The sequence below is a fragment of the Uloborus diversus genome, chromosome 6 (genome assembly GCF_026930045.1).
Source record: "Uloborus diversus isolate 005 chromosome 6, Udiv.v.3.1, whole genome shotgun sequence".
NCBI classification, from domain to species: Eukaryota; Metazoa; Arthropoda; class Arachnida; order Araneae; family Uloboridae; genus Uloborus; species Uloborus diversus.
Genome location: NC_072736.1, coordinates 147,484,190 through 147,772,547, shown reverse-complemented (window position 1 = coordinate 147,772,547; position 288,358 = coordinate 147,484,190). Strand labels below are relative to the sequence as shown.

General features: G+C 34.3%; 4 protein-coding genes across 4 annotated transcripts in view; 1 reads left to right on the top strand and 3 right to left on the bottom strand.

Annotated features, from left to right (window-relative positions):
• Window positions 1-51,683, bottom strand: part of LOC129225024 (uncharacterized) — a 66,762-nt gene extending 15,079 nt beyond the window's left edge. Inside the window, exons 1-10 of the mRNA XM_054859570.1 lie at window positions 51,543-51,683; window positions 49,813-49,924; window positions 42,659-42,816; window positions 25,826-25,963; window positions 24,119-24,332; window positions 22,690-22,888; window positions 21,851-21,877; window positions 21,371-21,519; window positions 20,319-20,618; window positions 18,071-18,232 (exon numbers count right to left, since the gene is read on the bottom strand). Coding sequence (XP_054715545.1) covers window positions 18,071-18,232; window positions 20,319-20,618; window positions 21,371-21,519; window positions 21,851-21,877; window positions 22,690-22,888; window positions 24,119-24,332; window positions 25,826-25,963; window positions 42,659-42,816; window positions 49,813-49,924; window positions 51,543-51,683 — 1,600 coding nt within the window. The remainder of the gene's footprint in view (window positions 1-18,070; window positions 18,233-20,318; window positions 20,619-21,370; window positions 21,520-21,850; window positions 21,878-22,689; window positions 22,889-24,118; window positions 24,333-25,825; window positions 25,964-42,658; window positions 42,817-49,812; window positions 49,925-51,542) is intronic.
• Window positions 49,973-145,464, bottom strand: LOC129223809 (protein Skeletor, isoforms B/C-like). The gene is made up of 22 exons (XM_054858165.1): window positions 145,369-145,464; window positions 102,233-102,370; window positions 100,007-100,079; window positions 98,887-98,995; window positions 96,857-97,019; window positions 95,214-95,286; window positions 92,185-92,375; window positions 88,637-88,834; window positions 81,926-81,998; window positions 79,524-79,632; window positions 78,570-78,735; window positions 77,090-77,162; window positions 74,004-74,193; window positions 72,696-72,798; window positions 71,651-71,793; window positions 70,183-70,306; window positions 66,383-66,496; window positions 62,302-62,475; window positions 61,899-62,095; window positions 59,856-59,916; window positions 57,884-58,047; window positions 49,973-52,562 (listed from the first exon to the last, which is right to left on the bottom strand). Exons 1-22 carry the CDS (start codon window positions 145,430-145,432, stop codon window positions 52,395-52,397), a joined length of 2,868 nt encoding a protein of 955 aa, XP_054714140.1. The 5' UTR covers window positions 145,433-145,464; the 3' UTR covers window positions 49,973-52,394.
• A 21,772-nt stretch (window positions 145,465-167,236) lies between these two features.
• On the bottom strand, window positions 167,237-253,587 carry LOC129223845 (structural maintenance of chromosomes protein 3-like). The gene is made up of 31 exons (XM_054858208.1): window positions 253,370-253,587; window positions 244,485-244,560; window positions 243,200-243,238; window positions 240,261-240,400; window positions 238,494-238,573; window positions 238,315-238,393; window positions 237,833-238,065; window positions 227,697-227,757; window positions 225,993-226,073; window positions 224,513-224,799; window positions 223,012-223,156; window positions 222,850-222,918; window positions 218,977-219,080; window positions 218,762-218,861; window positions 214,393-214,556; window positions 210,958-211,099; window positions 206,488-206,638; window positions 203,769-203,918; window positions 197,690-197,759; window positions 193,267-193,348; window positions 192,939-193,130; window positions 192,625-192,699; window positions 192,413-192,521; window positions 186,977-187,137; window positions 185,740-185,826; window positions 185,172-185,315; window positions 184,924-185,088; window positions 170,538-170,585; window positions 168,548-168,725; window positions 168,362-168,468; window positions 167,237-167,967 (listed from the first exon to the last, which is right to left on the bottom strand). The coding sequence occupies exons 1-31, from the start codon at window positions 253,382-253,384 to the stop codon at window positions 167,896-167,898; spliced, it is 3,606 nt and encodes a 1,201-aa protein (XP_054714183.1). The 5' UTR covers window positions 253,385-253,587; the 3' UTR covers window positions 167,237-167,895.
• Window positions 253,588-253,854: 267 nt separating this feature from the next.
• LOC129224052 (protein MAK16 homolog) lies at window positions 253,855-281,326 on the top strand. The gene is made up of 8 exons (XM_054858452.1): window positions 253,855-253,994; window positions 262,750-262,796; window positions 262,917-263,026; window positions 273,486-273,702; window positions 274,477-274,606; window positions 276,258-276,353; window positions 280,464-280,535; window positions 281,150-281,326. Exons 1-8 carry the CDS (start codon window positions 253,980-253,982, stop codon window positions 281,309-281,311), a joined length of 849 nt encoding a protein of 282 aa, XP_054714427.1. The 5' UTR covers window positions 253,855-253,979; the 3' UTR covers window positions 281,312-281,326.
• The last annotated feature ends 7,032 nt before the right edge of the window (window positions 281,327-288,358 follow it).

The window sequence follows — 288,358 nt, the reverse complement described above, 5'->3', positions numbered from 1 at the left end:
AGCCTCAACAAATAATTATGTATCTAAATTATTTATATACCTAATATGATGTATACATACACGTAATGTGTATATACATGCGCATCAAAACACTTTTTCTTCTTGGAGGAAAAAAAAAGTTCAGGTATTTTTTCATGGAGTCACAATCACCCCTGCATATACTATTATTTCGTCTACAGAAAATGTTTCACACTTACCTCAACAGTTATTCTTTATGTAGTTGATATCTGAAGAAAGGACGAATACTTCTTCCTGTCACTTAATTGAAAAAATATGTGTACCCACTGACGTAGCTACAATGTTTGCCGCCAGGGGCAGTCCCTCAATTTGCCGCCCTTTTGTTGTGAAATAGCTAATACATTAAACTGTCAAAGGTGTTTAAATTAAAACTAAAAATTTAATTAAAGAAAAAAAAGACATAATTGATTTCTACATATTTACAAAAGAAAAAAAGAAGGGGGGGGGGCACACTTGGAGAAAATTGCTTGATTTGCGTAAAAAATCGACATTTTAGGCAATTTTTAGTAATGTAAAAGGAAAGGGAGGGTTGGGTTTGTTCCTGATTTTTTTCAAAACTAAAAGTCTCTTTTAGTGTTTCTTTGTTGACGTTAGGGGATCTGTGGGCACCGCAAGGAAATGTTCCTAAATCAAAGTTTATAAATGCAGCTTTGCCAACTTTGTGGAGAGGTTAAGAAAATCGAGAATGGTCTAATACTCAATTCGAAAATTTTCAGCTGTGAAATATGCAATTTTAGGCTATCTTTGGGAATGCAATTGCATGTGTGTTCTAACGCAGAGGCGTTAGGGGAGAGAGGGGAGCTGCTGAGGTTTCTTACTGAAATATTTTTTTAAATTGAAATCATGTTTAAGAGTATCTTTGGTGGAATGGGGAAGGTTCGGCTTCTTTGAAAATTGTTCGGCATCAAAGTCTCAAAAACGCAATTCGGGGTTATTTTGGTGACGTTAAAGGGTTCCCTAACACCTAATGGCATAACAATGTTGTGAAGCCGGGCGGCTCTCTCATGGAAAAGTTCCGTAATTGACCCACGACTTTAGGCTTTGTTTGGTATTGATAATGTTAGGAGTGAAAAGAGGCTGAGGGAGATTTCCCTCCCAAAACCTTTCTTAAAGTTGAATTTCATTTCAGGCCATCTTTGAGAAGGAAGGATTAGTGAGCCTTCCCACCCACGAAAATTTCTATCAGAGAAATTTTGGGCTATCTCTGGAGACGTTATAGGAAAAGATCTGAGGAGTTCGGCTTTCCTTCCTCGGAAAGTTTTCAAAATTGATTTTTCCAAAACTCAGTTTTAGACTTTGGAGACGTTAGATTAGGGGGGGGGGGTGGAGGGGTGATTAAGCTATCTCTCTCGGAAAAACTCCGAAACTTAAGTCCTAAAAACGTATTTTAAGCTATCTTTGATCACGTTAGGAGATAAAGAATAGTCAAGGTTCAAATGTTGTTTTCACAAATCGATATTGAAGTATCAAAGTTTTGAAAACGTAATTTTAGGCTATGTGTTGCGACTTTAGAAAAGAGGATAGGAGTTTTCTAAAGGAAAGTTTTCAGAATTAAAGCCCTAATATGTACTTTTTGGCTGTGCTTGCTACTTTAGAGGGAAAGACAGGTTTCGGGGTTCTACCCAGAAATTTTTTTAACTTTGAGGTATAAAACCATATTTTTAAGCCATCTTTGGTGATATCAGGAAAATAGATACAAAATTCGAGAGCTCTCCCTCCTAAAAACATTTAGAAACTATCTTTCGCACTGTTAGACTACAGAGTGGAGGTGGATTATTTGGAACTGAATACGCCAAAAAACAATTCCAAACATGTTTGCCCAAGTTGAGGAAGCAAACCACATGTTAAAAAATGAAATTTGTTTACCTTCCATAGAGTAGACTGACATGTGATCCAAAGTTTTCGGATAGATTTTCTACCCTCAAAAACGAGAAAACAAATTTCTTTTGGAATAGAGAACAATTGTAATGAAAGAGAAATCAAAGTAAACTCTGCAACGTATAAAGCCACCCCTTTGATGAGCAATAAATTGTTTCGTGTACCATTTTTCACATCCACTCCCTTTCTTACTCTTATCACCATTTTCCCTGAAAGTAAAAAAAATAAAATAGTTTTTGTTTAACTGGGAGGTTTTCAGGAAAATCTCTTAAAAGCCAGGGTTAATTCTTTTTACAAAGAAAATTGGAAAACTTCATTGTTTACTTCCTCCTGGAGTTAACTTCTACAGTCTAAAAAAAGCATTGGTCCACTGCCGCCCCCTCAGAACAAGGAATTGTACTAATATGCTATCAAGAAATACTTTTGATAGTTTTTGGAAGGAAACAAAAAGTTTTGTATGAAATTAATTTTAATATGGTAGGGCACAAAAGTCTTACAATTCGAAGATTTTCTTTTTGCCTGCAGTAACAGATTAAAACCATAATTTCCTTTTATTTGAAAAATGCGATTAATTTTTTTCCGCATCAAAAAGGTTAATTTGCCGCCCCCTGAAAAGCGCCGTGCGGGGCGGACCGCCCCCTCCGCCCCACCCTAGTTACGCCACTGTGTGTACCTATTTCTAGGGTGTTCCGTTTTAACCTGCAAAGACCTCTATTTTGGCAACCGTTAGTCCTAGATGCACAATGGGGTTGTTTCCTACAGTCAAAAGTACTACTTTTAGTTACTGAAATTGATGGAATAAGCAAAAATAATAACATGACTCAGAAAATACTTTCATTTTCCCAACAGTTATTTTTTAATTAATTTTTTAAACTGTCCCATTTTTCAAACAAGACGTGGGCTTTATGACGTCACAAGTGATGAACTTTTGGCGCATCTGTCTACCGGATTCCACATTATGATAATCACGAAGCGAATTAAATATTGCGCTCAACGCTTGCTAAGCCTACTGTCTAACCACGGATTGTATGGAAAGGCAAACATCCGGTTTACACGCGGAAATACAAATACAAATACAAAAGTGACGACCAGCAACAGGCTCTGGGCCCAGCTAGACTGGTCCTAGTCAATTTACAATCCCCAGTGAAGATCAATGGCCCTCTTAAAACTATCTACTCCCTTGCTCATTACCACCTCTTCCGGTAAACTGTTCCAAGGTTCCACTACCCTGCTAAAATAATAATTTTTCCTAACATCAATGTTAGCCTGAGATTTAAATAGCTTAAAACAATGACCCCTTGTCCTGTTTTCAGTGCTAAACTTCAGCCCCGTAACATCTTTCATTTTAATAAATTTAAACAACTGAATCATGTCCCCTCGGTCTCTTCTTTGCTCAAGACTGTTCATTTTTAGCCTTCTAAGCCTGGAATCATAGTCTAAGTGAGAAAGTCCATTTATTAGCCTTGTAGCTCGCCTTTGAACCCTTTCCAATACATTAATGTCTTTCTTAAGATAAGGAGACCAAAACTGAACAGCATACTCCAAATGAGGTCTTACCAAACTTCTATATAAGGGCAGAAGAACTTCTTTAGATTTGTTTGAAATAGATCTATTGATAAACCCAAGCATCTTATTGGCCTTGTTACTAGCAATGCTGCACTGTTGGCTAAACTTTAAATCCTGACTTTTAAGACCCCCAGATCAGTAACTTTGTCTGCCTGACTAATGACTGAACCTTGCAAATAATAACTTGTACACTTATTTCCATGCCCTAAATGTAGCACTTGACATTTCCCAACATTAACAGCCATACCCCATTTACCAGCCCACTCCGTAATATGATCTAGATCCTCTTGCAGCTGCTTTGCTTGTTCTTCATTTTCTACAGTCCACATAACTTTGACATCATCAGCAAAACAATTCATGTTCCCAGAAATATTTTTGTGAATATCGTTCATAAAAACAATGAACAAAACAGGCCCTAACACTGATCCTTGAGGAACCCCGCTTAAAACCTCACTCCAATTAGAATAATTTCCCCTTACAACTACCCTTTGTTTCCTTCCGGTCAGCCAGTTTTTTACCCAAATGAAAGTTTTCCCTCCTATTCCTATATCAGCTAATTTGCTAAGTAGAGCAACATGCGGTACCTTATCGAAAGCTTTTTGAAAATCAATGTAAACAACATCTACAGGCTTCTTATTATCCTAAGCCATGGTAACTTTATCATAGAAATGTAATAAATTAGTTGCACAAGATTTACCTTTCCTGAAACCGTACTGAAAACTAGTCAATAGATTATTAGTCTCTAGAAAATTTACTATCTTAATTTTTATCAATGTTTCAAAAATTTTGCAAACCACCGAAGTTAGACTCACAGGTCTATAATTTCCCGCACTTCCTTTAGACCCTTTCTTGAAGAGCGGTGTAATGTTTGCCAGCTTCCAGTCCTCTGGCACTGTCCCCGAGTTATAAGAAGCATTGAAAATATTTACGATTACATCTGCTAATTCCTCCGCACATTCAACTAAAATTTTTGGATAAATATTATCAGGTCCCGGAGCCTTAGTCTCTTTAATTTGTTTCAAATGAAGTAAAACGTCATCCCTGGAAAATACAAAGTCCTCAAGCTGTACTATAGCTTGTGTCTTGTTGGTGTCAACTGTTGAGATACAGTTATCGTTAAAAACACTCGAAAAAAATTTATTAAGAACATTAGCAATATCACTATCGTCCTGAATTAAAATTCCGTGCTCATCAACCAGTGGCCCAATATGACTATTTCGAACTTTCCCCGAATTAGCATATGCAAAAAACCTCTTGGGATTCCTGTTTATGTTATCTGCCAGTCTTTGCTCCAACTCCCTTTTCTGAATCCGTACCAAATACTTAAATTTACGCCTTGCCTTACAATATTGCAGCCTGCACTGTAACCAGTTTCTCTAAACCTATGAAAAGCAGCTTGCTTGTAATTTAGAGCGTCTTTAGTTTCCCTGGAGAACCACATTGGCCAAATTTTAGTGTTGACACCCTTTCTCCTAAAAGAAACATGATCCCCAACCGTTTTCGCTAGCTTTTCCTTAAACTCTGCCCACTGAAGATTCACATCGCTATTGTCCAATCCAGAAGAAAAAACTGCTTTCAAACTCTGCTTAAGTACCACAAAATCAGTATTTCTGAAATTGGGCACAAACCTAAAATTCTCTACTTTGTGCGTATCAAATTTAATCCCAAACCTAATACTGTTGTGGTCACTGTCTCCAATGTGTTCCCCTACACATAACCCATGAACAGAACCTTCCATATCACAGAAAACTAGATCCAAAATCACGTCCTGTCGAGTACCCTGAGTTACAATTTGATCTAAAAAACAGTCACCAATTACTTTCAAAAATTCCTCTTCTCTGCTATTACTATGGTAAAAATTATTCCAATCAATTCCTGGAAAATTAAAATCTCCCATTATAATGACTGACCCCTTGCTTGAAATGTCACTGATAATACTAAACATCTGTTCATCTTGACCCTGGCTTAAGGCTGCTCTTCAGTGGGGAAGAAAAACGATCTCGCTTGAAAATGGGCCTTTTCTTTAAACGAAAGCAGTGTACATCAGTGAAGTGATTGACACTTCAACAACCAATAGAACGAACGGTGACCGATGAAAGTGTGGATCATGTGACCTGTCACATTTTGCAGGTGCAAGTCAAGGGAGGTATAGCTGTCGGCGAAATGAAACCGCAGCTTTTTACAGACCCTTCCAAGGAAATTCTAGTTCTTTCCCTCTTGAGTCTTGACTACATAGGTAAAAGAAAAATAACTCAATGTAATAGGCGCGGCATTTTACATTGCCGCGCATTTTGCAATCCTACTTGTGATATTAATTTATTTGTATTCGCACTAAAATTAATTTTGAAACGAAGATTTTTTCCCTCATTAATACGGTTTCAGATCTCATCTAGGAAAAATTAACGAATGAATGAATATTTGCAGTAAATAAATTCATAAATTCGTTTTATTTTTAGAAAAATGTTCGTTATTGAAAATTGATGATTTCAAAAAAGGAAGGAAAAAGAAGCCTGCATGACCACACTGAATTTTAACGAAATGAACTCTAAATTCTAACCAAAAAATTTTCTTTAAAAATGGATGATCCTACTTAATATATTTGAAAAATCAAGTACCGAATAAAAGTGGGGACTAAAAATACCAGTTATCGGTTGGCAAAATTGTTTCGCTTCCGCTGCCTGTTTGCCACTCTCCCCAACCCCATCCGAGTTGTCAGAAAACATTCTTCTTAAAAATGAAACTAGATCCTCTTTGCATAGTTAATACTTGATTGTACAATTAACATTAATGCCACTAATTAGTTACATTAACCTTTATTTGAACTGATAATATTTATATTTTAGTGGTAAATTAAATGCTACTTTGTTGGTTAGTTACCTGTTTTACAAATGGAGTGGCGACTACAAAAAATGTGGCTACTATAATTGCCTTTTCTCACCACTGGTGACCAGAAAATTCCCCCAATCTTTATCTTTGAATCCTTTTCTTTTTGAAAAAATATTTATTTATTTATCTAATTACTATATGCAGATGAGAAGGCTACGATAGCATTTCTCAAGGGGTTGTTATGGTGAAAGTTCTTTCAAATTGAGCATAATAACGGCAAAGTCGCGGACGGCTACGGAGAAGGATTTCCTGAATTTGAAAAATTAAAGATTTTTCTGTGATCTTTGTTTGTATGCAGGGGTGCTCACCCTGCTCCAAACTCAAAGGCACAAATCACCCCTTCACCCACTCTCAATGTTTGTAAACTATCTTACGCTGAAATTTTGGAATAAAGCTAAACCTAGCACTTTTAGAGTCTCAAATTCCCAGTTACTAAATTCGGCAAAATACATGAGGTATTACATACACTTATGACCAAAAGTATTGGGACACTTTCAAAAATTCACAATTTTACGGATTTCTCGAGAAATAAAAGACCAATTGCTCTCTGCTCTAATTTTTTTCACATGAAAAGTATACTCCAGACGTCAAATCCAATAACAATTAAGTCTGCTATTCATTTAGGGGACCAGCAACAAAATATACGTTCTTATCATGAATCACTCTGTAACGATGGCAGGAAAGTGTTGCCAGTTTGCGAACGACCCCTTACCATTCGTCGCCTATCCTAGAATTATAGAAATTCGGCTCATTAGATCGCTGATAACTTTTTAAATTTTAAAGAAATTGCGGTGGAATTTTTTTCATGGATTGTAGGAAGTATCTGAGCTTTGGATTATGAACGTTATAAATTGCTATCTTCCGTGCATGCGCAGTGCAAAATTAATTGCTTTAATTGTTCATATTTCATCAATTTTTCCTTATTTTAACTTCAAATTTTATTATTATGTCTCTCTAAAATGCTGTCAAATATTCTAAAAGTTTAATAACGTTTGACGAAATACTCTGCGTGATATGAGGCGAAAACCTTCAAAAAAAAATTGCATTTTTGAAAGAAATGCTTATATTTCCATGGGTATAAGAGATACTTTCACAAAAATGTAAAAATAAGTTTTTGATAGATTTTTAACTCATTTCTGAAAATTATAGCTTATTCCCAGCAATTTACAATGAAAAATGATCAAACAAACCTTTTTTTTATTTCCTCAATTTGTTGTTGGTCCCTAAATGAATAGCAGACTTAATTTTTATTGGAAAATGACAACTAGAGTATACATTTTAAGCGAAACAAATTATAGAGCAATTGGTCTATTATTTCTCGAGAAATCCCTAAAAATGTGAATTTTTGAAAGTGTCCCAATACTTTTGGTTATTATAGTGTATATAGTGCTTCTGCTTCAACACATTGAGTTTTTATTAAAATTTTCTAATAAGTCTTGTGAGTATCTGATCCTCGTTAGTTGTCATGTAATAAATATTAAGGGTTGTCCTTTTTCTCAGGAGGTACGAAAATATTACCTAGATATATATCTGCCTGAAAAAAAAAAAATCTCGAAATACTTAGGTGAAAAAAATCTCAACGCCTCGCTCTGCCAGATTTTAAAGTTTTTATCGCTCTGCCTCGTTTTCATGCATCTTGCATTTAATGAATCAATAATAAAAAATAAAAAAAGGGCAAGAAACAGATTTGCAGGAAATACATAAAGTTACGACAAAAATGAAAATGAACAGCTTACATTTAGGAAAGCAATTATAAGTACAAGTAAGGGTATTTCACAATTTAAAAAAAAAAAAGAAAAGAAAAACCAAGACAAACTTTTTTTTTGAAGTTCTGTGTTACGCACTTCTGTGCCGAAAAATTATAGTATCGTGTCTTCAGTCACAGAATAAAATGAATGTTCTAATCAAATGATTATTAGTAATTTTATCATTCGTACTGAACAAAAATCTTTTTTGAGATCCCACATTTTCTATTCTATTGACTCCTAGTAATATGTAAATACAGCGAGAGAAAGGATTTAGCTTCTTGTTTAAGAGAGGGAACCATTTCTATATTTAATTAATATGATCTTTATCGTAAGCATACTATTTACTCAGAAATACTCCCTATTTTTCCAAGCACTCTGTTTAAGGGCTATGCCTTTTAATTTTCTCGAAAATAAAATTTTCAAAATGCAGTTTTAAACGATCTCTGGTAGTATTTGGAAACGGGGAGTTCGGAAGCTTTCCCCGGAATTTTTCGAAATAGTCTAAAAACGCAGTCTTAGTGTGATGTTGGGGGGGGGGGGGGGAGGCAAAATTTTCAAAGTGTTATAAACATGATTGTAGGCCATCTTTAGTAACGTTCTGGGACATGCAAGTTTTTGAAATCAAAGTTCCAAAAATGCAATTTTAGACGACTTTTTTTTATGGTCAAAAAAGGACTTTTCGCAAACTCCCTTCCCGAAATTTTTCGAAATTAAAGTCATAAAAACGAAATTTAAGACGATCTTTAATGATGTTTTTTTTAAGGGAGGAGGGGGGGGGTGCTTATGTGACCTGAAAACCATTAATGCCCGTAATTAATTTTTTCTACATTGTATTAAAATACTGATCTAGCTTCTGAGAATGAAAATAGAAAGCAGTGAAAACTTGTAACCCCCATTCTATATTGTTCACACCTTAAGGCTGAAAACGTCATTAAAACTAATACATACAATGCTTAGTAATTCTAGCATGGTGTGTTTTTTACATTAACCGAATCATATTAAATTACTAATATATTTTTCATGATTTTCTATGTATTTAATGAGTATGTTGGTGTACGGAATGTTTTCCGCAACTGAAGTAATGTTTTTGAAAAGTATTTTTATTCTCCAAAAATACAGCTTCCAAATTCTTAAAAAGATAAATTAAAAAAAAAAAAAACTATTTCTATTGTGAAAAGTTTCTGAAGACATCAGAAAGCCTTCTGTATTTTTGTTTTCTTATCAATCTTAAATGTCTGTATTAGTAATCTGGAAATTTTGTATTTGGATGAAATTTTGTTTTTAATTTCATCCACATTGATGTTTTTTTTTCCTGAAATGTAATTTTACACCCCTCTCCCCTTTTAAAAGTAAAATCTACTTTAAAGTTAAACCTTGAATGAACACAAACAATTAGTAACCATGGCGACGAAAATTTGACTTCTTAGTAAATATTAAAACAACGAGCTAGAGTTATTCTTGTCATCATGACAATCTGAAAAATCAGAGCAACATCAGCTTTGGTCAAGTAAAGATAATAAGCATTCGCAATTGCTCAAAAAAAAAAAAAAAAAAAACTCATTTTTTTCTGGAAGAATAAATATTGTCCTGAATTTTAGTTGTTTCCCAAAAATGAAAGCGCTGTTGGAGAAATAATATTTAAGCAACGTACTTAAAAATATATAAAACATGTTTTTTAATTGTAAAGACTATCTGTCCAAGCTTGATTCACTCTGAAAAGTATGGAATAACACAAGTACATGATTTTTTGATTTAAACACTCAAAACTTGCAGTTAATCACAATATCGATATATTTAAGCTATTTCCAAAACAGTTAATTAAAAATAAGTATTTTAACTTTTTTTTTTTTTTCATTGTTTCTGGCAATAAATAAAAACTTGAGGTAAAACGCAGGAATTATGACACAAAATGTAAGCTAGGAAATAGTCTTTAATAAAAATAAAATTAGCTACAATTCGCATTGCTGCACTGGAAAATAAAAATTATGCTATTTTGTTTCTCACGTAATGTTTTAAAAACTGTATAATATCGTACATGTCTTAAAATAAGGAGTAATATTGCGACCCCATAAGAAACGTTTCACGATTCTATTTGGGGTCAAATTATGCATCGTTTTCTTCCTTAGAAAGTATTCTAAAAGAGAAATACAGTAAAATCCTATTACAACGTATACTAATGCAACGAAATACTTGTTTCAACCAAATAAATTTCTAGTCCCGATTCTGAAATTCGATGAATTTTACTGTATATTATGAATTACATGTTCAATGTGTATCTACCTTCTAAAGAAATTTGACGAGTCTGGCTCTTAAAGACACAAATAATTTTCAAAAACGTTTGTTGAGCTGTGGAAAGCACTTTATGTGTGTACATTTGTAGTAACATAAAACACATGTAAAACGATGCAAAATACCTAGTATCTGGAATCTGGAATACGATTTAATCCATATATAAAAATATTTTTATACTGGAAGGGAAAAATGTCAACTTTTCGCATTCGACAGCATTGTAACAATGTTCATTATATTGTTAATAAACAATTTGACTCAGAAATATCCCTTTCCAATCTATTTCTTTTCAAACCACAAATTTGAAAAAAAAAAAAAAAAAGCAGATATTGCTAATTTAACAGCTAATAGCACGCATCTACATGAAATCACTTTCAAAAGCACTTGATTCTTCAAGAAAGCCTTAGGAAAAAAGAGGAGAACGTCCAGCAAAGGTCATTGAGGGGAACTAATGAGAGGGTAATAAATCTTACACCCCATTAGCGCTCTCCCCTCAAAAAAGGGCGTTTACTATGAGGGGCGGGGCGAATGCAAAAAGTGAATGTATTTTGAAATTTTTTTCAATAGTTAGAACCCGATATTTCTTTAAAAAATGGTCGCATTATTTCAAACAAGATCTCAAAAGAGAGCTGGAAATATTTTGCGTGTTAGGGCGTTCTTAAAATTTCGATAGCACGAGTTCCAGATGTTTTACAGAGCGAAATGTCCAACAGTACCTCGTTTTCGAAGAAATTCATTTTTTCTCGAATTTTAAAAAATCGGAGAATGGACACATCAAAAAAGTAAAAACTAAAATACACAGACATAGTCTTGAAAAATACTCAGAAAAAAAATTGATCCGAAAACTTCACAAGAATTTGTAAAACAAGCTCCAACTTTCCTGGTAGGTTAACATTAGATCCGAATCTTTCAGACTCTCAGTGAAGAGCACCCTTAAGTTGGGTGGCCTATAAATCTTCCCTAAACGTAGTTTATTGCCCTTATTGCTCATCAACTCCAGCCAAATCATATCAATCTCATTAGGTTTATCATTAATTACCAATTCATTGCAAGTTAAAGTGTCTCTGACATAAAACAAAACCCCACCACCTCTTTTACCTACTCTATCTTGTCTAAACAAATTATACCCAGCAATAGATAATAAATCATCATCACTTTCGGTAGCCCATGTCTCGGTAACTCCAATAATATCCAACCTCTCGTCTATTGTTATTTTTTTCAATTCTTCTGTCTTGTTCTTAATACTACGAGCATTTGTATAATAAACCTTAAGTAACCCCATCTTACCTTTATTTAATGCTGCGCGATTATTTGAATCCCAACTATTAAAATCTTTTCTCTTACTAGCCACCCTATTTCCGTTTCTACTAAAATCCCAATAGTTAGTACCCATTCGAATTCTGCTCCTAAAAGCATGCTCCCCATTCCAACTTAGTTTTTTGATTTTGAATCCTCTAAAACCAAACCACTAACCATTTTGACCCCCGTAGAGCTCAGATGCAGGCCATCCCTAGCAATCCAATCGCGTTTACATTTACTCCACACATCAATAAACCTGATACTACGCTTAACGCAAATTTCCTTGAGTACCAGGTTCATACACCTAGCCCGTTGATTTAACCAACTCCTATGCACTCCATATCTGGGAAGCAAAGCAACCACTTGGACATTTGCCGAACAGTTGGTTGCTTTGTCCAACAGGGAATCCCATTCCTTAGTAAACTCATTGTTGTTGTTGTTACTATGGCCTAATTCGTTAGTTCCCACCCACAAAGTAACTACAAGGAATGGAAGCATCTCTTTGTTTTCAGGGATGTCAGATTTTGCAGATGTATGTTAGCCTCTAAATTAAGCAGAGTCTCATTCAAATGCGCGGAATACGCGAATAATATTTTTATTTTTCCCCTCATTCAGATGGAGTCGCCTTAACTGGATGTTTGCCAATTCCATACAATCCGCGGTCAAACAGTATCATTGCCAATACACGTGAGTAAAGTAGCAAATTAAATATTACGTTCTGCGAATGGCATTTTATCATTTGTAATGTCATCGGCAGAAGCGTAAACAATAAGCGCACCGATTTATGTAATTTTTTAAAAATATTAAACTGTCAAATTATTTAAAAACTGGTCAGATCCTATGTTTTTAAACATGCTCTTTTAGAAAAAATTTCGGAAGCGACCCCATTGCAGTTACAAAATCTGATGCGGAGTTAAGATATTGAAAGTTTGAAGCAAAAATTAAAATGAGTCAAAAAGTAGAAAATTTAACATTTTATACGTTCCCTTGGTCCCCTAACTTATATTTAGAGAAATAATCTTTGTTGAAAACAATTACTGATACAAAAAACTTGACATTTTTTTCTATCAGAACTCAAGGAGATATTCCAGTTCAAAGTTTTAAGGGGTCGTACAGAAGATAAGATTAGAACTTATTGCCCTTTCAGAAGAATGACAGGTTGTCAAAGTAAAAAAAAAACTAGGTATTTATATTTTCATTGCTATTCAAAAATTCATGCAAATGTAATGCAGTGATACGCAAAAACACATTACATAACCTGGATCAATTTGAAAAACCACACTCTGCATGAATACAATTTTTAACACTTGTTAACTGCTATATTTCCCCCAAAAAGGTGTTATTGACGGCGAGTGTTGAGTGGTGTAAGTCGCAAAACGCTGCATTTCATATCTCTGTGAATATTGGTCGTACTAATTTCAAACTTTTTGTGTTGGAATTGTTTTTCAATGGAGATTATTTCCCTAAACATATGTTGGGTACCTGGGGCCCGTATGAAAAGTCAAGTTTTGTATTTTTTTACTCATTTCTACTTTTACTTCAAATTTTCAATGTCTTAACTCTGCATCTGATTTTGAATATTTTTGCAATTGGAAGTATGCATCTAAGACTAACGGTTGCGAAAATAGAGGTTTTTGCAGGTTAAAACAGAACACCCTGTCATGGGCGGATCCAGGGAGGGGGCCATAGCCAACACCGAGAAAATTTCAAGTATTAAAATCCCCTTTTTTTGACCAAAAATGCAAAACATTTCCCTTATGATACATACAAAATCTAACTAAAAGGAAAGGAATGAGAGGGGGCCATGGCCACCCTGAGAAACTTTCAAAAATAGTTAAAAGCCTTTTTTAGAGCTAAATGTAAAAAAAGTCCAAATTATTCCTCAAAGTCAAAACTTCAAAAAATAGACATGGAAGCGCCACCGAACCTCTTCCCCTAACATTACCAGAGATCGTCTAAAATGTTTTTTTAAGACTACAAATTCGAAAATTTTACGGGGGAGAAACCCCCGGGCCCCCTTCACTTCGGTGTTAATATTATGGTTACAGTTAATTCATATCGGCTTCCTCTTAAATCAGAAGTCCTATACAGTCGTCTCAGAACACAGTACTTATTACAGGAATACCACTTGGAGGCGACGATATATGCACACGTGTGTTAAGAGGAAAATTGTTGGGAAGGTTACAGCCTTTATGTTAAACTTGTGTCACCTAGTGAAAATTCCTTAAAAAATACTCTACTTAAAGGTGGACTATATTGATATTTGTAAAATTCAAAAAAAAAAAAATTCCAAAGCATCGTATTTTTCCAAATGGCCGCGTCCAAGAATTCTTTCTGGATCCGCCCCTGCACCCTGTAACCTGTATACAGTCTGAGCACCAATGAGATGGAAAGGCAAGCATCCAGTTTACAGGCGGAAACGGAAGTATCTATTAGTCTTCAGTTGTGCCAGCTTTTGCAGACATGTGTTAACCTCTAATAAATTAAGCACAGTCACAACTGAAATGAGCGATGCATCATTTTTTTTCCCTTAAGCCTTCACTCAAATCCTCCCCTAACGCGTCAATATATAGCCTAACATTTGCGTTTTGAAAACTTCTACAAATTTCTGGGCCAGCCCCGTCACTCTGACACTTACTCCTAAGTGTCTCAACCACACCCTATTTCCAACGTCACAAAAGGTAGGTTCGTAGGTTACAAGTTCTCCTCTAGAAATTTCCACATGAGAGTTCCCGAACTCTTCCTTCCCAAAGATAGACTAAAAATAACTTCAGTTTTGGAAAAAGAAAATATTTGAACACCATATTTAAACTTTTTACCAAACATTGAAACTTTTGCATCATCAAAACTGAAACTTGGAAAAAAAAGATTTTTTTTTTTTTTTATTTTCTGTTACATTGATATTTTTATCCCAAAATGCCGACAATAAAACACACTCCTAATTTTTGTAATTTTAGATCGTGATTTTTGATCTTATTCTCAAATTCTAGATGGTGAGCAAATTACAGTTCTTGAGACAGTTACGGCCATGGATGCAAGACCTTCCGTCTCAGGACGGATTTCCGTCCTGGACAAAATTTCCGAGACGGAGGTCGGGACGGAAAGAAATTCGATGACTTTCTTTCAGTTTTTACTTAAAAAGAAAATTTGAACGTTTGAAAAATATGCTTTAATTAGGACCGTTCCATAACCACGAATTTACATCGTCATTCTCTCGATTTTCCGCCATGGGCTTGTTTTCTTTGCAACGTGCTTTTGAAGGAGTGGCTTTTCGACTCGCGCCGTTAGACTCTTTTTAGGTATAGCTGTTTTTTCCAACTCACTGCATTGCAGACCGAGGAGTTGCTCGCTATTCTCCCTGATTTTTCGAAATAATCGGCTCTAATTGAAAATTTAGCCCTTACTCATGCTATTTTCGATCATCCTTTCGTTTTTTTCATTTGCAGTTTTTTTTTTTTTTTTTTTTCAAATTTTACACGCATAAATGAAAATTATGTACGCTCTTAAAATGTCTTAAGAATTGAATCTGAATTACCGAATGAGAGTGATTGCTGACAAGATGAAATGTTTTCGCCACAGCAAAGGGCGTCCACATACCAGGTAAAACAAACTATCAGGGATTTTGAAGATTTCAATGAAAATGGGAATTTTGGAAATAATCGAGGGGCAATTTCAAACTGGTTAGAAACACCAATGGGCAACCGTTCCTGCATTTTTTTTGCAAAGACTTGAGGAATCACTAAATTCCAATGTCATTGAATCTAACACTCGCTAGAATGGAAATATGGGAGGGGGAGAGAGAGAAAGGAAAGAAGAAAAATAACGGCAGCACGAGTTTGCGAAAAAACGCTGCTCTTGCGAAGAGGGTACAGTCCGCAAATTAACCCACGATGAGGTCTTAAAACTTTGATATCTTGGACAATGTAGGGGGGGGGGGTTACTCAAGGGTTCCGGTATAAAATATCGAAAAACTGAATTGAAAGCCATTTTTGAGGCTAGAAGTGGTTCGATATTTCTCCTCTGCAAACTCTTAAAAATTTAAAAGTCAAAACGTTTTAGGCTGTCTTTAATAATGTAAAAGTGGGGAGGGGGAGGTTTTAAAAAATAAAAAACTGAAGTCTTAAAAACACCAATTTAGGCAATCTTTGGTGAATTTATGAGAGATGGTGTTGGTGTTTTGACATTAAAATGTTTTGTAGCTGATTTATTAAAACCTATTTGAGGCTATAATTAAATGACTTGAGTGAAATGGCATTTGGGACCCTCTCCCGAAAAGTGTTTGTAATTGAAGTCTTGAAACTTTTAGGTTCGGGGTTCCCCTTTCCCAAAAAATATTCAAAGCTGAAGTATTCAGAACTCAGCTTTAGGTAATCTTTAAAAGACTTAAGAAGGCTGAATTCGAAGGCTTCCTCTCAATAAGTTTTAGAATTTAAATTCTTAAATCTTCGGTGATGAAAAGACGAAACCGCAAATTTAAGTCCAAGGGGAAGGAGTTCGGGGAGGGGGGGGGGCGTCTCTCTCTCCCCGAAAATTTCTCCATGCTGAAGTATTGAAATGCTATTTTGGCTATTTTTGAGTGAGTTAAGAGTTAGGGAATTCAGGGGTCTTTCTTGAAACATTTTCGAAATTGAAGTCTTAAAACTTTCTGTTGTCTTTGGCGATGTGGGGAAGGGAGTTGCTCTCTCAATAGAAAAATAAATCTTAAACAAAAACTTACACTGCGTTTAGTAAACACAATGAATGGGGGGGGGGGGTATTCCGCACCCCAGCCCGAAATATTATTCTGAAATTTTAAGAGCTTTGTTTTGGGCTATCTTTGGATGACTTAAAGGGGAAGGGTGTAGGAAGGTTCTTTCAAAACGTTTCCAAAATTAAAGTATTAAAACTTTTAGGCTGTCATAAGTCATGTTTATAGGCAAGAGGGGTACTATTCCTGCAAAACAATTTAGACTAAAGCCTTAAAAATTGAAATTTAGGACATTTGTGGTGAACTCAGAGGAAGGGTGTCCGGAGTTCTCTTCGGAAAATGTTTTGATGCTGAAAATTTAAAGCGCCACTTTAGGCTGTATTTGAGTGCCTTAAGAGGGATGCGATTCGGGAACCTTGCCTGGGTGGGGTTAAGATTCATTTCCCCTAATTCTTTTTTTAATTAATGAATATTGGAAACGATACCCTGTTTAAAAAATATATCTACTTCACTGAAGCGATGTTTTATTGCTAATTTCACCACCTGCTATCTTATAAAAGAATTCTTTTTCAAATGAAGACTGCGTGGGGGAATGGTGCCAGTTCATTATCATTAGTCGACCATACCCTTCTCCCACCTTTCCTTCTTTTCTGTTTTGTTGGCGCTATCTTATGTAGACATTCCGATCAGAACTGAGTTATGTTGTAAAAGTGAAAACCTTATGTCCTAAGCGATTTTATTGCTACAATAAAAATGTTTACGAATCGGCAAAAACTAATGGTGGGGCGCTGCGAACGCTTTTACCCCTAACATTATCCAACATCGTCTAAAATTGCGTTTTTGGAACTTCAATTTCAAAATATTGCCGAAGGAGGGTTCCTGAACTCCATCCCTTCCATAGTGCATTCAATAAACGTTATGAAAGATTGAAAGATGGAGTACAATTTCGTTTTTAAAACTTCGATTTCCGGGAGAGCCTAGAGCGCCTTCCCCTCCCTACCTTTCTCTAATATTTTTGAAGGCTGCCCAAAATTGTGATTTTGGGACTATCAGTTTAAAATAATTGATGTAAGAGTCCCTGAACCCCTCCTTTCCCAGAACTTTACCAAAATGGCCTACCATAGCGTTTTTTGGACTTTAACTTGAAAATGTTTCTGGGGGTGAACCCCCAGACCCCCCTCTCGTCACTTACTTCCGGATTTTACATTTTTTGGAATTATGATGTCAAAACGCTTAAATATTACAATTTAAAGGCTTAAAATTTAAATCAAACACAAATTCCAAAACTGGCATTGTAAAAATCTACAACATTTATACACATAAATTTTTCCTTGAGCCTGCATGCGGGCGGAGGGCGGGGGAGGCTGAAAATATTTTCCGTCTTGAACACATCACCAAACTTGCACACATTTTATACGGACCGCTATCGGATTTGCGTCAAAACTTTTTTTTAAATATATTTTTTACATTTTTATTTAGTTTTATTTTATTTTACTTATTTATTTATTTTTGCAGCTGCTGTTGCAGAATGCAACATGCATGCTTTTGATGTGTTTTAAAAAGATAATAATTATAGTACAAAGTGGAGATAGCACTCAAAAACCTTCGCCATGGGCAGCAGAATTATTAGCTAATACAGTGAAGTGATTCAGACTGAGTGAGATTAGGGGTTCTAAAAATTGAACGTAAAAGCGTTTACCTGAAACTTGCAAGAAAGAACCAGACGCGGTGACGCCAGCCGGATCGTAATTCCATACAGAGTGTTCCAACAGTTCGCGTAGTTTCTGTCCTGGCATATGCACCCTGTTAACAAAATCGCCGGCAAATAGGCAATGGAGAAGCTCCTTTATAGTGATGTTTCCTGGAAACATTTAACAAGTCACGCTGGTTACATTTATTATAAATCTAGGTATTTATACTGTGAGCAGCTTCATTTCAAACATAATGGATAAATTTGATATCCCTTTTTCTTTTGTAATTTCATTTGTATTGGTATTAGATTTTGTGATAAACTCTTTCAAAACAAATACATTATCCCACATTAATCCCGGTGACGACGTGAAAAATGGTGAGATTTATTTACCCTCAAAATTCCCTGCTTTTTGAGTTTACTCACCCCAATTCCCAGGTTTATAGCGGTTTCTCGAAATTTGTAGACTTTTGATACAAATAATATATAAGAGTTATTATATATTATTTGTATCCCTATATAAGAGTTATTTCTACTTGTTTTTGCTACATATTCTATTCAGATTCAGAACTGGAAAGTTAATTTCAAAACGTTTTCTTTGGGGGGAAAACCGCTCTGGTCATTTTTACTGGTATGGAAGAAACGGTTCTACTAATAGACAAGTGAATGCGCAATCCTTCCCTTCCTCCCCCCCCCCCCAAGTAGGGCATTAGTTTGTCTACTGGTAGAGTTGTTTCCACCGTACTAACGCTCGTCCTCTGGTTAGAGAGATCGTTTGAAAATGAGAGCAATGTTTGGCAAGAGAAACAATAATATTTCAGTGTAATGAAAGATAATTTTCTGAAATGTTTTCTGTACGAAATCTGCAGTTACTGACTTTTAGTATCGGTCAAGTGGGTGGTCATCACCTTCGCACTCTCACTTTTCGCGCTTGCTGCTTGTTCATCACAATGTGCTGCACAATACTTTTTGAATGCTTTGTATGCCATTTAATGAATACTCAAACGACAGTCTGAGTTCAAGAGTTCATCACATATTTTTGTCTGTGGTTGTTGCTGATGGCCTTTCGGGGACGGGGTTTTCATCTACCTCTTCCAGCTCTTCCTGATGGCAACCTTTTGCTCAATAGAGAGCAGTTTGCTCGGGAAACAGAAACAAAGTTCACAAAAATGTATTACCGTAGTTTTTGAATAATCAGAGTATGTATTCGTTTTAAAATAAAATCAATGACATTACTTTCCGGGCGAACTTATTGTAGAAGAACAAATTTCTTGGACGCACTGAAAAACGAAGAAAAGTGACGCATGCAGTCTTCAAAATTATGGGCTCTATTGCCACTGTTGGGTGAAGGTGCTAGAGAGAGTAAACCTTCTTTTCTCCTTATAAGTGGATAATTCTAGCTACTATTATATCATGGAAAACGACATAAAGGGATTTGACGAAGTGAGAGGCAAACGGATATAAGTGGAAAAAGTGGAATTTTGAGTGAAACAATTGAAGTTGAAATTATGTAGTAGCTCTCTCATTTAGTAGGTTATTCAACTCACACTCTATATCAGCATTTTTAAGAGCTACTCTCATTTATTTGCTACAAAACAGATTCGTGAAATCGTTTCTATCATTTGCACTAGTTTTCCAAAATTTTAATTTTTGTCATTTATACCTATTTACGAGAGCAATCAAAAAGTCTGTTCCTATTTTTTTTAGCCAAAATACGGCTGTGAATACAAAGCGAACATATACATTACCAGCAGTGACAGTTCCTTGAACCATACCAGCCGTATCTGCTTTTTGCTCGGAAGAGCGGAGCTACTATCAGTCATTTAAGATGACGGTTGTTCTTCAGCCGTCCACAGCTTATGAGGAGCGAAGTGTTATTCGTTTTTAACGGAACAAGAAAGCCCATAGCAATTCATAGGGAAATAGCAATTCATAGGAAATAGCCCATAGCAATTGATTTGCCCTCGTATCTATTGGCAAATCATATGCATATAATTTAATTAATTCCAGTTGTGTTTATATTGGTTACGTCTAAAAGGCCGTACCCAGAAAATGTTTTCGCGGAGGGTCCTATTTTAGAAGTATGTAGGAACAGGTTTTTTAAGATGTCGATAATAATACTTTAAAGTACCAATTTATGCAATTTTTGTAGGGGTCCGGACTTGGAAATCCCGTCCCTTTCTGGGTACAATCCTTCACGTCTGCGATTGTTTATTATCATGGATAATTAGGCATAATTAAAAAAACTGATACCTACCAGTGTGTAGAGAATGCCGAATCATTCCCGAGTTGATCAACACCGCATCAATACGTCCCCACTTTTCCGAGTTCACGAGGGGAGGCAGATCTTTAATGTAGTTGGAGAGGTATTCATACAATATGGCGTCTGCCACCAGGTTGCCCAGCGTACACTGACCGATGCGACAATCACGGGCCGTGCCGTCAAAATCTCCCAGAGCCACTCCAAGGATTTCTCTGCGGTCTGGTAGTCTGCTGTGCTCGATGATCTTTTCCAGTGCTTCTACTGCATAGGCAAGATGTTTAACGGTTTCCTTATCTATAGATAGTAGAAATCAGATAATAAAGTTAATTGTAGAGGAGGCACGTAATGAAAGGAAAACAAAAGGATGTAAAGTTATTCAGGGAAAGACGCAAGTTAGTTGCTTGTACTTTTATGTACCAACAGATGGAAATGCTTTTGACCTTTACTCACCATTACCTTAGAATCTTGAGAACATTCAACCTCGTGACTGAAGTCCGTACAATATCCAGTTGTTAATACTTAAATTTCATAACGAATATTTTGTTTTGAATAAGATATCAATATCACAAGTGTGTTCTTCATTCTGTAACACACACGAGGAAAACAGAAGCTACAATAATCTTTCACAGCAATATAAAATAAGAGAGAGCTGCATCTTGACCCTTTACTTGGGAGAAGACGTAACATGGTTCAGAAACAGGAAAGGACACAGTAGGAAATGGTACTTTTGAGTTTTCAACTACTGCAGTTATTTACCCTTGTAACAGACAAAAAATCCTCGAACATGTGTTGCTATCTGTGATCGTTCCAGAATGATACAGCTTTTGCTTCTACAAACGGAGCATGTGAATCTACACCAGCAATTGCATTCCATCAGCAAAGGTAGTATCTTTACTAGCAATTGTTCTATCAATTGAGCTAATATGGGCTAAGCCGCCGCATACTGCTTCTATCCGCTTAGTTAGTCGGGCTACGTCCTTTGCTTACACTAGCAGAGCTAAAGGTTTTACACAAGTATCCGATTCAAGATTCAACACTCCACTTACCTTGCGGAACATTGTTGTCCAAGCGAACGGCTTCTCCACTCTCGTGGATGATCTTGCCATCGTCATCGAAGGTTACTCTGAGAACTCCAACGTATTCTCCGAACTGTGGGATGTGCAGAACCAGAGTCTTGTTGACCGGCCGCTGTTCGCTTTCCGATTCGTTGTAGTGGTGGTGCACGCGGGGGTAGTTCCCGTGGATATTGCCGATCGTCTGCATTTCATCTAATTCAAATACAAGCAGCGTTTTTAACAGTTCTCTCTGGTGATAGAAATGAACATGTAAATAAAATTTCAGTTATCCTAAGATACGTTCGAAAACAGGAATCGATCGCACCGGTGCTACTGCAAGCGTTCGGAAACGGTAATCAGCTGTTCTTTGTCGTCACCAGACAGCTTTCGGAAATGCTTGCGATCATTCTCTGGTGGTCGATCCGGTTGCAACCGCTCTCACCAATGTCTCGATGTCGTTAGCGAGATTACATGGTATCTTTTGGATAATGTCGTCTGCTGCTGAACTATACCTAACAGCGCTGTCACTACGAATGTTCCGGAACACAGCTGTTCTACCGGGCTCACTAGAAAACTACTAGTGACGTCACAACCGCAACCTGACCACACGGTGTAACAGGTGAACCGTTTCCGAACGTAGCTTAAGTGTAGAAAAAGTTAGATGAGTTATCCCGACAGGAGAGACATAAGGCAATGTATTTACAACTCAAACCTAAAGAAGGCAAGAGGTATTATCTCCATTGACTACTTAAAAGCTGATAGAAACGATGGGAAAATAACGTTTTACAGCAAGGATTCTAGTTTTCGATGAACCCGTTAGTTTTGTATAAAGCAGACCCTTTCGAAGCTACAACGGCGCCCACCATCCTCTCCCCTACATACATACAAAAATTAAGCTGGTTATAAAATACTTCAGTACGCGCAGTAAGATGAACATTGGCCTTCTTTTAAAAGCCGCCAAACTCACGCTAACTGTAGCGGCCGTATAATGGAAAAATACCGAACATTTTCGTATCTTAATTGTTAATAATAACAGATTTCAATTATTATATAATTGGCTGCATTTTATTTTTTTTTTTTTTTTTTTTTGCTTATTCTATCAATTTCAGTGACTAAAATTAGTACTTTTGACTGAGGAAAACACCCCTATTGAACATTTTTTTTTTCTTTTTGCGTATCAAAAAGGACAGGAATTAAATCTACATATTTGCATTATTTTCACAGTAAAAAACCCCAAATATTTCGGGGGGCGCGGAGTCCCTCACACTTAGTGCTGTATTGCGGATTGAAAACAGCTCGAAAGTATCGACTTACTTTCTGGCTCATAGTGCACAATGTCCGAGTCGCCACCCATCACAATGTCCAAGCCTTTCACTTTCTTAGCAATCTCCAAGTCAGTGTAATAGCCGGAATGACCAATAGCAATAATCTTGTTGATGCCTTGCGCTTCCAAATTCCTCACTTCTGCTTCCAAGGCGGGGATTTCGGGGCTAAACGTGAAGCTGGCGGCTGTGAATGAAGCGTAATTAGATAAGGATTTTTCAATTTATCTATCAAAATTTGTTATGAAGTAAGCAGTTCTAAAAATGGAGAATAGAAAAAATAAAAAAAGAGAAGAGGATTTTGTGGAAAATGACAATTGCTAGCAGAACTATCACTAAAAGATCCGAACATGAAGTTTTCATTTTTTGCGTTAACTCATGGTGTTTAAAACATTGTCAGTAGAATAACAAGTTTTATTTATTTATTATTATTTTTCTTTTCCGTATATCTCTCACTTTTTGTGATTTCCAGTAACATAGGATAAAAAACAAACCATTATTTATTTAATTGTGCAGAAATATTGCTGACACATTTAGCGTTATTCGAAATATTGGAATCTGTTGTGAAGGTTATACTTTAGTTCCAGTGAACATTTCTCATTGAAAGAGATGCTAAACCCTGTAAGTTACATTAAAATTTCATTTCTCCTTCTGTATTCTTCAACAGTATTGAAATAACTGGAATAATCGCGGAGCCCGTTCAGTAGAAGAATAGAGAAATCAGGAGCGAAAACTGAACGGCTGAACTACATTACTAACTTTGAACCATAAAGGTAAAAATCTTGAGCTTTCAACAATGTGAAATTGTTCGAAAAAATAAATAAATAAATAAATAGCTTTGGAGCTCTGACTGTTTTAACTAAAACTTACAGATATTTTTTACACCTCTAAAGACTATTGTCAAACGCTTTGTTTGCCTTGATGAGTCACTATTAAGACAAATGTAGTCATGAGCACTGGCTCCTGGGTAAAGCCTGGCTACGCCTCTCCAAAGGCTGATCACTGAATAGGCGAAATAGGCCGTGGCCAAGGACCAAGCCTTTTAGGGGCCCCCAAGTTGTTTCAGCCATTGGCTAAAATTGTATGATTCGACTTACAGCTGCCCCCCAAAAAGGAGTTTGGCCTAGAATCTCCCTATAAGGTAATCGACTCCTGCGCCTCGTTTTAGGTTTCTATATAGTTTAGCGATGAAAAACGACCGTGCCATCATGGGTTAACCACTGCTTTGTAGTTTATAAAAGTGCTCTCAGACAGCTAAATCCTGAGATGCGAACAATGAAAGATACGCCCTGTGTTATTTTTGCCCTAAAAGGATAATACTACTGGATGTTACTGTCTGTTCCTTAGGGAAAAAACCTGATAACTTTGTGTAGAATTATAAGCATAGTTATGACTTTTAAAACGAAAATGAGTTTACCTTTTTTAGTTTTCATCAGCGTATCAGGATGTATGTATCCCACAATTCCAATCTTTTCGCCACCAACATCGATAACTGCACTCTTGTTAATCCTGCTGTACAAGAAACTGGTGTTCCTAGCCTGCATATTGGCGCACAGCACCGGAAAATCCATCGCATAAAGAAATCCAGATAGTTCGAGAGTTCCACTATCAAAATCGTGATTGGATAAACTCTATTTTTAAAAAAACGAGAATTTAGTCTGGAAGTAGGCAAACACGTATGGTAGTCAATAAAACTCATAACTAACTGGAGTTATTTTTTTCGGTTTATTTATTTTTTTTTTAATGGGGCTGCGTTGGAGGCTCTATCTTTTGCATCCACTTCTGCATGGGGCACTATTACTGGTGAATCTCATACCGAGAGAATTTTAACGCCCTGTTTCCCCACCAGATGGAAGCACCTGTGTTCTATTCGATTCGATACTGCACTAGGAATTTAATTTAGCTGATAGTGCCCAGAGACAAACGAATTCTCGAGACATCTTTTTACATGCCACATAATCATACGCCGTCGATGTTCTGCATCTAGAAAATCGACCGACTGGAGCCAAGTTCGAACGTACACCTTTGGGCATAAAAAGCTAACCCCTAACCGCTACACCACTCTGACGGCATTTTTTAAATATGATAATGATATCATGTGTTGATACAATTTACAATTGCATGAACAGTTAAGCATATAAATAATTTGACAATAACTGTTTGACCATGGATTGTATGGAATTGGCCAAACATCCAGTGTAGACGAATCTATCTGAATGAGGGAGAAAAGTAAAAATTTGATCCGCGTATTCCGCTTATTTGAATGAGACTCCGCTTAATTTAAAGGCTAACATACATCTGCAAAATCTGACATCCCTAAAAACTAATCGATGATTCCAATTTCGCCTGTAAACCGCATGTTTGCCTTTTCATACAATCCGTGTTCAGACAGTAATTTGGCAATCGGGCAAGTTAAAACGATTCCATCTGAATGAAAAATAGCGATGAGATTCTGATGCACGCCGTTTCATAATTTCACTAAGGCCTTATTTATTGTCTTCATTGAGGTGAAAATGAGTGGAAACAAAATGAGTTTCTACGCGAACAACAAAAAGAAAATAAAATGTTTTCATTTCGTTCGGAAATGTAAAAGCAAAACGGTAAGCTCAAAATTATGCTGTAAACAAAATAAATCAACTTTTGAGTGAGAACATAGATCGAATATAGTTTTGATTAAAACTTACTGAAGTGAATAGTCATTTTTAAAAAACTGAGTTGAAATAATTAAGAGGTAAACGCGCCTATCTGCATCAAAGAAGCGACCACCTCTGAAAGGTAATAGACGAGTCCATTTCCGTCTGTACTCTATGCAATCGGTGGTCAGACAGTAAAGGGACCAAAAAACTAGTCTCGTTAACTCATACAAAAAACGCCAAATGGTTTACACCAATTACTGGTACAAAAAAAAGTGACGTTTATTTCTAATATCAGTAGTGTGTTTAGTGATTTTTCAAAAATTAAGTACCATTTACCACGAACATTGTACCCTATACCGATAACATTTGTGTTGTCAAAAAATGTGAAAAGCAGTTGCTTGCATATGATCTCTCTAACCGATAAGTAACTGAAAAGTACCAGAAACTAAACTGATGAAGCCTGGTACAGAGGTGTCGTCACAACTTACCATAGCATCCAGGCCCAGGCGTGGGAGCAAAACATGCGCCAACCTCCATCCGTGCTCAGCATTCAGAGAGCGGCCCAAGAAAAAATCTCCAGAACTCAGAACTAGAACATTTTTCTCTTTCTCACGGATCTGCCGAATCTAAAACAGTATAGAAGATAGGGGACATGATTACAATATTCCAATGTTCTATTTTAGAAGATGTTGCTCAAGGTTCCATCTGCCCCGTTTTCATGAATTCACTGCACGGCAAAATCACAATGTGTTTTTTTTTTTTTTCATTGTCCCGTTACAGGTGCGTCTACGTCACTTGGTGCATTTTTAAACGTGGCAATAATTTTTTTCATTTTATCCATTGCCTCCGTATTTGGTCATTTGGTCAGTTACATAAGAAAACCTTGTTTGGCGATACATAACGTTATTTTGTTGCACGTTTGTGCGTAACTTTTGAACAAAACACAAGACTAAAAGTTTAACCAAAATTAAAAATTATCCGCCAAATAATTTAATTAAACCTTTGAAATGTTGGTAGAATTACGGTAACCGGGTCGCGGCGATAAATATTTCATTCTGGCAACCCGCTAATTTACCTTGGCGACGGAACAATTTCGGTAACCCTACACCAAAGCTGATTCGCTATTCGTTTGGCCAATCAACCATTTCAGAATTCAGTTCATAAAATTGTAATTTATTTGTCCAACAAATCTTTTTTTTTCTTTTTTTTTGAGCAATCACGATTGCTTATTGCTTTCATTTGACTGTTTTGATGTGCTATCATTTTATTTTCCCGCCAGCACCACCGTCGACCGGCCGCCTCACGATGCTGCTCCTCTAGCGAAAATCGTCTCCAGATTGCGTCCATACTACACACACGCATACACACACACCTACACACACACACACATATATGTGTATACATACATACACCTACACACATACACAAACACATACACACAAGCACAAATACAGACAAAGACACCTACACAAACACACACACGCATATACATACAGACACCTACACAAACACACACACACTCATGCCTGCACACAAACACACATACCCCCCACACACAACACGACTACATACACACACACTCGGGTCATTCCATACAGATTCAACGGATGAGTGCGCTCGACCATTTCCATTTTTTTTTGAAACTCATATCCCAAAAAGATGCATATGAATGATGTTTAAAACCACTTTTATTTTTTCTCTAACCTTAACCCTTGATTTTTTAGAGGTCACCAAAAGTCATTTTCGTAGTCAAAAATGGGACTTTTAGACCTTTACATTTTGGCCAAAATCTATTTGAATTACATTTATGGCAGTTAATTTTACGCTTTGATGTTAAAGTGCATAAGATGATAGTCTTACATGCTGAGTTACGTGGCTGTAACTTAATAGCTAAAATAATGGCAACAGGTTATAGTTCAAGGTCAAATGTAAAAAGTTTTCTCATTTCAAAGGGGGATAACTCGCGTAGGGGACGGAAACACAAAGTGAAATACGGCAAAAACAAATCACTGGAACTATGCTAATAAGAATATGTAACTGTTTCTGTGTGTTTTTTCACCCTTTACAGATTACAGCGTCTCAAAAATCGGAAAAATGATAAAAATGACGTTTTTAGACCCCTGTAAACCAAAAGGGGAAGAAATTAAAAATAAAATTTCTTGGCCAATTAAACATTCTATTCAAGTACTATACATGTTCTATGTATTGTTTTGTGTATTTGGTTTGTAAAAAAGATACAGGTCTTTGAAATTGAGCACTTTTACTAGTTAATTCACACACTAAAACAGAAATAAAAAGTGAAAACTTCACTGCACCTTCTTAAATTACGTAAATTGTGCTCTATATAATATACTAGCAGTACCCGCACAGCGATGCCCGTGCTAAAAATTTAATGGAAGCCCGTTGAATAAAAAAATTGATGGCCCCTTCCCCCCTAATGTGAAATGATCATTTTTCTTTGTATAAAATGCGTACACACCTTTTCAAAAAAAAAATATTTTAATTTCTTTGGAATTTAAAACTCTTCGTTAAATTAGATTTACAGTTGCTTTAAAACTCTATTTAGCGAGTGAAGCGGTTTCTACTGCAATTTAAAATATTTCGCCAAATAAACAACAACAACAAAAGCATCAAATAATATCTTTCATATGTAAAAATAATTCCGCAACTCTATTGTTTATCGCAAAACTTGCCCAACAACCACGCTATCATAATCGATCCGTCTAACGAAAAAAAAAACATCCAGTGGAGCATTCAAAAATCGTTGTCAGGAAAAAAAAGACAGAAAATGTCGTACATTTCACTCGGATAAAAACAAATCAAAAGTTTCTTTTCTTTCAAAACAATGACTTACATAAACGGTTGCCTTAAAATAATAATCCTAGACTGAACCGCTGAGCGCCTAACACGCCAAGCGACCACGCTACCTTAACCCGGCCCTTTTGAGAGTGAAGCGGATGTTATCTTTGCAATAATAAATATTTCGCCAAACAAACAAAAAGGTATAAAATCACATTAACAGTAGCTTTCAAATCTTTACATATTAAGAGCTGCGTTGCCCGGTCTACCGTGAAAATAAAAATTGTGTCAAGTGACATATATTCAACAACCAGGCTTAAATAAAAGAAAAAAAAACACCAATCAAAATTACCCTTCCAAACAATGACGACAAATCTTACTAATACTAGCTGCGTGCCCGGCGTTGCACGGGCTACCTAAAAAATGTAAGAGCAGTCCAGTTGATGCTTTTGTAGTACACTGACACTAGTTTCTAACGCGTTAAGGAATAAATAAATGCGCGTAAAGCAAGGTTTGCAAAACACCAGTAAAACATATTTTTGCCAAAACACCTCATCAACGTTAATAATCGTTATCAATGATACAAGTTATGAGTACATTTTCAGTCAGCACAAAAGGGGAAAATATATGCATTATCAACTATAATCTTTACTCACGTTAAACTGAATTACATCTGATAGACTATGTCGGAAATATTTATGCACAATAACAATCCGCTTTTTACATAAAATAGTCTACTACCCGGCGTTGCCCGGGTGTTTATTAATGCAACATACCACTCAGATAATTATTTGGATGGATTCTATCCACATGGTCGTACAAGAATTACATCAATCCGTTTTCCAGGTACAAACCCTCAAAGAACTCAAATAACTTGTAAATCACTCATTTACTTTACGACGTGCACGGTCCTCCTCGAAAATGAAAGTTATGTCATGTGACGCGTATTTAACAATCAGGCTTGAACAAAAAAAAAAAAAAACACAGCAAAATTTTGCTGCAGATTACGGCAAAATAATCGAAAAGTAAACAACTTAAACACCCTGATTACAGGAAAAGCCTTAAAACAAAAGCCTAATTTTATTTCTTTATATTCGAGAAAAAAAATTGCAACAGATGTTTCTTTTCAATGATTTTCTTCACGCTGTAAATTTTAATAAAAGCGTTCATCCGGAAAGTTGAGTTGAAGCACTGAATAATAATTTGAATGGAGGAAAGCCTTCGAAAAATATGGATTTTATTTTGAAATCTAAGAGTCATAATTAATAATTTTTAATTGATATCTCCGCTAATTATTATCGGAGGATTATGTTAAATAGCCAAACATGAAGACGGGAAGATGACGAATCCATCGATACCTGGTTCGATGGTCAGTTCACTGTCATTTGGGAGAAGAAGCTTGGACATAGATAGATAGATAGATAGATAGATAGATACTCAGATTTTATATGTATAAGATTATAAATGCGAAAGTTTGTCTGTATGGATGTATGGATGTTTGTTACTCTTTCACGCAAAAACTACTGAACGGGTTTTGATGAAACTTTACAATAATATAGCTTATGCATCAGAATAACACATAGGGTAGTTTTCGTCCCGTTATGGGGGGCAAAACCCCCTTAGGGGGGCAATAAAACACAATTTTTGTATAAATTCTCTAATATTGGGATGAAAAAATACTTGCACATATTTACATTATATGTCCATCGAAAGCTCTGATTTTTCTGCTGAAGATGGCACCTGTTCGAAATTTCTAAGTAGAATAAAAAACGAGTTATGAGCTTTTTAGATCCATGTTCGAAGGCTTTCCTCAACTCAATACAGTATTTAGTGTATCATCTCAACTCCCTGTCGATAGCGACAATTGTTGCATTGTTGATTTTCTTTGCTTTTCGAGATTGTTCAAGGCTTTTCTCAAGTCAATCAGAAGGTTTTAGACTCCATGTTAAAAAAAAAAAGTATCAACAGATTAATCTTTTTAAACATGAGAAGATTAATTTCATGTTTTTTAAATTTGTATATGCTTAAATATAGTGCTTTCGTTTCTAAATCAATACTACTTTGTTTTTTATACTTATTGCTATTTTAGTTTTATGGGTAAGGAAGAAACTCGATTTTTAATCACGTCAAAAAGATGTGTTTTAAATTCTTTCTCCTAAAACAGAAAACAAAAGCAAGTAACGATTTTTTCTAATAATTATTACTGACCCAGGCAACGCCGGGTATTTTTGCTAGTATTAAAATACTTTTAAGAAATTAAAATGCGAAAGATGGGTTTTAAAAGCGTAACCATGGAAACGCGAAAATAAAATTGTTGACAATCTGAATCAAGATGACATATTTCGAAATTGATTTAAAACGCTTGTAACTTTTTTTCCTTTCGATAGAAGCTAATATTTTCGACCATAGGTCGAGAGAAATCTGGAGTAAAAAATCTCGCTTTTTCCAATGCTGTCAAAAAGAAAACTGTGGGACAATTCCTTCACTTTTTATTGATAGATTTAATGAAGAAAGTAGTGCCTAAATTTCAGCTAAGCCTAAAAAAGTTCGAGCTAAAAACGCAAATTGCTCCCGCCGTAATTAAGTTAGAGCATTGAAATAAATTGTTTAGAACGCAGAAAATTCTGCCCTTTTTAACGATATATAACATTAATAAGTGAAAGTAATTTTTCACCCCTTTAATAGCCAATAATAGGCAATTTACGTGAAATTTGGGCCTAAATTTGAATAAAAAAAGAACTATTTATCAGATTTTTTAGAATTTTAGCCTATGTTACTCAGTAAGAAAGCACCTTTCATATAGTGAAAGAATTTTTGAAATAGGTGCAGTGGTTCCGGAGATTACCTCGAACATATAAACACACAAAAATCCACCCTCTCTCTTTATAATATTAGTAAAGATTATACTAAAAAAACATATTGTAAGTACAAAAAAAAATATTTTAATTTGATAACTTAGAAATATTTGAACGTGAATGAGTATATTCAGTAAATTACCGCCCATTAGCCAGGGCTAAAGCAGAAATACGTGAAATACACCGCCAACTCAGTTATTTCCAGCCGAGGACTGCAGTTTCGTGCTTATTAGCACTCATCAGCCCGGCATAGGAAAGTGACTGAGCTGGAGATGGAAAACCTCAAAACACTCTTGGCTTCCTTAAGAGGTTTTCCATCTCCAGCTCAGTCACTTTCCTTTGCCGGGCTGATGAGTGCTAATAAGCACGAAACTGCAGTCCTCGGCTGGAAATGACTGAGCTGGCGGTGTATTTCATGAATGAGTAGTTCATACTTAATTTACAGCTTAAGTAGTTAATTTATAGACTATACTGATAATCTACACACACACACACAAATTTTCAATGCATACAAACATACTCATTAACTTATGTAACTGTACATTAACTTATGTAACTTGCCTAAACACATTCAAAAACACTATCTACATAGTTAAAAGGAAAAAATAGTGCGTTTTTCATTTCTTGCGTCAGTGCAGTTTTAAGGATATAAACTCACACAGTAGTACTATATTTCTGATGATGACACAGTATGTGGCGTATACTTTACTCAAATACACAACAAAAATTGAAAGAACTTTGTTAATTTATGTAATCACGAAACGGATGTCAACTTGAGAGCTGAATGGCATTTCTATGCAATACCACATGATAATGGACAATGTAAGGAAATCAGAGGAACCGTAAAAAGAATTGATGCTACTAAGACTAGCTTGCAAGGAGAACTACTAGAAGTCACATTTTAATTCCTACAGAAATGTCAATCTTCTGCATTTTTGCTACTAAGCATTGTGTGTATTCTTATGATCACTCCGTATATTAAACTAGCTGAAAAAATGCAGAAAGAAAGGTTTGACTATGCAAATAAACTTCCCTATACAACATCTAATCACTGCTTTATGCCACCCTATTTAAATATTATCACAGTAATATTATTGTCCCTTAGCAATAGGTATGAAGAATAGTGTGTTACTAAAAAGACTATCAAAAGAAGATGCCCATTATTGTCAAAAAGGTTATTGCATAGCTTGTGTTGATCACTAAATTTAGAACCCCTGTCATTGTCTTGGTCCTGGTTCAGTTTCAAAGTACCAAATTATGAGTGTGCATTGGTAATGCATTCCAAAGCGTCATATACTTGAGTCACCATTACAACTCTAGGACTACTAGATGAGTTCATTTTTTCAAAACTACACTCAAACAAAAAATAAAAAATGCACTTTTTGAAATTTAAATTTTGTATATATAATGTTTTTGCAAATGTTTAAGGCAATTTGGATCTGTTAATGTACAGAGCGTATGTTTGTATGTATTGAAACTTTGTTTGTGTAGATTATCAGTTTAGTCTATAAGTTAACTACTTAAGCTGTCAATCAAATCTGAACTACTCATTCATGTCCAAATATTTCTAAGTTATCAAATTAAAATAAGTATTTTTATACTTACAATATGTTTTTTCAGTATAATATATTATATAGAGGACAATATATGTAATTTAAGAAGGTGCAATGAAGTTTTCACTTTTTTTTCTGTTTTAGTGTGTGAATCAACTAGTAAAAGTGCTCAATTTCAGACCTGTATCTTTTTTACAAACCAAATACACAAAACAATACATAGAACATGTATAGTACTTGAATTGAATATTTAATTGGCAAAAAAATTTTATTTTTAATTCCATCCCTTTTTGGTTTACAGGGGTCTAAAAATGTCATTTTTCTCAGTTTTCTGATCTTTGAGGGGCTGTAATTTGTAAAGGGGAAACAAACACACAATTATAGCTATATTTTCTCATTAGTGTGACTCCAGTGATTAGTTTTTGCCATATTTCACTTTGTGTTTTTATCCCCTAAGCGAGTTACGACCCTTTGAAATGAGTAAAAATTTTACATTTGACCTTGAACTTTGGCTGCTGCCATTATTTTAATTATTAAGTTACAGCTACATAACTCAGTGTGTGAGACTACTATCTTATGTACTTTAACATAAAAATGTAAAATGTTCTGCCATGATTGTTATTCAATTAGATTTGGGCCAAAATGTAAAGGTCTAAAAGTCCCATTTTTGACTACGAAAATGACTTTTGGTGACCTCTAAAAAATCAAGGGTTAAGGTTAGAGAAAAAATAAAAGTGGTTTTAAACATCATTCATATGCATCTTTTTGGGATATGAGTTTCAAAAAAATTAAAAATGGTCGAGCGCACTCATCTGTTGAATCTGTATATAATGACCCACTCGTTATTGCGAAAAACATAATTTGAATTAAGATAGATGTCAAAATTCAAATTATTTTTTTTTAATTCCATAGAATAATATTTTTAATTTTCTCAACGGTGATTTTATTTTCCTGAAAATTGGCAACAAATTGTGTTTTTTTTTTTTTTTTTTTTTTCAATTTTTAGATCTTTGAAACATTTTATAAAATTTTACATCGCGAAATGTTTGTCACTTTTAACTTTTTTAAGTTATAGATTTAAAGATTAGTTATTCATATCTTTTGGATACTTTTTTGTAATGTTTTCACAGTAAGTTATTTCCTTCATGTTTTATTGTTCTATCTTAGATTAAAAATTTATTAATTATCGTAATAACTTATTCAGTAAGTTAGAATTATAATTTTAGTTATGATAATGTTCTCTGAACAGATCTCTTGATGTGATTTAACTTATTTAGTAGATCGTTTTAAGTCTCAATTAAACAGTTAGCATTTTTAATGGTTTTTTCTCAGATTATTTCAGACTAATATCGTGTTCTATCCAACTTTTACTGTTGTTAAATTTTGGTAGAAATTTGTTTCATTTTAATGCTCCTTAAGAAATTAAACATGTTGATAAAAAGTGTAACACCATATACGTCATGAACCTTTTCGTTCACATCATGATATTTTATTTCTTTTCCTACACCTCCGCTTCTAAATATTTTTTTTTAATTAAAAAAATGATCAAAATAAAGGAAAAAATGAGTTTAATATTACGCTGCAATGCGAACGTAAAGAGCAGTATCGGCAAATTTTTATTTATTTATTTATTTTATTTTTATTTTTCGCATTTTTGTCATGCGTTGTACTTTAGCTTTCTTGTACAAGCTTGCTTATTTGCTTTCCACTGAAAAAAAAAAGGTCAAATTCCATCATTTTGCTATTGTTAGTATCGAATCCAAAACACGTTCTTTTAATGTCTCAAAAATTCATCTCTGTAGATACTGCGCTTTATCTACCCACGTTTATGTTAACATCTTGAAAAAGAGTTACCTCTCATTTGTCTTTTCTGAAAACTTAATTTCGAAGTAAGAAAAATAATATTAGTTCTATAGCAGAAATAGGCTTAATCATTTGTTTCTTTCCATATTTTGCAATATTTTAAAAAAGAAAAAAAAAATTAATGCTTTTTTTTTCCTTTTACGGTTGCAATCAGAGAAAGAAAAAGATTAATAAATTGTAGTTACCAAGGTGATAGCTTGAGCAATCCGAAGCTCCGCCCATTCTTTGGGTCAATTCTCATTGGAAGATTTCCTTTGTTTACATTGAGTCATAGGTGCCAAATTTGGCAGTTTTTGAAAAAATACGCCAACGCGACCCGATTACCGTAATTCTACCGAAATGTTAAATAACGCCCCCCCCCCCCCCAATAATAAGACAAGTCATTACGTGGAGTGAAAAGTTTGATTAAAATTATTCGCCAACTAAATAAAGCAATATGAAAAGCGCTAGTAAATATTAAATAATCTACCAATGTGTACAGTAAACAATTAGCCAAGCCTAGTGACGAGCCCTGTTATCGTTACGTCTGTCTGTACGTATGTATGTGTGTATGTATGTCGCATAACTGAGAACGGTATGTCCTAGAAAGTTGAAATTTGGTACGTAGACTCCTAGTGGGGTCTAGTTGTGCACCTCCCCTTTTGGTTGCATTCCGGTGTTTTTAAAGGGGTATTTTGCATCTTTTTGGGGGGAAATCATTGTTAATTTCGATGCAAACTCAAGTGGTGTTATAATTTGGCGGACACTTGGCGATTTTTTTTTTGGTTTCAATTTGGCCACTGTTGGTGATATTTAGAGAGTTAACTATTGAATCACATTAAAATTGCCAATAATGCGGAAATAACGTTAAATTGGTGTAAAAGGAAGTCGTGTGATGTACACATCAGCTCGTTTAAAAAATATTTAAATCGGTGCGCTGACTCGATTTTAATTTTTCCGCTTCTGCCCATGACATCACAAATGATGAACTGCCATTCACTGATGCCATTAGTTCAGAGAGCAATATTCAATTCGCATCTTTACTCACATGTACGGAGATATTTCGATAATTGGGAATCTGGCGCGGTAGTCTCATTTTTGGCTTAAATGATTTAATTTTGGTAACCTGCGGATTCATAGTAACCCTATGTGAATCATAGCGTGAATAGGTTTTTCCGGTCTCTTTGTTTGGATTTATACCTCTCGCGCCTGCGCTGCAGCCAAAAATTGACGCCTATGAAGAAAGATCGCCAGTTTCCCAATTATCGAAATCTTCCGTCATAAAGACCACGTCTTGTTTTAAAAATCGGACACTTACAAACGTAAATTAAAAATTAAACGTTGGAAAAATGTAATTATTCTCTGGGTCCGTGTTATTATTATTTTATTTTTATTTATTTTTTTTAAATTTATTTATTTTTTATTTATTTATTTATTTATTTATTTACTAGCAAAAATACCCGGCGTTGCCTGGGTCAGTAATAATTATTAGAAAAAATCGTTACTTGCTTTTGTTTTTTGTTTTAAGTAAAAAAATTTAAAACACATCTTTTTGACGTGATTAAAAATCGAGTATCTTCCTTACCCATAAAACTAAAATAGCAATAAGTATAAAGAACAAAGTAGTATTGATTTAGAAACGAAAGCATATACAAATTTAAAAAACATGAAATTAATCTTCTCATGTTTAAAAAGATTAATCTGTTGATACTTTTTTTTTTTTAACATGGAGTCTAAAACCTTCTCTGTATGGCTAATTAAGTACGAAGTGATTAAAAAAAAGTAGCTGCGCTCGTAATCCCCTTATACTTGCTTTAGTTATTTCGGGAAATTTCAATCATTGTGGCTCTTGGTGCGATTTTACCGAATTTGCGAAAGTCGTTTCGAGGTACCTTCGATGATGCTCCCCCATTCTTTCCTTACTTTGTAAAACGATATGATATTAATTTTCGTTACAGAGATATCGTCGCCAGATGCTGAGATATTTTTGGTCACCATAAAATGGCGCTAAACAGTTTCATCCGAAATGTTACCAAAATAAGTAATAAAATTTGGTGATTGTTTGAAATTGTGCAAAAAGGAAAATTAATGGAAGTTTTTGTGCTGTTTATGGATTTGCCTAATTTAGTTGCTGGATTATTTAACACAGTAAAAAAAGTCTTTTGAAAATTCTTTGATTGGCGATATTTTGTTTACATGGTGAAAGCTGAGAAACATTGTGACGTAGTCTTCGGCTTCAAAAACAGCAACGTTGAAAAAACTGCCAAATGCATCAGCTACGGAAATCTTTCTGCAAAAATTTTGGCGATCTGCTGGTTGTTTGGATAATGAGTAAGTGTTCAATTAGCATAAATAATAATAAAAACCATTAATTACATTAAAGTTCCGTTTAAATGGAAAATCATCAGCCAAATCATGTATTATTTACCAATCTTGTGCAAAAATCTTACTTCAAGATTTGACTTGAGAAAAGCCTTGAACAATCACGAAAAGCAAAGAAAGTCAACAATACAACAATTGTCGCTATCGACAGGGAGTTGAGATGATACACTAAATACTGTATTGAGTTGAGGAAAGCCTTCGAACATGGATCTAAAAAGCTCATAACTCGTTTTTTATTCTACTTAGGAATTTCGAACAGGTGCCATCTTCAGCAGAAAAATCAGAGCTTTCGATGGACATATAATGTAAATATGTGCAAGTATTTTTTCATCCCAATATTAGAGAATTTATACAAAAATTGTGTTTTATTGCCCCCCTAAGGGGGTTTTGCCCCCCATAACGGGACGAAAACTACCCTATGTGTTATTCTGACGCATAAGCTATATTATTGTAAAGTTTCATCAAAATCCGTTGAGTAGTTTTTGCGTGAAAGAGTAACAAACATCCATACATCCATCCATACATCCATACATCCATCCATACAGACAAACTTTCGCATATATAATATTAGTAAGATTTATTTATTTTTTGCTCATTCTATCAACTTCAGTGACTAAAAGTAGTACTTTTGACTGGAAGAAACAACCCCATTATGATTTTCGCACGGTCTTCAGATTTCGAGCGATACTCGTTTCATTCGGGTAGCATCAGCGAGGCCCGCAATACAGCAGTGGTTTCCAAACTTTTTATATACATTTTTCGTACGCATAGTATTCTTCTCCCTCCCAGAATTTTCGTGATAGTCTGATTTCTTGTTACAATTCATTTCATGGTTTAGAAAAACAACACTATACTTTATATAAAGTGGTTTTTAACACGCTTTTATTAGCTTCACCTGTATGTATGTATGTATGTATGTATCTTGTAATGGAATCTTGCAGCTCAAATTTCGCCCACTTCCTGTGATCGGATTCTTTTGAAATTTGGCACGCGATCTCAGACCCGATGACAATGCAATATTCTACAATCAAATTAATTAATTAACTCTTTTAATTGTGAGTTTCCTCCAATTTCAATCAATATTTTGGCATAAATCCAACAATGTGAAAAAGGAAAAATTTGAAAAAATACATTAAAAAATACTCGCAAAAATTATTTAAAAATATCTACAAAAACCTTTAATTTTTCTGCATCAGACAAAATTTGTTCCAATGTTCCAAGATAATTAGAACATGAAATATAACTGTTTTTAACTAATTTCATGCCAAAATTGAGGTGAGCCTTCAATTGGAAATTTATTGCTGATGAGACCATTGTAGAACAAAACTTTTATTCAAATGCATCTCAGATTTTCAAAGTAATGTAAATATGATTTCCGCAAACATACATCGATGACTCACAGTAGCTTCCCATCGGGGTGCCCTTGTCTTAACTTTGAGATATTACCTCGCACTCGTTTCATAAATAATTTCGTCAATTAAGTCCCAATCTGATTCAAATTTTCATATACCGCACAAAAAAAAAAAAAAAAAAAAAAAACTTTGCCTGATAATTCTCCAACAAAAGACTAAAAAACAGAAAAATAAAATAATAGTTTAAAAAACTGAAAAAACACGCTTTCGTAGCAAAATGAACTAAAAAGTGAAAAATAATCTTTGGATGATAGTAGTTGACCAATCACTTAATTTTAATGGAATACAAAAAAGCGTGGGGGGCTTCTTATCAGTTGTCTTGAATTTCTTCCATTTAATGTCCAAGCAAAAATGTAAATAGACAGCACCCCACGCTTTTTTGTATTACATTAACATTAAGTGATTGGTCAACAACTATCATCCAAAGATTATTTTTCACTTTTTAGTTCATTTTGCTACGAAAGCGTGTTTTTTTAGTTTTTTAAACTATTATTTTTTATGAGTGTAGTTTTTGAGCATATTTAGTTTTGGTATGAACTTGTTTTCCAGGGTGAAAGTGTGAAACTTAGTTTTTATAATATACTGACGGCGCTGAGTCCGATGGTGGTGAACTTTCCCGTTTTCGAGACATACATAATTAAAATTTCGCATATTAAGGTACATTCCCGAAAAATGTTCATTCACTTATTAAATATTTCACTAAACTGGGAATACGATAGATGAACACTGAATTAGATATAGCAATTGAAAACTTTCTAGTTGACTACCGAGATTTACGGCATTGAAATTATACCATTATATGCTATATTTCAATCGCATATAGCTCGAAAACGGAAGAGTTATGAAAATTAGACCCTTGCCATCGAATTCAACGTCCTCGATATTGTGTATATATATACTAGCTGCGTGCCCGGCGTTGCACGGGCTACCTAAAAAATGTAAGAGCAGTCCAGTTGATGCTTTTGTAGTACACTGACACTAGTTTCTAACGCGTTAAGGAATAAATAAATGCGCGTAAAGCAAGGTTTCCAAAACACCAGTAAAACATATTTTTGCCAAAACACCTCATCAACGTTAATAATCGTTATCAATGATACAAGTTATGAGTACATTTTCAGTCAGCACAAAAGGGGAAAATATATGCATTATCAACTATAATCTTTACTCACGTTAAACTGAATTACATCTGATAGACTATATCGGAAATATTTATGCACAATAACAATCCGCTTTTTACATAAAATAGTCTACTACCCGGCGTTGCCCGGGTGTTTATTAATGCAACATACCACTCAGATAAATATTTGGATGGATTCTATCCACATGGTCGTACAAGAATTACATCAATCCGTTTTCCAGGTACAAACCCTCAAAGAACTCAAATAACTTGTAAATCACTCATTTACTTTACGACGTGCACGGTCCTCCTCGAAAATGAAAGTTATGTCATGTGACGCGTATTTAACAATCAGGCTTGAACCAAAAAAAATAAAAAAAGTCACTGAAATTTTGGGGCAGATTGCGGAAAACCCCAAAAAGTAAACATTTTAAATCCCCTGATTACAGGAAAAGCCTCAAAATAAAAACAAGAATTTTACCTGTTCATATTCGAGAAAAAAAATGGCAACAGATCTTTCATCTCAATGATTTTCTTCACCCGCTATACATTTTAATAAAAGCATTGTTATGGAAAGTTGAGATGAAGCACTGAATAATAATTTGAATGGAGGAAAGCCTTCGAAAAATAGGGATTTGATTTTGAAATCTAAGAGTCATAATTAATAGTTTTTAATTGATATCTCCGCTAACTATTATCGGAGGATTATGTTAAATAGCCAAACATGAAGACGGGAAGATGACGAATCCATCGATACCTGGTTCGATGGTCAGTTCACTGTCGTTCGGGAGAAGAAGCTTGGACATAGATAGATAGATAGATAGATAGATACTCAGATTTTATATGTATAAGATATATATGTATAAGAGCCACGCTTAAAAAAAAATGCGAATAAACACGTTCATACCGTCTTTTCGTTTGCTTATATGGGGGAACTATCACAACGAGGAATACGCCAAATTGGCGAAAATTTTCCCTCTACTAAAATGGCAGTGCTCCTCTTACAGTTTAATTAAACTTTTCATGCTAGTAATTGCCTTTATTTATTTGGCGCATTATTCAATGAATAATTTGCTTAATGTGATCATTTGACTGGATTTTTTAAACAATCACGATTGCTAATTGTTCTCATTTGACCGTCCATGACGTTGTGGTTCCTTTTTCAAACACCACCTTCCTCTGCAGGCGCGGCTCCGGCAGGACTCCTCTGGTCCTGAGCACTGTCCTCCGGTAGCCGCTGCTCCTGGTCGGTGGCGTCCATGTCCTAGACACACGTTCACACACACGCGTCTTTACACATACACACACGCCAATGTGCATACACACAGGTCGACGCACACACACAAGCCTGCATATACACAACTATGCACACGTAACCTCCCAAGAGGAGGGACATGAACCGTTTCTAGAAACAAGCGAGTGGGGTAGTAAACAATGAGTAGGGTCCTGTCGCAACTCGTGATTGCGAAAAACAGAACTTCAATTCAAAATTTCAGAATTCAAATTAATTTTGAAAATTCGAAAGGTTTTTTTTTTTTTTTCACTTTAATGTAATGTTTTACCTTGTTAAATGGATTGTTTTGTTTAAAAATTATACAATAAATTTTAAATTTCATCAATATTGATTTTAGCAACACTTGACAAGTAGATAAGCGCTTTATTTTGAGTAGTTTGGCGCAAGAAACATTTTCAAAACGGGCCAAATGTTCCACGTTTTACTAATTCTCCCGCTCATATTAAAAGCATCGAACTATACGGAGACTAAATAAATACTAAACTAATAATAATATTATACTAAGACTAAATAAGCAGCCTATTTCCCTCTTTAGATCATGGAGGGGACAGTTTCGCTATAATCCCCGGGTTGGACCCATTTTCTGTTAGGCGACCGAGCTAACGCGCAATGGTGTACATGTACATAGCACCGCCGCGCCGTGTTCCTACGGGAGGGGGGGGGGGCGCTCTGGGGAAAAAAAAACTTAATTTGAATTTTTTCATCTTGAATTCAAATTATGTTTTTCGCAATCACGAGTGTGTGTGTATATGTAGGCGTTTGTGTTTGTGTGTGGGGGTTTGTGTGTAGGGGTATGTGTGTAGGCATGTGTGTTTGTGTGCAGGCATGAGTGTGTGGGTAGTTGTGTGTAGGTGTGTGGGGGGGTATGTGTGTGTAGGCATATGTGTCTGTGTGCAGGCAAGAGTGTGTGGGTAGTTGTGTGTAGGTGTGTATGTGTTTGTGTATGTGTGTGTAGGTGCATATATGTATATGTGTGTAGGTGCGTGTATGTATGCGTGTAGGTGTAGGATGTTGACGGGAAACCTGGAGACGGATTTCGCTAGAGGTGCAGCATCGTGAGGAGCCAGTCGACGGTGATGCTGCGGAGGGTGCTGGTGGGAAAATAAAATCATAGGAACGCCAAAAACAGTCAAGTGAGAACAATAAGCAATCGTGATTGCTCAAAAAGAACTACTACAGTCGAGTTGGAATTTTAATGGAATAGGCAGTTTGCCACGAAAAAAAAAATTATAATAAGCAGAATATTCCATTATCCGGGATAAAAATAACACGCATTAACGGTTACTCTGAAATTTTATTATATTAAGAGGGATATTCTTTTATCGGGGATATTTCGATAATTGGGAATCTGGCGCGGTAGTCTCATTTTTGGTGTAAATAATATTATTTTGGTAACCCTGCTGATTTATAGTAACCGTTATGTGAATAGATGTTTCCGATCTCTTTGTTTAGATTTGCAAAGAAAAATATATCTCGCGCAGGCGCTGGAGCCAAAAATTAACGCCAAGATGAAAGATCGCCAGATTCCCAATTATCGAAATATCCCCTTTTATCCGATATTTCAATAAGCGGGCTGGAATGTATGTTGATAAAAAAATTTTAAAAATTCAGTTCTTATGTATTAACGCCACCTCAGCAGTTACATTGCGCCAATAAAGAGCAATCACTTGGCGCATTTATTGTTCGCACGTACTTTGGATTCCTTTGCCTTGTTTTGGCAACAAGAGAAAACCGCCAAATATTATAAAAAACCGCCTAATCTGTAGCTGTGGTGGCGTTAATACTAAGTGCCAAAAATTCGTATGGGGGAGGGAGGTCGCCGAAGGCTATGTACGCTACTGCTAAGGCGTTTAAATTTCAAGGCAACTCTTGTAAACTGTAAAGGCAATACAAAGCACAAGAAGCTTGGCGAATTATCATTGAAAACGGGGGCGCCAACCCGGGGATTATATTGAAACTTTTCCCAATGAAAAAGTGTGGCTCAATAAAAAGAGAGGAAAAAAAAAGTCTCCTTTTTTTTTGCTTACTCTTGTTTTCCTAGTATAAAAGTAATGCAAAATTACTTACGAAAGAGACATGCCTCGAAAATCCTCCTAAACATTTCCCAGCTGCAGATTCCTCTGGAGTACAAAGGCGACCATTTTCCCCAAATTCAAACCAATGTGAATGCAAATCCGTAAGATGTACTACAGTTAAATTAAACTCTGCCGATCCATACCTTAAAACTGAGAAAAAAATTAAGGCACAGAGAATTTTAAACCGCATCTTCAACAACTAATTATTAATAAGCAATTATCTTATCAAATCTACTAACGTTTCCGATTGAAATGAAAAACTCAAACCAGAAAAGAACGTCTTTAAATCTATAATCTTTTATCTCGAGACAATCGATATAACGAAACGTCTCGTTTAAGTTAAGGAAATATGCAATGAAAGTTGAAGGCGTGAATCAATTTCGGTGAAATAAATAGCGAACGCCAAAATTTAAAACCAACTGTATTCGCAACTCCAATAAACTATTAGGAGACGCTGCAGCCACTGTCTATAATGGTGGATGAAAAAGGTATAACAAACAAAATACCGTAACTTATAGCTTGCTTTGAAGCTTAGTGAATGACAGTAATTTTTTATTGTGTTTGTAGAAAGTTTTCTATCCATTTCTTCTGAAATCACATTACACCGCAAACGGTCTAAAGCGTGTAATTTACCCCAAAGAAAACACGTGGAATGGAATGTTTTACTTTTTTCGGTAGTATTGTAATCACCACAAGGTAGCGTATTCGAGCTCTGGAGTTGCGAATAGCAACATGGAACTCCCAAGAAACATTTGAATTTGATATTACTGCGTTAAGGGTGAATACGCCTCCTTGCGGCAAGAAAACAGATTATCTACATAGGTAAACATTCTAATTTTAAGCAGACAAAACAGATGTCTCATTGCACAGGTCATATCCCAGGTAAGAGTATCGGGTTTGATTTTAAAGGTTTTTAAGCCGTTAATAGCCCAGAGACTAGAGCGCCTCCCATAGTTTGAATTGCGAATTGTCAGCGCTTTGAAGTCTTTTAGTTTAAGAAGACTTGTGATGGCCGTGAGCGGGCGAGTATAGAACTAATTATTTCAGTGAATGCGTTCTTCTGCACGAGTCTATGTAAAGGAAGCGATTCATTCCAATTTTCTTCATCGGGTTTAGAAGATATTTTTTCATGATTTACTTATATTTGAAAGTTAGATTACAAAGTCAGTAAATAAACATGTAGTCGTGTCAGATGCAAGATTTATTAGTTTTTAGGCTTTTGAGGTTTTAAATTTATAAGTTTTTGTACTTCTAGCTCTAAAACTTTGAAGGTTTTATTAGAAATTATATACTGTTAAGATTACAAGTTTAAGCATTCTTTTAAACGTTTAATGTAACTAATTCTTGAGAATTTAAGTTAAGAAAACACTAATGTGTATAATTAAGTTTGAATATCTGTACGTGACAGGCCCGTGTCCAGATTTTCACAAAGGGAGGGGTTTTAATCTTACCTGCGGGAGGGGGAATTGAACCCCCCTCCCCCCACAACCTTTAGTTTAAGACAAATCGTCGATCCCAGTGTGGCGTTTATACGCCTGGAAGGGCTGCTGAACTCCCCCCCCCCTTTTTTTTGAGGGAGAGTTTTGGCTGCGCAGGTGACCAAAATATTCCTTCATTTTTACAGGTTCACTTTAATCAAATCTTGTTTGTTTCTTTTTAATTAAACCTGCTTACTACGCGGTACATTGCAATAAATATTAAAATTTCTCCACAAATTCTTTTATAATGTAGAATGTATATCAGGTTTTATGTTCTAAATAACAGAAATAATGCTTAATAAACTAAACAAGAAACAGGTAATTGCAGATACAAATTACATTACCAAACACCATCACTAATGCATTTTCATTGCTACAACATATGCTAATTTCACCATAACCTCCTTACAATAAGCAGTATTAATGCTTTGCATTGGTAGATCATTTAGCAGTTCTTCCACCTTAGTTTTCCAAAACATTATTTCAGTTGATAAAGCTTCAACAGTTGTAAATTGCAGAAAAACTTAAGAAAAGAGAGAAAGTTTAAAAAAAAAAAAAAAACGCTGAACACAAACTTCACATTAAGACTAATTTAATTTTTAAAAAAAATACATTTTCTTCATTTCACTTGTTGTTTTTCGCCAATGGGAGGGGTTTAACCCCTAAAACCCTCCCCTTGGACACGGCTCTGGTACGTGAGTAGGGGAAACTAGGGAGACTTGACCCAATTTTTGGTTTTTCATTTCCCAATTTGGTTGTAAAATCGTTAGAACGAAATAAAAAATGTACATAAATAGTTTGCCATTCTGCACATTTTTATGGCTGAAAATAATAGCGTAATTCCAAGTAGAAATTGTATTAAAAAAAAGGTCAAAAGTCCCTAGAGCTAGGGAAGCTTGATCCAACACTAAGGAGACACGAACTCCCTCATGAATGTAAGAAGATTCATTGATATTGAAATCAAAAAAACCAGGTTTGATGGTGTTTTTTTGTTTAAATAAGTGATACTTGAAGTGAATATACAAAATTTTCACTCTTTAGATGAATTGTTACATTTATATATATATTTTTAATTAATCTTACTCCCTATCAGTTGGAAGATTCATAGATATGGAAATCAAAACCGCAGGTTTGATGGCGTGTTTTTTTTTTAAAATAAGCGATACTTGAAGCGAATATACAAAATGTTCACTCTTTAGGTGAAGTGTTACATATATTTTTTCTTTTATTATTAATTTTACTCCATATCAGCAGAAGAGCAGAAGTTGAATTCAAAACTGTATGAGGTCAGACCTTAACAATATTTCAGTTATTTTACTAAGTAGCAACACATTGGGCTCAAATATTATTAGTATTTTAGTTAGTTGTCAAATAAAAACAATTTTTTGGACCAAAATATTTTATATATATATATATATATATATATATATATATATATATATATATATATATATATATATATATATATACACATATATATATATATATATATATATATATATATATATATATATATATATATATATATATATATATATATATATATTAAAACAAGAAGTTCTGACTAGAACTAGACGAGCCTACTTTCCCGTATACCCATACTACTTTCTAGTACCTGATCAATATTCTCAAAAATAGCTAAAATTGCAAATTTTTTCAAACATACTTTTAAAATACTTTAAGCTGATTTCTAGGAATAAATATTCCTCACTCATCAAAAAAAAAAAAAAAAAACACGAACAAATAAAATAGCAGCAACTTTTAAACAAAGCAGCTAATACACTTTTTTAGATTAAAAAAAATCTTTAATAGCTTTCAAAATGAAAAATTAATAAGTAAAATTAATAAGCTCATTAAAATAAATACATCATATCAAAAAAAAAATCGTTTCTTTTTGCCCTGTTGCCAAAAACATTTTTTAAAATGAATTAATGCAATTACTAAAAAAAAAAAATGTCAACTTAAAGAAATAATTTTCTTTGTCAAAAAAAAAAAAAAAATCGTCTGCGCATATCTTATGTAGAAACATAAATGACTTCGAGTTGATTCGCCGGTAACTGAATACCTAAATTTAAACTTTAGCGTGAAAATAAAAACAAGTCATATCAACAATAAGTATTTCACAGTTAAAGTCAAAGTCGGAGTCAATCTCATTTTGAGATAAAGGAGTCGGAGACGAATATCCAAGAATCGGAGTTAGTCATTTGTCCATAAATTTTTGCCAAAGCTACGAAGTCAGAGTTGAAGTCGGGGAGTCGGAGTCCAATTAATTGTCGGGCACAGGAATCGGAGTCGGAGTCAGGTGCCTCTAAATTCTCGGAGTCGGAGTCTGGAATTTGTGGCGTCATGAGCTATTTCTAACAAAATTTGTTTGAAGTAAATCCGCCTTCAAGTACGGAATCTACATTGACTTTCAGTTTCCCCGTAGGCGCTAATGTTAAGGGATTTGAACAGTTCAAAATTGAACGGAAAATTTTTCAAATCAAAAAGATATTTTTTATACAAGTTTTTCATCAAAAGCTTTTTCCTACAAAGTTTGTTTGAAGCAAATTCACAGTTCGGAATTGCCTTGAATTTCCCCGTAGGCGCTAATGTTAAGTTTTTTTGAACTGTTCAAAATTGAACAAAAAATAGTTCAAATCAAAAAGTGAAATATGGGAATGAGGTGTCCTCGCCGAGATCTTTCGAACAAAAAAAGGTTTGTTCGAATCGGACTATTCATTCAAAAGTTATTAGGGGGGGGACAGACAGACAGACCGACAGACCGACAGACAGACAGACCGACAGACAGACATTTTTCCCCATCTCAATACCCTACTTTCCAATTTTTAATTTTTCGATATTTATTTAATTATTTTATTTATTTTTGAGTTTTTTTTTTTTTGTTTTTCGGGATATTTTTAAGATGCATTAAGCCTTCTTTCATGCTTTTTTCTTCTTTTTCTGACTTTTACTGGGAAAGTAGGCTAAAAAACAGGCCTTCATATTCACAATATTCGAGTCATTGCATGAATAAAATCACTAGGCCTAAACGGCAATACTTTATCTATTAAAAAATAAAAATTCATTGAAATAACATCAAATTAAACAAAAATATCAAATTAGTCGTTGTGTCAAGTCTCCCTACTTAGCTTGGGTCAAAGCTTCCTAGTTAGCTTTCTTTTGTTAACCTTAAAATTTTAGCAACTTGGATTCAAGTTATATAAAACTGCTGTATATCAATAGATAGCTAGAAAAGTGACTAAAGCATGCATACTTTTAAAATTCATTTCCCTCAAAACTAGAAGTTAAAATATTAACACTGAATTTCTTGAAAACCACTGACAATTCTGTCCCAGCAAAATACTGCTGTGTAACTGCTCAACGAATAATATGAATGAAATTTTCTCTTTCATGGAAAAAATCATCATGGTTCTAGTCTCCCTATGGGTCAAACCTCCCTAGTTTCCCCTATTTAAGTTTATATGAAAAGATGTAAAATTTTTTTTTCCGTTAAAATTCAACAATTTTAATTAAGTCACGAAGTTTGTTACTTTTTATGATTCAAAACTAATTAGTTTAAATTTAGTAATTTTCTGCATATGTTGTTATGTATTTGAACATGTCGGTGCGAAATCTCTTTGGTTGATTCAGGTTTTTATTGTTCATAGTTTCGTAGTTTAGGAAGTTGGGTATTAAAGTTAGCAAGTATGAATGAATATAAGTTGTAAGATGATAGCAGATTGAAAAGATTTTAGGCTTCTTAATTTTCAATTTATACGGATTCGTACTTCTGGTTGAAGTCCCTTGCCACCCCTACCTCCCCGAGTTTTCGAAATTTTCTACTTTAAAGTTTTCTACTTTGTTATTTTCCAGGTTTTACGTTTTTCGACTTCAAGGTTTTTCTGTTTCAAAGTTTTCAAAAAAAAAAAAAGTTGACTTTTCTGTTTAAAAACTGCAAATCTGCAAACTTTTGGAAAAATAAAGTTTGAAAGAAAAAAAAAAGAAAAGGTAAATAACTTTCCCACTCTCCACCCTTTACCCACTTGGTACGTTTTCCCTACGTTGCTTCTTCCTAGGAGCGAATCGCCGATCTTCAACGTCGCTCATCGCCGAGAGGAAAACTTGATTCTTCTGCGCATGCTCGCCCCAGCTAAAGCCTTGGTTTCCTAGGAGCGAATCGCCGATCTTCGACGTCGCTCATCGACGTAACGCTGAATTCAAAGTCAAGTGGATTCCGACGTGACCACTCAGAACGCCGAATTGGCTCGGGCGCGCATGAGCAGAAGAATCAAGTTTTCGACTCGGCGAGGAACGACGCCGACGCTAAGCGTGTTCGCTTCTAGGAAACCAATGCTAAAATCGGTGTTGTGAGTGGCACGCCGGAATCACTTGACTTAGATTTCAGCGTCACGCCGAGCAGCGACGTCAAAGCTCGGTGATTTCGCTTCTAGGAAACCAGGGCTTAACCTGAAACCAAAGTCAAGTGGATCCCGGCGTGGCCATTCACGACGCCGAATCAGCTCCGGCGCGCATGAGCAGAAGAATCAAGTTTTCGACTCGGCGAGGAACGACGCCGACGCTAAGCGTGTTCGCTTCTAGGAAACCAATGCTAAAATCGGTGTTGTGAGTGGCACGCCGGAATCACTTGACTTAAGCCCTGGTTTCCTAGAAGCGAAATCACCGAGCTTTGACGTCGCTACTCGGCGTGACGCTGAAATCAAAGTCAAGTGATTCCGACGTGGCCACTCACGACGTCGATTTCGCTCGGGCGCGCATGCGCAGAAGAATCAACTGTTCCTCTCGGCGATAAGCGACGCCGAAGGTCGGCGATTCGCTCCTAGGAAACCAATGCTTTAGATTTCAGCGTCACGCCGAGCAGCGACGTCAAAGCTCGGTGATTTCGCTTCTAGGAAACCAGGGCTTAACCTGAAACCAAAGTCAAGTGGATCCCGGCGTGGCCATTCACGACGCCGAATCAGCTCCGGCGCGCATGAGCAGAAGAATCAAGTTTTCGCCTCGGCGAGGAGCGAAGCCGACGCTAAGCGTGTTCGCTCCTAGGAAACCAATGCTTTGTTGCAGACGCGAAGCGACGCACAGTGGGGCGAAAACGACAAAAACCGCTTAAAAGGGTAATTTTTTTTCTGTATTCAACCAATTGCGAATTAATATATTTGCACAGGCCTATATCTTAGGCAATCAGAACTAGAATTTTAGAGCCCTTCGTCCACTACAAAGCTAAAGATAGCCTTTAGAAGGTGAAGAACCATGAATGAAGGGGATTTAAACAAATTGCTTTGAAGCAATCTATATATTTTTTTCTTATTAATGGCAGGTATATTTAATTTCTCTCGTGTCCGACGATAGTAAAAGAACAAAAATAAAGAATAATCGAATATTCAAACAGATAGTTGGTTTTGATCAAAACCGAAAACTTGGGATTTCAAAGTTTTTTTTTTTAAACGCTCTACAAAAAAATGTCCTCTTATGTCCTCTTAGAAATTAATATTAATTAGTCACCAATGGTCTGTAGAAATACCCTGAAAAGGAATTAGCTGCGTAAACCTGCGAACTTTGGACTTTGAGCCCAAACAAATCGAGAAAAATCCATTATAACATGCCTGAGTAAACAAATAAGCGAGAGAGGTTTAAAAACACTTTTAAGCGCTTTTTGGCGTTTTCGCCCCACTGTGCGACGTGGGGAAAAAGTTCAGGGTACCATAACCATGACTACCGGAAGGGTAAATGCTTGCAGAGTGGGAAGTTTTTGGGCCTTGACACGCCGATTCTCGCTGCACAGACTATAAAATATAAAAGCAATTGTGCAAGAACAACAATTAAATGACACTTCAAGAACAATAATTTATTATTTTCACATTGTGAACGTTACACTTGAAACGGCAAGAAAACATTACAATAAACAAGAAGCATATTTTAAATAAAAAGTTTTTGATTCGTGTTTGTCTTAAAAATAACATCACAATAAGGATCTCAGTGTTGAACAAAAAGGAGGCTAAATGATGCTTTTGATGAAAAAACACAAAATCGAACGTATTTAAAAATATGTATAAAAACATTTTCAACACAGATTTTAAACTTCTGGCATTTTCCCAGAGTATCATCTCTCAAATGAATTATGTAAAACCAAGGACTTACTTATACAACGATACATGTCACTAAAATTTCATGAAAAATTCAAACACTGTGAACAACAATTTTTTGATGAAAATGGCGCAATGGAATGTTTGAAATATGTGAGCTGAATTTCCAATTTTTACATTTTTTCGATCAAAACGTTAAGAAATATCTTTCTAAGCTTGTTTAATGTACATTTTTAGAAACAGAAAAATTATTAGCTAATAAATCGATCTGTTTTTAACAAATTTTATTTTAAAAATGAGCTTTCATGCATTTTGTCGAATTTGTTTTTGGCCAGTACATATTTGCTGAAAGTTAATAAAGACTGCGCTTTTCTTTTTATTTTTTATGCATAATAAAATGCTTGAATGAAATGACCTTAAATAAGCTTAAAAACTAATTATGAGCATATACTTTTATTTTTTGCAAGTGCCATAACTACTTCGGGTTCGACATAAGATACTCGAATTAAAGGAGAGACTTGGTGACGTTACAATTAGTTTACATTACGTGACCTAAAAATTATAAAGGCTACATTTTACTCAAAATTAAAAAGTTGCTTCAGTTTGAATGGAATTTCAAAATGATTTTCACTTCATTAATATTCAAGAAAAAAACTTTGAACAGTCTTGTTAAAAGCAGCAAAGGATGAATTTACGGGTTTGATAAAAGTTTTAGCATAACAACATAACCGTCGATAATCTGTAATCAAAATATTTTATCATAAATGTTAATCTAAGAACTCCAAGTAATTCAATGCAATGTAAATTTATAGTAAAAAGTTTTATGTGAACATCGAAACCAGTATTATACTTTATGCGAAAAGTTCCTGTTAAGTTTGAATATTGTGAAGTGACAGAAAAATATTTAATGCTGGAAGAAAAGTTTAATTAAACATATTGATTCCAATTAATTTAAAATGAACGAATATTTTGAATAAGATTTTCATTCACCAATGTACACAAATGATGTTTTCTGGCACAACTTCATCATGGTTTAAAAAGCAATACATCAATGAACTCTTAACGAAATTTCAAAAAATACATCTTGTTTCCACAATAAAACCTTGATTCACTATTTCTCGTAGCTGATTTAAAAAAAAAAAAAATACACACACACACAGACACCAAATAATAATAACAAATAAATAAAATGATGAAAAGAATGATAATATTAGCAAACCTAAAAAAAAGAAGGAAACGAAAATGTCGCCAAGGTATAAGGTAAAACTTTCAGCTTATGTTCATTTTATCACATAAATTTAAATCTAATTTATATTACATTACGCAACGGCTCTTCCGGACCATCCCAAACATGTTCAATAGGATTGAGATCCGGAGAGCTCGAGGGCCAGTTCATACGTCGAATATTCTCTTCCACAACATGTTTGTGACCATAATTTGACAGGAGTGTATTTTCCATTTTTTACTTAATTGAAACTTTTTTGCTAACATCCATAGACGGTCATTACGACAAATGTATTTTGTTGCCATCATATTTCACGTGGAATCAGTGACAGATAAGGGGCCATTCATTAATTACGTAAAGATTATTTTGGCAATTTTTGACCCCCTACCACCATGTAAGGGTACGTAAAGTTTTCCAAACCCCTCCCCCCTAACCTTACGTAAGATTCCATTTCGTTTTTCAAAATAATAAAATAACGAATCTTACATCGTTATTAAATATCCACTGTTAATAAAGTATTTTGGAAAACCTTTCTGTGTAAAGAAATATTAATTAAAAGTGTATAAAATTAAGTATATTAAAATTAACCTGCCATACATAGTGCGATTATTTCATTATATTTTACGACTATTCATTCTTTGTAAAACAAGTAAAAAACAGCTCATTCTAATATTTTTTTACCTTCCAGATGCAAATGAAATATGATCCATACCAAACCACTTGCCCGCGTGATTTCTAATATAAAATATTGACTTAGAAAATATTACGTAAGAATAGGTTTGCCCCCCCCCCCCCCCAAGTAAGGGTATGTAGAGGTTTTTCCAACTTCTCTCGCTCGAGACCCTTACGTAATTAATGAATGGCCCCTAAACTATGAATCAAGGTTTTGTTTTTCGGAAAAAACATAAAAATTTCCCCCAGGAACTACTTTTCAGAGGAGGGTAATCAAATCCAAATGAGCGTGCTAATCGCAAGCAAGATGGCCGTCGAAAACGAAGTTACAGTCGCAGAGTTGGGCATTTCGCTGTTGCTCAGATGTTCCATGACACCGACAATTTTCGCATCGGCGTCCACCACGTTGATTTTCCATCCAAGGTTCCGGTGCGTGAAACACTAGAACAATATTCAAACATTAAAAAGGAGATAAACTTTCAACAAATAAAGGTAACGGCACCAGTAACAGACAAGGGTCCAGTTACAGACAGTCGTAAGTTTGGATTTAAATGATAAGAACTTTAGGCGGGTAAAACTGACGTTGCTATGGCCCATGAATACGGTGCAACCATCTAGTGCAGCGATTCCCTACCCGTGGGCCGCGAACAGCGTGTGACTGATCCGTGGACACTGGTCGAGAATCTGAACCAAGATAAATCTTGGGGTCTTAATTTTCCGTTTTTTGCGAAAATTCACTTATTAAGTGTAGAGTCACTCAAAAGCTCTCCCTGGCTCATAGCCAATAAGGAACTTTAAGGTTTTTCACATTTCTTAGAAACTTTCTCCTGTAATTGAAGATGAAATTTAATGAAACAAACTCTTTAAAGAAAGTTGCCAAAAAACTAGTTTTGGCTTCAAGATTTTCAAGTTAAAAATGCTCCTCTGTTGAACTCGGATGACTAACCAGTGAATTGAGACACTTGAGGGGCTTTTCGACAGCCTTCCTATCTGAATGAGACTTTTCATTGCAGTTTTTGGAAAAAAAAAATATATACAGTGGCTCCCAAAAGTGTTCGTACACTTTGAAATTTTTTAGTAAAACCAAAATAACTCGAAACTGAATTCGAATACGGAGTCCAATATTTTTTCACATCATTCCTATGTCATTCTAAATACAACCCATTGGTTTTTTTAAAAATATTAACGGATCTACTTTTTTGAAATGTGATCAGAAAACGAAGAGACAGAGAAATAACACGCCACATAAGTCATCGTACACTCAAATATTTTCGAATAAATTCATGATTAAAACTATCATATGCCATTTTATTATTATTTTTGCATTGTGTTGACCCTTATAAGTCATTTGGCTTTAATTTTTTGTTTATTTATTTCTTAATATTGTGCTTACTGCTACAAAATCACTGGTATTCGTAAAAAACCGCAAACACCATTCAAAATTCGAATTTGTTTCCCGCAGTTGCGGTAAATTGGTTTGAAATGACTCTAAATTAGTTAATTTATTTGTTTGTATAGTAGATTGCTTGATAAAATGCTTTAAACAAAGGAATCGGACCGAAAACAAGGTAAGAAAAGGTCAACCGGCAAAGTTGACAAAACGTGATCAGAGATTTAAAGTTGAAAAAATTATAAAAAATACACATTTGAGTGCTGTAAAAGTTTTTACAGAGTTAAATTAAATATTTTACATTTAATTTTCACCTAAAATTTTTCGCCAAGTTCTCTGATTAGCTGGATTAAATGGGGCCTCTTCCCGCAGAAATTTTCTTGTTCGCACGAAAAACACAAAGCTTACGCTTTTCGCCGCAAAATCGAGGATAAATAAGCTAAAAACATTTTAGAATTACGTCTTGTTTACAGATAAAAATGAATTTAACATTTTTGGTTAAATTGTTTCATAATTGTAAGTAGAAGAAAAAATTAGGAAATTAATCTTAAGAACTTAGTTGAATCAGTTAATTACGACGGTGGAGGTGTTCTAGTGTGAGGGTGCATAACAGCATCAGGACTTGGTAGTTTGGAATTTTTTGATGAAATAATGAATCATACTGTTCCTTTAAATATTTTAAAAACCAATTTTGAACTCTTAACCAAAAATTTGGTTATTGGAAACAACTTTGTTTTTTATCAAGATAACGATATGAAGCACTCGGTTTTCAACGTTTGCGTCTAGTGCCTCAAAATCGTCCTAAAATTCAGAAAAAACCCCCTAAATCTCCATATTTGAACTTAATGTAACGTATTTAGAGATATCTATAGGCTGGATTACGAAAATACGGCTTTAAAACGAAAATAGAGCTAGAAACAGTAAGACTCGAAGTGTGGTAGAACACTTACTCAGAAATTACGCAAAAAAAAATAAAGAAAAAGAATGAAATCTATTCCCAGACGTTTAAAAGGTGTTATGAATATTGTATGATATTCTACTAATTAATAACTTAATCAAAAGTTAGATTATTCAATAATAAATAGACATTTTATAAAGTGTACGAAGACTTTTGTGACATAGAATTTCCGGCACTTTTTGGTTTTTGATTTTTTAAAAATTAAGTTTTAATATTTTTTAAAAACTTTTCATGTAGTTTTGTTAAATATTAATCATAGATCTGATAATTAAATACCTATTCCGAAATATTAATTCTAACCAATGGATTGGGGCCTATTTCGTCGAAAGTCGCAGGTGTACGAAGACTTTTGGGAGCCACTGTATATATATAGAACTGCATTGAATGTTGCGAGATATTTGAGACTAAAACTATCCATCCGAAAATTGTTCTTCTACAGTATGTCTAAATTAGTGGCGCAGCATGAAGGGAAAAGGAGATGAACATTTCCCAGAAATCTTGTTTTTAACACACTTTCAATCCTAATATGGTATATTATTTACACCTAAGGATAGTTATGAGCAGATGCCTCCCCCCCCCAACCCCAGAAAGTAAATTTGGACTATGCAAGTAATATATAGTAGTGGGCAGCAACGGTGTTTTCTACAAAATTGGTGAGCCGCACAACTAAAAAGGTTGGGAACCGTTGATCTAGTGTTATCAGAGTGAATTTATTGGGCTAGTTGGTATTTATATATATATATATATATAAGGCAGTGGTGGAAGGTTATGAACAGCCACCACGAGGTCAGCTGCTGTTTCATGTTTATATGAAGTTAATAAGGTTTTAGATCTAAAACTAAGAACTTTTGCACATTTTGAAGAGGAAAAGGAAATTCAATCCATTACTCATTCTATCTCTCACTGGGTATCATCAGAATTTTCGGAGTCTGTTACTGGGGGTCGGACCTTTTTTTGAAATTGAGCAAATAAAAATAGAATGAACTAATTCAGAGGATCTAGAAGCTGCCAAACGTTAGATGAGTTGTAGTTGCATGAGAGAAAAATAGTTTAAAAATTCGAAATTATAAAAAAGGCTCAGAAAATTGAGTTAACTTGAGAGTGATGTCTTAAGCATATCTCTTACTGGCTCCGCTACCGTTACCATAATTGCATGTACAGAGATTTAAAAAAACCTCACCATTAAAGTTGATCATCTGAGAGTAGGCGAGTACTATAGAAATTTCAAAGAGCTCAACTTTTTAACACAACGTGTTCATTTGAGGAATGTTTTCGTAGCAACCTATATTGTATGAAATTAAAAAGAAACTTCGAGAAAGCAATACAATTTGATTTAGAAAAGTGCCAAAAGTGAGAAAAAATTACAATTCCGTTAAAAAAAAATAAAAAAAACTCTGGGTCTGGATATTGCTGACCCAAAAATTTAATGCAGGCGCCTTTATGATTTCTTCGCATGTATTTTAAGTGAGACATATATCTTACTAATATTATATATGCGAAAGTTTGTCTGTATGGATGGATGTATGGATGTATGGATGGATGTATGGATGTTTGTTACTCTTTCACGCAAAAACTACTGAACGGATTTTGATGAAACTTTACAATAATATAGCTTATGCATCAGAATAACACATAGGGTAGTTTTCGTCCCGTTATGGGGAGCAAAACCCCCTTAGGGGGCAATAAAACACAATTTTTGTATAAATTCTCTAATATTGGGATGAAAAAATACTTGCACATATTTACATTATATGTCCATCGAAAGCTCTGATTTTTCTGCTGAAGATGGCACCTGTTCGAAATTTCTAAGTAGAATAAAAAACGAGTTATGAGCTTTTTAGATCCATGTTCGAAGGCTTTCCTCAACTCAATACAGTATTTAGTGTATCATCTCAACTCCCTGTCGATAGCGACAATTGTTGTATTGTTGACTTTCTTTCCTTTTCGTGATTGTTCAAGGCTTTTCTCAAGTCAAATCTTGAAGTAAGATTTTTGCACAAGATTGGCAAATAATACATGATTTGGCTGATGATTTTCCATTTAAACGGAACTTTAATGTAATTAATGGTTTTTATTATTATTTATGCTGATTGAACACTTAATCATTATCCAAACAACCAGCAGATTGCCAAAATTTTTGCAGAAAGATTTCCGTAGCTGATGCATTTAGCAGTTTTTTCAACGTTGCTGTTTTTGAAGCCGAAGACTAAGTCATAATGTTTCTCAGCTTTCACCATGTAAACAAAATATCGCCAATCAAAGAATTTTCAAAAGACTTTTTTTACTGTGTTAAATAATCCAGCAACTAAATTAGGCAAATCCATAAACAGCACAAAAACTTCCATTAATTTTCCTTTTTGCACAATTTCAAACAATCACCTAATTTTATTACTTATTTTGGTAACATTTCGGATGAAACTGTTTAGCGCCATTTTATGGTGACCAAAAATATCTCAGCATCTGGCGACGATATCTCTGTAACGAAAATTAATATCATATCGTTTTACAAAGTAAGGAAAGAATGGGGGAGCATCATCGAAGGTACCCCGAAACGACTTTCGCAAATTCGGTAAAATCGCACCAAGAGCCACAATGATTGAAATTTCCCGAAATAACTAAAGCAAGTATAAGGGGATTACGAGCGCAGCTACTTTTTTTTAATCACTTCGTACTTCATTAGCCATAGAGAGAAGGTTTTAGACTCCATGTTTAAAAAAAAGTATCAACAGATTAATCTTTTTAAACATGAGAAGATTAATTTCATGTTTTTAAAATTTGTATATGCTTAAATATAGTGCTTTCGTTTCTAAATCAATACTACTTTGTTCTTTATACTTATTGCTATTTTAGTTTTATGGGTAAGGAAGAAACTCGATTTTTAATCACGTCAAAAAGATGTGTTTTAAATTCTTTCACTTAAAACAGAAAACAAAAGCAAGTAACGATTTTTTCTAATAATTATTACTGACCCAGGCAACGCCGGGTATTTTTGCTAGTTTAACTATAAAATTAGAGAACTAGAAATTTCTAATGTTGGTATAACGAGAACGTAGGCTTGTTTACTCTGAACAAACTCTTAATTTAGCTTTTAAGAGTAAGTAGGATGGCAAGGACTTCCACTATTACTTTTTAACCACATCACATTTTATTTGCGCACGTGTGAATGTAATTCATTTTTATTCTTTAATGTTACGTGGTTAATGACATTTTAATTTACCATTTACTTGTAATGTCGTAGTTTTTCTCTCTTTCCCATTATCGCATTTTATGTTTCAACCCATCTAATCAGCTCCCTCGACTTTGATTTGAACAAAATCACTGATTTTAAAAATTTTTAAAAGCAGAAAGTTGAACTTGACCTACCTGTTATTCTGAAGAAGATTCATTTTTATTATTTTAAAACGGTTCACTTACTTGATAATAGACCAGATCCGGCGTGTTTTCGTCCGGAACCCAAAAGAACATTCCCGGATGTCCATCGCGGCAATCTAATCGAAGCGTGTTCTTGAATTCTTCGAAAGTTTCCGATTCTTCAGATTTATCGATGCTCTTGTGCTTCCATTCACAGTACCGTCCCACTGAAAGCGAAATCAGAACGTTTAAGAATAAAGCAAACTCTGATTTTGAGACTAATTACAAAATTATCCATTATGCGGACCAAATTCGGTTTCATACTATTTTTTCCGCTATAGTTTGCCTAAATGATTCATGGGGCTTCAAATGACTGTTTCTTTGAAAAGATGCATGCTCCCCCAGTTTATGACTGTTGTCCACGGAGGGGGGGGGTGCTAAATTAGTTCGAAGGTGGTCCAGGCGGAAATCTCAAAGTAGTGGTCCTTATACCGCCGTGAACAGGTAAACGGCAGTATCTGCAGAAATGAATTTTCGAAATATTTGAAGAAACGCGTTTTGGATTCAATACTAACGTAAGAGAAATGTTGGAATTAGACGTGTTTTTCTTGCGTTTTTACCCCATCGGAAACCAAATACGCAAGCTTGTACGATAAAGCTAACGTACAACAGATTTAGAAAAAAAAAAAGCATAAGAAAAAGAAAATTTTGCAGTCACTGCTCTTTACCTGCCCACGGCAGTATAGAAGTTACTTGCCCGACGAGAGGCCATGTCAGCTTAGTCGCAAACTAGGGGCACGGGCCTTGGGGGAACCCGATGGCACTGACGCAAAAAAAAAGGGAAGGAAAGCAAAAAAAAAAAAAAGAACGAAGAAAAAGTTCCGGGGGAAAACTCCGAATAAGATAAAACGTAAAGATTAACTAAAATTTAATCTTTTTATATTTACTCTTACGGCATTTAAAATAGAGTTAATTGTTTTCTAGTAAGCAGTTTTAATTTTTTTCTTTTTTTCCCCTTTTCTTCCCCCCTTTTTTATTCTTTTCTTCTTTTCCATCTTTTCTTTTTCTTCTTTTGGGGGACGCGAGGGCCCCGTGACATAACTGACAAGGGGCCCGCCTTGACTCTCTGCGGCTCTGAGAAGTTAACATGTAGGTTCTCGGTGAACTGGGTGGTGCTTCCTCCAGATGGAGACAGGAAAAGGTGTGTTCTGACTTTACTTCGTACTCGGAACATTTCCTACAGTTCTTTTATAGATTCTGGGGCCATCCTTCTTCCAATTATTGGAGAATAAACTGTTCAACAGCGTTTTCCCGTCAATGTCCCTCACAGAAGCAGTGATGTGTTCCTGTAGTGCTCACAGCAATGCTAGTATCGTGGGTTGCATTGTTCTACACAGATTCTTATGCGAAGAAATCTTATACAAGCACTGCAGGACAGAACCACCGGAGCTATGACGGATATTGACGGAAACAAGCTATTGAACGTCGGAGAGCTGGATTACAGCTGCAATTCCTGCCAGATGACCAAATTGAACATGTGTAGTATGTACCAGAAACTTGGAGACTGTATACATTTTTATATTCCATGTATCTTTAAATTTATTGCATCACTTTGTACGCCGTATCCTTTTAAAGAAAGAAGAAACAGTCTTCTGAAACTCAATGAATCATTTAGGCAAACACTGACTACGCGTCAGTTGACGTTAGAGACATTTAAGAAGAAGTTATGCATTACTAGTGGAGTCAATTGATATGTGAGAAAACCTTAAGAATCGATAATTTTTAATAAAACAACCAACTAATCAAAAGTAGTATCGAATTTTTCAGACTTGGATTTTAATATTAATCAGCTGATCTTATCGTTATTTAATCTTCGAATGCAATGCATTTTTTACTCCCATTTAACAGTTACATTTCCATTTAAAAATAACTTGAATTTAAAAGTTCACTATATTTTAATGTATCCATTAGTTGCTTAACAATAATTAGTAAAAATATTAGCTAAAAATGTTTCTTTTCACTATCAATAACTTACCACCGGTTGGTACTATTTTTGCACTGGCATCCACGAAAATTCCAGCATACACAGTGTGGTTCTAAAATTTAAAGTTTCAATTAGACGAAATGTTTTGAAAAAGTTAAATAAAGTTACATAGATTTCATGTATTTACCCTCACGCTCCCTTTGGACATAACATTAAAATTAAAAACATAAGAAAATAGTTTTCTGAGAAGACAGTGCAGCTACTTAGTTTGGTCATTTGAAGGAAGCAAAGATGGGTATAGAAATAACTTTTGGAGGGAGGTCTCGGAAATAACGCTCTGTCATAAAATGTTTTGACAGTATTCGAACTGAAAATGAGAAGAACAACAGTATGTAAACTGCCTAGGTGGCGTAGTTGTTCAGTTATATGTATGGACTCTCGAGTTGGAAATTGGTTCGATAGTCGATGGAGAGATGGTGTGAATGATGTAATACCGCATCAGATGTATAACTTAAGTTGACTGATTAGCTCAGTGAGCTTACCTGTTAGTTTACAATGTAATATAAACCAATAAATGTTTTTTTTTTAATCTTAATATCTCTTGCTCTGTCACTCTGTTATAACTATGTTTTGTAAGTAAATTGTGAGAAAAGTTTTTTTTAAAAGTATTTTGTAGTCTTTTAAACCAACCGATCTACTTTAGAGTACAGAAAAGCTTTGAATAAGGTCAAACATTATTATTAGTACTAGAAAATCGTCCGTCATGGTAAATTGCTTCTAAATCTGAACGAAATAATTGCCTGTTTGATGATATTTTGATACTTGAAATTTTAACCCTAACGCCAGTGGATGAACCCTAAAATCCAGTAGATAGCGCTCATTGTTGACCACTTATTCGTTTCTTCATTCTTCTAAAATGAGTCTTACCAGTAAAACAGTAAAGATACCGGATGCAGTTCCGCCTCGTCAAAATAAAGCCTTTCCCTTAATGCTGAACATAATCAAAAACTAGTATCAAATTATCATGCCGTGGAGCGAGTTTCATTGTTGAAACACGCGCGTTACTCGATCATCGGCTATTATTTATATGAGGATCGTTGTTGTTTTGCAGAGTAAGTGCTAAACTCTTAGATGATGTACAACTAGATACACAACTCCAACTCTGAAAACTAATAATGACACATAATAACCTCAAAAGCATGTGCAAAGCGGATCATCTGACACTTGTGGATGTAAACCTACAATGGCTGCTTAGTAATGTTGCCATTTTTTAAATTCTGTTATTACAGTTTCGAGATTTGAGAGGATGAATAAGTCTACAGAGAGATCAAGTATCCCCATTCTCCCGTACATTGATGTGGTAATCTTTGATATATAATTTAGTCAAGATCTTTTTTTTCTCTCTCTGCTTTTACAGCGTTGGACATCGCTATATTTCTTTTCAATAACGTCCTAATTTCTGTACCTCAGAGCCAGAAAAACATAAGTCCAAAAATTGCGATTTTTAGTTTGTTAGTGCATTGCATGTAGAACCCTATTCCGCATCGAGGCGTGCGAACGTAATACTTAAAAATATATAATTTTTTTACCAGGGTTTAAAGAGCGCGCGTCCCATCCTTTGCATGAACCAGAAAAAAGTTTGTCCTCTCTATTGTAAAATTATCATAATGTGAGTTACGTTCCTCTGGCTCTGAGGTACAGATTTATTTTCCTCGGTGTAAATATTCTTTTACAAGTACGACATGATTAACCCATTTTCTTTATGAGAATTGATTGCTACTACCCTGCTCTTGCACAAGTGCCTACATTTGTTGCAGGGAAAGTTAAAAATAACGTCTGACTTTAGTTCTGTATTTCTTATTTCATTAGAAATCAATTCCTAAAGCGAAATATCTGTATCGCTTTTTTATGAAACTTAAACTCAGGTCTGAATGAATGTAAAAGGACTAAGAAAATTGCTATTAAAGAAAATGGCTACCAAAGATGTTATATAATTTTACGTTTCAAAATAGTTTCAAGAACATTTGAACACATTGCACAATGTTGCTTAGTCAACAAATGAGGGAGGCTGGCAAATACTGCAAAAGGACTTACCGACAAACCTAGCTGATCCAAAAATTGTCCACCTCCCCCTTCTGGATTGTTGGTGATGTAAAGGGGGTGGTAGGCAGCCGAGTTGGTGACATCATCTCCTCCTTCTACGATGAAGGTATAGTTAGTGCCCCTGCGGACTGTTAACTCGGGGATGAGAAGGCCGTTCATCCACCAAGCTATGCCCCAAGACTGTGCACCTAATTGAGAAAAACAAATTGCAAAAAAGCAAACATTAATAGAACGCAGTGTAGAGAAAGTAAACCTTGTCTGCTTTAAACTATTAAATCGAATAATTCGAAAGAAGTTAACAAACGCAGCTATACTCCAAGGTTGTGTAGCTATACTGCTTTCATGGAAAAGATACACCATATGCCATAAAATGAACACATTTTGAATAACTGACCTGTGATGGCTGTGTAACCTTTGTCACCTCCAGTGGGCCCTATCTGAGCTCTGAACGTAGTAGGGCCCGCAATTTTCAGAGGAAGCCAAGAGCTTGGTTTCGACGTCGTCATGGTTTTCAAAGGATTACATCGGTCTTGGGGAGGACTACGACCGAAGTGTATCTTTTTGGCATCTGTAATAAACGAAAAAAAAATCTAGCAATGGCAGTTACGGTTTACTTGCACTGGGTTTTGAGATACTTCATACACGCGATCATACACTTCTGATCATCACTGCAGAGTGGAAAATTTAAAAGGGGTTTATTATGAGTACCCTAAGATAAATATCGACGTAAATAGTGTTGTCCATTGATATGATACTCAACATTTATTTCAAACTAGTGGCACCCGCACGGCTGTGCCCGTAGTAGAAAATTAACAGGTCTTTTGGTTCGCCTGTATATTTTCAAATAATGTATGGTGAATTTATCGCCAACTGGCTAGCCCATGTTACGGTTTCACGTTATAATGACTTGGTAATTTACTCGTCCATCTTATGAGAATTTTGCTCGGGAAAATGTTCTTAAAATTAGAATAAAAAAAGAACCAAAATCAAATTTTCTAAAAATCGCTTCGAGGTGCACACTCCCATGTTACAAACTAATTCTGTGCCAAATTTCATGAAAATCGGCCTAACAGTCTAGGCGCTATGCGCGTCACAGAGATCCTGACAGACAGAAAGAGATCCGGACAGAGATATATCCAGACAGAGACTTTCAGTTTTATTATTAGTAAAGAAAATGTGCATCATATTTATTAGTTACTATAAAGTAAACGCTATTGAAATAAAAAATAATGCCTAATACTAAACAAATTAGATAAGTAACTATAATAATAGTAGCGTTCAATATTCGAGTTGAACCGAACCATTGCTTCGGTCACTCGTCTGGTCTGCTAATTCCATATTAGCTACCAGTTTGTTTCGCACTCTTGGCTTCCTTAAGAGGTTTTCCATCTTCAGCTCAGTCACTTTCCTATGCCGGGCTGATGAGTGCTAATAAGCACGAAACTGCAGTCCTCGGCTGGAAATGACTGAGCTGGCGGTGTATTTCACGTCCAATTAGTTCTGTTTTGGAGAAAAATTAGGATTTTTCAAAAAATAAAATAATTACTTGAAATAATTGCTCAGGAGAAAAAGCCTGTAGCAGTTGACGGTGTTCTGCGCATAGTTGGAAAGTAACGTGACGTTGTACCGGCGCTTTTCGGCCCCACTTACACTCCAGGAAGAAGTCATTTGATAAGTTTACCTCTCTATTTTTTTTCCCCGCATTTACATAGCAGTTGAAGAATTAACAACAATTTAATGTTTAAGATAAAAATTCAAAAGCAGCAGCATAGTTCTAAAATATGTATTTAAAAAGCAGATGCATTTAGCCAGCATATTTCTCTGCTGAAATATTAATTTTTTTAACAGGTCATGACTTTTTTAATTGAGCGCTTTTCTGAAATTTCAGCTAACTTTTAGACTTTATATCTCGATAAAAGGGGCCCGAGGTCAAATAATTTTTGCGTGAAAAAAAATGCCCCAATATATTCTTTTAATTTGCCACCTATTTTAATTTTTTCACCAAAACACTATTAGCTTAGTTCTTTGGTTAGCTTTTTCCTTGACTAGGTTTCAGTCACGGACTCGCGTGTTCTTTGTATCAAACGAAATTTGATTAAATCCTTTTCAGCATAAGTGTTCAATTGCGTAGAAATCCTTAAACACGCCCATTCATAATTTGTTAGAGTAAAACGTCACCTTGATTCTCGGGTAAGGTGCTAATTGTAGGTCACATAATACTTGAAGACATTTAGTGAGCATTGCAAAACGTTATTGGTACAGATAATCATCAATGATCGCTTACGGTAAGCAAAATTAGATGATAGGTACTGACAGGGTAGCGTAGAGCTTAGTACACCTTCCGCCTCGTAGACCATAATCGTGGCTTAGACAGGTGAAGTTTCAAGACGCAATGAATCGCAAGCGTCCGAGTCTTATCATTATGTAGCATGTTAAAAATCCATTCAGTACTGTTTGCAGTGGCGGATCCAGCCGATTGTTTTGGGAGGGGCCATCCAAAATTTTTGAACTAACTCGGAACTTCCCAGAAATTTTATTAAAATGAAGTTTTATAAACTCAATTTTCGGTGTATCGAAGCATTAGATGAGGTTATGGATTTAGGAATCTCCCTTGAAAATGCTTCAAAATTTAAATTGCCGAGTAAGTTTTGAAAATTAGGAAACTAAAAACGCATTTTGTCTATTTTTGATGATGTACCGAGAAAGGTCAGGTTTCAGATGCTGGCCCCAAAATAGTTTTTGAAAATAAAGCTTAGAAACCAAAATATTCTGTCATTATGAATGCTCTTATAGCTCTTCAGCTGTCCATCCCAAGAATGCACCTTTAGGTAATGTTTGCTTACATTTAAGGAAGAGTGAAGGTGCTTAGAATCCTTCCTTCCTGTAAATATTTTGCATTTGAGTCTCTAAAAATTCGATTTTTAACTATATTTATACATATTTTAGAAAGGGATGGAAAATTCGTGAGCTCTTCCAAAAACCTCCTTTTAAAGCTATCATCACGGTATAAACTAGGGAGGGAGGAGGTCCTATCAAAGATCGTTTGTAATTGAAGCTAAAAAAATTTCATTTAAGTTGCTTTTAAGCAAGTTAACTGATAAGGTCTGGATAAGCTAGTTTCCGTTCACATTTTTTCCAAATAAAAGACTTAAATTCAATTTTGCTACACATCAAGGCATTTGTGAAAGGGCATGGGAAAAGCGGGTTCTCCCCCTAATTTCGAAATTAAAGCCATAAAAACGAAAATTTAGGCTCTCTTTGGTCTTATGAACAATAGGTATACTCTGAGAACAGCAGCATTTAGAGATCGTCCAAGTGTCTGTAGTTGGAATCAAGAAATAATGTAAAAGATGGCGAAAATTTTTGGAAATAAACGTTTTGTTTTGAGGGTAGGGATATAATTTATCTCCCAATTAAGGCCTATGCTTCTTTTTCAGTAAAACACGTGTGTTAAATTTTGTTATCTTCTCGTAATTTTTTTTTCTTTTTTTTTTCTTAAAAAAATTCCTACAATCACAAGGCTTTGGGAGGGGCCATGGCCCCCATGGCCCGCCTCTAGATCCGCCTCTGACTGTTTGACCATGGATTGTATGTAATTTGGCAATCTGTCAAGTAAAGACGATTCCATCTGCATGAGTCTAGCAGGGGAGAAGGGAAAATAACGACGGGATTTTGATGCACGCGTTTTATAATGTTACTAGTGCCTTATTCATTCATTGCATTCTCAAAAATAAAATAACGGGAAACGAAGTTACCATGGAAACAACAAAAAGAAAATAAAATATTTTAATTTCGTTCAGGAACGTAAAAGCAAAATGGTAAGATGAAAACTTTGTTGTGAATAAATAAATCAATTAATTTTTGCCGTGAGAATATAGATCGAATATACTTCAGATTTAAAAAATGTTGCTGTGAGCAAATTTTCATTTTTACAAAACTAAGGCTAAATAATATATAGGCAAAAGTGCACATCTGAAACAAACCAACTAACATCCCTATAAACTAATAGATACGTCCATTTCCGCCTATAAACCGGATATTAGCCTTTCCATGTAATCGATGGTCAGACAATATGTATTCGACTTTGATATTCTCGGCGGCCACTTTTGGGGATTTTCTCTGGAATAAAAATAGTTAAATCCACATTAACCGTCTACTGCGTACCAATTTGTTCTTGCCCCAGCCAAACATGTGACTACGTCGCAAAACGGCGCATTTCTTTGTTTACATCTATTCTATCGTTCTGGTGAACGCAGTATAGTGGAATTTTACATTTGTGAGAGCCCAGTGCTTCCATCTGGGGTGAGCTGAGCGTTAAAATGCTCAAGTGGGAGTGCCCATCTGCTAATAGTCGTGCCAGATGAAAGAGTAGTCCCCTGTCCAAGAAAAATTGTCGCCATTTTCTAAGCAGTATTTCCAAAATCGTTCAGCATAAAACTCTCGTTTTAAATCAGCAAATACATTGACACACTTACCTTTTGTGTAATAATGCGTATGAAAGGCAGTTTCTTTTTGACTATTCAGTGGTCCTATTGCAGCCACCACAGACACCGGAATGGATACTGGAATCGAAAGGTCCTGTCCGTCAGCTGTTGGAAAAAAAAAAGTAAGTTTGTAATTGTTTACATTGAGCATTGGAGAAGAAATTATGTCGATAAATCGAAACTTTCTACGCGAGTAAAATAGTTCACTATCGTACTTTTTCAAATAATAGTTCACATCGCAGGTTGTAATAAATTCATTATTTTGTTTGATTTATTGATATTATTATTTGTACAAATTATTGGCAACCCCCGAAGACCAGGATTAATAGGTTCCGTGTTCTTTTAAACCAAGTTGTTCCAAAACTCCAAAAAAAAAAAAAGGGGGGGGGGGATTCCGTCCCTAGTATGAGAAAATAAGGTTTTAGAATTTTGCCTTTGATCGTAAATTAGAAATTATTTTATATCAAAAAATATGCATTTTACTCTTTAAAAATAATCATCCGGAAATCTGGTAGTTGAAAACTCGTGTGATTCGGAGGAAGGTATACGTGTTTTTCGGCGGTTTTCTTTTTGTTAAAATATACATTTTTCACACACACCCATAAAACTTCGTAATCATGTTGAGCCAATATTTCGTGCCTTTTTTTTTTTTTTTTTTGGCAGTTCACCATTATTTTGTTTAAGCGTCTTAATCAGATACCTCTTATTTCTCAATTCCTTCCTTATTCTTATTTGACTCAATTTATCAGAGAGAAAAAATGAACTCCGCACAGATATCACCGAGTTAAACTTTATCCCTTAAATGCATGATTTTTTAAAAGCACTTTGAAATATGATCTTCGGCATTAAACCTGTATTCAATCATGAAAAAAATACTTTAAAAAATCATAGTTTATTTTAGGGGAGGTTTAACATCGCAACATCGGACTTGAACTGAAAAGAAAAAAAAATACCATCAAATGTCCCAAAACATTAATACAATGTATAAAAATGCCTTACTCTTTATTAAGTAGTAGTAAAACTTGATTCGTCATAGAATTAAAAGAAGTAGTGATATTTTCACTCGCACTAAACTAAAATAGAAAAAAAAAGTGCTACATTTGTGAATGCCTAAAAAAGAAATATATCTTTGTTTCCCATCAGATTGGTGCATTTACATTTGAAATTAATTTAATAGCATCTTCAGGGAGTATTTTATTGGTTATGGCAACTACAGAGTTTCAATTGTTTTTTACAGTATTTTAGAAGACTAAATTGGGTATGTTGACAAATGGCTACAACGAGGCATTTAAAAGTTAAATTTACTGTGAGACAAGATAATCAATGATTATCATGTCGGTCAGTGAGAAGAAAAAAAAATTAAGTGTTTACTTAACTGAGTTGAATTAATCTTTACAAACATACCAACAACTGCGGGATAGTTGATTTCTGAATCCAAAACAAAATAATGAACCTATTAATTTATTTTACAATTGAAAAACTAATCAGCCTATGCCAAAAGAAAAATCAGTGGGATAAATCACCTAAAACTTTTTCCACTCATTAAACTAGTATGTTGTGGCCATTACGAAACTTTCTTCTATATTTTTCCTTTTTCTGATCCCTCCCCATGCTTGACGAGGAAGCAATATTCCTAACAAAAACAAAATTACGCATGCAAAAACTTGACGACCATCCCAATGTCTGAATTAGTGTAAAAACAAAACAAAGAGCGAAAATTGAAAGTTACTTTAAAAGCCTTACTTGAATTAATTACAAATATTTTATTTATTAACAAACATAAGATGGCAACAGCTAAAAATTTTAAATCATTGAGATATTTCCTATCATTTCCATACAGTTAAAATCACGAGAAATACGCAGACGACAATCTATTACGATTTATCTTTCTTATTGTTGCATTAATAAAAATATTTTTATTCGCAAAAAAAAAAAAAAAAAAAAAAAAATCAACACCTCTTGGAGCGATTGGAGTCAAAATTGAACCAAAGCCTGTTTACGTATGGATTCACATATATTCCAAATTTCAACCAGAACGTAGCATTACTTCTTGAGATAGGGCACTCACAATGGAAAAAAAGAACGGGCGATTGCGCTACCCTCTTTTTAGCTGTTGACACCAAAATAAAATCAGCTCTTATACCCACTAAGGGCTACTTGTCAAAAAATTTTTGTTTGATTCCGTTCGTTATTTCTTGAGATACAGCAGTCACAATTGACGACAAAAAACGTTCTATAACTCAACCCCCGTTTGAGCTATTGACACCAAAATGGAATCAGCACCTGCTCTTGTTAGGGGAAACATGTGGACCAAATTTTGTCTGATTCCGCCAGTTACTTCCTGAGGAATAGCAAGCACGCGTAACTCAAAAAACGTCCCATTGCTCCACCCCCCTTGGAGGAATTCACGCCAAAAACCAATGGGCACAAGTTCACATAGGGGCACATATGTGTACCAAATTTCGTTCAATTTCATGCGGTAGTTTTTGCTGTAGAGCGGCCACATAAAACTGGTCACACACAGACGTGACACACACACACAGACAGACAGACATTTTCCAAAAATAGTCGAAATGGACTCAGCACACCTCAAAACGTTCGAATCCGTCAAAATTCGAAAATTTGCACGAATCCAATACTTTCTTCTATATATTAGATATAGAAGAAAGTAAAAATATGAATTCACACTAGTATAGATTCACACTGCTTTCGTGCTAGCATAGTTCAATTACTTTTCTTCAATTGGCTTTTCTCAATTTTAGCCACAAATGTCAAACTCATACTTCGAAGTACTATGGATGAGCCTTATTCCAGAAAAAATCGGCAGCATTCCGCTTCGGATTCACGATATGTAACTGCGCTCTCAATCCGTCTCCCTTTGTGTGATTTCTATGCAAAGACAGTTTGAAGGAGGAGTTATATCAATTCTGCTGGGAATTCCAAATGATATTATCAACTCTTTGTGCTTATTTTGATATATTTGGCTATAATTAAATCCCGGATTTCATTCACTTGCAAAGTCACAAATGCCAATTCAATGAGTATAACGTATTTCCCGATCTTAGACACGCGCGTGCCTTAAATCATGAAATGAAGAAGTTCCTTTTTCATTTGATTGGCCGCCGTTCTAATATCGGGAAATGCGCATTTCAAATGCATGTCTTGAAATCCATGCAAATGACTCTGGCTGGCTATTTTTGTTGTTTCGGTAGCTAAGTTGCTCTTTCTTTTAAGGCGCCATATTTTTAGTTTCTCGGTCAGCGAGTCAGCTGTTTGCCGTCATGTTCTCGATTAAGCATTTTAAAATTGTAAACTTAGTCAGCAAACCTTAAGTTTAAATTAATGGAACCTCGATTAGATAAATGACTTTTCATTAGTCATATTACAAATTATCAATAATGGTTTTGCACGTTTACTAAATTATCAATGCTTCGAGAACACTTATTTTTCAATTTCATATGTAAAAAGCTCGCCAAGGATATCATTGTATTATATCCCCATGGAGGAAATAAAAAGAAATAATTTCAACAACATGTATTGTTTTCTGCAAAGGACTCCAATTACATTCTGCTACTCAAAAGGGCACTAATGAAATTAGACATCGGTGTGATAACTTCATTTGATCTTATCTAATCGCACAATAAGTTCGAGCCGGAATGATTTCGTACGGATTCCAGAATAGATCTCAGATGTCGGATTATAGTTTTAAAAAGAAATAACTTTACAACCAGTCAGTTTCATGAAAGTTGTACAACAAAAGCATTCTTAACTTTCTAAGATAACATACTTACAAGAACCAAGAGGCCTCTTGTAGGTGACTGTGAAAATCCCGTCTTTTCTTTCCCAGGCTAGGAGTTCCGTGTTCTCTTCGCCCCTTAATTTCTGATCCGGACAAGCTCCGCTCTGTTGAGAGCACTGAAAGCAACAAAATGGATGAAGGAGATTTAAAATAAGATATTCATTCGTTTTGCATATTTAGCTTAGTAGTTTTAACGAGCAAGCTTTGTTTGCACTAATTGCCACTAATGGTCTAATTCACTATACTATTTGACTCTCGGTCAGACATCTAAACTGCAGATTAAAGCTTTCTATATCGAAGAAGGCTTCGATGGGGGTTCTGCTGTCTGGCGTTGGGTCAAGCATAGTGACCAAGCTGTTAATAACAGTAGTTAATGTATCTCGACTGATGGCCTTGTTCCAGGAAATAATCCATGGATTCCACTTTGAATCGACGTCATAACTCCTCCCTCAAACAGTCTCCGCATAGACTTCCGCAACAGGAAATGGTTTGAGGGAGGAGTTAAACGTTAATCCAAAGCAAAAATGCTTCCGATTTTAGAATTGGACAGCAAGTATGATCTCTTTTGATCATGAAGGTATCTTCTCTCACAGCATCCCACATCTAATAACAACGGTTAATTCAATTGGTCCTAAAATCCTTCCATCCAAGCCAATGTCCACCCTTGGCTGTTGGGCCATTAGGTGACGCAATATAGATGGGCCTCCCAGAAAAGGTTGTTCGGGAATTTTTTACTTTGTTCCAGAGCAAAAATAAACTTTCAGGTGTTCCGCGTTCATGATTTCGTAGCCACATAGGTGGAACTCTGGTGATTCTTTCCCAATGACGGCCTCCCTAGCCTCTATCAGTTCCATCTTTGAACTGCTGATTTTATCCGAGTCTTAGCAGAGCGGAAAGTGCTCGGTGTTTTGGACTGGGGAAGAGCTATCCCTTGCTTTGCCAGTCTGTTTGCCATTTCATTACCGCCGATCTTAACATTGATCGGGCACCATTGGAACTTCAGAGTTCACCCAAAGTCCAGAAAATAATTTAACTTTTTCCTGCAGTAAATGGTTCTCTTGTAATCTGATTGAGAGTTTCTGGAAAGGTTTCGAATGGCAGCCTGGGAGTCAACCAGGAAAACCGCGAGGTGTGGTTTGTTCTCGGCTTTTGTTGGCAAAAAAAAAAACTAAAACTTAAAAGTAATTTATCGGCATGTGTAGGAAGTGTATAGAAGCAACGTAATGAATAAAAGTTACGTCCGGAAATGTTGCATTCAGTTTTAAATTAGCCGAACCCAATGAAGGGAATTTGATGGTAGGAGACTTAAGCTCATCCGCCTTATAGTCAAGATCTTGCATCTAGGGGTTTTCACTTGCTTCCAAAAATGAAGAGCTGGCTAGAAACACAGCGCTTTGATGACGACTATGGTAAGGAGCAAATAGAGCCATGACTGGTAGAATAATTCAGGTGAGACTTACCTGTGATTTGGCACTCAAGTAATAATCCACTACTTTGGCTTTCTTTGTCTCTGCGTCGAAAAACGCCACAGCAACGTCTGCACCGACCATGGCGGCACGGTCCTCATTGCCGCTGCGTCCGAATGAAAGGTACTCGTTCTCTTCTGAAATGGTGCAATTCAAAAAAAAAAAAAGAAAAGAAAAGAAAGAAAATTAACGAAAACTAGTGTTATTATTTGTAAAACTTGAAAAACAAGCTCTTCTATGTTATTTTCTTACTCTTACATTCACCTGATTATTCGACTCGTGGTCATGCAGTTGCTACGGGAGTATCGGTTGGAGTAAGTTCATATATTGGAACTGTCGATATGACTTTTTTAATCACACACATTTACATCACAAATTGTGATTTTTTGAACAAAAATTTACGAAAACAATAAGAGGTTGATTTTTAAAGCCTCCAAACAAGCGTCCCCAATAATTTTTTTTCCTTCACCTTGAAGCACACTTTGTGTTCGGCACGAGATGCATTGAGGGCAACGTATCTATATTTCTCCGTCATTGTCTTCAAAGAAAAAAAAATAACTTTTTTTTAAATTAAAAAAAAAAACGGTTTGGGCACATAGGATACTTTACAATCAACGTCTTTTACTCCAATCTACGAAAATATGAATGTCATATTAGCTAAGTCCCTGTTCTACGTGAAGTGAACCTAACATAGCAAAACGAGTTGATCATTTAGTTTGCAGCTGTTCCTAAACAAATGTGTCTAATACAACTAAATAAACAAATTCTAATGAAGCAAAAGGAGCATTTACAAATAGTATTACAAGTAACTCAACCGTTCATAAATCAGAATAAGTGCTCCAAAACAGCAACGCAGCAGACTAGACTCATGAAACTTCCACAAATAAATAGTATTCTTGACCCCATCCAGAAAATATATCATCAGTGGCGACACTTAGTGTCAACCAGAGAAACTTAGGTGAACGAAATTGAACACGGGGACGAAATATGGCTGCTACTCAACTGCTTTTTATTTTTTCTAAACCTGGACCTTTCTTACCTGCACGTCCCGCCAACTGCAAAAAGAGGTCATGCCCCTGTATTTTCCAGCTTACGAGCAAGACACCCGGGAACAGTTCTTCACAGTTGTCAAATTTCATTTCCTGAATCATACAGAAATACATATCTTAGAAGAGATAACACAACTGAAATTTTCAAAACCAACTCACTTAGAAATTATATCAGCTTAATCAAACTAAAACCAATACAGCAGTTTTCCTAAATGACTCAATGCCTGTTCAAAGGGCTGTTTTTTAAAAGACAAGTGAAGAATGAAACGATACACAACATTTCAAGTTTCTAGTACATACTACAATACAAATTTTAACCCTTACTGGGAAACCATATACATAATAGTGTAATGATGGAAAAGATTTTAATAAATAGCATTCGAAAGAGCATAGTAAAACATGTTTCTAGCTTCATAAGTTGTTTGCTCTCGTGCCCTGTCATCGAAAAATGAGTCTTAAAATCTGCTAAACTTTCAAGAAAATTGCAAAACTTAGCGAATTTCGGTGAGTAATGGAAGACGCTTTGCAGATAGATGTCCTACCACATACAGACGGTGAAAGCGTCGACGATAATTTGGTATCTTCAGATTCTCACCAAGTCTTTATATTTGGCGCTTTTTAAAATTTCAGCAGAGTTTAAGACTATGTCTCGATTAGGTGGTACTTATCAGATCCCCACTATACCCTTCCTAACATTTAATGACTTGTTCGTCATAAACACTCAAATTTAAGCCTCTTTCTGTAGTTGTTCCGCAAGTACAGAAAACTTCTAAAGCAAAAAAATACTGCAAAAGCATTTGTTTTCGTGAGCTGTAATTTTCGCGAAAATGGAGATATCAGTGATTTAGCGAGCTAAAATTTTCGGCAATTTTATTTGAACAGAACCGAAAGTTGATTTATATCAATTAAGTTTATTTCGCGAGGCTTATTTTTTCGCGATTACGACGTGCTCGCGAAAATAAATGCTTTCACAGTATTCATACTGCTACAGTATTTTTTTTTCATGAGATATTAATAGCAGCGGAGGGAAATGACAGACTTCAGCTCCTTTACCCCAAAATTTATCCTCTCGGAGTTGTGGACAAAATGCCTGACGTCGTGGAGTTTTAAAGCCTTCCGAGGATCTTCACCTTAAAATCAGTCAGACTCCAACACCCTGAATAATAGCTCAAAATGTGGACTCAAAAAAATAATACTGATTATAGGAACAAACTTTTTTTTTAAAATGTAACTAGCTTCAGTTATTTCACGTTTTTTTTTCCCAAAGAAATTTTCACCTGTAAAAACGTGCTACTTACCTTTCTGAATCCTGCTAGGAGTGTTTGCAAGTCGGCAGGTACGTTGAGGTCTTTCGGGATGAGAACATGTCCGAAATTCTGTTGGAAAGCTATGCAGTAAAGGGCGAACCAATCAAAATCGAATATGGTTAATTCGTCTGGCAACCTTATTTCGATACTTTCACCACTGTATCCGTGTAGTTTCTGCATTCTTAAAAGAAAATAATAAACCAGATGAAATCATTCAGTAGTTTTTCATTACGGACAACAAACGAGGAGCGATTGAGTATGAACAAGCATTTATTGGATGAGCATTGTGTATTTGTATGTGTTTGGGTAGTTGAAGTCGTCTGGGAATGTCTAGAGTGAGGAACAGCACTTACGAACCTGTCTTGAGCTTTATTCAATAGTCTACCCCAGAATTTAAATTTTTATTCATCTAGTACTGTTTCAACTCATGCCAACTCGTCATTGGTTTAAAATCAGCCCTTGTTCAATCCCACCCAATCACAAGACTCGGTAGGCCACGCCTCAGGTACTCCCCAGGACGTATCTATTAGATTTCGCCCTAACTAGTAGTCCTTAAATAGTGAGGAGTGTGCTCGTCTCTACTGGGAAATGCATAGTTATGAAGTTCCTTGTTCATGTCCATGAATACTCAAAAACCAGCCGAGCTTTACCGTAAATTGCATACTAAGAGAATTCCGAAAAAGTGTCTGATAATTTGCAGGTAAATTTTCTGGGATTTCACGGGTTTCCACCAGTTTCCTGTGAAAAAAGAGCAACTTAAAGAAAAGTTTCATAACTTGATACAAGTTGCATGAATGCTGGTATCTCACTGCTCTGAAAAATATACATGGTTAGCATAAAATAATGTCCCGGTTTTAAACATTTATATTTCAAAAACTATAACAATTAGCACTATAAATGATACATAAAAATAAAGATAAACTATGAAAAAAAAATTTCACTCACAAATGTTTGATGTGTGCACCTTTTGTAATGCGACACACATCTATAGCGTATATTTTGGGGTGCTTCAATGTCAATTTTTCGTAATGCTGCACACATGCGATCTTTTAGTTCTTGCAATGTTTTAGGAATTGGTGGTGTATAAACAGTCCTTGACAAAACCCCATAAAAAAATTAAAGAAAAAAAACACACTGGGTTAGGTCTGGAGATCTGGTCGGCCAACGCATAAAGGGAAAATCACCACCACTATCAGTGGCGTCGCAAAATGGGAAGATTTGGGGGTAAAACCACCGCTCAAGGGCCTTGATTTTAACATTGTTGCCAATCCTAAAACAGTAGTTAATACACATGTAAGGACCGTTATGACCAAAAAACCTCTTCCGGAAGAAATTTCTGGCTGCACTACTGCAGAACGTGAGCGTTTAAGTAGTTACGTACTTTCAAAAAAACTTTCAGTTTATCTTTATTTTCATGTATCATTCATAGCGGTAAGTATAAGTGTTTATGAAATATGAATTTTTAACACCGGGATATTCTTTTATGCTAACTCTATTTAGCCAGCGGTAAGAAGATATGCTCGTCTTTTTTATTAGGTGTTTTGCCTACAGTTCTGTTGCGGCCCAGCCAGATTGACCGAGCCTCAATCGTGGGCGAAATGCAGTTTCGGGATACTGCAGCTTTGCAAGAATTGTAGTTAAATAGGCTGTTCGGTATTTGCTTGAAATTTTGCATTAGCTTCCGCCACATTAGCTCCAAAAGCCTTTCTGGTAAATCAGGAAGGTGCCGAGCTATTACTATGAATACATTTAAATTTTCTTAAAACGTTCCTCCTTTATTCCAGATACGACTTTTTTTATGGGGAAGGTTTCTGAATTCTTCAGGATGATTACAGTTAATTTCAGGCAGGTTCCTGACTTTTAACGGGAAACTTTTTTTTTTTTGCCAGATATGTTACGACTGGCAAACACTTGCCAACCTAGCAGCCCATTAATTTTCGGGAACGTTCCTGTTTTCGTTCTTTTTTTGTTTTGAATTTATTTTACAGTGCATTCCAAGATCGAGGAAGACACTCTTTCATGGTCAAGAACGAAGGTTTTGTGTTACGCATTCAAGCAAAGCAGGGAATGCATTACAAATCAAGTTCATACCCCATCGACCTCACATCAATACTACCAATGAAAACATTGAATGTGCTTGTGAGCTTATTGCAGTGGATCGACGTCTAACGCTCAGGGGGCTTCAAATTTTGGAAGAACTGTGTCAGCTATGGTAGTGTCTAATCAGAAAGCAATTAAGCACTGGAAAAGTCTTGTGTTGTTGGGTGCTAGAGTCCGCAGAAAGTTTGAAACTGGTGGAAATGCACTGGAAAACAATTAACACCAACAGTCCAGAATAGTCGTCATGCGATTTCCACTAGTTCGGAACTTTTGAGAAAGTGTTACATACCCGTCCGACTATACTCTACGAAAACGGAATGAAAAAACTATCAAAACGATAGGAAAAATGTGTCATAAAATAGGAATAGTACATAAAAACTAATTTGTAGAAATGAAGAAGTTTCCTCTGGAACAAATTATAATTGAACAAAAGGCTCGTTTATATTTGATTCGATCTTGCACAGTTTTACTTGAAATACCAAAACAATATCACTTACGAGAGAGCTCCAAGTAATCAAGTGCATCTAACTCTATTAGTACAGCGAAACCTGTGTAAGTTGACCACTTGTTGTGCCTTTATGAGTCAACTTAGATTAGTATTCCTTTTAGAGGCTGATATATGTTACACACGATTAATTTTGTACCTGACAGAAGCGGTTAACTTAGGTAGTCAACTTACAAGAGTGGTCTAGTCAAATTTACAGATTTTACTGTTACTAAAACTCATTGTTTTCTGAACTATAACTATTGGCACATTATAGTGTAGTCAAAATTTATCTGATGACTTCATTTAAACTAAAAAGTTACAGATAGGTTGGGGTGAACTACAGCCAGGACGGCTGGATTCATGCATTTTGTTATAAATTCATTTATTTATAAAGCTAAAATAAAGTAAAATGCTGGATTTGTGTACTTTTCATTTGCAATGTAGACATTTTATAGTAAACCAATTTCTAAAGCTTTTCTCCATTTCTTACCTGCCATTTTCATCTGGAACTTTAGTACCAGCAGGGTGGGGTGCTTCCCCTCTTCCGACCAAAAAGAAAGCATCTGAAAATCGTATGAGGATGAATCAAACCTTTTTGGGAAAAGAACTGAATGTAGTGTAAAGGTTAGTGAGTTGAGCTATAACATTGATAATGTTTACCTTTTTTGGGGCAGTTCGGTGAAAAGGACACGCGTAATATGGGAGCACCCCGAACTAAAATTTAGGGAATGCGGAAATTCTTAATTTACCGAACGGAACTCCAAATTTTGCAGAATGATAAAATATGGGTACCGAAAAGTGACATTCGGGTATTTAAAATTTGCAATGTCCCACCAAATTTGCCGAATCGTCAGACAAAAATTGCTGTGTAACGAAATTTTTTGGGAGGTCACTGACTTCCCGTGACCATTGCGGCTCCCCTGGTGCGGGTTTAAGTTGGAATGCTTTTCAAAACTCGTATGAAAGTGAACGAACTCAACTGAGCGCCAATTATCCTTCTCTATTACCCCAAAAAGAGGTAAACATTGCCAAGGTCATAACTCAACTTATCAGTCACACTATAACTGCTGCGCATATCGTGTTTAATACGGTTTTTTTTTTTTAAATAAATACCGGTTTAAGCTAGAGTGGCAATCTCTAGGTCAATTTTCGATTATTTCTAAGCAAAGTAAGCGGGGCAAAAGATGCCCTTTTCTTGGACTTTCAATTAAAAATTTGTATGACGCGCGATGACATGCGATTTTAGAATTTTGCATCATAGATGTTGTAATTAAAAAAAAAAAAAGAAGAGATTCAATTAAATTTGTTTTATTACAAGCGCGACATGTTCAGGATATCGTAATTCCGTTTGTCACGGCTTCAATTGGAAACGAATATTTCAGAAGTGGAATACGTTCATCTGTAATGTAAAAAAAAAAGGATTCATTTCAAACATTATAAGGAAGACCACAATTTTAGAGGAACCAAAATGAGGTAAATTTCTTTCTTCAGTGTTTTGAACATATTACTTTGAAAATGTGCGTATTTTCTTGGGATAAGGATAGCATCATCTTGGCTCCATCGGGCCTCGTCTACAATTATTTTGGAAGTTTATTATCACGTTATTTCTTAACGTATCGAATTAAAATACGCCCGTCGAATGATGGTATTGTCAACCTGATCATTAAGTATTTTTCTGTAATTTGGCGTCATGGTTGAAGCTGGTTTACGTAGTAAATGGAAAAGTCGACTAAAATTGGGCCAGTTTTGCTTTGTGAAATCGGTTTTCATTGCAGTCCGCTTTTAATCTATACCCAAAAATATATCCCTTCTTACCTACATTTTCCCCTGCGTAGGGAAAACTTAGGAAACCAGACTCATAGCTGGTGTAAACAGAACCTTGGAGGTATAATTAATTTTCAGCAAATAATTTCCTTCAATACTTTTTTTCGTATAAGCTGAAATGATAATCGTTTCTTGATTTAGCTTACCTGGACCAGCGCCATCGTAATGTAGGTTTGATATGTGGATGGTTTTGGCATCTTTTATGATCACACTGCCAGATCGAACTCCGTGTGCAAGCGAGCTTAATGGACCCAAATCAGCTTCTTTCGGAAGTTGGATGTCATCAGAGATTATAATGTATCCGAAATTCGCCTGACAAATAAGTATTAAAAATAATCCGATGAATAATAATAATTGCTCACGTTCACCAGCAAAATTACTTTCAAAATTATTGCACTAATTGTTTTTAGATGTGAATGTTAATATATCGTCACCTCAGAGCAACAGTAAGACATCAAATCCCAGGAATAACACTAAGATATTCCACTGTTGCTCTGAGGCGACGATATGCAGTTTAAATAACAGTGACATGATAATTTCTTATTTAAAACATTTTAGCATTGACATAAGCTGCACAACCATATACATGGTCTAATTCTGCTACCCTAAAACAACTCAATTTAAGGAAGTTCGATACAAATCTATAAAATGAATTATGTGCAAGTTTTGCGTGCAATAATGAACGCTACACTATTAAAACACAGGGTTTCACAACTTGTTTCGCTTGGCTCAATATTAAGGCATTTGCTGAGGAACTCCCTTCAATTCTTGAATGTGCCATAAGCGTGCATTAAAAAAATAGCATTTTGCAATTAAAACTTTGAGCGATCCAATGTTTCTAATAACCGTTCTTCAGGGCCGCCGAGAGAAAAAGGCGGAACCCTTATTAGTTTCAGTTTGGTCACCGGGACCTTTCCTCCTAGAAAAATTACAAACTTTATACTACTACGATTCTGAGCCAGACCCCCCACAAGCGCCGGGCTCCTAGTTTCCGACAAGGCTGACATGGCCCGGCTGATCTTTTTGGGGAAAGGATATATCAGTGTTACATAAGAGCATGTCGTGGGGACATGTAGAACAACATAAATTTTCATACTCACTGCAAACTTCCTGCACCAGACGCTCAGCCACTTGATGTCGGAAATTTTTTTACCATCTGGAAGAGTGATGGCGATATTCTGGTTCGAGTATTTCCCGAGGACTTGTTTGCTGAACAATAAAAGAATTTAATTGAACGTATAAAAAAGATAGGGAGGATAGAACTACATTTAATGCAAGCAATTTCAGCAGGATGCAAGAACTACCTTTGCATTCCTAACTAAGTAGTATAAAGGTTAGTTCAATCACACCGGCAGTAATAGTGGCCCATCTCAAAAATTTGAAACAACGTACTAATTATCGATTTTTAAAACTTGAATTTAATGGTCTTTATTGCGACAACAATTGCACAAAGTTAGTTTACAGGTCTGGTGCATGATGGCCTATAAACGATCAAAACAGCAAATCATTAAGCTCTCAAAATTTAGAGGAAAAATTAATTTACTATAGCCGCCTATCATTAATGCAGTGGTGCCCAGTCTTCGGTCCATGGACAAAATGTGGCCCTTTGTTTTGCTCAATGTTACCAAACGAAAACTGCGATTAGTCTTGTTATAAATTTGGAACCAATTGTCTAGAACTTAGTTACAGGAAAACAGATGCAAATGTAGCATAAATAACCGGGGTAGCGACGAACCGACGATTTCAGAAAACTCGACAACATTCTGACAGGACGAAAAGAACCCGTGCGAAAAATCTTCCAACTCGGAATGTTCCCTAACTCGGCCACTTTTCCGTTCACATAAGGTCGAGTTTTCGGGATTCTACTGTCTTATAAATTAATTGAAATTGCATTGAAATAAATCGTATTAACTTCATTCCGAGTATGACCAAAAGTATTGGGACACTTTCAAAAAATTCCCATTTTTACAAATTTCTCAAGAATCACGATACCAATTGCTTTGTAACTTATGTCACATAAAAGGTTGGCTCCAGCTGTCATTTTCCAATAAAAGTTATATCACCTTTTGCTTTCCCGGGATCAGTAAGAAATTGAGGAAAAACAAAAGCGTTTTTTGGACCATCACTCATCGTAAATAGCTGAGAATAAGCAGTAAATTTCAGAAATTAGTTAGCTTAATGTGCAATTATTTTACATACTTTCGAGTAAGTATCAGTGATATTTACGAAGATATAAGCATTTCTTTCAAAACTACGAATTTTATTTGAAGGTTTTGGGCTCATAACACGTTAAGTTTTCGATCAAAGCTTACCAAACTTTCCGAAAACTTAACAGCATACAAGAGAAGTATAATATTGAAATTTGGAATTAAAATGCTGAAAATTTGATTAAAATATGGACATTTAAAGCAATTAATTTTTCACAGTGTATGCGCAAAAGATAGCAATTTATAATTTCCATAATCTAAAACCCAAATAGATTGCTCAACTCGTGATAAAATTCCAGTTGAATATCTTAAAAATTCAGGAAGTTAACAGCGATTGAGTGAGCCGAATTTCAATAATGCTTGGATGAGCGACACATCGTAAGGGATCGTTCACAAATAATTTGTTCTTATGATGAATCACACTGGACGATTGCAAGCAAATGTTGTAAACTTTAGAACGACTCCTCACCATTCGTCGCCCATCTAAAAACTGTTGAAATTCGTCTCATTAGATCACTGATAACTTTCCTATTTTTTAAGATATTCAACTGGAATTTTATCATGAAGTGAGGAATCTAGTTGGGTTTTAGATTATGGAAGTTATAAATTGCAAACTTTCGCACATGCACAGTGAAAAATTGCTTTAAATGTCCATATTTTATCAAATTTTCATATTTTAATTTCAAATTTCAGTATTATACTTCTCTTGTATGCTGTTAAGTTTTCAAAAAGTTTGGTAAGCTTTGATCGAAAACTTAGCGTGTTATGAGCCAAAAACCTTCAAATAAAATTCGTAGTTTTGATAGAAATACTTATATCTTCGTAAATATCAGTGATACTTCCTCGAAAGTTTGTAAAATAGTTGCACAATAGTTAGCTAACTAATTTCTGAAATTTACAGTTTATTCTCAGCTATTTAGGATGAATGATGATCAAAAAACATTGTTTTCCTCAATTTGTTACTGATCCCCGAAACGCAAAAGGGATATAACTTTTATTGAAAAATGACAGCCGGAGTCAACCTTTTATGTGACAAAAGTTACAAAGCAATATTGGTATCTTATTTCGTGAGAAATCCTTAAAAATGTGAATTTTTGAAAGTGTCCCAATACTTTTGGTCATATAGTGTAGTTATTTTCAGCTCGAACACATTCATTCTACATGAATGAAAATCTGATAAGATTTCAAAGTGTGCATAAAACTTACGTGTGTTAGTGTAGTTATTTTCAGCTCGAACACATTCATTCTACATGAATGAAAATCTGATAAGATTTCAAAGTGTGCATAAAACTTACGTGCCAAACTCATCGGGAACTATAAAACCATCAGGTGACGGCTGCTCCGTCGTTCCCGCCCAGAAGTAGGCATCTGCACAAACAAAATTAAGTATGAAACACTCAAAACAATGCTCTGAAATATATATCAGTTCTGTATTGCGACAAATGTATAATAACAGCGCCATTGATTTTAATCAGGAGCAGGTGTAATGTTTGTCTGGAACTTAATTTAAACTGGCTAAATATTCCTATAGTTGATACTTCGTAAACCTGTTTCCTTCACACAGGCAAATCCATTTAAGAACGTGGCCGCATACTGAAAAATAAAATTTGGATTTCAATTATAATCAAGGGCGTGCACCAGAGGGTGGGGAAGAAGGGATACCTGTTGCCCAGGGCCCGAGCCTGAAGGGGGTCCAATATTTTTAAAACTATGGGTTAAATATAGGGGTAAACAATATGGGGAGGGGCGGAAAAATCATTTGTGCGGGCCCTAAAATTTCTATGCACGCCCCTGATTATAATCACCAATAAATTATCGTTTTCGGCAATGAAAAAAAAAATTCTAAAAAAATTTAGAGTAAATTCTTTTGCAAGATGTAATTATTCCTTTTCAATGCAATTCATTTTCATTCAATGTGAAAGTCCGAAATCTTGTAAATGTCGACACTAGCCAGTGAATATCAACATTCACATTACCTAAGATATCAACAAATATTTTCTGCGGTCAAAGTGGACATTCTCCAATTTCGGTTCTTCAGGGAAACATGTAATGCATCACTCATAAAATAAAAAAAAAAATAAAAACTTTTTTTTCCCATTAAATGGAGCAGAGTCGGGAGGAATGAGACAGGGCTGCATTGATGCCGAAATAAAACGTAAAAAGTTATTTCAAGCGGGTGCGAAATGTGTAAATTTCGATTAGATTTGGTTATACTAGTTAAGTAAATGTCTGGTCTTTTAGAGACAACTTCATCGTAAACTCGATACGAATTAGTCATGACACTAGCTTTTCCAGCTTTAGAAGAAGCAGCTTTCGATTCCTGCTGCTACATCTGCTCCAAGAGCTGGAAATGGTTTTTTTCGTATTGTTTGAGCAGAAATGCAGCTCTGCCTATTCCTCCCGACTCTCAATTATCTTTCAGCCATTCCCGATGAAATAGAAAAAATGTTAAATAAGATGTCTCAAGAACTTGGGTTTCATAGCAGTTTAATTCGTAATGCATTATCATATTTTTTTAATCATTTTACAAAAACTAGTTAGAACCTAAAAGTGTAAATAATACAGAGTGCACCATCCATGACGAGCAAGGAATGCAACCGGCCGCCAGGATGAAAGACGAGTTTATAGTCAAGAAATGAAGAGTTCTGTGTTCGACACATTCTATCATATACGGATATATAAATTTGAAAGTCTCATTACTGTGAAATAAAAAAAAAGAAAAACCACGGCCGGAAGATACATTGTTAAATACACCAAATAAGGCATATGATTATAGCCCGAACAACTTTCATACAGTGATGCTCCCATCAATTTTTCTGAGGGTATAATCCCAGCAATCAGTTATTGCACAATATACGGATGCGAACATATACACAATATGTAATAATATGAAAATTTTTGAAGCTTGAGGGTATGTGTCTAAAAAATGTTTGAGAGTATACGGCATATATGGAGACCCTATGGGAACACCACTGCTTTCATATTAATAGTCAAAAAGTAATCCTAGTGCTCCCAGTAGTTTGAGTAGTTCATGTTTGGCCATAAGTCTCATTATTAGAATGTATAGAAAACTATAATTCACATTTGTAAAACATTTACTTAAAAATGACAAGCACACTAAATCAGTGAGTTAGTTTTGAAGGGGGAAAAAAACGTTTTTACCTGAAAGCTAAGTTCATAAAGCGAAGTAAAACATTTTTGCTAAAAAAAAAACGAAGATCCTAAAAGAGCAAAACTCTTTTTTCTAAAAATTAAGGTCAACAACGATCAAAAATTAAGGGTTTCTTTCGAACATAAAATCGTTTAACGAACAAAATGTTAGAACGAAAAACAGTTCTATAAAAATATTTTTTAAAAACTTTTAAAGTGTATATAAATTAAATATAAAACACGCACAAAGTATTTTTACCTGATTTTTAAGGAATAACGAAACCGCACCTTTTCTAATCTCTTTAGCATTAAAAAAAAAGGTCAAAGAAAATTTTGAAAGGAAGTTTGTGGCGGGCCTGCTTCCAGAAGACCCCATAGCACCTACAGCCTTGAAATTTTGTACAAAATTACTTCGAATCCCGGTGGTTTGCACTTAGGGTTTTGTTTTTTAAATTTCGAATTAGTTTTTTAAATTAATTTTTTAAGTCAAATTTCGCTAAGTTACCTATTATTACTTTCACATATTAATATTATGTACTAGCTGCGTCGCCCGGCTTTGCACGGTGCACTTCGAAAATAATAGTTATGTCTAGTGACGCGTGTTCAACAATCTCAGGCTTGAACAAAAAAAAAAAAAGTCAGAAATTTTGTGACAGATTGCGGGAAAATAACCAAACAGTAAACATTTTAAAACCCCTGATTGCAGGAAAAGCCTCAAAACAAAAACCATTTTTTTTTGTTTGTTTATATTCGAGAAAAATGGCAACAGATCTTTCATTTAACAATTTTCTTCACGCTACTTACTACAAATTTTAATAAAAGCATTGTTGCGGAAAGTTGAGATGAAGCACTGAATAATAATTTGAATGGAGGAAAGCCTTCGAAATTTAGGGATTTTTGTGTCGAAACCCAAGCTTCATAATTAATAGTTTTTAATTGATATCTCCGCTAATTATTATCGGAGGATTATGTTAAATAGCCAAACATGAAGACGGGAAGATTACGAATCCATCGATACCTGGTTCGATGGTCAGTTCACTGTCGTTCGGGAGAAGAAGCTTGGACATACATAGATACGCTCAGTTTTTAATTATATAAGAGATTGTTGGAAAGGGTAAAATTTTGCACGTTCTACGCAATTTGTTTCAATGTTCTAACTTAAATACGGCGGGGGTTATTTGCGTTTTTAGTTCGAACATTTTAGACTTGGTAAAATTTAAGCACAACTTTCTTCATCAAATCTATCTGAAAGAAGTGAAGGGATTGTCCCAGTTTTCTTGACACCACTGGAAAGAGCGGCTTTTTTTACTCCAGATCTAACTCGACCCATGGTCGAAAAACTTAGCTTCTATCTCCAAAGAAAAGAAATCTACAAGCAGTTTTAATCAAGTTCGAAAAATCTCATTTCCATCAAAATTATTGATGTTTTATTTGGCGTTGCCGTAGTTACGTCTTTTCGATTCGTTTATTTATTCTTTCTTATTCACAAATTTCAAGGGTTTCGATTTTAACGGAAAATCTTAGGCTCAACTCAATTCAAGCCCCGAGCTAGATAGCAAAATATATTACTAGAGACCACGAATATGAAAGCGACTTTTCAAACGTACACACCTGCAGTTTTGCAATGCTCCGGAGCCTCTTAGCTCTTATCGCTCTTCAAGATGGTACAGATTATTTTGAAACCCGGAGAAAGGGTTCTTTTTGTTCCAAAGGGTTAATTGATGATTTAAATCTTTTCGAATCAAATAAGATTGCGAAGCTATGTTCGGGGGTTGGCAAGCTTGAGCGAGCAGGTGGCAGAGCCCCCCCCCCCTCCCTCAAGTAAAGCAAATAAAAGATTTTAAAGAGACTAAATTTTGACGTTATTGAAAATTGAATGATCTAAAGGCCTTAATAAAATCATTTGCTTAACAGACATAAAACTGTATCTTGAAAATTTAGGACATTCACGAAAATAAATAGTTCTCAATAAAAAGAAAAAACTTTTTAACTTTTTTTTCAATTAACAGAGGGGTCATTTTTTCATACCATTATTTGTCATACCATGCAAAAATGGAATTCCTGAAAATAGTTTTTTGAAAAGATAGAAATCGGGTTATTTTATTTTATTTATTTATTTATTTATTTAGCAAAATAGTGCAAGTACTTGAATTTTTTTCAAAGCATAACGCTTAGAGGTGATGGTTCTAAAGTCATTCCCCTAAAAATCAGACAAAATTTTAAGGATTTGAAATTGTTTTCTAAAATTTAAAAACTTTTGCAACAAAAATTAGCTTTCTTAACTTGATAAATCCGTCGTTGCGGGTGTGACATTTGCTAGTATAAAATTTTCCACTTGAATCCAAGAATGTTGAACTTTGACTTCTAACTATCATATGAGTAAACATTGTGCACTTCAATTAACTCCCCCCACCCTGAAACAATAATATTTTTTATTTAAATACAACAATTTGTACATGTTGCGGGTGTTACTTTGAACTTCACACCCGGGACATGCACAATTCATTACTTTTTCTGTATACACATTTCTTTATTTTTGCAAAGTATACTTTCCAAATTATAAACACACAATGGTTGCTTACTTTAAAATACGAGGATCGATCCAAAAGTAAGGTTTCCATCAATTTTACAAATATATAGCACTGTCTATTCTCATTGAAATTTACATCGTTGGAAAGAAAAAACGTTTCTCTATTTTTATACTAAATAATCGCCATCTTTCTGTGCATTATAGTAGACAGTGCCCTAACTTCCGTATCGAGTGTCACAGAGTTTCACCTCCTACACGTTAAGGAAGAGTTTCACCCCTTTTTACTTTCTTCTATATCTAATACATAGAAGAAAGTATTGGATTCGTGCAAATTTTCGAATTTCGAATTTTGACGGATTCGAACGTTTTGAGTTGTGCTGAGTCAATTTCGACTATTTTTGGAAAATGTCTGTCTGTCTGTGTGTGTGTATGTATGTGTGTGTGTGTGTATGTATGTGTGTGTGTGTGTCACGTCTGTGTGTGACCACGTTTTTGTGGCCGCTCTACAGCTAAAACTACCGCATGAAATCGAACGAAATTTGGTACACATATGTGCCCCTATGTGAACTTGTGCCCATTGGTTTTTGGCGCGAATTCCTCCAAGGGGGGTGGAGCAATGGGACGTTTTTTGAGTTACGCGTGCTTGCTATTCCTCAGGAAGTAACTGGCGGAATCAGACAAAATTTGGTCCATATGTTGCCATTAACAGGAACAGGTGCTGATTCAATTTTGGTGTCAATAACTCAAACGGGGGTTGAGCTATAGAACGTTTTTTGTCGTCAATTGTGACTGCTGTACCTCAAGAAATAATGAACAGAATGAAAGAAAAATTTATCGGCAAGTAGTCCTTAGTGGGTATAAGAGCTGATTTTATTTTGGTGTCAACAGCTAAAAAGGGGGTAGCGCAATCGCCCGTTCTTTTTTTCCATTGTGAGTGCCCTATCTCAAGAAGTAATGCTACGTTCTGGTTGAAATTTGGAATATATGTGAATCCATATGTAAACAGGCTTTGGTTCAATTTTGACGCCAATCGCTCCAAGAGGTGTTGATTTTTTTTTTTTTTTGGAATAAAAATAGCTTTATTAATGCAACAATAAGAAAGATAAATCGTAATAGATTGTCGTCTGCGTATTTCTCGTGATTTTAATTGAATGGAAATGATCGGAAATATTATCTCAATGATTTAAAATTTTTAACTGTTGCCATCTTATGTTTGTTAACAATTAAAATATTTGTAATTAATACAAGCAAGGCTTTTAAAATAACTTTCAATTTTCGCTCTTTGCTTTGCTTTTGCAATAATTCAGACATTGGGATGGTCGTCAAGTTTTTGCATGTGTAATTTCGTTTTTGTTGGGAATATTGCTTCCTCGTCAAGCATGGGGAGGGATCAGAAAAATATAGAAGAAAGTTTCGTGATGGCCACAACATACTAGTTTGACTTTGTCGTCGCTCCGGAAACGTTGGCCATCAAAGGTTCCTTAAACTTAGGAAACAAGTGGTAAACACTAGACTGGAGCTCCGGACTGCAATCAAGAACGGAGTGTCTTGTTGACTGCCATGTCCCATCAGAAGTTTAGGCACCGTCGACAATAATGCACAGAAAAAGAGGGCGATTATGTATAAAAATAGAGAAACGTTTTCTTTCCAACGATGTAAATTTCAATGAGAATAGACAGTGCTGTATGTTTGTAAAATTGATAAGAACCTTACTTTTGGACCGACCCTCGTATATAAGAAATTAAACGCAAAAGTTGGATTCCTGAACTAAAGTGCAAATGTAAACGTAAAAACGTCACAATATCAAAAATAGATAGAGCAAACCGTTAGAGCAATATTGGAGCCGTGATGGCGTGACCGAAAGGCGTTAGACTCTTAACTGGAGGGTTCCTGGTTCGATGCCAGCCGGTTGAAGATCCTCCATATTTCCAAAGGTTGAATAGGGCAGGTTAAATGTGCCGTGGTCACAAAGTCATCCAAGTTCACATTAAAAATCAATACCTGTTGGGGTGCTAAACCAGCAGTTGTTCGGCTACTGGTTTGGATCAAAACTATCGAGTGTTCTTAGATGGTGCTTTCATCTATTGTGTGCTGTCTAAGCTAAATCGAACTTCCACCGTGGTGGTGCTCTGTAAATAGAAGCCATACAATTTGGCTCAAATCGGATAGCATTGTCTACAACTCTTGATCTTGGATATCCAAGTAGTTTAAAAAACAACAACAGGAAGAACAGTTAGGGATAAGGGATCGAGTGAAGCATGGTTCGACACATTTTGGAATCAGTTCTCTTCACATTGAAAGCATCAGACATGAGATTTTGCAATACCTGGTCCTTCGCCGTCATAGCTGAAGTCCGTTATGTAGAACGTGTTATCCGAAGCGGCAAAGACGGCGCCCTTCAGTCCGTGTGCATTGCTTTTGAACTCTCCGATGGGGACGCCTAGGTAATTCCCGTCTCTGAGGCTGGAAGACTTGGGAGAATCATGGACGGAGCGGCTCCTTGTCGTTTCCAAGATTTCTTCTCCTGAAATAAGGATTCGTTTACGAATTACGGTAGAATGACGAAAATCCGAACCAATTTGAACCATAGGTAGTTAATTCATATTTACATATTGTTCGGATTTTCGAAAGTAACCAAGAAAATACCGTTTAAGAAAGTAGTATGCTGTTTAACCAAATAAAGTGGTTATGCAATAGGTATGAACACAACATACAGTGCAGTACATAAGGCTATATAGTCCAGTTTTTAAAAGTTGGCCCTTGACCCCACCTTATTTCGGAAGCATCCATCTTCATGAAGGGGAGATACGCAGAGGAAAATTAACGAACGGAACTCTGGTATTGGTTCTAGATCTTGAAACGTCACCTTATAATTTAAGAAATCAGTCAAAGAGGTACAAGATTTCAATTTTGTACGGCCAAGGCTGTCAAGGCAGATATCTCATTGGACAAGTCATGTTCCAAGTATAAGTGCACGGGTCTTTTACTTCTTTCAGTCAGCAGCCATTGGTCAGAGATAACAACACTTCCTACAAATAATTTGAAATGAAAGTTGGCGAGAGTAGAGTGGCAATAAAAAATGCAAAGTTTGTCATTTTTGCTTTTTCGCCAACTCATTGCAGCAACTTAAACATTTCGGATTTAAATAATCACATAACGAAAATATAATAGTACACTTGTTTTTCATATCGCCAAAATGTCGCTAAATTTGAAAATATGGCACGCGTCCTTTCGTCCTTCTCAATCTACTTTTAAGGAATGTACTCTTTTCCTCAAATAACTGACAAGGGTCATTTGTTCGCGGTCGAACTATAGTATGTCATTATATTTTTTTTAACAAAAATTAAATCTCATTGTTTTCTGAACATACAGGAAAAATTCAAAATATTCACAGTACTGATTGAACTATGCGAGGAACTATTATAAAGTAATCGAACAAAGAAAATTGAAAAACTTCTGAAAAATACACCGACACCACACAAAGATAGGACACGAAATGTATGCGTTTCTTAGTAATTGAAGCAGTAAGAAAGAAAGGGGGTGAAGTGTCGAATGTAAAATTTTGGAGATAACCAGTGAAAATGATTGCGTTTGTTTTGAGGCAAGAGTATCCTGGTACTGGTGGATGATTCAGAAAAAAAAAAATCAATGAAAGCCTACCAAGGATCTGATATTTAAACGCGTTTTACTTCAAAACTTGAAAACATCCACTTACACCCCTTTGCTTCTCACTGCCTCATTGTCAAAAAGTTTATTAAAACTTCACAGAGTGCAACTTCGGATTTTCGGCGTACTATTGTGTTCTGATAAATATTCTGGAAAATAGCAACTGAAAGGTCATGATTTTTGAGGCAACCGATTTTGGGGTTCGTTTTATAACACCGGGTATAGAAATGTTGTTATGGAAATGCGTGGTAACTATTAGTTATGCAGTAGAGTCGAGAAAACTCGGCACTCCATGAACCAGGCGAATCCAGGAAACTCGGCAAAATTCTGGCAGGGCGAAAACAACCTGCTTTAAAATCATGTCGTGAGCGCATTCCCCATTACCCAGCGTTTTTACAAACTCGGTCATTTTTGGGTCCTCATTAGGTCGGGCTAAATGTTCTTTAAAGTTCTGTAAAACTGTTTTGTTTACAGTCACACTCCTTTTGCCGTGAAGCGTACTTACAGTGTCTCGCATAAATCAATAAGTAGGTTTACAAAGAGTGAATAATTATGTTTAACGAATCAACTTTCAGATACAGAATATTCTGGAGATTTAAGAGTTTTATATTAAGCGATATTAAAGTTATTTTCTGAACGAATACTGACGATAGGCTTAGGCGAGCTAACGCATGCTATGAACTATAAATTGCAAATAGAGTGAATTCTCAAATAGAAACGAGTGTTTTAAAAGTTGAACTCCAGAAATAAATACACCTAATCAGGGATGCCACCCCCTTAAAAGCAAAGGTGCACCCCATAAATATCGCAAAGACCCCCCTTAAAAACCAGAGCCCTCCCCCAAAAATGAATAGAATACCCGTCAATTCACCCCCCCCTAAAAATTTCAATGGCGCACTCTGCGCCATGACCCCCCCCCCCCCACGGGGTGGGTACCCCTGCACAAAATGCTGATGGAGTTCAAGATATATGCTTAATAATAATGTGTAATGTACGAGTAGAATGTAAAAGTAAAGTAATAGCTCCTTTAAATGTTGGAAAATGAAAAACGTCTTTTATAACAATCATATAAATAAAACACGAGGCGTTTTACATTACAAATAGCTAGACTAATATTTTAGTGACCGGTGAGCGAGAGTAGCGAGCTCGGATTGCGAAGAGATTCGAAGGAACTGCGTAAGCAGTTCCCGGGGTTAGCGAACGTAAGCGAGCAGTGGGCGGTATATCCCCCTAGTCACATTATAAATTTTTTCCCGTATTGTTACATCTTGATCTTTACTACTGTCTGACCACGGATTGTATTAAAAGACAAATATCTGTTTTACAGCAGGAAATGGACGAATCTATTATTTTTTAGCCATGCCAGCTTTTGCAGAAGCAGAGTCTCATTCAAATGAGCAGAATACGCGCATCAAGTTTTTACTTTTCCCTCTTATTCACATAGATTCGTCTTATTTGGAAGTTTGAAAATTCCATACAATCCGTGGTCGACAGTAATAATAAAGCTGAAAGTCTCTCTGTGTCTGTAGGATGTCTGGATATCTGTGACGCGCATAGCGCCTAGACCGTTCGACCAATTTTCATGAAATTTGGCACAGAATTGGTTTGTAGCATGGGGGTGTGCACCTCGAAGCGATTTTTCGAAAATTCGATTTTGCTCTTTTTTCTATTCCATTTTTTAAGAACATTTTCCCGAGCAAAATTATCATAAGATGGGCGAGTAAATTACCAAGTTATCATAACGTGGAACTGTAACATGGGCAAGTCAATTGGCGAGAAATTCACCATACATTATTTGTAAATATACAGGCGAACCAAAAGACCTTTTAATTTTCTACTACGGGCAAAATCGTACGGGTGCCACTAGTTTGAGATAAAATCGCTCAAAACTACCATTGCGTAAAACCTTGATTTTATCCAATGCTAGTGTTTTGGGTTGAGTCACTTTCCTTGCCAGGGTGCGATAAGTGTAATTGTACATTACTGGGGGAAAAAATCTTGCGACATTTCTCTTCACATTCATGTAATTCACGCACTATACTATGTGCTGTAGTTTTGAAAATAAAATTTTGGAAATCGAGTGCATCATTTCTGCTTACATTTAAAACGAATTAACATTTCAAACTTCTGATTGCAAAGCGATTGTTTTTCCAGATAAATGCGGTGGTTACTATTCCAAAATTCCCAGCTTAGGGCAACTCAACTCACTTTCATTGGCAAAAGCATGTAAGTCTTCCATGCTCGCGGGAATGTTCGGTCTTTCTGGAAGCATCACGTGACCGAAATTCTGCCGAAATTGAATGCAGTAGAGCCCCATCCAGTCGATGTCGAACGCAGTCGTGTCTCCTGGCAGACGGAGCGTGACATTCTTGCCCTCGTAGCCTCTCAATTTCTCTAATCTGTAAAAGAATCACTGTATCAGTTGCACACATCTAATAACAAGTTTTAGAATAACAGTAAACAGAAATATAATATTTATGTTTTGAAGTCATTTTATTTTTTCAAAAACTTTCTGTTTGAAGCGTTTAATATATTTTTTAAATTTTACAAGAGAGACGATAAAAAAGAAAGAACATTTCATGCTCTGTCAACAAAATTTTTCCTGACGATACGAGATTTGAAACTTCAACTGTGGCAACACTGCTGTAAAAACGAAACCAAAGAATGTTGCTTGTACCATACGCTAATTACATACCTGCTTTAAATTTTAGCAAAAAACGTCGCCCTTCCTGAGTCACGCACATGCAGAGTGGTGCGAATAACTGAGCCTGATATAGCTTGAGGTCTAAAGTAAATGTCACAATATTTTTTAAATAAGAACAACGGAAGTTGAATCAATACCTTTGTGCTTGAAATGTACAAAAGAAATAACGTTAGATTGCACAAACTGCAGGTCTTTTCATCCATAACCTAAGTTATTTTGCATTGAAAAAAGGGTTTCTTGTAACCCCGAAACACGTGTCTGCAGTAATCTGCAATTTGTGCAATTTACCGCTGTTATTTCTTTTGCATGTGACATAGGTCACAGCACGGCAGTGTCTTCGAGGTCTCCAAGAAGTTTGTGATGAATCTGCAATGCCTTACGAAACAATGGCAGGGCTGGTCGGCCACATGCAACTCGAGCTTTGGCTGATTTGCTGGAGAAATTATGTACCATCCAACATGCACCCCAGTTATAAGTCGTTATGACTTTGACTCAATTTTTAAAATGGCGAAACCACTTCGTGGCATTCGTTTCAGAACTATTCCAGAGACTCTTGCCGTAGTATACACCGCTCCATTCGAGCTATCAAAAGAACAGGCGCAGGTACATGTGTTCTACGATTTCTACATCGCTGAAAATAGGTTGTACACAATGCTGGCTGCTGGCGACTATATTAAGGACTGTAAAACTTGGTGACATGTATCACTTTTGTATTAGATGCAAATAAATAGTTGCCACCATTTAAGTTCCAACCCTCGGGGTTTTTTTCGATTGGACTACATTCGGCGTACAACTTAATCCTTGTTTCAATTTTGAAATGAGCAGTATTGTCTAATTATTTACAGAAAAAAATTATTTTGATTGACCTGGTTTTATAGTTAAACCGACCTTATTAAGAAAAAAAAATCCATTCAAATTCCAGCTAAATTCATATGGTGTCTTAATTTTATGTACTAGCTTGTGCGATCAAAAATGCGAGGTGATTAAGTAATTAGTTGTAATAATGTTGTCGATGTTATCCATATTTTTTTTTACAGGAGAAGTGTGGTAAAATCATGGATTAAGCTGGTTTTGACGTAAACGGGTTTTTGGCAGCGATTTTCTTTCTGATTAGCCACGTTTATATGTACTTTTTTTACTCCGGAAAAACCCTACTTTAACCACATTCCGGTTATTTCCCGGGTAAATGTGGATCTTTCTTCTTCCTGCTATCGACTTTAGTAACTTCGGGTTTTTTTTACCCAGAATGCACTTCGCAAACCTGCGCTAAGGATGTTAGGTAAAAACGCTTCCTCTGATACCGGGTACAAGCTCCTTTTGCATGTGAGTAGTGCACTTTACATCAGATTGTTTTCGGTGTTGGAGCGGGGAAATGCGAGGTAAAAAAGTTGCTTGTTAACGCTGCTATTGAGAGAGGTAAATGTCAAACTTTGTGGCAGGATAGTATCGACAAAGATGTATCAAATCATGAAAAAAAAAAGACAAAACACTTTGAAAAGTTCATGGATAGCTGGTTTTTAAACTAAAAGTCTCGTTACGGTGGTACTGTAGCACGTTATTTAATGATGTCTAACAGGTCAAGCTACTATTTAATTAGGCAGTTTTCGCAAAATTCGGGTCTCTCAGTAGTATAGGAACCAGCATGACACCCTCGGATATCATCAAACGTGCCATTTGCAGTACTCACTATGACGTGGCGCGAAGAGCGCTGTCTAGAGTTATGGAGGAGTATATTCGAAATTGTGGTCCTCTCATTAGTACTCAGCAAGCATTCAGCATTCGGTTCCAACTTGGCCGACAAGATTCGGTTCCAGATAGAAAAACTATTCAAGTTTGGGAATCAAACTTTAGAGCCACGTGTACTGCACTGAAACAAAACGTCGACTTCAGACCGTAACAACGGTGGAAAATGTAGTGCATGTGAGAGCATCCATCCAGAAATCTACAAAGCGTTTAACAGTTAAACATGCAACTGCTTTGAGATTACCTGATAGGAATAAAAGAAAAATCATTGACAGTAACCGTCACAACGTGAAGAGTTTTTCTAACCTGGATCATATGAGTCGAATTGAAGCAGTGAGAAACAAAGGGATGTAAGTGACAAAATTAAAAATTTGGAGATAATCAGTGCAAATTGTAGGAGAACCTCTCCCCTGTTTTGGGGTAAGAGATAGTACTTCTTACCCTATTAACATGTCTTGGAAAGAATTTTCAATGAAAGCCTAGGGAATGCAACTTTAAACGCGTTTTACTCAAAACTTAAAAATGTCCACTTACATCCCTTTGCTTCTTACTGCCTCAATTGGGACCGAAAGTGAACTGCTTGCTGAGTAGATGTCAAAGAAGCACCGTAATGAAAATTTTTATTCACAACACTCGACGATGTTCACCGCGCCGCGCCTTTATGAGTACTGCAAATGTCACGTATACCAGTATCGATTGATATCCCCTGCGCTACCATATCCCCACCACAACTCACACAATACTTTCTTCAAATACGGGAGGTTAATAAGCCGGCCCAGTAACAACCTACCTTCCATCTTCATCTGGAATTTTTATTCCTTGACTATGAGGTTGAGCCCCTTTACCAGCGAGGAAGAAAGCATCTGAAACGAAGAATAGCTAAGTCTAGAAAAAATCGAAATGTACTGCAACCGATAAAAAAATGCATTTGAATACAAATAGCACCATTTTCAAATTCGATAACAGAAATCCATAAACAGAATGATTTCATTATAGTAGGCAATGACCCCTCCCCCCCCCCCTCCTCCATTGAGGAAACAATAATTTACACTGTTAAAAAAGTCTACTTGAAAGTGTGAACTAAAGCATACTCATTCTTTTTGAAATGAAATTGTTTCAAAAAGCAGTACATTAGGTATCAAATACAAGTATACATGTTTACTTCAAAACAAGATCAATGGAATAAATTTAGAAATGATCTTTTATTACTGCATCTCACCTATTATAGAATTCAAGAAATATTATTTAATAAATATCCATGCATAATTTAGAAATATAAAGGGAAAACTTCGGCGGAAAAAAAAAGAATACAAATTAAACTTTCTAATCCTTTATTACTTTGACAGCATTAGAATGTGCACTAAATACAATTATTAGAAGATTATTTGTTAACACATAGTTAAAATGGCAACATAAAGAACTTAAAATGATTAAGTAGTATAAAACTTTAGAAATAAAGTATTTTTTCCATCGTCGACAAAAGAAAAATTACAGTTGTGAATGTAAAAGTTCAAGACAAATTCCATCTTAAGTAGAAAATTGAGTTTTTTCGTTTGGTACCACTCTTGTGGATGTGCAAGTTCGAATGCCTGGTACACACTAGGACCTGTATTGGTCTAGAAGACATTGACAGTGCGGCAGACGAGCACAATTTTTTATAGCCTGAAGAGGGCTTACTGCTCGAAAGCACAAAAGTGTTCTCTTTGGGTAATAAATACTCTGAAACTTCTTCCTTGTCGATTGCTTTGAAAGATACAATCAATATCATTAAATAGCAAAACTGGCTAAATTTTTGCATACGCATGTTTGACCACCATCCACCGTTTCAAATACTAACGAATAAAAAGTGGAATATTTCAGCAATTGATTCTTAAAACACAACCTTCAGTTTATTAGGCGCCTCGTACGGGGGGGGGGGGGGGGGGGCAAGTGAGCAACTCCCCCTTACTTCCAAAAATAAAGGGGCATGCCCCCTCACTTTTCAGAATTAACAATTCATAATCAATTGAGAAATAATTTTTATAGGATGGATTGATATATTTTACGAAATCAAAAACTAAAAATTCCCAAATATATATATATATATATATATATATATATATATATATATATATAGACTTTTCTCATCTTATCTCATATGAATGGAACTTTGAAATCGATGGGGAAAGTCTACGGTGGTCATTCGTCCCTATTTTTGATGCCATATTCCCAATTTTTAGAAGTTTTTAAATCAGTAATTTAAAATTTATTAATAATCCCAATTTTACAAACAAAACAAAAAAATTAGCCTCCGGGCCACGCCCCCCAACTTTCACATTCTTTTGACCCCACTTTTTTGGGGCATCAGCCACCCTCTGTTTCGGTTTGCTTTGAAATTAGATACAAACACTCGCATAAGTAAATATTCCAAAATGATTTCCAAATAATTTTTACCTGGCCCCGCTCCGTCATAGTAAAGGTTCGCTATATGAATGGTTTTGGCATCTAAGAGTACGACATCACTCGATTTCACGCCGTGAGCAAGACTCGGCAGAGGACCTAAACTCTTCTCAGCAGGCAGGTCATCGGTCGGAATGACCACGCTTCCGAAATTTACCTGCAAGTGAAGAATACGAAAGTTATTTCAATGTGAAACATGAGAAAATACACAAAATCACAACATTTTATTTTGCTATCCTTTTTCTAGTTTAGTCTAATGCAAGTATTTTGAATTATCATATTATCAAATAGGATGCATAACAGCTCGCTCAAGAACTGCGGCATTAAATTTTAACAGCCATCAATCAAATTACAGCACGTTTGGTACTGATGTAGAGTGAATGTGATCTTACTTAAATTTCGGCAGTGTACTTGCATATGTCAAAACATAGATTGTTCTGTTATTTTGAAATCTTCAAACAGACAGCACCTGTATCTGCTTCCAACAAGTTTTACCCGGTTTCTACAATCGCAGATTATAGGTGTGCTATCAAATTAAATGCAATATGACCCGGTTCATTACCGGTAGAAGAGATTTTAATAGCAGCCGTTCACATTACAACCTGTACTTGACCAATACCTCCTTTGAGCTATCCCGCTTTTCACCTATTAGTAAGTTAAAAATTACTACTACCACTCAAAAAGTAGGTTCTTACCTGCTATGATCCGCACGTTTCCCCCCTTTTTTTGGGAAGTTTTCTTATAGCGTTTTTTAAGTTTCTGAAATAAGCCAGCTTTCAATGTGCAATGGGTAAAGTTTAAGGTTCACATCCTGGAGAAAGACACGACACAAATAAGAAAAGAACTAAAACATTTGCCATTGAACGCAATACTTATGGCTCTCTCCTACGGTGAAAAGAATGATTCTATAAAAGTTTTCCAAATTTTCGAACACCTCCCCACTTAAGGCTGCAACTTTACCGAAGTAGTGATTTTGTTATGTCCTAAAGTATCGTTACGTCCTCGTGCAATGCCTGTGTCATTAATTACGCAGACCTGCGTCCAGAATTAGGCACGGTTCACCCGAATTATTGGAAAAGCTATTTCCGAACCTGTGACGTGATACAGGGGTCCGCAGGGTGATACAGGGTAAACATTATACATCGAAAGTAAGCGATCGTTGGGGGGGGGGGGGGAATACACCTATTTCGTTGAATAAAGATGTGAATGACATTTAATATACAAGATGATCGAAATGTCTACCCTACTGTAGCATTATACAGCAGCTTCTGAAACTCTGCAGAACTGTGTCAGAACGAACAAGTGGATCAATCTCACTTCTGATGGCCGATATTTCATGCCCTGCAGTGAATTAGGAGGATTTCTATCGATTCTGTCTTTAATATAACCTATTAAGAAGAGGTTGCACTGATTTGGGTCTGAACTGTAGGGGAGAGGGACTCTAACCTGTGACCGGTGAATTTATTTGCATTACATGCAAACAAACGTTGACCAAACGTTTGTGTGAAGATGGCAACTGTTCTATAGGGACAAGCACCATCCTATATGAACCAGCACCAGCGTGCCATGCTGAGACAGCCCGCTTCAGGAATTAAGTCACTCTCTGGCAACTCTTAATACTTCACTCTTGTGACCATACCGTCTATAAATATCGGACCAATTATCCGTTTCGACTATATGTCACTTCACATCACACCGTTACATCACACTTTGATGAGGACTTTTCGTTTCCTAATGGCACCAGTTTTGCTTCCGCATGCAAATTCGGAACCGGCTGTATAACACTACAGACAGGGACGATAGACATTTCAAGCATCTTGTAAATTAAATGTCATTCATGTTTTTATTCCATAAAATAGGTTTCATGTTCTTGGATTCTGTCTTTTTTTAACATTGCTCACTAACTTTCTATCATATTTTTTGGAAGACCGGCTATTCAAGACGCTCATTTTCGCCAGGACACTGCATAAGGATTTAGAATTCTGAAACAGAGGAAGTTTAATTGTAAAATTTTAACTACTTACAGAAAGTCGTCTGCACCATACGGAAAATGATTTCATCTGCTTCAACGACTTTCCACTTGGAAGCACTAGAATTATGTTTTTACCGCGGTATGCTGGCAACACATCATACCTAGGGGAAAAAAAGATTAAAACAAGAACTTTGTTTATACTTTCATGTCATTGCGTAGAAGTTATTTGTTGGACTTGATAGTCTGGCACAGATATAAATGATCCTTGACCTTGGCCAAACTCATTTATGTTTCGATTGAAAGAGGAGAAAGTCTTATTAAACCAGAACGCCATTGGCGATGCAAAACAACTTTGATTCCTCCATATTTTAAGAAATGAAATCGTCTAATCCTGGGCTCATAGGAAATCAACTTATCAGAGCCAGACTGCAGATGCTGCATAAAAACAGAAATAAGGGGTCGTCATGTAAAATTTATCTGGGCGAGCATGAAAAAATGTTATTAAGTCCAATTCAAATAAAGTACAGAAGGCGCTGCGGTCTCTGACTAATGTCTGCTGAAAGAGGTAAAACAAAGGTCGACGTCTTTACGTAGGATATGACCTGTCTACAGAGACATCTGCCTTGACCGTGGTAAATCGAAATGTTTTATCTCCTTGGCTAATTTTTTAAAGCACCGAAACATGGCGTATTCAAGCTCTAGAACTGCAAATTCTTCAAAAAAATTGGGAGGGGGGAGAGAAGAAAAGGAAGAAAGGAAAGTGTAGTTCTGCCTTAGCGAGGGCTAAGGCAGAACTACATGCTTGCAACTTTTGCTGTAAAGTACATCGGACCTTTTTTCCTTACAGTGTGAAGCCGGAATTTGCCAAATAATTCAGTAGCGAGCTAGAATATTTTAACTTACCAATACTAATTGGAATAGTACTACAAAGCAATGTGTGGAGAACATCGCATTACTTTATTAGCTTCCTGTCAATCTAGACCAAGACAGACGAAGTGTTTGTGCATGTTGCAAATTGTTCCTTTATATCACATATAGTATATCAAGCGATTTTTTTTTAACTTTGTACCTTTTTGATTCATACGATTTATTTCTTAAGAAACTATAACTTTGTTACTGCTTCAGCTTGAGCTTTTAAAATAAAAAGCAAATATGCAAAAATATCTACGTACGTTCCATTTTCATTCGGAATGATGAATCCATTCGAACTCGGATTTTCTGCTTCATCACCCCAGAAGAATGCATCTGAAGAAGATAAAATTGCTTTAAAACAATCCAAAAGTTAAGCTCTGAAAACAATGATACCAAAGCACATTTATTTATGCACACTTAAAAACAATTATCTCCCGAACAAGTTTTTGCTCTAATGGCGATACCGATAAAATCACTGAAGGAGCTATATGGAACTATCATAGAACTGAACAAAAAGAGCAAAATCATTTTTGTGACATGCTTCCATGCGTTGAATGTGATTTCAGTGGCTTGAATAAAGGTTTCTTAATAACACTGCAGCAAATGCATGTGACTTATTGCAATTTTAGCCTTATTAAGCTGCTTGTAATCTTTGATATAATCTCTGCTTATAATATCTGATATTTTATGTTAATGAAAGATTAGCATTTTTTATTTTTTTTTACATTAATCATAACGATAAACATTCCCAGGTAGCAATAAAATGCTTGAAAGTAAAAGCATTCATAGATTAAAGAGCATAAAATTAGCTTGAAAAAAAAATTTTTTTTTAACTTTTATTCCAGCTGTAGGAGGTGAGGAGATATTTAATTTCAAAGTTCGTGAATTTTGAACCAGAGTCCCAGTTTAAAAAAAAAGTGATTTGTAGGCCTCTTGCAGAGTCCCAAAAATGAAACAAGGAAGGAGAGCGGAGGAGATGAGGGGGGGGGGAGTTTTTCAAAAATTCACCGACTTCGAAAGTAAATATCCCTACACTTCTTACCGAAACATAAATCAAACACATCTTTTTAAAGGTAATTTTATGCTCTTTAACTTATCAATGAATAATTTTACCCGTAAGTAAACAGTTTTTGAGTTATAAAACGAAAAAAAAAACAAAAAAAAAAACGTAGAGTTCTCCCTGATTCCGATCATATTTTGATAGGTAATCTGGCATAAATATCCCTCTAGTCATAATTATGCACAAAAACTATGTTTTGCTTTAAAAAAACAGATGGAGCAGAAATTGCAGTGGAATCGTGTACTATAGGTGAGAGTGTTGTACTTTGGGACTTTTTAAATTTATTAATTTTTAATGTCAACTATTAAAATACAATTTCAAATCTAAAAGTCACATTAAAATACCCCTACACATTTCTCTGCAATATAATTTTTTGAATTCAGACAGTTTGAAAACAAAATATTGCCAGCCATTTAAAGAGTTCCGAACTGCCCCAAGGTACAACATCCTACTGTATCTTGGGCTACAATCCTGTTGTACCATAGGACACTCTTCAGGATTCAGCCATATACTTAAACCAATTTTGCACCAAACAAGAAAAAAATATTTTTTTTCGTGGTACTGAATTAAATCAAAAATAATGATAATGAATTATGAATAATGTATTAATGAACCATTATCTAACATTAAATGTGTTTAAAAGACTACATCAGATTAGAACATTTTTCCATGGTCCTAAATATATCTTAATTATTAAGAACCATGCATGTGTTGTACATTGGGACTAGTCCCAAAGTACAATTGTTTGGCTGTCCAGAGATACAATCATCACGTGGTTTAAGAAAAACCAAAATCGTGGTCAATCTAGATGCTCTAACATTATTTTCTCGCATCCAAAATATTTAAAGTTCTTCTCCTTTATAACAAAATAAAATTCAGTTGATTAGTTTATAAATATAAAGACAGCAAGTTAAATAAAAATGAAGAAATTATTTACTTCGGAGTCATAAAATTTCCTTTCTCTCTCAAAATCACCAATTTAACTCTTTTGATGCTGATTGTTACTATGGCACCATTTAATGGTGAAGGTTACTATTAAAGATTACAAAAAAAAATGGCTGCTTAAAATAGATTCTTAGAAATTGGCAGTGCCCCAAGGTACAACACTCTCCCCTAACTGTTCATAAACATCTATGAACTTCCGTATTAAAATTATCAATATGTGTTAAAAGCGAGGGCTCTGGGGATTGCCTCCCCTTGCAGCACCCCTGTATTATGTCTGAACTAGATGCTGCAATTTTAATCATCTTGAACTCCAACTATCACCAACTTAACCAATATTAATGTAATATTTAAAACTTCCAGCAAAACATTCCCTTCATTTTTTTAACTTCAAAATACGTCAATATTAATGTAGAAAAATTACTCTAAAAATCACAATTGAGCTATCTGTTTACGTATGTGGAAATTTAAAGATTTTTATTACCTGGGCCCTGCCCGTCATACTCGAAATCTTCGATAAATAAAGTGTTTTCGTTGGCAGCGTAGACGGTTCCTTTGACTCCGTGTGCGTTTGTCTTCAGTTGTCCTACAAGTCTGCCGTAGAACTTTGTTTGCGCCGAAACTGGAAAAACAGAATGAGAAATCAACAAAGCAAGTTTAAAACAAGCAAGTAATTAAATAACAAATTAACAAACAAGTAAATAAACAAATTAACAAGAAAGAAAATAAACATCAAATTAAAAAGCAAGTAAATAAACAATGTCGCCTGAACTAATTTTTGGGATGGTGTAAATTCTCATTTGCCGAACGGAAATCCAAATGCTGCCGAATAATGATAATTTTGCCGAATAGAACTCCAAAGTTCACCGAATGTTGAAATTTTTGCCGAATGGAACTCCGAATTTCGCCGAATGTTGATAGTTTTGTAGAATTGAACTCTACATTTTGCCGAATGACGATACTTTTGCCGAATCGTAAGGCGAAATTTGTTGAATAAGGAGATTTTTGGAAGGTCACAGTGACTTCACATAGGGGCGTCTCTGTAAACTACGTGTGTACGAAATCGACAAATCGAAACGTGTTCGGAAAAAAAATTTCATGAGAATTATACTTAATACAAAGTGAAGAGAAAATCAAGAAATTACAGTTGTGCAAAGAAAATCGTACAGCTAAAAACATTTTCGATAAAAACACTGGTGGAGAAAACCTTTTTTTCAACCAGTTTAAAAACTGAAAACATTAGTAAAACAAGAAATCCTAAAAGCATGAAAAAAAAGAGCAATAAAACTTCAGAATTTGAGAAAAGGGAATCAGAATAAAAGTTTAAACATTATCATCGCAGATTCATCAAAATGTGAAAATATAAGAACTAATGGCGAAATTCGAAAAAACTACGGACAATATAAACAAAATTAATAAATAAAGTATTGTATTCTGTTGAACAGTTTAATTATTTTCAGCTTCATAAAAAAGCCATCTTTTCGGAAAAGAAACAGTCTACATATTTCTTCGCAGTAACATTTCATATGCTAAAATTTACAAGGTGTTTTTTTTTTTTCAAACTGTGTAATGTTGTCAATCGTTACACCCATTTAATTAACTCACTGCATTCAATTGTTCTGCCTTTTTAAAAAAACTCTTTAACGAGCTACTCAATTTCCGATTTATCTAGTTCCAAGATTCGAAAACTCGTTGTGCAAAATTAATTAAGTCTATTTTACTTGACATTTAAGAACCAATAACACTACCACTTCAATTGGTTTCACATTCATATATACATAGCCAGCCAATTAGCTACAAGTATATAACTGTTTGGCACATTCTATATCTAGGTAATAAGAAACAGTTTGCTTCGCCTACTGGAAACAAAACGTGTTGTAAATGATTTTAATTAAAAGATCTTTTTTACTCATGTAGAGTCAGTTGGAGTTAATGAAGGTAACAGAATTTCAATGTTTCAACTTTAGATCCTTCCCCTTTTTCTTGGATGAATTGAGATACAGTTGTACCCCGATTTAACTTTCTCAAGGAATTTAGTTAGAAAAACGTAAAATTCAGGAAATACATGGAAAGCAAAAATCAAATTGTAAAAGTAGTAAAGATGACTCTTTTAAAAGAAATATTATCAATATTTTACAACAAGAACATTAATTTTTCAAATCATTTAAGAACATTTTAACATTTCACTATTTGAAAGCTCTTCAATGCAAAATTGAAAGAAGGGACGGGCTGTGCTTCCGGTTCTTCTTGTTCATTTTCATTGGCGAACGAAAAGTTCATAAGATCAGCTACGGATGGAGCAGTAGTACGTATTTCTGTTTTCTGATTAACTTTCAACGGTGTGAATTAGCTATTAGAAAGCGCAAAAGGAAACACATTACGTATTTAGAAGTCTTTTTTTTCCAGGGAAAATGTAAAATGCGGGAAATAAATAAATAACAAACTTTCTATCCGAGTTAAATTAACATCTTTAGCATACGGAAATATTGGGACCTGGTGAAAAAAAAAACGTGAAATGCGGAGAAAACCTAGAATCGGAGGATGTAAAATCGGGTTTTCACTAAGTTTTGCGCGTTGTGTTCAAGATGACAATTTTTGAGGATAACAGGATATGAAAAAAAAAATCGACTTCATGACAATTTGTCAGCGAATGAAATCACATTTCCCCCCTGCCCCCAGCGTGTTTCCTTTTATACCCAGAGACTACCCCCCCCCCCCCCATTTATTAATTGAGGTTGATGTAGGTCTTACATCAACCTCGTTGCGCACAGTGCGAGTATCTACCTACATTATAGATAGAAAATCTTACTACACGCAATCAATTTGTAAACTTAAGAAGTTGTACACGAAGAATACTTAATCTGTGACCTGTAGGTAGCATGCGACCCGCATATTCCCACAGGTGTAATCTAACATTACTTAAAAAGGAAAATCGTACAAAATATTAAATTTTGTGCTCAATGGGGTCGTTTCCAAAATTTTAAAAGTATTTTTTTCTGAAAGAGCATGCTTAAAAACATAGGATCAAACCATTTTTTAAATAATTTATTTAAGATTAATATTGTTAAAAAAATACTTAAGTCGGTGTGCTTTCATTGCTTACGCTTCTGTCGTGTGACATCACAAATGATGAAATGCCATTCAATGTTGCCATTCACAGAGTAAAATATTTAATTCGCATCTTTACTCACGTGTATTGGCAATGATATGGTTGATAGCAAGCGTAGAGCGCAATATTTAATTCGCTTCTTGATTATCATAACGTGGAAACGTGGTAGAAAGATGCGCCAAAGTGCATCATTTGTGACGTCATCAAGACCACGCCTTGTTTTCGAAATCGGACATTTAAAAAAATTAATTAAAAAATGACTGTTGGGAAAATGAAAGTATTTTCTGGGTCCATGTTATTTTTTTTACTCATTCTATCGATTTCGGTGACTAAAATTAGTACTTTTGACTGAAGGAAACGACCCCATTTACATAAAGTACACACACACAAAGTGTGCAACAAATTTCAGTCTTCCAAAAAATAGGAAGGATATTGCAATAACATAGGTGTTTCTATTTGTCGCGAAGTTACGGGGTAAATGGAAACACTGTGAAAAGCTAATGGTACTGCATCTAAGTTGCGTGTCAATGCTTTAAATTTATTATCTTCTACTTAAAAGTGCATTTTAGTAATGAAATATTTTCCACGTATACAATCATTTAAAGTCGCTTAGATCGAAAATTTCCCCATTTTCAAGTGCTCCACTCATACTTTAATAGTGTTAACAGGTGCCTTCGGCGGCCCCCTGGAACCCCAGACCTCCCTAGAATTCTATTTTTTCTAAGGGATTTAATTCTTATAGGCAATTTGCTTGTATAAATAAACATAAAGAAACACATATTTTGTTTCTTGCTTTTGTTTATTATTCATAGAGTATATTTTAGAAAACCAAGTAAAAAACATTATCTTCCTCAACTTTCATTATCTTACTAAGATGTTTGTATTGTGATAAAATAAAAATGCAAAACTAATAATTGTAAATATTAGCAGAATAAAGCTTTGATATATTTTTGGCAAGAGGTTCCCTCGAGAAAACGGTGAACTCAGAGGATTCCCCAAAGCATACAAGGTTGCATACATTGCCCTAAATCACCAATGAAAACAAAATATTGTTCTCCAACCAAATTATTAAAAAATATTATTTTTACCCCCAAAATGTGTTGCAATTAATAAAAGCAGGAAAAAGCGTAGAAATGTTGCTAAAAGAAAACGTAACAATAATAAATTCCGATTAAGAACGCGGCGTGCGTGCGTTTATTGGTTTTGAAACGAAAGGTCAAGAGGTCCAGACATTGCTTTATTCTAACGATGCAACTTCTAAGTCACAGGGGCGTGACGGACGTTGGGAAATACATTGAAACCACACAACGAGTCGGGCTGTGTGCTCTCCGCGATTCGTTGTATAAAAGCTGCTTATTAGTGTCTTTGTAACACTGCTATCTATTCATGATGAATACAGTTCATTGAGGAAGCATTTACATTGGCCAAGCTGGAAAACTTTCATAACCCTCGTTTGCGGGGTAATGACCATCCTGATGTGTTCTCGGAGTCTTGTTATTCGGCAACTCGAAGAGAAAAACGGGATTCTCATTGATTTTTAATTTCTTTTATATCTAACATAATATGGAAGAAAATATCTTATTTTTTACTTTCTTCTATATCTAGCATATTGAAGAAAGTGTTGGATTCGTGAAATTTTTCGATTGTCATATGTTGACGGATTTGCAAGCTTTGAGGTGTGCGGGTTCCATTTCGACCATTTTTGGAAAATGTTTGTTAGGTGTGTCTGTATCATTGAGAAGGTCTGTATGTGAGACCGGTTTTTGTAGCCGCTCAGGAACAAGACCTACTGCATGAAATCGGACGAAATTTGGTACATACATAGTATGTACCACCTAACCACCATTTGACTTGGTACTCATTACATAAATGGGCGAATTCCTCAAAGTTTGGTAAAGCAATCGGACATTTTCTCCGCCATGCTTAATTCGGGAAGTAACCGACAGAATCAAACAATATAGAATCCATATGTTGCCCCTAGAGAGTACAGGTGCTGATTCAATTTTAGTGCCAATAGCTCAAATGGCGTCGAACAATCTAATGTTTTTCTTGTTACTTGTAACTACTATATTTCGAAAACCAATGAACGGAATCAAACAAAAAATTGATTGACAGGTAGACCTTAGGAAATACAAGAGCTGATTGGATTTTGACGAAAAACTCAAAAGGGGGAGTGGCCATCGAACGTTTTTTCTCGTTCATTGCGAGTGCTATATCTGAAGAAGTAATGCTACTGTTTAGATGAAATTTTGAATACATTAACATTTACACAAACATGAATCATACTCTGGTGAATAGATAAAGATGAGTCAACAGGGAGAATATAACCATATGGGCGAACTACATGAAATTGTTTTGCCATAAAAGTACTGAATCAGAGGTCACTCTGAAAGAATTATTCTTTTTGAAAACTGATAGATTATGATCTAGATTTTAAAAAACTACAGAAGAATCTCGTTTATCCAGACTTAATGCATTCCGGATAAACTAAAATCTGGATAAAACGGGTAATAATGATAAGCAACACAAATTCCTAATATTTCTTAATTTTGACTTTTTTTCTCGCTTAAAAAATAATCCTTAACGACATTCAGCCCTTGTTTCATTTTCACTGCTGACGTCACGAGTGAGCAAATTGCTCGCTAGGGTTACCAGAATAAAGTTTCTGGACAGTGCAAAACTTCGCTAAATGAATATTTTATTTAACTAACAATTCTCGTTCCGCTAATAAACAGATCGCGGTAAAAAATCATCATTAAAAGGCGATATCTTGCCAGAAAAGACAATCATGCGCTCCGATTCAAGATGGCTTTTATCACTTGTGACGTCACAGGATGAAATATTTTGGTTTAAAAATCATATTTTAAAGAAGTTACTAAAAATTAAACGTTGGGAATATAAAAGCATTTTCTGGGTCTATGTTATTTATTTATTTTTATTTATTTATTTATTTATTTATTTTTTGCTTGTTTGACCAATTACGGTGACTTAAAGTAGTACTTTTGACTGAAGGAAACAACCCCATTTCATTTAAGTTGTTATTTAAGTATTGAATATAATTTTTTAGCACTATAAATCTGATCCGGATTAACCGAAGATCTGGATACTAGATGTCCGGATAAGCGAGGTTCTATTGTACTTAGTGTTGTCGTGATGCTACTCATGAAAGAAAATGCTGAGCTTTGATTACAATTGTACTAACAAAGTAACACAAATACAAAAGGAAACGTAAAAGTGCATTCGAGTGAATAGAGGTGACCAAGAAATCAATCAACTGTAAGGGAGGCGACTTTCATGGAAACTTCTTGAAAAACTTTTAGAGGAAACCGAGTTACAGAAGAAAGAAACCATTGCAACCTGCAACTCTGTGTGTCCTCCTCTCTGTTGTAGAAGTCTTTGATTGATTAAACTATGGGGGCTTCCATCTCTGAGAGTGGCGCAGCGAAGGGGGAGGAGGGGTGAAACCACTCCCCAGAGCAATTGGTTTTACCACAAATGCAAATTCTAATACAGCAGTTTATGCATATGAAAGGGCTGTTTTGATCAAAAAATCCCCATCATAAGGTATTTTTGATCAAAAAAGATCCTCCAGAAGGTATCTTTTGATCAAAAAAGACCCTCCAGAAGGTATCTTTTGATCAAAAAAGACCCTCCAGAATGTATTTTTGATCAACAAACCCCATTCAGAAGGTATTTTTGATCAAAAAAGACCCTCCAGAAGGTATTTCTGGCTGCGCTAGTGATCTCTGGTAAATGCTAATCACTTCCGGAAACCCTTTTCGACGGATGTGGAACACCACACATTTTGAACACAAATCATCTTCCAAATATTTCCTCGGAAGAGTCGAACGCTACATATTCATGAGCCGCCTTTACGATCGAGCGCTAACCATTATTCACATTCCGTCACCATTCCTCCAACTGAACTAGGACCACGTATAGTTTGATAAAAACTATTTAAATGTTTACACGAAAAACGTTTGTTAAACAAAAAAAAAAAAAAGGATCACGCAATATCTGCGATGTGAACGACCTCCTTCTACGCTAACAAGGTTCGTGATGCCAGATGCCCAGAACACTGAATTAGTTTTGAAAAATAAATCAAACTAGAAACAGTTTGAAAATTGAGTTCTTGAAACTGAGCGAGTCTTCGACATGGTTCTTAATTGACCTTTCAAAACTCAAGCTCTCCGTCGTGAAACGCCCAGAATCTCAAGCTCAAAAATGGTAGAGTTCGTCATTAAAGTTGTATGTAATATTTTTTTTTAAACTCCACGATGATCGAATTTTTGCTCAGAAAAATTCAAAAAGAATGTAAGCAAATATTTCCGAAATTTCAAAAGTATTTTTTTCTGAAAGAGAATGCTTAAAAACATTGGATCTGACCATTTTTTTAGAATTTGACACATAAGTTTAATATTTTTAAACAATTATTTTAATTGTTGAGCAAATTCCATTTAATTTTTTACGCTTCTGCACATGACATCATAAGTGATGAACTGCCATTCGCTGATGCCATTAGCGCAAGCGAAATATTTAATTCGCATCTTTACTATTACTTACGCATCTTTACGATGCCACAAATAGACACACAGATACACTTTTAAAACTTATTACCCGTTTCTTTTTGGAACGGGGGGTACAAATTGGCTTCTGAAATGATATCTTATAATTTAAATAGGGAATAAAAGCTAATTTAAACGGAATTTAAGAGTCTTTTATTCAAATATTTAAAAATTTTTAGAATAGAAAAGATCCGTTTAAGATCCGCCCAAAAAGTAGCGGATACGGATACAGACCTTTATTTTCCCTCGAATATCCGCGGATACGGATATGGATATCCAGAACATCACTAATGCCTACATAGGATGTTATCTTTAAACGCGTTTTACTCAAAACTTGAAAATGTCCACTTACATCCCTTTGCTTCTCACTGCCTCAATTGATCAAAATTTTAAACATGGGCTAATGACTAATTGTATGATGAATGATGGATGGGGCCCGATCAAGCCAGCGTGATGTCCAGATCCTGGTAAAGTTTGTAACCTCTTCCACAAGAAAATCTGCATATTTTCAAAGTAGCAGTTAACAAAAAGGAGAAGAGAGAAAGAAATTTACCCTAAATTGGAGCCCTTAAAATGTAGTGCCAAAGTCCACGGACCTGTAAGACGGTGTGTTAACCAGGCCATGATGATGGAACATATTTATAGCTTTCTCGTCGCAGCAAAATAGAACTTTTTTGGGACTAAAAACGACAAATGGACGAGAACATACTGAATTACTTTAGCTTTCCTGTGCGTAGGGGAACATGGGGCAAAGTGAAATAGCAGGGTAAAGGGAAATGGTGAAATATTTACTCTGCTTTTAGCTCCATCTATCAGGTATTATTTTAGCTATGTAGTGCCTATGTAGTCTATTCCAGTCAGGAAAAAAATAACGCCGAAGATTAAAGCATTTGGTAATACAGGCAATTTTAAAAACTTAATACTCATCTTTACTAATAATAAAGCTGAAAGTCTCTCTGTCTGGATGTCTGTAGGATATCTGGATCTCTGTGACTCGCATAGCGCTTAGAACGTTCGGCCGATTTTCATGAAATTTGGCACAAAATTAGTTTGTAGCATGGAGGTGTGCACTTCGAAGCGATTTTTCGAAACTTCGGTGTGGTTCTTTTTCTATTCCAATTTTAAGAACAAAATTATCATAAGATGGACGAGTAAATTACGAAATTATCATAACGTGGAACCGTAACATGGGCACAAGCCAATTGGCGAGATACGAAATTATCATAACGTGGAACCGTAACATGGGTACAAGCCAATTGGCGAGAAAATTCACCATACATTATTTGTAAATATACAGGCGAACCAAAGGATCTTTTAATTTTTCTATTACGGGCAAAGCTGTGCGGGTACCACTAGTATTGTAATATTTAGTAGCAAGTCAAAAATTATTTTTGTTGCTATAAAATGATAAAGTTCTTGTTATTATCATTTGAAATATTGAGACCTCCTAATATTCAATGCAGCAAAAATTTAGTTAATACTGAGCTTATTTGTATTTTAAATAAATTGTTCAATTAGTCAAGTACAAACGGGGCAAAGTGGATGGGGCAAAGTAAAATAGTTTGTTTCATTTCCTCACTCAATCATTTAATCTAAATCACTTACTTTTTCATTTATTAATTCATTTACATTCCTTCATTTAGTATTGACTTATATATTTACTAGCAAATGTACCCGGCGTTGCCTGGGTCAGTAATAATTGTAAGAAACAATCGCTACTTTCTTTCGTTTTCTGTTTTAACTCAAAGAACTCAAAACACACCGCTTTGACGTGATTAAAAATCGAGCTTCTTCCTTACCCATAAAAGTAAAATAGCAATAAGTGTAAAGAACCAACGAATATTCATTTAGAAGCGAAAGCACGAATTTAAGCATATTAAAATTTTGAAGAATTTACAAAATATGAACTAACAAAAACAAAGATCACTAAAAAAACCGTGCGCTTCATTTAATTAAATAGTACACACACGCACACAGAAGAAGAAAAAAAAAGCTCTCTACTATAAGCTTTAACTCTGAACTAAAGCTCTCCTACCCTCAGGGTGCGAAACGTAGAGTTTCCAAATGTTTAAATGACTTTAAACTCATGTTTGCTCCGGAGAAGCCTTGATTCAAAATTTTCATTACAATTACTTTTAATATTGCTGTTGTTAGGCAACGAATTTTTGTAAAAAAGGGTTTTATGTTTAATCACATAGAGTAAAGAAATTACATAGAGAGGCCCTGCTATACTAAGAAATTGAAGCCGGAAGTTTCACCGCTATATCCAAAGATCCTTAGCTTCTTGCTAGGCATTTTATGATACATCTTGATTCCAAACATTCCATTACTGAATCTCAATTGGTTGTTAATTTAAACTTAGATATTGTTGCAAGTTTATGGAGCACGTTTTTGAAATTGCATTAATACATGAATTAAAATTCAAACCAATCCGCCAGCTACTTTATACGGTCTCTTTGCGAGATTGGTGAAAACTATACTCGCGAAGTGATCACGTTATCATAACCCCGCTAATCATTGCACCACTGTACCCCACAATTCCGGCTTCAATTTCATCTCCTTCTTACCATAGACGGGGCCTCTCTATATATATTTCTTTACTCTATATATGGTGATGTCACTATGTATGGTGAAAAAATGGTTAAAATCCGTCCAGTAGTTTTGAAGTTTACCCCGGACATCCGGACAGAGCTTAGACCTTTATGTATAAAGATAAGGATGCAACTCCTAAGAAAGCAATAAATGTCATGCTTGCTCCAGAGAGGCCTTGATTCAAATTTTACATTGTGATTACTTTTAACATTCCTGTTGTTAGGCAACGAATTTACCTAACATTGGATTTTATATTAAATCATTCAATGGGGAAATTACATGAAATTTGCTGTTTTCCACCATAACTTTTGAAAACTAAGTTTTTAAGGAACAAATTATAGCCTAAGTTGTTCCCCGATTATGTAGCTATCTATGGTGAAAAAATGGTTAAAATCCCTCCAGTAGTTTTGACGTTTACCCCGGACATCCGGACAGAGCTTAGACCTTTATGTATAAAGATTCATTCATTCACTTATTTTCTTATTTATTCATTCTTTTACTCGCTCATTTATTTTTCTTCACATATCAATTGATTTATTCATTTAATTATTCGTTTTTACTTTCTTCTATATCTAATATATAGAAGAAAGTATTGGATTCGTGCAAATTTTCGAATTTCGAATTTTGACGGATTCGAACGTTTTGAGGTGTGCTGAGTCCATTTCGACCATTTTTGGAAAATGTCTGTCTGTGTGTGTGTGTGTGTGTGTGTGTGTGTATGTGTGTGTGTGTGTGTGTGTGTGTGTGTGTGTATGTATGTGTGTCACGTCTGTGTGTGACCAGTTTTTTGGTGCCGCTCTACAACAAAAACTACCGCATGAAATCGAACGAAATTTAGTACACATATGTGCCCCTATGTGAACTTGTGCCCATTAGTTTTTGGCGTGAATTCCTTCAAGGGGGGTGGAGCAATGGGACGTTTTTCGAGTTACGCGTGCTTGCTATTCCTCAGGAAGTTACTTGCGGAATCAAACAAAATTTGGTCCATATGTTGGTATTAACAGGAACAGGTGTTGATTCAATTTTGGTGTCAATAACTCAAACGGGGGTTGAGCTATAGAACGTTTTTTGTCGTCAATTGTGACTGCTGTATCTCAAGAAAAAATGAACGGAATGAAAGAAAAATTTATCGGCAAGTAGCCCTTAGCGGGTATAAGAACTGATTTTATTTTTGTGTCAACAGCTAAAAAGGGGGTAGCGCAATCGCCCGTTCTTTTTTTCCATTGTGAGTACCCTATCTCAAGAAGTAATGCTACATTCTGGTTGAAATTTGGAATATATGTGAATCCATACGTAAACAGGCTTTGGTTCAATTTTGGCTCCAATCGCGCCAAGAGGTGCTGATTTATTTTTATTATCATTATTTTTTAGCGAATAAAAGTAGCTTTATTAGTGCAACAATAAGAAAGATAAATCGTAATAGATTATCGTCTGCTTATTTCTCGTGATTTTAATTGTATGGAAATGATCGGAAATATTATTTCAATGATTTAAAATTTTTAACTGTTGCCATCTTATGTTTGTTAACAAATAAAATAATTGTAATTAATTCAAGCAAGGCTTTTAAAATAACTTTCAATTTTCGCTCTTTGCTTTGCTTTTGCAATAATGCAGACATTGGGATGGTCGTCAAGTTTTTGCATGTGTAATTTGGTTTTTGTTGGGAATATTGCTTCCTCGTCAAGCATGGGGAGGGATCAGAAAAAAAAGAAAAATATAGAAGAAAGTTTCGTGATGGCCACAACATACTAGTTTGTTTCATTATCTTTTCCTTTTTACTTTCTTCTATATCTAATACATAGAAGAAAGTATTGGACTCGTGCAAATTTTCGAATTTCGAATTTTGACGGATTCGAACGTTTTGAGGTGTGCTGAGTCCATTTCGACCATTTTTGGAAAATGTCTGTCTGTCTGTGTGTGTGTATGTATGTGTGTGTGTATGTGTGTGTGTCACGTCTGTGTGTGACCAGTTTTTTGTGGCCGCTATACAGCAAACACTACCGCATGAAATCGAACGAAATTTGGTACACATATGTGCCCCTATGTGAACTTGTGCCCATTGGTTTTTGGCGCGAATTCCTCCAAGGGGGGTGGAGCAATGGGACGTTTTTTGAGTTACGCGTGCTTGCTATTCCTCAGGAACTAAATGGCGGAATCGGACAAAATTTGGTCCATATGTTGCCATTAACAGGAACAGGTGCTGATTCATTTTGGTGTCAATAACTCAAACGGGGGTTGAGCTATAGAACGTTTTTTGTCGTCAATTTTGACTGCTGTATCTCAAGAAATAATGAACAGAATGAAAGAAAAATTTATCGGCAAGTAGTCCTTAGTGGGTATAAGAGCTGATTTTATTTTGGTGTCAACAGCTAAAAAGGGGGTAGCGCAATCGCCCGTTCTTTTTTTCCATTGTGAGTGCCCTATCTCAAGAAGTAATGCTACGTTCTGGTTGAAATTTGGAATATATGTGAATCCATATGTAAACAGGCTTTGGTTCAATTTTGACGCCAATCGCTCCAAGAGGTGTCGATTTTTTTTTCTTTTTGAATAAAAATAGCTTTATTAATGCAACAATAAGAAAGATAAATCGTAATAGATTGTCGTCTGCGTATTTCTCGTGATTTTAATTGTATGGAAATGATCGGAAATATTATCTCAATGATTTAAAATTTTTAACTGTTGCCATCTTATGTTTGTTAACAAATAAAATATTTGTAATTAATTCAAGCAAGGCTTTTAAAATAACTTTCAATTTTCGCTCTTTGCTTTGCTTTTGCAATAATTCAGACATTGGGATGGTAGTCAAGTTTTTGCATGTGTAATTTTGTTTTTGTTGGGAATATTGCTTCCTCGTCAAGCATGGGTAGGGATCAGAAAAAAAAAAAGAAAAATATAGAAGAAAGTTTCGTGATGGCCACAACATACTAGTTTCATTCAACCATTTATTTACTGATTCTTTTGAACAAAAATATGTTTTAAAATCAAATAGGAAATATTTCATTAGAGAAATATTTTATTTTTCACTTTTCGCCTTGGAAAAAAATGAAATTTTTCTCCTTTTTTTTTTTTTTGAGGACTCGAATTTACTGCCAAAAATTAAAAATACTGTTTCAACGCAAGTTTTATTGCAAAATACAATGTTATTTCTTTATGTACTGTAATTTCCAAAACAAATTTTCGATATGTTCATTTTGAAAAAAACTCAGTCATCTTAACCATTTCACTTTGCCCCACATTCCCCTACTTCCCAATTTATTCTTCACTAGTGGTACCCGCACGGCTTTGCCCGTAGTAGAAAAAACAGAAAAGTCAGTTGGCTCGCCTGTATATTTACAAATAATGGATGATAAATCTCTCGCCAATTGACTATGTTCATTTGATCGCCCATGGTCGCATATGGTAGTTTGCACGTCCACGTTACGGTAATTTGTTCATCTATGTTATGGTGGTTTGCTCGATAAAATGTTCTTAAAATTGAAAAAAGAACAAAATCGAATTTTTGAAAAAAAAATTTCGGGATGCTCACCCCTATCCTACGAACTCATTTTGAACCAAATATCATCCAAATCGGCCTAACGGTCTATGCGCGTAACAGACAGAGATCCAGACACAGACTTTCAACTTTATTATTAGTAAAGATTAAAAAAATTCACAGCAGCAAGAAGTATTTTACGCAAAGTGTTATAGACGTCTACAGAGTAAAACACCTTTTCTTTACAGTTTAATTATACCCTCTCAAAAAGAATAATTAACAATTGCCTCTAGAACGCATCCCGCCCTCCTGATACAGCAATGAACCGTCAAACAATGATCTTTCGGATATCCAATTAAAGGATCAAGGACAAACACTATGGAACCTTTGACGACTCAAAAAGTGGTTTGGTCAAGTCTTCACGACTTTGTAAAACAAGAAAACAAAACATGACTCTTAGTCTTTTTTCTCTCCCCCCCCCCCCCCCCATATAGGTAGGTGTTCACTGGGGTCACTGCTTTCTATACGTTTCGGAAGTAAAGAAACAAGTTCCTAAAAGATGAAGATCCACTTAGTTTTAATTATTGAACAGAGTTCGCTGTGCTTTGTACGCATCAACATAATTGTTGCGAAACTCTTCTAAGGTGGACCTCGAATGTTCTAAAAAAAAAAGAATTCTTAATTGTCTTCTATTTTGGCTGATAGACTTCCAGTCCAAGATTTCACTACATTTATGTTGGTGGAAGTTCAAACAAACTGATTAAAAACAATTTTGAAAACATAAAAAACTGAACATTAATAAATATGCGTCAAAGTTAGTAAAATACAATTATTTGCATAGTAGTTCTGAGAAGAAACAAAAACTTTTTTTTTTTTTTTCAACTGATTCTAGCTCATGATGAGGAACTTTTTGAACGTTCGGGAAAATTAAAAAGTCAAGGGCCAGAGTCTTTTAGCCTAGCTAATAGTTTTGGGTTTTTGTCTTGTCAAGTTTGTAAAATTTTAAAAGTATATTATTATTAACTAGTGCATTGTACTCACATCAAATGTTACACTCTACGCCCGCTATGGATCCAAGTCAGAAGTACCCCTTTAAGAGCAATGGCACCCCCTCCTTCCCAAATACCAAGAAGACCCCCAGAGCAAGAACCCTTAGATCATTGAGACAATGGTCTAAGCAAGAACCCGCCCTAAAAAGAGAAAACTAACCCTTAAAACTTTCTGTCTGCGCCCATGACTCCCTCTCCCCTTCCCCCTCCCTCCTAGTTGGGCATCGCTGGCTCTAGCTAAACAATAGCATGTCACTAGATTTTGGTGGGATGTTCCGAGCATAAGAGCCGTGGTGGCGTGATCGGAAAAGCGTCGGAACCGAAGGGTCTCGAGTGCGATGCCAGCCGGACGAAGATCCTCTGTATTCGTTAATGGTGACTAGGGCACGTTAAATATGTCGTGGTCACAAAGTGCTCCAAGTGAATCAATAACTCTAAGGGTGCTGGAGTCGGGATTGCTTGACTTCAGCTCTGAATCAACAAAAACAGAGCTGTCTTGAGGGTACCATCCAACCGGTTAAGCCACAAATTGTGGTAGATACGGGGGGATTCTGGAGAGTTATATGTACCAAACATAACGTAAATTCAATAGAGCATGCACTCCAGAAACCACTCCCGGAAATTAATTATAATTTATATTTTAAGTGCAAATATTGCCCTTCCCAAAAAGCTCTGTATGAAAATAAAATCAACCGTTTTTCGCGCATTGAAATGAAACAGAACTGCATTGTAGATCAACTTTGGACAGGATGTAACAGAATGTTACTTTTTCATTCCATTGTTATAAATCTATTTTCAAACATCAAGAGCGAAATGAAATGGAGGATACAATAATGAAGTCTTTTATGTAGTTTACGAGTTTTTATTTTCGCGGTCAGACCGTCTACCGATAGCGCAATTGAACTCCTATATCCGGAGTTCATTGCCCATATCACCATGGAAACCAGACATCATCGCTCATTAACGCCATTGCCACAAAGAAGAATGAAATATTTCATAATACTTTGGCCAGAATTCTTTTAGCGAAGTAGCTTCGGAAGCACTCCATACGAAAACGTAACTGATGCTGCAATTTAAATGCAAATTTATTGCGGAAGTTTAAAAGTAGTCCGTATTAGTCTCGTTATGTAGATACAAATTGTTTACCTGGAGAAGTAATAAATTTTCTTTCTGCCTTATTTCCAAACTTGCTTTCCCCCAAAACACGTGACTGTTCCATTTCCATATCAGGCTGTGGAAGTCACGGAGGTTTTGGTGAAAAAATTTCATGAGAAGAAAGCAAAGAAGAATGATAGTTTTTGAAATTATTAAAAATTATTTCGGTTATACAATAATTTTTAATTTAAATTTGTTTTTGTATCAAGTGCCAAGTTAAAATTTAGGTGTTTTTTTTTTTTTTTTTGAGCAATCACGATTGCTTATTGTTCTCACTTGACCGTCCTGGATGTTGTGGTTTCTTTTTCAGAGGCAGTAGTCCCTGTAGAGGCCCCTGAACCAGGGGCCTCTGCAGCACCACCGCCCACCGGCGCGGCTCCTCTGGTCCTGAGCACTGTCTCCCAGAATCCACTTCTGCTGGATGGTGGCGTCCATGTCTTACACACGCATGTTCATACATATTCACACTCACACACGCGCGCGCGCCTTTACACACATACACCTACGTACACACACTTAAGCCTACACACACACACTCAACTTTACACACATAATCAACCAGGAGAAGGGATATGCTTTGGGGGGGGGGGGGGCGTTTCTAGAAACAATAACTCCAATGACTAGGGTCTTTTCGCAACTCGTGATTGCGAAAAACGTAATTTGAATTCAGTTTCAGAATTCAAATTAGAATTAATTGGGGAAAGTGGGAATCAGTTTTTTTTTTTTTTTTTTTTGAGCAATGGCGAATTGCTATTCGCAACTCCAATAAACTATAGGCGGTGCTGCAGCTGCTGTCTAATGGCGGATGAAAAAGGTAAAACAAACAAATGCCGTAACTTATAACTTGCTTCGACGCTTAGTGAAGGACAGTAATTTTTCATCGTGTTTGTGGGTAGCTTTCTTTTCTATTCTTCTGAAATTACATTACAGCACAAACTGTCTGAAGCCTGTAATTTACCCCAAAGAAAACACGTGGAATGTCTTACCTTTTTCGGTAGTAGTGCTAATCACCGCCAGGTAGCGTATTAGAGCTCTGGAGTTGTGAATAAACTCTTCAAATATGCAAAAAATCCATTTTAAAAGTGTTTTTAAAACAATTTTTCTGTTTTAGAATTGAGTTGTCAGCCCAAAATTTTCGGAAACGGAAACTCAAAATTTTGGAAAATTTTCGGATCGCAAACACCCGTTTATCATTACTTGACCGATGGTATAAGCGTTAAAATGAAGATAAATAATTTTTCTAGCATTTTAGGTTTGCATTTCGGTTTTAGAATCTTTAACAAATTGCTAATTTGTTCATCATTAACAAACTATGTCAAACGTTTCGCCTTACTTTGAATAATTCATGCTTGAAATAATTAGAAGCATCGGAGCATATCTAAAGTAACCGCCACACATATCACAAACATAAATGAACAAATCTGCATTAATCTTATGATGTCTTCATTTTAAAAAAAAAAAATTGAAACGTGAAAGTATCTTCCAGTGGAAATTTTTCTATAGAAACCAAAACGAGTGTAAAGAAGCAAGCAAAAACTAGTACTGCTGTTGGATTAGTTAAGAGAGAGTATGGTCCAAGATTCGACTTAGGCTGACCTACCCTCCATCATCGAGTTTCCTCATAAGTTGTAGATAAAAATATTACAAACACGACTAGTCCACCCGTGCGGAACTCCGCACTGTACTTCGAATCGTTTCATAAGGCATTTCGGTCTTTAAAAATTTCAAAGAAAGAATATTATGAAGAAAAACCGAAAAAAGTAAACGGAAAAAAGTAAGCGCACAAGAGAAGGCATGTAATTTGAAGACATCAGTAACAAAACCTCGTTAAATACAACGTTGTGATAATTTGATCATCGCTCCCCTTTTGGTTGTACGTATTTTCAATGCAAATATAAATATCATTAAAAGTGTGGCTGAGTGACCCGTGAAAAATCAGTAATTTTGCATGTGAAAAAAACAGGTTGTGGCAAATATAGTCCTCCCCATGTGAGCATCTGACGGAAAAAAAAGAAACATTAAAGAGATATTTAGTGGCACGGATTCGAACTGGCGCCATTCTGATTAACAGTACGACGCTCCAACAAACCTAGCAACTGTGCTTTCCTTTTCGATTGCTATTTGAAGGAATGAAGCTTCAATGCTTCATTGAAGGAATGCGTAATAAAACACAGTAAAAACGTTTTTCGCCGAAAAAATATAATAAGATCATGCGTCTATGTTTTGTCATTAGCCAGCATGATTCAATTTAAAATTATTCGTAAAACATGGAATTTGATTAAAGAATGAGGAAGATCTCACGTAGCAATTAAAACAAACATTCTAGAGAAGTAATAAATTCGGTTGAAAAAATAAGTGTTTTTATTTTTGAATATTCAACAATTTCCCATAGCAGGCTTCCTTAACCTGTACGGCTTAAAAGCCCGCACTTTTTTTTCTTTTAATCGAACACTTAAAATTCAAAACCAAAACCAGTTGAACTGAGTCCGTTTTTTAAGTGTAATTTTTCGAACGTAGACAAAATGTTTTTTTTTCTCAGCCGAAAGCAGAGGAGTAGAAAATGATTTCTTACTAATGAAGTTGATAATAATTTTAATGTTTTATATCGTATTCGAATAAATAATTAAAGATTTACTGGTTGAAACTCGTAGTTTTAATTTGGCGTAGTATTTTTTCATTTGTACAAATGTTTGAACACTGCAATTAGAAAAATCTACATTTCAGCATACAATGAAAATGTTTTTCTGCACGAAAAAGATTCCCTTAAGGTATATCTAATACTTTTTTTATGCTTACATTATGCTCAGTGGTCTGGACGGAGTCAAAGCTTTAAAAAAAAAGGGAAGAACACCCTTCGATTAGCAGTCAAATTATCTGAATGATAACTGTAGCTTGCATAAAGGAGTCGAAACGCCAAATAGCATTCCCACTGCAATTATTTTATTACGTGTTTATCTGTTGTATGTTATGAGTACATGTAATGCGTAATATTACTGTAAATTTGCTATTATGTCGGACAGCCCAAACTGGCCCGAAGTTCAGACAGTTTATAGCCGAATGCTCTACCGAAAAAAAAAAAACCACAGGTAATTTAAAAAAAAAAATTTCTTGCCGAGAAGTGTTTTTATTTTTAAAAATTTTTACAATTTGTTATCGCAGGTTGTTTGAACCGTTATGACTTAGATGGCAGCACGTGTTCATCATTTAACAGCACGGTTAAAATACAAAATAATTTGAACTAAGTTCTTTTTTAAGCGTAGCTCTTCAGATGTAGTAAAAATGTGATACGCTATTTGTTTTTTGTTTTTTTTTGCAAAAAGAAGAAAAATATATATATTACCCTTAAAATTGAGGTAGTATTTTTTTTATTTGTACAAAGAGTCAAAAACTCTTTAGAAGAATCTATATTTCAACATACGATTTATTATACTTTACTGAACAAAAAACAATTCCAATGTAGTCTGAAATCTTAAACCTGATACTTATATTTTCTCTTACATTATGCTTAAATTTTCTTCCCGGAGCCAAAGCTTAAAAAAAAAAAAACCTTACAATAGAGTATCAATTTAGCTCCGTGTTGCATCAAGTTTTCATACCAGCTAGGAGCGTTTCTATCTCATGTATTCCCTTATATTTGTTATTCATTGTTCATGTAATGCGCGACATTTTTCTAATTTTTTGATGCAGATTGTCCGGACGTGGGCCCGAACACGCATTCTCCTGGTTACCAGTCGAACGCTCTGCCGATCAAGCTATTCAGCTCTGTTGGTAACAGTGCAAGTTAAAGTTATAAATTTAACTGAAAACCCCATTCTGGTTCTTTAAAACAGGTTTTTTTGCCCGAAAAAAACAATTTTTAGACCGTGGGTCTATTTTTCGTCAGTAGCCTGCACGATAAGCTTTAAAATAAGGTGTAAATCAAAGAAATCGATCAAGAATCGAGGAAAATTTCGCGTAGAAACCAAAAACAGGCTACAGAAATAATATATAAGGATAGTGTAACTGTCTTCTAAGCAAAAGTAGTTCAATCAAAGAGCTGTCGCGATTTGAGATTCCAATAATTGAGTAACTCTGCAGGTTTTCTGTAAGTGTCTCCAAATTTTCCAGGAACAAGCAAATTTTCTGCCAAGTTTTTAAATTAGAAATAGTTTCTAAATTTCCTCAAATGACGTTTTTTCGGCTCAAAACTCGACACTTTCGCAGGAAAGCGATTTTGTGATGCCTTTGCAAGAAATCGGCAGATATTGCGCAGATTTCTGTAAATTTCTTCTTCAGTTTGGACATACCGCAGGAAAATCTGCAGAATTACTCCAATTATCGAAATTTTAAATCGTAACAACCCTAAACTTGGACTACTTTTGCTTAGGCAACCCTATATTATGGAATTTGTAATATTTTTTATGTATAACTTACTAGGAAACTCGATGAGAGTAGGTCAGCCTAAGTCAGATCTTATACTAGTAAGAAGCAGTTGAGGTTTTGACATAGGAAAACGAGTAAGTCGAAAAAACGATATGTATGCTGACTTCTTCAAAATCGCAGATGTATCCAAGTATTCAAATTTATGAAAATTACGTGCTGATAGAATCCCCTTTCCTTCCTTTTTTATTTATTTATTTTTTAAGAATACTTTTATCATAACTCATCAACAAATGTTTTATAGTTTTGAATAGTTTTTATATCAGTTAGAAAATTCCGAATTTGAGACCCTTTCTCGAGTCAACTTCTCTATTAAATTTAAGTTGAACTCATGCAGTAATGTTATTTTGACAAGAAAAACTGAAGTCAAGGAAGAGCAAAGATTCGAATGATAAAATGATTTTGTCAAAGGATAAAACGATTTTGTCAAAGGATAAAACTGATTTCTATCGCTTTCATTTCCAATCTTATATAATGCTGTTGTTGCTTCTAATCCTACAATGTCGGATGAAATCAGATAATATCCAAATGGTTGTTGACGCTAAAAAAGCCTAGCCCATGAAGATGATCAGAATGAAGATCCTGCCGAGACAGTCCCATCCAGTCAAGAATACGATCGGCAAAAGCGTGATTATTTTGACATTTGGTGTAAATGGCATAGGTCTTGCCTTTGCAACCAAGAGTCTTAAGTCCTTCTTCTATTTTGATTTAAGCATATTTAATTCCTTTTCTTTTAGGTTTGTATTTCTGAAACCTTAGAGGTAATTTAGAGCGAATGTGCTCTTATGTAAGCCTGCATGATCAAGAAAAATTACTATTTGAACTTCAATAAGGGGGAAATCTAGAAAGTCTTTTCTTGCGACCATAGCAAAGAGCCCCCCCCCCCCCCCCCCCAACACAGATTACGCATCCAAAGTAATCATTTCATGGACTCGATTGCATACATGCAGTTATACAAAATCAACAACATTATTGAAGCAAACATTTTTGGCTTGTAAAATTGCACATGCTGTTTCAACAAAAAGATTTAGGGTAACGGCACTAGTAACAGACAAGGGTCCAGTAACAGACAGTTGGAAGTTTGGATTTAAATAATAAGAATTTTAGGCGGGTAAAACCGATGTTGCCGCGACCCATGAATACGGTGCAACCATCTAGTGTTATCAGAGTGAATTTTATGAGCCAGTTGGTATTTACAAGGCAGTGGTGGAAGGTTATGAACAGCTACCACGAAGTCTGCCGGTGTTTCGCTAATGAGGATTTAGATATAAAAAACTTTTGCACATTTTGAAGAGAAAATTGGAATTATGTCCATTACCTATCCTTTCCTCATTCTGTCAGTTACTGGGTACCATCAGATTTTTCGGCGTCTGTTAATGGGGGGTCGGACCGAAGTTGAGTAAACAAGAATAGAATGAATTAATTCAGAGGCTCCAGAAGCAGCCAAACGTTAGATGAGATGTAGTTGCACGAGAGAAAAATAGTTTAAAAAGTCTAAATACAAAAAAAAAAGGCTCAGAAAATTGAGTTAACCTGAGAGCGACGTCTTAAGCATGTCTGTTACTGGTGCCATTACCCTAGATGGTACAAATAAGTTTGAAGAGATGAACCTGAACAAGAACTCCCAAGTAACCATACCAGTCCACATGTCTGTTGGTACCTTGAGTAAAATGTATGTTTCCAGACCGCGATATTCTTTTCCTTTTCAAGAATTCACCGTTTTTGACTCAAATAGTCTTCAAGTTACATATCGAATTGAAAGAAATGCATTTTTACTTCCTTTAACAAAAAAGGAAGTATTGTATTCGCGAAAAAAATTTCACTCAAAAATCCTCCTTAATTTCCATTTTGCTCACCCCCAAATGAATGCTGAGTTTTTTTTTTCGATCCGACCACAAGTACATATGTACCTAAGAACGTATAGACGTCCGGAATATCCATTTTGAAGTTTCCCGAGTTAATTACAACGAGTTTTCACGTGACGTCTGTATGTGCGTATGTATGTCGCATAACTCAAGAACGGTATGTCCTAGAAAGTTGAAATTTGGTACGTAGACTCCTAGTGGGGTCTACTTGTGCACCTCCATTTTTTGTTTGCATTCGGGTGTTTCTAAAGGGGTCTTTTGCACCTTTTTGGGGGGAATTCATTGTTAATTTCGATGCAAACTCAAGTGGTGTTATAATTTGGAGGACACTTGGCGATATATCGCCAGCCTTTTGATCGCCAAGTTTTGTCGCCAACTTGGCGACAAATTTGGCGATTTTTTTTATTATTATTATTTTTTAATCTGGTTTCAATGTGGCCATTGTTGGTAATATTTATAGAGTTGGAGAGATAATCGCGTTAAAATTGCAATAATAGGGAAATAACATTAAATTGGTGTAAAAGGAAGTCATGTGATGCACACATCAGTTCGTTTTTTTTTAATGAGATGTCATACAACTTTTTAGCTCCCATAAAGCTTGAGTTGTTACATTTAAAAGCACTGCTGTCAAGCAAAAAAAAAACCGGTTTTTTGACGATTCAAAACTTAATTGCTCATCATTTTAGAATGATAGATATTTAAATTAGTTGTGTACAAATTTAAAATGTCACAGAGTAAGATTTCTGTAAGTTTCATGAAAATGATTCTCAGGTTGAGTGCCTTGTTGATTTGATATGGAATGACCCTTATCCTCAAGCAGGGTGGTCTTATTTGGGTGTGCTTTCTAAATAAAATTAAAAAGAACTTAGCACGGTTGACCTCTGAGCCTTCGTTTGACCTTGACAATGGTGCGGGTCATTCATTCTTTCACTTCATGATAAGCGGCCCATTGTTTCCCCCAAGCTAAATCGAAAGTGACCGACAGCAAAAAAAAAAAAAAAAAAAAGAACACAACCATGGAGAAAAAAAATCGCTCGATTCAGGTCGAGGATGTTCCGATATTTCGATAGAAAGAGAGAGCGAACGATCCGTTTCGAAACATTTTTTCTCCATTTTCCGTCACTTCTAACCTACTTCGCTTGAAAGAAATGGAGAATTTCAACGGGCAGGAAAAACTCGGTTTTGGGTCAGATCGAAATGTGATGATGATCACTGAAATTTAATTTCCGCTGTCTGGTGAACCTGACACTTCCAATAAGTTCGTGTTCGCTGATGTGAGGGAGCAGTAACAACTCATTTTCGTGAGATTCGAATGCATGAGAACTGAAACAAAATAAAGGAAAGTTGTTTCGCACTGATAAAATGAGCAGAAAACCAAAAGCTAGAAAGTGACAATTTTTCCCTTTTTGCAGGAGTCGGAGTGAAAATGCTCGACTCCGGCTATGTTCAGTCGACTCGCGCTACAACGCGATTCAACTTACGCGAAACGGCTATAACGCGAGTTTTTCACGAGTAGCAAATTTTAGAGCTACAGTGAAACCTGTGTAAGTTAACCACTTGCGGTGCGCTACTTTATTGGTCAACTTAAACCGGTGGTCAACTTACAGAGGTTGATTTATACGATAAAGGCTAATTCTGTGCCTGAAAAAGGCGGTCAACTTAGACAGGTGGTTAACTTTACAGGTTTTACTGTAATGCGAATTTCTCACTCGCAAATTTTCGATAAGGAATCGCTAGGCTTAAGTATCGTCTTCAGTACTTGCTACTAAAAATTGGTATCGTGAATGGACTTCAATCCTTTGTTATCACTGAAGTGCGGAAGTGCAAACACCGTACTAGTCGATTCATCGCTTTGCTAGTGGAAACAAATAACCACTCGGTATTTTCCACTCTAAATGTGAAAGTTAATTTAACATAGTAGTATCTAAGCGTGCTATTTCGGCTTAAGCTAGTTACGAGAAAGTTCGTTAAAATTTAAGAAAAAGTGAAGATCCTTGATATGCAGGAGAACATTGATATTAACGGAGGAGCTTCCTTCACAGCACCAGCAATCATCATCTTCAGTTTTTTAGTTACAATTATTATTATTTTATCTACTGTAGAGTAGTGTAATAGTGATGCATTTCGTTTCTATTATTATTTTATACTGTACATACAGTATTGCACTTTGGCTCACTCTCCCATTGCTCATTGATTTTGTGTATCATAACAGTTTATATTAAAGTTTTATTTTATTTTTTTTATTTATTTTTTTTTTGAGCAATCACGATTGCTAATTGTTTTCATTTGACCGTCCTTGATGTCCGGTTCCTTTTTCAACCCCACCGCCCTCTGCAGGCGCTACTCCTCCCGGTAGCAGCTGCTCCTAGTCGGTGGTGTCCATGTCCTAGACACACGTACGCTCATACACACTCACGCGCGCCTTTACACACATACACACACGCCAGCGTGCATACACACAGGTCTACGCACACACACAAGCCTACACATACACAACTACAAACGTTAACCGTTTCTAGGAACAAGCGAATAGAGTAGTAAACAATGAGTAGGGTCCTGTCGCAACTCGTGATTGCGAAAAACATAATTTGAAATCAAAATTTCAGAATTCAAATTAATTGTGAAAATTCAAAAGTTTTTTTTTTCTTGGAACGCATCACTCGTGTAAGTCAGTACTCGACTGTAGTTCAGAGCCTTCAACTCGGACTCCGACACCCCAAAATCAGCCTGACTTCGCATGATCTGGCAACGACGTTTGGAATTTTCAAGTCTTCGACTCCCGACTCTTTACTCCAACTCAGTCCGACTCCTACTACACAGCTCTGAATTTTTGCCTAGCCTTTAAAGATAAATGAAAATTTTTATCAATAAAACCTATTTTCTTTACTAATAATAAAGCTGAAAGTCTCTCTGCCCGGATCTCTCTCTCTTTCTGTCAGGATCTCTCTCTGTCCGGATCTCTGTGACGCGCATAGCGCCTAGATCGTTCGGCCGATTTTCATAAAATTTAACACAAGGCACAAAGTTAGTTTATAGCATGGGGGTGTGCACCTCGAAGCGATTTTTCGAAAACTGAATGTGGTTCTTCTATTCCAATTTTAAGAACAAAATTATCTTAAGATGGACGAGTAAATTGCGAAATTATCATAATGTGGAACCGTAACATGGGCACAAGCCAATTGGCGAGAAAATTCACCATATATTATTTGTAAATATACAGGCGAACCAAAAGACCTTTTAATTTTCTTTACGGGCAAAGCCGTGCTGGTACCACTAGTTTTAAATAAAAAAGAATTGAAACTTAAGTAGGATAGATGCTGAAAAGCGAAAAATCCAAATGTTATCAAGGTTTATCAAAAATTTTTGAATCTTAAAAAAACGAGAACTTAAAAAAATGTAATTTATTAAGAGCCATTGTCTGTAAGGATCAGGCAGGTTGTGATTGTTGGGATTTTTAATTTTCTTTATTTTCACATAGGTTGTTTCTTATCATGAGTGTAATGTAAATCCGAAATTTGAGCTTTGTCTGACTCACCGTTTTTGAGAAAACAATTTTTTTTGTTTAGGGGGCGTGGCACATTTTTGCCGGTTTTTCAAATTTGCAGATTTTAATGTGCTTGTTGCTTGAAGCGCCCTTATAATGACATGGATTTTTTAATTCCATATTACTATATGGTCTTGTTAGATACTGTTACAGCTGTCAAATCGGTGACACTACGAGGGCGACGCCCACAAACTCCGTTTAAAAATGACCGAAAATGATTTTTTTTCTATATTCAAGGTCAATTTTCTCAAAGCGCCTTCATGATGACACCAACATTTTTAGGTCATTTTCTAGCCACACTTACATACATCAAAAATATGTATCAAAATCGGTGTCACTATAAGGGCGCCAGAAGATATTGGAACTTTTATTCGATAAATTTCACAAAAACACAAATATTTAAAATCTAACTACAACTGTCGCCCTCATAGCAGAGATCTGATACTAAATTTGGTTGATAACCAACATGTTTGTCTAACATTTGCACAAAAAAAATCGGTGTCACTCCTATTATTTTTGGAAATATAATCGTTCCAAGTTAGTACGTTATGGCGTTTTTTTATATTTATTTATTTAATCTTTTCACCCCCAGATAGTTTTTTTGAACATATTTATTTTTAATTTAATACAAAAATGTGTAGCTTTTAACATAAATAGCTTTGGGCAGTAAGAACGTCTTTTTCTTGAATGGAAAATGCCCGTTTTGATATAGGTACAGGCGGATGTATTGTGCATAATATGTCTAGATTATCATACCAATACTCATCTTGTTTTTTTCGGCCAAACAAATCTATTTATTCCAATTGTTCTTGACATACATTTGACCTCAACTTGCAAATGGATTTTATACGAAAGATGTATTGAGAGAAGCTCTTACAAACATCTTATATAAATGCTTCAAATTTTCAACTAATAAATACCCCTGCATTGCCAAAAGTTCAATTTAATGAAATTGGATGAGCCCTATCTTTACGAGCTCAGTTCAAGTTCACTTCAAAGCAGAAGGAGTATTTATGAGAACAATTTACGATTGGTGAAAAGATTGGGAAAAAAACAACATCCCTGTCAAGTTCCACACTAGTTGAGAAATGCAGTTCGTAATTTGGAAAAAACTGTTCGTTGCTTCAGAGTATTGTACTATGAAACAAATCCTATCCCTTTTTTTTCGATGGAAGAAACAAAAAAACGAATGCATTCTCAATACATCAAATGAGAATATTTGAAGAAAGAGAACATTCAGAATCTGAAACTGAATTTGAGGATAACGTAGACCAAAACGAAGAAAACATTAAGAATCAAATCAAACCAATTTCAGAAAGACGGTCATCTCTTATTGAAAACTGCTAATTTTGTAGCACTAAAGCATGGGAAAACATGGTATCCCAGAAAAATAGTAGAAGTTGACCATTTGCAAGTTTAGATCAAATGCATGTTAAGAACAGTTGGAATAAATAAATTTGCTTGGCCGGAAAAACAAGACGAGTATTGGTATAATAGTCTAGATATGTTATGCACAATAGATCCACCTGGTACCTATACAAAACGGGCATTTTCTATTCAAGAAAAAGACTCTCTTGCTGCCCAAAGCTGTTTATGTTATAAGGTACACTTCTTTGTATTGAATTAAAAATAAATATGTTCAAAAAGAAAAAAATCTGGGTGTGAAAGTATTAAATAAATAAATATAAAAAAAACGCCATAACGTACTAACTTGGAACGATTATATTTCCAAAAATAATAGGAGTGACACCGATTTTTTTTATGCAAATGTTAGTCAAACATGTTGGTTATCAACCTAATGTAGTATCAGATACCTGCTATGAGGGCGACAGTTGTAATTAGATTCTAAATATTTGTGTTTTTGTGAAATTTATTGAATAAAAGTTCCAATATCTTCTGGCGCCCTTATAGTGACACCGATTTTGATACATATTTTTGATGTATGTAAGTGTGGCTAGAAAATGATCTAAAAATGTTGGTGTCATCATGAAGGCGCTTTGAGAAAATCGGCCTCGAATATAGAAAAAAATTCATTTTCGGTCATTTTTAAACGGAGTTTGTGGGCGTCGCCCTCGTAGTGTCACCGATTTGACAGCTGTAACAGTATCTAACAAGACCATATAGTAATATGGAATTAAAAAATTCATGTCATTATAAGGGCGCTTCAAGCAACAAGCACATTAAAATCTGCAAATTTGAAAAACCGGCAAAAATGTGCTACGCCCCCTAAACAAAAAAAAAATTGTTTTCTCAAAAACGGTGAGTCAGACAAAGCTCAAATTTCGGATTTACATTACATTTATGATAAGGAACAACATATGTGAAAATAAAAAAAATTAAAAATGTCAACAATCACAAATGCTTTAAACTGCCTGATTCTTACAGACAATGGCTCTTAACATAAGAAAGAGCCCTCGCTATTTGAATGAGCCCGAGAAGTGGAAGATCTTATCTAAGGCAGGCAAGCAGGGGCTCTTGTCCCGGGCGGCAACTTCTAAAAAACGGCAAATTCAACTTATTTCCGCGTTTCTTTTATTTTTTTTTCTCTGAAACTCGACATAAAAACCTGAAAGAAGATGCGTACGGTTGACAGTTTCAAGATTTGACCCGGCTTGAAAAAATCCTAGATCCGACGCTGTTACCTAGATATTATGCAGCTGCAATTGATGTACCATCGACTGGGGTAACATCGGCCCCACAAATAAAAATAGATTGTCTATATTGTTTAGATATAAGAAAGTGATTACAGTGGTCCGCCGGCTATACTGGGTCCACGAAGTTGACCAATGTGGGTGACTTGTTCTGTTATGTTCCTTGTTACGAATGGTGATTGAAGAACCACGTTCTGGAATCTTCCAGGTTTCCATTCGGCTTTAAGAATAAATATTACAAATTTTGAGTCAAATATCAAAAATTTGCTTCTAAGAAACTGATGCGGATTGCAAACTTCACATTAAAAAAAAGGTATCCAAGTACAGATAAAAACAACTTTTGTCTTGCAATTTCCTTTCTTTTCCCGTGTGTCTCAATGTTATATAGGAAATTTTAAATCTATATTAGCAGGATCGCCATTTAGGAGGATTACAAGCAAGGGCATTCCGAGGAAAGTTCAATGCAACTTTCCTCGGGGAAAGTTCAGTCTCCCAAAAAGTTTCCTTATTCAGAAAAGTTTTGCTGACTATTCGCAAATTTGGAAACAATTTTGCAACACTGAAATTCTTTTTCCGTTTTTGAAATAGTTTCTTAATGCGTAATGTTCCTTCCCATTAGATGTTATCTGTGTATGATGTGTGTCTGCTCGAATTTTTTCATTTGGTAAAATTGGAATCTCCTTCGGGCGATTCGAAACTTTCCCCCTTCCGAAAAATTTTCGTCCAATTCAGAGACCCTTGTCAGAGGGACTGTTGCCTCCCAGTTTGTTAGAAAATAATTTATTTCATATACGTGGGCATGGTTTTTGTAATGTGCAATGGAGTATAGAACAGAGCTATTGCCCACCTTTTTGGAAATTTTAAAATAACTGGCCTTCATTTAAATTTTGTGTGTGCTCTGGCGGCCTACAAGATTCATCTTAATATAAGGTGTGGGTTTCGGTAAAAAAAAAAAAAAAAAAGCTAGGCATCACTGGATTAAAGATTAAAGTATATTTCAATCCGAGTAGATGTTTTGCTATTATTTCACTAAAGAATGGTTGCATATTAAAATTAGAATCCCATATCTGCATATTATCGTCGGTGGTGGTGGTGTGATGGGTAGCATTAGAACAGGATGTACAGCCGGATCAGGTCAGCAGAAGACCCCCGACAGACAGATTTCCAATGATTTGAGATGAAGCAGGTGGAAGTCGCACGGAAACCGTGATTTTTCAACGAATGATCATTACCAGAATTTAGCCTGGATATTCCACACTACCGGTTTCACGGAAGCTTATTCACGAGATTCATTTATATGGTTATGAGGATCACGGATAATCAGTTATACGCCTAAAAATGAGCAAAAAGAATATCATAATTGACTTGCCAAGGTCAAACTTTAGGAAGTTCAGAACTCAAGTTCAAATTTTACTGAAAAAAAAATGAATAAATAAGTCAGCATAATCTTAATGTATCTGATTTGGTATAAATGCAGGTCTTCATTAAATTAAAAACTATGAACTTGCAAAGTTTTGTGAAGAGTGCAGAGTGATTAACATAATCGTGCCCACGCCAGGTTGTAAATGCCTTAAATGAAAAATAACAGTGAAATGGACCTAGTAGTCAAACGTTGATGAACCTGTAAGCGTATAATTCGGTGGTACTTGCATCATGAGCTAAATGAGGAATTGAAAAGAATTAAACTGGGATAAACAAATAATGGAACGGCTTTAAAGTTTATGTGCCAAGATAATTTCTACAGTTCAGCCGTTCAAAGGAATTGAAAACTATCACCAAAATTATTGACTGGTAAACAGTGGCGTTATTACGAGAGGGGCGAAGGGGTGGTCCGCCCCGGGTTTCACCCGCCTAGGGGTGACACCCAAAGTGGGATTGCAAGTTTTTGAAAAATATGAAGCTAAAATGAATTTTAAGACTACAAATTTGAAAATGTTTTGGGGGAAACACCCTCTCTTTCACCCCACATCATGAAGTGAATACTGTACTAAGGATTAGGTTCATATTGTCAGTACTAAAGACTGAAAATTGTATGAATTTCATGCATGCATGGAATATTAAAACCCGTTTTTTCATTTTCATTTTTTTTTACGTTTATGTGTGTATGTGGGCGGGGGGGGGGGTTACGTCACAAAATGCCACCCTAGGTGTCACTCATGCTAGGTAGGCCACTGCTGGTAAAATTAAAAACGTGCAGATCAAATCATATGAAAAAAAAGTAATGAAAGATTTCTCCTCACAGTAAACTCGGTATTTTTGTTAATGACATAAAAAAATCAAATGACGTAAATTAAGGCTTTAATCCTTCCCAGATCTCTGCTAATATACTTTTTGTTAGTGCTCAAAAACCCAGTCATAGCTACAAATATCTCCTGGAATAAACATCACTTCAGAAAAGAAACAAGGCAATTTTCCTAAATTAGTCAATAAGGATAATGAACTAAAGAAAAAAAAATGCTCAAATCAGTAGCAGGGGCGTCCTGCTGGGAGGTTACAAAAAATTTATTTTTTCGGCAAATTTTGTCCGACTATATTCGGTAAATTTGGAGATAAAATTGGAACATTACATTTTTTTCAAAAATGAAACTTAATGACTTTTCTCATGTAGATGGCTGCGAGATGTAGGTGGCTGCGAATGCTCGTATTTGATAAAATTCGAAGTTTTATTCAGTAAATTAGGAATCCCCCCCCCCTCCGCTATCAAATTTAAGCTCGGGCAACCTGATCCGTAGTCAACCTAAAAATTTTATTGCACTAACTTTACCCCATTACCATCTCAATAAAGACTGAAGGATTGAGAATAATGAAGACCTCATGATTGACACACCAAACAGAAACAAAACAGATTCGAAACTTATGATATCCAGTTGCCTGTAGGAGGGGCAAGTTCCTTTTACGTAAGGTGACAACCGCTTCCAACACCGGACTGGGTAAATGACCCTTCGAAAAGAGCAACCGGCTTTTAATAGGAATTTTTCTTTTTATACTTTTTTTTCGGTATTTATACGGGGAACCTACGCTAATGCTACGAACGAATTTCCGCCTGTGTATGCCAGCACTTCTTTACATTTCCCAAGAGACCTGTCCTTATATTTTTTTAGTCTTACGCAAAAGCCGTTTTCTGCAGCTGACACAATTTTTACTGCTCGTCAAAAATTTCGTTCGGTGAATCGATACTAATTGTTCTGTCTCTATGATTAATCCCAATATGTTGATTTCCTGGAGGAAAACTAGGGGAAAATGACAATGCTTCTTGATTTAACTAGCTTCCAGTTATAGCCACATACTTGCTAATTTATAAATACTCTGAGCTCCCGATTATCTGCACAAATTAATAATCGGATCATCAACACGAAAAATTTGAAGACTCGGAAAGTTAAAAAAAACATGTATAACGGTCTGTAAATTATTTAGAAAGGAGCAAAAATCTTTTTCTGCTTACACTATTAATATAAATGCAGTCGATAACTCGAAGTTTTCAACTGGAATGTTCCTCTATCTCAAACTTTTCCTCGGGTTTCAAACTTTTGAGACTGTTGTGGAAACTTCCCATAACTCGAATGTTTTTACCGGTCCTTTGGGACTTCGATTTATCGAGAGTTAACCGTAGTCGTACTAACTCATACTATTAAATATAAAAAAATAAACACTACTCAAACTATTTCTTAACTAGGTTTTGGTGCATAAAACGTATTACAGTCGAGCCTCCATATATCGAACTTCCACATATCGAAAATTTCTATATATCGAAATCCCAGCAAATTTCAATGTTCATAACATAGAAAAATTGTTTCTATGTATCGAAAAAATCTCTACTTATCGAAATTTTTTTCGAGACATTCGTACATTTTTTTTTCCACTTTAGACTATTTGTCTCATGAAAAATGAAAGTTAGGGGAGAATATTATGTTTACTAAAGGTTACTGAGAAACTCATAAGAAATCTGGGTTTAAAGGGTGTGTAGATAGGTTGTCATTCCGTTCTGCAGTTCTTAAATTCCCTCAAGTTTATTTCAAATCTTAGTTGCAACCACTAACACTGTAAAATCAGTTTCAAGTTATCCTTTTTGTCTGTTGATTATCAGTCCTAGTCTTTTTAGCTTCAGTAAAAATCATTCAAGTTAAGTAGATTGATTTTTTACTTTTCTCTTGATTACATTGCCCAACGAAAATTCCCTCATGTTGGGAATCAAGTTGAACTTCCGAAGAATGAAGATGTATGAAGGCACAAAAATGTAATTTCTGTTAATTTTTCAGTTATTAACTTTCGTTTAATCCGATGATCGTATAAATTAGAAATTGGGTTTCATGCACGAAAATTAGCTTTAATTTTAATGTGTTAGGAGATTTTTATGATAAAACTAGAGGACCCGACAGACGTTGTTCTGTTCAAACTTTGTAAATTGAAAACGTTGAAAATTTTCAATAAACTATCAAGTGTTTGAACCGTTTTGTTGAAAAAAATAAGTAAAAAGAAAATGTTTTAAGCTGCTTGGTGTCAGAATGCGTATATTTATTACAACTTGATTTATCTAATGCCCATTGAGCAGTTGTTTTATTAACTATTTTTTCTCCCGTACTTGATGGTTTGTTCCTTCACCCATACTCAAAGGATAAAAAGCGTCCTCAGATATTAAGTGTAAAAAACTAACTACCCGTCTAGAACAAACGGGAAATCCCGCTGCAACATCTCCCACATGAGAAAGAATAAAACAATAGAAAGGATATCGTTTAAAAAAATGATAAAGGTAAAAACAGTTCTCTGAATAAGCAAAAATCATCCTCCCCCCCCCTCCCGATGTAAAATAAACACATTCTTCAACTAAAATGACTAAAAGCTCTTTTAAAACGAAAAACAATTCTTTGCAATTTGAAATATTTCGCCAAATAAACAAAAAATACAATAAATTACATTAACAGTAGCTTTAAAATGTAAACAAATGATCACGCAACAATTATTAATAGCCAAAGTCGCCAAGCCACCACGTTACTGTAATCCAGCCGACCAGTGAGCGAAGCCAACTTCAACCGATTAGCAGTTCGATCTTTTAAACGAAAACTTTTAAAACTTCATATATTGCCTAATTTGTTCTTTTCACAAAAGATAAAGATCTTCCACTGCACTGATCTTTTGTGTACAGAACTACCCTGTTGTAATTTATCTGGACGAATATAAAATTTGTTTCGTCTTCATATTCCATCATCTTTTCCTTTAATAATGTATTGATTAGTTAGATAATCTTTAAAGTATTCTTGACATTGGTGCCAAAACTCTGATGGATTTCATCCGAGAAACAAATGTTGCTAGGTACGATAATTTCTGATCATTTGGGCTAGGAAACCCTTAAGCACCGATCCGGTCACATGGTTCAACTACGACGACAGAACACACGTTTTGCGTGAACTTTCCACAGTACTTTACTTTAAAATATATCACGGGTTCTAAAATCGTTGCTTTTAAGAAATGAAGGCTTCACTCTCTCTCTCTCTCTTGCTACGTTTTAACTATTCTCAATCGACATATCACAGTAGGAAATTTCATTACAAAAAGCAGAGCTGGCTTTCTTATTGTCCTTTGGCAACGGGTTAAATATTTATTTCAGTTCTCGCTCAACAATGGATTAAAATAAATGTAAATCATTTGGGAGAAATAACCATCCAATGTTTAAATTAATTTATTAATTAACAAAAACGTTTCCGATTCTATCCATCGCGCTTCGAAACCATGCTTGCCACAACTTAATTACATACAAAAAATTTGATCAAAATCGGTCCAGCCGTTTAAAAACCTTATGGTGACAAACGTCCGCACAGAAGATTTTTATATATTAAGATAAGATTGTTTCTATATATCGAAATTTCTATATATCGAATTTTTTCCCGGCAATTTGCTACTTCGATATATGGAGGTCCGACTGTACTTCATAAAATATATGCTGTTGGCTTTCTAACCCTCTCATCAAAACTAGGGGGGGGGGGGGATGAGAACTTTTTTTCTATGAAAGAAAAGGGAAGTGTGTGTGGGGGAATAAAATGTTGGAAAGCCACTGCGCTACGCGTCAGAAAATACTCAACTGAGTCGCTGCATTCACGGTTCATCCCTCGATGTCCCAAAACTATTCACTGGTGATTATTTCATTCAAGTTCGTCTGCCTACGGACCCATCAGGAGGTGGAAGCGACTGAGGGCGTAAGACCCCCATCGCCAGGCTCCCCAAACGCGTTCTATTTACCCAGTTTTGAAGTCGATGACCCAGTTGGCCTATTTGCCGGAAAGCACGAAAATTAAACAGAATAGCTGCACATTGTCTTTCCGCCGCACGTCTGGTTAGGGAAGGATGGTGAAAACAAAATGGGCTATTACTCGGGAAATAAAAAGAATACCAGCACATCGCACGAAGTTATCTGTCATGCACTCATTTCAACTGACAAGTTGACTTCTGATATTCTGCATATTATATGAACAACAACAAAAAACAGTCCTAGTAACTTCGTTAGGAAAAATATGATATAGCAAAATTACCATTGTTAATTGAAAGTGCACTCATTAGGTCTTGAACAGACAGTCGAATACCGTTTTAACGAAGTTCAAGGGACGAGCGAAATCCTTTAGCAGTAAGAAAATTTCGTTATACCGATATTACGAATGTTGACATTGTTCTTATATTGTTTTCACGAGCCTCCTTTGCGCACCTCGCGAAACATCTGTTGGGAACCAATGTCTTAAAGTATCTGTTACAAATTAGGAGTTTCTTCAGTCGTTCTTTTTCCCCTCAATCAATTTCTATCCTTGTTGAAAAAAATTAAAATAGTAATTATACAATGATAATCTTCTTTACTAATAATAAAGTTGAAAGTCTCTCTGTCCGGAAGATGTCTGGATGTCTGTAGGATATCTGTAGGATGTCTGTAGGATGTCTGTGACGCGCATAGCGCCTAGACCGTTCGGCCGATTTTCATGAAATTTGGCACAAAGTTAGTATGTAGCATGGGGGTGTGCACCTCGAAGCGATTTTTCGAAAATTCGATGTGGTTCTTTTTCTATTCCAATTTTAAGAAAAAAAAAGTATCATAAGATGGACGAGTAAATTACGAAATTATCATAACGTGGAACCGTAACATGGGCACAAGCCAATTGGCGAGAAAATTCACTACACATCATTTGTAAATGTACAGGCGAACCAAAAGACCTTTTAATTTGCTATTACGGGCGAAGCCGTGCGGGTATCACTAGTTACTAATAATAAAGCTGAAAGTCTCTCTGTCCGGAGGATGTCTGGATATCTGTAGGATGTCTGTGACGCGCATAGCGCCTAAACCGTTCGGCCGATTTTCATGAAATTTGGCACAAAGTATGTAGTATGGGAGTGTGCACCTCGAAGCGATTTTTCGAAAATTCGATTTTGTTCTTTTTCTATTCCAATTTTAAGAAAAAAACTATCATAAATTACGAAATTATCATAACGTGGAACCGTAACATGGGCACAAGCCAATTGGCGAGATACGAAATTATCATAACGTGGAACCGTAACGTCGGTACAAGCCAATTGGCGAGAAAATTCACCATACATTATTTGTAAATATACAGGCGAACCAAAAGACCTTTAATTTTTCTATTACGGGCGAAGCCGTGCGAGTGCCACTAGTTACTAATATTATAAAGAGAGAGGGCGGATTTTTGTGTGTTTATATGTTCGAGGTTATCTCCGGAACCACTGCACCTATTTGAAAAATTCTTTCACTATATGAAAGGTGCTTTCTTACTGAGTAACATAGGCTATAATTCAAAAAAACTCCGATAAATAGTTCTTTTTTTATTCAAATTTAGGCCCAAATTTCACGTAAATTGCCTATTATTAATCGAGAATTTTGAACGTTAAGGGTCCTTAGACCCCTTTAAATGAAAGCATGCGAATGCCTCAGTTTTCTCCGTTTGATTAGAAAATTCGAACGAACTTGATGGAAATATGAAATGGAGCCCATGAGAGCGTTTCAAACATTTTTACTTAATTTTCTATGTTTAGTTTCTTTACCATTTGAGTGAGACGAAGAGCTATCACTCCTCTTTTTTGCTTCGCCTAAAATGCTAGTGGCACAAAAAGTGCAATCGTGCTGCTGTCTTTTTATTGTGAGGTACGTCGCGTCGTAAAAAAAAAATACGGGATTAAAAAGGGAACATTGGCGCTCTATGTAAAAAAAAAAGAACGCATGAAATTCACGCAGGAAAACTTTCTTGCAATAAGTGAGCATTACAAGATAGGATTTAATGGGAAAATTTATTGTTTATGTAATAATTAGAGTTAATTTCAGACGTTTCGTTTATTTTTCTTTATTACTAATAATAAAGCTGAAAGTCTCTCTGTCTGGGTGTCCGGAGGATGTCTGGATGTCAGGAGGATGTTTGAATGTCTGTGACGCGCATAGTGCCTAGACCGTTCGGCCGATTTTCATGAAATTTGGCACAAAGTTAGTTTGTAGCATAGAAGTGTGCACCTCGAAGCGATTTTTCGAAAATTCGATGTGGTTCTTTTTCTATTTCAATTTTAAGAACAAAACTATCATTAGATGAACGAGTAAATTACGAAACTATCATAACGTGGAACCGTAACATGGGCACAAGCCAATTAGCGAGATACGAAATTATCATAACGTGGAACCGTAACATGGGTACAATCCAATTGGCGAGAAAATTCACCATACATTATTTGTAAATATACAGGCGAATCAAAAGACCTTTTAATTTTTCTGTTACGGGCAAAGCCATGCGGGTACCACTAGTGAAAAATAAAATAAAAATAACTGTGCATTTTAGCAGAAGGAAAAAAAAATTCTTCAGCACTCAAACAATTAATGTACACATTGTATCCTTATCAAACAACTAGAAATTACTTTGAAGAAAAAAGATAATTTAGTCAAAAAATCTTCGACATTTTCTAGAAAAAAAAATCAGATCAATTCTTTAATAGACTGAATTAGCGTTACGAATAATACAGTTGTGATACAAAAATACATTTTAAATTTTACTAACCCTTCTTGGACAAAATAAAACCCCACGGGAAAAATTAATTTCAGCATGTAGAGATAAATGTAGAAGGAAATTAAATACTGAACCTAAAGTAAGACTGAAATTGTCTGACATTACATTTGAGCATTTACTTGTTCTACAACCATTCTATTAAAAATTTTTTCAAAGTGGGCAGAGACTCAAAGAATTATTTGTTCCGTTGAATTTGTTTTGTAATAATATTTTAGCTGTCACTTTAAAAAGCTAGTAGCAATGTTTGTACTTCGAAATTTTGCGATTATTATTTGTTTTTCAAAAAAAAAAAAATCTCTTAAATTTTCCTGTGTGGGGGGGGGCGCTTATCAGTCTTAGTGCACAAGGGGTTCGATAAACTCGTACAGATTTTGAAAGGGGTTCGCAGGGAGAAAAAGGTTGGGAACCGCTGCTCTATGGTTAACCCCCCTCCCTCTCTCCTCCTCTTCCCTACCCACCTTGGTCCACGATTACGTCCGACCCCCGCCCCTCCCCTTTTTTCCCCTCGGGATTCGTTTGATACCTTTTTCATGCCGAGATTCGAGATTCGTCAACTTCTCACCAAACAGTTCTCTGAATTTGTTGTATAAGTTTACAAAATTCCGGTACAGCTATTTCGACTAAAATCCCATCCTTTCCAAGAGCGTCTACAGTCAATCATTCTCTAAATCCTTCGTTTGGACTTAAAGTTCGGGAAATTTATGTCGTAAATATCATTTCACTCGAGTTTAATGTACAAATTTATTTCTTTTCTTTTTCTTTTATATCTTCAAAAAACGCAAATCAAGCTCTTAAGACCTTTTTAATGAATAGTATACATTTCTTGTAGAGTCCATTCATTTTCATTTAGATTACTGTTATTAGAATAAGAGAATAATAAAAAAAAAAAAGACGGAGAAAAAGAACTATCTTACATTTCCCACGGGTAAGTAGTGAAAATTATGTCACGTAAATTCTATTCCAAGCGGCCTTTGACCTACCTGGCAAGACAGTTGAATTGTCATGAAAGGAAATACGGTTTCTAGCCGGAAAGTTGTTTTTACTGCAGAACTTTCGGAAACGAATTTATGTAGACAACTGGACATAGAAGTTATTTTGTTCCGTTCATGTCAACGGGGGATAACTCATCGCTCTAAACTGAAGGTCATGAGTTCGCTCCTTCCCTCATCCAACCCTTCATTGTATCATGGCTATTTTGTAGTGTCATTTTCAAAAAAATTCCATTTTTTAACGATTTTCAAATTTGCGATTTTCTGAAAATCTATAAAAAGCTTGATGGAAAAAAAATGAAAGTCATATTTTCGGATTCAGCGCAAAAAAATCTATGATCGACTCATTTGTCAGAAATAAAATTAAAAAAAAAAAAAGTCACATTCTTGAGAAACGAATGAAAATTTTAAATCATTGCATTTTATTTCCTTGTCATCCAACAATGAATTCGGCTAGCAATCGCGTGAATAAAGGCTTAGCCGTTATTAAAATCTGCTTTAAAAAACGTTATAATTCGAATTCTATGAAACATGGGAGTTCCAAACACATTCTATCAGACGCGGAAAAAAAACTCCTTATTTTGGTATTATAAATTTAAAATTTTTTAACTATGTTTTCCCAGCAAAACTCGCGAAGAACCTTTTAGAGGCTTTCAATTAATATCTTCGTTAATTAATGTCATCCAAAGATGCAGCCTAGCTAAGAACACTCTCGATCACAACTCTCGAATATATATATTTTTTTTTTTTTTTCAAAATCGGTCCATTCGTTTAGGCGCTAGAGTGCCACAGACAGACACACAGATATACAGACACGTCAAACTTATAACCCCCTTCCTTCGTGTGTCGGGGGTTAAAAAAAAAAGAAAGTCGATTTTTCAAGTCGCACACCCTTTTATATTTTTTATTTTAGGTCTAAATAAATGTAAAAAAAGTTTCATATAATTCGAACAACGGCAACCTGTGCCGACTTGCGCCTGAAAGCATGAACCAGCCCTGTGTACTAGGCCGAATAAAAAAAAAATCGGAAGTTCGAAATTTCATGTGGATAAAACATTGCCCCTATAGCCCCACATGTACCACAAGCATATTTATCCAAATTAAAAATTATTTAGGTGTCCAGCAGGAGAGACCTAAAATTTATAATTTTCTTCAAAAAGGTGAATTTTTTTTTGTGTATCTTTTAAAAAAGTACATATACATTTATATATAAATAAAATATAAAGTTCAAAAATTATTAGCGAACACATTTTTAAATCAACATTTGCAAACGAATAATAAAAAAATGATATATTTAAAATGAAAAATTTAACTTAAACATGAAAAAATCTATATTTTGAGTACCATGCGAGAGACTTAAATATTGCAAGCGAACGAAAATTTCTATTTAACGCTAACTACCGACTTTATTGTTTATATTTTCAGCTTGATAACTTCTTAAAATTTACTTTACATTTTTTTAAAAAATGTATAGAAAAAAATCATTTTTTTTGAAGACAATTAAATTTTAGGCCTTTTGCTGGACATTTTTTTTTAATGTGGAAAAATTTTTTGGGGTAGTCGTTCAAGTGCGTATCGCATTTTGGCAGGGAAAGTGACAAAAGTCAAAATTTTGAAATAACGTATTAACTATTGATTTAAAATCTAAATTTAACACTCTTTCTCGCCACAAAATTTGCACAAAATTAGATTGCATAACTGGTGCGTGGTGACATGAAAACAATACAATCAATAGGGATACATCATTAAATTTTCATAACTTGGAAGAAATGTTTTCTAACTTTTAAGTATGCACTAGCTGCGTCACCCGGCTTTGCACGGTCTACCTCAAAAATAAAAATTATGTAAGTGACACGTGTTCAACAATCAGGCTTGAACGAGAAAAAAAAAATCAGTAACATTTTGCTGCAGATTGCAAATAATAAGGCTGGTTTCGCGCAAGCAATTATTTTGATGAATATTGTTTTTATAGATAAATTTTATTTTTTAACTTTACGAAAGAAAAATTAAGTATACATATTTAGGCTATGGATTTAAATTGTTTCAGTCAATGCAGAATGCGTAGATTTTCAGGTAGAGGGGTGTTCAGTATTTCTGCCTTAGCCCTGGCTATAGGGCGGTAACTTATTGAATATACTCGCCTTGCCTTCAATATTCGAGTTGAACCGAACCATTGTTTCGGTCACTCGTCTGGTCAGTGCTAATTCTGTATTAGCTACCAGTTTGTTTGGCTCTCTAGGCTTCCTTAAGGGGTTTTCCACCTCCAGCTCAGTCACTCCTATGCCGGGCTGATGAGTGCTAATAAGCACGAAACTGCAGTCCTCGGCTGGAATTGACTGAGCTGGCGGTGTATTTTATGTATTTCATTATATATTTTATAATTTCTTTATTTTTGTCTTTGTAAACAATGCACTTTTTACTGAGTTTTATCTTTTATCTATCTATATCTCTATCTGTATATTAACCTACCTACCTACATCTATCTTTCTATATCTTTATCTCTCTTGATAGATAGACAGATAGATAGAGAGATAGAGAAATAGAAATATATATACAAAGAGAGATAATTGATAGTTAGATATGTATGTATGTTTGTATATAGATAGATAAATAGATAGAGGAAGATATAGAGATAGATATATAAAAAATAAGAGGTAAATAGATATATAGGTAGATAAATATAGAGATAGAATAGGTAGGTAGATAGATCGATAGATTTATTGATAGATAAATAGATAGGTAGTGGTTAACAGATAGATAGGTAGATATACTGATAAGGAGATAGATAGATAGATAGGTAGATAGGTAAAAAAGCAGGTAGATAGATAGATAAATAGATTGATTAGGAGGAACGGTAATAGATTGGTAGATATTTAGATGTACAGACAGATAAATAGTCAGATAGTTAGGTAGATAGACAGATAGATAAGTAGATAGATGTATAGATAAGTATATAGATAAGTAGATAAGTAGAGAGATAAGTAGATAAATCGATCGATAAGTAGATAGATAAGTATATAAGTATATAGATTAGTAGACATATAGATAGATAAGTAGATAGATAGATAAATAGATAAGTAGATAAGTGGACAGATAAGTAGATAAATAAGTAGATAGATTGATCGATAAATAAGTATATAGATAGATAGATAGATAGATAAGTAGATAAATAAGTAGATAGATCGAAGGATAAATATATAGATAGCTAGATACAGATAAGTAGATAGATAGATATACATAGCTAGATACAGATAAGTAGATTGAAAAATAGATAAGTACATTGATAAATAGGTAAATAGACATAGAGATAGATAGATACGATATATAATTAGATAGATAGATATATAGATAGATAGATAAGTAGATAGATAGATATATATAAATAGTTATATAAATAGATAGATAGATAGATATAGATAGTTATATAAATAGATAGATAGATAAATAGATATAGTAGTTATATATAGATAGATAGATAAATAGATATAGTAGTTATATATAGATAGATAGATAGATAGTTCTCAAAGAAACTTAGTTTCTTTTTGAATCATATTATGTTCATTCACTAGACCAATTTGTGTTCATTTACTGGTTCTGTTCATTCACTGGGTCTTTGGGCCATTTTTTTCTTTAAACACCTAAAAAAGTCGGAAGCGGAACCATTTAAGTTCCCACGATTTTTTAGAGATATTTACATAGATCAATTAAAATGTTTTAGCTATCACAATCTGTATAGTATAGAATTTAAAATTGCTGGGATTTTTTAAAAATGAAATAGTGCTTAACTGTTCAATCACTGGTCGGTCTACCGTAGTTATAAAGTGTCATGCTTTAGGCATGCGGGAAGATTCCAAATTGAAAAAACAAACACTATTTCATTTATATTTCTTTTAAAGCATTAAAAGAATTAGTTCAAAGAAAATTCGTGGGAGTATGAGGAGAGGGGGCGCTAATCTGACAATCTGAACTAAAATATTGTTGGGTTGTTGACCCGCCTTGCCACCAAAGATTTACGCTGTGGCCCTATAAAAAAAACAGCTGGAGATCACTGTCTAATGTGTTCGATGAACTACATAAGGCAAACAGTTTTTTATTAATAAAAATTAAATAGTAAAAACTGGCAAGGATTTTTATATTTTTTTCTAGGCAACGATATAAATGGATTATGACTTCTATTTCGCAGTCAACTTTGGTGTTGCAATATTAACGAAACATAACAGACGAAAAAATACTTTAAGACCAAGCCCGTCATTTGGGGGATCAATGGAGTCATTTACCTCCCCCTCCCCATCACTATTTTAGGAAAGTAATATAATTATCCATTTTGCATGTATTTTGTTCTTTTTTTTGTAAATTGAATTTAATGTACACCCTTTGCTCCCTCTCCCGGAAATCTCTGGAATGACAGCTTTGTTGAGGAAGATAATTCATTAATTTTGTACCCCAGAGCCAGAAGGATCTAAATCACATTATAATTTCACAGGAGAGAGGAAAACCTTTTTTCTGGCGCATGCAAATGATGGGACGCTCGCTCTTTTAAACCTGGTAAAAAATGGAAAAGGATTTTTTTTTTTTAAGAATTACGTTCACATGGCTCGATGCGGAATAGGCTTCAACATACAATGCCCTAATAAACGGAAAATCCAATTTTTGCACTTACGTCAGTCTGGCTCCGAGACACAGAATTAATAATTATAATTTCTGCTGTTGTTACAAATAATGCCACACAAGAAATATCCAAACTTTCAATATTCTTCCTTAATTAAAGCTAACACCCCGAAACATATTTTTAAAAACCATCAAAAAACTATATCAAGAGGGGCACTCCGATGAGAAGTCACGGGAGGTCTCCGTGACCTCCCCAACATTTCCTTATTCGACAAATTTTGTTTGACGGATGATTCGACAAAATTATCATAATTCTTCAAAATTTGAGGTTCTATTCGACAAAATTATAATCATTCAGCGAAATTTGGATTTCCATTTAACAAAATTACCATCATTCGGCAAAATGAGAATTTCCGCCCACCCAAAAATTTGAGTTCGGGGCACCCCACTACACGAAAAACTAAAATAGTGTTTAGTAAATATTACAACACAGATCTGTAATAAAATCATTTTTCATGACACCTGTCATTATCAAATGCAAAATATAATTTCAAAAAACGTACTTACCCGTTTCAAACACACATGTTGCATAAAACACGGACACAAGAAAGCTGAACCAGTAAAACAACATTGCTATACCCGGCGCGTTGGAAGTTATGACTACTTGTGGATCAACTGATCGGGCGCATGAAATCTAATTATGCCGCCAACCTATTTAGAAGCTGTTTAGAGCGCCCTCTTTTCGTGGATTGTTCAAAGAATTTCTATTAATCTATAAGTTCCATTTTCACGTTGTCTACATTTGGGGGTGAGACGGTGAGATGAATTTTGATAAGTTGTAGGACAAGCAAGAATTTACTGAACATTTATTCGTACTTAAACAAATTATTTTTGTGAGAGTATGGTATTTCTTTTTTCGTTACCGCATAATTTATCAAAAGACACCGGAAATTGATGATGATGATTTTTTCAGCATTTCCCCCTGTTTTTCTGTATTTTCAAAAGATTTTTACAATATTTTTTCCCGTTTAAAGATCTTTTTTCATTTTTCAGGGTATTTTTCAATGTTTTTATCTTTTTTTCCCCCATTTGTTACTTTATTCTAATTAAAATAAAGTTTCATTTATTAACTACTTTACTGTTTTGCCCGAACGCCGTTCGGTCATAGCGGAAGGAGGGGTTTTTCTGATTTGCCAAAATGCCACTTGAACAGGAATGTCCCCGAGGGGAGGTCACATTTGAACTCCGAAAAATTTCTTTATTTTTCAGACCTTGTCTGAAGACACTCGACACATTTGGAAACAGCATTACAAAATTACTATTTTTTTTTCTAATGAAGCTTACACCTCTTCTCATTCGGTTCAGGTATCCTTTTGTATATGCAGGGGCGTCGCTACTGGGGGCGGGGGAGGCGCCCCGGGTGTCACCCGTCTGGGTGTTTTGAGGCATAAAATAAAATTGCAAGTTTTTGAAAAATATGAAGATAAAGTGCAGTTTTAAGACGACAAATTTGAAAATTTTCAAATTGTCCCAAAAATTCCCGGACCACCTCCTCCCCGCCCGACATCATGACGTGAATACTATACTCAGGATTAAGTTCATATTGTCAATAATTTGACCTAGTAGTAACTTCCTCTTATGCCAAAAAACTGAACCCCCATTATCTTCCATTGTGTTTGAAATAATTAAGGGGCTATCAATTTCATACGCCCCTTGCATTTTTGACTACTCAACGGCCTGCACATTTGTGTCTAGGGCAAGTTATATAAAAAGCGTTCATAGTTTTTATTTGTCTTTTGTGCATTAGCCACTTAAAATTTCGTAAAAAACAAAACAAATGTAGTTGTCTCTGAAAATCGTATGAATTTCATGTTTACTTAAGAATATTAAAACTTTTTTTAAATTATTATTTTTTATGTGTGTGTTTGTAAGGGGTGGGGTGAAACCACAAATTACCGCTTCGGGTGTCACCTATGCTAGGTACGCCGCTGGTGTATGTTCATATTTTATTTATTCGGGAAAATTCGGAGTTTCATTTGGCAGATTGAAATTCCCCCCCCCCCCCAACCCCATGATTCAAGATCTGGGCCCCCTGCGCTCGGACAACATATTTCTCTACGCCAGACGACTTGACCATGGATTCCGCAGAACCCTGACGTCCCCTGGAATTTTGATGAGGTTCCACACATAAGGGATTACTATTCGCCAAGAAGCGTTGAAACAACTTTTAAGTCACTCACAGTCAGGTTCTTTACTACTTTTATTTGATGTACGATATTTTTTTTCCTTTTATTCCATCAGAAAAGGACATTGGTTGTTTTCTTCATTTTTAACCCTAAACTATTCAGAAAAGAAGAAAAAAAATCATGATTTCTTGTTTTAAGATTTTAGAAAGTGTGTTGTTGCTATAGTCCTCAGAAAACTGGGGAGGGGGGCTCTATGCCCCCCATTATTGTCAAAGTGTCACGCATCGCCTCGTTCCGCCTTTGTCACGTGTTTTGTTATTTTTCATTAAAAAATACGTGATGGCACATTTCTTACCCCTTACCCCCTTGTCACAAACTGTCACAATTTGACGAGCCCCCCTCCTTCCTCAAAGCTTGACATCCTTTGTGGACAGCCCCTTACGGATATTCAAACCGCTGTATCTGGTTTTCAATGTAATTCTGTTTAATTTTTTTAGTAACTGAACCGGACTGGCTGACTTTTGCCCAGTCGGCAAAAGAATATTTTGACCCACCTCTGTAAATTTAAAAATTTAAATTAAACAGTGCGGGATCTCGATTTTTCAAAGGTCAAGTAAAGACATTAAACTACCGTTAGTTCCCATTTTCCTTTATTAAATCAAGTTTTAAAGTTCGAAAAAATGATAATAATGCGAATCGCAAAATAAAGCTAACACTGACAGATTTTTTATGTGCCTTGAAAGAAGGATACTGATGGTTAAAGTCTTAAAAGAGAAGGCACATCTTTAAGCTGTATACTGACAGCATAGGAAAGACATGAGGAAAGGGGAGAATCAGGTAAACTCGGAAATGTTTCGAAATTAGTTGATCTATACAGGCTCAAGGAGAAAAGGGTCTGGAAGAGGGGTTCTAGTTCCCTTCAAAGCGATATTTTCAAAATTGATGTCAAAAACCGCACTTTTACAGTTTTTGGTAACGTTAGAGGAGAGGAAAAAAAAAAGAAGTTTTTTTTTTTTCCAAAATTGAAGTCTACTTTTGTCTATCTTAGTTTACATTAGAATGTCAGGGGCTCTTCCCGGAAATTCCTCGAAATGTGAAGTTTTAGAAATGTAATTTTTGGCTACCGAAAATTAATGGAACAGGGAAGCATCGGGGGTTCTCTACAAAAACTTTTCGACGCTTAACTATTAAAAAACTCAAAACTATCTTTGGTTACGTTAGAGAGAGAAAGAGGCGCAGTGATCTCATTTGGAATCATTTCAAAACTGAAGTCTACTCGACCCAATTTCCAACTACATTTAGTTACTATAGGAAATCTGGCGACTCCATCGGAATTTTTCAACTTTTAAAATTTTAGAAACATTTTGTAAACTGTTTGGAACATTAAAAGAAAAGGGGACAGGTTTCCCTAGTAATTTTTTAGCAAGGTGCCTCAAAATTTTTTAGCAAGGCGCATGTCCTTCCGCCTTTAAGCTAACCTTTGACTCTCCTTGCCTCTAAAAAGTTTCAACACAAATTCACAGAAGCAAAATTTTTTTCGAAAGAAAGATTCACACAAACCTGTCCTTGAAACGTCACGCCCTCGTTTCAATCACTTTTCCACATGAATCTGATTGGAATATATCTGAATGTTTTTAGCATTATTTTTAAAACTGAACATCAAAAATATTTTCAATATTTTAAAAATAATTACAAGCGAAAACACTTGGACTTCGTATGCAGCTAGTGTACCAAAAGTAAAAAAAGCATATTTTTTGAATGACTAAACTTCTATCAAAAAGTGCCCTTTTATCTGAAAAGGCGCTGCCCCTTTTTGGTCTAGGGAAACACTAGTTTCCTCTGGGCATTTTTTTCTGAAACTAAAATCAATTTTAGGCTATAGTGCAGATAAAAGGGTTACGGAGCTCTCCCACGGAAATTTATAAAAGTGAAATTTCAAGCTATCTTTAGTAACTTTTGTTCCCGTATCCCAAGTGCTTCTATTGTTGTCTTCTTGGCTAACAACCTTTTTTAATGCCTTAAATTCATTTCACCATGTAACGGATGCACAATGATTGCTGGTCTACGATTGAAATATCACGTATAGCAGATGGTGCCCAACCTACGGCCAGCGGACCACATGGGGCCCGCGAAGCTTATCTATGTGGCTCGTTGTTGTGTTGCATGTTATGAAACGCAAAATATATTCTGAAACATTTCAAACCTTCATTCGATCGATCATCTTTATTCGGCCTTATGAATCATAGTTGCAAAATTTAAAGCCAATTAGTCATGTATTGGTTTCTAAAAAACAGATCCAAAGTTCGTATCAATAAAATAAGCAAGAAGTAATAATGGAAGCAAGTTTTGGCTTGTGATTGTCTTTCATTTTCCTTGTTTTTCCATTCTATTTATTAAAAAACAATACATTTTATATTTGTTCTGGGCCGCGATATCCTTCTTAATATGAGGTGTGGCCCGAGGTAAAAATGAAAAAGATTCGGCACCTTTTCCCTTTTTAGTTTATACACAATTTCGACTTGAATTGGAAAAGTAAGAATTTAAGCAATTTTTTTTTTTTTGGGGGGGGGGGGGGAATTTGTTTAACAAAAAAGGGTCAACTTTTCAAGTTGTCCCCCCTAAGCAGTTGGCCCAGTCGTTGATCCCCGACTAGCCGACCTGGCCAGTCCGCCCCTAAACTATAATTGGTAGCAAGTAATTTTATCAGTCTAAAAATTCTTCTATGGCAGGATTGATGGAATGTCTCTTTTCTTTTGAGTAAAAGTAAAACCCAGTTGTTCAGCACTCAGTGAATAATTACAAACTATCTAGATATTTTCGCTGATTTTCTTCATTTATTATTATTTTTTAAAAATTCTTTCGTAAAAAAACTTTTTCTGTAAACTAATATTATTATTCTCTCTTCATAAATTTGAAATACAACTAAACACATTTAAGTTTTTAATAGCTTTTGAAGCTGACTCTGTACCATATCCTGGAAGTTACAACTCAGCTCAGGATTCCTCCCCATGAGTATTTATTAGATATGGTAGGGTAGACAAGTTTTAGGAAAGTCAATATAGCTAGCTCATGTAGTTCAGCATCGATTGAGAGGATCTTCTTCAGTTTTGTATTGATCCATTCCAAATTTAGAAATGAACTTGGTGTACTAAAAGCTTAAAAAACTGGTATTTTGTTATTTCATGCTTCAATAGAAAAAAATTTAGAATGAGAATTACATAAATGTTAACTAAATATTTCTATGTTATTGAAATGTGTAAGTTTGCTAATTAAAGCAAACAAATGGTGTGCTCGTTCTTTTAGCTTTGAAAAAGAAAAAAGCAGTTAACATTTTTTAAAAGTAAATATACTCCTATTTATATACTTTCTTTTCTTTTGTAATAGTATTCATTCATTTGTCTCTTTTATTCTACAAACAAGCAGCCTGTTGAATCAAAATCGTATCTGATTAACTTGTAATTGTCTTTTATTAAACACACTTTATGTTATGAGCCATCATCTTTAATTACTAGTTAATACATTCACAGAAGAAAAGCTCTTGCGCCAGTACTACTTATACGGAAGCGTCATATCTTAACTTCCTGAAAATTCGCAATTTTAGAGCTTGAATACGCCACCGTGCGGTGATTTAAGAAATTAGTTAAAGAGGTAAAACATTTTAATTTAGCTAGGACAAGGCAGATGTCTGATTGGACACGTGTAAGTGGATGTGTATTTGTCTTACTTCTTTCAGCAGCCATTGACCAGAGACAGCAGCACCTTCTACAGTTTATTAGAATTGCGAATAATGCTATGGGCTATGGTGTCACGGTGAAGATACAGTTAATACAGGCTGTTAGCTCAGCATCATTTACCACATGTAGGCTAGCCTAGCATATCATAAAATATTTCAAGAGCCCATTATCACTAAATGGCAACAGATCGAAAATTCACTCGTGCAAAAGAAACTGCCGCGTAATCATCAAAATTCAACCAAGAGTCAACAGCAGAAGAATCTAACCACTTAGCTCTCAAAATCAGTGTTCAGAAATTTAAGCATCAAAATTCTTCAATAACTTCTAAAATGTCAAAAAATCATAGAACTGGCAGATATGACGGTCCATGCCCTGAACCACACTTCATTCCGGGGTAATGTATTTTTTATTGAGAGAAAATTAGGTTCTTTTCCGTAAAAGGTACGTCACTTGGTTTGTCGATGTTTCCTTTCTGCCATGGCAACAATAGAAACATTGCCTAAAGATATTGGCGATATCAACCCCCCGAATTTAGAAATTGAAGTTGTTGAGTGTCGCCAACTACGAAATGTTCAGTTTGCAAAAGCGATAAATACATTAAAATTGCACCAAGTGACGTACCTTTAACAGAAAATGTTCTTAGATCTGGTTAGATGGATGTTTATGGTTGTAGCGTTGCGTGATTTTGTGATTATTACTCATTTCTTCAGGGATATTGGTCTGCAAAATTCTCAGAAACACACCGCCAAAATTGGTGAAGTTAGTTTTTTTAAGTTGACAGTAAATTTTTCTTAATGATCGGGGGGGGGGGGGGGGGGGAGCATAATGTCAAACATGCCAAATTAGAAAAAAAAAATTGCCTTAAAATAGTGCCATTAATTGCTGAAATAGCTACTGCCGTTTTTGCTCCTTATACTTTAATAATTTTGTGTATGAATGGTTTGGCGACTTGTTTACTTTCTACCTTGGTGACAATCGAAAAGTTGCTAAAAGCATTTCGAGGTGTCTCTACGTACATGGCAACCCTATAGTATTTAAAAATTGAAATTGTTGAATGTCGCCAGCTAAGAAATTTTTAGTTTGCAATCGCGGAAAATAAACTAGAATGAATAAATGCGCCAAGTGAAGTGCGTTTTACGGAAAAGTACCGTGACTTTTTTTGGCAGGTATTTTTTCGCTTCAGGATCGCCACGGTTAATTTTAAATCTTGGCAATTATTTTTCGATTTCATTTACTGTCACCATATTTGGTCTACGTTGCCTAAAAAAACGTATTTGGCTAAACCATACATTATTTTGTCGTTTTAATGGTCTTATAAACAAAACAAGCATGGAAACAGAAATAAAAGTTCCATTGAAATAAAAAAAAATAATGCGATAAAAAATGTTGCTATTAAAAGTAAAATACTCTGCCAAATAAAAAAAAGAAAAACACTATCATGAAAAATATCATTAAAATAACTCGTCCAATCCACTTAAAATGCTCCATTAACTCGCAAAATAATCAGTTAATTAAAACTGCGATAAATAAATGTATCGAATCATAAATAAACATTAAAAATGTTCCATTAAAATGTAAAATTCGAAAAGGAGCGGCAATGGAAACGCAATTTTTCAATTTCTGCCAAAAAAAAAGTAACAAGCTGCAAAGTTAAGTGACGCACCTGTAACGGAAAAGTACCATTAGTTTTTTTTATTTTAATACCTTAAGTATTTAGCGATACTTTTCTTCTTTTTCATGCAACTTTTAGTTTGATTGAATTTTATTAAAAGCTAAATATTATTAAATTTTAAATTTCGGCATGATTGGTTTTGGCGACGTTTGAAAAGCAAATAAACGTTTTTTTTTTTTTTCGTTTTTTAAATTTGTTTGGTGATTTTTTTTTTAAGGCAACAAGCATATGAAATCAATGCTAATTCTCCCTATGATTATACAAGGGGTAATCAAATGAAAAGGTACGAAACGACACGGCGGGTACAAATATAAACTTTATTCAAAATATACACCATATAGGCCTGAGCACAACGATCTCACTGACGAACAAGTCGCAGGATTCCTTGTTCCCAGAATTCCTGTGGCTGTGAAGAGACACAGTCCTTCACAGTGTCCTTGAGTACGTTGTCCGAGTTGAAGTGCTTCCCTTTCAGGTGTTTCTTCAGTGCACCAAACACATGGAAATCGCAGGGAGAAATGTCCGGACTGTAGGGCGGATGGTCCAACGTCTCCCATTTGAACTTGTCCAATTCCATTTGTGTGACAGTCAGAGACTCATTTTTCCCCGTAAACGGTCACCATCCGCCGATGAATGGCTGCCGCGGTTTCTCACCTTCCACTGTCAGAAATCGGATAACACTTCGCTGCACCTCAATCGTCGAATTTTGCAATGCGACCGCCATCCTGTCCTCATACGGACTGCCGCATCATTTGGGCGCCGCTTTTTATAAGAGCCTCTGCTCTCTCCTGCGCATGCTCCGTTCCCAGTCAGAGCCTCCAAGGCATCCCGAGATGTCTCGCTACATTCTCCCATGACGGAATATGCAAATATTTAACTGTTTCATTTTTATGTCGTTTCGTACCTTTTCATTTGATCACCCCTTGTAATATCCCGCCAATGTTAACAAATGCTCCTAGAAACACAAGCTAATTCATCTTTCATTTTTATGTCATTCAGTCATTTTCTTTATTGAAATTTATTCATATTTTTTCAGCATTGATTGTTAGTTGGCTTTTCATACTTTGCCAATATTCGAATTCAACTGCTCGTAACTCAGAGAGAAACTCGATAAGATTTTATTAGCCTTAAAAAAGTATATATGAAAAGGAGAAATACTTTTCCGCTGTAGGTAACTTCACTTGGCACATTTTAATTCTTATCAGTTGATTTTCATTTTCTTTATTGACACCGTGTTTGATCACAGTTTCACAGTGACATAGAAACTACTTCGGCAACACGCAACACAAAGGCCACTACTCAAGTAGTGGCCTTTTTCTACTTTTAGTAGTGGCTCTTGGCAATACCGCAATATAATTTTGTCTCTTTAACCGATTTTTGAAAGTAACAAGATGGCTTTTTGCCAAATTTTGGGCCAGTTTGGTGATATTTCGCGAAGCCCATAGAACCCAACTGTTAGCAAAGCAGCTAAAACAACATGCAAGTAGAGCTAAAAAAGCGAGCTAATTTTGAATGAAAAGTATGAAATAAATGCCATTTTGAGCTATTACATTTAGTTTTTGTGCTGAATGACAAATTTAATGAGATAACCCCAAAAGATAAAACACATGAAACGTAAAAAATAACATCGATTTGCACAATTCGTAACAAAATATTTACAGAAAGGAACATTTGTTTGCATAATTAGTGTACATTTGGGCAGTAGCAAAGAATAATGGACTTTTTTTTTCAATCTTAAATGCAAAAATTTCAATAAACTATTTCTCTAAAAATCTAAATTAAATCCTAAAAGGGCCAGTTTCCAATATGGAATAAAAATCGCCACAATTAGTTACTCATTATCAATAAAGATTTTAAATTCATTGATTCCTACGATTCGAAATGTTATTCTAATCACAACCTGTACAGTAATTTTTCAAATTCTAACCTTATATTTATTATTATTATTTTTAAGATTGCAAATCCAAAGTTTAACAGAAACTTGTCTGAGGTGAGAACTCCCAACACAGTGTTTCTTAAATTTTGTAAGAAATTTTATTGAAACGACATTTAATTAATCCTTGCAGCAGAAATTAAATTTTTACAAATTTCTACTCGATTAACCAGCTGGTAAAATTCTAGAAAAATGAAGCAAGAAGTACTATAAGCAGGTACAATTAAAGAGAATTTGTCTAAAAACTAGTTTTTAAAGACTTCTTCAGTTTGCAAATTTTGCTAGTTGTGACTATCCCATGTTTCCCATGCCATCTAGAAAAAATTAAAATGTATTAAACTTTTATATATGTTCTGACCCGCAAAGTTTATCTTATTATGAGGTCGACAATCAGGGTCGGGGTCTGTTTAAATTTTTAATTTAAAACTAGTACTTACTAAGCCACATACAGTGGCTCCCAAAAGTGTTCGTACACCTACGACTTTCAATGAAATATGACCCTATCCATTGGTTAGGATTAATGTTTCGGAATAGGTATTTAATTATGAGATCTATGATCAATTTTCAACAAAATTACATGAAATTTTTTTAAAAAATATTAAAACTTAATTTTTTAAAAATCAAAAACCAAAAAGTGCCGGAATTTTATCTCACAAAAGTCTTTGTACACTTTAAAAAAAATGTCTATATATTTTTGAATAATCTAACTTTTTATTAAGTTATTATTTAGTAGAATATCATGTAGTATCCAACAACACCTTTTAAATGTCTGGGAATAGATTTTTTTGAGCAATCACGATTGCTTATTGCTTTCATTTGACTGTCCTTGACGTTACGGTTCCTTTTTCAGCTTGGACCAGGCCTGCAGCACCACCGTCCACCGGCGGCGGCGCGGCTGGTCCTGAGCACTGTCCACCGGAATCCACTTTGGCTGGGCGGTGGCGTCCATGTCCTACACATGCATGGTCATATACACTCCCATACGTGCGCACGCCTTTACACACATACACACGCCTACGTGCACACACGTAAGCCTACACACACAACTATAACCACCCAGGAGGAGGGACATGCTTGGGGGGGGGGGAGCCGTTCCTAGAAACAATAACTCTAATCAGTAGAGTCTTGTCGCAACTCGTGATTGCGAAAAACATAATTTGAATTCAAAGTTTCGGAATTCAAATTAGAGTTAATTGGGGGAAGTGTTTTTTTTTTTTTTTTTTTTTTTTTTTGCGTAATTTCTGAGTAAGTGTTCATTCAACCACACTTCGAGTCTTACTGCTTCTAGCTCTATTTTCGTTTCAAAGCCGTATTTTTGTAATCTAGACTACATTAAGTTCAAATCTGGAGATTGAAGGGGTATTTTCTAAACTTTAAGACAATTTTTGAGGCACAAGACGCAAATGTTGAAAACCGTGTGCTTCTTATGTTTATCTTGATAAAAAAACAAAGTTGTTTCCGATAACCAAATTTTTGGCTAAGAGTTTAAAATTGGTTTTTAAAATATTTAAATGAACAGCATGATTCATTATTTCATCAAAAAATTCCAAACTACCAAGTCTTGATGCTGATATGCACCCTCACATAAGAACAACCATAGGCGGATTTAGGCCGAAATATTTGGGGGTGCAACAATAACAGGGATCTGAGGAGGGGGGGGGGGTATTTCCGGAATAACAAGGTAGTGGCGAAATCAGAAAATAATTTTAGGGCGGGACACACTTTTAAGTCTAAAAAACGCGATGTAAACCATATTTAGTAAGATTAGGGGATGCAATTCTTAACATTTCAAACAGCAGAAAAAGTCTTAAACGAATATTGCTTCTAAGTCGATATTAGAAGCAATGGGTGAATCTAGCTACTGGTTTGGAATGGGATTCACGCCTCAGAAAAAATTTGAAATAGTAGTTTTGAAAACGCAGTTTTACAGTTCTTGGTGATATTTTAGAGGCAAGAAAGGTACGTGTGGCTCCAAGGCTATTTTTAGAAATTTTAGTCTTATAAATGTGATTACAGTCCATATTTACAGTTTGGGTTATGAATGAGACTCATAGACTGCCTCAAATCGATTTTTTGAAAAGCAGATAGAAATACGTAACCCCCCCCCCCCTCCCTCATGCTTCCTCTTTAACTTTTCATAATTGAAGTTCCAAAAATTCTACGGAGGACAATTTTTGATGCTGTTACCGGACGGGGTGTTCTGGAGCTCTCCCCTGGAAAATTTTCGAAATTGAAGTCCTAAAAATGAAGTTCTTCTGCAATAATCCATGGTATTAAAAAAAAAGGATTCTCCCACTTAAATATTTCGAAATAGTAGTTTTCAAAACCAAAATATTAACACTCTTTGATGATGATAGAGAAAGGGGGGTCACAGGTCCTTGTTCGAATATTTTCCAAAATTAAAGTCTTAAACACATGAGTGTAAGACCATATTTGGTAACGTTAGGGACACTGCAGTTTTTCAAAACTGAAGCTCCAAAAACGGAATTTTAAAAGATTTTCGATGTATTTAGGTGATTAGATCTTCAATGGAAATTTTGCGAAAGTGAAGCCCAAGAAACGAAATTTGAGGTACTCTGTAATAACTTTAACTGGAGAAAGGGCTTTGGAGAAGAAACATTTTGAGGACTAATAGAAAAAATGAAAACAAAATAGAAAAAAATAAAAAAGGGGGGGGGGGGAGGGGGAGATATGAAAGAAAGAGGATTGTGCGAGAAGGCACACAATTCGCCGCCAATAATCTGAAGCGGTTGAAAAATTTATATGTCAACATTTCTCTTTGAAAGAGAAATTAAGATTTTTTCCCAACATTCTTTTTTTTTTTTCGTAAAATAACTGCTTTTTCCCAAAATGAGATCTTTTCTTCTCTTCAATAGTAAAGAATATTTTTTAAAGAACATCTACTCAGCATTTTGTGGGGAGGGTCACCAGTCTTGTGCCCCTTCCCCCCTGGATGCACAACTGCAGCAAAATGTCCGGAAGTCCTCCTTCAAAAATTTTTGTTTTTTTACCTTAAAATTGTTGGTTTTCGGTTGATTTCGGTGTAGATTTTATTGATCAAGTTTCTTGCAATAGCCATGTTTTTTTTTTTTTTTTCTTTTTGGACTTTATTAGTCATTGTTGTTTTAAAATAGAAGAATTTGTATTGATATACGAATAAAGACCCAATTACAGAACATGCAATTATTCTATACAATAACACAGCACTGAACAATAAATTGTTTGAGAAGTTTCTTTATTTGCATGAAATTATTTATTAGGTTTTTCTTTTTTTCCAAATGGATAAAATTACTTTAATTCTTAATATGAGCACAGTTATGTTTTTCTTGCACTAGCGACGTGTGGTGATACACTGGATTCAAGTAAATTTACTAGTATAGCAGCCATGAATTTTTTTCCCCCAACTGCGTTTCTGAGTGAAATATACTGAACCAATTTTTTTTCAAAACCCAACCAAAAATTTTGGGGGTGCGGCGCACCCCCTGGCACCCCCGTAAATCCGCCTATGAGAACAACTTAACCGTCCTGATTAACTGATCCAACTAAGTTCTTAAGATTAAAAGTTCCTATTTTTTTCTCCTATTTGCAATTATACAACAATTTAACCACAAATGTTAAATTCATTTTTATCTGTACGTAAGACGTAATTCAAAACGTTTTGCGCTTATTTATCAGTAGTGCCACCCGTACGACTTTTGCCCGTAGTAGAAAATTAAAAGGTCTTTTGGTTCACCAGTTTATTTACAAATAATGTATGGTGAATTTCTCGCCAATTGGCTTGCCCATGTTACGGTTCCACGTTATGATAACTTAGTAATTTACTCGTCCATTTTATGATTCTGCGAGGGAAAATGTTCTTAAAATTGGAATAGGAAAAGAACAACATCGAATTTTCGAAAAATCGCTTCGAGGTGCACACCCCCATGCTGCAAACTAACTTTATACCAAATTTCATGAAAATCGGCCGAACGGTCTAGGCGCTATGCGCGTCACAGAGATCCAGACATTCAGCTTTATTATTAGTAAAGATGACATAGGAATGATGTGAAAAAATATTGGACTTCATATTCGAATTCAGTTTCGCGCTTTTTTGGTTTTACTAAAAAATATCAAAGTGTACGAACACTTTTGGGAGCCACTGTATAACTTCGAAGTGCGTAATAACTGTTAAATTTGACTAAGAACGGCGGATAATTTGTCTATGCGTACAATCGCCGAGAAAGTAATCGTTTCAAGATTATCATCAATAGAATAGAGGCGGGAAATTATGTTGTACTTAATGTTGTACTTTACTCCAAGGTATACCGGACATTGTCCTGATATGGCAGACCAGCTGGGAATAACATACCCTTGGGCGACGTACGCAATCCTGTCAGAAAGACCAGAACTTGCTGAAAGATTGTCTCCTATTAAGCCACCCCCAAGGAGGACCGCATACAGTGCGCCGAGAGACAAGGACAACGAAGTCATAAGCGCGAGAGGAGAAGGACAAAATTATCCAGTCTTAGGCATCAATGTGTCATCCGGATACACAGGTAAGTTTATAAAGTCAGCTTTGGGGCAAACTTAACCAGGTAGCGTCTAGATGCTGTAATCTGCGTAGCCTTCACAATAATGCCAGGTTGAATTTGCCCCAACTACAGATCCCTCGTTGAACTAAAAACATGTGCAAAGGGACACCCCAACTTTAATTTTTGGGTGGAAGGGAATTCTGGATCTATCAAATAAAACTCCGAATTTTTCGGATTGATAAAATACCAGCATGCACATATTTAATAAGAACAGATATTAGGTACCATTAAAACAATGCAATATTGCAATTCTGCCTTCAAATTCACCAAACCATCAGACTAAATTTGACGAATAAGGACATTTTGGGGGAGGTTACACTTGCAAAAAAAAAAAAAAAAAACCTGCCACAGGGGGAAAAAAAAAACGCTGCCCCTAAGCACATGTTCAAAGTATGACAGCTGTAATTTTTTGAACGGTTTATTCAGGCGTTCTCAATACATTGATTTGTATTCCAAAAGAATTTCCAAAATTTTTGTTCATGTGTGCGGAAGCCAATTTTAATTCCAACTTATGAACCAGACGTTACTTATTATTTTCTTATATTTCATGGCTCAAGAAGGGATAGATGAAGTTCATTTCGGTGCAGAGGCAGCACCTTAATTTGATGGTAATTCTTAGAATTACTCAAGGACGTTCAAGGGTGTTACCTCGCATTTGCGAATTAAATATGAAAAAAAAACTCAGGCGAACTCCTGTGAGGCAGCTTGATGAGTGCTGAGCAACACAACACCTAACCTCCTCTTTTTTCAAAGCATCGCACTGTAACGCCGGAATAAAAGCCAGGAACCTTCCAATTCCGAGCCAAATGCAACTATTGCTTGAATTCATAAAATACGAGAAACCATACCCAAGGATACATTGAATATTCTTTCTTTCCAATGGGGCTCCGTCTGACACCTCCTCATTTGTAGACCTAGGGCAATACTCTTAATTGGCATCCTATCTTTGGATGTGCAATTATAAGGCGCGGATAGCCATTGGAACTTAAGAATTTTTACTCAGCTGAGTTAATTTTTATTAAAATTCATGTATTTAATCTAAGCAGCGTTCAATTTAAGAGGGAGAGAAATAAAAAGGTTCTATTTTAGCAGTAGCATAATCGAACAAACAATGTGAAAGATGAATTAAATTTAAATGTCTTCAATTGCAATCGCCCCAAAAACGAAGAAAAAGATGAATAAAATATTAAAAAAGTTCGAAATTTGTCGAGGATTTCATTAAGAGCAGTTTCATCTTTGTAGGGCTTTGACTTTCGAAGATATTAATTAAAAACCGAACTTGCATTCTTTCATAGTTTTGGCGGTGAAAACATACTTGCACATTAAACTAAGTAGGCTTATAAAATAAATAATTTTTGCTCCAGATTTTGCTTTTGCGAATAGCAGAATTTTATAGGCGCGATAACGCTTAAGAGACAAGAATTCTTAAGAAAGATATAAAGTTTCGTGATGACCACAACATTCTAGTGCTAAATGTATTTAAAAGTTGAGTGGATGGTCATCTTAAGCAATTTCAAGTTCTGTAAGATTGCTTTTTTTTCAATTAGTTTAAAATTTAAAACAATAGCTATTACTAGAAACTTCGTTAAATTCTAATTAATTTTTTTTTACAGAATGTAAATTTGAAAACACCCTATCCAATTCCTTCTTTCCCCATAGTAACCCATATTTGAAATAACCACGATAGCTACCTTATTAGGAATATCTGTTTAAATTACGCTCAAAATATTATTAACACACATTTCCTTGCAGGGCATGTTCCTAATATCAGAGACTTTAGTGGAAAAACACATGCAGATGCATATAAGAAGTCAGTCGCCAAATTCGAGAGACAGCAGAGAAAAGGAAAGAACATCAATGTTGATATAAGGACCTGTTGTACTTGTTGCAGTTGCGCATAAAACTTGCCATTCAATTGATTCTAGTGTCGAGAGTCATTTCTGTAGGCTAAGTAAAAAAAAACACACACACTATATATTGCCTTGGGAGGGATTAGGATCACTCTGCAATGGAGTTGTTTCCGAAATTTAAAAAGTATTTTTTTTCTGGAAGAACATGCTTCAAAACGTAGGATCTGACCTTTTTTTTTTAAAAATATTTTAACTATTTTATTATTTTTTAAAAATTATTTCAATTGGTGCGCTTTCATTGTATACGCTTCTGCCGATGACGTCACAAATGATGAAATGCCATTCACAAAGCGTAATTTAGTTCGCATCTTTACTCACGTGTACTGGCAACGATATGGTTGATAGCAAGAGTAGAGAGCAATATTTAATTCGCGTCTTGTTTATCATAACATGGAAAGATGGTAGACAGATGCGCCAAAGTGCATCGTTTGTGACGTCATAAAGACCACGCCTTATTTTCAAAATCGGACATTTAAAAAAATTAATTAAAAATTAAGCGTTGGAAAAACAAGTTTTTTCTCGCACCATGTTACTTTTTTGCTTATTCTATCAATTTCAGTGACTAAAAGTAGTACTTTTGACTGAAGGAAACAACCCCAATATTATTAGCTTCTGCCAGAGTAAGATTGAAAAGATAGCCGTCAGCCAATGCACATCAGGGGTAGTCTTTATTTTGGAAAGTTTAACATTTTGTGGTTCCAATTTATCAGACTCCATTTTCTAGGATAATATATCCACTCAAATTTTGGCTCATGTAAACAATAATTAGAGATAGCTCAATAATACTCACTTTATGAAAAAAAAAAAAACAGTTGTTTTAACTGCTTGGATCTGAGGAAAAATCCAAACTCGTAACGGCGTGACATTTTTCAGACAAATTACCTATCTGCTGGTTGTTAAATACGTTTCAAGTAAAATGGGATAAAGTTGATTACCTTCACATGTCTCATTATCATTAAATATCCAATGGTAGAGAAATATTTTAACAGAACATAGGATGACGGTATCAGTAACAGACATGCTTTATATGCTTAAGACATCGCTCTCAGGTTAACTCAATTTTCTGAGCCTTTTTATGTATTTAGACATTTAAAACTTTTTCTCTCATGCAACTACATCTCATCAAATGTTTGGCTGCTTCTGGATCCTCTGAGTTAGTTAATTCGATTTTTATTCGCTCAATTTCGAAAAAAGGTTCGACCCCCAGTAAGAGACACTGGCAATTCAGATGATACCCAGTAACAAGAGACAGGATGAGGAAAGGATGATTAATGGATAGAAATCCCCTTTTCTCTTCAAAATGTGCACAAGTTCTTTATTTTTTGATCTAAAACCTAATTAAATTCAAATGAACATGAAACACCAGCAGACAGCCTGGTGGCTGTTAATAACCTTCCACCACTGCCTTGTAAATACCTAACTGGCTCATAAAATTCACTTTGATAACACTAGATGGTCACACTGTATTCGTGGGTCGCAGCAAAATCTGTTTTACTCGACTAAAACTCTTGTTATTCAAATCCAAACTTACGACTGTCTGTTACCAGACCCTTGTCTGTTACTGGTGCCGTTACCCTATTGATGTTGCTGAAGTAGAAGTTTTCCAAATACAGAATGAGTCAATATTCATTTGTAGGGGATATTACAAATTTTTTGCAACCAGGCCTGGTTTCTTCTTGTGGCAGCACTTGCATGTAATCATGTCCTTTAATCGGTGATTGAAATTTTAACTTTTGCAGGGTATCTTCTGCAAAACGACCTCTGCTCGTGACTATCCATGATTCATAAGATGCAATGTTTTTAGAAAAACTATACTTGTTTCACAACCTTTGTCTCAATTAATGTTTTACAAAAATAAAACTGCTACTATCTGAGGTATACTTTCAACAAATGTTATTGGAAATTCAAATGAAAGCAAAGTGGGATGAATTGAGCTGCTGTTATAAAACGATTTGGTAGAACATGTTTGAAACAATTAAAAATTAATTAATAGAACACAGTATGATTTTAATATTCTATCGTCACTCTAAACGTCCTTGAATAACTTTTTAGATAAAATTTATTTACTAAAATCTTCATTAATGTAAGACAAACACCGGCAAAATTTAATCATAATTTCTACGAGTGGTATTAGCTTGAATTGACTCCAATCCAAATGGGTAAAAATTTTTGAATAGGTGTGGCAAAATGAACGGTGTGCAATTCTTCAATTACACCATAAAAAATACAAGTAGGGTTAAAAATAATGATTAACACACCAATTATTAACATCTACAAGGTAGAATTACTTAATAACAAAAACAAGCGAGTTTTATTGAAGGGAATGCGATTAGATTTAGAAATGTGTACAAAATCAGAACTTACGCGTATAAAACAGCTAAAACGCTTAAATTTCACATTTAATTGGCAAAACTTGATAATGTTCTAGAACTCAAAACCCATGAACATTCACCAATTATCAGTTTTAATGACTTTTGAAAATTTTTTGCTAAAAATAATGACTTTCCATTGCAAATTTAAATCATGGACGAAATTCATGACTTTCCAGGTGTGCAGGTACCCTGCTTGTAAGAAGCTGTCTATAAGCAATGTCACTTTTTTTTCAACATTGTTGATCCCCCCCCCCCCCCGGTTGATCTGCCAACCCCCTTTGTCACAAAGTGTCACACTTCACCATTTCTTCTCCCTCCTTTGTCACACGTGAAGTCCTTTTTCAGGACCACGGATTTGTATCAAAAACGTGTGATGTCATACTTCTTGTCGCCCCCTCCCTCCTTCTTGTTACAATTTTACGAACCCAACTCAAAATGTAACATCATTTGTGGGCAGCCCCTAACACAATATCATAGTTGATTCAAGTTGAATATTTACTGTTTGACAATACTTAATAAAGGCAACTTCACATTGAAAAACATTTTTTCAAAAATTTATTCCACTTTGCACAAGGCTACAATTTTAGTTGGGTAAAAAGCATCTTGCAAGTAACAAGGAACAGTTTTAAATTGTAACCAGTACAGGGGTGGCATAGATTAGGATATAAAATATGAAACATGAGTCATAAATAAAAAATGAAGGTTGTCATGAAAATAAAATCTAAAATATATGCACAAATCTGAGAAAGAATCATGAACTTTCATGCAAATCAAATGAACATGAATTAGAGATGCGTTTAAGTATAAAGGCATGAATACACTTTTGAAATTTTTAAGTTGCCAGTAAAAGTTTAAAATTAAAAGTAATTAAAAGTAACTTCACTCAAAATAATCAATAGGTCCTTAAAAATATTTTTGCATTAGAAGGTTTCCAGTTCATTTAAGGTTGTAATAGTATTTTAAAATCAATCAGTTTGTACTATGGCACATGCTTTTTTTCTCTGTAACTTAGTACAATTTTTAAACAATAGACTGAAAACTTGGTAAAAAGAAGCAAATCCTAACAAAACTGATTGAGGAAAAAAAAAATTGACAATGAGCAAGGACTAAACAAACACGATTTGGTTTAAAGTTAACCTTAACAATTTATTGAATTGGGTGAAATGTTTTTAATCACACTAAATTATTTTTTAAACATATTCTCAGAATGAAGCAGTTAAAAAAATTTATAGAATCAAAATTGTTAGTAGTACGAATATTATAATTATAAATATTAAGGATTAAACTAATGATTACAATTTTCCTCAGAAAATACCTACGTAACTTTTCATATGAGTAATATTACAAACTTAACAACTTTAAAAGTAGCATACAGTATCATAGCACAACTCAATGTAGTAAAACAAAAACTCAATTTAGTAAAACAATTTTATATAGCATGAAACTGAATAAAGTTAAGGATTCATGAGATAAGAAGATCACAATTATACTAGCTAAAACTTTTTCACTGATGCATTCACTTGGAATATTAAATGTTTTAAACTTTTGTTTCATAACTTAGCAGGAAAATTTATTTTTCATGCTTCAAAAAAAAAATAAAATAAATAATAATAAATAAACTATTCACACACAAATAAATTTTATGTTTTAAGTAAATTTAAACAAGATATAACACAATAAACCATTCAAAAAATACAAATAAATCGCTGGAAGTATATATTGCAAACACAATGTGCATTATTTTCATTTCTTCATTATAATTGCTCATTAATTTTCAAAACAACGCAATAACAATTTAAGAAAAAATTAGCACTTCCTTCCCTCTAAAAAGAGAGTGACAGAAAAAAAAAGCCCGCATTTATCGCCTCTGGGCATCAGTAAGACATCTAAAAGCCTCCCAAATATCGAAAGCTTGTTTTTAGATATCTTACTGTTGCTCTGAGGAGATGATATATATAAAACCTTAAAAATGTATGGGAAAATATACATTTGAGTCTCCCTTTCAATGAATTTTGCACATTAACAGACAAAAAAAAAAAAAAAAAAAAAAAGAAAAGAAATTTTCTGCAGTTCTTCGAACATTTTTATAAGTAAAAAAGTTCAATTTAATCAATGGGTAATTTTTTAAAGATTAATTTAGGTTCTGTTTCACAAATAGAATCAAAAGAAAATGATTTTAACTCATTTCGTTTGTCATCTTTGTTACAGAAAATGTTACCTATTTGATTTCACAGCTGAATTTCTAAACATAATAAGAGGTTGTCTAGAGAGCAAATAATTGGAGCCATCACCTTTTTTAAAAAAAATACTCCCTCGTTCTCAAATCAGTTGCTACACTTAAACATTTTTGTACTGATTACTGTTATTGATGATTTTATGATTTTGTTCGAACATTTATTACATATTCCAGGGTCCTATGTTATCAATTAACAACTTTTACTTACCAAGCATTCTCTCCTTGGTAGAAAAACCAGTCTGCCTTTTAATGAATTCGCGACTCATTAGCTAGAAGATAGTTTTATGAAATTAAAGGCGGATGAGTCCTCTCAAAAAAGGCAGGGTTTGAGTGCAAATCCTGGTTTTTTGAAGCAAAATTAGAACTGACTAGGCACTTGCCTACGGCTATGTACGATGCGTACATACCTCATACTACATGCATAACAACAGCTATGTAGACACCAGGAATCCAGACCTACATAAAATGTAAAACTGTCTGTAAACTCAAATAATTTTTTAAAAATATTTTGCAAAAAAACTCTCCTAAGTTTTATATTGTTGCCAACAGCAAGTTATTGCAAGTGGAGTTCCACTATTCAACCCCAGCATGATTTTTTAAAACTATACTTACTTCTCTAAGTATTAACTGCAGGAACCACAAAATTGGCAGCCAACAAATGTTGCTCAGTTAAGAAATTTTTGTTCAAAAAAAAAAAAAAACCTGACAGCTTTTTTTTTTTTTTGTCTATATTATCAAAATTTTGTGGTGTCCTTTTTTCACTACAGACAAAAGAGAATCATATCGTTGCAAGGGCAATAAAGTTTTTTATACTTGTAGGGGAGATATGCTTTTTTCCCCCAAGGAATCAACTATGCACTTAGAACTACGGTTGTAGAGCCGGAGTCAAATTCATTTTGGGATCAAGGAGTTGGAGTCAGAAGACAAAGGTTTAAAATCCCAAGAGTAGGAATCGGTTATTTTCCCTTAGGTCCGCAATTCTATCAGTGCTTGCAAAGTCAGACTCGGACTAATTTTGGGGAAAAGGAGTCGGAGTTGTAGGTTACCTGTTTTGGTTAGAAATTTATCTATAAATTTTAGCCAACGTCAGCGTTTTCATTTTGAATTTTATTTAAGAACTTAAATGAAATATGAATGACAGAAATTAAAGTTAAGTATCACATTGTGAAACAATCAATTATTTTTTGGGTTTTGTATCCGTGCGTCTCTGTTAAGTAAATATTGGTGCTGGAAAGCATAGCAACGATTTATCCAAGAAATGTTCAAATAGAATCATAAGATCGCTAGAATTTAACATTCAGTACAAAAGTATTCAAATGTAGCAACTAAATTTTCGAAGTAAATGCAGCAACTAATTTGGGATAGAGGGATATTTTTATTTTTTTAATAATGATATTTGGAGAAAATAGAATCTGAGCAAATTGTTGCAATGTGGCAATAAACAAAAGTACAAATAGTAATTTGACTTTTTTTCCTTTCTTAGATCCCTCTTTCTCCACCTTAAAAAAACACCCCCCCCCCAAAAAAAAACGAAGTTTAAAGAGGAGTTATCCTTAAATTTAAATTTTTAATTTTCTTCATGGGAGATTTAATTAATTTAGGTTAAATTTTAATAACTTTAGTCTACTTTACCTATGCCACTGTATGCAAACAAGAACATAAAATCAAAATAGATCAACTTTTATTCAATGTTAAAATTTTTGAGATAAAATAATAAGCAAATTAAATAGTTTTTTCCTTCTATATTTTCAAAAACTTACAAGCTACTGAAAGCAGATAAAAATATACGATTTTAATACAAGTTGATACAAAGTAAAATACACTAGAAGGAATTAAAATTCAATGTCTATGCCTCAAGATTAACCCGTAAAGGAAGAAAATTACAACAAAGTCATCTTCACTTAAACATCTCAAATCCACGGAACGAGTATAAGCATATTTCCTATAAATTATATACACTATTTCCAAAACAGTAATCAAAATAATATCTCTAATACCAACCAGTTTCCTAAAAAATGTCCGACATCTGGCAATATTTTCATATTTGCAAAATAGAATTCGAAATATTTAAAATCACAGTGCTTTCTCTTAACAATTCGGCAAGCGCATTTCGGCCGTCCCGGCGAGCTTCGGATATTTGTACAATGGCCCTTTTCGAGACGAAAGCAGCACTCTCACAGTCCAGAAAATGACAGTAACTATACATTCCCCACCAAATGAGATGATAAAGATGTTATAAAACCTTCGGTGGCTATTCGAGCTTACAAAGAAGATGAGTTTTTACAGGATGAAAAACAGATGAGTAATAAATGAGAGGTATGTACAAATGTTGATATGAAGTTCCAAATGCTACTCTTGACAGCAAGTTCCGGACTTGGGTAACATTCATCTTCATTGCGCGTGCACGGCACCGGGCACAGTATCGGAGAGTCACTTTCCGCACATAAAATGCTTCGAGAGATGAAAAAAATGTGGCACTTTCATCCGTGTGGCGTATCATCCTCGACAAAGTCTCTCGCTTCTGCCTGTGACACAGCTTCAATATGACTCACCTGCAAGAAAACAAAATGAAGATACTTAATGATATAAATAATTAAACCATACTGGGTCAAGCCAGACTTTGTCAAACAATGAATAGCCATTAATGAGGTTTTACACATGGTCAGGGTTGGGAAGAAACCAGTATCTTTTCGGACGGTGTAAGAAATTGGAAAAAATCAGAGGAAACTGAGCATGGAAAACACTGGAAGAAATAGAAGCAATCACACTAAACCAACATAAAACAAAACTCATAATTTCACTGACTTCCAGGGTCTGTGGGATATATAAGCATGAAAATAAGGCCAAAAAAAAAAAAAAAAAGAAAGAAAAGAAAGAAAGAAAGCTGTTATAATGTAAGCTAGTGTAAAGTTTATTCAGTAAAATTCATAGAAATTGAGGGGGTACCTTATTTCTGAACATAACACCATAAAATTTATCTGCTTTATCTAGAAGTTCTGGCCGGAAAGTAGTGGTAATAAATTGTGCATCTTGACATAATTCATGAATCATATCTGAAATGAAAAGATAATAATTACTGGAAATAGTAAATAAATCTTTGTCTATAAATATGAAGAAAAAATTAAATGTTACCTGACACAGCTTTTCTGTGCTGTGAATCAAGTGCTTGGTCAATTTCATCAAAGAGATAAAATGGGGCAGGATCACATTTTTGAATAGCAAAAATGAGTGCCAAGGCAACCAAAGATTTTTGACCACCAGACAGTTGCTGCATCTCTTTCATTTCTCCAGATTTCCCAGTAAAAGAAACCTATTGAAATTAAAAGAAAAAGATTTATTTGGTGCAATTTTTTAGTTTTACAGTTCTAAAGAACTTGTATTTTTGATTTTAACAGCAATAAGGACCACTCGAGTGCACAATGCTGATGCCTTAAACAAGGTGATTAAGGGCAGTGAATGGAAGTGTCCCCATTGCATTATATGCTTTCAAATATTTTGTGCATTTTCAATTTTGTGCATTCCAGTGTGTATGTGACACACTGTGCTATATAGAAAATGTAGAAATATCTTCATAAACGAAGGCATACAGAAACCCTAAGCAAAAACACAAAAATACAATACTTTCTGTTTATCATAGCTCATGTTATTTATTTATAAACAAAATCAAATAATATAAGGGAAAAAAAGCGGCACTAAAGAAAAAGAAAAAAAAAATAAGAAATTTAAGTAGAACAAACCAAAGCATTTACAAACAAATGTCAGAATTAAAAAAATATATATAAATACAGCAGAGTCTCGAAAATCTGAGGTAATTGGGGGCTCGCCACACCTCGGATTTCTGAAAACTCGCATTATTTGAAAAATTCTTTGGACTACACAAGGACACAAGTGTGCCCATATAGGGGGGCAAGAGGGGGCTCGAGCCCCACCTTCCAAATTAGAACTTCCTTGCTTCTAGTACTTCTTTCTTTGCAATGTAAAAACATTTCTTCTCCATCCAGAAATTAATAAATTATTAAAAATGTCAAATTTTAATGACTCTAATCTGTCCTGAAATCAGTTTCTAAGAGGGAAATATTCTGCTAAACCACGGGGGAAAATATTTGAGCCCCCCTTGCAACTTTGCATTTGGGTGCCCATGCAAGAACATGCGCTCTTTACTTCCTTAAGCTATGAAAAGAAATATTGTCTCCTCTAAAAATGTATCACTCAAATATCAACATAAATTTATGCTTTAATTAAATTTGAACGAGTTTTATGTCTGCAGGTTTTTAGGTGTAAACTTGCACGCAACCAAAAACTGCCTTTGGACGTCCTCAAATAAGTTTTGATGAGTTTGTCGTGATATTTGTTTCTATGCGTGAGCGTACCTATGTACCTCACATAATACAGTGTCAAGTTTTGCACTTCCCTTTTAAGTTACAATTGGATATTCCAAAAAAATTGTTTGTTCGTCCTTTGAGGCAAAACAATGTTTTAATTTCAAATTATTTTTTGTATCAACAAACTTTTTACTTTCTCCAAGTCTTACTTAATCCATCTCTAAGTGTCAAATAATATTTCATGTCACTTGGCAAGTGTTATTGACATAAACCTTTCAATTTCTTTTTATTAACTTACTGTATATTGTTAGGGAAGTTCTACATTGCAAAATATTTCAATTTTCAGATAAAAACATTTTTTGTCTATAAAAAGTATACCTGAAAAATTATAACAAAGCACCTCAGATTAAGTGGAACCTCAGACTTTTGAGACACGGATTTTCGAGACTATACTGTATATAAATGAATAATTATCATCTAAGCTTTGTGCTACAATATGATTAAGGTGAAAAAACAACGTAAATAAGGCACAAATATTGAAGAAAATACAGCATATAGCTATTTCAAGGCTATAATGGAGCCTCTTCATCAGTGCAAAAGGCTCACCAACACAACCAGAAGTTGCAAGAGAACAGGTTTTCTCGCAACTTCCGATTGTGTTGGTGAGCCTTTTGCACTGATGAAGAGGCTCCATTATAGCCTTGAAATAACTATATGCTGTATTTTCTTCAATATTTGTGCCTTATTTACGTTGTTTTTTCACCTTAATTATACTGTATATATTTTAAATATTTACTTACTCTTATTCCAACACCAATGAATTGTTCAACTGACTGAGCTTTAGCACCCTGAAATAACATAAATAGTTCAAATGAAAGTTCATTACACATACACATATATACTTTCATACCCACACCGAAATATTTAAGAAATTTATTCAACTGAAATATTCAACCAAAAATTTATTAATGTAGTCTGCATATGATTATGCATAAGTCCAGCTCAGTAGATATGATTTTTCTGCCAATGCAGCTAACTGCAGGATTCCATTATTGTGTGTGTTTAGTACAGAGAAGGAATTCATCAGCAGAGAGGAAAGTCCTTTTTAAGAAGCGGCTGGGTCTTCACAATCAAGGAATAATAACTGTATGCAAGGGAAGAACCTTGTTTCTGCAGAAAATGTAATCTAATCTGCAACTCTGTAGCTTGTGAAAATTTCCCATAAAGTTTTCAGAAATTAGCCTGTTCGGGACAAACGACACGTCTGTGTGTCTGCGCTAGGTGGTTCTTCAAAGGCAAAAAATGCATGCGTGCCTTACGGCAGCCGGCCTAACGACGATATTCTGCATTTTGGATTTGGAACGAAATGTTAACTATTAGATGGCATTACTTATCCATGTTACTTATCCATGTTCCATTCAAATGATTGCTCTCCTGCATTAGTATTTCTCTGTCTGAGGTCAGAATGGGGTCCGTCAAGTGTCTGTGATTTATTGGATTTCGTGAAAGAAAATGTAAACATGTGCTGGTTCCATTTATAATGGGATTGGAGGGGAGATATTCTAGCAAAGGGTTTTACTTTTATGTTCATTTGGTAGCCATTGTGAACACGTTATCTTTCCGAGGAGGAAATATCTTAATTTATGACTGATCCATCTATGGATCTTTTGGGTCACATTGAAACAACTATAAATTATTTTTGTTGGAGTTTTTCATACAGTAGTTACTTTCGAAAATCATACGCTGTAAAAGAAGGCAAAGAACTTAGACGGAGATGTGTAATTTGCTCAAAGCAGAATAAAAGATGTAACACTACGTATGAGTGTAAAATGCTCAATGCGCATTTTTCTGTGCTTTGAAATTTTTCATGCGGCTTTAAAATATTAATTGTTACAATATTCTTCAAGTATTTCATAATATTAAGCGCCAATATTTTTCCTGTTTTGTAGAAAATATATTGTTTAATTTTGGTGCTTTTAGTTATTGTAAAAAACAATGTATTTTGCATTTTTATTGTTAAATATTAATTATTTTCATCCAATTTTTTGTTAGGATTGAAATTTTTATATATTTTATCATATATAAAAAAATGGTTTCATTTCTGCTTAAAGTATACATTTTATCCATTATTATGTATGTGTATTTTCCGAAATTGCTTATTAGGCTTAGCGGGAGAAATTGCCCCGGCCTGTGTGCACAGTTTGCGCGTAACAGCTGCCGTCCTGAGGAAGCGCTATCTTCTGCGAACTGTCGTCCCGAACAGGTTAGAAAGGATAGTCACATTATATATTAATACCCATTTACTAGCGAATGGTTTCTCTATTACAGATTAGTACTTAGTATGATGAATACAAAGGAATATGAAAGAGAATACAACAAAAATAATTATATAACTTAAAAACAGTTTACTTAAAATCAGACCGCTAATTTAAACTAACACTTACTAAAAATGTCATTTGAGGCAGTGAGAAGCAAAGGGATGTGAATGGACATTTTCAAGTTTGGAGTAAAACACGTTTAAAGTTTCGGTCCTAGGTAGGCTTTCATCGAAAAGTTTTTCTAAATCATGCTGTATACAGGGCTCATAGCAAGTGGAAAAAAATATATAGGTGTTGGAAAGGGAAAATATAATTTAGATTCAATTAAGCAAAATTGTGTGTGCATTTTTCTTTTATTTTTAAACGTGGAATTCTACATACAATTTAAGAGAACTGTATTAAATTTTTAGTCAAACGAGATATTATTAGAAGTATACTTCTCACTCAAAATATTCATTAGCTGAAAAACAAAACCAATTCAGTATATTTTGGGATGAAAGTAAACAGGTAAGCTTTGGAATTAAAATTAAAGTTATTATTTAAACGTTCAGTTAATAAAGATGAAAGGAAAAGTAGAATACAAAGTTCATGGTAAAAAGGGAGACACCTAGAGGCCTAGTCTCTGCCCAATACGTAAAAATTTAACGCGTGCAACGCCCACCCGTGACGTCACTTTTACGTACGCAACAAAATTCGCTAGTCTCTGCCCTTTCTTACCGGACGCAAAAGGCAGCTGCCCAAACGCGAACGTACGGTAAATTAACGCCATGATTTTTCTGGCGTAAACCTTTCGTACGTACGTTTAAGAGTCAAAACAAAGATGGCTGCTGTATTCGCCGCGCAATGAGTTTTATGAAACTTGCTGAACTATTGGAACTTATCGAAAGAAAAGTATTGAAGAATCATCACACGCGTTGGATATTTTTGATGCAAGGTTTGTCAAACTTTATAAATAGATCAAAAGTTAAGTGATTAACGCCACAGAAGTGAAACATTGCTTTCCCTCCTGTATATAGGGTTACCAGCTAATTTGCGAGTACATTCTTCATCACTGTTCTAGAAACACAACATCATTTTTAATTCTTAGCGTTCATTTATATTTATTGATAAGAGTGAAGTAAAAGATCTTGCACCATGGCCCTACGAAAGTTGCTGTTGATTTTGTTTGTACAGATTAATTATTTTCCGACAGGTAAGTGGGTCATTCCATTTTTAAACCAAGCAATAAAATAAACAAAATTCTCAAGCTGATCGTTTCAGATTTTCAAGAAACTTTGCGAAATCCTACTACTCTCTGACACCTCAAATGTATATAAACTTTTTAAAAAAAATCTATCTTACACAATTGATCAGTAACTAATGTCTGAGTTTGTTAAACACTATTTTCTCGGCAGTGTTTTGAAATGTTATACCTAACTCAAGTTCTATGGGAGCTTCAGAGTTGCATAATAGCTCATTTTAAAGAAAACTGCATATGCCTTACTTTGTTGTGTAACAACACAAATATTTCAGATAAAAATATTTTTTCACAATTTTAAATTTTGACATTGTGTCTCAAAAATTCAGGGGTTTTTTTTTGTAATGTATTATAATGAATGCATCCCAAATGTTCAGAGTGGGCTCAGAACAGTTGCAACAAATATTGCAGGATAATTTTTACAAAAAATTGGCTTAAAAAAATCCTGACTAGTGTTATGCCGGATGTCCGAGGGAAGATAAAGATGTGTATCCTTATCTGTTTTTTCCAGATCTTAAACAAATCTTATATATTCTTAAATTTCAACACATATTTGAATTCTAAATATAGATAGGCATGAAACACTCTTAAATTCTATGTAAGTTAAGTGTTTTCATTTTGTTAAATAAGGTATCATTTCAGAAATTAAAAAAGTTAATTTTTAAACCCCGACTCTATTAGGAAAGAGATAATAAGTTTGACATGTATATTTGTGTGTGTTTGTGGAATCGTAGCTCCCAAACAGATGAAACGATTTTGTTCATTCTTTTTTACGCTCAAAAGGTGACTTGACCTTTGTGTTCTTAGCTTGGTCTCATCTTTGTAACACTAATTACCCAGGGGTGTCCACCTCTTCCCCAAATACAGCAGAGAAAAATACCCTTGAAAACAACCCTCCTAAAATTTTCAATGCTGTAGTCTGACCTTCCCTTGGTGGACACCTATGAAATAAATAATGAAGATATTAATTAAAAACCAACATAGTGTTTTTCGCAGTTTGAACAGTGAGATCTTATATATGTGCGTTTAAATATTGGGATTAGTTGAAAGAATGAAATTTTCTGCGTTGAATATTTGTTAGGAATTTCCAAGTAGGAGTTATAATCTTGTTTACACAATAAAAGAAAATTTTGAGTTCAATGTTAAACCTTTATGCTTGCGAGTAATAGCAATTTCTTTGTTGCTCCACGATTTAAAATTTATCTACTTTCAGTTTCTGGCGTGTACTGACCCACAAGTAGTTCTCACGGATCTAGACACTAGTGATCCCTATCCGCAGATCTGAACTTTTAACGATCCAGCACATCACTGGTTATAAGTTTTTTTTTTTTTTTTGAACTACAGAGCTGTACAATAGCGCATTTTAAAGATAATTTCATTATCTTTCATCTCTGATTTGTAAGTTAAACATTTTTTTATTCCAATAATTTTAAAATTATGTACTTTTTAAAATTTTGTTGTAGTCCCACTCTGAAAATGTTTGGCCCTATTCACTAAAATACAGTAAAAATCATGCTCTTTTTTATGAAATGACACTATTCTCAATTTTTTTTAATTTGAAAATTTTGGGAAAGAGAATTTTTTTCCGAAAAGTATTTAAGTTACACATTCAACTGAAGTTCATGTCTTTCTCTTCAAAGTGAGTTATAATACAGCTCTGTAGCTCTCATAAAGCTTGAATTATAAAATTTTACGCACTGCTAGCAAGTTAGAAAGAAGTGCTGTGCTTTTTAACAACTTTCAGAAATTAATTACTAATCATGTATGAAAGTTTTTTAAAAATTATATACAGTAAAACCCCTCTAATACGGACTCTAATGGGACAATTTTTTTGTTGGCAATAGAGGGGTGTCCGCAGGACAGAGATTTAACAATGTTATTTTCTTTGAAATCGGAGAATAAAATATTGTTCACATCAGTGGGGTGGCCGTTTGGAGGGGTTTTACTGTTACATTTAAGATGTCAGAGAGTAGGGCTTCTAAAACTTTCATGAAATTTGAGACGGTCAGGTTGAGAATTTTATTTATTTATAGGTTTGATATATGATCCATTTGCGTGTCGAATAATATTAATTTGTACAAATAAAATAAACAACAATGTTTCTAGGGCCAAGCTGCAAGATCTTTTACTTCACTCCCATCAGTAAATATAAATGAATACTAGGAATTAAAAATGATCTTGCGTTTGCCGAATGATGAAGTAAATTAGTTGGTAATCCCATAATGATGAATGAGCAAATGAGCTGGTAATATTGCTGACGGAAAGCAATGTTTCATTGCTGTGAGGTTAATCTGAACATTTTGGTCAGAAAAAAAAGTTTGACAAACTTTGCATCTAAACTATTCAACACATTGTATAAGACTCCTGAAATACTTGTCTTTTGATGCATTCCAATATTTCTGCTTCTTTTTGTTGACCACTCAAAGCAGCAAATTCATCACTCAGCAGCCATCATAGACTTTGCACATAATAGCTGTAAGCTCAGGTACACATGTATACTTCCGTAGGACCCACTTAAGCTACAGTAGGGTCTCATTTCACAATTTTCTATGGGTGGGGGGGGGGGGTCTAAAGATTTGTGCGCAATAGATTATATAGGAAGAAAACTGTGAGCATTATATATAGTGAAATTTAGGCTTACTACACCGCTAGTAGAAGTGAACTTGCAAATAAAAATGTCCATAGCCTGAAGTTGGAAAGAAAAACACGTGAAGCATTTTTCCTCATGGAAAATCTGTATTTATTATCCACAAAGGATTACTTAAGTTGACGAACAACATCTTCATTGATATAAAAAAAAACATTTAGACGAATAGACAAAGATTAGCCGCTAAAATACAACGATACATTCAGTTTTTACGAACATGCTGATTCCAAGGAATATATGGCATTAACGTAACATACAAAAATAGGCCTAAAGGCGTTTTATGACTTTAAAATTGACATCACGTTGTATTACACCCTGCCAGGAGTAAAGAGCACTGGCAGACATTACGAAATCACGTACAACACATTTTGCGGCTATGTGAGGTGAAAGAGAGAGAGAGCGAAAAAGATCGCTCGAAGTATTTAAAGGTCTTCACATGGCTTTCAAATTAAGAATATGCAAAATACAAGATGTGTTGCCAATGCAAGAAAGTTAAAGATATGTTGCCAATCAAAAAGTAACTCAATCTACAAAAAATTCTCGCGGTTATAGGATACAATGAACTGGTGACTCGGTTCACCCAAAAGTTCATTCACTTGACTGAGTCATTGCAACCGATCGCACACATAACGTCACAACGTGATGCAATGTTTACATCGAAAAAGGATTGATACTGCATGATGCAAAAACGTTTTTTTTTTCAAATTAAGTGATTCTTTCACGTTTTGTGAAAGTTTAAATTAAAAATCTAACAAGCGGCCCCATTTTTGCAACATGCACAACAATCAGAAAAATTCACAATAAATTCAAATTGACAAAGTCACCATTGAATTTCACAAAAATTTTACACACCCAAAAAGTTCAAATTTAGTTTATATATTTTTCACCCCCAAAAATAATGTCACAAAAATGTCCAAGTTGAGATTTGGTATAAGGTTTTGTCAAAGCATCAGCTAAATTTAATTTAGAACTCACATACATTAATTTAAACAATTTTTCATTTACTAAATTTCTCAAAAAATGATACTTTATATCAATATGCTTACTTCTTTGATTTTGTATAGGACTTTTGGAAAAATCTATTGCAGCAATGTTGTCACAAAATATTTCACAATTTTTCAAAATTAAATTCAAATTTTCATTTTTTAAAATTTTTATGATCCAGACAAATTCTTTAGCAGCCTCTGTCAAAGTGACATATTCGGCTTCCATAGTGGAAAGAGCAATACATTTATGCTTAAAGGTTTTCCACATGATAGGTGCATTATCTAGCAAAATGATGTAACCTCCCATTGAAACCCTATCATCTCTACTAGCTGCCCAATCTGAATCAGAATAACATTTAATATTTAAATTTGAAATATTTGATAACTTCAATTTAAGATTTTTCGTATACAAAACATAACCAAGGAGACGAAGTAAACCATGCCAATGTTTTTCACCATAATTAGATTGAAATTGGGAAAATATATTCAGAGCATATGTTATGTCGGGACGAGTTCTACTAGCCAAAAAGGATAAACAGCCAATTAAATTTCGATATGGTAAAGAATTACATTTATCTATTTCTAACTTACTAGTAGGCGAATCAATTTTTGAATAAACCACCCCAACCGAAATAGGAACATTACTAATTGGAATATTATAACTAGAATACAACTCAACAATTTTATTAATATATGTTGTCTGATGAATATACCAATTACCATCAATGTTTTGAAATTCAACACCCAGAAGTTTTCTGATTTCACCCAAAATTTTTAATTCAAAATGATTTCTTAAAAAATTTACAATTTCATTCAAATCAGATTTTAGTTTGCCAAAAAGTATGATATCATCAACATAAAAAAGAAGAATAACCTTATTTTTATATATGTAACAACAATTACACCAATCTAAACTAGAAAAGTTCATTTTCAAAAGTGTTTCATGGAGTTGATAGTACCACATTCTACCACTTTGGTGTAAACCGTACAAAGCTTTCTTTAACAAACAAACTTTACCAGGCTCTAGTACATATCCACTAGGTTGTTTCATATATACATTAGTATCCAAATTAGCATACAAATAAGCGTTATTTATGTCTACATGCAGATGACACCATTTAAAAAGACATACAAAAATACAGAAAAACAATCTGATTATAGAAAAATCAATGACTGGGCTAAAAACTTCTTGGAATGATTCTCCAGCTTCCTGAAGATAACCTTGAGCACATAATCGAGCACGGTATTTCACAATATTCCCTTGCTGATCTTCTTTTACCGTATATACCCACCGATTTCCCAAAATTTTACTATGTTCAGGTGGATCCACTAACTCCCATACACCGCGATTATATATGGTTTGTATTTCCTGATCCATCGCGTTAATCCAATGTTTAGATTCCCTAGAATTAATGGCTTCTTTAAAATATAATGGAAGTTTAATTTCAGCAAGATTTCCCTCTAAAATTTCTATTACCTTTCCCTCTTTTAAATTTTTGCCCGAAAAGTCAAAATATGATTCATCAAATTCAATTTTGTTATCATTACAATATTTAATAACTTCATTTAAAGAGCGCAAGCGAATATTTGAACCTTCAATCCTATAGTAAATATCAGTTCTATCACCTGATGGTCTAGGAACAGCTTGACGCAACCAATTAATTTCGGAACAAGGTTTTAATTCTTCACTAGGACTATCACTGGAAAGCTCATCCACTCCCTGATTTGAAGTTACAGGATATTCATAATCAAAATTGTCAGGTAAGTATTTCATAACCTTTGGACTACTTGATCCAGAACCTAGTACGACATCTGCCCCTTTAGTTCCCTCATCAAAACTGACATTACATGTTTCTATGATTCTTTGTTCGTCTTCCAGCCAGACACGATAACCTCTAGTATTTTGAGCGTAACCTAACAAAATTCCTGGTTTAGATTTATCGTCCAATTTCTTTCTTTTCTGGCTTGGAACATTTACAAAAGTTAAACAGCCAAAAGTTCTAAGATGTTTCACGCTAGGCTTTTTATTGAAAAACAGTTCAAACGGGGTATGATTGCTCCCATGACAAGACCTATTCCAAACATAAGAAAAACAAAATGCAGCTTCCCCCCAGAATTTCGAAGGTAAGTTACTCTCTTTTAAAAGTGCTCTAACTCCCCCCATTAATGTCTGGTTAAACCGTTCAATTATGCCATTCATCATTGGTGTGTAGGGATTAGTTTTCTCATGCCTAATGCCACGGTTATTCAAGAAAATTTCAAAATTTTGATTGCAAAATTCTTTCCCCCCATCTGTACGAATTGATTTAATTTTCCTCCCTAAAAGCCTTTCATTACGATTTAAAAATCTTACAAAAATATTGAAAACATCCGACTTCAATTTCATAGGGTATACAGCAACGCGTTTTGAAAAATCGTCCATAATGGATAAATAATATTTCTCTCCCCTCAAAGTTAAATTTGGGACTTCACCTACATCCATGTGTATAAGCTCTAAAGGTTTAGAAGATCTCACGGCCCCAATCGATTTAAAAGAAATACTCCTAGCTTTAGTATATTTACAAATTTCACAATAGTTAACATTTTTATTCAATTCAGGAAGACCTCTAACACTATTGTTTTTGCTAGTTCTAGAAATATATTCATAATTAATGTGACAATATCTCTTGTGCCATAAATCTTCAGGTGAAATTTTACCAATTTTTTCAGAAATGTTACAAACAGGTTCAGAATTATCACAATGTTCACTATTTTTCAAATACAAATATCTATTAGGCTTAAAAAAATATAAATTTATGTCATTTCTACGCTTTGCATAAAATAATTGATTCCAATTTTTGTCATAAACTTTAAGAATGGTATTATGACCAACAAATTTGTTACCTTCCTGTTCCAATTTAGATAATGACAATAAATTACGACGGATTTCAGGATTGTACAGAACATCTTTCAAGATAATTTTCCTATGTCTACCATTAATTTTGACCAACAATTGAATTGTACCAATCCCTAAAATATTGCTTTGTTTACCGTCAACAGCCATAGACATTTTTAAGTTATTAACTGGTCTAAAATCAGAGAAAAGATTTTTATTTTTAGTGACATGTGACGTAGCTCCAGAATCGGCAATCCACGTTATATCTGAATCAGATGAAGTAATATTCAAAGCTTCTGACTCATTAATTTCACTCACATTATGTTGAGAATTAGAAGACCCTTGAGAAAAATTTTTAGAATTTAACTTTGCCTTAAATTTAAAACAATCAACCTTTTTATGCCCAAAAATCCCACAAAAATTACATTTCCCTTTAAATCTATTTTTACTAAAATTTGACACAGGTTTACAACTACTTTTACAAGGATGGATCTTACCGGCAGGTAGCGAATTCGGAACGGTCACATACACAGCAGGTGTCTGTAGTGGAACGTTCATTTCAGAAATTCTATTTGCTTCGAGCAACAGTTCTTGTTCTATTTTCAATGGGGTAAAGTCCACGTCAGACCATCTGTAGATTTGCTGTACAATGGATGCAAACTCAGGGGGTAAACTCCGGATATACTGGAAACCTATGTAAAGGTCGGACATCGCATGGCCAACTTCTTTTAATTGTGACGCGGCTGCTTTCACTCGGCAGATGAAAAGACCAACAGTTTCGCAATCTTGAAACTTGACTTGAAAAAATTTATCCAACAGGGATATTAATCTGGCACGGGTGTCAGGTTCAAAATACTTGCACAAGATTTCCCAAGCTATCTTTCCTTCAGTAGTGCATTCGATGAGAGGCTTGAATTCTTCTGACAGGAACTGATAAATAGTAGTATAAGCTCGAGTTCTTCTAAGATTCAATTCCGCTTTATCTCGGAACGTCAATTTTTCTTCTTCAGGTTTCTTTTCTTTTTCGTCAGCTTCGATGAATTCCCAGCTGCCCGAATGACGCAAGACAACTTGTATGTTTCTCTTCCAAGTATTCCAATTATTGGCATTTAGTAAAGGTATTGTAGGGACTTCCATACTTTCAAAATTTCACGATGTTTTAAAAATTCTTCAGAGCATAAAAATTCAAATTTTCCAAGTTCTTCAGGTTATGGCCAGGAATTGCAAAGTCCAGGTGACCTGGGCCCATAACCACTTGTGAGCATTATATATAGTGAAATTTAGGCTTACTACACCGCTAGTAGAAGTGAACTTGCAAATAAAAATGTCCATAGCCTGAAGTTGGAAAGAAAAACACGTGAAGCATTTTTCCTCATGGAAAATCTGTATTTATTATCCACAAAGGATTACTTAAGTTGACGAACAACATCTTCATTGATATAAAAAAAAACATTTAGACGAATAGACAAAGATTAGCCGCTAAAATACAACGATACATTCAGTTTTTACGAACATGCTGATTCCAAGGAATATATGGCATTAACGTAACATACAAAAATAGGCCTAAAGGCGTTTTATGACTTTAAAATTGACATCACGTTGTATTACACCCTGCCAGGAGTAAAGAGCACTGGCAGACATTACGAAATCACGTACAACACATTTTGCGGCTATGTGAGGTGAAAGAGAGAGAGAGCGAAAAAGATCGCTCGAAGTATTTAAAGGTCTTCACATGGCTTTCAAATTAAGAATATGCAAAATACAAGATGTGTTGCCAATGCAAGAAAGTTAAAGATATGTTGCCAATCAAAAAGTAACTCAATCTACAAAAAATTCTCGCGGTTATAGGATACAATGAACTGGTGACTCGGTTCACCCAAAAGTTCATTCACTTGACTGAGTCATTGCAACCGATCGCACACATAACGTCACAACGTGATGCAATGTTTACATCGAAAAAGGATTGATACTGCATGATGCAAAAACGTTTTTTTTTTCAAATTAAGTGATTCTTTCACGTTTTGTGAAAGTTTAAATTAAAAATCTAACAAAAACAAACTGCGTACACACAATAATGCCAAATTTGATTGTTTCTAAAATTCAGAGGGTTCCCTTACCACCCAATTGATGGATCTGGAATTCCTGTTCTTCACTATACATATCATCATTCCCATAAAACACATCATAAAATTTTACACAGTTGCGGAACCAATAAATGCACATTTACATCAATGTTCATTGTTGTTTCTTCAATATGCACTTTATTTGTATACCTTCGGCTGATTTCAAACAAATTTCTTTATTTAAGCTGTCATTTTATTATAAAAAGGAATATTAAAACATATTCTGTACAAACTGCAGTATAGTTGTAATGGAATTTTAGAGGCTCTGCCCCCTGCTCGTTTGGCTCGCCAACCCCCGGTTGCCACCTGTGGGCGCTCAAAGCCACTTGCAGCAGGTGACTATTAATGATTTTAGGGGTGTCGAGACATCCCAGAATATCCTCAGGAATGGAAGCCCCTAAAGGTTTAGAGGGGCGTTAAAGAGTGGAAATGGCTTCCCCTATTTGCCCTGTATCCAGTGGTACAGGTAGACACGGCCAATCCGGAGAAGATAGACACAGAAATAAATAGTTTAGACTAGGGGGCCCGACTCCCCTGCTCGCTTTGCACGCCAACCCGTTTGCCATCCGCCTCAAAGATTTTATGCTTTTTAGGGTATCATGACATCCTTGGATATCCTCAAGACATAATCAGTACTGGATATCTGGCCCCTCAAGGTTTAGAGGGGTGAGACAGGGTGCAATAAATACAGAGATTAACAACCCGTATCCAAAGGTGGGGTGTGTTGGCCGGATTTGTAAGGTGTCAGACTCTTAACTCAGGGGTGCCCACCTGGAAGGGGTCATAGTACAGACTGCGCCAATAGAATTTCTAGAGGAAGGGGGGGGGAGGAAGAAAATTGAGAGGTATTTTTTGGGGGGTGCTTTTGCTCTTGGGAGAGGACCCCTGCTTACCCGAAGGGTCCAAGGTCCGATGCCAGCCGGTCAAAGATCTTCCATGTTTGTTAATGGTGACTGGGGCAAGTTAAATATGTCGCAGTCAAAGTCCTTCAAAGAATTAATGCCTCTGGGAGTGCTAGACCAGAGATTACTCGTCTCCTGACCTCTGGATCAAAAAACAGCTGTCTTCTGGTCCCCATCCAACAGTTTAGAACAAAAATGGTAGGTACGGGGAATCCTAGAGTGTGATGTATTCAACAGTACCAGTATTGACTTGGCAGACATTTCCAGTTCAGAGGAGATGCGGTTAGGGACAGGCAGTCACAGAAATTAATATTATCGACTATTAAATAATCTGTTATGCAAATTGTTCTGAATGATGTTTTAATTTTCAAACTACAAATAGAAAGAAATTCACGAAAAAACATTTTAGCAATTATTTTTCTTTTCGTAATTGCATATGTAAAGCCTAATAAATACAAATTAAATTTCATTCATTGGATATTTAAAGAGAGATGGGTTTCTAAACTCCTTGGGCCTGGGCTCAGTTAGCCCCCGCTCTAGATCTACTTACCTGCAGCGCGGGGCGGCTCACTATACTAAATGGGCCCCCGGCTTTCAGTGGCTTAGAACTCCAGTAGCCAGTTAGGGGCTCTGCTAATTTTTTGCCAGGGGGGCCTAAAATTTATAGATCAGAGCCAGACAAGGGTGTCACCATCTCAACATGGAAGGGGAGGGCAGGCCCAGGAAAGTCCCAATGCAAAGTCATTGTGACCTCCCAAAATTTTCCTTATTCGATAAATTTTTTTGCCGCTTCAGCAAAATTAGGAGTTTTATTAGGTAAAATTATCCTCATTCAGCGACAATATTTGTGGCATTCCATTCGGCAAATAATTGAAGACTTTTTTTCCTCCCAAAGATTAAAGTTCAGTGTCCTCCTGGGCAGGGCATTAATTTGGACAGTTTGGGGACTGGTCTTTTAGCCCCCCCCCTCCCCCCAAGATTTTGGAAGCAATGCAATTCTAAAATGATAGCAGTATTAACTCAACACCAGTATTTTTTCTTTTTTAATGTACTTGGAAGAAGATGTATACACTTTCAAACTCATTGATAAATGCCCCCCCCCCCCCCGTTGAATATGTCCATGGTGCCAAAAATGCCTGTTTTTTTATTTGAGAGTTGGCACAAAAGTACTTTGAGCCAAATTCTTAAAAAATATTATAGTGTTAAAGCTATTTTGATAATTTACAAAACAATTCAAAATAATGTTTCAAAGAATGATATTTCGCTACATTAGGAATATTTTGTAATTTCATTATCATATTGACAGATCAATGAAGAAATATTAAAAATGAATTTAATTAGAACCTTCCATTGCTTTGTTTTCTTTGCTAGTTGATATTTTAAATTTTAGGAATTTGTTACTGAATGCTCCAAAAAAAAAAAAAAAAAAAAGAAAAAAATGGTAAAAACTCCAACAAAAATGCTTTTTTTTTATTATCATTATGATTCTTAGGTCAAAAGGTTCTTCTTTTGTGCCCCTTTTTTTCTGATTTGGGTACCCGAGTGGTGTAAGTAATAACAAGAATTTTTTTTCCCATCTTTCTATGATTGAGAGCAGACGTCGGAAGGAGAATCAAAACAAAACAACTGAGGCTAGCCTCGTCTCCTGAGCGTTCTCATGTCAACGATTCTAATTTTCCATTGGCTTACAGGGACAGGAAAAAAGGCGTGGTTTAATGCTTACCGTACGTTCGTTATCCCAGTGAGTATTAACGAACTTCCGGTATTTTTGGGCAGAGACTACCGCAGTTACCGTACGTACGGTGAGTGCGTAAGTTGCTAGCGTCCGATACGATGTGCTCGTGCGATGACGTCACGATTAACGTATGCTATTTACGTATGGGCAGAGACTAGACCTCCTAATGCTATTATAATATACTTATGGCTAACAATAATCTATAGCAATTGGCATGTTGCATACATAATTTGAAATTTGATACGATTCTGAAGTTTCTCTAACGTAAACTACAGCCAGAACCTCAAATGTGCGGAGTTGGTTATTTATTAATGCCTACTATAGAACAGAAAATATTAAAATGAACAAATAATAATAAAATACCTGAGTATCACCATCATCATTTTCAGTTTTCATAACTAAGGTAGCATGACCTTGAGGAACCAACTTTTTAAAAACTTCACTGAAATATTTTGAAACTTGCTTGAATGTAAGTTGAATTGCTTCATATTTTCTCAACTCCAGCACATTCATCAATTCCATAATTGACTAAAAATAAAATTGATAAAGATAAAATAAGAACTATATCCTAAGTATATGGCTTAAAATAGCGTAAAAGAAATGAAAATTACCGTGTAGCCTCGATCCAATTCGCCTTTTCTATTAACAAGTTTTTCTTTCTGTTCAGAAAAACTAATGAACTGATCTAAAGCTTTTTTGTTCACGTGACTGTACTTTTTAAGTTCGTGATTACACTGCTCTAACTTTTTGTATAGCTATAAAAGAGGGGAAGAAAACTTTCAAAATCACAGCATGAAAGGAAGAAAAAAACAATTCTAAAGAAAATAGCAACATTAAATTTCATCCTTTAAACTCCACAACTCTTTGAACAATTATATCAAGGAAATTCTCTCCTAAAGTCTTGCGTAACAACATAAAAAGAAAGCACACACAATTTGAAAATATTTTTTCAGGTAAACTTGACTTCGGTTAAAAAAATTATTTAAAAGCCACAGCTTTCCAACAACATGCAAGAGTAAAAAGAAAAGGAAATAAAAATTGGTTTTGTAAAAAAGCTAATCTTGAAAGTCAAACTATTAATATCTCTATCTTGGATTGCCTCCTGCAAAAAAAAATTCCCCCAGTGGAGCATGAGCCCCAAGTTGGGAAAATATCCAAAAATAAAATAGAAATACATACCTGCTTATAACTAAGATTTTGATATTTCTCGAAGGCGTCAGATGGCAAGGAACCCAATTCTCGTATTTTACGAGTAAACTCTTCTTTCTAATAAATGAAAAAGGAAGAAATAAATGTTATATTTTTTATACTAACATTAAAATTATTTCTTAAGCTTGCAATAATTATAATGCTGAAATAAAAAAAAATGGAGCACAAAAGAATTTGATACAAGCACTGGAATTACATTTAGAATTAGCCAAAAAGCTGAATATCGCATCCCTACAAAAACTGTCATATTGAAAAGTGACAATTGACTTAATGGAAAGATTTCTGTATATCAATCACTTCACAGTATTACTTTCTGAAAATGCTGATAGTTGAGATAAAAGAAATCCTTTAGTCATAGAGAAGTTGCAGAAGACAAGTGTTTTAAAAGCATTAAAACATTACTGCTATGTTATAAAGTCAATATAAATATATATATATATTTTATTATTTCATAGTTTTTTAAACTACATTTATGGATGTTTGTTTGGTAGCGACTTCAGCATCATTATCATATTATCAGGGGTTTCCACCTAGGGTGGTTCATGACTTAGACTGCGCATTTTAAATTTTTAGGGAAGTTGTTTTAAGGTGTATTTTCCTCAATTTTGGGGGAGTGGCTTCCGATTTGAGGGGAGCTTTGTGGTATGGGGGGTGCACCATTGCCCTAAGGGGGAGGGGCACCCCTGATATTATCAATATTATCTTTCACCACAAAACAGTCAAGACTATCGCCATGAGCAGTACTTTAAAGTACTATAAATGAGACAAGTTCTAAACAAAACAGCACAAAATGAAGATAATAACAAAACAGTGGGCTGAGAACATCAAATACATTGCTACACACAAACATTTAAATGGAGTGCAGTGGAATCAGAAAAGTATTATTTTGGAACAACATTGCATAAATATGTTACAATGAAAGTCCAAAATGTGGTTAAATGTAGACATCAACCATTGAATTATAAACTTGCACCTACCAAAGACATCAGTGAAAGGACGAATATTTCTGGTATGTCTCCAATTTTATTCATTTTTTTTATGGTATCATACAGACATTTGAAATTTTTGAAATTACAACAATTTAAAAATGATATACATTATGAAACTTACTTATAGGAAACATGATACAAATTAATCAGCATTTAATTATTTCGAAAAGAATGTTGAAAATAAAAGCATAGTTAAGTCAAATTTCAAAAATATTAACCTTTTTCAAAAGGACAGATTGTTTACTTGTCATTTTTTCCAACTCTTTTGCATCTTCATTCATCTTTTCCTGATTTTCTTTCTCTTGCGCCTTCCAGCCTTCTAGGTCTTTCTGAATACTTTTCATTTCTGAATTCAATTTTTCAAATTTTGTTTCCAATTCTAAAAAACAAAATATTTTATCAGCAAACATATAAAAATATTTATGGAGCTGCTAAGCTGGAAAGTTGAGCATTGGAACAATTTACTTCTAAAATTCATACAAATATTGAAAATTAGTACATTGTGTTCAACAAAGTTTAACATACTCAAACTTCTCAGTTATTCACAAATCAGAAAAAACTTGTTTCGCTAATAATAAAAACATAAGACTTTTCGTCAGCATACCAGTAAGTTTATTAAAATATTTTAAATAGTTTAAGGCACAGATCATTCCTCCATGAGTGATAACCTTTTCATATATAGAATAGAATGTAAAGTTTTTTTTTTCTCCCTTGACTAAATTGTAAACTGAAAATTCAAAGTAGTTTAAGAATACAGTTTAGTCTCCACCTATGCAAGGATCAGGGGTCTGTCCAGGATTTTTCACAGGGTCCTTTTTTTGTGAAAAATAAAATAATTTTGTGAAAAATCAATTATTTTTGGGAAAAATCAAATAATTAAAAAAAAATTTTTTTTCTTCTAAAAACGAAAGTTTAGACTCTTGAGATGGTGGAAACTACATCATTGACACTTAAAGTTGAGTGTTTTCTCTTTTTCCTGTTGAGAATATCATTCTTGAGTGTTTTTCTAGTATTTGGGGAGAGGGGGGAGGCATCGCTCCCTGGGAGATGGGCACCCCTCAAGTATCAATATTTATCTACCATTCTACATCATGTTAAATTATACTAGAAATGTTTTTTGTATAGTATTTAAAATAACTGTAAAAAAAAATTAGGCAGGGGTTCAGCATTTAACTTTTTAACCCAAGACACTGTTTAAGAGCACAGAGTTTCGTTCAAACCTTATAAACTCCGTGATTTTCACAAAAACAAAAAAATATTTTATTTGTTTACCTCTTAACTAAGCGTACTACACATCGAAAATTCGAAAAATCAGATTTCCACAGCGGATGCAAAGAGATTGCAATCCTCAAAGTGAAGGAATCAAAAGTATAAAAACGGCTTGTAAAATAAATATTTTTTGATAAAATTACTTTTGAATTGCATTTTAGAGTCCTATGATAAACATATCATTAATATCTGGTCACAGTTGAAGCAAAAATAAATAAATAAATAAAATAAAAAATAAACCATCGATTCAGCATTTTAATTATTGACTCATAAAAGAAAATGTAATTCCCTTTTAAAAACTTGAAATAAGCTTTGTTACAAAAATAAAGAGACTTTCCATTTATTTGCATCCTAATAAAGCGAAGTTAGCTTGAAAAAAAGAATAAAATATGATTCTCATATCGGATGTAAAAAGATTGCGTTTTTCAAAATGTAGGCATCTATAGAAAAAAAATAACGGCAAATAAAAGTTTATTTAAAGTTAATTATCCTTTTTAGTATCGAAAAACCAAACCCATATAACTTTCTCCCAAAATAACAGTTTAACATCGCACCACCAGACACTAAGTGGCGATAAGTTTGAATTTTGTAACCCTATCTGAAGCGATCACATCCGTCCCACCCATATTATCCTTTGCAGTTCTAAATTCATTTCACTGTATATTATTGATGATTAAATCATGAGTGGGGAGAAAAGTGCTTACTACGCCTATTCAGAGAATGTTGACGCTTTTCCAAAGAAGTTTATAGCAACACCGCTGCATAAAACAAACAAGCAAAATTATAAACCAAACTGACTTTCAGCTGTTAATTTCTTTCAGAGAAACCAACAACAGGCATTATATTTATTTGGCGGTAGTAATTATTTATGGCTTGCAGGAGCATCACAAGAGTGCCGATTTTTTTCTTTTGAAAAATTAGCTGATTTTGTATAAGTTGATTCCTCTAATTTAACTTTAAATATGCTGTATTATTTTAATTTGAGATTTGCTCTTTCAATAAACAATTTGTGAAAGATCCGTTTTTGTTTACCAGAATTTTGTGAAGGGTCCGTTTTGGTTGATCGGATTTTTGTGAAGGGTCCGTTAACGGACCCAAATTTGCTCTGGCCAGACCCCTGAGGATGCATACAAAGAGCCCTCACATAAGTCAAAAATGATGGAATTTAATTATCCAACATTTAGATGAATAATAATAGCCAAAGTTTCAGAGCAGATCAAATCAGATTTTTTTTTTTAAAGAAAAAAATCATGATTTTTTTCCAACCCTCGTGATGCGTAAAGGACCAGTGCGGTTCTTTTCAAAAAATTATAAAGTATAGCAATGGCTTAACGAGTTATCTAGATGCCAAAGTCTCTGCAGTTCTCGCCTGAAGAAGTTGCTAAACTCTGGAAGCAGAAAGCTGAAGGTAAATACGTAGTGGAAATTTCAGAGACTTTAAATCGGTTTAAATGTAGAACTTATAATGTTCTGAAATGTGGAAAACACTTGAAACCTGCATATCGCTCAAGAAGGCCAAGAGAATCAACCTTTCGTGAGGATAGAAGATATAAAAGAATGGCTCTAATTGGAAATTTGTCTCTTAATCAGATAAAAACTCGACTTGGATCAAAAATATCACATGAAGGCCATACACAGACGAATAACCGAATAAGGATTTATCAAAAAACAAAAGTTAGCTCTTAAACCTTTTCTGAAAGAAAAAAGCTAGACTGCAGTGGGCAACACACCATATGCATTATAGTGACGAATGGATTAGTGTTATATTCTCAGATGAAAAAAAAATGTAATTTAGACGGTGAAGATGGGTTCTCTTCTATTGCCGTGACTTGAGGAAAGATCCGAAGTGCATATTCAGGAGGAAACAATGTGGTGGCTCTCTCATGGTATGGAGCACTTTTTGCTTAAACGGACAAACTTCTCTTAGCTTTCTAAAGGGCAGAGAAAATTCAGAAGCATATCAAAACACTCTAAACGAGCATTTGTTACTGTTTGGTGAAGTCCTAGGTGGTCCTAGTTAGATTTCCCAGCAAGATAACGCTCCAATACACACTTCCCGATGTACAAAAAGGATGGCTTGTGCCTCAAAATATCAGTTTAATGAACTGGCCAGCACTCAGCCCAGATTTCAATCCCATAGAAAACATCTGAGCAATTCTCTCATGTGACGTATACCAGAATGGGAAGCAGTATTGAACTGAAGAGCTCAAATCAGCCATCGAGGAAGCCTGGTACAGACTCAGGGCCGTTGCTAGGTCAAAAACCTGGGGGGGGGGGGGGGATGCAATTGGCGGCCCTTTAATTGTTTCAAACGCATGTTTCAACATGCAGAGAGAGAGATTTAGTGGTTTGATTTAGCAGGGATACTCATATTACTAGACCTTAGTAATAGCAATATAAATTTAATCGTAAGGATAATATTCAGAAATTGACATTTAGAAAGAATATAAATTTAATCGTAATAATATTCAGAAATAAACATTCAGAAATAGGGGTGTCAGAGGGCTTCCTAATGGCATTTTTTCGAAATTGAAGATATAATAACGAGTTTTAGACTATATTGTAAGTTGGGGATAAAGGAGAGAGGAGGTCTGATAGCCTCTCCCCCAATTTAAATTCCCAAAACACGATCATTTGTTGTATTTGATTATGTTCAGGAGAGGGGGGTCCGGGGCTGCCCTCTCCCCAGGGAAATTTTTAAGATTGTTAGTAGAAAAACACAGATTTAGACGATCTATGGTGATGTTAAGGCAGGAAGAGACTCGGGGGATCATCATTAATTTTCAAACTTCAAACTCCAAGCACACAATTGTGAATTATTTCTGATTGTGACAGGTAAACGGGGTCTAGGGGCTCTCCCCCGGGAAAAATTTGAAAATTGTGGTTCGAAAAATGCAGTTTTAGACGATCTATAGCAATATTACAGAGAACCATCCAACCGGAAATTTTCGAAGTCTTAGTCTTACATGCTATAAAAAAGCCGTCAAAAAAAAAAAAATTTTTTTTTTGAACTTCAACTCAGGGAAAAAACTCAGATGTCCCCAAACCCCTTCCTCTTTCCCAATATTACCAATTTTTTTTTTTTTTTCGTTTTCAGGGCTTCAATTCCAAAAAAATTTCTGGGGGAGCGCCCCCGAAAATTTCCTACGGGCCCCAAACCTCTCCTCCTACCAACATTACCTAAGATCTTCTAAAACCTGTGTTTTCAAAGCTAACTTCAATTTTTTTTCCTGAGGATTACCTCCCCCCCCTGGCATAGGCCCTGTACAGATTCACTCCCGAAACATTCCATAATCTCGTACTATCAATGGAAAATTGCATATTCGAGCTCGACAGATGCAATGGTAACACCATAGCCTAAGATTTTTATGCTTTTTTAAATGTAAATATTTAGTTTTTGTGCCTAAACTTATGCGACAGCAAAATTTTTATTTTTTATGAGATCTAATTTTAATTTCTATGATTTGTTTCCAAATATAAAACATTAATTTTAAGCTGATTGTTTAAATAATGTAAAAATTTCAAAGATATTTGGTGTATACTTTTCTTTTTATCAAAAGATTTGGGTTTGTGTTTAAACTTTTGCACCGCACTGGCTTAGTTTTCTTTTAAAATACTTAAAAAAAAAATATGTTACCAAATTTTTTTAAAAATGTTTTCAGTTTGTAGGCTTCCCCGGGCCAGGAAAAATCTGCTGGAGGGCCAGATTTGGTGTGCAGGCCGTAGGTTGGAGAGCCCTGATCAACGGGATCTGCTTTCAGTGACTTTGCTTTGGTCAATTCAAATTTTTTGATAGGTGCAACTACTGACTTAGGAACGCTTGTTAAATTTGTCATAGGTCTCTATAAATGCAAGGAGGGGAGTGGTAATGCTTTTATTTCTTATATTTTCTAGGGATGTGTCTGAAGCTTTGCCCATTCTTAAAAAAGTTTTGACAATATCAAGCAATAATATAAACCAAATATAATTTAATCGCAAAATGTAGCAAGATTGCTTAATTTATAATGTACTTACTTACATATTAACTATAGCAGACACCATAACTTTTGGTGAAATATTTCTAGAATACTTAATATAACCTCATGACAACAACTGGTTTTTCACATTAGAGAGTAAAACAAGAATAACCTCACATATTTGTAAACTGACGCAGATAGGTAGTTTTGCCACTTCTAAAAAATAATAATTCCAGCAGCATTTCAGAATTTTTTTTAAAAGGGGGTTTGTGGTTTATTTCTTCAAAGTACGAGAATTTGAGTAGTTTCTCTAATAATTTAGCTACCCACTGTATTTACATACCATATACTTAAAACCTGAAATACATAAATCTAAGATTTTGGGAAAATTATCATTTTGAATCTAACTTTATAATAACAAATATATACCTTTTGTATTTTTGTTTACATCAGCTATCCGAATTGTAATAGCATCTAACTCAGCCTTACTATTTTCTAATTTTCTACGTCTGTCTTCCACAGAAATCTCTTGCAAAGCCTAAAAAACATAATAATTATACATCTTCATGCTTAAGAGTTATTTTAAGCAAAAAGTCTGAATATGCATGCATTAGCAAGATATATAAACTAATATGTCTTACTCCTTCTAATTCTTCTTTTCTTCTATACAGATTATTGTGCAACAAATTTTCTAGTTTATTTTTCTCAGCTTCCAACTGAAAGTATATTCAAACAAAATGGACATAAATTCTAGATTTATCCAAGGTATTAAAATGTTTTTAACTACACAGAAATGACACATTCAATGACAGATATTAAAAAAAAATAAAAATTAAAAAAAAATGTGACTTGAAAGATCATCAACAGTTAATGGTTTAAATCAGAACAAAAACATAGCTTAAATTTTAGAACAGCAAGCATTCTATTAAGTGAAGGGAACAAAATATTGACTAACCCTCATTCTTTCGCTGAAAGCTGCTTTGTTTTCTTGAGTAAGCCTTCTTATTGCATCATTTAAATTATCAACTTCTTGCTGATCAGTTACAGATAATTGGTTTAACAAATCCTGTTGCAGCTCACTCTTCAGAGACTGTTCAGTTGATTGCATTGATTTAAGACTAGAATCCAGACTAGTTAAACTTCTTTCCTAAAAATGAGAAATTAAAAAACAAGGTAATGCAAAATTAAATTTCTCTTTTTTTTCAGTAAGAATAAATAAATTTTTGATATAAATTGGCGGTAAATTGCATTCATTAGTAATACTAATTGATTTCAAGCAATACCTTAGGTTGATGAGATCTTTCTAGAGTAGAAACTTCTTCTTTCATTAAGCGAATATCAGCTTTCAGTTTGTCAAACACATCCCTGCAGAAGTGAAAATGATATTTCAGTTCATGTAAGTAAATTTCCAAAGTGAAATGACTTAAACATGTATATAGCAATTAAAAAAAAAAAATATGAATTTCCCGAAACTAAAGCAAATATTAATATTTTGTCACTAAAAACTAATTTCCAAGGGGAGAAAAGGAATACGTTGTCGACAGATAAGATACATAATTATAGCCACAAATGGTCAAGGCTAGGGCTGGGCGACACCAGAATTTTAATATTGCGATATATCGCTCTCCAAATATTGATATTTTCAATATATTTAACTCGATAAATTCAACTTTTTTTTGGCAGGGGGGGGGGGGGGGGTGCAAGGCATATAACTGCAACAGAAAAAAGCCATCGGCTCTCTTGGTGAGTAAATACTTCAGCAATATATTCTACTAATAATAGCGACAGCAAGGATGCTCATATGTGGTGGAAGTGGGTAATGAGGTAGATTCTACCACAGAAACTTTTGGTGAAATTACTTTAGAAGCATTTAAGTCTTTTGATTGTGGGTCGCAATTCTTGGGGGAAAAGGTGAGCTTGGTAAAATTGAGGGGTGCTATTGAGTTGGAGGAGGGGAGGGAACCCCTAGTTACATCATCTGCATATTAAGATCTGCAACAGAGATACGCCATTGTATACATCTTGATAAGTAAATACAGCCGAACCTCCATAGATCGAACTTCCACATATCAAAATTTTCTATTTATCGAAGTCCCAGCAAATTTTCATGTCCATTACATAGAAAAATTGTTTCTATATATCAAAAAAATCTCTGTATATCGAAATTTTTTCGAGACATTCGTCGATGTTTTTTTACACTTTAGACTGCCTCATGAAAAATGAAGGTTAGGGGAGAAAATTATGTCCAATAAAAGTTGTTACAAAACTCACAGGAAATCTGGGATTGAGAAGTGTGGAGGTAAGTCGTTGTTCCCTTCTGGAGTTCTTAAATTCTCTCAAGTTTATTTCAAATCTTAGTTACAACCAGTAATACTGTAAAATCAGTTTCAAGTTATCCCTATTGTCTTAATTGTTATTTCTAGTCCTTTTAGCTTCAGTAAAAAATCATTCAAGTAAAGTAAAATGATTTTTTACTTTTCTCTCGATCGCATTGTCATAACGAAAATCATCTAATTTTGTGGATGAAGTTGAATTGCCGAAGAATGAGGATGTATGAAGGTACAAAAATATGTCATTTCTGGTAAATTTAGTATTTCTGCAAGCAGAGTTCCTGCTATTATGAGAAATCTAAAAGCCGTAATGAAAGTACTGAAACTCACAGAAAACTCACTCAAAAACATGAAACGGCATTACTAAAACTAGCTTTAATTTTAATGTTTTAGGAAATTTTTATGGTAAACTAAGATTGTTTCTATATATCGAAATTTCTATAATCGAATCTTTTTCCAGCAATTTGCTACTTCGATATATGGAGGTCTGACTGTATTCCATTGATTTATTCGAATGATAATAAGCTAATAATAGCCATTTGGGGGGGGGGGGGGGATCATGATGCTGAGCATACCATTGAAATTATCAGAGAAGTTATTTTAAAAGGTGTTCAGTCTCTTCAATAGAAGGTCTTGTTTTGGGGAAAGCACGATAAATTTGAGGGTGCCATCCTATTTGGGAGGAGGGTAGCAATTCTAGCTATATCATCTGTTTATTAACATCTACAATAGCGAAAAGAAATCAAACATCTTGGAAGGTAAATATTTCAGCAATTTATGCGATTAATAATAGCAAAAGCAGGGGGCTCCTTGTAGGAGAAGGTAGGGAGCCATGAAGAACACAATGCCATTGAAATTATTTTGAGAAGTTTTTTTATAAGGATTTTAATCTCTATAATAGATTGTGGCGTTTTCGTTTTAGGGGGGGGGGTATTAAATTGAGGGGAGCCATTGCACTTGGGGAGAGAAATGGGCACCCCTAGCTACATCATATACATAAGATCTGAATTACAGAAAAGTCGACGAACATCTTGATAAGCAAATATTCCAGCAATTTAGTCGAATAATAATAATAGTTAGAGCAGGGTAACCATTTGCGAGGGGGAGGTGGTCCTTAAAGTTGATTATACCATTAAAATTTTTTGAGAACTTTTAAAAAAAAGGATTTTAGTCTCTTTAGTAGGGAGTCTTGTTTTTTTTGGTGGGGGGAGGGCTTTGGTAAAATTAAAAATGAGGGGGGCCATCGCACTTATTGGGGATTGGCAGCCCTAGCATTATTATCTGTATAATAAGATCTGCAATAGAGAAAAGCCTATGAAAATCTTGAAAAATTTAATATTCCAGCAATAGCTAAAGCTGGGGTGCCCATTCGAAGAGGGGAGGGGGTCATGAGGCTGACTGTACTGCTGAAATTATCAGAGAAGTTTTTTTTAAAGGATTTTTGACTCTTCAATAGGAGAGCCCGTTTTTTTTTGGGGGGGGGGGAGGGGGAGGAGACAAACAGTAAATTTGAGGGAAGCCGTCGCCACTTGGGAGGATGTGCTTTCATTACTATATTATTTGTATATTGAGTTCTGCAATAGAGAAAAGCCATCGGACATTTTGAAAGGTAAACATTAAAGAGTGCTAACAAGCACGAAACTGCTGTCCTCGGCTAGAATGACTGAGCTGGCGGTGCATTTCATGTAAACATTAAAGTAGTTTATCCCAATAATAATGGCCAAAGCAGGGATATGCCCATGGGGGGGGGGGGGGAGAGGTAGACTAAATAACTGAAATTATCAGACATGTTATTTTAAAGGTATTTTATTGTCTTTAACAGAGGATTCTGTTTTTTTGGGGGGGGGGGAGGGGGAGGGCCTTGGTAAAATAGGGGGGGGGATGCACTTGGGGAGAATTGGCACCCCTAGCTATAAAAGTCATCAGAAATCTTGATCAGCAAATATTTCAGTAATTTATTCTCATAATAATAGTTAAAATAGGGATGCCCATGTGTGTGTGTGGGGGGGGAGGGGTCATGAGACAGATTCGACTCTTGAAATTTTTAATGAAGTTATTTTAAACGGATTTTAATCTCCTTTATGAGAGGTTGTGTTTATTTTCGGGGATGGGGGTGTGGTTCGTTAAACGAGAAAGTTTTGTTTGAAATGACTTTCTATCCATACTCATCCTATACCCATACAAATTCCATATTAAAAGAAAACGAATCCTACATTCGGTCTAAAACTTTAAGCAATTGGGTTTAAAAATTTATCCTTGTTCCTCTCTAAGATATATTCGTGAGCTAAATTATTAGAAACATTTATATATGAAAAGGTTTCCCAAACTATTTTATGTTTCACAGCATACAAGTTACTCGCGATAAAGATCTTAGTATGTCTCTTTCCTTAGCCCCGTCATCGTTATCGATTCTTGGTATAGATGAGGATAAAAATCCTAAGAATGCAGTGATATTGAATACATTTCATGCTTGCTTCAGAGAAGCCTTGATTCAAAATTTTCATTATGATTGCTATTAACATTACTGTTGCAAGGCAGCAAAATTTGTAACAATGGGTTTTATTATTTAAACATTTAATGGGGATATTACATGATATTGGCTGTTTTGCATCCTAACCAAAATAATGATTTTATTTTAGAATTATAATTTTTCAGTGTTAAGTTGTACCTTAGGATTAAGCAAATCATTTAGTGAAATCCCGAAGTCTCTAAGTGATCTAGATGTTGAGATAAAAGCAAAATCAGGCCTCAGATTACTCTGTGACAATCAGGCCAAGTATGATAAAAGTGCATAAAAATGCATTTCAAACAATAATAGATGCCTGATAAAGATAAATTTAGGACTGAAATTAAATTTAAAAAATGAGACAATACTGAATTTTACCTTCGTAAGTATTGGTTCTACAAATTTGCAAAATAACACAAAATATCAACATGCTTAACAACTAGTCCCTATTGTCTGACACCAGTTTGGAAACAAAGTTACGTTTTTGAAAAGAAGACAACAGCTTTAAAATTAGCATGCTATTTTGGTTATGCTTTTTCAAGCCCACTCTGGTCAGACATCATAATTGTTGTACGTTTGAACTGTGCAAATTAGGGATAGGTTAAAATACTAAAAATTTAGTAAAAATGAAATAATAATTAAAGAGGAGAGAGAGGGAGGGGGGGGAGAATACATTTATAAATAATATTTTCAGTTTAAGAGTTTTCTTCAGTAAAATATTAGCAACAAGAATTTATAAAGGACATTTTTCAAGGAAAACAAAATCTTATTCCAATAGAATATACTTAAAAAAACAATGACAAATGACTAGATGTCTCTTAACAGATCCTTAATATTTTATTCATAAGGATTTTTAGTAACAATACATACTTGTTTTTGCTGTTTTTTGTTTCAGCTTTTTGCATGTCACTCACTATTTGATTAATTTCATTTTCAATACGTAGGCAATGCTAAGGAAATTTTGTTTAGCTCTTAAGCAATGACATAATAATAAAAGAATACATAATTTTGTTAAACATATTAAAATAAACTCTGATAAATTTAATGCTTTTTTTTAGAAGTGGTTGAAATTCACTTGGATTACACTTTTTAAGAGGGCGTGGCAAAATCAATAGCATTCAAGTTCACTACAGAATATAACATGTAAGAAGTGCTGAAAATGATGGTAAATTAAAAATTACGGATGTCTCAGCAATAAAAACACATTACAAAAAAAAAGGCAGGTGGCTGTTACAGAAGCGGATGCAATAGGATTCCTTAACTCAAATTTGTTTTTGGTATCATTCAATTTTTGAGTATTAATAGATTTTACATACAACACTGCAAAATCATTCAAGAATTCTAATGCTCTTTTAGGTGCTGTTACTTTATTACTGCCCAAGACACCATGACTTTAAGTGAAAATATTAATTTTCCATGACTTTTCCAGGTCTGAAATTTATTTTTTCCATGACTTCCTAAGATTTCCATGACCCGTACAAACCTTAAATATAAATAGTGATCAAGATCAGATCAAAGGTGAATGAGAAAGAAAAAAAATTATACACACATATATATATACTAGAGAACCCGACAGACGTTGTTCTGTTCAAACTTTGTAAATTGAAAAGTTTAAAAATTTCAATAAACTATCAAGTATTTAAACAGTTTTTTTTTTTTTGAAAAAAATAAGTGAAAAGAAAATGCTTTAAACTGCTTGGTGTCTTAATGCGTATATTTATCGCAACTTGATTTATCTAATGCCCACGGAGCAGTTTGTTTTATTAACTATTTTTTACCCCGTACTTGATGGTTTGTTCCTCCAGCCATACTCAAACGATAAAAAGTGTCCTTAAATATTGAGTGTAAAAAACTAACTACCCATCTAGAACAAACGGGAAATCATGCTGCAACATCCCACATATGAAAAAGAATAAAACAATCGAAAGGATATCGTTTAAAAAAATTATAAAGGTAAAAACAGTTCTCTGAATAAGGGGTGAAAATCACTCATCCCTCCCACCCCTCCCGTTGTAAAATAAACACATTCTTCAACTAAAATGACTAAAAACCCTTTAAAAACGAAAAGCAATTCTTTGCAATTTGAAATATTTTGCCAAATAAATAAAAAATACAATAAATTACATTAACAGTAGCTTTAAAATGTAAACCAACGATCATGCAACTCTATTGTTTATAGCCAAAGACGCTAAGCCACCACGTTACTGCAATTCAGCCGATCAGTGAGCAAGTCAACTCCGATCGATTAGCAGTCCGATCTTTTGGACGAAAACTTTTAAAACATCATATACTGCCTAATTTGTTCTTTCCACCAAAGATAAAGATCTTCCGGGGATATTTTGATAATTGGGAATCTGGTGTTTTTTTTTTCATTCGCATCAATTTTTGGCTCCAGCGCCTGCGCGAGAGGTATTTTTCATTGCAAAGCTAAACAAAGAGAACGGAAACATCTATTTACATAGGGCTACTATAAATCAGCAGAGTTACCAAAATAAAGTTATTAACGCCAAAAATGAGACGACCTCGGCAGATTCCTAAATATCGAAATATCCCCGATCTTAAACTGCACTGAGCTTTTGGGTACAGAACTACCCAGTTGTAATTTATCTGGACAAAAATAAAATTTGTTTCGTCCTTAAATTCCATCATCTTTTCCTTTAATAATGTACTGATTAGTTTGTAAATCCTTAAAGTATTGTTGACATCGGTGTCAAAACTCAGATGGATTTGAGCCGAGAAACAAATTTTGCTAGGTACGGTACTTTCTGATCATTTGGTTAGGAAAACCTGAAGCACTGATCCGGTCACATGGTTCAACTATGACGACAGAGCACACGTTTTGCATGAACCTTCTAGTACTTTACTTTAAAATATATCTCGGGACCATTGAGAAGCTCGGGACCTGAAATCGTTGCTTTCAAGAAATGTAGGCTCCACTTTCTCTCTCTTTACAAATTATCTATTCTCAATTGACATATCACAGTAGGAAATTTCATTACAAAAAGCAGAGCTGGCTTTCTTATTGTCCTTTGTCAACAGGTTTACAAAGGTTATTGTCCTCATTTAAAAGGGAACTTTAAAAAAAAAGTGTTGTGCTTACTTTGATTTTAATGGTATTTTTACTGTGAACTTTTTGGTATTTTAATGGTGAAGATTCCAATCCAGGAAAACCGGAGGTAGCCTGGTAGAGGAGCCGACAGACGTTGTTCTGTTCAAACTTTATAAATTGAAAAGGTGAAAAATTTCAATAAACTATCAAGTCTTTGAACCTTTTTGTTGAAAAAAATAAGTAAAAAGAAAATCTTTTAAGCTGCTTGGTGTCAGAATACACATATTTATTACAACTTGATTTATCTAATGCCCACTGAGCAGTCGTTTTATTAACTATTTTTTCTCGCGTACTTGAAAGACCGTCATAGATTGCATGGTTTGTTCTTTCAGCGATACTCAAAGGATAAAAATCGTGCTCAGATATTAAGTGTAAAAAAACTAACTACCCATCAAGAACAAACGGGAAATCCCGCTGCAACGTCCCCCATATGAAAAAGAATAAAACAATGAAAAGCTATTGTTTAAAGAAATGATAATGGTAAAAACAGTTCCCTGAATAAGCGAAAATCACTCATCCCCCCCCCCTCTCGATGTAAAAAAACTTATTCTTCAACTAAAATGACTAAACATTCTTTAAAAAACAAAAACAATTCCTTGCAGTTTAAAATATTTTGCCAAGTAAACAAAAAATGCAGTAAATTACATTAACAGTAGCTGTAAAATGTAAATAAATAATCCCGCAACTCTATTGTTTATGGCCAAAGTCGCCAAGCCACCACGTTAGTGTAATCCAGCCAATCAGTGAGCGACTCGAACTCTGACCGATTAGCGGTCCGATCTTTTGAACGAAAACTTTTAAATCCCGCTCTCTCGCTGAGCATTTGTCTCACTTACTATCTTTTCTTGCGTCCTTGAATGATCTTCACATATACTGCCTAATTTGTTCTTTCCAACAAAGATAAAAATCTTCTAATGCACTAATCTTTTGGGTACATCTGGACGGAAAAAAAAATTGTTTATTCTTTAAATTCCACCATCTTTTACTTTAATAATGTACTAATTAGTTTGAAAATCTTTAAAGTCTTCTTGCCAAGTTGTTGGTTGTACAATGTTGCTAAGTACGGTACTTTCTGAGCATTTGGTTAGGAAAACCTGAGGCACCGATCTGATTACATGTTTTAACTAAGACGAAAAATACGCATTTTTCGTGAACCTAGTGAAAGAAACCCAATTTCTTCCAATACTTTACTTTAAAATATATCACTGGACCTAAAATCATTGCTTTCAAGAAATGAAGGCTTCGCTCTCTCTCGACGTTTTATCTATTCTCAATTGACATATCACAGTAGGAAACTTCATTACAAAAAGCAGAGCTGGCTTTTTTATTGTCGTTTGGCAACGGGTTAAATATTTATTTAAGTTCTGGCTCAACAATAGGTTAAAATAAATATTAATCACTTGGGAGATATAACCATCTAATGTTTAAATTAATTAATTGACAAAAACGTTTCCGATTCGATCCATCGCACTTCGAAACCATGCTTGCCACAACTTAATTACACACAAAAAATTTGATCAAAATCGGTCCAGCCGTTTAAAAGCCTTATGGTGACAAACGTCCGCACAGAAGATTTTTATATATTAAGATATGTGTTTATTTAATGAACTGTCAGCTTGAAGTTACAATAAGGATAAGTATACGAAAAAGAGCATTTCAGTTCAGTTTGACTTATCCAGCATTTTGAAGCCCTTTTTTTTTTTTTTTTTTTTTTTTTTGAATAACCTAACTAAACACTTTTTCTGTAGAAAAAAAAGGAGATTTAGCAATATTATCAGAAGTTTTAAGTATCCTCCAAATATTACGTTGGTACAGCTACAAATAATGTTCAACTGGATTGTAGCTTTTCATTATAAAAAAAGGTAGCTTAAACTGGACTTTTTCAATCTTTAAGTTAGTAGGAGAAATAGCAACTGTTGATGAATCCAAAATGAAAAATTAATTTCAACCCAAATCAGGGATCTGGCCAGAGGATATTTGGGTCCGTTAACGGACCCTTCACAAAAATCCGATCAACCAAAGCGGACCTTTCACAAAATCCCGATCAGACAAAATGGACCGTTCACAAAATCCCGATCAGACAAAATGGACCGTTCACAAAATCCCGATCAAACAAAACGGACCCCTCACAAAATTCTGATAAACAAGATCGGATCTGTCACAAATTGTTTATTGAAAGAGCAAATCTGAAAGCAAAATAACGCATATTTCTGTGTATAAACCGCATATTTCTGTGTATAAACCGATAATTTTTGGAACCTTTTTTAAAGTCAAATTAGAGGGATCAGTTTATACAAAACCAGCTAATTTTGAAAAAAAAAAAAAAAAAATCGGCACTCTTGCAATCGATAAATTGCTACTGCCAAATAAATATAATGGTTGTTTGTTTTATCACAGCTAATTAGCAGCGGTGTTGTTGTAAACTTTTCTGAAAAGGCATTGGTAAGCACTTTTCTCTGCTCATGATTTAATAAACAATAATAATATATATCTGCAAAATGAACTTAGAACTGCAAAGGGATAGTAAGGGTGAGGAAAAAATATGATCGCTTCAGATAGGGTAACCAACTTCAAAATTATCACGACTTAGCATCTGGCACTTAGCATCTGGCGTTGAACCTTTATAATGACTTGATTAGAAAATATTCTCATCATTTTGCCGGCTTGTCAATATTTGCGTTTTTACGTCAATATTTGCGTTTTTACAGTGCGGTGCGATGTTTAATTGTTATTTTGGGAGAAAATTATATGGGTTTTGATTTTTCAATGCTAACAAGGATGATTAATTTTAAATAAACTCTTTTAATTACCGTTTTTTTTTTCTTTAGATGTCTACATTTTGAAAAATGCAATCTTTTAACATCCGATATGAGAATCATATTTTGTTCTTTTTTCAAGCTAACTTCGCTTTATTAGGATTCAAATAAATGAAAAGTCTCTTTATTTCTGTTAGAACTCTCATTTCAAGTTTTTAAAGTAAAATTCCATTTTCTGTTATGAGTCAGAAATTAAAATGCTAAATAGATGGTTTATTTTATTTTATTATTATTTTTTTTTGGGGGGGGGGGGGGTCAACTTATCCACAGATATTAATGATATGTTTATCATAGGACTCTAAAATGCAATTTAAAAATAATTTTATCAAAAATATTTCTTTTACAAGCCGTTTTTATACTTTTGATGAATTCACTTTGAGAATTGCGATCTCTTTGCATCCGCTATGGGAATCCGATTTTTCGAATTTTTGATGATTATTACGCTTTGTTAAGAGGTAAACAATTGAAATATCTTTTTATTTTTGTTAAAATCACGAAATTTATAAGTATTAAACGAAAGTCTGTGCTTTTTAAGAGTGTCTTGGGTCAAAAAGTTGAATGCTGAACCCTATTCTGAATTTTATTTTATTTATTTATATTTTTGTTACAAGTATTTTAAATGCTGTACAGAAATATATCTAGTATAATTTAACATAATGTAGAATGGTAGATAAATATTGATACTTGAAAGAGCACCCGCACCAAATATCAGAAAAAAAAATCCAGAATGATTTTTTCGACATAGAAGAGGAAAGCACTCAACTTTAAGTTTAATTGATGCAGTTTGTGCCATCTCTAAATTCTAAAATTTCGTTTTAACAAAAAAGAAAAAAAAATTTTTTTTTTTGCGAAATTTTTTGATTTTTCACAAAATTAATTCATTTTTCACAAAATTATTTGATTTTTCACAAAAAAACGGACCCTGTGAAAAATCCTTGACAGACCCCTGCAAATGCTACAAACAACTTTTTAGCTATGCAATCATACTTCAATCAATTTAAAAAAAGAAAACAAAAAAGGATATTTGTAAGGGTTTTCCTGTGCTGGGTCAATTGCCTCTCTTGCTCAGTGATTTCTGTTACAAGTTGCATGTGGGCTTTGTGTAGGTCTAACCTAGATTTTCTAGTATCAAAATAACCACCAGTTAATGCTCCCTTATGAGACACTTGATCTCCTACAAAATAAAAACAGATTAAATTTTTATATCATCAAAGAAAGTGGAGGGAATGATCAATAAAATACACCTGAATGATTGGCATTTCAGGGTGGCCACAGGAACTGTGAAAAAAAATTTCCCTGACATTTCCCTAATTAAGTTCAACAAATTTCCCTGACTTTTCCCCAATTAAGTTCAACAAATTTCCCTGATTTACGCTACCAATGATTATGGTTTCCATTACTTACAATACCTGAAACCATTGCATGTTTAATAAAATGCAATGTTTTAAATGCTTTAAGCTGTTAGTTAAAAATATATTTTGAAAAGATGCTCTTTTTTTTAGTAAAAATAGTATTTTAAATTATCTACAGAGAAATATTATAGGAAATCTAAAACAAATACTTTACTTCCAGGACCACTTAACATAAGAATCTAAGAAATTATTAAAACCACTCTTAACATATCTTATCATGATAAAACTAAAAAGTTTATATGGGAATAATTTTGAACTGAATTTTCAAGCAGTATAATTGCTGCTGCAAAAATAACAAGTAATAGTGAAAGTACAAAAGCAATGTAGTTTAACTTATGTAAATAGTGGACATTATGTAAAACAAGTTGAAAGCTTTTAACCAGTCATATTGAGCTATTCTCCAATCAAGAACTTAGGTTTAAATGAATGAATACAGCAATTTAACCATTTAAAAAAAATAATGAAAATATTTACTTATGTACACAACTCGATTTCAAATGATTTCATAATTTAATCAAAAAAAATCTTAGATTACTTTTGTAACAAACATTAAAATGCAAAAACCCAATAATTGATTTAAAAATTTATATGCATATAACTTGGTTTTAAAATAAAGGAATTTTAAAGCCTGGAAAAAAAAAAAAAACTTTATATAATCTAAGGCGACAGTGAAAGATATGATGGCAAAAAACAAAGTTGATTTTCCTTTAAGGTTCAATTTTAGCAATTAAATTAAAAACACCAAGTAATAACTTTTAAGCTTTTATCAGTATTAATTTAAAAAACAAAGATTTTTTCCTGAAATTGTGATTACAGTACAGTAATTACTTCAAGACAATGAATGAAGGCAAGGGAGCTAAGTCATCAATGACGGCTTCCTCTTTGCATGTAGGGTTGTTTATTTTACTTAGCATGGAACGTTTGGAAGTTAAATTCAAGCTTCATAAAATAAACAACTTTACAGACACTGAAGCTTGGGAAGTTCATCTTAAGGTCAATAAGTTAAGATTCAATACTTTGACCTTGAGGAAAAAGATGAACAAATATGTGTCAATGTATAATCACACCTTATTAATTTTACTTTTTAAAAACAAATTATTGGCAGAAAATGTGTAGGGTACAAGGGTACTTAATTTTTCAAGGCAAAAAAAAAAAAAAAAAAAAAAAAAACATTTTTTTCTTCATTTAATCAATTTTTCCTGAATTTTTGTTATTGTTTCAAAATCCCTTGATATTTCCCTAAAAATTAAAGTTCCCTAACTCCCTCCCTGCATTTGTAACCCCCCCTCCCCTTTGATTTAAATTCTGCTAGTACAGTAAACTCCCGATGATTCGTGAGCAGATTATCCGTGAGTCGATTGACTATTGGGAACATGTATTTTCGCAGCAAAAAGCAAATACCAATAGCTGTTTTAGTGTCGTAAAATTGTAAATTTAAACTTATTTTATTTATTTATTTAATTTTTGGGCTTTCTTCATTGTACACTTGTTCTTTCATGATGTTAAGCTCTGAATTGTGAAAAATATCTACTGTTTTTTTTTACTGTTTGTAGAAAGTATCATGTATCAATACAGCTAAGTTTTTGAGAAAGGACAATTTTTAACTTATTTGCCCCTCATCTTACCCTTTTTGCTGTTTATTTGTGATTTTTATTATCTGGGGCACTGGTGCCACTCAATTCCGTGGATATTCAGGAGTTGACTGCATTAAAAACTGAAAATTATTAGACAGAGGAATGAAAGTCTTTGATTAAGCCTGCAAAAAATAATTGCAGCTACATTTAGTGGTGGAAACAAGCACTTAGTGGGTATATGTATCTTATATTACAGACCTCACCACACTGTAGAATGGATAGAAATTTAGGTTATAAATTTCAATCAGCATTAATTGACTTACTACTCTGAAATGATTTGGAAAATATTTTGTACCAAAATACTACATTAGTTTCCCTCTAGTGAAGTCTTCCTGTTGGGAATTTTCCCCTATGATACTCTTTAACCGGAAGGTTAAATAACATTCAAAATATTTTTTATGCAATAAAGTGGTCTCCTTACAATGATTTTTTAGGGGTTATTCTTATCGAATCTAGCTATTTTCAAAGAGTCTAGCTAATATAGCATCGAAAACAAGAATTTCCCCCCCGAGATAGAATTGAAAAAAAAAAAGCGAAAACACTAACTTAAAGAGAGACTAGTTAAAGGATTTGAGAATATCAACTGCATTACTTTTTTTTTTTTCTCAAAAATATATAAACAAGAAATACAGTAAATAAAAAACGAGTTCATTAAATAAAATTCTTCTCAAAATGAGAGAAAATAGTTTCGATTTACCTTCAAGTGTAATGCAATCTAAATTTGATGTTCGAGCAATCTGTGTGGCAACCTCCAGGTTTCGGCAAATTAAAGTTTTCCCAAAAATGTACTTCATGGCTCTTTCATGCTTCTGCTCGTAGTTCAACTTACTGATCATTGGAATGGCATCCTGCCACAAACATTTAATTAGTTGAAAGCATTTTCAAAAATTAAAAATCAAGTTAATAATTAGGAAGATACTGAACTTGATTTTAACCAGCTGCAAAGTAAAAATAAAGTCAACACAGAAGCTACATTGCTTCAGGTGCAATGTTTACCAGCAGATGTTTATTGTTAAACTTGTTTTGCAGTCTCACAACCAAGATTTATGACAACAGTGGCACTTTGCATGTGTGTAAGAGAAAATATATTTGAATTTACTATCGAGATCACTATGAACAAAACGAAAAATTGTGCCTCAAAACAATTGAAAACGAAATGTCATAATTAGTCATCATGCAGTTCTTCATGTGCAACCTTATCCATTTAACACATAATTTAGGGAAAGGATAAAGATTGTAAATAATTGTTAATGCAAGTAAAATAACAGAAAAGGGCAAATTTATGCAATTGCATTTTACTTTTAATTTAAAATTGACAGCTTTTTAAATTTTAGAAATAAAAGTGAAAATTTAAAGCATTGAAAGAAAGCATTCTTTGTTATACATTCAAAGCATTTAAACTAATTTATTTCACAGAGTGGCACTAAGTAATCTTTCTAAGCATTCAACAAAGAACTTTTGAAACTTTCACAATACCAATTTGTAAAACCTAAATCATCTAATTTAAAAATTACAAAGAAAGAAAAGATACAATTTTGTAAAAATTCATAGATAATACAGTATTATTTATTAATCAATATTGCAGTTAATTTAACATATTCCTTAAAATCTTTTATATGATTAGCTTTTCACTACTTTATCTTCATGACGATTTCCATGACTTTTACTTGTAACTTTTCATGACTCATGAGATGCAATGTTTTCAGAAAAAACCTAAATTTTTCACAAAAATTATTTAAATTTCATCTTTTGTGAAAATAAAATTGCAACCATCTGAGCTATGCTTTCCACATATATTTCTAGAAATCCAAAATTGAAACAAAATATAATGGGATGAGATACTGTTATAACAAAAAAAATTATAAATAAATATGTAATGCAATACATGATTTTCATATTCTAATGAAACCCTAAAGGTCTTTAAATAAATATTTAGACCCAATTTTATATTCTAATATCAGGTGTCAAGGAGACAAAGTCACATAAGGACATTTTGTTGAAAAAAATATAAGAAAAAAAAGTTTCATATAAACAACAATTATTACATTTTGCATACAGAACAGAATTATATGTACCTTATTGATACTTCAATTCTATTGCCACATCACAATAAAATGATGATGCAAAAAAAAAAAAAAAAACACAAGTTTATCTTCATATATTTTTTTTTCTCTTTTTCCTTAGAATTGGATTAGATTTAATTTCCATGTTCTCTTTTAACTTCTTATAAATTTTTGTTTTCTTTTTATTCTCCAGAGGGTACTGCTTTGTAATAACGAATCATTTCTTTACTTACATCTACACTTTCTACTTAGTCCTTTACTGAGCCTAATTATTCTAATGCAACATTCACACTGCGTTCGCACATCCGTCACCAACGTATACTTTTCTCACTAAAACCAGTTTTCAGCCGGCGTTGCCATGACAACAAGCCGTATTGTGCAGGACCCGTCAACGTGCCTAGAAGCCAGATATCTGATGGCTCTGACGTCCGTAGAGTTGGGAGTTGCATTTCATTGGTCTCCACGAGATGAACGCTTTCTCGCTATTTTGTGAGAGTATCGACATGCGCTTTACGCACGTTTGAATGTATGAATGTTTCCCCCTGTTCGGAAAATGTGAGTAAGTCCGCTTGATGTGGCGAACGTGATGTGCGGACGCTGTTTGAATGTTGCATTACTAAGGCAACAACAGTGTCCAAATTCGATTGGTTTATCACTTTTGTTACAATTATCTACTATTAATGCCTCTATTCACTAATGCTTGGCCATTGGAAAAAGGGAAGACAAACTTCAGAAATTTTGTCAAATGACCATACACAGCGTAACATTTCGATTTTTTGAGTTTCAAGATAAAATCCATATAATTATCGATGGGGCTTTTCTGCCACATTCTTATGGTCATCAACATCATTGATATATTTATGTCACAGGAACTTGTGAACATCAAATGCTCAAAAACAACACATCAAGAACCACAATAGCGACAAATGGCGGTCTTGGATCCTAATAATACTGTAAAATTTTGAAAGTGGTTCCAGTGGTACTAAAAACATGGTATTTTTATTTAATGTAGGATTTATAGAAACATAGGATGTCTTTTTTTTTTTATTTATTTTTTTATCTTTATGAGCGGTATTAGCTTGAACAGGCTTCGATCATAGTTGGGTTCGTTGATTTAAATCATTTGATTTTATTTTTATAAATTAATTTTGCACTTTTAGGAGGTGTTGAATTAAATTTAACAATATAATGCATTATACAATCTTAACTTCAACGGGCAAAACTACTAGATCCCTTTTTCTGTGTGTGTAACAAATTTTCACTCTTGAAATATTGCTTTTACTCCAAAATTGCCGTTCAGAACAAAAAAAAATTGCAGTTTCTTTTTTTTGCACCATGACTAATAATGCTAAAGTGAAACTTTTGATTTCTTTTTATTGAATGATTTGATTCGCTTTCCATTTATTTTTTGTATTACATCATTTTAAGCCACTCCCCTTCGTAGTTAGGTGTTTGTTTGCTTTGATAGTAAAAGGATCGTCTGTGCTCGTTTAGGCTTGTGTCTAACCCTTTTTTTTATATCAATTAGCTTTATATTCCATTAATAAACTTATTTTAATTTTAATGGCTTGACTTCATTTTGCCCATTTGAACCACATTCGTTTTCAATGTTAAGTAAGGTAATTATTCACCACATTACTTTACACCAAAACGTACATGATCAGGGGCTATTCTTTTCTCACTACCTATTTTTGCGCAAGTTTTTTTTTTTTAGATGTAGGAGAAATACGATGGTACCTCAGCTCAATGGGCTTTGCACAGAGTAGAAGTCAGGAAATCATTAGAAAAACAGCCCCTGAAAACTGATGCTAAAAGATTGCTCAAATGCAATTTGGCAAAAAAAAAAAAAAAAAAAAAAAACCAGCTAAAAATGAGTTAAAATTCCACAAAAAAGTTGTTACATACGAGATTGTTCATATAAATCATCTTAGCATTTTATTTTATGAATAAACTGCTTTAAACAGAAAAACAGGTTTTCTATTTTAAAATGCTGATTTTTGTAAAAATTTTGATTTTTTAATATTTTTTTGCGACTGTTCCGATTTTTAAAGTTAGTTTTGTGAAGTTGCTGATTTTATTACTTGATTTTTGTGTAAGTACCAATTTTAAAATAAGATTTTTGTGAAGATACTGAAAAAAGGTAGTTAAATCAGCCTGTATTGGACCCTGATGATGATGGAAACCTTATTCTTAAGCAGAGCATAAAACAAAATCACATTTTATCTAAACATGATACTGTATTATATAAATCTTTAAAAAATATATTAAATACTTTGAGAATTTATCCTAATTTTAAGAGCAAGATGAATGAATTCATTAGTTCCAAATGCTTTGATATCAAGTTTTCTTCACTTTTCAATATCTACACATTTTTGAAATTTAAAAACAATAAAAAAAATTTGATTTAAATTTTTAAAAAAATCAAACTCTAGCTTGGATGCAAATGAATTAAAATTTTTGAGTGAGGGTGGCAAAATAAAGAGTGAGTGATTTTTCAATTGCACCATACAAAATATAAAAAAGCTTAAAAATAACAGTTAACATAAAATTATTAATATCTAAACGGTAGAATCACATAGTAAACAAAAACAAGGAAGTTCTACTGAAGTTTGATGCAATCATATTTCGAAAGGGGTAAAATGAAATTTATGCATGAAAAACACCTAAAAGTCATAAATTTTACGTCTTATCAGTAAAATTTGATACTTATATATGTTCTAGAGCTCGAAATCAATGAGCAATCATCAGTTTTCATGACTTGAGAGCATTTTTTTTGCCAAAATCATGATTTTATCCAGGTACATAGATATTCTGTATATGATAGTAACAAATGTGTAACTTAGAAATGACAGTAAAAAATATATAAACAAAGAAAGCATAAATCCAGCTATAATACTCACATCAAAAAAGTAAGTTTCATTATAAAAAAGCTGAACACAACACTTAAGTTTTCATTCAGAGTTTGAAAATAAGCCAAAACCTAAGACACAGCATGCATTGAAACACTACTGATGAATTTTTTATTACCAAGAGAAAATATTTATTCGATAATATAATAGATTACTCCCTAAAACAACTGTAAAACAAATATTTACTGCACTTACATTTGTATTAGGATATTGCACATCTTTATACATCAATCTGTTCAACGGCATGAAAGTAACTTCACCAGGTAATTGCTGACGGTTCATTTCTTGGAGAATTTTTGTACCAATTTTATCAGTTTCAACAATATGGTAAAATAACCTACAAGTTATAAGTAAATACATGAGTAATTGTTTTCTAAAAAGATTAGTACCTTTGCCTATTACAAACATATCAAAAATGAAAGAAACACAAAATGTAACTACATTTTTAAAGAGCAATTCTTGAACGTAACAAACAAGTATAAAGAACGTTCTGTAGTCAAATATGTAAATGTCAGGGGCGGCAAATAGGGGGTCGAGAGGGGAAGGTCGCATCCCCAAATTTTTCGAGAAGAATGATAAAAAATGAGCAAATTCAATTTACATAAATCGCAAATCAATGTTCAAGAAAAACAATCTTGCTGGTACTCCGTAATGGTTGATGAAACTCAACACATTTTCAGACATGAGCAAGTGTTTTCCATTTTTTAAATTATTAGAAATTCATCAAGCCTTTACCGGCCTTTTCAGAACAGAAAAAACTGAAGAATCATGGTTAATTTTATCTAAAGACTTATTTTCCTCATATAGGCTGATGGGGTTGTTTCCTTCAGTCAAAAGTAGGTACTTTTAGTCACTGAAATTGATAGAATAAGCAAAAAAAATTACATGTACCCATAAAATTCTTTCATTTTCCCAACAGTTATTTTTCAATTACCTTTTTAAAATGTCCGATTTTGCAAACAAGGCGTGGTCTTGATGACGTCATAAATGATGCTCTTTGGCACATTTTGTACTCCGTTTCAACATTATGATAATCAAGAAGCGAATTAAAATTGCGCTCTACGCTTGCTATCAACCATATCGTTGCCAATAGTGAGTAAAGATGCGAATTAAATGTTTTGCTCTGTGAATGGCAACACAGAATGACATTTTGTCATTTATGATGTCATCGGCAAAAAATGTACCATTTTATGAGACTTTTTTAGACAGTCTTTTGTGGCTTTAATCTTGTAAAAATCCTCACAAGCTAATCCGGTATTAATTTTACAAGTCAAAATTACAAATGATAAAGTAACTATCCTAAATAATCCTTCACAGTTAATTATTTTAAAACCCGTTTTGGTCATTTGTAATAAATTTATCTTTTTCCTGGACGTAAGGTGAACCGGCCGGGTCACCGGGATGTTTTCTGAAAATCGAGACTGTCCCAGTCAAACCGGGACATCTGGCAAGCCTAGTTATGAGAGGCCCGTGCAGTGGTGTGGCTGCATGATTTTCACAAGAAAATGCCTTGGTATTTTAATTTGATTGTTACGCTCATATTTTAAGTGTGTCCATTTACTGAGTGTTCATCACTTTCTTCTGTTAGAAACACATTTCAGCTGCTCAATGCATAGTATGTTTTAATAGATACTCCTTAAAAATACATACTATTTTTGAAAAAAATATCTCCCATCAACAAATACCTTTTCTGGGGAGCAATCTCCCCCCCCCCCCATATCATGATTACTTGCTGTTAGCCAATATGTGTTTTGTTCCATACTTAGGTACTGTTTGACCACGGATTGTATGTAATTTGGCAATCTGCCAAGTAAAGACGATTCCATCTGAAATAATCTAGCAGGGGAGAAGGGAAAATAACAATGGGATCTTTATGCACGCGTTTTATAATGTCACTAGTGCCTTATTCATTTATTGCATTCTCAAAAATAAAATAAGGAGAAACAAAAATAGTTACCATGGAAACAACAAAAAGAAAATAAAATATTTTCATTTCGTTCAGGAACGTAAAAGCAAAATAGTAAGCTCAGAAACTTTGTTGTGAATGAATAAATCAATTAATTTTTACCGTGAGAATATGGATCGAATATACTTGAGATTTAAAAAATGCTGCTGTGAGCAAATTTTCATGTTTACAAAACTAAGGCTAAATAATAGAGAGGCCAACGTGCACATCTGAAACAAACCAACTAACAGCCCTATAAACTAATAGAATTGTCCATTTCCGCCTATAAACCGGATATTAGCCTTTCCATGTAATTGATGGTCAAACAGTAATTCATATTTAAAACACTTAACCCCCCGAATGAAATGCTGAAATGCCGCCCCTGTGTAATGTAGTAGATTTATTTTATAGCATCATTTGACCACTGCAGTATTATTACTTAAAGTCATTTCAAAAACCATAAATTTAGCATTATTTCTTTATATTTTACATGTTTGATATAATATCCTCACATATATAATAGCCAATGATCGAGTAACGTATGAGTTTCAACAATGAAACTTGCTCCACAGTATGATAATTTGATACTATATTGTGGTAATGTTTAACATGCAGGGAAAGGCTTTATTGCGACAAGGCCGAACTGGATCCCGTACTTTAACTGTTTTACTGGTAGGAATGTGTCATTTCAGGGAACGTAGAAACGAAAAAGTGGTCAACTGTGAAAGCTATCTACTGGAGTTTAGGGTTTCACCAACCAGACAATTGCTTCCCTAAAATGTGGAAGAAGAGAAGCTATTTTCACCCATCATACTTTGATGAGCGACTTTCTAGTGCAAGAAATAAAAAAGTAATTTATACTTTAAAATCTCTAAAACAAAAGATTTAACAAGAAAAGTGATTTTCATGAAAAGTCACCAATGGACATTTCAAAATTTCGCAATTAAAACAAAATTTTTTCAAATTTTACGATTTGCATAATAAAATATCATTAAAAATGTGACGTCTCCATTTCTGCCATAAACATTTTAACAAAGTCAAAAAAAATAAGTGATCAACAACTCTCACTGCATTGATTTTATCAACTCATATAGTAAAAGACCACAATGAATGATGGCGAAGCGATAAGATTGGTCACCAACATTTGAATATAAAAGCTAAGCTAATATTTAAGTCTGGAAATTTGGCACGCTTTTAAAGATGAAACTTTAAATAATTTTCGGCTGCAGACAGGTGCAAAATTGGTTAATTAGTTTTTGGACTACACAACTGAGTTGAGTTTTCAAAAACCAAACTTTTGCTTTTTCTATTTTTGGCAAGGACCATTTTTGAAGCAGAATGTGGCAGGATTTCAAAATTGTGGCAGTTCAATGCCATTGGAGTAGATTTCCCACCCCAGCAAATCAGAATATGATATCAATAGCACCATAAAAGGCAAGTTTTTTGGCTAGCAGGGCAAAATCAAAATTAAAAAAATAAAAATACAAAAGGGGGGGGGGATGAGAGTTAACAGGAATGCAGCCTACTAGGCAGCTCAATATAGTTTAGCCTTGGTAAAGTGGTCAAGGAGAAAAGTTTTAGAACTAGAGAGTGCAAAGAACCTCGTAAAATGTAAAAGGTGCCTGAGAAGCACAAGACACACAAGGAAGGTAAAATACACAACAAATGAAATTCAAAATATTTACTTGTTTCCAGATGTGACTTCCACAGCTGTATAAATAGTCTTATCACAATCAAAATTCTCAATAAGCATCCCATAGTACGAATTGGCAATCTGTTCATGGGTTCCTCCTTTGTCTCGAAATGTTTGAAGTACTTTTTTTACACTATCACGTCCATTCAAAGTAGCCTAAGAAAAAAATCAAAAAAGTTAAGCATTTGAAATGTTAAAAGTTATGCATCTGAATAATGAATGAAGAACAAATTTTGCAGCAATTTAAGCTAATAACATTTAATATTACAGTCAGAGAGGAATTTATGAAGGGAGCTCCAACTATTTATTTCAGATGAATTCCACAAACAGGTTCCGACAAATTTCCAGACACCAGATCGCTAGGCGACTAGAAAAATATATTGGGAACACAAAAAGAAAATCTTTTTGAAGTTCTGTTAACGCTTAATGTTCCTGTAATAAAGAACCAATTTGCCTCTGAATTGGTCCTTGCTGTTAAAGGCCATTCTCAACAGTGCACTAAAATTAAGCTCTTTAAAGCACTTTGAAGGACAGATAAGTATCCTGAATTAGTAGCAGAAGAAAAGCAACATTAATAAATTATAATAAGCATACCAAGTTATATAGAGATCAGTGGACATACTTTTTAGAGGGGATATTGAAATCCCCTCTGAATTTTGATACATCAAATCATTATATATATAAAAAAAGATACATAATGATTTCATGTGTTCTTTCTCTTTCTTTTAACTCTAAAAATCTCTTTATGAAACATGGCACAGCTAAATAAAAGAAACAAGCTGAAATTCAGATTTAAAATTTAAAATTCAAAATGAGAATTTTTTGCAAAAACTCATATTGCTTCAGAAATAAATGAATTTCAAACAAAAAAGCAGAATACCTTTTTCTTTTTTTCTTTTTTTTTGAGAAAACGCAGCCTGTATGTTTTATATTTTGAGATTTTCCTTGTAGGTTACTTTAAGTAAACAATTTTTTAAATTACTTATCTTTCCAATGAAATATAACTGTAAGTAAATGATAAAGTGTTAAAAAATCCATAATGCCTAGTAAACTAAATTTTCTATGTGGGGGGGGGGGAAACCCCAATTAGTTAACAAATTTTACCTCTTTAAAGGCCACAGGTTTGAAAATGCTGCCCCAACAAATCTATACATAAATAAAAATGCGAGTGTGTATATTTTTTAAATACAGTAGACTCTCATTTTACGCAAGGGTTAGGTTCCTTGGAAATGCTGAGTAAATCAAAACCGTGAAAATTAAGTCTTAATATTAATGTCAAAATAGTGGTTAGGTTCCATAGATTAAAAAAAAAAAACTTCATTCTAGTTATGACTTACTGTATAATAATTTTAATGTGTACCTATATCAATTTCTATGCACAGCTTGAATAAAGAAAACTCACATTAATTTAGTGTTTATGAAAAGGAGATGGTCATGATAGTCTTTTGGCAGTCAAAAATTTTTGTCTATAGTTCTTTGAAGAGCATTAACGCATCCATGATCATTTCCATGATAGAATTTTCCTTCACTAAAAATCAGACAGATCATTTCTATTGTCAAGGAGTGGCTCAAAATTTTCAAAGTTAACGTTTTTGGTTCTGTGCTATCAATGTACCGGTATCCTCGTTGCTTTTGTCCCTCTTTGTCACTCCTAAATTCCAGTGAGTTCTGAACTGTGTGAGTTTAATAACTTTACTTCTGAAAAGAGCTCTGGAACCATTCACATAAAATGTCTCAAATGGCCAAAGCTAGATTATTAGCACACTAAAATGCAGTTTATTATGTGCAATTTGCAATCCTTAGGACTTTGGATTTTGAAGGAGGGGAAAATTTTATCTGTTTAAATTACTGCATTCGCGTAAAACCGAAACTCATCAGTGTAAACTAAAACACAGGTCTCAAATCTTAAACCGCAAATAATCGAAACCGCGTAAAACAAGGGTCTACTGTATATATATATAAACCTTATATTCCTGGTAGTTTTGCAACTACTAGTTTAAGCTAGTTTGCTAACCCAAGTCTTATGCCTGAAGATTTTCCATATCTCAACATGACATGAAAAGAAATGCAACATTCCAGTGCTTTCTGACACTGTGACAAACATGGAGAAAATGTAAACAAACTCCGCAGCTATCAATTGATCTGACAGGGAAAAGAAATTTTCACTGAAAAGAATGTTTTACCGTCAACTCAGGAACATGGAGAAATTTTCGAGGAAGAACCCCCCCCCCCCCGAACTTCTTCCCCTAAGTTCACCAAATTTGACTTAAATTTGCGATTTCCCCTATTCATCACCAAAGTTTAAAAAATTTAAGTTCTAAAACTTATTGAGAGAAGGCCTTCGAATTCCTTCCTTAGTCTCCAAAGATAACCTAAAGCTGAGTTCTGAATACTTCAGCTTCGAATTTTTTTCGGGGAAGGGGAACCCCGAATCCCAAGACGGTCTAAAGTTGCGCTTTTAAGACTCCAGTTTCGGAATTTCGCCTAAACAGAGCCCCCTCCCCCTTGACATTGCCAAAGACAGCCTAAAAGTTTTAAGACTTCAATTACAAACACTTTTCGGGAGAGGGTCCCAAATTCCCTTTCTCCTATGAAACTTAAGTATAGCCTCAAACAGTTTTTAATACATCAGCTACAAAACATTTTCCGTTTAGAACACCAAAACCATCTCAGCAATTCACCAAAGATTGCCTAAATTAGTGTTTTTAAGACTCCAATTTCCGATTTTTTTTTTAAACCTCCCCACACCATTAAAGACAGCCTCAACATTTTTGACTTTTAAATTTTTAAGAAATTGCAGTGGGAAAATCCCGAACCACTCCTAGCTTCAAAAACGACTTTCAATTCAGTTTTTCGATATTTTATTCTGGATCCCTTGAGTAGCCACCCCCTCCCTCGTTTTAGATTGTCCAAAAACACAAACGTTTTAAGACCTCAGTATCGTGGACTAATTTGCGGACTCACTCTCTTTGCAAGAGCAGGGTTTTTTCGCAATTTCGTGTTGCCATTATTTTTCTCGTTTCCTTTTCTTTCTCTCGCCCCCCCCCCCCCCCCTCATATGTCCATTCTAGCGAGTGTTAGATTGGAAGACATTAGAATTTAGTGATTCCTCAAGTCCAAGAATATTTACCAGAAACATGTTGAAAATGCAGGAACAGTTGCCCATCGGTGTTTCAAAACAAGCTCGAAAATTTCCCCCGAGTCTTTCCAAAATTCCCATTTTCACTAAAATCTTTAAAGTCCCTGATAGTTCCCGTTTTGCCTGGTGTGTGGACGCACTATGTTGTGGCGTAAACATTTCACCCGTCAGCAATCACTCTCAATCGGGGGTTTAGATTCAACTCTAAGACATTTTTTGAAAAAAAAAAAACAAAAGGATGATCGAAAACGGAAAGAGAAAAGGTTAAATTTTCAAATAGAGACGATTAATTAGATAAATCAGGGAGAATAATGAGCAACTTCGCGGTCTGCAATGCAGTGAGTTGGAAATAATGGAGCGAGTCTAAAAGCCACTCCTTCCAAAAGTATGTTGCAAACAAAACAAGCCCATGGTTAAAAATCGAGAGAGTGTCGATGTAAATTCGTAGTTATGGAACGGTTCAGTAATTAAAGCATATTTTTAAACACTCAATTTATCTTTTTTAAGTAAAAACTGAAGGAAAGTCATCGAATTTCTTTCCGTTCCGACCTCCGTCTCAGAAATTTTCTCCAAGACGGAAATCCAACCTGAGACGGAAGGTCTTGCACCCATGCCCACAACCCTTGGCTTCCAGCTCTAGTAATTCTCCAGACTGGTAATGAAATGTCAACTTCTGTTTGAGATGTCCATTGATTGATGGTTGCTGTTAGGTTGGTCGGCCTACCATGTTCCTCGTATTTTTAGTCTGATTCAAGTCCCTGGAGTACGATATCAAGATGAAATAAGGACTGTTCGGATAACATCGGCGATGTGCGGACATTTGGTATAAGATTTAAAGTTTCTCTTCAATTGTTTCTGCAATACTTTGTCATATTGCTGGACAGATTTTTTTAGGATTATATAAGCTTTTTGAAATTTTTTCTAACTTGTTGTATTGTATAAATGTTAATGATTTACCTAAACATGTTTCTCAGTTTGGTTCAACTAGGACACATTTGTGAGGTCCATTAAAATTTAGTTAGTTTTCTCAAACAAAAATTAACTTTGTATCCAAGTCTGAAAAGAGCATTACAAAAAGCATGATAAAGATTTGATTCTCGCAAAAACAGCATAAAATAACAATTATAACTTAAATAGCAAAAAAAAAAAAAAACTTGAAAGCAAAGAAAGTATGCAATAAATTTATTTTGTATGAAAGAAATGAAATTGAACAAAAACACACCTTTCCGGTCATTGATCTTAAACCTTGATCTTTCTTTGACAACTCTTCTTTCAGCATTGATAAATTTTGCTGCATAGCATTTTCTTGCCTCCAAAGCTCACTTTAAAATAACAGGAAAATTAATTTGAATAATATAACATAAAACTTCATAAGTAATCATAGTTTTTAGGAAACCAAAAGACATGTGGCTTTAGCTATAAATTAAGTAAACCTACTTTCTTTCACTTTGAAGAGAATCCTTTTTCTTCTTCATTTCATAAAAACCCTTATTTTGATTATCAATACTTTCTCGCTGAGTTTCCATTTCTTTTGTTTTTTCCTACAAAATAAATATGAATTCAGAACATTCTTATTAGCACAAAGAAACGAAGATTTTTAAAGAATAATTAAGCAAATTTATTTTCATATACGTTCAAAACATTTGCTTTTGAGTCAGATAAAATACCAGATACACAAAACACAGCAACGCCTCTTTATATCGCTCATTTAGTAACATGATGCTTTTCCATTGTCTTGCAAAAAAATAATAACAAATAAAAAACTTGCTTTAAATTTGAGACCATTGTGGTAAAAATATTTTATATCTGACAAAAAGACATTTCTTTATTTAACATCAATAAATAATACTGGCATGATTTTCCATCCATCTAACATTCAACCATAAGAATATTTCATAGTTGAATCAGCTTAATGTGAACACAAACGATTGACCTGATACTCATGTATATACAGTCACATTCGTTTATAGCAAAGCTGAAAATAGTGAATTTATGGCCATAATGTAATAGCTTCAATTCCCCTTTACTTCTTGCTGTCCATTATCAAACTTTTAATATGAGGGCAAGTCAAAAAGTCTTTGCGCCAATTTTTTTCAGCCAAAATATGGCTGTGAATACAATGTGATCATATACAATCCCAGGAGTGACACTTCTTTGAACCATATCAGCCGTATCTGCCTTTTGCTCCAAAGAACGGAGCTGCTATCAGTCATTTAAGATGACAGTTGCTCTTCAGACATTCACAGCTTATGAGTAGCAAAGTGTTATTCGTTTTGTATGGAACAAGGGACAAAAGCCCATAGCAATTCACAGGGAAATGCACCTGCAGTCCAGATCTTGCACCTGGTGATTTTTACGATTTTGGTTCACTGAAGAAGTTTCTGGCAGGACAGAAGCCAAGAACACGGCCCGACGGTGATTCCACAGCAGCCTGAAGAATTCTACCACATGGGGATCTCTAATTTAGTGCTGCGATGGGACCAATGTCTGAACCGGTGTTGTGACCTATGTGGAGAAATAACGTAAGGTACATAGTATACTACGTATATTTGTGAATACCTGTATGTACTGTTTTTGGCGGGGGAAAAATAGTCGCTAAGACTTTTTGATTTGCCCTCGTACTTAAGTTATGGCTATAAAGTAAATCTATTAAGTCCCTTCGAGTTTGTTACGAATGGCCACAACTGTATATTGAATGCTTACTACCAAACGGCACGACCTTGAGGGTTGATTTAGACAAAATCCTAGATATAGGTCCATTCCCATTCGGTATGAGCCCAGGTAAAGCGGTTTGACTGCATAGGCCCTAGTTCGGCTGCAACGGGGATCCAAAGTTGCTAATTTGGACCCAGATTTGACAATGGAGTTTCTTTCAGAATTACCATTCCCCCCCCCCCCCCCCCTTTTCTGCTTTTGTACTGCAATATGAGCCATTTGTATGCACTTGCCTTTGAACTAATTACGTTGAATACTAATTTTTAATAAGTGGTTCTCAAATTTAAATTGGACTCCTTTGAATGCCTAAATAACATACTTACAGGATATTTATCGTTTGCAAATGAAACTAATTATTTTCGTTTTATATTAATTCTAGGCTAGTAAAAAGTATACGTTTGCTAATGAAAGCATTTACTTTTACAGGATATTTATCGTCTATTTTCAAAGATATTCCACAATGATAAGCAAAAATGAGAGGGGGGGGGGGGAAAGCTCTAATTTATTGCACATGGCAAAAAAAAAATACGAAATCGTTTCGACATTTCACGTAACTAAAATAATGCCCATAAATACACATAGGTGTTCTCCCCTTACACTTGCTGTACTAACAAAAGATGCCAAATACGTTGAGACATCGAATACAGTGTCGAAGTCTGAAAATCCAGTAGAAATTCCATTGCGTTTCTGGGTCCAAACTAGCAACTTTGGATCCTCCTTACAGCCAAACTAGGGCCTATGCAGTCAAACCGCTTTACCTGGTCTCATATCTAGTGGGATATGACCTCTATCTAGAATTTTGTCCATATCCGTGACCCTCAAGGTTGTGCCGTTTGGTCGTTAGTAATTGTGGTAAAACTAAGGGAGATGGCGAGTATTTTCTACTGAACCCTTCGCTACATAATGAGGCCAGAAGTACCTTTAGGCAAAGTTTAGTATGTTTGTCCTGTTGTTGGCCTCCTGTTCTTTCGGATCTAGTGAAAAGTTCCGAGAGACTTGCTGTTTTTTGGAATTTTGTTTTGTGTTTTGGACTGTAATTGTTTTAGTGTCTTATGCTATTCTTGAATGTGTTGATGGTTTGTTTTTAGCTTTTTGTGATTATTTTACTTACTTTTGTAAGCCTCATGTTATACTTTGTGGGGCATGAGGAGTTTTGAACTCTCTTAATTAAAAAAAAGAAAAAAAAAAACTGTACATTGAAATACATGATTAAGTTCTAAGAGACCTTAACTTTTTATTTTTTCATGTTTAATCCTACTTTTATGACACTTGAAAAATTGCCCAATAGAAAATCTCACATGATTATATTCAATATTTTTAGACTAATTATTGGGGGAAAAAATGAAATTTTAGTTATTTATTTCATCTAAAACGCCTGGTTAATTTCAATTTGTAAAGATGATGTAAAAAGATAAGCGCATTTTAAAATACAGTAGACCCTCATTTTAAATGTGTTTATTTTATATGGATTTGATTCTACCCTGGTTAAGGCTTGAAGTCTTTATTTTACGTGGATGAGTTTTGATTTTACGTTGATGTAGAATTGTAAACAGATAAAATTTTACCTTCTCTCAAAATCCAAACCCAAGAGATTACAGATAACATGCAATAAAATGCAGTTTGGCACACTAATAAACAAGCTTGGGCCACTGGAGACATTTTTTGAGATTGATTCCTGAGCTCTTTTCAGGAGTAAAGTTATTAAACTCACAATACTGAGAGCTCACTCGAAGATGAGCTTATGGAAGTGACTAAGGAGCACAAAACAAACGACATCAACATTAATGACACACAACCAAAAACTTTCACTATGCATCCAGCTATGTTCTGTAGCATAGGAGTTTTGGCTCTTGCTTTGTCGACGGTTTGATTTCCTTGATCATGCTTTGCAGATGACTTGGTTACTTCTTTGACTGTAAATATGTTACATTTTATCTCCAATCAGTAAATTCTGGCACTTAGGTTGTCTGATTGTGGGAAGAAAATTGTTAAATAGATTATGACCATAAAGAAACATCTAATTATACAATCCATAGAAATAAGGTAAAAAGAAAAGTTAAAATCAGTTTTAGTTTGGGGAATAATTTTGTCGAATCTATTGAGGTATTGGGTTAGTATTTTTCATGTTTTTAATTTATGCATGAGCTAATTGTCCAATTAACTTTATATTGTCTTTACAATGACTTATTCCTCATTTAATGGCAGCTAACTACAAGTTACCTACATGTGTTGGAAATTGTTATGAATGCTCTACGAGCTTTGCATACTTTGTTATGCATTAGCATTAATCCAAGCTATTCTTTGTACAGCTCTTTGGGCTATTTTTCATTCTTTCAATGTTTGAGAATTATTCCATCAAAATTTGGTGTTTTGGTTTATGATAGCGTGGAGTTTTCCTTGACATTATAGACTGTTCGATCACTGCTATTTCTATGGCTGCAACATTAAATTTTATGAGTTATATCCAGGGTGGAAAAAGTAGCATTTGAATTTCAGAAGCTAAAATGATCTGATAATATTAAGCTTTCAAGTTATAGAATATCTAACAATATCTAAAATTTCTTTTAGCTTTTATGAAACTACAATCGATTTTACCTCTATTTTAGCATCTAACGTTTTCTTTTTCTCTACATCTTTAGTAAAATCTTCTTGGAGGCGTTCAATCTGAAAGCATAGAATGAAACTAATAAATAAAGGAAACGAATAAATAAGTATAGGAATACACTATGGAAAATAATCAGAAGTGCATAAATTTACCTGATCTTTTTTGTCTCTTATAGCTTTCTGAAGAGACTTCAATTCCTTCTGAATCCATTTATCTCTCTCAGCTTTAGAAGTAAATTGGCTTCCTCGCCCCTGCTTTGCATAAAGTTCTGTTCTTTTTTGTTCCTTTAAACTTAGCCTAAAAAAATATTACAAAATAATACAAATAACTTTAAGGAACTGTTAAAATACTTTCTAAAAAAGATTTTTTTTCCTTAAAAGTTCATAAATTTCTTCAAAGAAAAAATATTAAACATGAAAGCATTAACTAAAGTTTCATGACTTTATTCCGTTTATTCTAAGTATTTGTGCAACAGTAAGAAAAAATTAGGTAGAACTTAATGTATCAGTTAAAAGCAGAGTGACAAGGATTTACCATCCCATTCAAAACTTTTGTAAATTTGTATTTTGCATACAAACATCAAAAACAGAATAAAATATACATGAATAACACATTTTATAAATATTAAAATATAAGTTAAAGCACAATTTATTAAATGAACATTCAAATATGAATTAAATAATGTACAAAACTTAATCATATGATTCTAATCTTGTTACATAAAAGTTGTAGTTTACCACTAAAAAATTAAATTTACACAAATTAATTGAAAGATTTAATTTATTATCATTTTTTAAACAGTAACCAAATTTACTAATACAGTCGACTTGAAAATATGAGGTTTTGTTTAATTGGAGGTGCTTTATAAATATTTTAAAGCATATTCTTTAATATTGTAGCTAAAATATTTGTTGTATTAAAATCTGAAAATCGAAAATCTTTGGCAATAGTAAAACTTTAGTAGCTACATACTACAGTGAAACCTCAATTTTACGTTTCTCAAAGAGCTGGGTTAAAAAAAAAGTAAAATACAAGAAAAGAAAGCAAAAATCAAACAGAAAAAAAACTTAAGATAGTAAAGATGACTTTTTCAAAAGGTATAATAATCAACATTTTAGGAAAAGAGCATTAGTATTCACACCATTTTAGATCTTTTTAACACATTTATTTAAGAATCTGGACGTTTAGGTTGAAAATAGTCCTTAACAGTGGATTGTTTTTTAGTTATTTATTTCAAAGTAAATGCACCATCTTCCAGGATTGAAATACTTTGCAAGTTTTTCCCCTGGTATTTATAAGAGAGAGAAGCCTTTCTCTGATTTTAAGCTCTTCAATGCAATATTGAAAGAAGAGACGGGCCTAGCCTCCAGTTCTTATTGCTCATTTTCATTAGCGAACAAAAAATTCATAATGGCGGCTATGGATGGAGCAGTAGCATTTCTGTTTGCATAGATTAGCTTTTGACAACATCAATTTTCCCTAAAACATTACAAATGAATCGCTTATTTTAGAACTTTTTTTAACTTCCCCAGGAAAACCTAAACAATCTTATTTACAATAAAGTGAAAAATTGGAAGACGCTGTTCTGCTGCATCCCTTCCTACTGTGTAAGAATAACAAAAAATATCGAAAAGTAATAATGGTTATGCTTACTCTCTCGTTGCAACCTCTTCTCTTTTCTTCTCCTCTTCATATTTGGGACGAATTGCTTCCAACTGTTTTAATTTCACTTCAATAGTTTCTTTCAGTTTATCTAATTCTCTTTCTGCTCTTTTTCTGGAACTGTCATCACCTTCAACCTCGTCTTTAAGATCTTTTATAGTCAGTTCTAAGCGAGTTTTCTCTTTAAAAAGAGACTGCTGTTCATGGTTCAAAGCTTCTTTTTCCTCTCGATAGGACTGGGTTTTGCCTTTGATGTCTCTTAAGTCTTTATTTAATTTCTGGAAATAATTGATGACATCATTACACAACAATAATAAATGTAATTAGGTGAAACAAAAACTGAAGACTCAAAAATTACTGAAAAAGACTTAAAATATTTATTTAATTTGTATAAAATATAACTGTATTGAATCAGCACTAACGTAACTGTATTAGATTAGTACTAACATAACTGTATTGGATTAATACTAACGTAACTGCATTGGATCAGTACTAACGTAACTGCATTGGATCAGCACTAACGGGCAAATGAGTAAACTGCGCACACCGCCTTGTCGGCAATGATATCATTGAAGGTCTGGAACTGAGCTGCTTATGCATGCGTCTATGAGCAGGATTAGGTCATACCTCTACGCAGAGTAAGAGGTGCTTACGTATTAGTAGCACCTTTCTCATTTTAAAATTTAGCTACATGTTTTTCTTGAAAGTACTCTTTCTCAGATAATTCTTTAACTGTTGAAAAGGTTGGTTGTTGCAATATGTCTGTCTTACCTTTTGGAATCACAGCTAGTCTCTTGCCACAGTCTACAAGTGAAACTGCAAGTGAAACATCTACAAGTGAAACTGTCAAATGGGTTGCAAGTTTTTTGGTCGCACTTTGAGAATGGATAAGTTAACGCAATATTAACTAATTAGTTGGTTAAGTGGATTGCTTCTGTAGTTGTTTTTAAAGGTCTGGCTTTGAGCTTAAGTTATGTTTTGATCTGTATTTTGTATGTAGTCAAATCTCTTAATAAATGTTGGTTTTGAGTACTTTTGATTATGTTTACCATCTAATTCCTGCTAAATTAGATTCTAATTTCGCTGATCATATTAACTAAGATACATTGACATATGTTAGAGTAATTAAGACTTTCCATATTTAAAAAGCTTATCAATAAAGTGACGATAGTTAGTTTTCTGAATACTTATATCTCCTCGTTAGGGTGCATTGGCATTATAATGTTGTTTAGGTAAGAAGGGAAAAGACAATTTACGAATGGCACATTGATAGAATAAATGGCACATTGGAGATGCAAACAGTTTTAAAAAAAACCTTTTTTTCACCTGAACTATTCCCAAGGAAGGGGACCTCAATAATTTGGTGGGAATCCCGCCATCCAATCCTAAATTTTAGCCCCAATCCTATTGTAAACAAATGTGAATAAATAATCGAGAAATTAAAATCATATCACATATATGTATAACTTACTTTTATTTGATCAGCTGCCTGTTGTGCATCTTCCCTCAGTTTTTCTGTAGTTGAACTGTTTGTTTCTCTTTTGTTGTCAAGCTATAATGTAGTGAAAACAACAAGATAAAAATAAATAGAGAAATTTGAACTAAGACTACTATTTTTAAACACTAAAATCAATTCAAAAAGATGTGTGCAATACACTTCTAAACACTGTCTGGAAAAAAAAAAGGAAAGAGAAAGAGAGGGAAGGAGAAAATGTACATGGTTCAAATTAAAAATATTGTAAAAAGTGTTTTGGCAGATAGTTTTATCAGAAAGACGGCTGAAATAAGAAAAACGCAAATTTCTCAGTTGCAATTTGATAGTACACTTAACCTACAGTCTGAGACATAATTTATTATTAAATAGTCAATCACTTTTGTTGAATTTCCTCTTTTAAAAACAAGTAAGAACACCATTTTTCAATCGGATAATTTTGAACAACACTGCATTTTTATCTACCTTTTCTCATGTTTTAGCATAAAGGCTTAGGTTTTATGGTGCAAAAAGAATGTCAAACATTTTGAAATTGAAATGTAGGAGGCATAAAAAATGACCACATGCTCCGCAGGAACTCCTGCACATTTGAATCCAAAAGTTACGATTCTGTCTTATCTGTTCTTATCTGCATGCCTACAATGTGTTCAATAAAACCATATTTTAAAAAGGTAGAATAGCAAAAGGGGAGTGAGTGACTAGTGTTAGCACTAGACAAGCGCATATTGAAAATTAAATGTGGAATAATGAGTGTTTTCAAACACACAAGTAGTTTAAAAAAAAAAAAAAAATCCCCCTGATATGGCACAGAAAAACAGAATGATAAATGGAGAAAAAAAAGTTTCAATGCATTCAACTTTTTCCTAATTGTGCTAGTATAACTATGGTCCCAGTAAAAAAATACCTGTTTTGCAATCATGCTAACTGGAGAAAATAATTTATTGGGTACTAAAAAATAATTTTATCTCTTGGTACGGTAGCCATGTGTATATGCATATATGCATTTTGTTCTATAAATAATATGGTTCATTTGTGTGTATTAATTACTACATAAAAAAAAGAAAGAAATATGTGCTAACAGCATTTTACTGATCCTTCCTGTAAGGTTGAATACTATGGTCATCATTTAATGAAACCTTGAGACATTTATAACATTCCCGTTAAATACTGAGACTTACTTCAGTTATTGGTCACTTCAGAGGATTTTTTTATTTTGTTTTGTGGATTAGTACTATAGACCTTTGACTGTAGTGATTGGTTCTGTTGAACTACCCTTTCACATATTTTTATGCAAGTGGCATTACATTATTCAATAATATCTGCAGAAATTTTAACTTACTTTGTACAAATGAAATCTTAATAATGTATAATAGAGGTGTTTCAGTTTAAATTTAAACAGATAATACAGTAAAATATTACCATAAAAAATTAATAAATCAAGCATTGAACACTTAATGAAAGAATTTGGAAAAGTTTTTCACTTATGAGATGCACATGTTTAAGACAATCAAATATTTCATCACTTTAATTCATAGAGGACTCGCTTTTTCCTAAAATTAACTATGTTGCTTGACTTAGTGGCAACCCTAAATATGAAACCAATTTGCAGATTTTGACCTCTAAAATATTATTCTTGGAAAAAAAATATATTTGATAACAATAGATAACTTGGTACAGACTTACCTCATCTAACTTCTTTCGGGCATCTTTCAGCTCATGATCATAAATTGTATATTCCAAAGATCTAGAGAGAGAAATATTTTATAAAATATTTTCAACAAACTGGACATTAGTCCGAAAAAACAAATCATGCTTCTAATCAGGGATTAACAAAAACTAAAGTCTTAATCGCCAAAAAAAAAATACAGATATACAGTGGATGCCGATTAATTGAATCAGTGGTTAATTGAATGAACCACTTGAATGAATCAAACAGAATAAAATCCAGCTTTACTGAATTAGATGCTTTATTGAATCAGCTGCTTTAAGGAATCAAAACTGTTTAGAACAAACATGATTCTTATAAAGGACAGCCACTGTATATATACGTCAAATTAAAAACTGAAGCAGAAAAAAAGGTCTACACCTTGAATGTTAAAATTATTTCAAAAACATTTCTTCAAAACCCTGAATTATTGAAAATAATTGAGGAAATCTTTATACTTCTTCAATTAATGTATAAAGAAAAAAAAACTTAATGCATTTTTATATATTATCTTTATACTTCCTCACTTAATGTATAAAGAAAAAAAATCTTAATGCATTTTTTTCCTTCTGAAAAAAAAAATGTATAAAGAAATAATAATAAAAATTTAAACCTTTTAAGAAAATTTCCCTGTTCAGCTTGAAATGCTTTAAACGATATAAATATACTACAACTATATATAAGGTTGGGCCGAAAAAAACTTTTTTTTTCTTATTTTGATAATGGCATACGGGTTTGTCGAACCCTACCTCTAATTGAGCTAATCACTACTTTTGACTTGTGATATCCCAAACAGAATGAATGCATAGATTCAAGAAAGCTTTTAATCTTTAAAAAAATGAAGAATACAACCAGGGGTCTGGTCAGAGGATATTTGGGTCCGTTAACGGGCCCTTCACAAAAATCCGATCAACCAAAACGAACCTTTCACAAAATCCGGATCAAACAAAACAGACCTTTCACAAAATCTGGATCAAACAAAACGGACCTTTCACAAAATCCAGATCAAGGATCAACCAAAACGGACCCTTCACAAAATTCTGATAAACAAGAACTGATCTTTCAAATTGTTTTTTGAAAGAGCAAATCTGAAAGCAAAATAACACATATTAAACCTATAACTTTTGAAACCTTTTTTGAAGTCAAATTAGAGGGATCAGCTATACAAAATCTGCTAATTTTGCAAAGAAAAAAAAAATCAGCACTCTTGTGATGCTCCTGCAAGCGATAAATTGCTACTGCCAAATAAATATAATGCTTGTTTGTTTCTTGGAAAGAAATTAACAGCTGAAAACAAGTTTGGTTTTAAATAATTTTGTTTGTTTTATCACAGCTAATTAGCAGCAGTGTTGCTGTAAACTTTTCTGAAAATGCTTTGGTAAGCACTTTTCTTTTCTCCCCGCTGATGATTTAATAAACAATAATAATATATATCAGCGAAATGAACTTAGAACTACAAAGGGTGGGGAAAAAATATGATCCGTTCAGATAGAGTTACCAGCTTCAAAATTATCGCCATGCCATTTGCTATTTAGCGTCTGGCGTTAAACCTTTATAATGACTTGATTAGAAAATACTCTCATCATTTTAAAAGTTTGTCAATATTTGCATTTTTATGGTGCTGTGCGATGTTTAACTGTTTTTTTTTTGTTATTTTTTGAGAAAATTATATGCGTTTGATTTTTCGATGCTAACAAGGATGATTAACTTTAAATAAACTGTTTTACTTGCCCTTTTTTTTCTTTAGATGTCTACATTTTGAAAAATACAATCTTTTAACATCCGATATAAGAATCATATTTTGTTCTTTTTTCAAGCTAACTTCGCTTTATTAATTGCAAATAAATGAAAAGTCTCTATTTTTGTTAGAACACTCATTTCAAGTTTTTAAAGCAAATTTCCATTTTCTTTATGAGTCAAAAATTAAAATGCTGAATCGATGGCTTAATTTTATTTTTGTTCAACTGTGTCCACAGATATTAATGATATGTTTATCATAGTACTCTAAAATGCAATTTAAAAATAATTTTATCAAAAATATTTCTTTTACAAGCCGTTTTTATACCTTTGATGCCTTCACTTTGAGAAATGCGATCTCTTTGCATCCGCTGTGGGAATCCGATTTTTTGAATTTTTGATGTTTAATACGCTTTGTTAAGAAGTAAACAAAATCTCTTTGTATTTATCTCTTTGTATTATTATTAAAATCACGGAATTTATAAGTTTGAAATGGAATTCTGTGCTTTTTAAGAGTGTCTTGGGTAAAAAAGTTAAATGCTGAACCCTCGTCTGAATTTTACTCATTTATTTATTTTGTTACAATTATTTTAAATGCTGTACAGAAATATTTCTAGAATAATTTAACATAATGTAGAATGGTAGATAAATATTGCTACTTGAGGGAGCGATGCCCCCCCCCCCACCCGCCAAATACTAGAAAAACATCCCAGAATGATATTCTCAACATAGAAGAGGAAAACACTCTACTCTAAATTTAAATGATGCATTTGTGCACGCTCTAAATTCTAAAATCTCGATTTAACAAAAGAAAAATTTTTTTTTGCGAAATTATTTGATTCTTCACAAAATTAATTCACTTTTCACAAAATTATTTTATTTTTCACAAAAAACAAGGATGTCAGCCCGTGGATGACCAGGGCAGCACGTGCTTTAATTAACTGCAGATGGGACAGGTGTCCCACACATGGTCAGGCCGGAAATGCCAAAGAACCGGCTAGCCGTGGGAAAAAGATAAGACATTCGACGCTGGAAGTGGAAAGAGACCGGTGGTCTGATAGCCAGGCTCTGGGCTTGGTGATGATTGGTAATGGTAAAAACGTTGTACATATTGTATTATAAATGATATAAATAACCAAGACATTCATTAATAAAAGTTTAAATAAACAAAATGAACTCCAGAATGTAATAATTTCAAACGAACTGCACAATAATACAGCGCAGAAAAAGAAAAAAGTGACAAGGAGTTCACAATGGCGCAGTCGACAGGATATGTTTAAAAAGAAGCCGCTGCGGATCAATTGAAAAGGACGTTTCTATATGATCCTGTGGGGATTAGCTGAATAAGCGGAGTCCGGTGAACCAGAATTATGATTCAAGGGAATCTTCAGCGAACTGGGAATGGAGCCAGGAGGTGTATAGCCAAGTGATAGCAACATTGGAGCTAGACGTGCAAGAAAAGTGATCAAGCCCTGTGATTGGAAAGGAAGTGAACGATATCGTGGATGCTGATGTTCTTTGCCGGAAGAAAAATATCAGAAATGGTAAGCTTTCTATTCCCAAACATACTGTTGGTTCTAAGAGCTCTGAGTTGTTGTTATTGGTAAAAGGGTACAGGGAGAAATACTCGTGAAAAGAATTAAGTGCATATTTAATGAGTGAATTAAGTTATTTATATAATGATAATGGTGTATGAGTAGCAGGAAATGAATAATTTAAGAGGTATTTAAATGCAAATAAGGAGTAACTGTATTTATGCAATGTGTTACTATTGGGGTAGGAATACTGTAAAGATAAATAAGTTACAACAAATTAGTATCTTTATTGATGTAAAAATACTATAAAAGTAGTAATTGCCAGGAAAAGATATTTTTATTGGTGTAAAAATATAGTAAAGGAATTGCAAGTTTTGAGTAATATTATTTAGATGAAGTTGTTGGAATACGGAGATCTAAGTAAATTACTGGTTATTAATTTCATGGTTGGAAAAATACAGAATTGAATTGCAAAGTGGTGAATAATGTAATTTAGATAAAATATAACTATTGCTCTAGGAATACTGTAGTATGAATGAATTATGAGTTGTATTTGTATTGTTGTATAAATACGGTAATCGAATCACTATCGGTTGGAAAGGATATATATGGAGTAGTGATATCTCTCTATGATTTATAACAGGAAATTGTTATTTTTATCATTGCATTTGTATGTGAATGAGTTATGTTAGTGAGGAGTTAAAATTTCGAATGAGATTTAAATTTCAAAGCTTCAAGGGATAAGCTAAAAAATTGCCAGGGTAAGGGATTTTGATATTGTAGTAAAATCTCGCAATGGCCTTTTTAGCAAAACAGAAGAAAGCAGATTTGATTGCATTAGCAGAAGAGTTAGGGGAAGTTGTAACTCCAAATCTCACCTTACTACAGTTGAGGAAATTAATTATAGATTCCACAGACTACGAGGAAGAATTAATTAAAAATATGCTAGAGACGATAGTGGAAGAGAGGTTGGAAAGGGAAAGGGAGGAAAAACAAAGAGAAAAAGAGGAGAAACAAAGAGAACATGAGTATAGAATGTTAGAACTAAAAATTAAAAATCCTGCTCAGGAAATTTCGGGAGGTAGGGAACAAGTTGCAGATGAGTTCACGAGTTATTTGAATAAGATGAGGAACGCGTTAGAACCACCGAAGAGAGTAGAAGATTGGCCTTTCTATTTTCAAAATGTAGAAAGAACGTTTAGAATATATGAGATTCCAGAAGGGCAATGGGGAAAGTTATTAGTATATAAGTTAAATGACGATATAAGAATGAGTACATGGATAAGTGAGGAGAATCTGAGCGATTATCATAAAATCAAAGAGATAATTTTGAAGAGATATCAAATCACCCCCTTACAACACAAAAAGAACTGGGAAAATTGTGTGAAAGTAAAGAAAGAATCATATACTCAATTTTCATATCGTCTAAGTACAGCATTAAATTTATATTTAAAGGCTAGGGAAATTACCACTTTGGAAGAACTAAAACAACTGTTGATAGCGGATAAAATTAAAGATAATTTAGGACCGCAAATAAAATCACATATATACTTAAAGGAAACAGAAAGCTGGTTACCGTTGGAGAAGTTGACTAATGAAATCGATAATTTTATTTCTGCTATGCCCGAATATGGGGATCAAAAGGTAAATAAATGGGTAGAGAAAGAGCTGATGGAAAGGAATAAAGAAAACCATCAGCAGAGCCGTATGAACGCTCGTTATGATCAATATAAGGAGGGCGGAAGGGAAAGTAGAAGTAATAACCGATTTGAACGACAAAATACAAGAAAAGATCAAAATACAATGCAATGCTATGAGTGTCAAGAAGTAGGACATTTTAAACGGGCTTGCCCGAAGTTCAAAGCGTCAAGTAAAACCCAACACAAAACGCCAGAAGAGAGGGGAATTAATAAGATATGTATTCCTATAAATAATTCAGAGTTGGTGCTCAGAGATATCGAGGAGGGTAAATTGGAGAAGGATAGACCAATAGTTGATATTGCTATTGATGGACATAAATGTAGAGCCCTTGTAGATACTGGTGCGGAAATTAGTGTTTTTCGAAGATCAATAATCCCCGATAAATATTTAGAATCGGTGGGAAAAATATTTCTTAGACCGGCAATCGGTCCGCAAGTAGAAGCGCAACTGGCGGCAGTACCTGTGAGTTTGTGGAAAGGAGCTGAGGAGTCAGTAAATCCTTACGTAACTGTGCATGTGGCTGTAGCAGAAAATTTAAATGAGATTGCGTTAATTACGCCCGAGGTTTATAGACTAGTGAATGAACAATGGGAAAAATATTGTGGAGAAGCAGAGCAAGTAGCCATGGTCCGTGAGCTGCGCGAAGTAACAGCGGGGGAAAGCGAAGAAAGCCGCAGCGAGTCAGAAGGGGGGAGGAAAGAAGAAACCAAAGGGTTTGGAGATGACGGAGAAGAAAGCCCGAGCGTTACATCTCTGGGAAACTTGGAATGGGAAAAAGGAGAAACAGCAGGGGTGTTAGATTCAAGACAGTTTTCTCAATCGGAGAATTTTCGAAAGGAGCAAGCGGAATGTCAGACTCTTATCAATGCTTTCAAAGATGCGGAACAGGCAAAGAATGGATATTTGGTAGAATCGGGACTTTTATATCACAAGGGGATGGTAGCCGGACAAGAAATTAGACAATTAGTAGTTCCTTTCAATAAAAGGAGAGAGATTTTAAAATTGGCACATGAAACTTTAACAGGAGGTCATCTAGGGACAAAGAAAACCCGCGATAGGATACAACTGTCTTTTTGGTGGGAAGGATTAACGAAAGAAGTTAATGCGTTTTGTGAAAGTTGTGACAATTGTCAGTTACGGCGTAAAGTACGAGTAAATGACCGGGCTCCAATTGAAGCAGTGGTACGCCCTGGGTTACCGTTTCAAGTCCTAAACGCTGATATATTTGGACCAATAGAACCAAAATCCTCTAGGGGGCATCGATATGTATTGTGTGTCATGGATCAACACAGTAGATGGCCAGAGGCAATACCTCTAAAATCCTTACATGCGAAGCCGACATGTGAGGCATTTATAGACATATTTATGAGAACCGGGATACCACGAATGATTGCAATGGATAATGCATCGAATTTCAAGGCTAAATTAACTCAGGAATTATCGAAGAAACTAGGAGTAACCCCAAAGTTTTCTTGCCCAGGGTACCCCCAGTCCAATGGTTTGGTAGAGAGATTTGTGGCGACAATGAAAAATATGCTGCACCATGCAATCAAAAGTCATGGGAGGTCCTGGGACAAACAGTTGCCATTTTTGTTATGGGCGTATCGGGAGGTTCCCAATTCTACGACTGGAGTTCCTCCGTTTATGTTAGTATATGGGCATCTTCCCATAGGACCACTGGCAATATTAAAAGCTAGTTGGGAGGGAGATATAATCTTGCCTGAAGGAATAGGCCGATCAGTCGGGGAGTATCTATTTACACTAAGGGAGAAATTAGAGAAAGCAAAAGAATTTGCTTGCGAACAAGCGGAAGTACAACAAAAGAAGTATACACACCATCATAATCTGAGGTCACGAGAGAGACAATTTCAGGTGGGGGATGAGGTGATTGTATTAATCCCGGACTCTACAAATAAAATCTGTTCAAAATGGCAAGGACCAGGGGAGATAGTAGAAAAGAAATCACAACATTCATACTTGGTAAAGTTACCAGGGGGATCAGTGCGACATTTACACCAAAACAAGTTGCGAAAATATGTTCAACCAATAAATACAATAGGGGTAATTTATGAGGTAGATGAAGAATTTGGGGAAGTGCAGCATCTACCGATAGAAGGGGAAGAAAAGGTTCAATATGATGAAATAAAAGACATCTTAAGGGATCAAAATCTGTCCGCCGAACGGGAGGAAGAAGTGAAAAAAATTATATGGGAATATAAGGAGGTTTTTGATGGGCAAATCAAAAGGGCAAACGTGGGAGCCCACTCCATTAAGTTGAAGCCGGGGGCACAAAGAAAGCAGCCTTATATATATAAAGTACCAGAGTCTTTGAAAGCTAAAGTGGAAAAACAAATAGCGGAGTTATTAGAAAAAGATTTAATTGAACCTTCATCAGGGGAAATTGCATATCCAATTGTGTGTGTTGCGAAAAAGGATGGCACGATTCGTTTATGTTGTGATTATCGAGCGTTGAATGCTGATACACAGGTAGTACCATTTCCAATGCAAAATTCAGAAAATTTAAGGTTTAGAGCAGGGGCAGCAAAATTTTTAACTACGTTGGATCTGTTAAAAGGATATTGGGAGATTCCACTACAAGAGGATTGTAGGGAGTTGACAAGTTTTGTGTCACCTAAGGGGCAATACCAATGGAAAGTGATGCCGTTCGGATTATCGGGATCAGCAGCTACGTTCCAGAAAGCCATGAACATAGCGTTGAGACCGCATAGTGAATATGCAGAAAGTTTTATTGATGACATTGTCATTTTTTCGAATGATTGGGGGAGTCATCTGGAGCACATAAAGGCGGTACTTAAAACCTTAAAGGAGTTAAGGCTATCGGCGAATTTAAAGAAATGTACCTTCGCAAAACCGAAAGTAAAGTATTTAGGGCACATAGTGGGATCAGGAGAACATTGTCCTGACCCAGAAAAATTGATGGTAATAAGGAAAATTAAGGTACCTAAGACGAAGAGAGCTCTTCGTTCGGTCTTAGGTCTGTTCAACTACTATAGAGAATACGTTCCTAAATACGCAGAGATTGCGAAGCCCCTCACTGATTTGACAAGAAAAAGCATCCCAAATGAGATAACATTAGACAGGAATGCCGAAAAAGCGTTCGATACATTAAAAGAATTCCTTTGCAGTAAAGTCATACTGAGCACACCAGACATGTCTCAACCATTTGAAATCCATACAGATGCCTCATTGGTAGGGATTGGTGCGTGTCTGGTGCAAAGAGATAAAGAGGGAAAGGAAAGGCCAATCACCTTCATTAGCCAGAAATTAACACCATCTCAGGCAAAATGGAGTACTATCGAAAGGGAGGCCTATGCGGTGATTTGGGCTCTGGGAAAGTTCGAAGAGTGGACATTCGGGAAGGAAATAACTCTCTACAGCGATCATAACCCTTTAAAATTCTTGATGGAGGGAATCCCGAAAAACGCGAGATTGCAGAGATGGGCATTAGCTTTAACCCGCTTTGATGTTCGAATAAAACACAAAGAAGGCAAGAAGAATGGGGATGCTGATGCATTATCTCGGTTGTATGAAGAGGAGGGAAAGGCATAAGGAATTTCTGAACTTTATGTGTATGATTAATTATGTTTATGTGTAAGATATTATGTATATGAAAAAAATGTGTTATGATTTGATTGGAAATTTGTATTTGTTGCTAATACTCAGAAATTTAAAGTTATTTGAATCATGGTTTGAAATTTTAAATGTGGAATGAATTAATTGTTTAATTTGGTTGATAAAGTAAATGTATATTTATGTGTCAAAAGATGTTGGTATGAGGTATAATTTCGTATGTGGGTACACAAACCAAAATACACATCAAAAATTAATTTATATTCTCAGAGCTCTTGGTTGATATATGTACATTTGCTGGGAATGGAAAGGCTACCATGTGGTGTTTGAAAATACCTGGAAATGTGAACTTTATGGGTTTGCAATGCAATGCTTCATAGCATTTCAAACCGGAGGGAGGATGTCAGCCCGTGGATGACCAGGGCAGCACGTGCTTTAATTAACTGCAGATGGGACAGGTGTCCCACACATGGTCAGGCCGGAAATGCCAAAGAACCGGCTAGCCGTGGGAAAAAGATAAGACATTCGACGCTGGAAGTGGAAAGAGACCGGTGGTCTGATAGCCAGGCTCTGGGCTTGGTGATGATTGGTAATGGTAAAAACGTTGTACATATTGTATTATAAATGATATAAATAACCAAGACATTCATTAATAAAAGTTTAAATAAACAAAATGAACTCCAGAATGTAATAATTTCAAACGAACTGCAATATAATACAGCGCAGAAAAAGAAAAAAGTGACAAGGAGTTCACAAACAGACCCTGTGAAAAATCCTGGACAGACTCCTGACAACAAGGTCAGATATTCTTAAATTAAATACAACGAAATCCCGTCACAATGAATACCAATACCACGAAATACCTGTTTCAATGAAATAAATATTCAGTCCTAATTTCATTTCCACAACATTGTTAGAATTCTGTTACAAGGAATAAAATTTGCGATTCCTTGGAGTTTGTTGTAACACAAAACGGAATTTTACTTCATTTAAAAATAATATATTTTCATACATTAACATGTTTTGCTAAGATTTTGAATTTTTTAAACTATAACTTTGAGTTTTCAAATTTGAAAAAAGAAAACACGAAACACAAAAGGCATAGCAAGATTTTAAATTGAAAAAGTTCCCACTGAAGGTATTCAAGTTTTTCATTATTCTTTGCAAAATTTTCTCCTAAGTTCAAAAACCCTTATTCTTTCATTTCATACATGTCAAAGATTTAAAACAATATCAAAGCTTAAAATTCATGCACCCAGATTTTACATACTGTTATTATTCCAAAGGGATGGAACAAAGTGTCAAGAAATGAATCGGTTCATTCAAGTTTATTTCAAAACAAAATTGTTCAGTTTTTGATAAATGAGACATCATTTACAAGAACTTGAAAGTCAAATTTCAAGCTGAAATATTTATGGAGTAAATATTTCTCCCAAAAATCAGCTAGTAAAAAAAGGTAATTATTTAATTTTAATAAACAAAATAGCAAACATGTTAACAAAATAAAATTTTAAAAAATCATAAAAAATCAATGAGAAAACACAAGATACCTTCTCATCTTATCCCATTTTTGATATTCTTTTAGTTCTTCTTTTTCTTCCTCTAGTGTTTTTAATCTGTCTTCAATGTATTTCAGAAGATCGTCAATTTTTTCTGTTCTGCCAACAGTTTCTTTCAGAATGTTTTTACTTTCTTCTCTTCTTTCATCATAAACTCTTGTTCCAGCAACTTCTCGAAGCAATTTCAAGCGCTGCGAATCTGGGGCTGTTGCCATTTGATTGATCTAAGTAAAATAACAAACAGTTTTTAACTTAAAACCGACTCTTATCACGTAATAGAGAAAACACATACTAATTAACTTTATTCTTACAACCTTTTTTTTTTCATTTTTTACATACAAAAATTGATTTGAAATGTATAGATTATTAGAGATTAAACTTGAAATAAGTATTAAAACAAATAAAAGAAAATAATAATTAAAAAAAAAAACACGAGTCAAAATAAATAAATACATGCAATTATGACAACCTACCTTTCCTTGCTTTACAATGTAATAAGGATTACTCCTTGAAAATCCAGCACTTTCTAAAAGATTCATGACATCTGTACGCCTGAATAGAATCAAAATGCAAACAGTATGAAATACTGAAAATCATAAACTAGGCCTTATTATTACTATATTTTTGTTTGATGATTAAATTCAATACATACGTGACCATCTTTTTATTTAAAAAATATTGATCTTTCTTTGACCCAATGACTCTTCGAAGGGATACTTCTTCCTTTTCAATCTACAGTAGAAAAGAAGAAACAGCACTATTAGTTCTACATAATATAATAATAGCACATTATCAATTACATATATTAACAGTGATGTAACAAAAACAAATCGTCTCAGGAAAATTCCTGTTTTGTCTCTCAGTTTGTCTTCGGGAAAAAACCTATTTCCTTAAAGCTACAATTATTTCACCCTATTGTGAAATAGATGAAACAAACCTATTTCACAATACAGTACCAATAGGTAAACAACATTAGTATGTATAATGAATGCTGCTTGAAGACGCAATAGCTTTTATGCGAACTATTGATTTAAAATTTCTAGAAAATTTCAGAACAAGAAATTTTGAAGTCCTCAAAACACTATGCTTACATATGCTTACTGCAATTGATGTAAAATCCCTGGGCACTTAAATAAAATGGCTTTTTTATCACTAGGTAACAAAGTTTTGAACTCGTTTTGGGTATTCAATCCAATATCTACCTTTAGCAGCTAAATTTCCCTTTTTTCTAGCTTCATCATGGAGAGATATGTAGCATGCAGTTCATACTCTGAATTAAAGAACTGATATTTGAACTACAGTCGAAGTCGCTTATAATGAGCGTGAAAGGGGCTAAGATATTTGCTCGTTATAACCGAGTGCTTGCAAAAAACAAGTTTCTGAAAAATTCACAAAAACATACACACTTGCTTATATTATTATTTCTGGTTAATTCGCTTTGAACTGCCTTATTTTCTGATTGTATCTTTCTTATGCACCCGAAAAAAAATCCACACTAGCACCTCTGACTTTGAAAAAAGCTTGAATTTTTTCTGCACATCAAAAGCCATTGACCCTGAAGGTGGTTCAGTTTCAAATTCTTCACATTTGTCATTATTGTCGTTGCTTTCATTATATTTTTCATCTGCATTTGCTTGAATTTAAACTACAATATCTTCGGAAGCACACCTCGGAAGTGATAACATAGTTGCCTCAACAAATATTTATTTTCAAATGCTTCTCTGCTCCACAAATAATAAGAATAAATAAGGACCATCAGCAATTTTTCTCAGGATGTACGACTAACTTTTGGATGCCTTAAGATTTTCAAAAGATTTTTTCTAAAAAAGGGTAAGTTGAGCTGGAAGTCATATCAACAAAAATTTATGAATTACAAAAATATTGCTCACTTTAAGCTAGTTTCGCTCGTTGAAAGTAAGTTATGCTGCCACAGATCTAACATTGTACCAACCAAATATTCTCGATTTAATCGCTAAATCCAGGTTTTCATTAAATCAGGGCTCGTTATAAACGGGTTTAAATATGTACAACAATCTTTCCTTTCATCAAAAGAAAAACAACAAAGCTTACTTGTTAATAACTAAGGGTATATGATCCTTTTTAGCAACTTTTTTTCAGTTGGAATAACATTTTGATCAGTATTATCAAACTTATTTTGACTTTTAGCAGTCTAGTCATAACCAAATAAAAATAGATAAATTGTAAAAAATTGTCGTTTTCACAAAGGAGACTAACTTATCATTAATTTATTTTTTCAGCAATTACAGGAATGCAAAATAGTATATTCTTCACCATATTAAAGTCAAATGTTTGGGTAACCGTAAAAAAGGTAAACAAATCGGATAGTAGGAATATTTTATAGACATTAATACAAAAACATAAAAAAAATTTATTAGTTTATGGAAGAGAAAAAACTCACCGGCAATCGATTATCAGAGTTGTCAAAAATGATCTCCACATAAGCACTTAAGACACGAGGACCAGTACCTTCATGCATCAAGGCTTGGCGCTGCTCAGGTCGTAAGTGAGAAAATTCATCACTCAGTACAAACTGAATGGCTGAGAAATAAATATTGTATTAGTAAAATATGTGCAAAAAAGGTTCAAATTTTAATTCTTTTCTTAATGCACTATTTTGTTCTTTCAAAATTTTTTTTCAAAAGTTCTAATAACAACCATGAATGTGTTAAGCTAAGCATGTTGGTAATGTGATAACTCAACATAGTGTTTTCGAACTAACTATTGTATAACAACAACCTACTAATTAACTATTATGTTAAATGGTCAATTAGTTGTTTCATCAAATATTATTTTCCTTAGTGACGTCTGTAACAATGTGAAAAGAATCATTAAGAAAATCAACATAATTAACTAAAATATTTAACTCATGCTTTGAACAATGAATGATCAGCAACTTATGTGCAACAAGGAAACGATGCTAGGTATGTGCTAACATGCTTTGAATGTCATGTAAATTAATGTCCAGACCAGGGATTCATTTTTTCTCTGGTGTACCTCGCACTAAGAATTTCCTTACACTGTTCACATGTCTGGCCTTGTTTTGTTTCAGCATTTGACGTATTCTTATGTTTTAAGTAGAGACATACCGAGTACTTGGTAACTATTCGGTACTCGGCCAATTTGCAGAGTATTCGGTACTCGGCCAATACCGAGTAGTTGCAAAAAATTGAATATCGTTCAAGACAGATATTACAATTAATAATAAATGCAGGTACATAATATACTGCAATCACTAACAGTTCAAATTTACAAGCCAAGGTTAAATTTTAGGAATAATTAAGTTTATATTGCTTCAATCGAATAAATCTTTATTTTAATGTCTTCAAAGTTGATAAAATTTATTTATAAAAAATTGGGCAAAAAAAGGAAGTATAGGAAATATGGAATTTTTATATCATTAAATGGATTTTTGCTACAAACAAAAATTATTTATAAGGAACATAAAAATAACTTTGCTTAAAAAATAAAAGCAAACAAAACAACGTTAAAAGCACAAATGTGCAGGAACACTGCAGACACGTGTTTTGGCATTGTGAGGAACGCCTTTTTCAATGCATAAAATGTGAGCTCATGGATTTAAAGACATCCGACAAAAGTCGGATTTTTTGGTCGAATGTCTTTACATTCATTAGCTCACGTTTTATGCCCTCAAAAAGACGTCACTTGTAACGCAGAAGCACGTGTCTGCAGTATTCCTCTATTTGCTTTTAAAAATTATTTATGTTTGGCAGACTAGAACTGTAATAGATTGGTATAATTTGTTTTAATTCTAACTTGATTAATCACACCTTTTGTTTATTTTTAATTTTAAAAATAACTTTTTTCTAAAATTTTTGACACAACAAAATCTTTTAAATAAGGCATAATTAAATTTCAGCTGGAATATTGTTTTAAATACTATTATATGGACATGAAGGTCTATTCTACTATTCCAATAAGTTCAAAATGTACTACGTATGTGTCAGTGGTTCTTCTTAAAACATAATTGATACTGGGTAGCTCGGTACTCGGCCGAGTAGTGAAAGGCCAAGTACTCGGTACTCGGCTACTCCGCCAAAGTGATACTTGGTACGTCTCTAGTTTTAAGTTTAATATTGATGAAGAGTCCCCAGAAACACTTAAAACTAAACAAACTTTGAAGGATTAAATATTATTTTAAAACACCACAAAAGAGCATCAACAGAGAATTTCAAATCCATTGGCAAGAAAAAATACAAGTCTTTAATTTAGTAATATTTTGCTTTATTTATACCTTTTGCTTTATTTTTTTGCTAACATTTTTTTTTTTTTTTGCTTCAAACTTTTCATATCTTAATTCGGCACCTGGAAGTATGCGCATAGGACTAATGGTTTAGAAAATAGAGATCTTGCAGGTTGAATGGGAACACGCTGTGTATGGGGCTATACATAAAAAATAAACATCACTAAATAGAAATAATGCAAACATATTTTTAAAAATTTTAAAATTGATGGAATGTTTCTTTTTACTCCTTTACCTCAGTCGCATACTGTTACCACAATGAATTGAAAGGTTACTGGCAATCTAAAATTTTAAACATAAAATTTAGTGCTAAGGATTTGAAATTTATACATAATAATTAAATGTTTTTCACAACATAGGCCTAAAAACTGCTTTTTTATAACACTGTTAATCACCTTATTTTTCTTTATCTTTTACTTTGGACTGTGTGGGGGGGGGGGGGAATCATTTAACTGTCAATACTAAGCTGCTATCACAAGGGTCGTTTGATTATTACTGTTCCTTACCAGGAAACCATACATGTGCGTAAAATGGGAAAAAAAAAGCTAAAACAGTAGCAATCGAAAGGGCATACCAAAAAAATTTTTTGGATGCACAAATTATTTGCCTTCTTGTTAGCATTATCAAAATATGAGGTCTTAAAGTCTCCAGAAATTTTAAGAAAAGTTGCCAAATTTAGCGGGTTTCCAAATAAAAGACATCTTTCATATGCAAGAGGTGAAGACCTTTATAAAAATCTTGATAATGGGGAGACGAGGGCAAAAAATTTACGCATTAAAAAAAAAAGATGTCAATATGCTACCAATTAACATTTTTTTGCTGGTAATCATTTGTGTCTGAATTGAAAAAAAGAGCATGTGCATTGCATATGCAATAAATATATTTTTAATAAAGTTGATTTTATCGTTTATCATAGGAAAACATATTTTTAAAGAAAGTAATGTTTAGATGAAAAAACTTGTAATTAAAGAGAATATAAGTAAATGGTTCTAAAGAGTTTTATTTAATTTTTTTTAAAGCTTAAAAATGATAAAAGAAGCTAGTAAAAAAATAGATTGTTCTTTAGTTGGACTTACCATAGAAAAAATTACTTTTCCCAGATCCATTTCGACCAACTGAAATAAGACAACATATGTTTTACTTGATACAGTTACTCAAATAAATAAAAAATCAAAACGAAGAAATCACCAGAAGTAATAAAAGGTAATACGTATCACAGAATTTTCTGACATTTCTTACAGTTAACAGAAGGTTTTTGATCTGACCTTGTAACGGCTAAAATTTGATGTAGACTGCAGTGCTAAGCAAAGCACAAAAGTGGTTGAATAAATGTCTTCGTGCAAAAAATGTAAAATAAGAAACAATAACAAATATGTAGCATTAATTGCAGATTACTGCAGACACTTGTTTCGGCGTTACAAGAAACGTCTTTTTCAATGCAAAAGAAATGAGCTTATGGATGTTGGATGTCTTTTCATCCATAAGCTCCTTTCTTTTGCATTGAAAAAGGCGTTCCTTGTAACGGCGAAACATGTATCTGCAGTAATCTGCAATTTGTGCCACTTGACTATGTTATTTCTTATTTTACAAAAGTGGTATCTGCACTTATCCGGTAGTTCTTTGTCATATATTTCACCAAATACGATGTTCTATGGTCAAATGTTAATGGGAAATGTTTTTCAAAAATTTTTTAAAAAGTTGAATCTGAATCAAATACATAAAGGAGCAAAACTTAAACAGCAATTTCTAACTATGAATTCGGCTGCAGATACGACTTTTGTGATTAGAAAACAGTATCTGCGCTTTAGAGGTATTTCTCTAAATTGTTTCCTTTAAAAACTGCTTCTTCAAACTTTACTGTTACGCAAAGGATAACTAAACCGTTTATTTCAAAAATGAGTGAAGCAACTAACTCTAAAATTTTGAAAAAGCATTTGAACCTTCGTATTAAAATTTTTCTATAAGGATTACAGTGTTTTAATCTAAAAGGGATACATATTTAGGTATATTTATTTCAATAAACAATGTTGTAATCATCACAGATGTAATAGATGTAATTATAGATGCTTTCCTAAAATTACAAATTTTGTCGCTTGACTGGTTTTTGAAATAAACGATTACATTATCAAGATTCTCAAAACAATAAAATTAATCAATTAACTATTTTCAAGAATGATATGTGATATATACAGTAAAACCCCTCCTAACGGACACCCCTCTTAAGCGGACAATTTTTAATTCCCTCTATTGCGAACAAAAAAATTTGTCCCGTCAGTGTTCGCATTAGAGGGATTTTACTGTATATTTATATATATATTAATTTACATATAATATATAATTTACAAATATTTTCTAGCTTACCTATCACATTGTGACGAGGACTGAAAGGTTCCACAACAGTTTGTTCTCTGTAGCTTCTGAAGCCTTGAATAACAATCTGGAAAAAAATAATTGTTTCTAAAATAAAAACGCCTTGCTATTACTATAAATGATAAATGTAAGAGTATTCTTTTTAAAGTGTAAAAGTAAACAAGTACATTAGTGAGGTTGATACATTGTTATCAAAATGACATGTGATCATTATAAGGGATTACAGAAAATTTTCAAAGCCTAAAACTTTTCCAGATCATCAAGAACATACTTTTATTATATTTACAGACAAACCTTGGGATGTTATTATAAAGTATTGCATGTAAGTTGTCCATATGCCTGAGTGATGCCATTTGCCATAGTTTTTGTAATGAAAACAATTTCATAAAATACAAAAGGATGACTAACAAAATACAGTAGTAGTAGTCTCCGCTTAATAGATCGCTTTAGAATTGATTTTGATAACACATTGACAATAATGAACAAATTAGATAAATTTACCTATGTATGTAAATCATATCTACTGAATTAAAAAACAAAATTCTTCATATATTTACAGTGGCTCCCAAAAGTGTTCGTACACCTTGAAATTTTGTAGTAAAACCAAAATAACGCAAAACTGAATTTGAATATGAAGTCCAATTTTTTTTCACACCATTCTTATGCCATTCTGAATAAAACTCAGTAGTTTTTTTCAAAATATTGCCAGATTTTATTTTTGAAATTTGTCAAAAAATGAAGAGACGGAGAAATAATGCGCCACAAAAGTCGTCGTACACTCAAATTTTTTCGAATAAATTCATGATTAAAACTATCATATGTCATTTTTTTTATTATTTTTGCATTGTGTTGACCCTTAAAAGTCATTTGGCTTTAATTTTGTGTTTATTTATTCCTTAATATTGTGCTTATTACTTTAAAATGACTGGTATTTGAAAAACACCACAAACACCATTCGAAATTTGAATTGTTTACTCACAGTAGCAGTAAATTGGTTTGAAATGTCTCTAAATAAGGTAATTTATACCATTCTATAGTGAAGTGCTTGGTAAAATGCTTTAAAGACAAGAATAGGATCGAAAACACGGTAAGAAAAGGTCAACTGGCAAAGTTAACAATGCGTGATCGGAGGTTTACATTTAAAAAAAATATGAAAAATACACATTTGAGTGCTGAAAAAATTTCTGCAGAATTGAATGAAACATTTTACGTTTAATTTTCACCTAAAATTGTTCGCCAAGTTCTCTGATTAACTGGATTAAATGGGACCTCTTCCTGCAGAAATTTTCTTGTTCGTGCGAATAACAGTAAGCTTACGCTTTCCGTCGCAAAATCAATGATAAATAAGCTCAAAACGTTTTGGAACAACGTCTTACTTATAGATGAAAATAAATTTAACATTTTGGGTTAAATTGTTGTATAATTGTAAATAAAAGAAAAAATGAGGAATTTAATCTGAAGAACTTAGTTGGATCAGTTAATCAGGACGGTGAAAGTGTTTTAGTGTGAGGGTGCATTACAGCATCAGGACTTGGAAATTTGGAATTTTTTGATTAAATAATGAATCATGCTGTTCATTTAAATATTTTAAAAAGCAATTTTAAACTATTAGCCCAAAATTTGGTAATCGGAAACAACTTTGTTTTTTATCGAGATAACGATAAGAAGCACACGTTTGCGTTTGGTGCCTCAAAAATTGTCCTTAAGCTTAGAAATACCCCCTCAATCTCCAGATTTGATCTTAATGTAACATATTTAGAGATATCTGGGGGCTAGATTACGAAAATACAGCTTTGAAACGAAAATAGAGCTAGAAACAGTAAGACTCAAACTGGGGTTGAACACTTACTCAGAAATTACGCAAAAAAAAGAAAGAAAAAACAATGAAATCTATTCCCAGACGTTTAAAAGCTCTTGTTGATACTGCATGATGTTCTACTAAATAATAACTCTGTAAAAAATTAGATTATTTACTAATTTTTTGACATTTTTTCAAAGTGTACGAAGACTTTTGTGAGATAAAATTTCCGGCAATTTTTGGTTTTTGATTTTTTTAAAATTATGTTTTAATGTTTTATTAAAAATTTTCATGTAGTTTTGTTAAATATAGATCATAGATCTTATAATAAAATACCTATTCCGAAATATTAATTCTAACCAATGGATAATGGCCTATTTCATTGAAAATCGTAGGTGTACGAACACTTTTGGGAGCCACTGTATGTACTTGTGTCTGGATGCTGCCCCATCATTATATGAATGAGTTTTCTTCAAACCTCACTTGTGCTCGTACCACCAACAAGAGCTCCCAACACCCGGAGTATCTTAGACAACTTGCTTTGGAGGTTATTCACCAAATCCCATGTGTTGCAAATATATACCGACGGTATCAGGGGTGACGGCGCTATCTCCGGTAGCGGTGTTTATATCAGGGAAGGAAACGGCATTAAGGTTTGTATTAAAAACCCCGATTTTTGCTCCGGCTTCCGGGCCGAACTTCTAGCTATTGAGGAGGCTCTGAATTATTGTGTCACAGAGAGTGTCAGTACTCATATTTGGATCTTGAGTGATAGCCGAAGCTCTATTCAGCATCTGTCTGAATGGTGGAAAAGAAGGTGACAAAACGACTCTGAACATAATCCAACATCTAAAACACTTGAGTAAACGTCTCACCATTACTTTTCAATGGATACCATCACATGTTGATGTATTTGGAAATGAGATTGCTGATGGGCTGGCTCGTCAGGGGAGCCAAGAGATTTCTCCTCATAACGGATGCCTTTCTTTTTCAGAAATTGCAACCCGTGTTAAGCAAAGCATCAGTTCCTCTTGGAGACAGCCCCCTATACATGAATGGTACAAAGCATCCTGCACTGGTGCTGCTTTACTTCGGGCAAGTAGTAGAGAACATCAAACCATCCTAGCCCGACTGAGAAGTGGACACACTCGAGCACAGCGACATGTGGCTGGTATTAAGGTTTTCCCCTTGTGCCCAAAATGCAATTTGACTCAGGCTGCTCCCGCCCATATTTTCTCTTGCATCGGCTGTGACCTGAATCAGCTGTATTCCGACCCTTCTGCTGTTTTGGAGGGACTTTGTTCGCACGGCTTCATGGACTTGGTATGATGTTTCTGTCTGCCAAGTGGGACAAACAACAACAACATGTACAGTATATTTGGATGCCTCAGTTGCCAAATCGATTAAGTGCACTTTTTTTTAAAAAAAATCATCATTTCTGCTTTAATAGTGCTTAATCAATGCTTAGCATGTGAATTTATATTAAAGTTTTAGTTCAGTACATTTCTGATCATGTGATGGCAGAAAATGTAACACGAGGGCCTATTCACTCCTATAGATAACACTATCTTCTTCATCACTTTTCTCGACTTTTTGTTTTATGGAGTTAATTGATTTGGGAAGTGAGGCATTTCATTTACAACTAATTATTAAAAGTATACTTTGAAAACCAATTGTTGATACAGTACAATTTCTCAGAAGCCCATTTAAAAATTGCTTGTAATCAATGTTTTTTCACGTCTCTCACACTCTACTTTTAGCTACATTTAAGATTTCCAGGGAGTCTATGTAGAATGGAAAAATGCTGGCAGTGATGTGTTGATGCCCAAATGTCATATTTTGAAGACTTATAATTTGCTGTACAAAAATGATAAGTCTTTAATTCTCAGACCAGTCTTTGTGAAACACACGCTGTATCTGTATGTCTGTCTGTCAGTTTATAATTATTTATATTCAGCATTATTTCTAATCCACAAAAGAGAATCACAAAAAAGTGGAAAAGGAGCAGAAACATGAAGTTTATCCAAAAAGCAATATTCTTACATAATGTTGCGAGTTAGAGTAAATGCATACCTGCCAACCTCAGAGAATAAAAAAATCTGGAAGTTTTTATTTTTTTATCCAGAAGATTTTAACGCAAAATAAAATCAAACAGGACACCTACCGTCTTTACATTTAACAATATGAAATTAGTTATGAGCTTCATATCAATTGAACATAATTTTGTTTAATAAAAATTAGTTGTATTGCTTTCTTTAAGAGTTTAGAAATAACGTTTACTCATCTTAAAAAAAGAACGAAGCAAAAACAGCACAAACTGAGCGAACGAGAAAATGATAAACGGCGCTTAAATTGTTCAATTTGTTGCCCACTACAACGCTTGCTTCGATTGGATCCCGATGAAGTCATGTGCTGTATCACTGAGTGACGTCATAATCCTGCCTAACGTGTTCTCGTGCGATTCTCCTACGGGAACCTCTCCTTGACCTAAAACGCGGGGCGGCGTTTTACAAAAATATGGTTAGAGCAAAAATTGGCGAGATAATTTTTTTCCTACAAAACATGAAAAATCCGGAAGATTTTGCACATAACCGGAAAAAGACATGAAAATCCGTAAATCTTTCGGGAAATCCGGAAGAGTTAGCTGGTATGTAAATGCAGTGGGGGGATAAAACCTAAAATATTCTACATTACAGAAAATGTTCATTACAATTCCATACAGTACATGTACTGCCGTACTAAGCACAAATTCGAATCGGCATTTCAGCACTTTTTTCAAAATGGAGTTACGATCACCAGGCGGTTCTGAGTTACATATTTCGTTTATACAGTAGGATCCTGACTTAAGTGAGGGATGCGTTCCAAGACTCTTCGCGTAAGTCGAAATTTCGAGTTGTGGAAAAGTGTTGTGTATATGATTTTTTATTAACATACCCAATCATTTTAGACATTTTAAAATACCCTTTAAACTGTTTTAGACCATTTTTTAACTCTATATTATCGTTTTTACATAAAATGCTGAATTTTTATATATTTTTAAAATATTGCTGCATTATTCAACATAAAATACTGTTACGATGCACAAAATCAATGATCAATGGGAGAGAGAGACATAAAAATAAAACAGTATGGTACATACAGTATGTAATAATAATAAAGCACTGCACTGTAAGAGTACTAGTAGATACAATAAGTTATATTTATAACTTAAAAATTGAAGATGATGAGCTATGCTGCGCAATCTGATCGTCATTCTAATATATTTTTAACCACGGTAACTTCGCATTAACTTTTATAGCATTTACATCTATGGTAACACCTCTCTTTCAGGGTCTCTAATCTACAATACAAAAGCAGATTCCAATTTCATATTGTTTGCATTTTGCTGAAACATTACTCTGAGTTTCACAATAAAACAAAGGTCTGGACTTATACAGTTTGCCTTCGCTTGGCTTTTGACTTTCACAGGGGTCTGTCCAGGATTTTTCACAAGGTCCGTTTTTTGTGAAAAATAAAATAATTTTGTGAAAAGTGAATTAATTTTGTGAAAACTTAAATAATTTTGCAAAAAAAAAAAAAAAAAAAAAATTAAATTGTTAAGTTGAAATTTTAGAATTTAGAGCGGGCCAAACTGCATCATTTAAACTTAAAGGTAGAGTGTTTTCCTCTTCTATGTTGAGAATACAATTCTGGGGTGTTTTTCTAGCATTTGGCGGGGGGAGGGGGCATCGCTCCCTCAAGTAGCAATATTTTTCTACCATTCTACATTATATTAAATTATACTAGAAATATTTCTGTGCAGCATTTAAAATAAATGTAACAAAAAAAAAATAATAATAATAATAAAATAAATAAATAAATAAATAAAATTCAGATGAGGTAGGGGGGGGGGGTTCAGCATTTAACTTTTTGACCCAAGACACTCTTAAAAAAGCACAGAATTTTTGATAAAATTATTTTTAAATTGCATTTTAGAGTCCTATGATAAACATATCATTAATATGTGTGGACACAGTTAAAGCAAAAATAAAATTAAACAATCGATTCAGCATTTTAATTTTCGACTCATAAAGAAAATGGAAGTTTGCTTTAAAAACTTGAAATGAGTGTTCTAACAAAAATAGAGACTTTTCATTTATTTACATCCTAATAAACGAAGTTAGCTTGAAAAAAGAACAAAACATGATTCTCATATCGGATGTTAAAAGATTGTATTTTTCAAAATGTAGGCATCTAAAGAAAAAAAACGGCAAGTAAAAGAGTTTATTTAAAGTTAATCATCCTTGTTAGCATCGAAAAATCAAACCCATATAATATTCTCCCAAAATAAGTTAAACATTGCACCCCACCATAAAAACACAAATATTGACAAGTTGGTAAAATGATGAGAATATTTTCTAATCAAGTCATTATAAAGGTTTAACACCAGACGCTAAATGGCAATAATTTTGAAGTTGGTAACCCTATCTGAAGTGATCATATTTTTTCTCCACCCTTACTATCCCTTTGCAGTTCTAAGTTCATTTTGCTGATATATATTATTATTGTTTATTAAATCATCAGCAGCAGCGAGAAAAGTGCTTACCAAAGCCTTTTCAGAAAAGTTTACAACACCACTACTGCTAATTAGCTGTGATAAAACAAACAAAATTATTTAAAACTAAACTTATTTTCAGCTGTTAATTTCTTTTCAAGAAACAAATAACAAGCATTATATTTATTTGGCAGTATCAATTTATCGCTTGCAGGAGCATCACAAAAGTACCGATTTTTTTTTCTTTGCAAAATTAGCAGATTTTGTATAAGCTGATCCCTCTAATTTGACTTTAAAAAAGGTTTCAAAAATTATCCATTTAATATGGGATGCGTTATTTTGATTTCAGATTTGCTCTTTCAATAAACAATTTGTGAAAGATTTGTTCTTGTTTATCAGACTTTTGTGAAGGGTTCGTTTTGGTTGATCGGGAATTTGTGAAAGGTCCGTTTTGGTTGATCGGGATTTTGTGAAAGGTCCGTTTTGGTTGATCGGATTTTCGTGAAGGGTCCGTTAATGGACCCAAATATCCTCTGGCCAGACCCCTGTTTCAATTATACGTATGAAAGATTTAATTGTCGTGCTACCTTCAACTCACTTTCTAGTTGTTCAAGAGTATGAAGAATCTTTAGCTTTTCTTAAATTGTGGCAAACTTTCGCTTTTTGTTTCCACCCAAACTGTAGATGAAACAGCGTGCCAAGGGCCTCAACATTTCATCACCTTTCATATTTAGAATAAATAAATGAAAAATGAGCAGTCATGATACATACACACTAATAAATCTATGTTTATAGTGAGGTGTATGAGAACTTGTGCAGTCAATGATGCTGAAAGGATAAAAGTACATTCACGAAGTCAATGTTTAGTAGTTAATAACAAAGCCGAAACTTAGCATCACGATTTCTTTCCAAATTTTTTTGTGCTGAGAGTAAGAAATTCGCTTTAGCTCTAAAATCGTTGCTCCTGAAAAACTCGCGTTATAGCCATTTCGCGTAAGTCGGATCGCGTTGTAGCGGGAGTCGACTGTATACAATGTTTTATGGTCATTTTCATAGGCGGTTTGTACAGGGGGGGGGGGTTTCCTTACAGGGGGGGACACAACTGTTCCCTTATTTCCAAAAGTAATAGGCGAGCCTTCGGCCTTGCCCATCACTTTTTAATGTTAAAAATTAATGATCGAATGAAAATGATTTTTTTTTTGGGTGGATTGATTTTTTTCACTAAAATAAAAACTAAACATTTCAAACATAAATGGACTTTTCTCGTCTTATTTCATAAGAATAACTTTGAAATGGAAGGGGAAAGTCTATGGTGGCCATCCGTCCCGATTAGCAATGCCATATCTTACATTTTTGGAAGTTCGTAAATATGTAATATTAAAAGTCAGTAACATAGCCCAACTTAACAAAAAAAAAATCTGGGGCCACGCCCCTTCTTTTGGTGCACCAGCCCCCTATGACCATTTGTCAACGGGAAATATTTTTAAAAAAATTCTGAAGAAGTAGCATTTGAATCAAATTCATGGAAGCAAACTTTAAATAGCTATTTTCTTATTTTGAACTTGGCTGCAAATACAACTTATGCATTTAGCACGGCAGCGTGTCCAGGGGGCGTGCACGGAAATTTTGGGGCTGTCACGGTTTTCCAGGGCCCCCTCTATATTGTTTACTTCTATATTTCACCCCTAGTTTCAAAAATATTGGGCCCCTTTAAGGTTCGAACCCAGGCCAACAGGTGTCTTTTCTCCCCCCCCCCCCTGTGGTCGCCCCTGGAGCGTGTCTGCAGACCTTCTCAATCAGATGAAACAAGTAATGCCACGAAAAAACATAATACAGGGTTGTTATCACTTCATGAATGCCTAAGCACGAAAAGATCATTGAATACAAATAAACTACAAAAATTTGCCTTGTAAATGAATCAGCTTTTAGAAAAAGATTCAAGCTAATAGAATGGAAGCAAAAATGAAGATAAAATTTAGCATTGTTGAAGAATTTAAAATTGAACTTATGTGTGTAACCCTGCACATGTAATATTCAAAAAAAAAAAGTCTCAAATACTTAATCTTTTCAACTAGAGGGCATTTAACAGTAAAATTCACTTGACAATACCCAGTGTTGTTTGCAATGACACATCTCAGGGACAAACAAGCATTTCATTTAATTATATTTCCACGCATTCTAGGAGACAAATGATGAGTAATGCAAAGCCTACTTCAAAGTGAAATCTTGTTTACAACGAGTGTCAGAACATCACATTACATACCATTTAATAATTCGGTTCATAAACAAACAAATATTTTGTAAACGGAGGGCATATTGCAATGTCCTAAAAACAAAGATTTCCAATAAGTAAATATTATCGCAATAACAATGAAAAGTAACAAAGGCATATCGAACTACAATACATATTCAGAACAGTCAAGTCGCTTCCGTCTAGAAGCCTATACAGCCATAGAAGTATCGAAATTTCATGATGAGTTTCTTAATAATAGAATATTTATGATGTAATATCATACATAAAACAAAAATCAAACAAAGTCTAACCTGTTTAATAAACATATTGACAATTTTCACAGACTAAATCATCAATGCTTTTAATCAAAACAAACAGCAACGAAAGCAACATTTAACTCTGGGTATGGCGGGAAATCCAGGCAAATGATGCCACCTCATGAGATTTCCTAAAAAATTGTTCACATATTTCAGAAAATATGCTTCAAATGGTTTAAAATTATCATTTCGTTGAACAAGATGTCATAATTTCTGAATAGTATTATTAGGCCGGTGGAATAAAAACTGCGCAGTAGGATTCAGACGTTTGACGCTGTTACTTATAAGAAACGGCAGTTCAAAATGTGATTTATAGTTAGAATTGATTAAAAGATAAGACTTTTGAGGTAAAAGAGTTTCAATTAAAGACGAAACTACAGTTTCTTTCGAATTATAAGTGTTAGAACATTAGTTTTAATAATTTTTAGTGTGATAACTACAAAGTTCCATTTTGCAAATGGCAACACTTTGCTAACGTGCTGGAAAACAAACGATTTGTTGGTTTTGTTGTCGCAGGCTCACAAGCATGTGTGTTTGCTTGCAGCGCTAAAAATTTATTCAAATAAAATTTAAATTTTTTATTTTGTTAAATAACGTATTAAAAATGCAAAGCGATGATGTAAGTATTTCTACAATGTATTTTGTTTTTATCACTGTTGCCTGAATAGAACGCTTTTCTCTGGTAGAAATGAAATACATTCGGATCCCGACTTACGCGAGGGATGCGTTCCAAGACTCCTCGCGTAAGTCGAAATTTCGCGTTGCGGAAAAGTGTTGCGTATATGACTTTTTTTATTAACATACCCAATCATTTTAGACATTCAAGACCTTTTAAACTGTTTTTGACCATTTGTTAACTAGATATTACCGTTTCCTACATAAACAGAAGAATTTTTACCGTATTTTTAAAAAAGTTGTATTATTCAATATAAAATACTGTTACGTTGCACAAAATCAATGAGAGAGATACATAAAAATAAAACAGTACGGTACATACAGTATGTAGTGGTAATAAAGCACTGCACTGTAATAGTACTGTACAGTAGATACACTGTTACATTTGTAACTTAAAAATTGAAGATGATTTATCCTGCGCAGTCTGATCGTCATTCTAATATATTTTTAAATACAGTAGCTTCGGATTTACTTTTATAACATTTACATCTATGGTCCTGGGACCCCCTGGACTTATACGGATTGCCTTCTCTTGACTTTTAATTATACGTATGAAAGATTCGCCATACCTAATTGTTGTGCTACCTTCGACCCACTTTCTAGTTCAAGCTTGTCAAGAATCTTTACCTTTTCTTAAATTGTCGCAAACTTTCACTTTTTGTTTCCATCTTCAAACTGCAGATGAAACAGCGTGCATGAGTGATACAATATTTCATCACCTTTAATATTTAGAATAAATAAATGAAAAATGAGGAGTGGTGATACATACACACTAACAATTCTATGTTTATAGTGTGTTGTGGGAACTTGCGCAGTCAGTGATGCTGAAAGGATGAAAGTACATTCACGAATTAATGCTTCGTAGTCAATAATAAAGCCGAAACTTAGCATCACGATTCCTATCCAAATATTTTCGTGTTGAGAGCGAGAAATTCGCTTTTGCTCTAAAATTCGTTGCTCCTGGAAAAACTCATGTTATAGCCATTTCGCGTAAGTCGGATCGCGTTGTAGCGGGAGTCGACTGTACATTTTCACATTAACCCCAGTAAATAGATTTACATAAATGTTTAAAATTCTTTGGGTAAAGTAAGTTTATCTTCAATCCTTTGATGTTTTTTTATTTTTTACTAATGACTTTTAACTTCAGGGATGAAAATCTTCCGCGATATTCCGCTTTTTGTATTTTTTTCATTTCCCGGATGCAGAGCATTTTCCAGCGATCGATCGCGATCGCGTTCTTCCCGTCAAGATTTTTGTTGACTCACGTGTTCTTTCTAAGGTAGAAAGAAGGAAGGAGCTCCGTTTTGTGAGTGGGGAGTTAAAAAGACTCGAGAATGACATAGTAAGCGTCGGCGTTTATGCATTTCGAAATCCGATTGCATCCGCTTCCATAACACTCGCTCAATTTTGTCTACTGTGCCATCCTATCACTTAAGCCTTTATAACTTTTTGTGGACTATTATTTTCAACCCTTCTTGTATGTATTTTGTTTTTTGCTGAAGACTTGTACGCTCATTGTTTTGCCACGCCCATTTCACAGTCACTTTCTAGCGATCGCGCAAATACCCCCTCACCTCCCTTCTGCTCCGACCTTCCCATCAGGATTCTTGCTGAGGCATACATTCTTTCTTCAGTAGAAAGAAGCAAGGAACTTTTTGCTGTGTTTATGAAGAGGGTGAAATAGGAATGGAGGGAGAAATGCTGGAGAGTGATGGTGGGTGCAATCGTTAGATGTAGCTTTTGAAATCCGCTTCCGTTACACTCTCCCATTTTTATCTGCTATGCCATTCTACTGTTTAGACATTAATACCTTTTTGTTGACTAATATTTTCAACCCTTCTTATACTTTATTTATTTTTTATGAAGACTGCCACGCCCATTCAAATATGTTTATTCTATTCCATCCAAGTTAATTTAATCCAACATCGTTCTTCAAATCTAGTTTTAATGCTTATCAGGCTTACCAAAGATCTTACTACATTCAAATTTATTTTAATTATAATGTGCTATTTTATTATAACAGACATGTAAATATAGCAAATTAAAGATGCTTATCTTCTCAAATCATGACATAGTGTTTAAAACTCTTTTATCAATTTAAAAATAATCATTTTTATGCTAGTGCTTAAAATGACCATCAAAGCTCAAAAAGTTTTAGATTGGGTTTAGTTTTTTAATGATTTTTATAGAATATACCCAGCTGTTCCACAAAAAGTTTAGCTACACTGATAATGTCATTTTGTAATCATGGTGTCCAATGACTCAGCTTGTATTAAGTGTTTAATTATATGGAAGTTTTATAGCATTATATGTCACATTATAAAGTTTTAATTTCACCTGATTTGTGGGCTACGGGAAAATGAAAGTGGTAAATGGAATTGAAATATCTGTTAAAATCTTAAATAAATGCAAGCTTATTTTATTATTCATTTGTTAGCATTTCTACTAGTAAAAAAAAGAACAAAAAACATTTATCTATTAATATTTGAAAGACAGTATAGTATTGATATAATTTCAGTTAATGTAAAAAATATATATATATTCAAATATTAAGTCTCGCAATTTTTCCTCTTTTTTGACTTCGGTCTGTTTTCATCCCTGTAACTTAAATGTCGGTCATGGTTTAGTGTTAATTCGAGTTGATTCCATAACTAAACTGTAATGAATCATGGCTCCACTTAATACGCTTACAGTAAATAAGAATTATGTAGGGCCATGAATTAATGAAACACAGCCGAGTAGATTTTCAATTTGGATAATAAAATGAATTGAATAAATTTGAATGGGTTTTCAATGTAAAAATGAAATGAACAAATAAGGAGCAAATGAAAAACCTAAAAATAACAGATTACTTACAATACATGAACTTGAGCAAGCTAGCTGAAAAATCATGCTAAACTACAGGCTGATAACACAACCTGAAAATCTGGAAATTCTCTGAGAAATTTTAATTTCTTGAAAAAATCACGGCATTATAAATTTCTCAAAATATTAGGAAAAATTATATTTTTCAATCACCAAGCTGCCAAACCTCTTAAAAGTTTTCCTGCCTAAAATTTCTTTTTATTTGGACACGGTTTTTTTTTTATTATTATTATTGTATATATTTATTTATTTTTTTTATTTTTATTTTTTTTTTTTTTATTGTTTGACCAAACATAATTTACTGAACATTCTAAAATTATTTTTAAGAACTGCTACAAACCAACAAAGCCTTTAGATACAACCGGACCAAAAACCATAAAAATTTCCACTAACGTTCTGACGGTTATGTCTGTAATTATTAATACTATTTTAATCTTTTGTTTCATACAGCTGATGATCTCAATATTTTTGCATCTATGTTTTATTTATTTATTTATTTATTTCTTCTTTTCATTTTTGTATATTGTTTAAGCTTTGCTAAAAAGGCTTGTGATTAATTTTTTTTTTTTATTTTCATTAAAACATTAATTCAGAAAGGTTTTATTTGAAATTCTGGGATCATTTTGAGTACAGGTCATTCCCTGTCAAATCAATTTAAATCCACTTTAAATAAAAATTTTACCTCACCAATTCAGATTTTCTTGAAATTTGGTACACTGATATCTTGTGCTAATATGAATAAAATTGTAAAATTTCAAACTTTTATCTTGAATGCTTTTTTGTATACTGCCTTGTGAAGTTTTCAAAAAATCATGAAAATACTAAGAACAAACAATGTTCAAATGACTAAAAGCTGTCAAACTCGAGTTAGAGAGGTGGGACTGGTGTCATTTTGTAGCTTTTTTAATGCTCTTTTCAGAGACATCCAACATGCTATAGGTTGTTGTAAAAATGTTTTATTTTTAATGCAAGTTTTTTTTTTTTTTAAGTACCACTTTGAAAATTTTCAAAAAAAAATTCTATAAATTGATAATGCAAAGTGTAATGATGGGATGGTAATGTGATCTATGTAAAAAATTAAAAAAAAGTATTACCGACTCCTGTTTTTCATGAATACCCAATTTTAACCACATAATAATTATTTTATTGTAGTAAAATGTATTCTAGTAAATGCTTTTTGTGAAAGATATGAATGCATTATACTTTAAATTCTTTTTATAAAAGTATTAGCAAAAATTAAGGTTAGCCCCCAAAATATTTAATAAAATTATATCAATTTATACTGTCATGAAAAGTTGGTTAATTTACAATAAATATTGTTGTAGGCTAAATAGTTTGAGAAGCATATTTTTTTAAAAAGGCATTTCCCTTACATTCACTTGATCCAGTCTGCAGATCTAGCAAGCTGGTACCTGTCTGTGCTTGTGAGCAAGTTAAAACAAACACCAGTCTGCCACATGGCCACTTGTAACAGACTGGTATTTGTTATAACTTGCTGGAGCCAGACTCTCACAAGCATTCATTCAGTGACTAGAGACCTTGCTAACAAGTAGTGTTTTCAATTTTATTACTGTTTTAAGTTATCCATTCTATAGTGTAAAATAGTTGTGATACCTTACATAAAACAATTATTTTATTCAGTGTTTCTCGTGTGTTTTAATAGCTAATTTAATCTATGATTAAAACTTGTAATTAAAAGGTAAATTTTTAGACAATATGGAAACTAGTGAAAAATGCAGTACTGTGGTAAGAGTTCAGTGTTGTAATCCATTGAAAAAAACAAATCATGTTCGAGATAGAAAAAAACTGAGAAATGTCACATCTTGGATGATAGGTTCATTTCCACAAATACTTGATGGCTCCGTGATTTGTGATCAGTGTAGAAAAGACCTAAATAAGTTAAAAAATACATTGCCTATTAGTGAAAAAAAAATCTGAAAATGTATATTCTTTCGAGTCGGAGGTGAATGTTCTAGACTTTGCAACAAGTTCAGCGATTGTTCAGACACTAAATACTTCACTTCAAGAATTAGGTGAGTCCCCGATTGATAAGAAGAAAATAACTTCCAAACACTATGCTACGACTAAAGGGAAAAAATCTCTTCATCTATGAAACGTAAACTCTTTGTTGCTGCTGAAAATTCTTTAACAGATAATGATATTGAAATTGACAGTCGGTTCTTCAAACTCTGAAAACCAACTTTTTGAATTGTACAAATAGATCAAAAAAGATAATGACTCTCACATGTCTACCTGAGAAATGGAATATGAGAAAGATAATGCATGAGTTTTAATGCTCCAAGTTACTTATATATATATATATATATATATAGTTCGACAGTCAAAACAAATTTTGAAAGAATATTTCAAAATTAATGATTAAACATAGTTTAATATACTCAAGTGATTTTTCATAAAATCTTATATCACTATATTAAAGTTATTATTATTTGTGTGGTCAAAACTGGGTATTTATGAAAAACAAGAGTCAGTAATAATTTTTTTTAACATAGATCCCATTACCATCCCATCATTATACTTTGCATGGTAGTTTATCAAAGTACTATCTATTTATAGAATTTTTTTGAAATTTTAAAAGTGGTACCTTTTGAAAAAAATCAAATTTGATTTGCATTAAAAAAAAACATTTTTACAGCAACCTATTGCATGTTGGATGTCTCTGAAAAGATTATTAAAAAAGCTACAAAATCACACCAGTCCCACCTCTCTAACTCACTTTTGACAGCTTTTATAGCAATTTGAAAATTGTTCGTTCTTAGTATTTCCACGATTTTTTTGAAAACTTAAACGCTGTACACAAAAAAACTATTCAAGGTAAAAATTTGAAATTTTGTATTTTTGTTATTCTATGTGCCCACTATATGTGTGCCAAATTTTATCAAAATCTGAGAGGGTGAGGTAAAATGGGTGCGTTGAGTTGACATGGAATGACTCGTGCAAGTGTTTAAAAGCCACAAGTTTAAGGTTGAACCAAACAAAATTGAATTAAAAGAAGTTTAGTCTCAAAGTATTTTGAATGACCTTTAAAATTTTGAATTAACCTTTTGTTTATTTTCTGATTTGAAAATCTACTAACTAATTTTCCTCTTATTTTTCAAAATAAAATCTACTGCTTGTGTTTCTTGCAAAAATGGCAGGTATGCTATATAATGTGGTCCCCAAAGCAGAATACTGCTAAATTTGCGACGTACGTCGCAGAACAGATGCCTGAGTTTCAAAACAATTCTGTTCAAGTGTGAGAGGGAAACTGACAAGTTTTCTGCAGAAATTCTGCAAATTTCAGTCAAGTTTCTGCAAATTTCAATGAAATTTCTGCAGAAACTGCGGTGCAGAAAATCTGCAGAAACCATGGTGCAGAAAATCTGCAGAAACCACGGTGCAGAAAATCTGCAGAAACCATGGTGCAGAAAATCTGCAGAAACCATGGTGCAGAAAATCTGCAGAAACAGCGGTGCCAAAAATCTGCAGAAACAGCGGTGCCGAAAATCTGCAAAAACTGCAGTGCCGAAAAATCTGCAGAAACTACGGTGCAGAAAATCTGTAGAAACAGCAGATTTTCTACAAATATCTTCCAACTCAAGATAGAATTTTGCAAAAATTGTGCAAATTTCTTAAAACTAGAAAAAAATCTAAAATTCTCGCAAATTACGATAATTTGGCGGAAAGCTCACCATGTTGAATTCAATAAGTACTTTGTACGACTTTCTCAATCGATCATCATCCACTGCAATTTCCACCATGCACGTATAATTCGGAAACATGCCAACACTGAAACACGTCCATCGCCGGAAATTGCGTGTCTTGTTTGAGATTTCAATCCCTTTGCATCCAGAAAATATTTCAATTATTTAGAAAGTTTTGAAGTGTTTTATTATATGCAACCCAAACTCGACTCATTTTATTTATTATTTCAGTAATTTCTTTATTTAGTAACATTATTTTAATTGCTCCTTCATGCCATGTAAAATTAACCAAAAAAAATGTGGTTTACCACCTAGGTTCGGATTTTTATAAAATTTTGTATCTTTGCTCCTTCTGTGCATTTTAGAAAGCATATTAACTATTTTCGGAGAATCTCAGTCGATTTAGGTTTGACACCTTTTTAAAGGTTTTTTTTTTTTTTCTTAATTTTATAGTTTTCATGATCGACTAATTTTCCAAATTCAGTGCTCTTTAGTTAGTCATTTGGTTGAAAGCTGTGATGTTTCCGGAAATATCTCATTTCCACAGAAATAAATAGCAACAGTCCAGTTTTAAAAAAAAACTCCTATGTGAAACAATTTTTATTTTTGACACCCAATTTGTAGAAAATGTCACGTTTTTTCACGTACAATGCTTGAAGTACTGTCCAACCACGGATTGTATGGGATTTTCAAACGCCCAGATAAGACGAATCTTTCTCAATGAGGGGGAAAAGTAAAAATTTGATGTCGGTATTCCGCTCATTTGAATGAGACTCTGCTTCTGTAAAAGCTGGCATTGCTAAAAAATAATAGATTCGTCCATTTCGGCTGTAAAACGGATGTTTGTCTTTCCATACAATCCGTGGTCAGACAGTACTGGCAGAACAATTTTGGTCAAATGATTTCACGTTGCAGAACATCGTAAAGTATTCTGCTTTGGGGAATGTGGTTCTATCTTATAGACATGCATGATAGCCATAATTGTAACATCAGGGAATGTTTCGAAGCTAAATCGGGGAATTATCAGGGAACTTTTTTTTCCTGAATTTTGCTACCACCATGAACAAAAATTTGCTATCAGGAAACAGCTCCGATCATTTGATGTACATACAAGCTGTGTTTAAGCGCATGTAAAATTACAGCTTAGTTCTTATGATTCCAGGGATGCAGCCAGAGGTTTGTGGGTTAACTCCTCCTCCCCACTGTTGTGCCTTGCTGAAAATCCTAATGCTATAATGTATGTAGTACATGTGCAGCCCAGAACAGTGTAAGGGATAAAAATTTTAGATGTCAAGATAATGCCTAAGGTTAAATTTCTATGCTTCAAAATGAACAAGTTAGTTTCTAGTGCTAAGGAATCTAGTTAAACATATGGTTTCAAAAATTCTTTATGGACCAAAAATGCATACCTATTTCCATTAGCGTGCTAGAAAAAAATATATACAAAAGAAAATGATTTCTTACCGAGGAAAAAAGTGATTGTAATTAACTTTTACAAATTCATTTTTTGAGCCGTTCTGAATCTCACAAATAATGAGTTGAAAAAAAAAGAGCTTTGATGCAATCCAAAACTTTGGGTGTCAAGTTTGTTTCCTAGATTTGTAAATGTAGGGGCTTCAAATCAACTTTTTTCTTCACAGAATACCATTAATAACCACTAATTTCTAACACTAGTCCGTTATGACCCGGGCTCATGAAATATGGGTGCCATTGGCAACCAATATATATTTTAACTGGCAATAATATATTTAAAAAATGTTTCGGCAAAAAATTCATTCTTTTACGCATAAGCCTAGATTTTTAAGCATTTTGATATCAGATTGCATCTGCTTCTATAAAGAAGGCTCATATTTGTTTACTGTAAATTGAAAGTAAAGCTGTAGGTAATATACACTGTAGGTTAGTACCGGCAATTTATGAGTTAAGCATACAATTGCTTTGCAGACTCACTGGAGTGCTAAATTAATTTTCGCTACCAGTTTGAAGGTATCCTTAGCTTTAATGAGAGAACATCTGCCTCCCATTTGGTTATGATTATTTCAGACCGATGAGCCTATAACAAGGGCAAAACTGCAGTATGTTTTGCATAAAATGAGAAGTCTTTTAATTTAATTTTTTTCCCTTTTTTAGATCATATGGGGTATCATCAATAACACGTTTTGTTCTCATAAAATAAAGTGAGTAAAAATATTCTCTTTGTTTCCTGTAAATTTTTTATTTTGTTCGATTGATATACTGTTTGACTTAGTAGCTAATTTAAGCTAACTCCAACTCAACAATGTTGAATTTTCTTTCAGCACAAAAACTCAACAGTTTTGCCGTAATGAATACAATTTAACTGGTCTCTGTAACCGAAGTTCTTGCCCACTAGCAAACAGTAACTATGCCACTATTAGAGAAGAAAAGGGTAAGGTTTTGATTTGTTTAAAAATGTTTTCTAAGTTATTTGCTTAGGGGTTAAAGTTGAGAGAACATAAAATTTTTATCTGAAGAACATGGGAGCAGTCTGGGCCACATCAAGCACCTGATAATAATGAATCTTGTAGAAAACCAGTGAAAATCAACAAATAAGATTAGTAGGCATGTTTTTTCAACTGTATGCAAATGATCATTGACAATAAAATTTTAAACAACTAAAAGGTCAAGGGTCACTTATCACATGGCTACCTAGTTTGAAAAAATTGCAACTTAAACAAATGTTTTTGATCTCCATCTTTTTTTTTAACCTTTAGTTCCGAAGGAAATAATTCCTGGGATCAACTGCAATAATGCACTAAACCCAATAGTGCAGAAGACAATTTATTGCTTTGGAAGTGAGCCTGAGGATAAACTGCTTTCCTGTAAAAGGGGGAGAGGACCTTATGTAATTTACAGCTTTACAGACGAAGCGGTGGTTACAAACCTCTAATTTACGAACTTTTACAAACTATTCTTTTGTTTCAATAAATCTTCCATTTAAAGACTGCTATTTTTTTTATTCTCTTTCCATAAACTGGAGAGGTAGGACATCTCTTTTATGAACTCGACACAAAGTCGAAGTTTTAAAAAATCCAGCACAAGGGACAGAAAATCTGAGAAAGAGGATAATCTCTTTCATTTAAATGTTAATTTCATCTTCCCCCATCTTTGTCTTTATTATTTAAAAAATAAAGTAGTTTGAAAGTGGTCTGCAGACATACAGTAAACTTTCAATTATCTGCAGAATAGGGTAGCAGGGTGACCGCAGATAATCCGAATAATATGTAAAAAACTATACTACTGTATACAATAGCTAAAAAATAGGAATAACACTCAGACATACATTTAAATTATAGCTAAAAACATTGCTACCTTGCTTTTACTAACATTGACTGTAAAAAATACACCTATAATATAAAAGCTAAAAACAAACAATAATACAATCATAAGTTTGAAAAAACATTTAATGACCTTTAAAAACATAATAAATAAAATGAAACATTGTGAAAAGATCTGCAGATAACCCAACCGCCGATAATCGGCAGTTTACTGTGATTAGACCCTTTTTTATTTGTCACCGAACAAAAAAGAAATCTTATCAGTATTTACAATAGTTGCCGTGGAAACATGCTTACCACACATTGTACATAGTTTTTGATGTGTTTTGATTTTACAATCACTCTCATTTTAACAAACTATTTTCATGGTCCTAGGATATTCGTAAAATAAAATGTCAGTCGTATGGTATGTACAACATGCTTCAAATTAACTAAACCTAATAAGAATTTTGTAATGTACTCAAATTAAAATTGGTGGTTTTCAGGGTTTGCCGATATATACCAGTCAATATGTATCATAATATATATCACGATATATATCCGATATTTATTTTGAAGATATCATGATATTTTCGATATTTATTTTTTCAACTACGGTATTTTCAATAAAAAAATTAACTTAATCTTAGTAATATTGTTCATTTATTATTAAAAATAAACAAAATGTTATGAACTATATTTTTATGATGTATTAATACAGCAAAGTAATCTATTTTTTTTAATATTAATTTTAATTATTAGTAATGTATAAATTTTAAATCATATTAAAGTTCCAATTAAACATTAAACGTTGATCAGAAAAAAAAAAAGAAAGAAAGAAAATGTCTTACGACTGTGCACCTAGTAATGCATATTTGTTATTTCTGAATCATATAGCTGTGTAAAATTAACTAACCAGAGAAAAATGAGTGAAACTGATAATACTAAATTAACTCCATTAATTTTGACAAAAATGTAAAATGAAATATCAGGGTTGCCACGCACCGGGAAAACCGGGAAAACCTGGGATTGTCAGGGAAAATGAAAATGTCCGAAAATCAGGGAAATGTCAGGGAAAATGAAAAATTGCATATTTCCTATCGTTATCGGTGTATGCCGTCAAAAAAAAAAACTTTCATCCTTGTTTTTTTCGCCACCATTCCCTTCCCATTCATCGTTTTGTCATTCCCCTCTTTCTTCTTCCCCCTGCAGTTCTTTTTTGTTGGCATAAAATATTATTTTATTTTATTTTTTTCTCGGTCCACAGCCGATAATTTAAAGAAAATAATTTAAAGTTAAATGTACCTACTTTAAGCCCAGTCTGGTAAAAGTAGAACTTGTCAACTAGTTGGTGCTAACACTTCAATCGACGATTCCCCCACGCCATAATTAATGGCGACTGTTTACTGAAACCATCGAAGATTGCATGTCTCGATGTGTCGATTCAGAAAAAGTTGAGTTGTCACCTAATTGATTCGAATTAATTCCACTTGTTGACCGCACGTGCTATGGAGAGGAGTACGAATATTCGCGGCAGTGGAATAAACAAATGAGTGATGGTTGAAGTAGAAGTTAGTGTGGTGACGTCATCGAGGCATGGAATCCAGGGTTCGTACAGGTCATGGAAATCCTGGAAAGTCATGGAAAAAAATTTAACACATTTCAGACCTGGAAAAGTCATGGAAAATTAATATTTTTGTTAAAGGTCATGGAAATTTATTTAAAGTCATGGAAAAATGTCCTGGGCAGAGAAAGAAACAGTAGCTAAAAAAAACATTTGAAATCTTGAATGAGATAACAGTGTTGCATATTAAAACTGGAAAAATTAACTATCCTAAAAGTAAATCTAAATTTTTAAATCCCATTGCACCCACTTCTGTAGCAGCAGCCGCCTGCCTTCTTTTGCAATGAGATTTTACTGCTTCAACATCACTAAATTTGAATTTACCATTATTTATTTTCATCACTTTTTTACTTTCTTCTATATCTAATATATAGAAGAAAGTATTGGATTCGTGCAAATTTTCGAATTACGAATTTTGACGGATTCGAACGTTTTGAGGTGTGCTGAGTCCATTTCGACTATTTTTGGAAAATGTCTGTCTGTCTGTGTGTGTGTGTATGTGTGTGTGTATGTATGTGTGTCACGTCTGTGTGTGACCAGTTTTTTGTGGCCGCTCTACAACAAAAACTACCGCATGAAATCGAACGCAATTTAGTACACATATGTGCCCCTATGTGAACTTGTGCCCATTAGTTTTTGGCGCGAATTCCTCCAAGGGGGGTGGAGCAATGGGACGTTTTTCGAGTTACGCGTGCTTGCTATTCCTCAGGAAGTAACTGGCGGAATCAAACAAAATTTGGTCCATATGTTGGTATTAACAGGAACAGGTGCTGATTCAATTTTGGTGTCAATAACTCAAACGGGGGTTGAGCTATAGAACGTTTTTTGTCGTCAATTATGACTGCTGTATCTCAAGAAATAATGAACAGAATGAAAGAAAAATTTATCGGCAAGTAGTCCTTAGTGGGTATAAGAGCTGATTTTATTTTGGTGTCAACAGCTAAAAAGGGGGTAGCGCAATCGCCCGTTCTTTTTTTCCATTGTGAGTGCCCTATCTCAAGAAGTAATGCTACGTTCTGGTTGAAATTTGGAACATATGTGAATCCATATGTAAACAGGCTTTGGTTCACTTTTGACGCCAATCGCTCCAAGAGGTGTTGATTTTTTTTTTTTTGCGAATAAAAATAGCTTTATTAATGCAACAATAAGAAAGATAAATCGTAATAGATTGTCGTCTGCGTATTTCTCGTGATTTTAATTGTATGGAAATGATCGGAAATATTATCTCAATGATTTAAAATTTTTAACTGTTGCCATCTTATGTTTGCTAACAAATAAAATATTTGTAATTAATTCAAGCAAGGCTTTAAAAATAACTTTCAATTTTCGCTCTTTGCTTTGCTTTTGCAATAATTCAGACATTGGGATGGTCGTCAAGTTTTTGCATGTGTCATTTTGTTTTTGTTGGGAATATTGCTTCCTCGTCAAGCATGGGGAGGGATCAGAAAAAAAAAAAAAAAAAAGAAAAATATAGAAGAAAGTTTCGTGATGGCCACAACATACTAGTTTATTTTATATTATGTGGTAGCAGACTTGCACATTCTTAATTTTTTACGCCCACTCAAAAAATCTCAATTTTATTGCATCTGAATTCGTTTCAACTACTTCTAAAAACTTGATTATCAAATTTATCAGAGTTTATCTTAGTTTGCTGAATGTTTTAGAAACTAATTAATCAGGTAATAGATACAGAAATAGGAGAATCCTAGTATTTTAAAACAGTAGTACCCAACATATGGCGGGCGAAACTGTGGCCCTCTGCTATGTTCAATGTCAGGAATCGAACATTTTTCTGAATTTTAGAAAAACCTTTTCATTTTTATGCATTTGAAAATATAGTCGTAAGAAAAAAAATACATTTAAGTCCGAAGATTTATTCACTACTGAACGGTGTTTCATTATTATCTGGTTTAGAAAAATGAGTTTACTGTAGACTGTGGCTTTGCTTTTAAGAACCAAAACACTGTCAAGTTAAATAGATTAATAGATGCACTGTTGACACCAAAAGGCAATGTTTTGTTGAAGCATATTTGTTGAAACTAGTAATGACTCATTTACGTTTTGTGTCCCATTCTCTATCATTTTGTTCCATTTATTAAATATTTATTAGACATTCCATCAGTATATTGCATTTGCTGTATCTTTACTTTACTTAAATTTATATAATGAAGAAAAGTAAAAATAGCTTAGCTTTTGCTGTGTACACTGATATTTTTTAAATTACAAGTAAGTGCTTTGATAAGGTAGAAGCATTGACATAGAAGTTCTGAATGCCCATTTCCAAAAATTAGCGAGTTTGATAGTAAATAGTTCTATCCTCCTCATTTAACAGGGTCATGAAAGTTTTTGTGAAGTCATGAAAAAGTCTTGGAAAAGTCATGGAAATTTTTCATCCAAATAGAGTATGAACCCTGGGAATCTCATTGGCTGATGAAACATATATATTGTGGCGAGTGGCAGAAGGCACTCTATCTTCTCTCAACGATCCCCAGTTGTTGTTTTGATCGTGAAGCCTAGTCCGGCTCACGTGTGGGGGGGGGTTTTCCCCGCGATGCTAGCGGGGGTTTTTTGTGGTATGTGAAACTAAATCTTCCAAGTCCTGGAATTAGTATGAGTCCAGGTGAAGAAACACTTGTGTTGTGTCCGGCCAATTAATATTGCCGGGGAAGTGAGTTCCTATGTGTCTACCTGAGATGTTCACCGATCTACGAACTGTCTAATGTTGCCTTTCCATTACGAACATTCCTGAAGTGTGATCCGGCTACCTTTTGTGTGTCTTCAAGTTGATCCTTCGGACTGGCCAGCGACTACATCGACATATTGGTGACATTTTTCTTTTATTTGCTGGAACCACTTTTGTTATGATATTTTGGGGGTGTTATTTAATGGGGATGTTATAAAAATTCTAGTCATATTTAATAAATGTATTTTTCTGAAACATGTTTTTACTTTCTTCTATATCTAATATATAGAAGAAAGTATTGGATTCGTGCAAATTTTCGAATTTCGAAGGATTCGAACGTTTTGAGGTGTGCTGAGTCCATTTCGACCATTTTTGGAAAATGTCTGTCTGTGTGTGTGTGTGTGTGTATGTATGTATGTGTGTGTGTGTGTATGTGTGTCACGTCTGTGTGTGACCAGTTTTTTGTGGCCGCTCTACAACAAAAACTACCGCATGAAATCGAACGAAATTTAGTACACATATGTGCCCCTATGTGAACTTGTGCCCATTAGTTTTTGGCGCGAATTCCTCCAAGGGGGGTGGAGCAATGGGACGTTTTTCGAGTTACGCGTGCTTGCTATTCCTCAGGAAGTTACTGGCGGAATCAAACAAAATTTGGTCCATATGTTCGTATTAACAGGAGCAGGTGCTGATTCAATTTTGGTGTCAATAACTCAAACGGGTGTTGAGCTATAGAACGTTTTTTGTCGTCAATTGTGACTGCTGTATCTCAAGAAATAATCAACGGAATGAAAGAAAAATTTATCGGCAAGTAGCCCTTAGTGGGTATAAGAACTGATTTTATTTTTGTGTCAACAGCTAAAAAGGGGGTAGCGCAATCACCCGTTCTTTTTTTTCCATTTTGAGTGCCCTATCTCAAGAAGTAATGCTACGTTCTGGTTGAAATTTGGAATATATGTGAATCCATATGTAAACAGGCTTTGGTTCTATTTTGACGCCAATCGCTCCAAGAGGTGTTGATTTTTTTTTTTTTTTTGCGAATAAAAATATTTTTATTAATGCAACAATAAGAAAGATAAATCGTAATAGATTGTCGTCTGCGTATTTCTCGTGATTTTAATTGTATGGAAATGGTAGGAAATATTATCTCAATGATTTAAAATTTTTAACTGTTGCCATCTTATGTTTGTTAACAAATAAAATATTTGTAATTAATTCAAGCAAGGCTTTTAAAATAACTTTCAATTTTCGCTCTTTGCTTTGCTTTTGCAATAATTCAGACATTGGGATAGTCGTCGTCAAGTTTTTGCATGTGTCATTTTGTTTTTGTTTGGAATATTGCTTCCTTGTCAAGCATGGGGAGAGATCAGAAAAAAGAAAAATATAGAAGAAAGTTTCGTGATGGCCACAACATACTAGTTTTTGCTTGTCTCCAACTTGACATTACACGGCCAGTTAATGTTGGCTTAGTTTAAATATCTTAACTTTTGGATTTTAAACTTAACTTTAATTATGCCAACATTTTTATCAACTCTCTGCCATTGGCGCGTGCGCCATAGCAGTCGGCGGCGGACATGCGCAGAAGGCTTTTCTTCCTCGTTTGAGCGGGCTCTGTTTAAACGCTGCTTGTTTACTTCAGCAGTTCTGAAGTTGTTATGATACACAGCACATTGTTTTGTCTGCGAGTGCGACTGAAGTTTTTAATGAGCTGCAATAATCTTTTCATATTTCATATTATTTCTTTAAATAGGAAATCGTATTATTCTAAACAATTTTGTTCTTTAAATTTAGTTCATTAGACAATTTTAAACTTAGAAAGTTTCTTTTTTACAGAAGTATCGCTAATCTTTTAGTACAGTAAAACCTGTAAAGTTGACTACCCTTGTAAGTTGACCACCTGTCTATGTTGACCGCTTTTGTCAGGAACGGAATTTACCCTATCTTATGTAATGAAGGAAAACCTCTGTAACTTGACCACCTCTCTATCTTGATCACCTGTCTACATTGACCACTAATGTACACCAAATTTGGTTTGGAGTATTGTAAAAAAAACCTTTGTAAGTTGACCACTTGGTTTATTTTTTAAAACGTAATCAAGCAAATTATTTTACTTTATTTATATTTATTTTTTTACAGCTTTCTATGAATAATTTTAATGCTTTGATGCGGGATTGCCAACTGCTCCGCAAAAATAGCTTAACTCCGCAGCTCCGCAAAAAAGTTATCTTGCTCCGCATTTCGTGGTCGAACGTTTTCAAGCATGACATAGTGTTTAAAGCTGTTTTTCTTTTGTTCTATATTTGAGATAGCTTTTTGTACTCTGTTCAATGAAAACAGGCGTCAGTAGAAAAGTACTAAGTCTTTTCTTCCACTTGCAATATTTTGTGGAAATACTGGAATTGTGCTTAAGAGTAAAGTTATTTATTTCTGGTGCAAGGGATTAAGAGATAGAACATTTTCATTTTCAACTGCCTTATTGAACTAGGGGAGTCCAGCTTGTCGCTCTTTGTGTTATAAGTTTTACATAAAATGGCTTCAAAAAAAGAAAGTTAGTTGAGCTTGTTCATAAAAAGTAAGAAATATTAAAATTAATTGAAAAGGGGGAAAGCAAGAAAAAATTAGATGACACATATGGAATTTTTAAAAGAACAGTGTCTAATATAGTAAAAAACAAAAATATTTGAATAACATTTTTAATTATTGTTTCAAAGTAATGTTAAACAATGAAAGTGAGTTGAACATAAAGAGTAAGTGTGAATTTGTCAAAAAATGAATGCATGATGCAAGAAATGACACAAAAAAAAAAAAAAAAAACAGTACTACCCTTTATAAGTTGACCACCTGTCTAAGTTGACCACTAAAGTACTGTACCGCAAGTGGTCAACTAACACAGGTTTCACTGTATTTTGGTAGTGATCTTTCAAGACTTCCAATGCGCTTCTTTCTTTCAAAATAAAAGTAATCCGATTTAAAAAAAAATCTGCATATCAGAGAAGTTTCTGATCATTGTTCAAAATTTAACTTTATGACAGGGTGCCCACAGGAGTGATTATGGCGCAAGTTGCACCATCAAAATTGGGGGGGGGGGGGGTAATTTATTTTACTTTATTTTTATTCTAATTATTTACTCATATTGTTTTACTTTATTATTTTCGTCTGTGTGTGTGTGTTTTATTGGGGAGCGAGCACACTTTTATTTCAAAACAATAATAATTAAAAATAAATAAATAGGTAAAAAAATAAATAAAAAAAGAGGGTTAAAAATAAAGAAAGCGCTAAGGCGTTCAGAAATATTCAGGGGGGGGGGTTGTGCCATTGAACTTGGGGGGGGGGGAAGCATCCCTGATTTATGAGCAACAAACAGGGGAAATATGTGAAGCTAAAAGATGCATGATTTTTTTACAAGCCAAAGCCTAAAAGCGCTTTGAATTCAATGGATTGGAGGGGTGGAAGGCAATTAATTGAAAAAGTTTAGGTTTCATAAGTTTTTAGTTCAGATTATTTTAGCAATTAACTCTATTTTTGTGATACAGATGTCACAATTGTTAATTTTGCAGTTCTTTCACTTGATGTAAGGCAGTGGCTCCTCGCTATTGAAAATTAGATATGCTACATTTACATTAATTGTTTATTACAGTGATTTGCTTTACTTGTGTTAGTACATTAGGGTATTTCAAAAATACACTTAAAAAAAAGGTTTCTCCTAGAAAGCAGGACACCACTCAATGCTTTTAGACTTGTGGATAGTAAAATACTGGAAGAATTTTAACTTCCTATTCCAACTGAAAGAGGGTGCTCAACCCCCTCCCTCAAACTTCATAAGTATGAGGAGGGGGTTAAAAAAAATACATTGAACTGAAAAAGCAATGTTACATACTATAATCTACACGAGTTATATGCATATTCATTGCAATAAAATAATTACTTACATAAAAAAAAAAAACAGCTGAGGAAATTAAATGTTTCTAAATTTGTGACTTTTTTTATGCAACGGGGGTAATGTTAAATTAAGAGGTCATTGAGCACCCTCTTAAAATTTGAGTAAGAAGCTAAAACTTTTACAGCACAATACTATTAGTAAGTCTAAAATAAATAAGGGGTGTCTTGGACTCGAGCTAAAAGAAAAAAAAAATTGAACCACCCTTAGTACATATTTTTGATTATTTCAGCTTGAGTAAATTAAATTTGGTAACCATTGTTTGTAAAGTTTGAAAATGAGGTAAGTTTTATCAAAATTTGAGATGTATATATTAATGTTGCAAAATGAAGGTGGAGATCGACAACCTGGAATTTTTCTCAAAACCACCTGGAAAACCTGGAAATGTCAGGGAATTTCATTCTTGAACTTCCGTGGCAACCCTGAATATTGGATATAAATAATGAGAGAAACCTTAATTCTAATTTTACGTATTGTAATAATAATGTATGAAAATAAAGATTGATTTGAGGATGCATTTACTATTTTGAAGATTTTAGTTTGTTCCGATTCAAAATACCGGATATATATCAAAATATCATGATATTTTCGAATCCTGGTGGATTTTGAATTTTTCATACTTATTCTTTCAATCACTATTAAAAAACCGCTGTTACAGGGGTGCAGATACTCACAAAAAGTGTCGGCATACCCATGAAATTCTAGATCCCCTTACCCCACTAACAAAAATCCTTCTTGCAAAAGAGACTTAAGACCAATTTACCCTCCTAAAAATGTCAGTGGCGTAGAATAGGCCTTTGAGCCTCTCACGTGCACCTGTAGCTAATATTAATTTTCATTTTAAAGTCATGCCGTCAGTGGTCATGTAAGTAATTATTATGATTCATTAAGTTTCATTAATTACAATGACTTAACTATAATTTTATCCATCATATTTTTCATTTTTGTATAATTGAAGATCTAAACAATAACTTTTATTATTGAAACTTTTCTTATAATTCTGGTTTCTGCCCTTTTTGGGTGCCTAGGCAACTGCCTAAGCCTGCCTATTGGTGGAAACAGTACTGATCACTAATCATGATCTAAAATCTTTAAGCCTGTGCAGTATTAGTTTGAATTCGACTGTGGCAGATTCCTACTTACTTGGGATCCATAGTTTTTTTTTTTTTTTTTGCTTTGTTTTTCCATGTACTGGTCAATAAAATTAGATTTTGGATTCTAGCATTGTTGCTGTAAAACCTCTTTTTGTATTTATTCCCAAAAGTACTGGTATGATAAATCATGATGTTTAACTGGGTTAGAAAACTTTCATGAAGTATTCATTTTTATTTGCTTATTCTTGTTTAGGTGTTTGTTTTTTGTACATAAAAACCATTGAAAGAGCTGCTTTCCCTGCGAGGCTATGGGAGAAAGTAAAGCTTTCAAAGAATTATGAAACAGCTTTGGAACAGATTGATGAAAATTTGATATATTGGCCACATTTTATTCGTCATAAATGCAAGCAAAGATTTACAAAGATTACTCAGTATATTATTCGTATGAGAAAACTGAAACTTCGAAGACAGTAAGTATTGCTCTAAAATCTTACATATGTACATAGACTTGTCAGTCTTAATTTTGGTGATTGTAAAATTGTGTACATTTTAAAATAGTACAAAACGCATATTTCAGCCAATATTTCATTTTACTGTCTAATTTGCTTAGTTTATGAAGAGTTAGAGATAAATCATGAATCATTTAAGCAATCTGTAGTGTATATAAATCTAAACTCTGAAGAATATTTAAATAAGAAAAAAAATACTTTGCACACTTTTTGACATTTACAATAGACAATGCAGTTTGAGCAAGAAAAAGAAAGATTTATAAAGTTTTGAAAGCAGAAAGTCTTTTTGTAACTCTGTGCTCCTATGACGACATTTAATGTCGAATTTTCACCTACTTCAAACTTTTTTAATGTCAATATAATAAAAGGATGTATGAATAGTAGAAGAATAAATACAAAATACATTAGGATTGGGGTAAAAACTTCAGAAATTGTCTCTGTATTTCTGGGTTTTAGTTGAAATGATTTTTTTAAAAAAGAAATTGTATTCCTTTAAATTCATTAAACCAGAAGAAATAATGTCTGCAATGAAAAACATAATGATTTTCTTAAAGCCTATGTGTCCTATTTGTATAAGTCTTTTCAATGATACATTTGCATAAATTATTACATGACCTGTAACTTTAAACAAAATATGTTAATCTTTCGATTTTTAAAGTTGTGTAATGCACAGCCATGTTTTAATCTGTTTATGTATTAATTTATGGTAATGTTGATTACAATATTTAATTTCAGGAAAGAACTAGTCCCAAAACAAAGAAAAATTGAAAGACGAGAGAGGCGTCGTGAAGAAAAAGCCTTGGTGGCTGCTCAGTTGGATACAGCTATTGAAAAAGAACTTGTTGATCGTCTGAAGAGTGGTTTGGTGAGAAATCTCTTTATGCATTTGGATACACGCATTTAAAACTGCAAATTACTGTTAAAACAAAAATATTAATTTTGTTTAGGCAAGTTTTTGCTTTAAGGGGGAAAAACCAGTTTTTTCCACCCGCGCAAAAACTAATTAAAATTAGGATTTCAACTGACAACTTACAGACACTGTTTTTCATAATTTTTTCCTTAACAAGTTAATGAGCAACATTAAATATACTTTAATGAGATTTTAATTTTGGTTAATTTGCTTTCTAGTTAAAGAAATAATGTTTAATTTGCTTTAAATGTTAAATGTTTTGAAAAAAAATTCTTTTTTAGTTTTTTTAAACATTGAAACAATATTTAAGGTAAAGCACCAGTAGTGGCCAGTGCTTCAGTAGTGGCCACTTCAAGTTTACTTATATACTTTGAAGAAATAAATGAACAATAATAATGTGTTTTTTTTTTTTTTTTGCACTTAATGTAAATATCATATTGGCATATAATATCATATTTTATTCATCAGTTATTTGAATTTTAAGTAAATAATGTAAATTTTTCGGATGGGAGAACGTCAGATGGCCACTACCGGATCAATTTTGAGCTTTGGGAAAAATTGTATAAAAATTGAACAAATTGAAATTCTTGCATTTTTAGAAAATGGGACGATGAAGGAAGAGTTGGGCTATAATACGCTCATAAAGTTTCAAGGGAGGTAATTAGTATTGTAAATCCACAGTTTAAAGATATACTTCACTGTGGCTACTACTAGTGCGCTTTAAACCTTGAAGTGGCCACTACTGGTGTTTTACCTTATAGTTTATATTTAAGACAGAAATATAATTGTTAATTCATAATGTAAAGGTGATTGATTGTCTCACACAACTAGAGATATACAAATAGCTTTTCTGACTTACTTGATTACTTTCCTCAGATATCAATTCCTTGATAAAGGAGAAGAAGGTATTCATATAGTGAGGAAAAAATGTAGTAATATTTCTCTATATTAGTCAACTATTTCTATCAAAATTAAATACCTTAAAATCTTAATGGAGTCGGGAAAGAAAGATCTAAATAATTTCACATTTTTTTAAATAAATTTTAAAGATATAATCTGTTTAAATATTAAAGGAATTGGACTTATAAAAATATTTAATACATTGCAATGACTGTTATATGGTTTTTCTCAATTTATAAATTAATACAATAATTGGTAAAATATATAGTTGAAATATTTATTTGTAGTGTATTCTTTATATCATTACTATTACTTAATTAACAGAACTCAGTGGAACTGTATTTGTGATCTGGTTTTTGTCATATTTTCCACTGATGCCACCCAAAACATGTTTTTGCCAGCAAATATAAAAGTTTTCATTTCACTTTGTTTATACAAAGCTGAGTAAAAACTTGACAAAAGTAGGTAAAAAGTCGGTAGTCTATTTTCTTTTTTGCCGCTGGTAGGAAATATTTTTATGTGCTTGAAGACAGATCTTGGTTATTGCATTTCGAATGTAAAGTCCCATACTGTCTTTGTTTGAGCATTAAGTATTCAGTTTTAAGTGATGTTAGTTTTAGGAATGCTTTGGAAGTTGTGTATTTTAAAAGTTAAGCTTGTATATATTTTAAATATGAGTGTTAGTAATTTGTGCCTTTGTTTATAGTATGGAGATATTTACAACTTCCCTCAAAAAGCTTTTGAAAATGCATTGAAGGATGAAGAAATTGAGAGCGAAATTGAGGAAGAAGAAGAGGAGGAGGTAAAAAATTTTATAATTTCTTTCAACTACTAAAATATAAAAATTTTAATGCGTTCAATCGAAAATAATTTTGCTGAAAATTAATATTTTCAATTTAATGCAAGAAAAAAAAGTCACAAGTAGTGGAGTACTTTTTATTTATGCTGGTATATTTTTTAAATTGTACTATTATTGATACATTATTCATTTGTGCAATCATGTAATTTCAATTACTTTTTTTATTTAATTGCTTTTTCAGCACATGTAGTTCTGAATGGCTGTTAATTATTTTTAAAAAGTGACACATTTGATGATCCACATTTGGATCAGTGAATAGAACTGTGCACTAGAGAACCAGGTGTTTTCAAGCAGTTCTGCTTATGAGGAGAAAGACACATGAGCAATGTGCGCAATGAGGAGAAAAAGGGTTTCTATATCTAGCCTTTTTTTTTTTTTTTTTGGTACCTGGCTTTTGCTAAATTTTTCTATTAATTTACAAAAATTGTGTCTAGGTGTGTTCCTTGTATAACACGGTTAGTTCATACCGTATAATATCAAAACCCTGTTATAGATGACTTTAGTATATTTTTATTTATTTTTTGAACTAATTAATTGTGTATATAATGTTGATTGTTGGGCCTCAGGAAAAGGACCTACGAATGTGGAATGGTCGGTTCGGGAGAAATGAGCAATGGAAACTGAATTTCAATTTAAATAACATTTCATTTAAAACATATGTATAAGTGTAAATAGGAAAAACAAACATTCAACATTTATAAAATCAAATCCCCATAAACAAATTAAATATTTCCCCCCAACATACATCAAGAAGAAATATCACATTATTCGTTTTCTCTAAATTTCAGTTCTAAAACGTCCTTAATAAAACAACCCTAAACACAATGCCACATTGTTGGTACTATCCAGGAAAAACTAATGGAAAAAAAGTTCATACCCCTGGGAGTCCACACACAAGCACTTGGCACACAAAACATGAAGGCCACATCCACCAATAGGATGACCTGTTGAGTTGAAAAAAACACGTCCACTCGTGGACGACAGACCACCCTCTGTCAATGGTCACTGCATTCCAGGCACACCCCTGCCACTGTAGAGGATTCCTCACCATATGCAGCACAGGAAATTATTTACCTGGTTTCCATGCAAAACAGGAGAACATTCAGTAGTAGAGGGCACACAGTCTATTAGAGGTCACCTCACCCTAATAGGGGACACGCAGTCTGAGAGATGCCTCACTCCACACTGAACCCGTACGGTCCGACCAGCTCGGAACCTAGGATGAGCAGCTTCGGATCCTCGGGTCCTGTTAAGCCTAATTCACAATACTTAACTCTTTTTTTCTAAATTTTAATTTAAAAAAACCGCCTTCCAAACATAGGACACTGTTTTAGAACTCTTCCTGCACTTCTAGCAGGTAAACCGAATTTTAATTTTACATTTCTTTAATAAACTTCCACGTCCCCTGCGTGGACAAATCAACCAGAGCTCACATGCTCACATCAAAACAAACCGTCTGCAGAACGGAAGCAAATCATAAGAGATCAATTGATTGATTGACTTTCTATTTAAACCATCTCAGTTACCCCCATGCAATGATGTGACGTCATCAAAATTTGCATCTGTTGCATCTCAAAGCAACTCAAAACACAGTTAATATTTTAACTGTTGCTATTTTAAATTATCTTCTTCACTGCTTTCAGCAGAAATATCCTCAACTCTTGAGGCCTGACGTCACGTCCGCCGATGGGCGAAACACGTGATTGACTTGTTGGTTGTTTAGTCACTTGGGGATTTCTATACGCTCGCCGGATATTTACCTCTTTTAAAACTGGGAAGCTATTTTTCTCGGATAGGTTTGAATTTACAGGTAAGTTTTAAACAATTTAAAATACATTCAAGCTTTTTACGAATCTCTCCAAGAACCAAAATAATGGCTTTTGCCAACATTGATCAGGTCAATATGTATTATGTTGTATTGAAACTTGTTTCATGTTATACCGAAACCCTGCTATACAAGACTGAAATAATGCAAATCAAGCAATGTGCACTGTCTTATATCAAAGCCAAGTCTTAAGATGCAAATTTTATAATCGCTGAAATTTCGGTTTGAGACATACAAACAAAATCTATGATTTAAAACCTGCAACAGCCTCACTGATCCAAAATGAGATTTGCTGTAAACAATATAACTTAAATCTTTTACATACCTCAAATTGAAACTATTATGCAAACAAGAAAACTCATATTATCAAAAAGAAAGTCTGAGCTTTTCTGTAGCAACAACAGCAAAACAAAATATGAAATAAAATAAATAATTATTCAATTTATGTTATTTCATACACGTTTCGGCTACATTTTTTTTTGTCTGATTTGGCAAATTTATTGCAAACAGAAAATTCTCAAATTTCTACAGAGAAAAATTTTCCTTACCCTCAAAAGATTGTCAAAAATTAGGTTATACTTTGTTCTCTGATTAAATATTTCTACAGAAAAAAAATACATTAAAATCAGTTAAAGTTATTCTTTGGCTAAGGCTTTTGCAATTTGGCTAATACAGTCGTAACTCCCAGCAAATTTCCATGTCCATTACATAGAAAAATTGCTTCTATATATCAAAAAAATCTCTATAAATAAAAAAAAAAAATTTCGAGATATTTGTATGATTTTTTTCCACATCAGACTGTTTGTCTCATGAAAAATGAAGGTTAGGGGAGAAAATTACATTCACTAAAGGTTACTACGAAACTCACAAGGAGTCTGGGATTGAGGGGTGTGTAGATAGATCGTTGATCTGTTCTGGAGTTCTTAAAGTCCCTCAAGTTTATTTCAAATCTTAGTTGCAACCAGTAATACAGTAAAATCATTTTCAAGTTATACCTATTGTCTGTTGATTGATATTCCTAGTCTTTTTAGCTTCAATGAAAATCATTCAAGTTAAGTAGATTGATTTTTTTACTTTACTCTCGATAACATTGCCAAAACGAAAATCCCCTAAAGTTGCAGATCAAGTTGAGTTGCCGAAGAATGAAGATGTGTGAAGGTGCAAAAATGTGTCCTTTCTGGTAAATTTAGTCCCCAAGCAGAGTTCTGGCTATTATGAAATTCGGAAAGCTGTAATAAAAGCACTAAAACTTACAGAAAACTCACTCAAAAACATGAAGTGGCATTACAGTCGGCGGAAATTAGCTTTAATTTTTAAAATTTAGGATATTTTTATGATAAACTAAGATTGTTTCTATATATATCAAATTTTTTCCGGCAATTGGCTACTTTGATATATGGAGGTTCGACTGTACTTTTAAAATTTGACTAATTTACTGGCTATGAATTCAAAATCCAAAATATTTATACACTGGTATGCAAAAATTAAGGACGAAGTCGAAAAATTAGCATATCAGCTGAACGAAGAGGCAGAGCGGACAGAAAGACCAATCAGGAGATTGGCGCTGCAAGACGAATAGGCAGCAATGCCTCAACAACTCATTGACACCCTCACTCTCAGCATGGGCAGACGCTGTGAAACCTGCCTAGCAGTCGGGGGAGATCATATCCCCTACTAAAGACCGGATGTTTCTTGCTGGACACCCATCACAGGGATGTTTCGGCCTTCAGTCGCATTGCGCTCCATGCTACTTTTTCAATAAAGCTTCTTTTTATCCCTCTGATTTCTCTTTTAGTAAGTGTTGCTTACATTACACATGTCCTTACGTATTGGGGATCTTACGGTATTAAATTTGGAAAGACGGTATTGGATTTGGAAAGCTTTTGTACAAAGTTATATTGAAAAAACAGTCTCGTCCTTAATTTTTGCACACCAGTGTACTACCAGTTTCATTTACATTTGGTTGCTCATTGTCTTCCAATTGGGCACTCACTGATGCCAACCAATAAATACATCTTTTACTTACCGAAAGGAGTGAAAGATCTACCTAATTTAAATATCGACAACTTCATTACATTGCATTAAGGATGAGACCTTGATTAAACCTTGTTTTATGACATCATATTTTAACATACAAGTTATCTTGTATCTTTATTACTTAATTTTCAGTTTCTTTTGTGAGCCTGCATTTAGCTAACTCAATAGACTTTTTTTTTGTGTTAAAATAGGAGGAAGGTGTTGGCGAACGGGTGTATGTTGCTGACGAAGATTTTGAAGAAAGTGATATCTCAGACTTAGAAGTAAGTGGTCCTTATCAAATTGTTTTATAATTTGAAATTTTACCCTTCAATGTAAATGCTTTACATTTGCGAGACATTTTGGGTTAGGGTTAACGATTTTGATTACATGTGCATACTCAAAACTAGGAACTTGAGGAAGAAGGTTCCTGTTGCGCCTAGCAGATTGACCAGTTTCATGAGATATTCACCCTCTTGTTCTTCCTCCCGAGACATTTTAGATCTTCAACCCTTTCCATTTCTTTTTATTTGATCTTAAATATATGAGAGAATCTTCCTCTCGATAGAAACCAAGAAAAATAGACCAGCAAAAAATTAGAAGAAATTGACAATGATGTATAAGTAATTATTGATGATTATTTTTGCTTCAACGTTTATAGAAATGAATTTGCACTTAAAAATAATGTAAAAAAAGTCTTGAAATGTACTATGAAGACACATATAAGTGCTTTACCAAATTTTCTCAGGGAAGAAAAATTAATCTTTTTCAAAAATAACAAAGCGATTCTATTGTATATTTCTCACTTGTAAACAAACAAAAATTTAAAGTATTTTAAATTTTGTTACATCTATGCACTACTAAAGGTAAAATTTCCTGACATGTTGATATTTTTAAGGATTTCGGAAAGAATGCGGAATCTTCGAGTTCGGACGATGAATCAAAACATAAACGTAAGCGCCTTGTCAAGAAGAAAGCATATGTACAAATTGAATACGAAAATGAAGAAAGACCCAAAGAGAAAATGTTGCAAACAGAACTACATGCAATGGATGAATAAATGTTTTATTTTTCACTTTTTTGTTTTTTCTTGTCATTTCTAATGACTCATTTTAGAAAATTACTGTCTCATTCACAAATTAAGCTTTGACCCAAATACCTGTGCCAGTCTGCCACTGGCAATAAGGTGAATCGTAGTATTTCAAGGAAAGTTATAAGGAATGGAACAGAGTGCGCCATTTTTGCCCATTTAATATAAACTTAACTACTTTTTTTTTTACTTAGCAAGTTAGGTAATGTAGCAAAAGCTTTTCTTGTGAATGACACACAGTAGGTTCCCTTTTTATGGACGCAATGTTTTAATTAACTACAAACTCGTTGATCTGAACTAGCTAGAACTAAAGGCTGTCTGGGTACAGTGGCATAGCTAGTGTTTGCCGCCCTGCCGCCCGGGGCGGTTTCTTAATTTGCCGCCCTTTCGTTGTGAAATAGCTCATATATTAAACTGTCAAGAGTGTTTGAATTAAAGCTAGAAATTTAATTAAAGAACAAAATGACGTAATTAATTTCTACATACTTAAAAAAGAAAAGAGAGGGGTGGGGGAGGCCCACACTTGGAGAAAATTGCTAAATTTACGTTAAAGATCGAAATTTTAGGTAATTTTTAGTAAAGTAAAAAAAAAAGGGCGGTTTGGGTTTGCTACCGATTTTTTCTTTTTTTTTTCAAAACTAAAGTCACTTTTAGTGTTTCTTTGTTCACGTTAGGGGATCGGTGGGAATGTTCCGAAATCAAAGTTTTAAAAGTAGTCTTCAGTTACTTTGTGGAGAGGTTAAGAAAAGCGGGAATGGTCGGATACTCGATTCGGAAATTTTCTGCTCTGAAATATGCAATTTTTAGGCTATCTTAAGCAACGCACTTGCATGTGTGTTCTAACGTAGTTGTAGACGTTAGGGGAGACAGGCAGACCGGGGTGCCCATCCCCCCCCAAGTTCATGGCCCAAGTCCCCCCCCCCCCCCAAAAAAAAAAAACCTCCGCCCATTTTTCGTTTTTTATTTTTTAGCTCGCTTTTTTAATTTTTTTGTTATTATTATTATTTTATTAGAAAAGTTCTGTGCTAAGCCAATGACACAGACGCACACATACAAAATAAATAAATGAAATAAAATATGGACAGAATAAAATAAATCAATAAATAAATTTAAATTAAAAAATTGAACCCCCCCCCCCCCCAAAAAAAAAAAAAATTTGATGGCGCATCTTGCGCTATTATTTCTCTTGTGGGCACCCCTGAGGGGAAAGAGAAGCAATGAGGTTTCTTACTGAAATATTTTTTTAATTTAAATAAATTTTAAAGGTATCTTTGGTGATTTACTGGATTGGGGAAGTTTCGACTTCTTTCTTTGAAAATCGTTCAGCAAGTCTCAAAAACGCAATTCTAGGCTACCTTTGATGACGTTAAAGGGTTCCCTAACATCTAATGGCACCAAGAATCTTGTGAAGCCAAGCGGCTCTCTCATGGAAAATTTCCGTAATTGACGCCCGACTTTAGGGTTTGTTTGATATTGATGATGTTATGAGCAAAAGGGGGCAGAGGGAGGTTTCCCTCCCAAAATCTTTCTTAAAGCTGAAGTTCATTTTAGTCAGCATCTTTGAGAAAGAAGGATTAACGAGCTCTCCAACTCACGCAAATTGCTATGAGCGAAATTATGGGCTATCTTTGGGGATGTTAGAAAAAGGTCTAAGGATTTCGGGTTTCCTTCCTCGAAATTTTTTTTTTTTAAATTCAAGTTTCTAGAACGCAGTTTTAATCTTTGGAGACGTTAGATGAGGGGGGGGGGGGTATCTCTCCTTAAGGTATCTATCTTAAGGTAATTACGAAACTGAAGTCCTAAAAACGTGCTATAAGCTATCTTTGATCATGTTAGGACATAAAGTCAAGATTCAAATGTTGTTTTCACAAATTGATATTGAAGTATCGAAGTTATAAAAACGTAATTTTAGGCTATATATTGAGACTTTAGAAGAGAGGATAGGAAATTTCTGCGGGAACGTTTTCAGAATTAAAGATCTAAATATGTACTTTTTGACTGTGTTTGCTACGTTAGAGACAAAGACATGGTTCAAAGTTCTACCCAAAAATTTTTAAACATTGAAGTCTAAAACCGTATTGCTAAGGCTATCTTTGGTGATATCAAGAAAAGAGAAAAGATCCGAGAGCTCTCCCTCCTAAAAACATTTTTAAGCTGTCTTTCACGCTGTTAGACTACAGAGTGGAGGTGGGAGAAGAGGTTCCCAAGCCGGAATTATTTGAAACTGAATAGTAAGCTAAAAAACAATTTTAGACTAAGTTTGGCCAAGTTGAGGGGCCAAACCAAATGTTGAAAAATGAAATTTGCTTACCTTCCATAAGGAATAGTCTAACATGTGATCCAAAGTTGTTAGGTAGATTTTCTACTCTCAAAAGTGAGAAAACAGAAATCCCTTTTACTTATAAAATAGAGAACTCTTGTATTGAATAAGAAATCAAAGTAAACTCTGCAACATATAAAGCCACCTCTTTGATGAGTAATAAATTGTTTCGTGAACTATTTTTCATTCCCCTTCCCCCTTCTTACTCCATCCCCACTACACCATCTTCCTGAAGTTTAAAAACAAAAAGGTTTTGTTTCACAAAGAGGTTTTCAAAAAGCTCTTAAAACCCAGTGTTATCTCTTTCTTATAACGAAAATTGGAGTAATTCATTGTTTTCTCGATCCTGGAGTTAACTTCTACAGTCTAAAAAAACATTGGTGCCATGACTGTCCGCTGCCGCCCTCTCAGAAAAAGCAAGGAATTGTACTGATATGCTATCAAGAAAGACTTGGAAAGTTTTTGAAAGAAAGCGGACAGTTTTGTATAAAAGTAATTTTATTCTGGTAGTGACACCAAAGTCTTACAGTTCGAAGATTTTCTTTTCGCCTACAGCAACAGATTAAAACCATAATTTCCTAATTTAAAAAGACATTATTTTTTCTCTCATGAAAAGGATTAATTTGCCGCCCGGGGCGGACCGCCCCCTCCGCCCCTCCCTAGCTACGCCACTGTCTGGGTAGTGTGTGTGATAAACAAAACAAATCCTTAAATGAGCAGACTTGAGTGCTTAATATACTCCTGTTTGAAAATTGCAACACCATGAAGAAAGCATCATAGTTGAATGAAATTTAATACATATTTGAGTGGTAATGGTGCAAATAAATGATTACATTTTCAAACCAAACAAACAATAGAAAGAGATAGAAATTCGTATTTTGTGTGGCCACCACACGCCACAATAAGAGCTGCGACACGATGCGGCATGGAATGAAACAAAGTTTGAATATCTGCCTGTGGAAGAGTATTCCATATTGTTTGTATGCGCAACCAAAGTTTGTCTGTCGAAGCAACAGGACGAGGATCGCGAGCGAGACGCCTCCCAACGAAATCCCACACATGTTCAATCGGTGACATATCCAGGGAATAGGCAGGCCAAGGAAGAAGCTTATCCTGCTGCGAATCAAGGTAGGATTTGACAGTCCTGGGGACACGTGGACGGGCATTATCCTGCTGGAATACAGCCCTTGGCAATCCTTGCAGGAATGGAATAGCTTGGGTCTGTAAAACTTCGTTTATGTATCGGGTACTGTTCAAATTGCCCACAATTTGTGGCAGTTGTGATCGTCCATGATATGCTATGGCACCCCAGACCATAACTCCGGGTGTTCGGCGTTTGATAATGCACTCCGGAATGTGCCGTTCACCGGCATTGCGCCTGACACGAATTTGGCCATCATGGTGCCACAAATTGAAGCGGGATTCGTCAGAAAAGATGACCGGGGTGAAAATCAGCACGCCAGCTCCTATGCACATTGGCCCATTGTAGCCACAAGCGGCGATGGTTTTGCGTGAGAGGAATCCTGTATAAAGGAATCCTTGCGCACATCCCATGCTGCCGCAGACGTCTCCGAATTGATGAAGCACACAATGAAACACCTGTAGATGTTGACCACTGTGCTGCCAATTGTCTAGAAAAAGCTGTGCGGTCTGTCAGTGCCATACGCACCAGTGTCTGTCATCGCGAACTGACATCCCATTTCGGGGTCCACTCCCGGATTTCCGAGCTGTCCGACTCTCATCCATCCACTGCTTCCACACACGCATGATTATGCTGTTGTTACGCTGCACACGAGTGGCTACTGGACGATAAGACAATCCAGCGTCACGAAGGCCGACGATTCTGCCTGGTTTAAACTCTGAAATTTGCTCAAATTTCGCCTTCTTTCGTTGAAGAGGCATAGTAAAGATTCAGTTAACGATTACTCTAGCATATAACCACGATAATCATACACGCCTCGCTACAGCCATCTAATTATGTTCGGTTCGATCCACTGTTCAGCGGGCGCTGCTCAGCATACACATGCGCTACTGGTCTGCAATTCTAATCATTTGCTTATCATACCCTACTTTACATTTCCTGCAATTTTCAGCTCACTCGAGTAAGTCCTTTGTGGTGTTGCAAGTTTCACAAACACTAGTGTATGTTTAAAAACCATGTTTTGTTGCAAAATTACATAAAATTGTTTACGGATTATTTGAAAAGCCAAACATAAAAAATGAATGGTTTGTGTTGTTATAGTTGTGTTCTTGCTATCATATCAATATGAAAGAAATTTTAAAAAAAGACTGTGGGTGGGTGTGAATTTAATCCAGAAAACTGAAACAAGGATTGGATAAACGACATTCTATTGTACATTAAATTGAAAACATTATCTTTCACTTTTGCTTTTTTTTTAGTGAAGTACCGTATAATCTCGATTCAACGATTGTCAAGAGACTGGAAAAACTGTAGTTAAATTGTTAAGAAAGAAGGTGAAAAAAGTGTTGGCAACCTTAATTTTCATTAGTTTTTTCTCATTCGTTCTTTCCTTCTTGCAACAAGATCGCGTCAGCAGAATATGCAAATTGCCGGTAGCATTTAAGCTCCCGGCACTTTGCCTCATCCTCTTCTCTTTCAATTTCAACCCAAGTCAGACTTGGTTGTTTTTCTTTCGGCAGCTCAGTTGAGTCTGTCCGTTTTTGCTGATAGCTTCGGCTTACTGCTCTTGCCATGACTACCATAGCTCAATATGTTTAACATGTCACTGTATATATCATAGCCATAATAAACAAGTTACTTTTAACTTTGGCTCTTCTTGATGTTGCACAAGATAAATATGTTTTTACAAGACAAGGGTTCGTACGGGGTTATGGCAATCCTGGAAAGTCATGGAAAAAAAAATAAGCAAATTTCAGACCTGGAAAAGTCGTGAAAAATTGAACTTTCCGTTGAAAGTCATGGAAATTTATTTCAAGTCATGGAAAAATATCCTGGACATAGAAAAAGTAACAGTAACTAAAAGAGCTTTAGAAATCTTGAGTGATTTAACAGTATAGCCAGGGCCGATCCTAGCAGGTGTGCAGAGTGTGCACCGCACAAGGGCGGCCAAAGCAAGGGGCGGCCGCAGACCGCATCATATAGTTCTTTTAATCAAGCAAAGTTCCTCAAGAATTTCTCAAAAGATGACTTATAATAAGTCAAATAAATGTGCTGAATTTTAAATGTTCAATTATTAAAGTAAATAAGTGCCGATTTTCCGACAGCATAGCATAGTTTAAGAAAAATAGATTGCTAGGGAACATTGTGTTGGTTCATTGTCCATTAATATCTACTCTTTACACACATGCTTCCTTTGGTTGCAAAATTTATGACAGAACCGGTAATCAGGCATGGATACAGGGGAGGTTAGATGAAGAAAATGACCCCCTCCTGAAGCATAAAAGGGTGCCTTCTAAAAGGAGCACTCAGGGCCCAGAGTGGCCACTAATGTTTACCCCCGAAGCTTTTACAGACCTAAACAGTGAAGACATATTTTACATATTATATTTAAAAAAAGTTATGCTGATTAGATACTCTGGCAAGCATTTCAAGCAACAAATTCTATTTTCAACAATCGCGGCGCGGATGCGTGGAGACACAGTGGAAAATTGCGACTACCCTGAGAGTTAAACATATATGAATGACAAAATAAAATTTTGTAATTTTCCCCATTTACAGCATTTTTTTCGAATTAAAATCACGAATGAACTGCCCGATTTCAGATCAGGGCTCTTGCCCCGGGTGGTAAATTTAAACGCGGCTCCAAAACCAAGTTTCAAAAGAATGCCATGACCTCCTTGACGAGACTAAAGAAGGCTTGAAATGGCGTTTTTAGGACTTTAATTTCGGAAAATTTTGCTGTTTGAACCACCGATCTTAAGGACCCAATTAAATCTCTGATTCACCCCTTCCAACTGAACTTAATCAAACATAGCCTGAAAATGTTGGCTTTAAATTCCAAAACGTGTTTTCAGAGGACAGCCCTTCTTAATGTCATCAAAAATTGTTTAATGACATTTTTCATATTTATTTTTCGAAATTTTTGCGATGGAGGAACCAGAAATCCATTCCCAGACATTACTACAGAAGATAGTCTCAATTAGCGTCTTTAGAGAGGCCCCTAATCTCACACCTTCAGTTTGAAATTGACTTCAGTTTCAAAAAAATGTTCGTGAGGACACACTGAACCCCCGTCCGCTCTTTGTCCCATCGTTATCAAACAAAGCCTAAAATACGATTTTGGGACTTCAATTTCTAAAAAACTCTGGAGGAGAACTGCCTGTCTTACATAACTTTTTACGGCGCTAGGGCATATACCCATCAATCGTCGAAGTGAGGTATCGAAAAATATCCCTCAAAATATCCGAAAGATCCGCCGAAGTCTCCCAGTTTTGTTAACGTCACCAAAGATGGCACGAAATTGCGCTTTTAGAAATATCTGCATGGGAGCCCCAAAATCCTTCCTTCCCAAAAATAGCCTAAAATGAATTTTAGTTCCGAAAAATATTTCGGTTCGGAATATTTTCACGTTTCCCCTATCGTTTTCAAATATAGCCAAAAATGGGTTTTTGTAATAATAGTGCCGAGAAATTACCGGAGGAAAGCCGCCAGGACCCCTACCCTCACCAAAGACAGCCTAAATTTTCGTTTTAAACTTCAATTTTGAAAACTTTCA

What these genes read in the sequence shown, in the direction of transcription:
- LOC129224052 (XM_054858452.1), top strand. An exon ending in TTTTGTTCTCATAAAATAAA is followed by an intron (nt 262,797 to 262,916) that starts GTGAGTAAAAAT and finishes ATTTTCTTTCAG; the next exon opens with CACAAAAACTCAACAGTTTT. An exon ending in ATCGTCTGAAGAGTGGTTTG is followed by an intron (nt 274,607 to 276,257) that starts GTGAGAAATCTC and finishes CTTTGTTTATAG; the next exon opens with TATGGAGATATTTACAACTT.
- LOC129223845 (XM_054858208.1), bottom strand. An exon ending in AGGCAGCTGATCAAATAAAA is followed by an intron (nt 224,800 to 225,992) that starts GTAAGTTATACA and finishes AATTATTTCCAG; the next exon opens with AAATTAAATAAAGACTTAAG. An exon ending in TGTAAACAAAAATACAAAAG is followed by an intron (nt 187,138 to 192,412) that starts GTATATATTTGT and finishes TTTGTTTTTTAG; the next exon opens with AATTGGAAACAAAATTTGAA.
- LOC129223809 (XM_054858165.1), bottom strand. Translation starts at nt 145,432, where the DNA reads ATGTTGTTTTACTGGTTCAGCTTTCTTGTGTCCGTGTTTTATGCAACA. An exon ending in TTACGATGGCGCTGGTCCAG is followed by an intron (nt 77,163 to 78,569) that starts GTAAGCTAAATC and finishes TACGATTTTCAG; the next exon opens with ATGCTTTCTTTTTGGTCGGA. An exon ending in TACGCATTATTACACAAAAG is followed by an intron (nt 62,476 to 66,382) that starts GTAAGTGTGTCA and finishes CGTTTATTACAG; the next exon opens with ATGCCAAAAAGATACACTTC.